Genomic DNA, 259,689 nt, shown 5'->3' with positions numbered 1-259,689 from the left:
TCTCAGATCCTCGGACAGTCTTTCTCGGCTGTTATCAAAGCTTTTTCCATCACTGGTTATCGTTTAGGTTCATTCTAAACTCTTGCTGTCAGCAGTTGAAGCTACAATCAAACCAACCCAGATTTGTTGCAGTCGCAAGAACACGGCGTCGACGTTCACTGGATGAAACCTTAAAAGTTGAGCTATTGCTAGCAAGTTGACTGTGACCTAAATTAACCGGAAAGATCTCCGCAGCCTTTTGTAGCTCAGTGTTTAGACTGCTTATAAAAGATTTAGCTTGCTTTGAAATTTCACTCTCAAGCATATGTTCCTGTCTTGACATTTTCCTAAAATACCAGTGAATGGCATTCATGATTCAGCTGGACAATAACACAATCAAGCAATTGTGGGATGAACCAGATCACTGAAAGCGAATAAGACTTCTTCCTCCCACAAATCCTTGAATAGCATCGTCATTTAAACATCAGTCTGCGAGCGCGCTAATGTTTTTTGACATAGCATACTGTTAAGGCCACTCTTTCCCAATCACATCTCCGTCAGGGAGCTTTTCCAGCATCTTGTCAGGAGTTTAAAACCAACCCGGTCGTAATCTGCGGCCGTCAAAGAAATGTAGACAGATTTCTAAAGGCGTCCTTTCTGCACGGTTGCTTAGCTACTCCCACGGCGTGCAGGCTGAGATTTTCACGCTCTTTAGTGTTGTATGAATGGCCAGTAGCTTTCAGTCCACATCTCATTTGGTTTTTTCTTTTTCTGGTATGCAGTCAAGTAATTACTTCGAATCAATCCAGCGCTCCTTGGCTTTAGTGATGGGTTAATCGTGAATTTCTCTTAAAATTCTGCCAGAATAGGAGCACTGGTGTAAGAATTCCTTCAAAATCCCCATTAAATCTTTAAATCTTCTTGTTGTTCTTCCCTTATTTTGATTCTGCGATAAGAGCATAATTGAATTACAGACCTGGTGGTAGTTTCAAGGAGATGCATCATGGGATTTCTGCTGCAACACGCTTTATGTAAACCAAGCGAACTTGGAAACCCTTTGCCCCGTGACGCATCACATCATTCGGAGGAGCGAGGATAAGAATAATCCATATTGTTGTATCTAGGCCAAGTAATCAACACTGCATATCTGCAAATGTTGGCTGTTGCCAAGCTGTAGGCATTTCAGCTGGCATCCCTCATCATCTCCTTAAGTTTTTGATCCAGTACTCTTATGCAGTTTGTTTTGAGCCCCTCCGAAGACATACATGTTTATCAGTGCTGGAATTGATCATGAATTATTAATAGGTTAAATAATACATGTCATATTTCCGGTGGATGTTTTTAGATGAAACAGGCTGCATGTAGTGCATAATAAAGACACGGTGAGTACTGCAGCACACGCTTCCCTTTGGAGCTAAGTGCAGTTAATGTTCACCTGTAAGTTAACATTACGCTGCATATTCTGAGCTCTGGCACAAATAGTCTTGTGTGTTATTGTGCAATGTAAAGAATGTGCTGTGCATTCAACATACAAAATGATGGTGGTTCAGAGGGGGCCACCGGAGTCTAAAACCCACAACACAGATATATGGACTGCAAAATTCATGCAAAACCCAACAATGTCAACACAATAAACACGGCATAAAGACTAAAGCCACAGTTTTTATACACCTTCACATTAGTGTTTGTGTTTCTGCAATGCAGTAACATTCAAAGCAACACGAGACCATGACATTAACCAGAAACGTCCCTCATCCAGCCTGAAGGACTCGAATCCAGCCCCATGGAACCCTATTGATAAGTGTAAAATGACAGTTAAGACACTAACAGCAAAAACTCTACTTTGTACTAACAGACACCAACAGATGTTTTGTCCGGATAGAGACAAAAGAGAGCAGTCAAATAGAAACCCTTTATACCATACATTTTATGAAAGAAAACAAAAAAAAAAGCATTCAGTGTGAATTTGTAAAATGTCCAAGAGGACTGGAAACCACTTTCCCTCTGTGGGACGTTTAGAGCCACCATCTAACCTCATAACCTTTTTTTAAAGGAAACAGGAGGACATACACACACCTGCAGACCGTGTAAACTCTGTACACTGTAAACTCTCTACAGAGGTTGGTGTTGAACCTCTGACACTGTGACTAAGAGCTGAGAGTGCTGACCACTGCACAGCTGTGCAGCCCCAATTTGTTTGTAACGCCGTAGAAATGTTTGCCTTTTATTTGAGGATGTTTACGTGGGACGCTCATGATAACTCTGAAAACGGTCTTGTGAACAAGCCTTGATACAACCTTAGATCCTGAAAAAAAATGTCTCTACTGTTAATTCCTGGGAATTTTTAAGTTTCAAGATACAAGAAATTCTTATATAATGATCAATAGTACAAAAATGAAAACAATTCAACAGTCTTTAACTTTATTGGCTATGATTTTATCAATCAAACTGCTGCAAATCAGCATCCTTATGTGAAATAAAGTCATTCAAATAATAAATATAAGCTGATTTTACCTTTGTGAACCCTGAAGTAAAGTTCTGCTTCAGCACAATGGAGCATTTCAGCCACTCTCAGGTCGTTGTTTTGCTTTTGAAATATTTCTGTTCAAGGTGTCTCTGTAAGTGTAACACTCAGCAGAAGCTTCCAGCAAACGGTACAGTACCGGCTTCCGCCTGAAGGATCAAATAAAGTGTTTAGCATCAAAGAGCAGACAAAGTTAGCAGCTGGTGTATGCAGAAATAAAAGATCATTTCTTTTATAGGAGAAGCAGAGACAAAAAAAAAAATCACAAATATGCCTCCAGTGACTGTACAAATGAAGGACTGAAAATCAAAATTAGTCTTTGCTACGTGACAGTCACTGTGCAGTTTTGAGTTTTTCTTTTCTTCCTTTCATTTGTCTTTTCTTCTTAGATATGTTTGCACCTTAATACTAAAAACCAAGTCATTCAAAATGACCTCAAAGAGCTTCATACTTATTTCTTCTCAGCCACATTATGATAAGTCCACTGAGAGACACTTACAGGTTCAGTGGTTTGTTTGTTTGCTTGTTTTTCCACACTTCAGCATGTCGAGGAGGTCACGGATCAAACTGAAAACTCTGCACTTAGAGAACAAACCACTCATCCACCTGAGCCACTGCATCCTCTGACGGTGGCAGAGTTATGTTTTCCTCCTTCTGTCGCTCAAACATCAGGAGCTGGTTTGGAGGAGTCCAGCAGCTGGCGGTGCGATTCTCCCCACCAGGCGTCCGTTCATGCAGTTCCTCTCCTTAGAAAGTTGTTCATCCAACTTTGTGTGGACCGTACAAAAACACACAAACTGTTTCTGTTATCAGAGTATCAAAGCATATTTAAGAAAAAGATGAATAAATCGACCGATTTCTTTAGTTTGTCCACTTCTGAGGAGCAGCCTGACCTTTGAACCCAGACTCCTCGCTGAGACGACATCAGTTGACTTCACAGCTTAAGTAAATACACACAAACATGTCCAGGGGCATCAGGCCTTCGTCTTCAATGTTCTTGGTGGATGGAAGTAATTCAATTATGTCCCTGCACGTTTGTGTTTGTTTATCCATATTGCGGCGGAGCCTGATTTAACTCTCCTGGGATCTCACACGGGATCAGCAGATGTTGTGTGGACCTCAGTGACCTTGTACGATCTGCAGTCATGATCCGTGTTTGTGTGCGTGCGAGCGTGTGTGTGTGTGTGTGTGTGTGCGCGCGTGTGTGTGTGGCGGTTTGCTGAAGCGTAACAACACTGGCAGTTTCTTTTTTCCCCCCTGCTTAGCCCGTGAGTAATGCTCAGACCGGAGCGCGGGGGCCGGGCCGTGCGGGTTCATTACCTCAGCTGAAGCCTGATGAGCTGGAAAACTCCTAACCTTCAATGTTTTAACCCGCCGAAAGCTCCGTCAGAGACGTTAATTTCACCCCACATGGAAAGTGGCCGGAGATGATGCAAAGAGCCGCCTTTCCTTTCTCATCATTGATAAAGCGATGACCAAAAAAAAAAAAAAAAAAAAAAAAAAATTAAAATTAAAAAGCCAAAATTGAATGAATCTCATTGTGAGCGCGACTGTAAGAGTTTCATGATTTGAATGTTACACAAAGCAGCATCAGACAGATAACACAGCGAGAGCTTGAAGGGAAACATTTCCTTATTTTATACTAAATACATTTTTGGATCACTCACAGCCATTTTTAAACTTCTCATCCAAAGTTAACTTCTGCACTTCAATTGAACTCTGCTTAACTCTGTCAGACAGTCAAGTGCACGCGAGGACCGCTGTACGTTGTCTGGAGTTGATGATGATGTGGCGTGGGAGAGCTGCACACGCTGACCGCGAGCTGACCAGAGTGTTTACCGCCCGGAGGCTTCACTTCCAGATGACTGCGGACAACTGTTTCACTTGACCTTGGCCGGCGAGACCAGCAGGCCGAGGCTCGACCCGTCAGGTACGGTTCACGGGGGCTCCTCAGGTCAACGACGGAGAGTTTTGGGATAGTCTAATCGCTGCCTGGCGAGTCTGAAAGTGATATTGCGTGTGTAAATCAGCGTGACAGGTGCCTGTCATTTCTCAGAGATGAAAGGTTCAAGGTCCTCGACCCTTTCTGTCCAGATCTAAGACAGAGTTCCTCACGGTTCAAAGGCTTGCGTTAAGGTTTCAAGATGGCATGTAAAAGTATGGCTGAGAGCAGCTCGGGGTGCATCTGGTTTAAAAAAAACAACCCAGGCAACGATAAAAACAAGGCTGTATTTTACTTCTTCTTTCGTTCAGTTAGTTCTGGGAAGCAGGTCATGGCTGTGAGGCTCACAGCCGCTGGAGCTTAGGCTGTAGCGACCGAACAAACTTCACCAGGTCCACTGAGATAAAACAGGAACACAACGAGTTTTTGCACACTCTAAGGCGAAGGGTTGGGTTTAGAGCAACACGCAGGCCTGAAACGGTTCAGGTTATAAAAATGATGCCGGTATTTTCTCCATACTATCACCATACTATCCTCAAGTGTGCAGAAAACAAATGTTTTACCAGAAACCAAACATGAGGAAACAGTAACAATCACAGGTTTTTATAGTACACTGCTTCATGATTCCAGAAGAAAAAATAAATCTGATTTTAGCTGATTTTGATTAATGTAATAAAAGTGTAGTTGTGACCCACAAACTGCATATTATTAGATATTCATTTTAATTTGCAGTAAATCATAAAAGATGTAAACACTGCAGTTAGAACAAGGAACACGACACTGAACCCGGAACAACATCAACGTCGTGTGAGTGTGTGAATGATTGTATGCAAGTGGGCGTCTGCTCAAGTGAAGCATGTTGAGACTAATTATTATAAATACTGACTTGACATATTATTCCCTAAATGTATTTGTGTGTGCATTGTGTATATTGACCAAATTCCTCCAGTATAACTGTGGATAACTTCAAGTGCACACAAAACTTTAAACATATAAACTTCACCTCAGTTAGAATTGATTGAAATGTTATTTTACGCCTGCAAAAATGCTAAATAACAATCATTTTAATGATTTATTAAACAAATAGCTTTCACATGTTACATGCAATGGTCACACACAGCTCAAACACACAGCCGAGATCCTCCAGTGAATTAGAAGAGGCTCCATAGATGAGTGTTTGAAATTAATTTTAAATGTTTGCATAGTCCCCGAGGCAGAAATCAATCCATGGCTGAGTAGGTTAGCATGGCGAGGTTCTGCAGATTGTGTAAATACCACAGGAGTAATAATAGATAACGCAGAGTTCAACCATAACAGCATAGGAGTGCATGCACGCAGTTCAAATAGAAGAAAAAAGAAAAGGAAATCTTCCCTTTGCCTTAGAATCAAGTAGTTTTTTTTTTTTTTTTTTCCCATGGTGCTAAACCTCAATTGATCTCATGAGTTCAGTTATGGTGCAAATATCACACAGGGCCAAGAGCTGTATGAGTGCGCTGAAGCCAGCCTCAGCCTGAGTGGCGTCCGGGGGAAAGGGAGGGAGAGGCCACCACTGAGTGGCAGTGTTGTTCCAGCAGCAGCAGCAGCAGCAGCACCACAGGGAGCAGAGCATGTTCTACATGCATGATTACAACATGTTTAACATGTATTAAAGCTCACCAGCCAGCTCCTGCTTATTAGCACTTTGACAGGGAATGCATTGTGATTAATATGAAGCCTCGCTCCGGCTAAGCGTGCACGTGGGAACGAAGAGCGTCAGTGTCAACACGCCGCTTGCTCTTTTCCTTGCTTCTCTTGCCAGCCTGATTCTGTCTCGTCTTTCTCCCGTCACCTCCGACTGTAAAACAGACAAGGCCTCCTGGCATGTGTCATTGCCAATCCACACTGCTCCTCTGTGACAAACTGTGTCACCCTGGACAACACACTGGCTGCTCCCGCGTCGTCGCCGGGCCACGGCGGCGGCGGCGGCGGCGGCGGCGGCGCCGATCAGATATCGTCTAATTCATCAGAAATTTGGATGTTTCTGACTCATCTGAGCAGAACTTGTAGCCTTGAGCTCAGAGTGAGGCTGGCACTGAAGAGTCGCCAGGAAAAATGGAAATAAGATTTCTTTGATATGTGGGACTAATGGGAGCAGGATGAAAGCCAGATTGGAGTTGATGAATTAAGGGTGGCAAGTAACACATTTATTCATAACTGCTGCCTTTGAGCAAGGCAGTGTATTTTCGGCTTTGTCGGAGTGTACGCCGGTTTCGTATTATGTAACCACAACAAACTCGGCGGGAAACTTCATTTTAGGACTTTCATTGCAAAACACACATCAGCACTCCCACAGAAATGAGAAACTTGTACGTTTTACTGCGTATTACATCATGAGAGTTTCACTGGAGGTGAGTAATATTTGTGGGGTTTCCTAGATGAAAGTATTAAAGCTTCTGGACTTTGCACGGTCAACAGTAAAGATTTCCACATTGCTAACTGTGAGCTTCATGTTTTTCCTGATTGTCACTGTAGCAGGGAAGTAAGGTTGTGTTTGGAGATGTGCAAGTTTGAATCCCATTCTGGTTCAGTGAGAAGGACCCCTCACCTGCTATCAGCCAGGTCAGGCTCACTCCATAGGTGAGGTTAATTATAAATAGGGTGGGTAATTTACCTGAGGGGAATAAAAAAGTATCTTCTCTTTCTTTACAAGAAAATCATCTGGGAAAATAATTATTTTTCCAATTGTAAGGGCATTTGTTTCAAATCAAGCCATGTGCAGTCTCTCTTTGTAACATTTTTGGCATTTTGACACACTTATGTGTTAAAAGTTACTGAGCTACGGATCCATTTATGGGCTCAGGTTCAAATCCCAGTTTATGACGGGTGAAGACAAGGTTCAGGTCGCCAGTCCATCACTGGGTAAACACAGAAAACTCACATTCACACCAGCAGATCTTTTATCTTCCCAAATGTTTGTTTTTGGTCTGCGGGGTCAGCCCCGAGTACCTGAAGAAAACCTGTGTGTGCAGAAAGAGACGGCCTCCAACCCAGGAGTCTTTGCTCACTATGAGGAAAAACCATTATTGTGGTGGATAAACCATCTATTACTTGAAATCGTCATAACGTTTTTTATATTCCTTCCACGGCTCGGAGGTTTCCACTGTCGTTCTCCTGAAGGGCTCGGAGAACTCTCTCGAATTTAGCTAACACTAAACACTTGAGGATTCTCTGTACCTGATACCCTGCTCTGCAAAGTGCCAGCATTTTCCTCCAGCTCAGCAACATTTCATCCTAATTTGATGTCAAAGGGAAAACTTTAGTTGAAGGGTGAAATAAAATGAGGTGTTATTTACGATGCTCGTGCTGCCTTTGTCGCAGGTTTGCCCGAGGTGAAACGGCCATTCAGGAATTCCTACAAACAATGCTCCACCTCCGTTTAGTGGAAGTTCACAGATTTGTCATGCAATGCCCGTAGGAATACAGTGCATTTTCTGCTCTGCCGCAAAATTGCTTTCTGCTCTGCTGCCGCGCTCCTGCCCGTTTGTGGAGGGCAGCGCACGGTCTCGTGTGATTTATTGAGTCTGATTGTGAGACGTGCCGTAATCCGCCGCTTCTCCGCCATCATTAACAGTGTATGATCCCAAACTTGAGGCCTGCTTCATGTTTACTGCTTATTTACTAGATTTTTTTTTTTTTTTTTTTTTTTTGCACAACAATCGGGTTCCCTGCACATCTCCAACTCCAGTGCCAACACATGCCACTACATGCTCTGTTTAGTCGACAAACTTTTGTGCACAATTGCGCAAGATTAAACCGGGAAGGTGCATGTAAGGATGTTGTCTCTGGTACGCCTCCATCACATCATCGCCCACAGTGTCACTTCTGACAGAGGCGAAGGCAGCAAACACTTCCGTTTCAAGTGATGTCTTTGGGGAATGAAAAGGCGATATGAGCGAGAAACCCAGAAAATGAGCAGGAATTACAACAAGGTAGCCACGCAAGGCGCCGGGACTTGGAGATGATGAAACGGAAGCCCACTTTAGAACAGAGAGCCCCACAAATCTTTCCAGTCCCCCAGTTTATCAAAGCCAATCCAGGAGGCAAAGCCGCCCCCCTTCCCAGTCATTTCATGCCCTCACGCAGCTTCTCATCTCCGCAGGGAGGTGAAGTTTGAAACCAGATAAATAGCTCACCCCATTTACCAGCAAGTCGAACACCTTGATTTCCCCTGAATATTTGTTCAATGTAGCTGGGTGGCGCTTCATCTGGAATTTTTCCCGTTGCTTGTTTGCAAAAATGGGTGTGCAATGGCTACTAAAAATAGCTCCATTGACCCACTTTTTCAATGGGACTCTGTGGCATTGTTGAAAAGGATAGATCACATTCACACCAGACCTTTAATAGAAGCATCTAGTCATCGTCTCTCCCATATAATCTTGAGGTTAGGCTGACATTCACCCGGATTTTCTCTTTAAATTAAACACTCACTCAGGCCTGTGTCAGGCTTCCCCACATTCGCCGTGGTTTCTCCAAAGCGATCTCTTTGAACATGGACCGAGTCGTTTCACTCCTCACTAAAAGCAGCAAACACTGTGGACCGCTGCAACAACACATGTTTATTGTGCATCTCTCATGTCGGCTTCCCCCGGGGCAACGTCTCAGACAAACAGCATATAGAATAAATGTACCTTGGGATTAATTTCAGCTCATGCCAGGGAAGCAAAATGCCTCAATATAATAAAACATCTGGATGTCAGATACACCATTCATATTTTCAGTCAGTTCTGGCAAAATAACCAAAAGAAGGTTAGCTTTTAAAGTTTGGCCAGCTGGAACGACTGACTCTCGTTTTGCCACAAAACAAAAAAACAAACAAACAAAAAAAAAAAAACAGACACACACAGTACAAGTAGGAAGCCTGACTTCAAGGTAACAAAATGAACTTAACGGAAGGGCTAAAAGCGCTAAATCAGTCTGCTAAGTTAGATAAAAGAAAGAGAGAGAACAACAGTTTAAACAGCTGTTCACTTGTTATAGAGGAGCACTCGGAATAACAAGGAAACCTACAAGAAGCAACTGAAAGTGTGTAACTGTCATGATTTGTCTAAACTCTTCTGTGTTTTCCAGGCTGATTGTCTCAGTGTCGATCAGAGTGTGTCTCCTCGAGCTTGGTGATTTTCTGGTCTTGAAAATAGAATACCAAACCTGATTAGTCAACTCAAATATTCAGCAAGTAAGCAAATAAAAACCTGAAATAGTTGTGCAGTGAAAATATTGAATGACAAAGATTAAAAAGGTAATAAAAGCATTTAAAAAAACCTTGAATATTTGCTAGATATAAAACTACAAGATGTATGAGATGAATTTTTTACCTCCATGAGGGAAATAAACCAACAACTAGTATCTGTGCCTGTTTGTAATGTGATAGACTGTCATGAAATGTAATCATTTAGTCAGTGATCAACTAAAACAAAGTGATATATGCATTTAAAACCAAGCTGGAAGTAATTAACAAGCTCAAATGAAATATAAATGATAAAAAAATAATTAAATACGTGAAACAAGAGGCTGAAGATGAGGTTACTTAATCCAAGGAATAAATAAATTCAACACTGCAGTCAAAATAAAACCTCCATTAAAACCATACTGACTGACAATGCAAACGTAATGTGGTCAAAAAGAAAAAAACGGAGCAAATCTTTGTTTATTCAAGAAGATTTTTATATGAAAACAGCAAACTTTTGTTGTGTTTTGCCTGTTCACTCACATGATAATGTGACTGAAACCTGGACACTTCTTCTCCATGTAAACGGTGAAAACTAAACTTTTCCGACCTGCTGCAGATGCACACGCAGGTCAAAGTAAACAATTCTGCAGAAGCTCAGCAGTAACAGTGGAGGAATCCTGCATGCCGTTTATGCTGTTCACACTGTTTTGGATTTAACAGGTCGGAGAACATTTAGCTCAGCGTCGTCTGGATCACATGTGGAGACACATTTCTTTCATAGGACAGAGACTGAGAATATTAAAGCAGTGTGAATGTTTCCATCTGACTGTTATCTCTGTGTGTGGTTGTACTGCAAGCTGCACTGTTTCCAGTGTGAACGACGCTCGTTTACATTAAAACACAAGAGCAGATTCTAAAGCTGTGGCCTGCCCAGCAGCACTGTGTCCTGTTTCAGAAAACTTCCACCTTGAGAGTCGGTTTCAGAGGCTCCGAGCTCTGCTGTCTGTTGACGTCCGAAATGCAACAACAGTTTTACATTTTCTCGGTCTGGTCAGCGGACTGGTGTTCATCGGGTTGATTTACAGTTTTTTAACTGTCGGATGAAAATATAAAACCAACACAAAATACTGTCACGGCACAGTAGAAGAACAGAGTAGCAGAAATGTACATTTGCACTTTTCTTACGTGCATAGACGGCGGATCTGCTCTTCCTACACGCGCAGCTCCACGTTTTTTTCACAAAGATCTGCTTTATCCACATTACTACATTCTCATGAATGGCTCTGCAATAATAAAGATGTTCTGAACATTTTCTCCAAAGTGAGCTGCAAGTCATCTAATGGGAGAGATGATAAGTGTAAAAATCCTGGACAACTCCCCTGACACCTGCTTGTAGATCTGAATCCAGACAGTGCGCTCTGAAGTGCTGCACTTTCATGCCAGAAAAAAAAAAGAGGGCTGCTCCTATGGCAACAGAAAATCAGTTAAATGAAGACAAACAGGAGGCCTCTGAACCTCCACCTACGCACACACTAAAAAACACAACCTCCTTTCACAAATCCATCAATGTGGTAACTTTGTAGACTCGCTGAATGCTAATGGCTCGTAGCATGCGCCGCTTAAATAGGTCACGACTGGGAATAATTGTTTTAACTGCTGTAAATAGAAATAAACAGGAGGGAAAGTGAAGAACAGTAATGGCTTGTCGGGATCCATTCAGAGGCTTTCTCAGAAAACGGCGAAGTCTTGAGGGAGGCACTAAATGTCACAATGTGGCTTTTTGTAAAAACTGCCATCTGCTTAAGAAAGCCAATTACAAAAAGAAAGATGGGAAAGCAAAAAAAAAAAAAAAGGCTTTAAACCTGATAATATTCTTTGGAAAATGAGCTTCAGCACTGTTCGCCCATATCTGAATAGGAGATAACATGACTTTGGAGCTCTCATTTGCCTTTTCTACCTTACATCTCTCAGCCATTGTAGCCACTGCATTAAACGGTGATTAAGAGCGCCGTAACTCAGCGCGAGATATTAGTGAAAGGAAAAACGTAGTTATTGAGCATGACTGGTTCAGTGTGTGGACTCTTTGTTTCCCTCGTCGGATTGCGGAGACCCTGGCGAGTGTTGCTCAGGACGCGCTGGCAGGAACGCGCCGTTCCACCGGCAAATATGTTCCCACTGCTGATCAGTGCTGCACTTGGTCAAGAAGCAATTACAGTCGGAAGGATGTGCACATGCAAACAGTGTTTACACACACTTCTGAGCGATATCATCACATGGGTGTGTGTGTGTGTGTGTGTGTGTGTGTGTGTGTGTGTGGATTCCTGGGAACAGTCATTTCCTGGTGTTGCTCCCAACAATCCTCTTGGCTCTTCTATCTTGGGAGCCGTATTTACTCGACAGCAGGCTGGTAATAGTTGCTGGTCAAGCCACTCCACTCTCTCAGGCAGACGGCAGCAAAGGTATTCTGTAAATGTTTGAGCAGAAGCCTCCCGAGGAGTCTGGAGGTAAAAATAAAAACATGTGCGTGAGGCTTGAGAGCTCAGAAATGCCATCTATTCTTCATCCCCGTGTCTCCTCTGGGATCCCGCCTCGGGGCGGACGCTTCTGGAAGCGCATGCACGCTCGGCCAAAAACAACAGCCAAACGGTAATGTGTGATTGTGAGGTCGCCTACGGTGTAACGGTGTTCCAGTGCGAGCGCCGATGTGGATGCAAATCCTGACTTAAAAGACCCGAATTATATTCGGAATTGGTTGAAATGAAATTTCAGAAAAAGACACACAGAAAAAGAAGCTGTAATGAAATCTGAGAAAAGATTTTCAGCCACAGATGTGTTGTGAAAGCCAACCTGTGTCAGACTGAATCACAGTCAACATGAACGTGAGCGTGGTAATGAATCAGCGGTGCTCAGTGGCGGACGCCTCAGCGTTTGTTAGAAAGAGGTCGAACTGTTTTTGTTCAGTGTGGTCTAAGATCTATTTCCTCTTGACTACAGGTGGGAGTTTTAAACACTGGGTGGAGCTTTTCAGCAGAGTGCTCTCTTCGACAACGGCACTGGTAACTCGGTCAAATAAATCATTTCAGCAGCTGCTGGACGGACCGCAGTGTAATCCATGAGCACCGGCATCCCTGACACGGCGAGAAAAAAAAACAAAAAAAACTAGCCGCTGAGCATTTCTGCATACTGAAGCCTCATTATTTTATACCAAACAATGTGATTCAACATTTCTAGAACACAGCAAGCAACAAGATGGTGATATTATCAGGCGTCTACACACATACTGTTCCTCTACTTTATACTTGTTATTCCACTTTTTCACAGTGTTGAAATCACATGACAGCAAGATAATCGTTTTCTGTCTCTTCCCACTAATTTTTTTTTTTTTTCTGAGAGCAGCAAAAAAACAGCAACAACAAAAAAATTAACACAGTTCATGAAGTTTTGAGCATAGTTTTGTTTTTGTGCAGTTTCAGAAAATTGAAAGAACTGTGGATTTTGTTTTTTAAGCAAAAAACTGACATGGTCTTAACAGTCCTTTTAGCGTTTTGGTTTTCAGACTCTTTTAGATATATTGGCTTCTTTTTTCTTTCTACCGTTTTATTTATTTTTTCAGTTGTATTTAATTCTATTGCAATTTGTGATGTGTCAGCCTCCATTAAGAAATCGTTGCTTTGTTTTTCAGCATTCTGTATCAATCTAAAGGGTTAGCTCCCATAACGTTTTCTGCCGTTTCTCTCAACATATCAAACATACAGGAAACAAGCATGTTGAATGAAAGTCTTTTCTTTAAGACGTCTTCATTTGGATTTAACCATTTTTAAACAGTGCAGCAGCTGAAGGGGACTGGAGACACTTTTCAGCTGAAACTATTGAACCTTTCTTCAATTTTAAAATGCTACGTTTTCCATCTGCAACTTTGACACAATTATCTTTTTTTAAAGTTGTGTAAAGAAAATCTAAATGAGATAAAAATGTTTATTTACACACAATTTTGTGCAATCTTCACAGAACCACTGCAAAAGAGTGAAAGAGCCACATGTGGCCCCCGGGAGGCTGCAGGTTCGAGACTACTCCTCCCCTCACCAAAACCCGATCATCATCAATACCCCTTCTTCTTGGTTTGATCTCAGTGAAATGCTGTCGTCATTAAATGTGATCCGTATTCATCGTTATCCAAATCTAAGTCCTTACATCTTCCTTCCTGTGTTTTGGCGTCTTTTTATTTTAAGGGAGGCCTCTTTTGAAGTTTTCATTTAATCATTCTGTTGAGGAAGCCAGCTAAAAGTTGACTGAATAAATCTTTAACTTTGCCTTGAACGAGCTACATGCCAAAAGCAAACTGTTCTGAATGAAAAGCACCTCACAAGATTTGATTCTGAAAAGCATTTAGCACCTGGAGACTTTTTCACGCAAGACCTTGACAAACTGGCATAGACACTGCCAAAATGTGGATTTTAAAATCTAGAAATGTCCTTTGTAATTCCGCTTTTTTAAACACTGACATCCAAATTTCTGCCATCAGACACGTTAGACGTACTGACAGAAGCAGCTCTTCATGTGAGAAAGAGTCCAGGCACGATGTGTAGTCAGCGCTCATCTGAGAGTGTAAAATTAAACATCATATGGTCAGTATGAATGAATGCACAATCCCACACAAACTGAGGATTGTGCACAGAAACACTTGTTTTGAAAGCGATATCTCTGTTCTAATTGTTCATCTACTGAGCGTGAGCAAAACTGCACGGCTATGGTTCGCAGAACCTGCAGCATCGCTTTGGAAAAGGAGCTGGAGCATTTTCACAAAGTTGCATTTTATTTTTTAAAAGTACAGAGAGACAGAGTGTTTCAAAAAGTTCCACCTTGGGAGACGTTGTTAAAAAATGGTTTCTTCAGTGTCCCTGAACACTATTGATGTGTGAACAGACGCCCAAAATGTACTGAAAGCTTTATTTTGTCACTCTAAAACATTTAGACTTTGGGCCTGCGACTCTTTCTGAAACAAGTTTTATTCGGGGTTCTGACTCGTAAGAGAAGCAGGATGAAATCTTGATTCCACTGTGCGCCTCAATGTGCGACACAACCGACATTAACACTCAGACTCGGACTTCTGATGAGAGAAAATTAAGCATCTTTAAAGTTTGGATAAAATATTTTGTCTTTTTGGTCGTATGTGAAACCTGGCTGTGGCTCGGTTGTGACAGCAGGCTGTCTCTTATTTGGAAAGCTGCAGGTTTGAGCCCCCACCTATTTCTACGCTGAGGTGCCCTTGAGCAAGTTACTTTCAGTGGATGGACTGAGAATATTTATATTTCTAAAATGAGTTAAGGTGTCGACAGAGGCGGAGCATGGGTCTCAGTACAGAGGGGGCGGAGCATTCTCGACTGGCCCTTATGATAGTAATTTTACCATTCAAGCAATCCCTCATCCTACCATCACACAACACAATAATGCTCACTTTTATTGAACCAAGCAAACCTCTGTGCCTCATAAAGCAGAATAAAGTCACAAACCAGTTCACAAACTTGTTCTGAAAAACAAATACACATAGCACGCACACACACAAATGCAGCCTGAGTGACAGCTGTCAATCCCAGAGCGTCCGCTGTCCATGGTGCTGAAAACAGATAAAAACTCACTGGTTAAATCTGTACCATCTTTGATACAGCTTAAATATAAAATGAACACAGCTGGTCTAAAATTACACAATCTATTCAGATAGATATAGACACAGCTATCTATATCTTTTGGAATTCACGTATATTAGAAAAAAACAATAGACTCGGCGGTCTCTTATAGTTGAGAGCAACACAAGGCACATTCAGATAGCCAGGTGTTTAAGACCACAGCATTCTGATAAAGATAATATTTCTGAAGGTTTCACTGACTCACCAGTGGCTCCGATGTTAGGTTTTGGGTAGTACCGCTAGCGGCTAGCATAGTGTTTAGCATACTGTTTAATTTCCCTCCAAAGAGTTCAGATCAAGTACAAAAGAAAAAAAAAAAAAAAGTTCCGATCAAGTGCAAAAGAAAAAACTCGGTCATGCCGCACAGCCAATCAGCGCTGGCTTACAGCTCTGATGCATTCATGGACAGTCGTAATGTAAGAATTGGCCAATTGGAGCCCACACTCATATGCGTATACCTTCTCTCACACACTGCACATTTTATTATAATAATTTATTTACGAGTAAATGTGAGCACATCACATGAAACGGGGCCCTATGGCCCTGTGGGCCCTGGGGCGACCGCCCCCTTGCCCCCACTCTGGCTCCGCTACAGGGTGTCGACCAAGGATTTAATAATGAAGCCGACGTATCTGACCATCATGGCGTCACGGAGGGACTCTGACACTCTGTCACAGTAAAGTATCTCTTCTTTCATTTGGACATGCCTCGTTCCCACATCACATGTTCGCTGTTGGGCACAGTGGAACAGTGGGAAGTATTGCATGGGGTTTGCATTATATCCCTGTGCAAGCAAAGTATTTCACTTCAGCTTCTCACCGTAGTCCGGAAGTGCTTCTTATGTTAAATCAGGGAAACTTTGATCACTGTGAGAACCAGAAACACGTAACCTTCACTATCAGGGACGGAGCAGATCTACAATACGAGTAGCAGTTCGGAAACGGCGGGCTTCCCCTGAGGGCGCAGCAAGAGGAGTCCAAGGGTCGTGGTTACCTTTTCACAGTGCAATTCTTTTTCTGTCTAATTTTGTGAAAGAAAACCGTCATCCAAGCCGCTTCATCCTGTGCAGGATGTTTTCTTTGATTAAATGAACTTGATCATTTTCTGTGTTTTAATTTTTCACAGATGGCTTGCGGGCTACAAAGTATTGGAAAGTGGCCACAAGTGGGCATTGACTTGCCTGTGTTTGGATTACCGGTAACTCAGACAGACAGAGAACCAGGTATATCGTTCCTTTTGCAACGTGTTCTCTTGAATTGGCTGCATTCTCCGTGACTTTACTCCGAATAAAGCTGTAGAGGATGGATATGGAAATCTGCCTGATCGTGTTGAGCATGGGCCACGAGTCTCTGCCCCAACAGCATTTTACCTCCTACTTCCTGTATTTTGAATAAGGAGCAAATGTCACATTTTGCGGTGCAAGTAAAACTCTATAATGAGAGCCAGAGCCGGCTCAATGAGGCTGAGACACGTACAACTCATTTTCCAAACTTCAGGTCTTATCCAAGAGCTAAAATGTCTAATTCTGCAGAAAAATGAGAAACCCCTGCGTAATATTAAACAGCAGCACCTCTAGTAAAGCTGCTCGCAGGTCTGAGGGTGAACTCGGTGTGTGAGCAGCCTCCCCACAGGCCTGCTCAGGCATTACTAACAGCGCTCAAGGACCAAACATTGCTCCTCATATCCTAAATCATCAGACTGCCCGAACTCTGCCCGGGAGACAAACATTTGACAGAAACAAAACATAGATCTCTCCAGTTTTTCAATGTATGCCTGGGGAACATGCGAGATGAAGACACAGTGTGAAGGGTGACATGTATAAAACATGAGCGGATCGGATGAGAGCGAGGTGAACCGCCGAGCTCCGAACGGGAGAACAGATTAAATATACAGCGTACATCTGACTCATAACCATCTAACATTTACACCTAAAGATTTAAAGCTGCCGTGATATATTAGAGATGGTAGCTAGGCCACGCCATGCTAATTCCGATCCGCCCTCCCTTTGTTCTCCACCCTGAAGACACCGGCTGGTTGGTGTGCTTTGCCTCCAACGGCTCACAGAAGAGCGCGGCTCCCATTGCCACAGCACAGTCACTTAATGTGCAGCATGTAGGTGTTGCCGTCGCAGACAGACAAGTCTTTGTTCTGCTGATACAATGAGAAAGCTCCTCAGAAAAGTGGCGGCGGCTGCGGAGGAACACAGGAATAACATATGTGCAGTCTGTGTTCGGATGTATTTTCCCATTAAGCGTTCCACGGGAACATCACGAGCATTGTTGGAGTCCCACGTCACGTCGTAGCCACTCAAAGGACGCGAGATGAGAGGGCTGACAGCTACACAAGAAAACGCATTACTATTTCAGCTGGCGTTGCCGCTTCCGTGCTGCTCTGCAACCATTTTGAGTGATCCCTTACTCCACCTCTTAATTGTTAATGATTTCTTCAAATGCGAGCCGGTATCGCTCACACTTTTCCCTGGGAAGGTGCCACATTCCAAGATGTAAATCTGGGGTTAATCCACAAATTAGATTTCCGCCGGCAGCGTGCGTGGATATTGTGAGAATGGCAGAGCGTGCCGAGAGCAGGGGAGCGCGCCGTCTGCCATGCAAACCTGAACCCCAGACTAGATCTTCAAAATGACTTTGATCGTGTAGTTCTGAATAATTCACCGGAGAGCTGGAGAGCATGCGAAACATGCGTGGCTACTAACGGCGAGGAAGCTAATGCAAAAAAACACGGAAAGCACGGTTATCCTCAAAAGTGCTTATTAAAGTTTCAGCGGAGCGGCTGGGTGGGCCTCTAATCAGACACACTGATCTGAGCAGGACTCAAACTCAACACTGATTTGGAAAAGGCAAAAACAAAAGCTCGTGCTTGCATAGCCAGCGTCTCTCCATAAAGATATTTCTTCACTGAGGCTTTTCCAGAAGATATTCGAGGAGTCACCTAATAACAGATGCTGCACACTGCATGAACAAAGAAATTTTACAAACTCACACCTGATATTTCAGTTTATAACGGGAATCTCCTCTTCCATTGGCTGGTGTGTGAAACGTTTGTGAAATACTGGCATCCAATACTTAGAACAACCACGCCCCTTTCAAAGATACTCCGATCAGCCTTCTTCTTCATTCTCATGCTCAACTTGAACGTCAGCAGGTCATCTTCGCCATGCCGAGATGCTGCCATGTGATTGGCTGATGATGAAAATATGATTCTTTATGAAAGGTGCAGCAAGCAGGTCACAATTCTGTGAAATCGCTTCCTTGAGCCAAACCCTAAAATCTGTTCAGCCAAAAATGCAATAACAAGAGCAAATCGATATTCTGACAATCAGATCATAATGGAATGGAATAAATAAAATACTAGCTCAACTAGCTATAAAACTGAACGTGTTTTAATATGATCTCCACTGAGCGAAGCAGCTAAAAGCCACGGAGGCAGCTATCTAGGACAGCGTCAACACATTGATGAGCGAAGCTTCTGTTAGAGGATATCTTAAAATAGAGAAATACATTTACATCACTGCTCCTCCTTGAATAAAATTAATGATGGATGGCGGCAGAAAGATTTTTTAGAAAAGGCTTTCATGCTAATCTTCACCAGTGAAAAGGAATTTCGTGTCACATTGTTAGATGGTATAGGAAAACGGCAACACAAAACCATCTTTACAATTTCAGTTCAGTCGGAAGCCTTCGACGCTTGACTCATCAACTCCATGAGTCACGACACAAACAAGCCTCATGCTGCGTTCTGATTTACCGACGCTGACATTAGTGCATTGTTTCTTTAAGACTTACTGATGCTGACAGCTTGACTCAGCGCTTAGTGGAGATGCAGAGACGGTAGGACTGACCAGTGTGGACGAACCACCACCGGCGAGGTGCGCGGACGTGAGCAGCACGTCCGTCCGTGAGGGCGAGCGCCACAGGGCTGCCTGCTGCAGTCGCCGCCTTCACACGAGAAGAAGGAGGTAAACTTCTCCTCACACTGTCCCACGGAGTTCTCCACCGACTTCTGGAGGCCAGGCGGATGCTGCTGGTTTCCAGACATTTCGGCTTGCCGCTCCGCTGAGAAGCGGTTTGAATCCTTGAAGGGAGGCCTAAAGTTCAAGCCATTGATGACATTTACAGAGACTTCGCTCACATTCAGTCAGACACTTTATCTGCCTCCTGCTTCCAGGAATCAGCTCATACCCTCAGACGTCTGATGATTGCAAAAATACTTCACTGCCGTCGGCTGGAAAACACACAAAATCTGAAGCCTGCACATCAGCACAACTGGAAAATTGAAGTCAATGCAAAGGACAGGTTGAACTTGATTTAAGAGGAACTTAATTAAAAAAAAACACACACACACACACACACACACACACACAACCAGACAGAGCATTTTAGACCAATAGTCATTTCAGGCCAATTCTGAGTGAACTGTTTGTACTTTGTGCCATTGTTTAGAACAATTTAAAGAATCAACTGCTAACTACACAGGTCTTCAGAACCAGTGCAACGTTCGATTGTTTTCTACTTCCTGTTTCCTGTTTCCTGTCTGTGCATCACTGGCCTTTAAGCCTTTAACTGACACATATCACGTTTTACAAACAAATAAACGGCAGCCAGGTCTTTTGTTAACCCTTAACTGGGCACATGTTCAAGGATTTAGAGATGGAAATTATCATCTCTTACTAAACTCTGTTTAATAAAGCACCGACTGAAAGTAAAGTATCTCAAATCACCTTTAATAATTCTGCTGAGAAATAGAAGGTTGGAGACATTTGTTACTTATCCGGTTTTATTTTTATTAATTTATATTATTTTATCTTAAGAGTCTACTTTCATGTAGATGAATGCAGTGAAGTGAAATGTACCTTTTCCCTTTGAGCAAAATATAGAAATACTTATAAACAAAAATAAATGTGCAAAAGTCCAGAACATAAGTACATGTATTTTCCAGCAGTTGGTCTCCGTGTCAGTTCTGACGGTTGACTTTCTTTGTCGGCAGACAAGCGTTCAGTTGAATCGAGGACTGCAGGTGTAGACGTAAAAAGGCAATTTCACTCAGGCAGGAAAAATGTCATAAAAACACCATGTGGTTTGTGGGCCGTCAGGCGACGCCAGCACTTTCAGATCCGGAACAGTGGCTCGGTGTTGGGAGTCAGACTGAATTTAGAGAAACTGAACCAGAACTACAGCTTTACCGTTTGCTCTGATTTTATTTTGGAAGAGGTTTGTGGTGTGAAGGGAGATCCAGTTTGGTGGTCTGTCCATACGATTATCTGTGTTCTCCCGTTATTAATGGTTAGAGCGTCTTCGCTCTCAGCTGCATGTGTGTGTGTTTTCATTACAAAAACAAACATCGAATGAACACCAGAGGTGGCTCCCAGAATCAGTTTGATCTGAATCAGTTCGCTCAAAACCACTGAACACAGGTTGGAACCCAACTTGACAGCCGTGACGGGATGGGAATCTTCCTGCAAGCAGCTCTCAAGGAGACAGCGGCAAATGTGTGAACAGGACACACTGAACAGTATTCATGTCCCACCCAGTCTCCTTTTGAGGACCACGTCTTCACCATGCATTCATGGCAAACGAGAAGCTCACAGGACTGACTCTGATTTCACTGGAGTGAAATGTGAAGGTCCTCAGACACTGGCGAAGTAGCAACAGTGTTTTCAGAAGACATTAGAAAAACAAAAAATGCACCAGAAGTTAATCTTGAATGAAAAAGATTAAACATTAGAGGTTCTCTCTTGGTTGGAGCTCCAGGAGTTTCTCGAAATGGCCCGTTTTCTGCAGAAATACAGCATGTGCAGTGACTTTCTGTGAAGTGGTCATCATACTGAGGACTCCAGTCAACTAGCAGAGGACAAACGCTTGTTTACTGAGCTGCGGTTCAATCAGAGCACGGCTACTACACTCAGCCTTGGAGACGGGATCAATATTGTTGATTACACCATAAAACACTGAGGAACGAGAAGAAAAAAAAAACTTAAAGAAACAAAGGCACTATTCATGTAGCATTCTTTGCTTGAATCACTTCTTCTTTTTCTTCTTTCTTATATTTTTTCGACATTTGATACGACATAATGAAAGAATATGCTTTTATAGTTTGCAGGATTAGCAGCGTGTTGCAACTTTCTTTATAATTTATTTCACTTTAGCTTTATCACTGCTGTTTCATTACAGCATAGTTTTTCTTTTTCTTTTTTTTTTTTTTTTTTTTACTCAGCAGCTCAAAGAAAGCAGGCACTCTACAATAAGAGTGTAAAACCAGCCTTTGATATTTCAGACGGGAGCTGTTTGGTGCTGATGCCTTTTCAGTTAATCCACTCAGTCAAGTGAATGGACTCCGTCATGATAGCACACACAACCTGTGACATTCAGCTGTTTACACACAAATGTTGGAGTGGTAATCCACAAAATCCCCCCTAAATCCCCTTAATCACAGATGGTTGAGCCTGAACAAAACACAGTTGGTTTAAAGCACTCACTCCGGAGTGTCTGATACAGCGGAGACCTCAGCCTGAGAGGGAATACAGGGAGACCGTTAAGAGCAGGTTAATGGAGCAGCTTAATTCACTTTTCACTGTCAGCCCCTTTAAAATGTACTGTAACACCACATCCGTCCTCACACGGAGGGATAATTGAATTAGCATGATGCACTGTGCAGCTTTGCCATGTTAGGAAATGCAATAAAACGTATTTTCTAGTCCTGTGAAGGACCGGTGATCTGTCTGGGACGCGCAGTGCCTTCACTGCAACACTCACCCTCTGAAGTTGGATAAAATGGGAATATTTGCCTAATAGATGGCTTTTTTTTTTTTTTTGTTTGGCTGCATAACACAACAAAATGGAGCAGACAGTGTGATTTAAAATCTGGAGGTTTTCATTTCATGTTGGCTTAAGTCTTTTTTACAAGCCATTAATTTTATTCAAGGTTTTCAGGCTGTGAGAACAAAGGTCACATGTGAGATTCTTGGGCCTCTTCTGTTCAACACGGAGATATTTCTGGAATGCCGTAGCATCTCACACACATGTAGATGACACACTGCTTTACAGAGTCACCAGATGAACGCAGTCCCCGACGTCTTCCGAGGTCCATTCATGAACGCAATAAGGAGATTAAAGATGACCAGGAAACAGAGAGAGTTCTTTTTGACGTGAAAAAAGTTTTTTTTGGTCTTGGACACATGAGAAGTCTGTGTGCTTCACAAACTCAACATAGAACAGTCCTAACAAGACAGTCACAATGTGACGACAAAGCAAGTCATCTAACGGTGGTTGAAAAGCAGACGTCTGGATTACTGGCACCTTACGGAGCGGCCAGGCCCCTCAGATTGTCTGGAACATCGGTACCCGAGTTCCCAGGATCCAATGAAGTGAGCCAAGGCGAACGGACTTCCTGAATGTCTGATGCTAGGCGAAACTGCCAGCTCCTTCAAATCGCTGCTTAACACCTTAATGTTTACAGAAGTGTAACTTGCTAAAATCATAAATATCTATGGTTTTTATATTTGTTTAGTCTCATTTTTTTTAAATGCATCCTGTGTACTTTGTATTTGTTGATGTATTGTCTTGCTTTTAGCAGCGTTTTCGATGACGTCCAATGTAATTTCAATGTTCCACTGTTGTTAATTTCACTGTGTTTTACAATATGTTTGAAGCATCTTGTAAGACCTGGTGTCTGAGTGTTGCCTTTCTTGTGTCCAGCTTGCTGACTCTGCCAACACAGGAGCTCATCATCGAACATCTCATCCCCACAACTTACATAACGCAGAATGTTTCATCTTCAAGGTGAGACCACATGATAATGACTGCATTACTGCTGATGTGTGTTCCTGAGTAAAAGCACACTGTTTCAATACAATATATCACTTTTATGCAAGGCTGGAACAGTTAAAATTGCTTGCCATACTCAAAGGTTAAGAGTTATTATTGACGTACAGTGGAAAAAGACTGGATTGGAAAATACGTTTTTAAAAACTAAAGATTAAAATGTTAGATGTGTGACAGCTCCCAGGCGTGGTGCTGCTGATTGTTTGGCAGCTGGGGGAGTGGCTCGTCGGCCATGACGGCTGACACCTGCGAGGCCTGCTCACCTGTGTGTGTGTGTGTGTGTGTGTGTTAATCTGGCAGCTGTGTCTTCGTCCAGGGTTCTGTGTGGTCTGGGTTTTGGCTGCACTGAGCTGAACGCGGTTTTGATGTCAGTTCAGACGACCCCTCCTCTCCATGGTAGCATCCCGCTACGCTTCACTCCAACCTGAATGACCTCCAGAAGTCAGTACTGTAAATCCTGATTTTCTTGCTCGTTCTGCCGACATTGTTTTCAAATTTCTGCAATTTCTGTGTAAACGGTGTTTTCAAAATGTTGCCCCCGTGTGAAATGTGAAACTTTAGAGTGTTGAAACTACAACCTTCAGGCAGCCTTTTGAAACAACTTCAAAGTTACTGGCTTATTAGTTTTTCATTTAGCTCCTTTTTAATCTATCGCCCAGCATTTACCCATAATGCAACGTATGTTGTGCATGTTCATTCACATGTACTGCGAGACAGGAATCCCTGAACGCCTGCAGGTACTTCTACATTCCACTCAGCCATGCCTTCTCCGACACTTTCTCACATTACAGCTGTTTTGAAAAGAGACATTCGCTTTTTGAGCGGGCAGTTGTACAAATTGCAGCATGTTAAGGACTCATGTTTATTGATGCAATTTGACCTTTTGTAAAGCCTGCTTGAGACAGCTTTGGTAATAAGGCGGCTTTGATCAAACGTTTTCTGCTTCCTTTTTCAGGTTTTTTTTTTTTTTTTTGTCTCCCTTCATAGGAGGTCACATAATTGAGATTTTGCCTCAGGTAAAATGCCTGAAAACACACCCTTTCTCACCGGAGCCCACAAACATTCATCTAGCAAGCTTTCTCTTAGCTCATGAGCGTTTAGGAAGCGTGCGTTTGAGGCGCTTGACTTCTCTCAGAAGTGCAGATTCAACAGTGTTAGAAACTTCAGAGTTCAGCTGTTGCGTCCGAACGATGAAATGAGATGCCTCTTGATCACTCAACTTCATTTTTAAGCTCGAAGTTCTCTTTCAACACATCATCCACGTGATAATTAGGCTTTAATAAGAGAGAATTTATTTCAAATGTTCCCTCCGACGCCAGTTCTCAAAGTTAATGCCTCCTTCTCTCACCGATAGATCTGCTACATCTTCGAAGCAGGAACTAGTGCAGCCATTGTCACTGATTTATTTAAATGGCTTCAAAAGCACGGTGTACAAGCAGAGAGTGCATGAAGGAGGATTAGCGTATCGGGCTTACATGCACCTCTTTCACTAAACAAAAGAGTCTTGCATGATGGTTACAGAGGCGGATTAAGATTTAACAAGCCCTGTGTCCACTTGCCGTTTTTTCCAGTTAGGCTCAATAAAGCGAACTTCCACCAAAGTAAATGTTTGAATCAATGAATCACTGAAGAACTGCGATGAGTGCATAGTCACTGAAACACCCGAGACACATCTGTATGTTTTTGCAAAATTCAGATCCGCGGGTGAAGGGTAGAGAGAAATGGGTTATACCCATGTGGCCTCAATAACTTACATTGCTGGAAAAAAAAAAAAAAAAAAAAAAAGAGGAAAAGAAGAAGAAGAAGGAAAGAATGGTTATTTTTTAATCCCAGGACTGAGAATTATTTGATCACACATAATAAGTCCAGCCACAAATGCTATTAAAACTTAAAACCCGGATCCTTTGGACCCAGAACAAAGGCAGTGGAAACATCAGTGATAAATTATTCACATCAAACTAGTCGCCCCTCCCTCCCCCATCACTGTTTTGCTCAGACAGTCCAAACTCATCCAACTCCGCCTCCTTGGCTGCTTTTATTGGAGAAGAGACTTCAGACGCCTGAACTTCTGCACCTCTCCTCCATCACAAAGTTTTCCCACTCTTCTCTACGGCGTCTGTTTTCAGCAGTAATGGCCGGAGCAGCGCTTCATGCAGAGTGTTGCTGTAGTCTGGTGAGCAGCTTCAGGTTGTTATCACGGATTTTTGGTTGGATATATGCAACACTGGCAGGTTTGGATGACCGCCAACCGTCCATGTTTATATGGAGCATACAAAACAGCTCAACTTGAACATAAACGTGTAGTTTACAAACAAGTAGCAAATCACCATGGACAGCAGAAAAAAGATGATCAACTTCTAATGAAATGCGTCACAGTCAGTAATACTCTGTGTGTCACGTCAGGTGAACGTGGAGCGAGTGAATCTGCTGTTTTCATGACTTGTTATTTGTTGAACACAAGACTGGAATGAATGTGGATGAAGTTATACACATCATAATAACAAACACACTGTAATCTATTCAGCGCGTCTCTCATAACTTCAATTCCTCTAACATATGTGCCTTTTTCATGAAGCACCTGTGCTGCATGCAAGAATTACTGTTTTATGTACGTAAAGTAATGAGCTTGAAGTAAAGACTTAAAATACCTCATGAAAAGCAACAAGCTAATGATCTGAAATTTTTTTTATCAGTGAAAAGGAGCAATAATGGCTAAAAATATAATTAATGGAGGTAGTTTTGTGTTGGACTGGCAGCTGATGGTGTAGGATAAATATTAGAGTAATTGTCTAAAAACGATCTTAAATTTCCAAATAACTGCTCGTTTGCTCTGATTGCCTTTAAAAGTTATGGCTGCAGGAATGAACGCTGTGTGAAGGCTGGGTAGCAGGTAAAGTCTATTAATATTTACTTAAATCTGGATGCTTTCCTCCTCATGCAGTGCAGCTGAGTGTGTTTCTTTTTTCTGTTTTTAAGGCGGGGGATGTGTTGTCAGATTCACTGTGGTCTCCCTGAAACAACAGACCTGCTTCTCATGCTAGAAACATGTGTTCATGCTGATGACACATTGTTTAAGGTTCGACACGCCAGACAAAAATACACACATAGGATGCGCCGAACGTGTGTATGGCTGAATCTTGCTTCGACGGGAAGTTGTTGTAATTTGCACTCTGATATGTCACCTTCCTATTTGTAAGCATAAAAAGCCCGTCTGGTTCACATGGAAACCTGCAGCTCTCTACCTATTAAAATCTTATGTGTAGAGGTTCAGGTATAATTGGTTGCACTCAACAATCCCGCCAACTGTCAAGGAAACAAGAAAGTAGTATTCATTTGGTGCCCACTGTTCTGGCATTCACAGCCCCTCGGCTGCCTTAATCAGTGGGAATGCTTTAGTGTGAGAATGAGAGTTCACAGCGAAACACAAGGTTTTGCATTAAATCCACAGACGCTTCTCTGCCGCTTACCCTCAGGTCAAGAGGTGACAGCTCAAAGAGCGCCTTAAATCATGAGAACCGCTTTACCTTTCAGTGGAGCTGCGGAGACGCACCTACATTAAGTCAGTAAAGTCTGTGGATTTATCCGGATCTGAACGCTTCCCCTCGCGTTGCATATAAATGGATCAGACTCGGTGGGTTCAGTGCGAGCCTGGCAGACTGTGAGGTGTGGGTGAGCGAGTGGCAAAGGGCAGCACACAGCGCCGCATTATCGCCCTTCCACTGCGTGAAGCACAGACGCTGTGTCAAACAAATAGGCTCATGTTTGTGTTCAGGTAATATTCACGCTCGCTAACTCCAGTCCAGCTTTAAAACCTGCTTCTCTGCTCAGCTCCTTCCTGTGATCTGAAGACAACCGTGTCAATCCTATAAATGTAAACATGCGTCGATCAGTCGGACACCTCACACACACACATCTACCAAAAGGTGTACATGTGAGAAGTTTTAATACTGATTTAATACTGGAACTGTAATTGATAAACCTTTTCAAGTAAAATTTTCAGAACTAATCCATTACTGGAGCAATGGTTTTGAGGAGAACAGCAGCAAGTTGGAACAATAGATGAAATAAATGGCTTCAGTCTGACAAAGGAGGCATTGGTTGAGCTGGACGTGGCTGGCAGAGGTATGAATGGAAAGACAACCAGCACGGCCAGTTCTCAGCCTCACGACTGTAACTTAGTCGGATTGCGAAGCGTCTCTTAATAGACCTCAGCTTCTGGATAAAAGAGCGCCCGCTGGCAAAGTGCAGACGCTTAAGAAAATGTTGTCTATTCAGACAAACCTCTCCTGTGTCTAATGTGGGCGGCTGATATTGTTGTTTTATTCAGTAACCAAATCTGCGGAAAGCCTTATTGACGGCTGGGTCTCTGCGAACGGCGGTGGTTATCGCCAGCGCGTTTCCTGCCGCCGACGCCTTTGGCTTGACTGGCAGTTTAACGAGTGTTCACACTGCGGCTCAGACTCGGTCCGAGTCTAATCAATTACCCCACTGTTCCTCTATTAATCTCTGCCAGACTGGAGATAGCGGTCTCTGCTCCCAGTCATTCTGAGATAACTTACAGTCTATAAGTGTATACTTATGAAATTCACCACCACATACATTCCCGGGTGAATCATGATAAATGCCGTCTGACCCATCAGCACTTTTATTTCACTCTTCTAAGGCAGTGGTACTTGTGGAGTGGCTCCCCTGGAAACAGGAGGAACGACACCACCGCGCAATACAGCAGTAAGGCTGAGTCACTGGGTGCATGGTTATACGGCAGAATTAAGATATCTGGTTGAAACTGCACCTGCTCTGGCAGGAACATGCAAGCAGAGTGTTGAAAAGTTTAGTTTTTGAGCTTTAATACATTTTAAAAAGACGTACACATTCCAGATTTGAATGACAATCTCTGTATTGAGATTTTCAGAGACAGTCGGCTGTCCAACTGCAGCCCAATGAGCTTGTTTTCTTTAACTTTGCAATGAAAAAACATGTAAATGGGCCACATATTAAACCTGCCTGTAGAAGGAGCCTGAGCAGCAGCGCTCACAAGTTTTCCACCTGAAACAAGAGTTGCTTCAAGTTTCCCTGAATACAAACTTCCCAATAATTACAAGCCTGGCTGTTTCTCCACTGTTTGTGGAAGATGCCCGGGTGGTTTTCACTTAGTTTCTCTTTAAAACGAGGTTAAGCAAAGAAACATTTTACTGCTGGTGCCCAAAAATGGCCGAAGTGTAGAAATGCAGGAGAACAAGCGACTCCACTATTCTGCTATTACTGAATACTGTATCCTACACGATTTCACTGTTATTATTTTTCTAAAAACAACTTTTCCTCCAGACATTCATGATCCTGAGAAGCTCAGTTCTAATATTTCCTCTTTTCAGGTAGACTTAATAACTGGTAGAGTGACTGTTGTGAAACTGATTAATGATGTTGTCTAGAATGTGTGTTAATGACTCAATAACCTGTTTTTTGTTTTTTTTTTATTCTGTTATTCTGTATTCTTATTGAACTGGTTGGATTTGAGTAAAATATTTCTACACGTGGAGGTCTTCTAAGCATTTTCTTGAGGAAAATGTCTTTAACTGCTGTTCATCGTATGTGTGGCTTGTCCTCTCGAAGATGAATTGAGCATTCGGAGGAAGACGGCAGCATGCTAACGTGCGAGAAGACACTCCGACACTTGTTTTCTTGGATAAGAGTCGCTTATTGAATGCTTTTCTACATAAAATGTGGCGTGTATTATTAAATGTTAATAGGAGAAGAAAGAGAAACCCAGCGTGGAGAGCAGCGGGCCCCAACAGCCGAATGTGAAGGGAAACAAATACAGCCAGCCTGAATGATGCTGGTACAGCAGAGCGAGCGCCAGAGGAGAAATTTTCATTTTACATGATTGCAGTTGTTGCACTGACTCCTCTGCATGGATAACGGAACTTAAGACGCTCACTCTTCACTCATGAATGAGTCATTCAACAGGCAGACTTTTGCATCAGTCTCGTCAAAAACAACAAAAACAAAAGAAACGGAGAGAAAAGTTTGGCTGCGGCGCGCGAGCTTTGATATCGCCTGCGAAAGATTTCCATCCTTCTCCACCACATTACCCTTTCTCCTCACAGACGCGGCCTCCGCCCTTGAACCCCGGGAGACACCTTGGCCGCTCCTTGGACGGCGGCGGCGGCGGCGGCGGCGCTGATAAGGGTTTCATGCGGCGTGCTCGCCGGCGTGGCTGGGATCTGCGTCCCAGAGCAAAGTTTTCGGGAGCGCAAGACTGACTCAGTGGTTACATCACCGCCTTTAGCCAAGTCAAGGACGCACAAAATCAATGCTCCTGATGCAAATGCACAGTGGGAATTCACTTTAAAGCTAATAACATTAAGCTCAGAGCGCTACGATGTCGGCCCACATTGTAATGTTATGTAAATCTGACCGTATGACAGCTTCATTTAAATTGGGAGTGCGCAAGATTATGCATGATAGTGGCCCATTTTGCTCCCCCGTGCTCATCACTGCTTCCCCGGTAAATAATTCAAGCCATAATGCCGTGTATTAGAAGAAGACATTCAAAAACGCCGAAACAGGCCCCGGGAGACTCGATGCTGGATTTCTTTTTATTTTTTTTATTTTTTTTTTTTGTGCAGAGGAAGAAATTGGAGGGTACATCATGCTGGCTGGAGGGCCCATCACTCATCAATTTGTTTGTAAACACCAGATTTATGTGCAGTAAAGCAAGTCCTCGGCTAAACAGCCAGGGGGGCTACACACACACACACTCACACACACACTCACACTCGCCTGCAGCATGTTTAGAAAAAAAAAATTTACAAGGAAAATCTTCATGTTGCCAAAATCTTCAGTTTCCTCGCAGAGAAAGGAGGAAGTGTGAGCTCTGCCGCTCGGTCGGAGGCTGCAGACGAACAAGCGCCACACAAAACCGCTCTCTGATGGCGTTACTGTAAGTGTCCGCTTAAAAAAACCCAAAACAACCTCATGAGATTACGGAGGGCTAACACCGAGGCGGGTTTATAACTGAGGCACAGGCTGCCATATGGAGGAAATCTGGGGGTGAAGCCTTTTTTTTTTTTTGATGAAAATAAATAAAAGCGGCTGGTAAAGCAGCACACAGTGAATGTGACCTAATGCCGATTCATAAAAAATATAAAATAAGCCCTTTAGCTGCTAAGGATGAGCTGAGAACACGCGCAGATGAAGATCCTCCACATTCCTGATTAATAATAAAAATAAATTACATTTCTCACATTTTGGAAAAAGTGTTTAAAGTGTGACAGCTGGGATCAGAGGATCCAGGATGTGTGTCAGTCGTGTGTTTTCACCCGGTCCAGTCTGGACCCTTCCCTCACTCACAGTAAGCAGGGTTTGACTCCGGCGTCCGGAAACGCTGAGTTTGATAAACTCGTATGGAAGATGGACACTTTCTTGAATCTAGAAAAATCCCGGGAAAAAAAACTTCCTTTTGCTTCAATATTGAATGATTCGGCCTGCTTTTGAAGGTCTGTGGAGCAGAGTGAGTTTGGTGTGGTTATTCTTCACCAACTCCAAGAAAAATAAAAAATAAGAAAAGCTGGAAATCATTGATTTATACCTTCAAACATCTCGTCCTTTCTGAGATTCTTCACGGTATTCTGAGTTATAACTGGAAAGATGAACACACCTTGCTTTAAAGCCACAGATTTCTAAGGTAACAATCAGTCAATTATTAATTTCATTGTTAATTATTATCATTAAACGTGGTACAATTCCACTATTTCCTCCAATGAGGCACAAAGCAACAGTTTGTAAAAGGATTGAATATCTAAAAAAAAAGGCCAAAAACACAACATCCACGAGGAAACTGAGCAGAAGAAACCACCGAGCAGCGCCACTCCTCCGCTCGTCATCCTCAAAATCATCTCTGCTTCTTCTTCTTCTTACTCCTCTTTTTTTTTTTTTTTTTTTTGAACTTTTCCCATCGACATCACTTCACCCATTTGTTAAACTTCAGACAGCGGCTTCAATTTTGCAATCTGCAGGGAGGAAATGAAATGCCGGGTGACTAACTGCTGATATGCTGCACACAAGTAAAGATGACGAATGGAAAGGATTAAATCAAGCAGGTCTGCAAGAGGCGACAGTAAAAAATAAGGAGGTGGGGGGGGGGAAAAACAGAGAGGTCTTTAAATTATTCCTGCACCTCTATCACGCTGATCTCAACAGTAAGCATAGTTGCATAGTTGGCTGCATTTGCTGATTATGGCAACACACACACACACACACGCAGAGGAGTGTGCACCATGTATCTCTGTGTAATTAAACTGCTGTCCCACGTGCGCACTCAGAAGACCACTACTAGTGGAGGATTTCTATTAGGCAGGTGATTCCAATTGGTGTAAAGAGCGGCTGGGGAGCGCAGGCAAAGAAAGCGGCGAGAGATGAGTCGGAGCGGCGCCCGCCGCCTCTGAAGGGCTTTCTAAATGATTCTTGAAGAGAGCCGAGCATCCCCGGGTTCCTGCTCGTCGGGAGCGAAAGCCTTTCATCTGCAGGTGCGCCGCACGCGAGGTCACCGGCGGGTTCCGCGAGGAGGAGCCGGGGAGAGAGGGGAGCTCATTACCTGTGCAGTCCGACGGAGAGGGGTCGAAGGTTAACCAGCAGCGGGGGGGGGGGGGGGGGGGGGGGGCACTGCCAGGGCCTGAGTCAGACAGAGACCACTTTAATCATTTGTTCTTCACACAATTACACAAAACCCTGGTTTAAAAACAGGCACGACTTCAACGCGTTAGAGTATTGCAAAGCTTTTATTGAAGGAAGACAAAAACAACAACAACGACAACAACATGGTGCCCCCCCCTCCCCCCCCCTCCCCCTCCCCCCCTCCACAGATTAACATCAGATGCTTCAACAGCAGTGGATCAGCCTCGAAAAGGTGAGTTTTACACTCTGATATGGAAACACACAGCTGTGTGGATTCAGAGCTGGTCCAAATGAAAAGGATCCTCTTTATTTACTTTGGTACGAAAACAAAAAAAAAAAAAAGAAGCAAGTAAACAAGAAAGAATCTTTTAAATCTGAAACACGGAGCGGCAGTACGGTGATTCAATACTGTTCAGCCAAAGGCACTTGTACAAACGAGGGCAGAACATAAAACAGCAGACAACACAAACAGAAGAAACATAAAATCAGACTGCAGCCTCTTCTTTTTTTTTTTTTTTTTTCAAAAAAAGAGGATTTACATCGGATAAGATGAGGGACGTGTCCAGAAACCCTTTATATAAAAAAAAAAAACACCCTCAAACAGCTTTGGCCCATCAACAGCTTATCGCTTGTGAGCAAGGAGCAGACCAGGGTGCACTTTGAAGAAAACCTGCTGAAACAAAGCTAATGAGGCCGAAACCGAAATTCAGCAGTTATAACACAGAGACCTCGCTGCAGACCTCTCAGGATTGTTACATTTCAAGTGAAAACGTGTCGTTTTTTTGCGTTTTCATTTCTGAAAACTGTGTCTGTCTGCACGGAAACAACAATCTGGAGGAAAACCTCGTTCTCTCTGTCCATCTGCTGAGCGTGTGCGGAAGAATTATTCACTCCTGCATGAGCAGCGTTCACTCCGCCCTCTGGGCATCGCTGTCGAGTAAACGGACATTCAAAAAGAAGCAAGTGTTTCGCTTTTTCACTTTAAAATGTTATCGTGTGAACGGACCCAAAGAAATGCTGTTCAGTCTGAAACTGCTGCTCTGATCTGAGCTAAACTGCTGACGCTACATGAACGGCACACTGATTTTAAGATATTTCTTTAAAACATTCACTCACGTTGCTTATTTTTTCCAACAGTTTTTCTAAACAGCTGGACAAACAAGTTGTGTCGATAAAGTCTTGGCAGGATCAATAACGCTGACCGACATATCAGACTGTCCAATACCGCAAAGGTATTGTGGTGTTGTACAAACCTGTCTTCGCTCTTTGAGCTAAAGGAAAACTGATCATGTTGAAATGCAAAATTCTAACTTATCCAAAAATCCTATTGAAAATTCAGATTCAGTAGAATATTAACATAAGAGAAAATACTGTAAAAAAAAACCAAAAAACTTTTAAAACTGTTTTTTAGCGTTTCTGCCCACTAAGTAAGGAGTATAAGGGCAAGTGAAATATCAAATATGCCCCAAAAAGATGAGTAAAAAAAGAAAAAGAGAGAGAGAAAAAAACAAAAACAAGCAGCTTGAAGTAGTGTCTGGAGTTTCGTGACACTTGTGAGACTTTTTAAAAGTATCTTTCAGACACACTACAGATGAGCATTTCAAGCGGCGGACCCGTGTCTGGCTCGACTGCAGACATCTCGTTGTGTTTTGGGTTTTTGAGTGTGACCAATGAACCGGACGTCTACAGTGATGCGCTCCAAATATTGACAGAAAAATTCCCGCGGACATGGAGTTTAGGTTGCGTAACCTTTTGGAGAAACAGCCCTCGCCTCCCTCGCCGCTCCAGGCATGTCGGCAACCGAGGGCCGCTTCCGTCTGCTGCCAAACGCAAACTGTCCGACCGGCGTGCCACCTCCTCACCTTTACACGCTCCTTTAAATCTCAGTAAGTTTGGTTCGGTTTTATGTGTAAAGTCTGTCCTCGGAAAAGGTCCCGGGAGTTTCAGCTCCCCGCTCGGCGGTGAATCGCGGTTAGCCTTATTAGCACAGTTATTCAGAAAGTGTCACCCCGGCTGAAAGAGGCTCCTTGATCACAGCGCGGTCTCCCGGAAGAGGACACTGCCGCCACAACAGACGCGGCGTGAGGCGGCGGCGGCGGCGGCGGCGCGCTCACTTTGATCACTTCATTCAACACAGCTTCCGAACGGGATCGGGAATCCGGCACTTCACTCCTCGATTAATCTTAATTCATCTTTTAACTTTCATCACATTCAAGCTGGTCTGTCTTGTGTGATGTGGTACAGTTTAAATTAATCCAGCCGGTTAAAATAATAATCTGTTGTTTCTACGTGCTCCTGCTGCCTCGCTGTGCTGACTTTTTAAGGTAACCTGTGGAGAGTTCTACAAACGTGACGTCTCAACATTTGGTTTGTAGTTATTTGTTTGTTCTTCTTTGCAGCAGTTTGTCAATCTTTTTCCTTTTGTGAGGTTTTGTTTGTATTATTTTTTCTGCTTTGACTCATTTTGCAGTAGTTTCGTATCTCTTTGTGGCTGTTCTGCTTATCATTATGGTTGTTTTGTATAGGTTCAGAGTAACTTTATGATGGATTTAACTTAATTATATTTTGGTCTCAGTTTTTACATTTTTTTTTTTTTTTTTTTTTTTACCTTAACTTTTTTTTCTCACATTGAGTACTTGGTCTCTTTTTTGATAAATACCCTTTTGTAGCTGCATTGTGTCTCCACTTTGCAGTACTGAATTTTCTTTGCAGTCTTTTTTTTTTTGTGCCTTTTGAGCTTTGAGCTGTTGTCATGTGGACACTTTTAGTAAAACTCTATTTTTTTAAATTTTTTTTTTTGTGCTCAAAATGGAATTGAACCGACTTCCAGACACAGTTTCAGCTTCGATCAAACTAGGACTTACTTTCCAATATCTACTCTGTAGTGTACCTGAAGGGGCCCAATCCTATTGACAGAGAGAAAACATTCAAAGAAAAGGCTGTGGTCAGAAGCTCAACTATCAGAGGTCTCATTACAAATCATGCTGCAGTATTTATATTAAACTATCAGAATAAACTATAAAATTTCAGTCCTTTTTAGATATAACAAACAATAAAAGCTGTTGTTCTTAGGAAACTCGTTTGATCCCTTCTTTAACCATCAAATAAACACTAAAAAAAATGAAACAAAACAAATGAGTGCCACGATCAATAGCGACACAGCAAGGAGACACACACACACACACACACACACACACACACACACACAGTACCAACAGCATAGACTTGATTAAAGGGTTACTATAAGGACACTTGCATCTGTACAGGTAAAAATATTTCCTTAGTCATAAAATTTCTTCTAAAGTGTCGACGCAATTAACATTAAAAAATTGCATAGCTATGTTATAATCCTTATCTGTGCCAGATTGCTTCCAGTACAATCACTGATTGAATCTATGGAGTGGTAAATGAGGGGGAGTCACTCATCTGCAGGGAAAAAAAAAAAAAAAAAAAAAAGAACGAAAAGGCAATTAGACTGAAATATAAGGCTGTGCTGGTATGAATGGAAGTTCACAATGCTCGAGCCAACGGGAAAATAATCTGCTGATTTGATACATCAAAGAGCATTTAATTGGAAAGTTCAAAGAAAATAACACGTTGAAAAGGTAAATGCATCCAACACCTGCCGATAGAGAATTTGGTCGCTGACAGTGGGAATTACCTGTGGTTCTGATCAGTCTTCCTGTAAATAACGTTCACATGATTGCACACAAAAAGAAGCACAGGAAGCAGTGTGGTGGATTCAGTTCGATTCTTTGGCGAGCCGGCATCGGCGTTCTGCGTGTGGATTCACACACTGGAGCTTCTGCACTAATCCTGATTCCCGAACATACTGCTAATGCTACCATCGGTACGGGACATTCATCCCAACGCCTGCAGAGATGATGCCTCAAACATTTCACGCGTTCTGTCGAAACACACATAGCGGGAGAAAAAGGTGGGCACGTGTGTGTATATGCACACACACACACACACACGTCTGCCACACCTGCCAGAAGGACGATGTTCAGGGCGTTATGGTTTGTTACTAAACGGTGTGTTTGAAGCAACAGTTCAACATTTTAGGAAATCTGTCTGGATATTATTTTCCTGGCTTTCTGTGAGCTGATTAGCTTCACCTTGTTGAATTAAAGAAACGCAACGAGGCAGTTCACCGTCTGTAAACTCTTCATTTTGTGACCCTCGCAGATGAAAGCCGCTAACTCCTCCTCCTCCTCCTCCTCCTCCTCCTCACACTGCTGCCAGCGAACTCTTTCTGAGAGATTATCAAAGAACTTTGTTTCTCATTTGCTTCTAATTGAACGTCCTGTTAGCAGGTCAGACTTTATTAGCGCTTCATGGGGTAAAGCTAGCTGCTAGCCTCCGCTGCTCTGAGCAGGTTTAACCGTCTTCAGTGGGAGGTTTGTCCCGACAACTCTCGACACAGTGATCTGAACCGCTGTGTTGTCTCAAACCGAGGTGGCGAGCTCCGAGCTCTGACAGCTCAGCGTTTAAATGCCATTCACTGCTGGGAACTGAGCTTGGTCACTCATGTTATCAGGGCTGCCAGCTTTTGGTATGAGGTGTGTGTGTGTGTGTGTGTGTGTGTGTCACACACAGATGAGAAATCAATTTAATCGGTTTTTACCCTGTGGAATGTAAGTAAGAAAGGAGAATTTTGGTGATTTTTTGATCCTGGTTGATAAAAAAAATATTCTAACATTTCTGTTTGTGAAATTAATTTCCTATATGAACAACAATGAGGGGAATACTAGTTGAGTTAAGATCACATGTACATGGTAAAATATCACTAAATAGAACTCGAACCTGTATATTTTAGTGCAAATCACAGGAAGTTTATTTAACTTCAGCTCAGCGAAGGTTGAGTTTAGAGTCAAATGTGTGAGTTCGACTCTCTGGCAGCCCTAATAACACACGGGTTTATGAAAGATTCAGCTGAAAAGCAGCTCTCTCTCTCTCTCTCTCTCCCTCCCTCTCTTTTTTTAAAGGCTAATGAAAATGTCTGCTTTTGCTTTTCTTAATTGCTGTGTTAAGCTAACTAACTAACTCCTGTCTTATGTTCACACACAAGCGCCTGAGCAGGGAGCAAAATGTTGAACTGCTTCTTTGACAGTCGAATGACACACTTTTCTCTGCGGTGACTGAGTGAATAATCATGCCTATGAGGGTGAAGATGTGACGCTATTTCCTGCTACAGAAGGTGAATATATATTTATATAATTAAATATTTATATGTATATAGAGGAATATATATGAATATGCTGAGGAATGCAGGCGTCCGTGGATGTTTGCGACAGAAAGAGAAAGAGAGCGAGCGAGCGAGCGAGCGAGCACTGTCTGGTCACAGTGGAGGTGAGCGAGCCGCTCAGAGGTCAGTGGTGGCCTTGGCGGTGAGAGCCTGGATGCGGCTGGTGTTACAGTTTTTGCAGAGGACGTGTCCGTCGAGTGGATAGCAGCCCTGGTTATCCCCCTCCGAGAGCAGCGAGCCGCAGTCCTGCGGGACAGAGATATCCCGCCGTCAGAACACAAGCACGGAGTCGTTAGCCACGCTCGCCGCTAAGACACACTCATCCCCGGTGCGAGCGCTCACGCCGTAAACCAAAACATCCACCGCCGCTTTGAAAGCGGGGCGGTGTCGGGTAACAGGGAGGCTCTGGGCAGAAAAGCCGGTGTTACGGTTTCCTGCCAGCTGGTGAGTCTGGAGCAAAACAGCTGGTCGGATTTGACGCAGTCCGGCTTCACACCTGATCATTACCGGGCTCAAACCCAGATTTCAGTCTCTTCTTTGAAAGGTGTTTATAGCAAGAACAGCGCAGAATGTTTTAAGTTCCTCACAGAAGAAAATATCTGTGTCTTTACGTACCATAAAGTTCACGTTCTTTTTAATACACTGTTTACAAATCCTGAACGTTTCACTGATTCACCCTCACACTGCACATTTGATGCTGAGGCTTCTTCATCCGTCCGAGAGTCTGTCTTCTGTCCACTCTGCTCTCAGAGTGTCACTACCTCTCCAACTACAGCGCCATTTACACAACTGTTTCAGGGAAAACTGCGTTTTTGCATTTTTGTCTCAGAAAAGTTCCTCTTTTACACGACGTTTTGGATCCATTCTGAAAAAGGTCGTCGTTGTTTTCGGCGATGCTGAGCGGCACTGCTCTGTAAACAACCCACAACAAACAAAAGTTTATTTTTTCTCTTGAAAATGTTGCTTAACGCAATACAGTCCCCACTAAGTGAAAACAAGTTACCTTTACTTCCACTTGTAATTTCTGCACCTCGGCCGGCATCTCTGAAAACGCCGCGGCTTTACCGCATGACGTCAGGGCTTCTGGACCGACTGCAGGGTTTCAAGAGTTTCCATGTGATCAGCTGTAATGAATTAGTGAATAGCAACAGAACGTCTGCTTGTCTCTCGACACTCTCGAGCCGATTCGAGCGTTACATCTTAGTGAACTCTGGCGACTTGATCGACCCGGCCTGTTCTTTTCAATAGCCTGTTTCTTTCCCTCCACTTTGTCCCTAAAACCGAAGGCTAGCTGACCGCCGCTATTGAGCTGCGCGGCGATTGATCTCGTCTGGGAGCGGACGCACTCTTCGCCACCAGGCTCACAAACACCCGGTGATGAGTGTGTTTGCGTCTTTCAACGCGGCTCGACGAAGCCTGATGCGGCGGAGAAAGGCTGCCGGGCTCCGTGTCGGCCGACCACAGCCTGCGCATGAATTCTCAGGAAGTGTGAAGTGTGTGTTTGTGTTTTTCTCTCTTAACAGGCTAACAAGCAGCGCGGAGCTCATGTATGGTGACACAAATCCAGAATCGCAGTAACACTCTGGGTATTATTTGCTCCTGGTCTGTGACACTCGCTCACACTCAACAGTTCACACACACACACACACACACACTCACACACTCACACACTCAGCTTTATAACTTCATCTACTCGAGGCTCCCCGGTGACAAAATTCTTCTCTTGTTGAGCCTCTTCAGCTGAACTAATCTGCTTTGCTTTCCTTTGACCTTTATGTCTGCCAAATGCTCTGTGTGCTCACGCCGGCGCCGCTCTTTGACAGCGTGACACGTCGCCTCTCTCTTAGCCGGGCACGTAATGTCTGCGTGCCGCTCGTCAGCCCGGCGAGCGGCGGCGGACTGATCGGTTACCATGTGAGTCGCTGAACTTTGCAGAAGAGAGACGGAGAGCTATTTCTGAGGCAGGTAAGAGAGGGAGGATGATTCACTTGTCTGGCTGAAAAGGTGACTTGGAGACGAGGAAGCGCCTCAAATCAAACAGAGCGCTTCTTCTGGTACACACACACACACGCACACACACACTGACCTCGCAGCGGTAACACTGCACGTGGAAGTCACGGTCCAGAGCCACGATGCGAACGGTCTCCTCTTGGCCCGGCGCCGGCATGATGGGCTCAGAGCACACACAGCAGCGCGGAGCAAACTTCCTGTTTAAAAAAAACACAAACAGGAAAAAAAGCTCAGTAACTTTGTGACACTGGGACGAGGACTCTGACAGCTTACTGATCTAACTTGATGTCTCACTTTAAAATGAGGAGACAATGTTTTAGCATCTACTTCCTCTCACTCCCTTTACGACATAAATAACCATTTATTATTAGGATTATTATTATCGTCCATCTATCTATTGCCTTCATGTTCAAAATGAAGATACAATCTTTACATCCTCCAGTGGAAATGATTCTTCTGCTTTCCTCCCGTCCTGCTCTCGGTTAAACTCGCCACGAGCAGTGGGAGCTGCTGTTGGTCAATGAAGCCTGGCAGCAGTGGGATTTGAACCCTTCAAACACAAATCTGCTTCTTCCTCTCTAATCCACTGCAGCAGTCACTCAAAACACAGAGCTGGAGTTGTGAGCTGACTTCCTTCTCTCTTGTTGTTTCACACTGTTTTTTTTTTGTTTGTTTTTCTTTTAATTTACAAACATGTGAACAGACCATTAATCAATCCACACTTGAATTACCATAAGGTACACATATAGAAAACATATCCCACATAAAAACCCAAAAGAAAAGTTCTACAATCACTGTTGTCTCAACTGAGTATGTGGAACCTTCAGGAGATCTCCAGCGGCATCAGATGAGGCCACAACATTCATTCACAGGCCTGATTCAGAGCAGCGTTCAGAGAGAAAACTATAGTAGTAGTAGTGATAATAATAATAATAATAATAATAATAATAATAATAATAATAATAATAATAATAATAATAATAATAATTATAATAATTATAATAATAATAACACTAAGGTTTATATCACTGAGATTTTCACACATTAAATTAGACACATTCAGCTCTTTGTGCTTCATCAGTCGTTACCGTTGTTTTTTCACAACACTTCCTGAGAGGAGAAACCGTTTCACTGACTCATCATTACACACAACTAGTGTCTATTAACCAGATTATCAGCAATTTCTTGCTGGGGTTATAAACAAGCACAAAAGCTGATCTGTTGTGACACCGTCAGGAATCCTCAGCCATCAGCTGTTCAACGATCAATCTCTGAATTTGTTCCTCGGGCCTGGTCGTTGAGCTTTTAGCCAATGATTAACCGCTTCCTTTTCTCTAGCTTGTTCTTTGAGGAGACACTGTGTTCACTTTATCAGTTAAAAACACTAATGGATGTTTTTTTTGTTTTGTTTTGTTTTGGTTGTTTGTGCTGTTGCTGAACTCTGTTGCCATAAAGTGACATCCAGTGGTCCCAGGTGGTCGGTCTGTTTTTGACATGCGAGCAAACGACAAAAGAAAGTGACTTATAGCCCATAAAATACAATATATCACATTAAAAAACTTACATGTGATGAAAATAAGCTTTTCTTTTATCTAAGGCGCATAAAGCAACGGCTAAATATCAGCGGTCAGACACCACCTCTCGGTGCCTCCATAGATCCCAAACTATTAATATAATCTGTTCACAGAGAAACTGTGGCTTTATTATCAATTAATGGCTCTGCCACTTTCCTGATTTATTCAATGGAAAAACTAAAAGAAATATATATAAGATGGAAGAAAAGACACACATCAGAGCCCAAGGTTAATTTGCTATTGTTCGACCAACAGTCCCAAACCCTCCAAATATTGATTTTCACACAAACTGAGAGCGAGAAGTCATTAAAACCTAAAAAAAAACGTGACAGTGTGGGCCGTTCAAGCTACCTGCAGACGTCGTGGAATCTCTAATCATCCGGTCTCATAGTTATAAATATGACACAGATAGAGAGACTTTCTTCAAAATTCCAATTCCAGCAATGAACTGCACAGAAAAACAAAGCTTACCATTTAGTGGTGCACATAAGAGAGGCAGCCATTGGATTTAAATGTGCTGAGTACAGGTGGGACTCTCCCCAGTCATGTTTCCAGAACAGACTTTCTAACCAGCAACCGTGGAAACGCCTGGAGCAGGAAGACGGTCTCTGTCTAACAATAGCATGATGAGGATGGGAGAAGAACGCCGAGTTTCTCCTTCACACACTTTATTTAAAGTCTGGGGAATCAAGAAGGGAAGGAGCATGTGGCTTTGGGGAACCACGTTCACGGAAAAAGAAAAAACAAAAAAAACCCATAATAAACAAGAAGAGAGAGCGAGGGAGAGAAAAGAGCCGAGGCCCCGGCGTGACTGTTCCTCGACACAAAGTGCTGTGCGGCGGAGGTCACACTTGTCATGTGGAATTAAACAATGGCCCAGTGCAGCTACTCCGCGAAGCCCGCACGGCGCGCACTCACACCAGGAGCCAGCTGTTTATTTCTGCTTCGCTTTCTGGTCACTGAGTAAAGGAACATTTCTGGTAAGGTGGCGGTTACGCAATCAGCCGAGTGTGACACAATGACAGGAATGCATGATTAAATTCGTGTCCGCAGCCTCGGCACTTGTGAAACTGTGTGCAGAATTTCCCAAAGAGGAACTGCTAAAAAGATCATGAACACTGATGTAGTTTGAATGAAGCTCAATTTTTAAAATTAGTTTGCAGCCGCACAGCATCTGATCTGAGGTTGTTGGTTGTTTTTTCTGTCCTCCCTTCCACCTAGCATGGAGGGGCGCGTTTCCTGCTCCGCACTGCCTGTTCGCTGCTTACCAACACTTCACCAGTACTGCCGTTTCAGAAATGTTTCGTGTTTATACAGCAGCGTTCTGAGAGCGATGTTTACGCAGAAACGACAGAAGTCCTGAAGGCGATGCAGTTTTCACGTCGGGCCACTAGTGGGTGCTGCGATCAAACGCCCAAAACACAAACGTTCTGCCATAGAGCGTAAATTGTAGAAATATTAATAATGAAATAATAATACCATATAAAGGAAACTTGGAGCATGTCTGAGTTTGGATGAAATGATAAGTATTGATGACAAGTAGGGACGGATACATGATAACGAGTGTTGGGAAAACCGTGGAGAACATTTTCTCACTTCAAACGGACTCATTGAAAACAGTATCTCGGTGTCACTCCTGACTCATCTGAAAGTTGTATTACACACTTGTGGAAGTCCTCGATGCAGTGGATGTGGTTGGAGGCGTCCACGGTGAAGGGGATGCCGTCCAGGCTGCGGTGACACACCACACAGGTGAAGCAGTGAGGGTGGTAGGCTTTCCCAGTGGCCCGCAGGATGCGCTCCATGATAGACTTGTTACAGATGGTGCAGGTCTCCAGGGTGTTCTGCAAAGACAAACAGAGGAACCCTCAGACGCCCACATGATTAAACAACAACAACAACAACAACAACAAAAAAAACCTGGTGATGAATGTGGCGATTCTGATGATTCACCTCCAGTGGGCCTTCCAGCGCTTGTTTTGACAATTAAGATAACAAATTATCACCCAGCGAGAGGGATCCGGAGCGCCGGTTTGCAGCTCGGGATTTGAAACATTTATTCCCCAAATAAACCCGGCGCTCAGGAAACCTTTGGCTCGGGCTTGTCCTCGAATGCCTCAGAAGCTGAGGGAATCTGATTAGCACTGCTCTCGAAAGACAAACACAGTCATTTTTCATCTGCACTCACCCACACTCCATCCTCCCATATGCAAGAGTGAGAGCAGTAAATATTTCCACTTTGTGATGACTGCAGATTTTTTGCAGCCAGGCGACTCGGCAGCCGGCCCGGCGGGGGTGGGGGGCGGCGGCGGGGGACGTGGACGTTACGGCCGCCCGCCTCTGACTTATCTGTGGCATCTCTCTTCTTAATATCTGCTCAATATTTCATAAATAACGACTGCCTCTTTGAACAGCAATGCAATTACGGACGGGAGGGCGAGGGGAGGTGGGGGCTCGGATCCATCATGCTACAGTGATCAATGTGCGGCCCGCTCGCCGCCACTGCTTCTTCTTCATCTTCTCTGCGCTCAGGCATTTCCTGGATCTCTGTTGTCCCCCCACCCTCCACTGCTTCCCCCACGTTTCTGCGCTTGACTGGGCTAAAGGGTGCACGGTTCAGCTGTTCCCATTGGCTCCCTCTGTAGTAGCAAGCTGCCTCAGTGTTTCCAAACACAGCTCGGGGTGTGTAGCAACACTGCGCTGTGTCATCGGCTGCCTCCCAGACGCACCGCCGGGGCCCCCGCCACTTTTTTTTTTTTTTTTTTTAAAAAAAGGACTCCCGACTGTCCCCCTGGTTGAGCCGTGCTGTGACATTTATAGCCTAATGAGCGACAAAGCTTTTTTTCTTTTCTTTTTTTTTGGTGCTTAGTTTATTGAAACTAGGCTGTAAAGCACGTTTCTCACGAGATGATGGTATGCCACCCGAGGGTGAGAGGGCGAGAGAGAGAGAGAGAGAGAGAGAGCAGCTGATGTACGACTCCAGGCTGGGAGGAGAGAGAGAGAGAGAGAGAGAGAGAGAGAGAGAGAGAGAGAGAGAGAGAGAGAGAGAGAGAGAGAGAGAGAGAGAGAAAAGAAAGCAGTTTGAGAAACGGCCGTTTCTTCAAAGCACTCCTGGAGAGGCATTATTTCATGAAAAGCAATGTGTGCAGACAAGCTTCGCATTCTTTTTTTTTCCCCCCACTCTCTCTTTCTCTTTTTTCCCCCCTCTCTAAGACGGTAATAGAAATAAACATTACTCCCAGGGCAACATTTGTGTGTAAACAATGTCCATATTGCAATCGTGCTCGATCCTGGAAGTGGAATAAAGCCTTTAATGAGCTGGCTGCGCAGAGCCCTTGAGGGTTGCCTCACACACGCACATACGGGCAGAGAGAGGTAGAGGTAAAGCAGGGGGAGAGAGAGCGAGAGAGAGAGAGAGAGAGAGAGAGAGACAGTGGATAAATTTGCAACCTGAGAATGTGAGTAAGATAGCAGGGCCAAACAGCACTACAACATCCACAACTCTTTCTCCTTCTTCCGTCTGGTTTTTCTTACTTACTTATTCTCATCTGCCCTTCATGTGGGAATACCTTGCCCTTGTTTAGCTTAACTAGAGCATATGATTTCACAGCACACAGTAGTTCCTCGGGGCCATTGTAATGAGTACAGTACTCAAAAGACAAAAAAAAAAAAAAAAAAAAATCTCTCTTTCTCTCTCTCTCTCTCTCTCCATCTCTCTCTCTCAGATGGTGAGATTCTCTGACCTCAATTCATTCAATTCCACTCAGCCTCTTCTTGTTTTGTTCTTGTGACTACAACCCCACATCCTCCCGCCCGGCACCCCCTCTTTATTCTGGGACTCTAAAATTTGGGGATTAGGTAACATTTCTTACGCGAACCTGAAAGTGAAAACGGGGTCTGTGGTCGAGGCACAACTTCCACGGACAGATTGAGGAAATTCTGTTTTAATCACTCCCTGCTCTCCTCCTCTCCCCACCTCACCCCTGTCTGCCTTTCTTCCTTTCTTTCCTTCTTTCCATCCGTCTCTCTCTCTCTCTCCACCCAGGTCGCTCGCAGTTTGCCACTAGAGGGCTGTATGCGTCTGCAGATGTGCGGGTTTTTACTTTTTCCCTTGACTAAATGTGATGTATTCAAGCATATGTATTCTTTTTTTCCCCCTCTCTCTTCCTCTCTCTCTTCCCCTCATACATTTCTCTAAGTGTTTGCCCAGAAGGCTAAACAAATGTCTAGGCAGATGAGGTAAAGTGAATTTAGGTCAGACAGCCTCTTGCTGAACCGAGGGGTGAGCGCTCTGCGTTATAAAGTCAATCGTGCCCCTTTCTCACGTTTTCCTCTCATTGTGAGTCTTTTTAAAAAGACAAAGTTGAGTCCCTAACGTGGGCTTCACGTGGTGCGACTGCTGCAAGTGTTTGACACGCTGTATGACGACAAAGAAAACCACTTCAACAGGGAAATGAAGAGGTCCCTCTAAACAGAAGACCGGCGGGAAGGGGCGAAAATGCAGAGGGAACAAAAAATCCACATCACTTAGTCTAATGAGTCTGTGGTTTTATAAAATGCTAATGGCGCGAGATCATTTTGCTAATTTCCACTTCAGATCAGCTCGTAATTTGCAGCTTTATTGGATCAAATGACATTCATGCGAGGAAATTAAAAACTACTTTAAAACGTTGTAGAGATTCAACTCGGTGTTTCAAACGCAGCCGCAGCAGTCGAGTAAAGGATTTGTTCAGAATAAGGGCTCAATTAATCAATTAGCCTTAAAGCATCAAGCATCGGAAAGCACGCCGTATTTTCTTGTCAGCAAGCGTGTGCACTTTGATTTCCTGTGCGACACACGGCCACAGGTGAAACGAGGCTGCAATGAAAAAGAGAGAGAGAGAAAAAAAAAAGGTGCACTCTTTTCTTTGTTTGCAAGACGAAACGGCGTAAACAGCTGGGAATCAGCCGTGGCACGCTGCCAGGTTGAAAGCTGTTTCCCATCTCCTTCCACTGCATCAGCGCGCATTTTACACCTTTCCGTTCTCTGGTTTTCTCGCACGGCCCAGTCGCTCCGACAGGAGGCGGGCTGGGGTTCAGCGAGGCCGCACGCGATTTATGACCTGGCACGCTGAACTCGGAGTGCGAGCCAAATTTACAGATGATCTGATTCCCCCTCGCTCCCTCCCTGCCTCGCTGCCTCGCTCTCTGTCACAGGACGAAGCAGGCGGCGCCAGGCCATGCAGTGTGAATTAACTACACCCTGCTGAAGGTTGCTCACTGATATCTAACAAGAGCTCGTTGGAAACAAGCATCCGTCGCAGCTGCTTCTCGTTCCTTCAGAGTGAATAAGAGACACGGACTAGTTGGTGAACTATGAGTCAAATCACTGACCCTCCCTCCTCCTCGGGGAAGGTGTCTGCTAAATTAATGAACCTTGAAAAGCAGCGTCTCTGCTTCTATTGCTCAATATGGGTCAATCACGAAGGACAGAAAAAACAAAAAAATAAACCTTTTTCCAAAACTTCCTTTAAAGTAGGAAAGCCTGGTTTAAAAAAGGAAAAAGGAGAAGCTGTCATTTCTCAAACTGAGAAACTTACAAAGTGGGTCAAACAACAGGTAAAACAATGTCGACCCGCCATAAAATCTGAACTGACCAGCAGGGTCCAACGTTTCTGACCGAGAGAGCGGATTCAGCGTTTCTCAGTTTTACTGATATGGTGGAGATACGGCTCAAACGGCACCGACCGAAGCTGGAAAGTTCAGTTTAGCGGTGGTCACTGCAAAATAAAAAAAAAAAAAAAATCAACTTCCTAAAGTTTTTTATTGCCACCTTTAAAGCAAAAGCTTTCCTTAAAAAGAGAGTTCTTAAGATGCCTTTACTTACAGCTAATCCGTTATTTAAAAATAACTTATGACGAACCAATAATAAAACTGACTGTCAGCCGCGGACGTTCATCCATTTACTGACAAATCCTGGTCCTATTTAGTCCGGCAGTCACTCACAACTCCACATAGTGAGGTTTAAGTACTCCACCTCAGACAGACACAGAACCAAGGCCAGGACTTAAAAAGCCCTCTTCACTATTCAGCTGCCATCTTTGTGTGTCCTCCTCTCACATGCGGTACTTTTCACAGGGAAGAGGCACAGTTACCTCACTCACAGCTGACTTGGCACCGGGCTCTCTTCATGAATATTTAACAGTTAAGATTTGGCAAAAAACCATCTCCACGTTACTGTTTACAGACACTGGAGCTGCCGCGTGAATCCTAATTTCTGGAAACCCGGGGAAGGCTCGTCGCCACACTTCCTGTCAGGCGAAATGAGGCGAATGTACGAGAAGCACTGTAACGGAGAGGATGTGAGGAGCGACCTTAACGCGAGGTCGGGGAGGTTAAAAAGGGCGTGATTTTACATTCTCCAGGCAGGTTGAGAGCGTGTCAGCCGGAGGAAAATACCGGGAATCTGCGGAGGAGACGGAATCATTTAAATGCCTGCTCATTTGTAAAAGAGGGGCTGCGGGAATGTCGCCTTTTTTCCGCTCGTTTGGGTCACTGAGGTGGATCAGAGGTTCACACACACACACACACACACACACACACACACACACACACACACACACACACACACACCCAGGGACCTGCTCTGGAACCCTCTGACACGGCGCCGCCGTCAGCCCTCCACCTTCCACGCGAACTCGGCTTTCCAGCGAGCATCGGTCCGTCTGTCCGCACGGTTTCCGGGCGCCGGGCTCGAACGGTCGCCAGCATGTGAAGACGTATCAAAACGACTCAACCCCTCTTTGCAAAATCCCGCCGCTCATAAGCGCGTTATGTAAATCACCCACTCGAATCCTCCCTGCCGCCTGGATGCAGATGACTGAGGTGTGCTTTTTCTGTTTACGTGTGGGTGTGAGTGAGCATGTCACACGGCGGAAAGTGATTCTCCTAATGGTTTGCTAACTCACAGGGATCACTGACCTTGAAACTATCGGCGGTATAATTCACAGACGGAGCGATTGTGACACTCATCTGTGCGCACGCCAGTCAGTCGGGACGAGGGCGCCGTGGCCGCCGTGCCTCTGACCTGGAACGGCCTCCCTCCGTCGGCCTCAGTCTGTCTGTCAGCATAATAAATTCACACCGGGCTACGGACGACCGCCATGCGGTAGAACGGGATTGTGTTTTGCCGGAACTTCCAGTCCCAAGTTTCTATCTCCACCAGAACGGGACTCGGCACCCTGGGCCTCCTTCCTCCTCCTCCTCAGCTTCTTCCTCACCAACAGCCCTGTGCCGGGCTTTTCCTTCACATGTAAGAGTTTTGACAAACTAATAAAGCAGCACATGTCTGCTGAGATCTGAATTCTTATGCATCCCGTTACACTCGGCCGCGCGACTTCATCTGGCTGCACGGATTTCTTATTTTAGCCGCGTGCCGCCATCAAGCCAAACGTGAAACGACAGGGCTGACATGCGGCTCAGGCCTTTCTTCAAAGAATAAAAGGTGGCAGTGGGGGCCCTGATCCCTCTCCCTCTCCTCCCGTCTTTCTTTCTTTTCCTCTCTCTGGCTCGGGCAAAAAAAAAAAAAAAAAAAAAAAGTGGCCGGCCCGGCCTCGTCTGCCTCTGCCTCTCTGCCTTAAATTCAGCTCCGCAGCAGAATGTGACCCCTCTGGACTTTGGGCAATGTTTCCTGCTCTGGTTACAGAGAGAAACTGACAAAGACCCCGGCAGTGGCTCTCTCATGCCATGAGTTAGAGTGACATTGTGGTGGGTCAGCACTGGGTCACGGATATTTTCCCCTCTCCTGCCCGCTCCTCGGGGGCGGCAGGGGTGCTTAAAGATGAGAACATGAGCAAGGTCCGCAAGGGTCCGGCATTATATGGATCTCCTGGTCTCCTGTCCAAACACTGTACTCGAATAACGACACTGGCGCTCCTAATTTACCCGCACGGAGGAGACAGGACTCCTGTGTTTTCCTGTGGGTCAGTAACACGAAATAATGACCCCCGCTTGAAATTTAGCGGGCTCGCAATACCGCTGTACGGCGCAATTATACACTGGCGTAATTGTCTTGGCAAGTCTGGAGACGCAGTAAGATGTGAAATCCTATTCATGCAAGTGCTATCTAATTGGCTCACTCCTTTGAGGAATTAGACCGAGTTAATCACGTCTGAATATACAGAACTCAATTAGAACTCAGCGAGCTAATGCAGACAGCCATGAATATTTGATGACGGAGTCAGCAGAAAGCAAGCGCCTCCGTGTGTTTCAGCCAGTTTCAGAAGTAAAAGCAGGGCGGTGCAGCAGGGAGGGTGTGTGTGTGTGTGTGTGTGTGTGTGTGTGTGTGTACCTGCCGATGCTGTAGCATCGGGGCTGGAAGGGGGAGGGGCCTGGCTGGAAGCCTCTGGATGTGACTACCTGGATATCCGTCAGAGCGGACTGACAGGTGTGTGGGCGGCGCCGCCGTCACGTCTAATTAGAGCTGCATCACCGCCATGGCGGCTGCATTACCAACTTACTTTTTGTTCACACGGCATTGACTTGAAGTGAGCAGTGACATGATCCTCCATGATTGGCTGTATTGTTTCCCATACTCCCCGCTCTCAATGACAGCGGCGGCTTTGGGGGAGTACTAGGGGATATCCCATTGTTGGCTGTGGAGGACATCCATCACCAGGAGCCCCAGTACAGCTGGCGTCCTGCCCGTCCCCTCTGGCTGCTCTGGCAGCCTCAGCAACTTCCCGTTTGCTATCTGGGTGGTTTGATTATGTGTGTGTGTGTGTGTGTGTGTGTGTGTGTGTGTGTGTGTGTTAGTTTCAACTCACTTATTTATTTATTTTTTTCATTGGAATTCAGCAAACACAATTAGCTCAGGATTTTCTATTGAAGCTGTCACACACCCACGTCCGTCAGAGAGGAACCTCGTCACGAATACACGCCGCCATCTTTCACTGTGTTAATCTCACTCGATGTGAGTGGAAAGGGTTGAATCCTACCGTGCCCCCCCCTTTTTTTTTAAAGGGCATCCACAAGTTTTTAAAGCAACCTCACAGCAACCAGCGATGTGGAGTTTGCATGTTCTTCCAGCACCTGTGTGGGTTTCTTGCTTCTCAGACTCTGAAAAGCTGACGGCATTCAGGCTGTGAGGGTAAACCGTGTGCCTCTTTGTTAGCTTGTGGATGGAAAACTACATGGTGGAGTTACAATTCCCCGGCCACTCGTCAGCTTGGAAGCACACGCATTCAAAACACAGCCGTTTCACAAGCTCACACACCAGATAATTGCGATCCACCTTCACACAGGGATGGGAACCTGACCAAATAGCTGCTTCTGAGGTACTCCGGTCTTAACAGCGATAGAAATTCATATCGAGTTTATGCGGAAAGACCGTCTACATGTAAAAATTAATTACACAAAAAAAAAAAAAAGAAAAAAAAAGATGAAGCCAACACAATTGCAAAGCTATTAAAGAGGAGGACGTGAATGGGAGCCCAGTGAGGGGCGACATGACTACTTTCCAAGACAGACAAACAGACACTGAGGGTAAAAGCTCATCAGTCAATCATGAAAGTTTCCTGGTGACTGGCAGGTCAGGGCCGCTGTGTGCACTTCTTCCTTCACAATGGCAGAATGGAAAATCTTCCAGAGTGTGGAGCCAATGAGACCAAAGCCCATTTATTTTAAATAACAGAGCCATAGTACAACACCAGATAATGAGTGTAATTACATTCAAGCAAGTTGGCGTCTGTGACCTTGGTGGTCTCTGAAACTCTGTCAAAAGAAGCAGAAATAGATTAAGGTTTTTTTGTGTAGGCAAATCCCTATCTCTTTATTACTCCTCTTTCAATATGAAGCGGCTCCTGACGTGACCTTGTGTTACTTACGTCAGTTTCATTACGATACACTCCAACCGCCCGCACTTTGGACGATCTACATTCACCGCGAGTGGCGGTATAAACAGAGGAACGGGGTTGTGCTTCTGCCTAGAGGGGGGGGGGGGACCTGGCATTGTCTGCATCACTTTCATCGCTTATTAGTGTCAGTTAGGCAAAGTGAGTAGGCGTGTTTACCAGCATTGAACCCAAAGCAGGGAGCGGCAAAAGAGCCTTTTCAAAGTAAATAAAATGGACTAAATCTTGGCTGCGGGAATGCCGCCGCTGAGCAGCCGGCTGCTGGAGTATCACGGCAGATACGGCCGATGCGGAACGGGCTTAAGAACAGTAGGCATGGTAACCTGTGTAAGCAATTAACCTCGGTGACACTGAATCCCACTGCTGAACTTCTTCAAAGACCAGCGGAGCTATCAGATATGTGAAGGGTCCCTGTTGCTCTCTGCTCACTCGACTAATATGCTCTCATGGTTAGAGGCAACCTTCCTAAAGTGAAAGGAGCGAGAAAATTACTCTTCATTTCTAACACTGCACTTTTAAATAGAGGCGCTGATGTCTATAATCTCCCTGATTGAGAGAGTTTGTGGCCTGAACTCTCTAGAAGGTATAATAACCGGCGGAACATTATGATTTCATTTTCAACACTGTGTTTTTGAGGGAAGTATAGATAATGCCTCAGATACATGATATCTATAACGAGAATGTTTCTAAAACGACTAAAATGCACTTTTTTAAGAAGAATCAGAACATGATGTTCGAGTACTTTTAAACACGCAGTAATTAATCTAAGTAATCTAATCTGAAAAAACACACTTTATGATTCCAGTACATTATATCAGGGCATCCAAACAGTGTCGACGCATACAGAAGCCCAAAAACAGCTCACCTTGCATTGCTTTGTTTCTATAGTAACTCAAAAAAACTCATGTTCAAATCAACCTTTGTGGGGGTTTTTGTGGACTTCGCTGCTGCCGTGGACACTGCAGTCTCCCCGCAGTCTCACACATTAGACTCCAAATGAACAACACGACAGGTCAGATCCAATGTTAAAGCAAATAGCAAGGAGGGCAGAATTCAGACGTGGGGCTGTAAAGCTCCTGCCAGCCCGTAACGTGACAGCTCAGCTCACACCGTCCTTCCAGGTTCAGACGACGTATGTGTGGAGACTTTTAAAGAGTGAAATAATACTGCATGACGGCAGAGTCTTCCCGAAATCTCAAAAATCCCTTTTGCAATAATAATAATAATAATAATGATAATAATAATAATAATAATAATAGCAAAATGGTAATGATATTTCCATCTGAAGTAATAAAACTGTATGCCCAAGAGACACTGGTCGCAGAGAAAATTCAGCAAACACAAGCACAAAAAAGCCCTGCACTCTCATACCACTGATGCAATCACAGGACATGATCTGTGGCTGGCGTGTCCACACAAAAGCTGACACTTGGAGAGCACTCCTGGCCTCTCAAATAACAGCACTTATCCTCTTAAGTGAAGCACTCCTCAAAAATGTATTACATCGCATTGCTCTCGGCAAGCTTTGCTTTGAGATTGTATCCTTTAATGCAAAAAAAGCCTGAAACTTTTTGACTTTCTGCAGCTTGGTGTGCATCGCACTGCATCATGATGGACTGATTTTTACCAAATTAGCCTACTGAGTGAGCAATTTGCAGCTGTGCTGGCAGATAGAGCAGCTTTAAGATTAAACCAAGGATATGGAGACACGTACAAACTGTGGATTACACACTATGAGGGTTTAATTGGTGTAAGATTAATGTAACGTCAGACCCGTCTCTCCGGAGACCAGCTCCCAGTTCCAGTTTGGGCTGCTAACGCAGGGTGTCTTCACACTGTGATTTGATAAGGCTCAGGTGAAGAAGAGCCATAATCCCCCTCTCTGTCGCTCTCCATGCATTTATACTCAACAGGTATTGTTGCCCATCCTGCATATCGCTGCTTTATCCCTTACATTTTCTGAACTCGTGCTCCATTAATGTGCTGTCTGAGTCACAACTCATTAATAGGTTGCCCTTTAATTTGATTTTTTGTGTGGATTAAAAAAAAACTGGACCTTCTATTCATATGCATGGTCTCTCAAGTTGGAACAATAGCACAGAAGAGAGTTTTTAATGTCAGATATGGGCGAAAATAAAAAGATTTAGCTGATTGATGGCTGATTTGGCAACTGTTGTAACTTCATGTATCTTTTAAAATGTCTAATTGATCGAATTGTTGGGTTTTGTGTTTGTCAGTTTTAGTTTCCTCAAACTGCACATCTGCAAAAAACAAATGCTGTATTATTGTTTGGTCGAAAAGTCCATTTTCATTGATATGAGACCTTGTACAGAGCACAGAATTGACTTTAAAATTAACAAACAGAATTGCAGCATCAGTGCTTCCGTTTGTTTCATGGAAAAAACCCTGAAAGAAATAGACCCCAAAGAAGAATCAACAGGCCATCGCCGTTTGGAAAAATAAATCCAACAGTGGGAGCGACCATTTGTTTAGCCATTAGTGTTTTCCTTGAGATCCTATCAGCCCCTGGGTTAAATAAATCCTCCACGATCGCACCGAAGGTTCACCCCAGCTCTGATGCATGGCCCCGGAGTGAGAAATATTGTGATAATTCGCTATATTATTGTGTTATTTTTCAGTCCGGCATCGCGGGTTTCCACAAGCCCTGTGATTAATTTGTTCCAGTGTGCAGAAAACGCCCAGTCAGCATTACTCCGAACTCACTGGAAAACATTTCACACCGGGAGCATTCTTGGAAAACACTTAGCGGCACTAAAGCTCAAACCCGCCGTCTCTCGGTAACAATGATGGACTCCATGCTGGGTGCCGGTTGTTTCGTGTGCGCATACCAAGTGAGGGTTCAGAACGGGGGGAATACCTCGGGCAGCGGCGCGCCAGACAACGGCGAGCGAGGCCGCAGTTGCCACGTGAGCCACGATAAGGAATCACTCCATGCAAAACCAGACGTTACGGAGCGGCCGCGGATTCAAATGGGCGGCGATAAGCCTCTCTGACGGAGGAGCGCGGCGGGGGCCGGCGGCGGCCCGGCGGCGTCACCGATAGCGTTCCGGCAAAACCGGAAATCCGACAGGGAAGCAGCCCGGTGATGAAACCGTACGCTGGTGGGTTTCTCAGCATTGCTAAAAGGAATTAATGGTATCTATGCAAAGAGTGTGAACATTTGAATGCGGTAAATCACTTTGGGGAAGAGATGAATCTCGCCTGTTAGAACGGGAGATACTGTTCCACTGAATATGTAAAGTCCCCGTTCAGATAAGAGGCCGCTGATCGCCTGCTTTGATACATGGAAGAATAAAAAACAAAAAAATCAAAAAAAAAAAAAAAAAGACAACAACTTTGTTTTATCGCAATCAGCGTGCAAAATGTATTCCTGCAATTCCTGGCAAAGGGCTTAATGGAGTTTTGCATAATATCGTACGGATTCTACACACAGTGAGTTTCCTCAGGCAGCCGTTATACCTGTGAGATATTCTACATCAAATATAATCCACTGCCACGGGGCGCTGGAAATATCTATTTCACACTTAGAGTGCATTGTACAGGGAATACAAACTCAAGAAAAAGTACAATGAGTTTCCAGTTTTAAAGATAAAAATCTACTTGTGATGTTTTCACTAAAGAACTATTTAGACTCAGTTTGAGAAAACTAACACGCATCCGGTGTGCGCTTCAACCAGCTCAGGCTCCGCTTTACGGCGGGAAAAGGTTTGCATTACGGAGCACAGGAGTGGTAAAAGCTGTGATGTCTGTGTGTCTGTGAGGCGGTGGGGAGAGGCGGTCAAAGCAGAGGATCGCACTCGTTTCAGTTCACACGCCGTGTGGCTAAAGCAGCAAGAAACAAGACCTGCGAATGGCATGAAATGTTCCGTGTATTCTAGCTGTAAAAGTACGTCCTGAAAATATTCAGAAAAAACATCAAATTTTTTTTTTAACAAAACATTATGACCAGCCTGAAGGCTTTTTAAGAAAAAATAAATTAATGAAAAAATAATAATAGTGAACTTGGACAGTTTTGTTGCTATGAAGAACAAAATCAATTCAGTTAATATAAAATATATTTTCTACTTTTAGGATATTTCAAAGATTTTTAACTTTCAGTTGAATATACAAAGTAAATTCATACTTATGGACGTTGTAGGTAAATAATTTTTGCGAAAGATGTCCTGGCTGTGTTTTCAGATGTTGGCTTGCTCTCAGACATTCCTAGACTGGCTGAGTTGGAGGATAACTTGAAGTTTTTTTTCCCCGCTCCTCTCAGGGATCTGACACTTCTCTGCAGAGACCCAACTCTCTCACGTTCATTCTCTAATCGTACAGAGGCGTATGACCCTGAGGATGGGAATAAAAGAAGAAGAAATTACTTTCATTAAGAAATTCAGATCCCCCCCCCATCCTTTTGATCTTGTGCCAGAAGAACATTTATGCTGATGAAATGCATAAATAAAGTTCTTAAATTATCCCGTTCCTCTTTAGCGCGGGTATCGGAGTTGGAGAACTTCCAGACGAGACAACCACAATCACAGTGAGTGCCTCTGAAAGAGGGATGATTTAGGAGATGGCCTGCCGCCGCTGGAAACGGCGCGCGGCTCAAGCTTCAGGATTTTTACTGTTTAAGTGCACATCAAGACATTTCCGTCAAGCGATGTAAAAGAAAATTGTATGTAGGCGGTAATATCTGCTGGTGGACGAATCACCTTCCGCTGATTTATAACTTGAGAGCAAATCGCTGCCACTCACCAGTGTTTTCTGATAACCAGAGACACAGCCGCTCATCCGGATGTTTCCATAAAAACTGATAAATCCTTGATTTTTCTTCAAATTACAGTCTGATTCTATGATTCTCTGCTCATATGTGAAGCACAGACACTTTACAGAATGATGTTGAAACATCCAAAACTCAGAAAGTACACTGATTTAACTCAACAATCGGACCTGAACGGAGCGCCAGGTGGAAGAAATGGATGTTTTCTGGAAGTCAGATATCTGTGCGGACGCTAAAATGAATTAGCAGGAAAGAAATTGAGCAAGGAAGCCACTGGCTTTAGTCATTATTAGCGTTTTGAAACTCTGTGTTTTCTTTAATTAAATAATAATAAAACAAATTCATTTTTTCACTTTCTTTCCAGTCATATTGAACAGTAGGGGAAATCTTTGGTATTTTGAGAATATTGTGCTACTTTCTTTACTGGTTTCCAACGGAGCAGCAGTATGGATCACTGTAATTAGTTACAGTCGGCTCAAAAATTCTGTTTTCTTAGCTTAACTTTTTGTTTACAGGATTAAAAAGCCACATTAATTTCACACTGGACGCATGTCAGTTCACCACAGATCTGAAAATGCAGCTTCAGCTTCTTTTACCAAACTTCCTCCTCTATTAAATTCTATTTTTGTTTTTTTGTTTTTTTGGTTTGTTGTTTTGCCACCTTCCCGCAAGCGTGCCCACTGCCGTCTGGCCGCCGGCGTACCACGGCTAGTGCTTGTGATTGGCTCACTGGCTTGATGTATCTGGAGTGGATTCACATGATAACATATCGTAGGGTAGAAGGATTTCACTTGTAGAACATTTCAACTAGAATTTGGCTCTCAGAGAGCGCAGACCTCCGCCACAGCTCAAATCAGTCACCAACAACAATAAGAACACCATATATAATAAAAAAACATTTTATTTCTCCCCAACACAAACAATGTAAGGGAGAAAGCTGTTTGCTGCTTGTTCATACCTCAGTGTTTCCTCACAGTGACTGACACTCCAGAATCCCCCTGTTTTTGTCTGTTCTGGATCCTGGTATCTGGAATACCTCCGTGATCTGGATCAGCAGCTGATATCTCTTAGAGTCCTTGAAGAACTGACACTGTAATGTTCTCTAAACCCCCTTGTCATTTATTGTTGAGTTATGCCCAACTATGTGAAAGACTCCCTATCTCTCAATGATAAAGAATCCTTTAAAAGATTCCTGGATCCAGACAGTGATCCGGATCATCACCAAAATTGAATGGATTCTAAGTTAGCCCAGGACCCACCGTTCCACAAAGTTTCATTGCAGTCCGTCCATTACTTTTTCTGTAATGTTGCTAACAGACCAACCAACCAACCAACCAACAAAGCGACGTGATTACATAACCTCCTGGTGGAGGTGATTAGGAGACGACCAGCCCGACAACATCTGCCCTGAAACACCATGGTCAGTAGTTCTCTTTAAAACTTCTGCCATGAGTAATTTACCCTACTATTGAAAATACAGAAATACTTAATAGGGTTTTATTTTTATTTTTATATAATAACATACTCTGATGGGAAACCTCTGATGAAAATTTAGCGTCCAGATTATCAACAGAACAACTGAAGCGGGAGAAGTTCGGCTGGAGAATCTGGTTAAATCGCAGCGCTCATCTGGCCTTCAACTCTACATGAGCAGGAAAGTGAAAAGGAAACGCAACGGCGAGAAAGTTATTTAGCTCTGAAGGAAGAGCTGATGCAAAGAAATGGTGAGCAAGCCAACATGCTCTGCCTCCAAATTTAAAACTCTAACAGGCATTAAATTAAAAATGGGCTGAAACTGTTTGGATACAGCTACATTTCCAGTAAAAAAAAAAAAAAAAAAAAAAAAAAAAAAACAACCTAAAAGAAGTGTTATATACACATCTCCACACACACTTCCTCTTGTCACTTGCACAGCGAGGCTTCCAGGAACTGACAACGAGGAGCCTGACGGGAGTCATTTCCAGCAGTCTGGTGACACAACCGAACCCGGCTTAGCAGAAAGCGGACGGAGGGTATCACTTCTGCATGCGGTCTCCCAGGACGGCGCCTCTTTCCTGACGGGAAACACTGACAATAAATAAAAAAAAATTCTTCTTGGCCAACATTTTATAGGAACTCTAAATTTAAATAAAAAAAAAAACAAAAGGAGAGAGAGAAACTGTTTCATCTCATAGATGAGGAGAATTAACACCCCCTTATGTAAGGACAGGATTTGATGAGTGTAAATGAAAGAACCGCATTTTAATGCTTATCAGCTGCAAGTGTTTCCACTTATCAACCCGCTGAGTGATCTGTCTAAACGAGAGCAGAGACGTCGCTAAAGCCGCCGCTGAGTGCATCGCTCATGTAATTATTCATGAGCGAGTCTCACAGGTAGCGCTCAGCAGGAGAAGCTTTTGACAAATTATAACACAACGTCAAGCCTGGATCGTTTATCTTAAGGAGCTACGCTTATTGTTTATTTAAATGTCGCCGTCAACACCGAGCACGGAAAACATTCAACACGTTAAACCTACTTTAACGAAACATTTGGCTCGGTTCGTCAACACCGGGCTTTTCTCGCTTCAGTCTATCGTCAGCTCGCAAAAGCTCCGCGGCGATAAAGATCGTGACCGTCGGCGACGATATTCAGCAACTTGCTCATGTTGCAACTGGTGGCTGAAGCGCTGTGGGCTGGATTCAGTAGAAATGTTTAAAAAAATGAATTAGCTGAGTACTACTGGTACCATATTTATACTCATTTCCTTTCTAATTTATTTCTGAAATGACGTCTACAGTTATGAGATTTTTTAAGGTGGAGCAGGTGCAAAAAGTGGTTATTCGGCACAGACTAACTGCAGACAGGAGACCAGATTTCATTTTGTGACTTTTCGGTGAAATGACCCTCGAAGTGTGTGAACTGGAGTCTAGATTTGGAGCTCGTTTGACTCGTGCGAAATCACCTGACAATAAGTGAAATCTGCTATTTTAAAATATGGGGCGTCTGCAGACCACCCTGGCGAGCGACGGGGACGTCTCCAAAGACATCCTGATTAAATAAGTGAGGACAAAAATAGCTGAAACCTTAAGTAGGGATGAAAATGTGTGTGTGGTGAGAGGTGGCTGATTTAATGAAGCTTAAAGTGGTTACCTGATGTTGTACTGTGCAGTTTTGTAAAAAGCGGCGTGCGACGGAGGGGAGGCGGTGCTTACGATGTAGCAGGGCTCGCAGTAGGCCTTCTTCTCCACGGCGTAGAAGGGTTTGCCGCGCAGCTTGCTGCTGCAGGTCTTGCACACGAAGCAGTCGACGTGGAAGACCTGGTCCATGGCGGTGCAGCCGGTGCCCTCGCCCACCACGTTCTCTCCACAGCTGGCACAGCGCCCTGGGGAGGCGGAGGCAGGGGAGCGTCGGGTCAGAACAGGTTCGCACGCAAACGCCCCGGCAGGTCTGACGCCGGCTACCGTTTCCGAGTGGACCAACAGTCACGATCCAAACCCACGAAACAGACGTACGAGTTACTGACCGCTGACTGGCAGACACTGCTGACCTGTGCGGAGGCATCTTACTTTCAGCTCATAATGCAAACAGGTCAAAAGAAATGACCGAACACTTTTCAGACTCCAAAAGATGCGAAATGTAAAAGTGTCATAACACCGAGAAATGAGAGAGGGGCATCGAGATCACGCAAGAAAGCATCTCGACAGGCCGGATACCCGTAATTTAGTTTGATTTACTACTGATGACCACTGAGGGATGTTAGAATCTGGTCCATGGTAAAAGCCTGCACACACAGAAATGCCCATAAAGTCATAATCTGAAGCCGCTCTGTTCAGATGAGGGTCAGGAGGATCAGAGTCTAACCCAGCTGAAGCTATGTGAAAGAAAAGGTGCGTCCTGGACAAACAGCCAACTACGATGGGAAAACAGGCGATTCACAGCAGGAAAGTGACATTTATGACAGAGCTGAACCAATGAATTCAGTTCAATTCCACTTTATTTGCACAGTGCCAACTGCAGCGCAGATATTTCAAGGAACTTTCACAGAGAAAAACCAACAGGAAGAAAGCTGCAGCGCCAGACGCCGAGGAGCAGGCTTCCAGTGAACTTCACGAACGTCCCAATAGTGCAGAAAGCATAGTAAAGCACCTGAAGTACCAGAGCCACACTATCTGGTTCTCCTACCAAAAAAACAAACAAACCCAAAAACAAAAAACTCTCCGTAGGAAGAGCCCCTGGTTCGCAGATTAATACAGCGAAGAAACACTGCAGAACGAAAACCAGCTGTAACTACCTGTCTGTAGTCCACTTTTCCCAGGTTAAAATGTGTTATTAAAACTCAAAGAAAAAAAAATAAAGATCAAGGTGAAACTGGGGGCATCGGCAGACTGGCTTCAGCGGCTCTGGAGGCCCAAACAGGAAGTCATGACACGACAGTGACTTATAGGTTTTATATTATTGTTTTGAGCAAAAGTTCATAAAAAAAAAAAAAAATAAATAAAATCTGTTCTCAAACTGCAAGAATATCAAAGCCACAACTAAGTGCATTTACGCATTTCTCAGAATAGTGGCTGTAAGATACTGGAAAGTCTGTGGTGATCGAGTCATCAAGACTTCAGAAGACCAACAGTCGACCTGATGTTTATGTATGATGGGAGTGAAGAATTCTCCGTCTTCTCCGGGTTCAGGCAATTCCCCTCTGTTAACTACAGAGCATTCTGTCTCTGATCCTGACACTGTCTGCAGGGAACTGATTTTTGCGCCTCTGGCTGAAGCACAATAACTAAGAGCAACTAAGTTTTTCAATCAAGTGTCAGGGATCGGGGAGAGTTCACGGAGAAGCTCTTTCTCTGTAAATCGGCAGTGGCCAAAACTCTGTGGCAACAGCAACGGAAAAGGGTACTGACACTCGTAAATACCCTCCTTCTTATTTATGCTTTTTTGAAGTCTTGCCCGTAACTTCGGCAGGAATCTCAGTGCTCTGCGTGAAATTGCACCATCGCATGCCAAAATTTTGAGCTACCCCTTTAAAAAGCCGGAATACTGATGTGAGAAGTGGCTAATCTTCATTTCTATTTCAAACACTGGATAAGGAAGGATTAAATAGTATAATTATGCAGCATTAAAGGAACTCTACACGGCACCAAAGAGTGACATCTGTTTAAAAAGTCAGCTTTTCAAACGATAAAAAGCAAACTTTAGAAGTACAATGAAGTCTTTGTAAAAACGGGGCACATGTGAACTGATATTATTGCTCCAGAAAGAGCCTGATTGCATATAGCGGGACATGGCATTTGGATATCTTTAATTGAGTTGGGAGATATCTTTAATTGAGTTTAAGATGTCCTCGACTCAATGCAAGTTATCTTCAACCCAATTAATAACACTGTCAATTTAATTACTGGTATCTTACAATAATAGGGTTTAAAAAGATATCTGAGAATGTTTTATTTTTTACACATCTGAGGACAGATGCAATCTCTCCGAGGAAGCACGATACTGTATATTTAATTAATTTAAGTTGAGTCTGATGGATCGTTTCTCTTCCTTTTTCTTTTTCGGTTCATCTAAAAGGCTGATTTGCGGTGTTGATTGACATCCTGTACGTTCTGAACAGAGCGGTTCAAGCGTGTTACAGACAGAGGCGAGACACTAACCGCCGGGAGATAGAGTATCTGATGCTCGCATTTTCACAGTTCCACTCCTTGTTTTCATATCATAAAATTCAAACGGAGTGCAAAGCCGAATCTGTCTCAGGTATCAGCACAACTTTTGGAAGTCGGATGTTGCTGAGATCAAATATCTGCTTGACTGCGAGGCTCGCTAATGGTATTCTAATCTCAGATAACTCATTATCTTATCTGCGGGTCCTCGCCAGCAAACCAAAAGAAAGAAAAGTTGCTTGAAAGAAACAACTTTTTTCCAGCAACATTCTGAAATCTTCACTGGATTGTTGAAATACAGAATATCCTCGGGTCCTCTGTCACAGGACCCATCACTCATGCACCGGGGGTAACTTTAAGGAACGAAACAACGGCTGTTTGAACTCTGGAATAATAATAAAAAAAAAAAAAACGTGTTATCACGGCGGTGTTTTGTACGGTAATTTAGAAACTGCTGTCAACCGCGGTGACTCGGAGCAGGCGGCAGGTTTTCATAAAGCCTGCCGTTGATTCCGCGCGTTCCCACGGCTCCATCCACACCTCAATTACGGCTATGTTACCTACTGTACAGGGAGGCAGATTAAACAAACTTGTGAAGGCACGTCTCGGGGGGACATGTGGGTGTCAGTGGAATCACAAGCAGGGTAATCACTTCAGGGAGCCAGAGGGAGAGAGAGAGAGGGAGAGAGAGGGAGAGACGGAGCACACCGAGCCTGTTAGTGGCTTTAGATCACAGGCCATCTTCAGTGAGTGGATGAGAATGCCAAACATGTCCCACAGGGCTCCCACTTTAAATAGCGAGAAGGAAACCTCTCGGAAATCCTTTTCCTCTTGGCAGTCTGTGATCGTGAAGGCCCTCAGGAGCTATTTGTGCACGTAACAGTGTACACACACACACATTTACCCCAACACACACACACACGGAGGAGCGAGCTGGGAAGAGAGAGAGAGAGAGAAAAAAAACATCTCCTCATACCAGACACACGCCACACATGTAGACGAGCGTATACAAACACAGACGCATGGTTCGTATACTGCGTGCGCGCACGTGTGCGTGTGTGTGCGTGTGTGTGTGTGTTTGTGTGTGTGTGAGATTTCACGCCACGCTGCGTGCAGCCCACACATGAATTCCCATCACGGTGGAACAAAGAGAGACGGATCTGAGGCTGTTTACCGCCGTCCCTGAATCTACTGTACGCTGCTCCGTGTCTCCCTCACACTCCAAACCGGCGGCAGACTCACACCACAGAATCAGGAAATGTCACAAAAACACCGGATATCTTCATCAAACTTTCCTCTGGGACTCAGACGGCTCACTTCACGAAAATACACACTTCACTTTTGTTTAACAGACATGCAAAACCTTTTTTAATTTTGCGGAAGAAAAAAGTGAATAAAAAGTGTATGAAAAGACATCGTTTCTCCTATCAATAAATAGGGCAGTGATGAGGGGAAACGAATGAAGCTTAAAATAAAATTGCAGCCTCAAAAGAGTTTTCTAACTGTTGATTTGACTGCGTTCGAACTTATTGTTGCTGATCATTGTACAGACTCTGTGCCTCGTCGCCTGGGAATTTTATAAGTAATCATGATGAAGCCTGAAGTCTTGTTTGACAAAAACTTTTATTAATTGCTCCAATGTTGTAAAATATATATAAAATATCCAATTACTGTCTGATAAATTCATAAACAACTGCCAGAGCCTCGTGTGTGGTTTCACTGAAGTTTAGGTTTTGAGTAGTCAAGAAATTAATGGAAAATATGCAATTTCACGGTGGCACGGCGTAACTGTTCAGGCGAGGAGGCGAGTGTTTGAGCCAGTTTCATTACTTCCTACAGCGGTGACCATTTCAGACGTTCGTGTTGACTCGTAACGCGGAACTGACTGATCAATAGGCCACATATTGAACGATCACAACATCGCAACTCAGGTTTCTCTGTTCAAAAAACAAAGAATTTCAGGAAAAAAAAGGCTTGTTTTGTGTAATAAGCAATCCACAACTCTCCAAAAGTTTATTTTAGGCTTGGAAAAAGACAAACCGTCACATTTGAGAAGGTGGAACTGGTGAATGTTTTGGCATTTTTGCTTCACAAATGACTCAGACGAGTGACTGATAAACCAAATTGCTTTTATTTTTTTTTTGTCAGGTCACCCCTTAATGGTCAATTCTTTTTGTTCCGAACAACAAACTAAATGCTTGGAAGCACTTTGTGGGACTCATGTGGTGAAAATAGTGCGCAGCTCCGTGTTGTGATGGACAAACAGACAAACTGCTGTTTTGCTGTTGGAGAAGTGAAACACGACTGCTGTGTGCTTTTGTTTACATCTGAGCCGGCGGCTGGAAGTGGTTTGATCCTAAATACTTTTCAGTCAAGAAAATAAACCTGAGTCTTGTTTAACAAATTTAGCTAAATATTCACCTGTCATGAGCTCCAATAAATCCTAAATTACATAATTCTTCTAATTGAGAAAGAAGCTTGTGACTCGTTTCATGAGTACAGTTTAAAGTGAGAAAAAAATATCTTGGTACTGCAGCAACAAAAGTAGTTTTCCTTTTTAAGCTGTAAGGGTGACAGTAGCTACAGTCATGGTACTTCTTTACAAGTTGCTTTGATTTAAAGTAAAACCTGCAGCTAATATCAAGTCACGTCCAGAGTTATACAGTAAATCACATAATAAGTGAAACCTGTTTAAACCTGGATTGAAAAGCTGCAGATTGATGCAAGTTTTAGATTTTATGGTGCTAATTGCAGAAAAATGTTAGTTCTTTCCAGTAGAGATGTCGAAATCAAATCCTATGTTTTCATGTGATGCAGATGGAAAGTTTTCATGGCTTCTGGATTAAGGCTGTGTGACTTCTGGGCTCTAAATCGGCGGCCCTGCGTCGCACCGTCGCCGCGGTTGAAGGACGGCTGACAATGTTTTCACAACCAAAGACAACCTGTGATAAAATGTCTGACCAACTAATCGATGGAAAAGCAGAATCAAATGGCGTGCTGATCGGCGCTTAATGCTTTACGGTTTGAAGCTGCCGTCTCTTTCTGAGCCGCGACCCCGTCCACATCCTCCTCCTCCTCCTCCTCCTCTTCGTCTTCTGGGGGATTCCTCTCCAAACACATAAACGCCACGAGGACGACGGCTCCGTTCATGTTCGGCTCGTTTCTTTATTGTGAATGGATGAAGGCACATGCTCGTGACATTTCATTGGTACGCAGTCGCATCGACTCACGCACGTCGCAGGCTGCGATTCGGCTCGCATCTTCATTCTGCAGTCCGCACACGGCAAACTTCACGTCCTGCTCAGAGCTTATTCGGTATCCGTCACGTAGCTGAAGGAGCACCCACCTGAACGTCAAGCATTCGATTTGAACACCGCGATTATGATTTCTTATTTCAGTTTGCTGAGTAAACAGACGTTTTCAAAAGGCTGCCGTGTAAACGGAAAACCTCCTTGAAGAGAAATCCAAAAACTATCCGTTTTAATGTGAAATGTCGTCGTGTAAACGGGGAATAAATGTTATGAATAAGTGAAACTGACAGTTGACATTCATGGAAATAAATGACAGCATGACAGATGGAATGGTAAACTAAAATAACAAAAGGCTGGAAGCTCTACGGTTGTTGAGCCGGGCAGAAGTGGTACCAGGTCACGACATTTTCTTTAACTTTTTGGTTATCCCACTTGAAGAGAAGGAATTAAACATGGTCTTTGAGCTGAACCAACACGTCTGGATTGGAGCGCCAGCCTCTCCTGTGATGTCTTTCATTGTCTGCAGTGAAAATGACTCCACAAAGTGTCAGAAAGGCAGAGCCGCTCGGCGCTTTCAGTGTAACTGTAACAGGCCTACTGTATGATAACAGAGAGGAGCGTCGGCTGCTTTACCAGGCTTCACATCAATAATTTCACACGCCTGCGTCGGAAACGAGCATTTTCAATTTTGAGACACTACTTCAATTGACTTCTTGAATAATACAGCGGAGCAATTGAAGCAACATCATATTTACCCCCATGGAGATGATCCCAAATACTTTCGAACTATTTCAGCCGGGCATAAAGGAATCATGAAAGGCCTCACCGCTCCCCAGCGTCCCTTTGCGTGGGGATTGGAACCAGAGTCTTGAAATGAAAACTTCAAATGCTTCCTGTAGAACCAATGCAATGGTGACGGGGCGGGAGGGGGAGTTCATTTACACTTTACTCGCTTTCTTTCCTTTCATTCCTCAACCCTCAGAAGTGTCTCTTCTCTGTTACATCGAAAGTCAAAAGGAGGACTGAAGAGAAAAATCTTTTCTTCTTTTCTTCTGTTTTTAAAGAAGCACATTCCCTGTGAGCTACAGAGGCTTAGAATGGTTAGACAATTTAATTGGATAAAAGGAAAAGATTAAAGAGGCCCTGACTCTGTTCCATAAATAATTGATTTCTAATGTATTTGTAGTGGCAGTGAGACGCTGTTGTTTGGGATTGGGGGATGTTGAGTGGCAGAACGCTTCAGATTTCCCTCAGTCTTTGCCTTCTTTGTTTTTTCACGCCGTGATATTGAAGCAGCATGAAAGGCAGAAAGGGAGCACACTTGCAGCTCAATTTGATCTTACATCGTCAGAAATCAAAGATAGTGCATGTAAAGAAGGATCGCAAGGAACTTTTTTTTTTTTTTTTTTTTTTTTTTTTTTTGTGGGAGACCAAACTTTTCACACTAAAGAATACAATTCTGCTGGTGCAACCCTTGCAAGCCCCAAAGGCAAAGCCAGCAAACTGCAGCTCGTATCCAAAACTAATAAAAGAACCACAAAATCCATTTGAGAACTTCCAACTCAAGTTTTGTACTTGGATTAAAATACCCCACAGATACAGTGGTAAATACACAAACCACATTCAAGGACTGGCTTCAGTTTTAAGAACAATATGAAAATAAGGAATTGAAACACACATAATGGACCGCATGCATTGCTGTCCTTGCAATTGATTGAAATAAACGACTCAAAATAATTTATGAAACGTGAGAAAATGCTCACATTGTCGCAAAGGTTCCTGTCTACTGCAATTAGTAACTAACCAGCAAGCACGCGTCCCCCCAGCGCTGCTGTAGCACATTTTCACCACAAGGCAGCGAGTTCCTCAACTGGTCTGTCCACAACTGATCTTGTTTATGTTAAATTTAAGAAGGTTAAAAACTCTTAAATAGCACGATGAAATCTTGGTGGTTGGCATTGAGACTGACGCTGCTTTAGAGGCATTTCTGGAATTTACAGGTTAATCAAACCACATTGTCACTTTTGTTGTAACTTTAATGTGTTCCGACACTTTGGTTTTAGTCAGTCGATGCACCTGATTAATGCAATTCACCTTTAAAAGAATTAAACAAAATGCAGACATCTGTGGTTGAAGATGCACAAGAATGCTGTGTATATTACTGTAAACAATGAAAATCCATCTCTAAGTCCCTAAATGTTTAAAAGTATGGTTTACATATATGAAACGCTTTTCATTAACATGAAATATTAAAATTCCCAGTCTATTAATTGGTGCTCCATTAAGGGTTACGATACAGTACACCGCAGTCATTTTTTACAACAATAACCTTAAATATGCCGGATAAAGTAAACTGTTGATAATACTTTATGCCACCCGGCGTTGCCCTCTGGCAGGTGTTTGGAGACGCTGGAGGCCAGAATAAACAGTTTCTATGCCAGAACCACGGCTGCTCTATTAACACTTAAGAATAATGACATTAAGTCCAATACAGTATTACAAGCTGCAATAGCAGGTGAGAGCTGTTTGTGAGGCTGACATGTTGATAAATGTGTGTATATTTTAACATAGTGTAGTTTATATTTTAATACTTAATTTCATTGGGGTTTTTTTTGTCCCTTGAAGACTGCACCATCAACTTTGTTGCATGACTATGATAAGAAAGAGTCACAATAGTACTAATTAAAAGAGACAGACTACTATTATCACCATTATTATTACTATTATTGTCATTATGAGTAAAGGAGGCGCCATGTCGACCGAACGCAGAGCCGTTATTGTAATGCGCATACCAAGCTAGCGAAATGTACTGTTAAGTATCCTGTCCTTAAACCAACCACAGAAGAACAACAGTAGATATTAAATTTGACAATGGCCGAAGTTTTTGATGGCTTCATGACTCAAAGACCCCAAGGAGTTGACTCCGACAGTCACCGGAGGCCCACAAGTGGCATCCTCTATATGCTGCACATTGTAACATTAATGGGGCCCAAACAGAATTAATTCGCAGTGACAACTCATAAAAGGTGATCTAAGTAAAGGTACAAACTTGTAATGAGTTCTTCACACTTAATTAAAGACATAAATAATAGGTCAGTGAGTAGTTAACAGCAGAAAATAAGTCTGCTGAACACATCCGGAGCGTAACTGCCAGACAAGTGCAGCGCCAGAGGCCACGGTTTGTGCGCTGCTTCATCTCCCCCCCTCCCCTCTAGGTTAATCTACTTTGTTGCTTCAGATTGCCCTCCGTGCAGCCTGACAATGCCGTGGCCCCTCGGTTGCCTTGGAACGACAAGAGAAATAGCTGTCATCGCTGCATTTCAATCTCTGAATGCCTCTTGCCTAACCCCCGCCTTTAATCTCATTCCCAATGTCAGCAAATAGCAATCTGCAGAGCTGCTGTGGCCATGGCAGAGGATGGAGGATCGGCGAGCCCGTGCCACGAAGCATTACGGCTCGGCCTGTCAGGGCCCACGGCGGCAGGGAGAGAGAGAGAGAGAGAGAGAGGGAGGGAGAGAGGGGGAGAAGGGAGGAGAGAGAAGGTGTAGGTTACATGTTTTAGAAGCAGGTTGGCAGGAGAGACATAGAAGGGTGCTGGGAGTGAGCGGGGGTCTGGTCAATGGGGTGCAAGAAAGGGGAGAGGGAAAAGGTGAGCGTGGCAGAAGTCCTTGCACAGAAGCCCCTGTGTGTTTTCTGTGTGTGTGTGTGTGTGTGTGTGTGTGTGTGTTTGTTTATGCGTCTGTTTTTTTGTGTTCGCTTGCCGGGGTTGCATTTCCGCGTTTGCGTGCATGAACGCGGCGGATGTCTACTCACTCCTGAGGTCAAACGCTCACTCACAAATGAAATCTAGCAACGTGAGCGCCCCGAAGCCTCAGCTGGGCTCACACGGCAGCTGATCTTGCAAGCCTCAGTGGAGCTGTCTCAACGAGGCAGGGCAGCGAGCGCAGAGCCTGGCGGGGCAGGGAGAGGTGGTGGTGGTGGGGGGGGGGAGGAGGAGGAGGAGGAGGAGGAGGAAGGGAGGGGGTGCGGGCGGGCGGGCGGTCACCTCACGTGAACCGCTGCCAAAACATGCTGGGCTTCTTCTATGTGTGGCAGGAGAGGAGAGAGCCCCCATGCCGGCAGACTGCATCAGCTGAGAAACTAGAAAGCAGCACAGCGAGGTCAGCTGCTCTCTACATAATGAGGGAAGGTCTGGGAGACGGAAAATATAGGAAAATATAGCAAGGGGCGCACACACACACACACACACACACTTGCAAACAGATCCATGCCCCTTTTCAGCTCCGACTCTGAGCGGTAACAAACACGATTAAGTATTGAAACCGCCACATGACCAATTACAAGCAGGATGATGACACAGAAACATTTGCTCGGATCTCATTCATGAAAGTCATGAATTATAGACAGTTTCAATAAACGGCGGGTTTTGCAGAATTCCTTACATCTGGAAAATTTGTAGATTCACATTGAAAGCATTATTTACATGAGAAAATGGGTCTTAGAAGTCAAATCCACAGCCTCACACTGACATACATACGGCATTTTCCTCATAAAAGGCAGCTCCGATGGATCATCCGTGGCTATTGTGCTGTGTGATTTAGTCTTTTGCAGCCGTACATTATAATCCACTGTAGGTGGTATAGTGATGCACGGGGCTTTAGACAAGTTGCCATGTCACCAGACTGCCTCGTAAGCCGGCCTCCCCCCACCCCCTGGGTGGTCTGTGACCTCCTTCCAGCAGCATTATGCGCTCCTGTGTCATCGCCATCGCTGCAACACGACACGCACGCAGAGCGCCAGGGATTGGACCAGAACAGAAAGTCTTTCTGAGCTAAACGGCAACAAAATGAAGGCGAGTTCACACTGGAATCCTTCAGATTCCTCAAGTCTTTTACGTGTTAATGACACCTTTGTTTTTGGAGTCGGCGGGGCCTACTTCAAGTTAGCATCACTTTAGTTCCCTCAACAAATCCGGCTTTATTTTTAAGACAATTGCCGGAGTCAAACGCTAATGCTAAGATAAAGACGAGTCGCCCTGCAGTCACACATCCGGCGCCACTCTCCCCAACATCCGACACGTAATTGGATTTTGATTTGGAAGCTCATCTTTTCAAAAAACTCTTTCTTCGTCCTGCAGAAAATACTTTCAACTGACGAATCTACAAATTGGACTGATTCAAAGTTTTACTCACTGGGGACGGTTCTTACATTTCTGAGGCGGTTTCTTCAGACAGGTGTGTAGTTAAAAGTGGCGCTCCTTGCCTGGCCTGAGATCAAATCCTCGCCTCAAAAATAAACTGGGCGACCAAACGGTGTGAATCACGAACCACGAAGGACATCTGATCACAGCTCACGGAGAACCTGACAATGTCTGTTATTCCTCCGTATTCAACCCAACCTGTCTCAAGAGCAACCGGGAAACTGGACTGTTCCCGACATTAAGGAGGAAGAATTCCAGGACAAACAAGGGTCACGCCTAAAAACAGCACAAAGAACCCAGAAACCTTTCAGGGACTCAGTGGAGCCAAAAAAACCTAAATAAAACATATCAGTGAGTCAAGACGATCGAGGGGATAGTAAACAGTGACACAAAACGCCAGCAGAGCGTGATGGAGGTGACATTCAGGGGTCTCACCTGGTGGGACGCAGGCATCAGGGGGCAACGTGAGGGAGGGGGGGGGGGGGCAGTCAGATACATTTAAAGAAGTATAAAGTGTCCTTGATTACATTTCTGTAGAGACTGACTTATTACTTAAAAACAACGCAAATATTTTCAATTACTTCTGCAAAATGGCGAAGAGAGAATGGCCAGCTGGTTTAGCAGTAAATGCTATCTCACTGCAAAGAAAAAAACAAGAAGGCCCTGGCTGTGACTCTTCTGCTTTCTGTGTACATATTTCATGCTCTCTGAGGCGGCATGGTTTTCTCGGGACACTGTGGCTCCGTCCCGCAGTCCAGACGCACAGACAAGGTGAATGTTGTATGAGTGAGCTCCGTGAGGGACGGGCAAAGCGTCCAGACTCCCAGTTTATTCCGGGTCCACTGGGACAGGCTGCTCACCTCTTACCTCCAACCTCAGGCAAACGGCAGCAAAGACAACAGGTGAACCTTAACAGGTGTGACATGTAAACAACAACGGGACACGGAGTGGATATGTTCATGTCAGGTTTTGAGTCCGGAACTGATTTTGTTATTACAAAATTTACAACCTCAGTGCCCCGGGGTCTCAGTGGGATGTAATAAAACACAGAGTGCTGACGCCGGACCTGAGGCCATGATTCACCGAAGAGGAGCTTGTTTTGGTTCAGTCTACCGTCCGTGATATCCCGGAAAACAACCTCTGGAAGAAAGCCGGCAGACAGCAGACGAGCGGTCGGGAGAGAAGTCATATTTGTCTTTCAACATCGTATGTAGAGCAATTCAAATAAAAAAATGTAAGGTATGATCCCACCGTGCCACCTTGTTTACCAGAACGTCTTATTCATCATATAGGCCCTAAATGAACATTAAAAATGAAGACGACAGTAAAAGCACACCTTCGCACTCTAAAAGGAAGAAGCTATCTGGGGGAGACGGTTGGCCGAAGGCGTTTGGAGATTGTGGAGGCAGAGTGTGGGGTAGGGGGGTGGTGGTGTCTTCTTCTTCTTCTTTTTTTTTTTTTCCGGCAGCAGAAAGGTTTTTCACTCTGACACACATCCCACTTGTTATGACATGTAGAGGCACATCTAAAAGCAAACTCCTAAGAGGTTGCTGAGGGCGACCTCAGTAAAATGCAAATGAGTTCCACCGGAGCATCTTAGACAATGCACAAAGCTGTCGAAAGTGGAAGCCTATTAATACATTAAGTTGCGATGCGCGGCTCATGTTGTGAAGAATTAAGAGGCAGCGCGGCGTGAACCCAAACTTTTCTCCTGACCCAATTACCTCGGCTGCTCCGTTTCGACTCCTCTGGCCTGCAACGTTACTGGAGCTACACTGCCATTTGTATCTCTTCCAAGATTCCTCATGAACTTTTCATGTGAGGTGTCTTATAAATTATGAGGGCTTCTCCAGCTGACATTATGAGGGGCGGGAGGAAAAAAAAAAAAAAAGGCAAAGCCTCGTCCTTTTCTTCTCTGGGCTCTTATCATGAAACAAAGGCTCGCTCAGAAAGCGTCTCCCGACAGCTCGGAGTACAGTATGCCCACATGAATCCCTATCTGTTAATTTCCAATGGCTGTCTCTCCGCCGTCTGATCGCTGCGTTTATGCGGGTGCTCAGAAACCTGTCTGCAAAATCGCTCTATATAAATATTGATTGGACATTAAAGTTTCATATAATTCTTAATTCCATCCAGTGGAGTACTGAAAAGTCCGGATCACGTGGAGGCACGCTCAACTTGTCATTTCACCACTGAAGGCAGGGACGGAAGCAGATTCTCAGAGGCAGAAGGAACTACGCCGCACAAGTATCATCATCACTAATTGTAAATAATGCAGAGCATCTCATCCTTTCAATTATTCAGCTTTATGTCCCGTTTTTGCTTGACAGAAATGTTGCGATGACAAAATATTGTAAGTTCCTCCTCTTGAAGCACAAATGCCAAGGCATCTGTACTGCGGAGCTGAGTAGCTGTGTCTTATTAGATTTCCACAAACACAGTACACCTACGCACAACCTAAGTGGATTAAATATGACGGATGATGACATTTGGAGAAAAGGCTCTTTCAGATTACTCAAATCTAATCTGGAACTCTAAATCAGGACTAATCAGTTGCTTTTCAAAGAAGCTTCAATCATGGCGGGGGGGCGGAGGAGTGGGGAGTTTCTGGCTTGCAAACTGGGTTTCTTGCGAAGAAAAGCCGTTCTTTTATAGAGCATCATTTTCAGGTTTTTTTCCCCCCTCGGAGCTTGAGGAGCATTGAATTTGCTTTACATTTCGTAACAAGAAGAAGAAGAAGAAGAAGAAGAAGAAAAAAAAAGGGAGAAGTCATCAAAGACTTGTCCGGTGTAATTGCCGGATGCTGCAGACGGTAGCGGCGCAGCATCGGGGCGCCGCGATCGCTGCTCCGCCGGGTCCAAATGAAAAAGTTTCCTCGTGACACGGCGGGGCCAGAGTGTAACGTTAATTCATTTCAATTAACCCCCCTGGACCAATGAGAGCCCGCGATGACGGCCTCAGATTGGGAGCTCATCAAAGACAGCCGTGACACCAATAAAACTTCGCTATAGGAAGACAATGATCCCGTCCAGAGATCGCAGCCCCACTTTGATTAATCTTGCTAATTACTCGCCTTAGGGTCTCAGCTACAGCAAGCCCTGTTTCCCCTCCCTGAACCCCCGCCAAAAATAAAATAAAAAGAAAGAAAGAAGGAAAAAAAAAGAAAACTAGACAAGGCTTCCACTGCCGCAGTTAAGATTCTTTGTAATTACAAAAAGTCTCAAAGCTCGGGGACCGACTCTCCCACAGCCCGGGACGTACAGTGAGAAAACACACCACGCTTGGAAGTTAATTTTAACAGCAGTGCTGCAGCTGCCGCCGCCGCCGCCGCCGCCCGGCCACTGCCTGCGCATTAATTCAGCGGGGGAGGAAGCCCGCTCTGTGGATTCGTGGAGTGGCGCGTGCCGGCGCTTGAACTTCCCTCCTAATGAGTCCCAGCAGTCACCTCGGTCGCCGGGGCCCCCTGCCCTCGCCCTCTCTCCCCACGCCTCCTGGTTAATTCAGCCGTCGCCTTGCTTAACCACAGGATGACCCCTCCCCTCCCGTCCCACCGTCCACTCCCGCTCCTGCGACAGCCAGGCAGCCAGCCGCTGTCGGGCGGGGACGCACACGCTATCCCTAACTTGCTCTGGCTAACCTCAGCTCACATATGACCCATTTCTCAACTCGCCGTGTCCTCGCTCTACCAGCCCCGGAGCCAGCCAGCCTTATAGCGGACGAGCGGCGCATGCATGCATGGTATAGCAGCACATGGGAGGGTCATGCCAGGTCTGCATCGCCCTAAAAAATTAGGCCAACGAGGACATTCCGCTGCAAAAAAATAAAAAAAAAATGAAATAAACTAACACGGGGGGAAAAACGACTCCACTTTGCTTAAGCCAGCAGATCCATTTGACCTATGTCTAATGTGAACCAATTAAGGTCTTTACATCAGCGCGCACCCAACGTGCAGCAGAATATCCCTTAATACCGGTTAAATACATGTCCCTGCAGCTATAATACACCTACACATGCTATCATAGTGTGCCGGGTGATTATGCGCCGATATAAAGCCTGCTCCAGAGTCCCGCTGAATGTATTGAAAGAGGTATCTAATGGGCATGGGAACTAATTCCAGGGCAAAGGGGATTAAAGGCTGGAGAAGAGAGAGCAGCAGAGGGATGGCACTCGCTGGCAGCCGAAGGTGCAGAGGGCGGAAAAGCAGAAAGGAAACAGAAACGCACAGAATCCCTTGCCTTACTGAATCCTATTTTGCCAAATAGTATTAAAATTGCTATTTTGTTTAATCCTGGCAGTTATTTTTTCTTCCCCCCCCCCCCCCCCCCCCCCCCTTCCAACAGGAAGCAAAATTGAATTTCAAGCGCTTCTCAGACAAACGCGGTGAAAAGACGGACGGTCAGACGGGAGTCTGATTAAATCTGTGTTTGAAGCCTTCTGAGCACCTCTCATTCACATTAATCTCTCGCCCCATGCTATCCTTGGATTTTCAGACTCTACCTTGAGGACTGCTGCCTCAGACCTGTACGTGCATCATGGGAATGGTGAGGGATCTGCACACGTGTGCGGTGGTGGTGCGGCTCCTCACTCTGGATCTTGAAAAACATAAATCGAAAAATCGCATTTTGGTCCTCGTTATTCTGCATTGAAGCTGGCATTTTGAAAATCCACCGTAAAATTGGATGCTATAGTAATATATATTCAGCCCCTCCAGGGTGTCGGTGCCTTATTCATCGTATTATTTCAGTCAACAAAAAATCACGGCTTTGTGTTAACTTCTGCAAAATGTTGCAAGTCAAAGTCAAAATGTATGATTTATAAGATCTGCCAACCTGAGTCGGTCCAGCAGAAACAGCAGCAGATTCAGTTCTCCTCTTTCAACGGGTTAAATTGAGCGTTTCCCAATAAAATCTTGAATAATAATGTGAACCACTGATGCATCTGTGAGCCACATCCTGCTTCAGCGTGCAACGAGGCATTTCACCGTCAGACCTGAGTGAAAACATCTTCCGGTGCTTCACGGTGAATTAGTGAGTTTGGACAGAGGAACTCATCACAGTGCTGCTCAGAGTTTGTTTCCTCTTCCAATGTTCACATTAACAGCATCACTGCAGTCACAGCGTCACGACGTGTACTAATGCAGAGTAACTGAGTCTAGCTGGTGTGCATGTTGGAGAAAAGCTCATGATCATGTTCATGAAGAGCACTGAGCGTCCCTGGTTGCACATCTTTGACTGTCTGAAGTTTGCATGTTCTTACTGTGCATGTGAATGTTTCTGCCCAGACCGTCCCGTTTCCTCTCTCCGTCCAAAATAATGCTGTAATTTACTGTAAAGTTGTGCACCGTGTGTTTTATATATTTTATATTTTATCTGGCAGAGCTGGCTGGTTAGCAGGATTATTCATAACACACTGGACTGTTTCATTCATAAGAGCTTTTTGTCCAGAAAAACAGACTTTTTCTATTTTAAATGCCATCATCTTAACAACAGGCAGAAGTACTTGTTATCATATATACGACTCAGTAGATTTAGGCTGCATTCTAGTATTCTGCATTAGAAACATGAAGCAAACAAGTTTTTCTTGGCCCAGTTTGTTTTTCATCTGTTAAACATTTTAAAAAATTAATCAAAATGTGCAAACGGAGAGCTGATTGGCTACTTCACTCCTGTGGAAGATTAATGAACGTTCACAGCAGTGTTGCAACAAAAGAAGGATTATTTAACCTATCAAAAAAAAAAAGAGGGCAGAAAAACCTCGTGATATAAAAGACTGTGTGACGGACTGATGATTTCCACGCTGCCTTCGCCGTCGGTTGGCTGGGTTTGGCTCCAGTGCCCAAAGACAAGACAGAAGATCGATCAGCGGGGGAAAAAAAAACAAAATCACTAAAATAAAGTCTGCTTTTCTGTGTTCATTCAGTTCAACTGTAACTGAATCTGTCAGGCATATTGACTGTTTTAACCGAGAAGCTGCTTTTGCAGAAATTGTTGGAATTATCTACTGAACATCTGTGCTAAAATTTGTTAAGATCATTATTTAATGCCGAATAAATCTTGACACTTAAATTACTCTCACCATTTCATTCATCAACAGAAATGTTTACGTTTGATATAAAAGCACAGAAATGACTCAGTGCGTGTGTGAAAGGCCCGAAAACGTACCGAGAAGACGGATTTAGATTCCCCTGAATCATATGTACCTGCACCTCATCCACAAGCCTCGAGCCATTTTCCAAAAACCATGTTCCTGTGATACCGAGCTAATTTAGTGGGGCACTGGGTTGGCTAATCTAAGAAACTTTAAGCCAGTTTGATTCTATTAACCCACTATCCTACATTATTTTAGCCAGCAATTAAGCCTGGCTGCAGAAAGTTTTGTACTAGAAGCAGCAGTTTTAGGTTCTTTCTTCAAAAGTCACAGAGGAGTCGCTTCGACTCGCTTCTCTGAGTGTTTTCTTTAAATGTCACCATGAAAGGCGACAAAGTGGGCACTCCTAATGACTTTCCCCTGTCCACCATGAGAAGCACCAGAGGGAGAGCCGTGTGTGTGTCTGCAAAGTTGTAGTAACACGTGAACCCATCAGTGAGTCCCGGTCTAAATGTAGACACTTTCCCTGCAAGTGCCAGAAAGCCATTATTGTAAAGTGACTCTTGTCATGCCAGGGACACTTGAAACAGAGGAAACAGGTCCATTCAGAGCAGAAACAACTATTTGTCTTCAGCTGAGGACCGGGGAAGGGTCCGCACAGCGTGTTCCGTCACGTAAAACGCAAAGTTAAAACACAACATGAGCAGCTGATCAGATGTGTGTGTGCGACGTAAACTTAAAAGAGAAACCCTGAAATTTTTAACTGACCAGACGGTTAAAGGACGTTAGAGTAGATTCTGTTTTGTGATTCAGGCTATTGGTTCCTCTGGAAGCATTACTCACTCCCATTCAGATCAAGTCTTTGCTTCACAGACTTCTCATCGGCAGCGCATATGATAATTATGTATGAGTGTGTGTGAGTGTGTGTGTGTTGCTGAAGGCTAAATGAGAAAATGTGATCACCGCTGAAATGTTGACAATACTGTATGCTTTCAATATGAAAAGGGAATTATGTCTCTATTCATGTGCTTTACAATGGAATATGCTTTCACCGTGGGGAAAGTCTGGCTGATTAGCTAAAGTCGCTGTAACAAAAATAATGTAACACTACTCTCAGACAAAGATTTTAACATTAATTGTCATTTTATTTAAGCACATTTAGCTTTTTTCGCCCTATAAAGTAATGTTTTTGTTAGGTGAACAGTTAATAATTGATGTAAATTCACCTGGGTTTGCAAAAACAAAAGCATTTTTGGCATTATCTAGAAGCTAAACTTACAAATAGGATTAATTACTACTGCATGTGAGACATATCTCAGTGGATAAACAACACTTTTTGTATTATGGTTGTTAACCCACATTTATAGGTTTTTCTCACTTTATGGTCACACTGGCAGCACAGATCAGGTGTGCAGCGGTCTGATGCCAATAATCAGCCACACTGGCTAAAAATAAGCATAATTTCTGAAGACAAAGTTAAACAGACATGCTGACAATATTTAATCTATCATGCAATGTGTTTTTCTTTTAACTCCCTTTAAACAGTCATAAAACTCTCACCTGTTCACACTAATTTTAATTAATTCATGAACCTGAACACTAATCTCCTCGTCTCACAGTTCCAGGTTACTTCACTGATACCCATAACCATATTTCAGAGAGAGAGAATGGGCGTCCAGACTGCTGATCATAATAATAAAATAACACCCCTCTCAGAGTTGACGAAAGTCTCTGACATTGAAACTTTTTAAAAACATTTAAGGTGAAGATCAAAAGAAAAACACTTGTAAATAATAAGACATGCAAAACGTGCACTGTGCTTGTTAACGCTGACAAAAGCAGCAGGAACAAAACAGTTTCTCACTTGGTTCAATAGTTTGGGACTATGAGCCTCTGGCAGGAGGGAAGAGGCTGAGTTCTGCCTGTGAACAGCGAGAATATCAGCATAACCAGCCATCAATGGAGCGATAAGGCCCATCGCGTGACAGTTCATGTTCTATAAGTCAAAACAGTCATAAAAAGGATGGGGTTACTGAACAGAGTAAAAGTCCAGGACCAAATCCTTCAGTTCCCGCCACAACAAGATCCTGAATTGACTGGAGGAGCCCAGCTGGACTGAGGTGAAGGTTTGAACCCTGGGCGTTCAGAGGCTTGAATTCACCCAACGTCCTGAGAATAGCTAAAGAATTTCTTCCTGCCTCGTCCTACATGTCGGCCTTCCGCTGGCATGTTTTAGTAATGGCATCATTTAAGAGAGGGGTCCCAAACCGGCGGTCCGCAGACCGGCACCGGTCCCTGGATCCTTTGTTAGCGGATCGAAAAGAATAAAACAGCTTCAATTTGAAAATGTGCCGCAGACCAGTGATTTAATACACCTTACAATTGTTTCTATAAATCACTGGAACATTGAACTTTATGAGCAATTTAATTAACTGACCCCAAAGTGTCTCTGTCAGCTCCTGTAAATATTATTTCAACAATGGAAAAATCAGGCTGTGGCATAAAGAGAGGCACCGGTGTTCAAGGCCTTTTTAAAATCTTGTCAGGATTTTTTTTTTTTTTTTATCTAACCAAACAGTTTTTACACCTAAAACTAACCAAAGAGTTTCCATACAGCGACCTAACAAAGAGGTTTTTACTGATGAAATCCTTTTTACAACTAAAGCAAAAATGAAGAATTTTATGCAACTAAGCCTTGAGTCTGTGAGTGTTGTTACATGACTGTTAGATCCAATATATCTTAAAGTAATTCGATATTAATACCAAGGAGTTCCGTGTCTCAAAGCTCACCACGGTTTAGAAAATTTGGAAGTGAAACATTAACTATGAAGCGATGTGACAGAGAGGGATGAGCTATTTTACCCCGGCGTCTTACCGAAGTACTCCTCGGACGGAGGGTTGTCCATGTCATGCATGATCTTCTTGGTCAGGAGCTCCAGCTCGTCTTCAGGACGGGCCACGCCAGCGCCGCCCTGCAAACACAGAGACGAGCACAATGAGGAACGCCGCTGCCGCTCGGTCGTTCGTCTTCAGGCTGATGATTATTATTGCCGGCGATCTGCGCTCCGGCAAACTTACAGACTAACAAAAACATGCGAGGCTTCGGCTCCGAGCTTTGCAAAAGACTTGACTTAAATAAATCAGGACGAAGCTCAGGCTCAAGGTCAAACACAACACAGTCCATGTAATTAGCATGCGGCGGACGGTCCTCAGTCTGCCTTTCTCCTCTGAGATATCTGACCCTGGGCTCAAGCCCCGGTGGTGTGCGGCCCAGAAGGTTATGTGTTTCCTTCTGTGGAATACAAGAGTGTGGAGAAAAAACTTTGACCCTGACTAATCCTTGCATTTGGGAGGAGGAGTGGGGGGGAGAGAAATGATAGACGGAGGAGAAAAAAGAGGCAAACATTAGAAGGAAAGCTGTTTTTAAGTCGGGAGCATTTGGGTGAAGGGTCGGGAGATCGTCATTTAGTCATACTCTGAGCACAAAAAGACTGGAGGTGAAAGCAGCGCTGGGGTCTAATCTGTAAAAGCGTCTGCAGGGATGACATAACTCTGTGAAGATGCCACTTCCTTCCTTCTTCTGTGAGCCTGCCCTCCTCCTTATCATGCAGCCGCTGACATCTGCCTGCTGCGTGTCTGTATGGGGCTGACGTCTTGAGCCTGACATTTTCTGCCAATCATCCAGAGCGCCCCCCCCCCCCCCAACCACCAAAATACCCCCATACCGCAGGTGTGTGTGTGTCCTTTCCAGACACCCCCAGGGTCCAAACTGGGCTCGCTTCGCGCTGTGCGGCCGAACTCTTTCAGAAATCGGTGACACCGCCACGACCTTCCCTAGATCTGCCGGCCGCACGAATCTTTACAGTAAATTTGATTTTCAATATCGTGACACCAGCCGGGATCTGAGCTGACCTTTGAGCTGCTCCTAATTGTGACATTTGGGAGCCGGGCGAGCGTTCGCCAAGGCTCTGGTTTGGTGCTAATTTATCCACGGTTTACTGGGTCGCATAAAGGAATCGGATTCGTCAATGAAAGATTTAGATTAAAGAAAACAACATTTTCTTTTTATATTCAGACAGAATGTCTAATTACTGCTCCCGTTGCACAATTCCTTTATTTTTATTGACTTGTTTTGTAAAGATTTAACCTGCGTATACCTTAGGTTCAATAAGGACTATATGCACTCATTTAATTCATGTTTATCTCTTATGTGTGCCGTTTGTTTCTGTCCACCGACACTTCGTTTTCACAGAGATTTGGTGTCAAGTTATCTGGAATGCTGGCAAAAATAAACAGGCTGTGTATTTATAATCACTGACAAAAATGAGAATAAAGGTCACAAGAAGGCGTGCATCAAAAAGCTGACATGCAAAAATATAACTTTATTCCACCTGGAGATACCGAGTCCGTTCTGAGAAACACTGTTGGGTTTAGTTCTGGGTTCTTCTTTTTCTTTGTAGCTATTTTTAAATAAAATGATTTGTTGCTTATTAACCAGGGGTGCGAATACTGGAAGTGCTTCGTGGTCTGACTTTCTGTAAAAGAGCCACCGTCTTTCTGTCCCACAACCTTATTTTGCTCTTGCGGTTCCCTAAGCGGTGTCTGACGTGGTCATGTGACTTTCCACAGTCCAATAAACTGGCGACAATTCGGCCACTTCACCTCTGTTATTTACTACCGACGCTTTCCACCGGAGACGGAACTTTCTCACCGGGCGGCGGTGGACGCCTGCTGCACACTCAAACACTGTGGACTGATTCTCTGCAGCTGGGTATGGAGGGGAGTCTTGGTAGTATTTGGGTTTTCTTTTACTCTTTTTTTTTTTGAGACTGTTGTTTAAGATGTAAATGATGGTCTGCTTCTTCAGAATTTTTGTATGTGAAATAACATTCCATGTAGAAAGGGGATGCTTCAGGCCTTCAGTCGCCACAGGTTGGAGGCCTAAAAAACAAGAATAAATCAATAATAAGGCAGGAGCAGGATTATATATGAGGCCCTTTGGGGGGTTTAGAGAAGAGGCCATAAGCCACTATTGGCCTGAAACAGTATAAACGATAGAGTGAGACTTTCCCTGATGTTCTGGGGTTACATTTCTCTAATGTGACCATCACTGTCACAGTAACAGAAATACACAACACTGATGTTTTTCAACAGCTCATTCATGGATGTTTGAATCGAGAGAAGCCGACAGTCTGCGGTGTTAATTTCCAGAGAAGGGGAGAAGCGCTGAGCTCTGCTCGCTGCCCGCAATGCATCAAAGAGCGCCCAAACTTTACGATGCGTGACCGCGGCTCGGCCTCGGCGCGCTGATAATGGAAGTCCAAACAGTGGGCCTCATTAACTCCGAGGGATCGACACGTTCGACGGCGTGCAAATCTCCCCGCGGCGCCCAGGAACTCCGGAGATCCCCCGGCATCTCGCGCCCTCCTCGGACACTCCCCGGCGTCATGTGACCGCCGGGATTAAAGAGGGGATCAAAGGCGGCGGCTGGATAGCGGCCACTTTGAATCCCTCGCTTTTATTGAGTGGAGTAACGGTCAAAGGTGCCACGGATAGGCTTGGCCGGGGTTGTGCACAGTATTAAACAAACGGAACGCGCTGAACGGCCGCGCAGCCCTCAAAGAGGGGCCCGTGTTGTGCTCTTCCCGCTCATTATACCTGTGTTGTTAGCTGGAGACAGCGAAGCAGACAATTTAACACTGTTAATCTCAGCTGCACATCAAAAGCACATTGGAGAGGAAAGGAAATGCTGCTATTACCAGAAACAGACTTTTGAGTTTAAGCTTCATTTATATCTTATCCACTCTTTGACACCCCGCAGCAATGCACTGCCAGAGAGTTTAAAGCACCTTGTTAGGGAGTCTTTTGTGACAGCGCGGAATAATTTTTCACTTGAATAAGAGAAAGAAATTGCTTCCCTGCATGCTTTATGATTGCTTCGCAGTTCCTGTTCATCTTTTCAGAGGCAACAATAGAAACCATACAGCGGCTATACGTGCCGCAGACGTGGGTTTTTTTTTCTCTCCTACTTATGTCTGGCTCATTTCAGTAAATTGTTTGCCTACGCCCTCAGGACACTTAGCCGCAGTTTCATTGAAGTGAGTGCTTAAATTTAGTGGTGACTGGGTTAACAGCTGCACCTATTTCCCTCTGTTTTCCCCTGTATGAGGAGGCTCACGAGGTTGAAGCCATCCGGCTGATTTTTCCCCTTCTGCATGAGGTGTGAGGTGTCAAGAAAAAAAAACACAGGCAGAATATGAAAAGCCTTCTGTTTGGGGATAGATTCAAATGCCAGACCACTTAAAATCAAAACAACAATAACGGCGTTTGCGAGTAATCGCCGTTCCTTGTGCCGCCCGATTCTTCACGACGGCGTCTGGGAGCAGATCGCTGCCCGGCCGCCACGTCTGCGGGTGAAGCTGTGTGCGCCGCCCGCCGTGGGATTGGCACGGTGTCAGAAGTGGTTAGGTTCGGAGCGGGGCGGGCACGCGGCCTCACCTGATGCCCTGACAGCACCGTGTCCCGCTAAGATCCCGACCTCAGGCTCCGTCTCCGCCGCCGCCGCCGCCGCCGTGGAGCGTGAGCAGGAGAGACACTTGTTCTCAGGGCGTCACACCGACACCATTGTTAGTGAAGGTGGAACAAAGGAGCGCGAGCGCGAGGGGGAACCGGAGCTATTTGCATATCGTCACCTGCCATGGCGTGGAGCAGATCTGCGGAGTGAGACGCGTCGGCGCCGTCAGTCGCTGTAATGATGCAACGTTTCCTGAAGTTATACATGTGTTACAGTGAGAGCAGAATGCAAATAGTTCACTGATCCCATCCTCCTGCCGTCTGACGCACAGACAGAACACATCCGCACACTTTCCCACTACATAAAATGCGTCTCTCAGAGTGTCAAGCACTTTAAATCAATAATCATACATGAGAACAGAAATGTTTTCCTCCAGTGTCACGAGTCCCAGTCCACATTCTGCTGGACCTGCTGGTTTTAGAGCCGACAGTCTCAACAGACCCAATAAACAGTATTTTATGTCAGGGTTCGTTTTTCCAACATACTGTTACAGCACGACAACTAACAGTATTTATCAGTGGTGCAGTCGGCCATTTTTAAAATGTTTGTTCAGTGAGACCTGAGGAATGTTGACTACGTTCTTTCTCCGTGAACATAATAGCACCTTCATCGAAGAGTCACAACTACTCAAATATCGATGTAACTTTTGAGGAATCGTGAGCTACATCTTCACACTGAGGCCTAACATGCAAAAGCAGTGAGAGATCATGCTGAAACACCACAAGCCGAGAGCTGAAGGAGGAACGTTGGAAAACTGAGCTCACGAAGCTGAAAGACGGAGGCTAAACAACTCTAATCTGTGTCCCTAAATCTGCCGTCATCCACGGGCTCTGAGTCGCTTCCGCTCCATTTGTTGTAAACGCAACAGCGCACCTTAAACCAAAAGCAATTGTCTCACCTTCCACAATAGCTGCGGCTTCTTTTTTTTTTTTTTTTTTTTTTTTTTGCGTGATCAGCACAAATTGTGGAGAGACATAATCACTCACAGACACATTTATCCGCAGATTAAACGATGATGGACTTTAGAATGCAAAAATGCTCTTTAGTGTCAATGGCAGCGCGGCTTTAACTGGAGCTTTTAGCAGAGAAGCTTTAGTCCGCTCACAATCTGACAACCCCGGCTTTTTTGTTTCCCTAAATCACAATGGAATTATCTGAAATGGACATAGAGGCTTTGAAAGAGAAATGGCTTATTAGAATAAGAGCAATAATGAACACAACAACAGGCAAATGGACCGTTGCATTAGTGAGGGTTCATGCGGGATTGAAATTTGTTTTTATTGGATTGCTAATATCTAAAAATAAGCATTTGTTGCCACAACACTAAATGAGTGATTATAGCAGCTTAGGCGACTCCGTTTTTACCCAAACAATGAAAGGATTGCTGGATCAGTCACACTATCCTTTCACTGACTTAGTGTGTGCACGTGTGTGTGTGTGTGTGTGTGTGTGTGTGTGTGTGTGTGTAGACTATAGCATGTCGTGCATCTAGAATCATACTTGTGGGTTAAACACTTCAGGATACTCTGCATTAAGAGCCGTCAGTTTACTGCGGGTGGCGTTTTATCGAAGCTCATTACGGAAGTGACGTTCTTTTACTGCTGCCCGTTTAAACGGCAGTGAAATTCAACGGAAACCTTTGGGAGCGTCATGTTGGGACCGCGACGGATCCTAACGTGGAGGTTTGCTTCTAACCTGGACTTTTCAGCATAAAACTGACAACCTTTCCACATTCAGTTTAGGACAAACTGTCCCTGAAGCTACTGAAAGACAGCAGCGTGATTATGGTCACGTCTTCAAAGAGTCTCCACAGGTTTCAATCTTCCCAAACACCACGCATGTCGTGTGGTAAGCTTTTACTGGTCATCAGTGATGGGAGCAACAGCGTTAGAATACTCAGCGTTACTGACGGAGTTACTATTTTCAGTAATGTGTCATCTAACTACTCCATTTATCCAACGTTACGACACCTTTACCATACCTGACAATAAAGTTCTGCATGTTTGTTACTATAATTCACCGCTTTCAGCTGGTTTTTCCTCCACTGGAGTCCAGCGGAGTCGGCAGAGCATGGAGTTTGTTTCCAGAAAGAAGGACCCTTATTGGTGAAAAGTGTGTCACGTGACGGAGATACAGCCACAGAGCCCTGATCATTCCGCTTTTAAATCGCTTTAAATGGAAGTACAGATATATTTACGTAGATGGATATATGTAGATAGATGTATGTCAAATACAATCTAGAGCTACAAATGAAATTTGATCGGTGTCTTTCCTCAGACTCTCACACACCACATCTGAATAACTCAGAATAACGAACCTTTTCCTGTTTGTAGTTTATCCTGTCAAGAGTCTTTTCCTTTCACTAATCACATATTCACTTTTATAATAAATAACTGAACATGCATCTTAGACACGTTTTTTTTAAGTAGTGCAATAGTTACTTTTACTTTTAAAATACTGTTACCTCAGTAACTAACTCAGTTGCTTTTTTGAAGAAATCACTAGTAACTATAACTAATTACTTTTGAAAAAGTAGCTTACCCAACATTACCAGTCAAAATGATGCAAAAGTTTTACCCCCAAAATAATATTTTGGCTTAACTGAAAGGAGTCGTCGCCTCAGAGTCGAAGTCAAACCTCTGCTACAGACCCGGCTGAGGGGCCGTTTACATGACAACAGGCTCCAGTCAAAACAAAGCTTTCATGCTAGCTTGGCATGCTAGCTTTTCTTAGTTTCTGCCGTTTTCGTGTCTACGGACATCGTTTCAAAGTGTCGCTGAGTGAATGGGAAAGTTTTCTGAAAGAAAAATGCAGCAACAGTGTGATTTGACTTGAAACGTCACATAAAGTGATCTGAAAACCCTTTTGGAGAACAACATACACCGTCTACGACAGTATTTACAGCATGGCACGTTTAAAACCGATGAGAGTCCAGCACTCTCCAGGCCGCCTCGAACAAAGAGGAGGCGACCGCAGCAGATTTGTTTCAGCGGGTATTCCACTTGATCTCTCATGTGGAAACCAGAAGTCTGACTGTCAGCTGGGTACCAAGACGCTTCACACAGCTTCTGCAACTGTTTGCAGAGTGTTATTAATGTTTTGGAAATTTTACTACAGATGTAAGAACACAGTTTTTTCTAATCTATATGCAAAGCTGTTCCAAAGTCTGCATTTACATCAAGAGAACCACGAATTCTGAGCAGAACTGCATCAGAACCAACAGAAACAAAGCAGAGAAAACTGCCGCTCTGCAGGGGGAAAAGGTGCTTTGTCATTTTTCCAGTGAGCGGCGTGATTAATTGAGGAATCTGCCAAGTATGTGGAAGGAATCACATGTTGGTTGGCTTTACGTAATCCGTTTGATGAATTCGCTGCTCGCGATGTTAAACAGGTTATGAGTAATCTGTAATGAGAAGAACCATTGCCGCACTGCAAATTAAGCTCAAGGCCACCTTCTGAGGAGGCACAGATAAAGTATACATTCTCTCCAAACAAAATGGGTCATGTCGCTTCAGCTCCAATTAAATGCTGAGCGGGAAAAAAAATAAATCTTAAAAAAATAAAAAAAAATTACAGTCAACTGTAGAGCAGCTGTGTACAGAGCAGCCGACGATAATTAAAAATTAACCAGCTTCATAATTGACATTTTCCGCAGCCACTCAAATCTTTGCTGTGGAACTGAATTCCTATAAAGGGATGAATGTGAGTGTGTTTGCAGACATGTAATATACGTAGAGGGGCGGGCGAGGGGGGCGGGTGGGGGGTCTTTTCAGTGTTTGTAAGATTGTGCGTGTGTAAAAACTAGGTCATCTGTTCGGAACTGACACATCCCCCTGCAAACACATACTTGAGAATCTGAGAGAGTAGCGAGGGGTGCCACAAGCAATCTGGGGGAAAAAAAAAAAAAAAAAACAAAACAAAACAAAAAAAAAGAGAAAACAACAATAAATGACTGCACAAATTGTTGGGACGGAGATGAAACTTATTTGGCGTCTCTTTGTGTTACGATGCCGAGGATGTGAGGAAGGTGAGCAGACGTCAGACTCTCCCGCTCGTCTTCTCAAACGCACGCCGGAGCCGAGATCCGAATGCGCGCCGCTGCACGGCCGACGGAGGACGAGGGACGAGGGACGAGGGACGGGCGGAGGGAGCCCGGTTCTCAGAGGACAGAGGGGGACGAGGCGGCGGAGGTGACGGTGAGGGGACCATGTCCGGCTGGAGCCAGCAGGGGACACTGTTTGAGCAGGTGGGCTCAGCTGCTCCTTCCCAGAGTGAACCCAGGCAACCCCGCTACCTCCGCTGCTCCGCCACACACACACACACACACACACACACACACGCACACGGCGAATGACCCCACTGAGAAGCAACCTCCAGTCACACACACCTAATATCTGCTTTTAATTACCTGAAAGACGGCAGAGTGAAAAAAAGAAAAAAAAAAAAACTGATGAGGAACTAAAACAGGCAAATTGTTTAATACAATATTTGTAAATCATAGAAACAGTTTACTGCTGTTTCATCAACGTCGTCATTTGGATTAAAATTCCAAAATAAAATGACTTTTTTCCACAATTAATTGTGATTATTTGCATTTTTTGCATATATATCAGAAAAAAAGGCCAACACCATTTGTTTTACCAACAAATGAGATGTTTTTCAACAGCAATGCTCACTTTATATAGGAGCAGAAATCTAAATGTGATTATTTAAGTAATAATAAGAAAAAAACAACTGAGTTCGTTATTCACTGCCATTATTGTTTCATTAAAAACTAGCAAAACTAGTAAAGCTAGTAAAACTAGTAACGTCAGTGTAAAAAAACATTGTTTTATTGGTCCAGGTTCCGGACAGAAGTTAGATCAGGCGGAATGTTTTGTGTTCAATGTCTAACAAAGCTGCCAAGACAATGTTGCAGACAACATTTTGCATGTTTCACACCGGTGGTCAGATCAAAACAGACTTCCTTCTTCTCTTTTCCAAACACAGACCTGCGCTGCCTCCTCTCTGCGTCTCAGAACTGTCAGCACTGTGATGAACTCGCTGCGCGGCGGCGGCGACGGCGGCCATGTTTGTTCTCAATGACGGTGAAACAGCACGCTACGGGTATCACAAACGCCACAAATTAAAAAAAACACACGACACTAAGATGGTACTTTTACTGTAAGACAGCAGGTTTGGATGAATTTAAGTTCTTCTTTCTATTTAAGTTCTTAAAGATCAGTTCAAAATGAAAATTTAAAGAGTTCCACCTGCCTTGAATTTAAAACAAACCTGAGTCACACAAGTGCTTAATACGGTTAATGTGGTGAAGTGTTTGTTTAGTTTGCAAAACTTAGGCACATTTTTAGGGAAATGAAATTTGAACGAATATATTTTTAGGCCCTGTTGGCAGAAAAGCGTTTCAAGGGAAATCTCAGTGTTTTAACGCTTTCACTTCAGAGGAGCGTTTTCCTAAAAGTTCTACCTTGGGAGCCTTTTTCATAAAGTTGTGTTTTCTGTTGCGCTGAGCAGCGGAGGTGATGATGATGAAGACTGACGATGCTGGAGTTTTTCACTCAGTGATCGAACCAACTGCATCGGCAGGCACAGAGGCGGCGCGAGCGGATGAGAATGTAAAATAAATATTGAACTGTCATGCTAACTTTTATGTCACGAGTACAGTGAGAGGAAACACAGATCTTGGTACAGATGCAGTGCCGAAAAGTTTATCGTTGATCAATACTGCAACTAAAATTAGCGGCTAAAGTTGCATCCAAGTTTGTTGACATTTCTGCAAATGTCAAATGTTATTTTCATTCAATTCTATAAATGAAAATGAAATAAAAAAGAAGATGGCTATACTATTCATGCATTTGACAATCCGGAAAAAAAAAAAGAATTAATGTTAAATCGACAGTTGATTTTATCTCTATGGTGTGACGGTGAGGAAAACTAAGAAGACAGATCGAGCCAACTGTTCTGATTGTTTAGAAAACTTGAAGTGGACTTCTTTGTGAAAGTTTGAGATTCTAGATAGTATTCTTTTTTTTTTTTAAAGAATTTTCAATAAAGCTGTCAGCTATCATGATGTGATCTGCTGCTCAGACTCCTGTATTGAGACAGGCCACAGGTCATTATATACACTTTTTATTTGTTACACACACCTCAATTTGCATCTTTGGCTGTGAAAGAAAAATGTAGAGTATCAGTTTGACATTCAGCCAATCAAAATTAAAGATTCACTTTTCAATTAATCCCAATTTTAGAAAGAAAAGATGATCAAAATGAACATTTCCCACGTCCCATCACATCTACGACCACAGAAATTAACATGTTGCTTCTCTGTAAACTGTTAAAGCACATTAATTTTTTAAATTATCTATTATAAATATATATGTCAGTGACGCAGTGTTTATTCTTAAAAAAATCTTGCAGAATTGTGAGTGAGCTTCAGTAGGGGCCAAGGCACCGCTGGCTCTCACATGTGTGGCTGCATCCCGGTTTTTATAGTCTCAATTCAGTTATTCTTGGTGTGAAAATTGAAAAAGCGTCCGTCTTTAAAACCTGAAGAGACTCCGAACAGTTGCGGTAATGTGGCGTGAATGCAGGTTATGTGCTGCAGAGACATTTTTCAAGGTAACTCCAAATTGAACAGTTTAAACAACATTATGTAAAAAAAAAAAAATAAAAAAGGAAAGAAAGAAAAGGAAAAAACATACATGAAAGCGCCTTAAAAGGCTGCTAACTACTCAGTGTGTGGTCCGTCGCTTGACAGGTTAACGATTTTGATTAAGATGTCAAACGTCTTCCGGCTGCCTTTTAGCTCCGCCGCGAAGGGTGCGTTTGTTTTGAGACCTTTGTGGTGAGGAGATGGCGAGAAAGCGTTCGGGTGCAGGGAGAGCTCAGTGCTGCGAGCTACATGGACATTTCTTCATCGCAGGCCGGCGAGAAGAAGGAAGAAAACGAGAAAATGAACCACTCAGACGTTCTGGACTGCCGGGACTCGCCGGGCTGCAGTGACAGGTATTGACTGCGGCGGTTATTTACCCTCCGCGCCGCTCGTCTCAGAGGGGGCATGAAGAGGACTGAGTGGCAGGACCTATTATTTATGAACAGTTATGTGACACACATTGAGCCGCTGATCCGCCTGGAGTTATGGTTAGAGGAACGAACCAGCCAATCAACAGCCATTCCTAAAATAATTGGAAGAAACTAGCCTAAACGAACGTTTTCCTTGAAATTACCACAAAGAATGAGGCTGGAACGAGCGTGACCCGGTCTGACAGTTCACCTAATTAAATCATCTGTTACCTTGAGTTTAAACACTCCATTCATTCATGGAACAGTGAGATGAAGCTGCGTCTCGACAGCACAAAACAAAAACTGCGTTTCGGACAGACTGCAAACCATTCCAGAGAAATTACAGCTGCCTGTGCACAACTTTATCGATTAACCGGTTAGAACAAAGCAACACACACGATGGCGACACTCCAACCTTTGGTAAAGTGTTTCATTTTAAAATGTTAAATTGTCATAAAATGCCTTTTTACTTTTCACACGGTTCTCTAATTATCTCCCAACATCAGCTGGGATCGACCCCAGTGACCCCCGGCTGGGCCCCTCCGTCCTCCGCCTCGTCCCCCAATGTGACTTCTTCCCCCTGCGTGGCGGCTCGCAGTTATTTTTACGCCGCGGTGATTTAAACACCCAAGAAGCTGCTTGAGAACCGGTGGCTGTGTGGGCAAGAGAGAGTGAAACACAGGGAGATCCACGCTAAATCACTGACCTCCGGATCAAGTGTCCCGTGATGACCTTTGGGGTAACGAGATCTGTGGTGGACTCCCAGCGCCCAGACCGTCCAGCAGCATGGCCGGAGGCGCAATCATATACAGTAAACGAGAGTGTGTGTGTGTGTGTGTGTGTGTGTGTGTAAAGGTTTAATGGCCTCTGACGATGCGGCGAGCGGAGAGGTACGCTGCATTGTTGCAGTGAGAAGGTCAATAAACCGATTTGGTGCAACAAAATGTGTCCGTTTCGATCGACTGTGACAATCTCAAGTTTGATTTCAGTTCTTGATATGAATTTGGGTTAATGCTGATGAAGACGCTTGTTTTGAAAACAGGATATGTGAGAGAGAGAGCTCCGGCGCCCAGCTAAAGACAGATTTCAGGAGTGGATCGCAGGCAGAGCCAGTGATGCTTCCAGAACGACGACAGGGACCTTTAAAAGTAAGGAAATGCAACCAAACGTGAACATTTTCATGCTATGTGATATAATATCCGCCTAATGTCCATATATATAATTCATAGATCAGTTTTTGGATTTGAATTTGAAAAGCACTGTGATACACGATTCTGGAAAGAATCTGCCTCAGTAATCAAAATGATTAACAGTCCAGCACTGCTGTGAACAAAATAAACAGATAAATTAAAAAAATCCTGCTGTTGACATTAGTATTTTGGATTTGGATGGAAATACACACATTGTGGTGTTCGTCTGGGCACTGGTTGTGTTTTAGCCAAACAAATGTGGAGGAGATTTCCTGACTATGCAGTACACGGCACTACGTTATTGGGAAAAACAGATTTTTCCAGTTATTTGGGTGACAGAAATGTGGGTTTTTTTGTGACAGCTTCAGAGAGCAGTGCTAATTGCTCAAGAACGTAAAAAAGACTTTGAGGACTAATGAACACGTTCACACACTTCACACACATCCGGGGCTGTCTCCAGGTAAAAGGCAGCCTGGAAGCGGTCGGCCAGACGGCCTCGTCGTACCGAACCATCCCAGCCTCTGGATCCACTGGAAACGAGTCAGACCGAAGCCAGCAACGCACTGCTCAGCGCAGAAGCATCAGACAATGGCTTTCTTTTACTCTCATGTCTCATGTTTTCTCGAACAATATGAGAAGCAACAAAAGAAAACTGCTGAAAGGGGCAAGGGAGCTAAGAGGAGTAATTGGAGTATTCATAGTTGGATATGAGTGGGTGTGCTTTCTCCAAATCACAACTCATTTTGTTTTTAATTGTGCTGTCAAGACAGTGTCACTGAGAACTGCATGGAAAATAGTCTAATTATACTTCTAGGTTCATTGCCAGCACACACACGGACGTGCGCACTCACACACACACACACGCACACACGCACACACACACACACACACACAAACAGACGCACGCATACAAATGCTTATTTTAGTGGCATCCTCTTTTGTTTTTTTTTTTTCCAGAAATCTTCCTTGTACATTAATATGAAAGAAATTGCTGCACAGAAATAGATCACATGAGCATGTCCTTCAGTGGTGTTTGAATGGTAAATAAAGATCTGCGTTGACAGGGAGAGTTTTAAGGCTGCTTTTACTGATGCTGAATTAACACTTTGTGGTTCAGTAAAAATAGACGGCAGCTTTAAGGAATTCTAAGGAAGTATTTATTTCATTTCCACATAGCCAGGGGGGAGTTTCTGTGGCGAGGACTATAGGAAGACTACACCAGAGTGTGCGGAGGAGAGCTCTGTGCTCGTGGCTGTGAAGGAAATTAAAATTGATTGTGTAGAAATTTTCAAAACAATAAAAAAGTGGAACTGCTCCGTCCGTCGATGAGCATCCGGCATAAAGACAGCAATTTGTTTCAAGGTGCATCTGGAGACACAGAGAAAAGATCACGGGGTTGCAGATAGCACGTCTTCATCTCGTCGACGCCTTGGGCTCTCACTTTGTAGCGGTGCACATGGTAAACCCTGCGCCGGGCGCGGATTCTCCCCGGTAATCTATAGCTGAGGTGGTAACCCTGCACTCCGCCCGCCTGGCTCTCTGAAGGCCGGCGCATAGCTGCTGAGTTCAGGGCAGCTGGGGTCAACCACCTGAGGAGGCAGCAGCGCGCATGACGTGAACACAGCGGGCGTTCACACGTGATCGCTTCACCCCACGCACGCACGCACGCCCCTAACTCCAGCGCACACCCCGGTTTGACTGCACGGACCCATGTTTGTACACAGCTGAGCTGCGACCGTGCAGACGTGTCAACGCGCGGCGGAATGGAAACTCCAGTGGTTACGTTTCTCTAAATAAGATGAGCAGAAGCAGAACTGTCAATCTGCAATATCTAATTCTTCTCCTCGGAATCCCCTGTGAACGATCCATTTACATCTAAACCTGACGTATTCAGCGTCTAACAAACACAACAGCGCCGGTGAAGCGTGCAGCTGAACAGCTCAGCAAGTGAGTTATAGAAACAACTCTTGATACGCGCTTGAGTGGAAAATAAAAAAAAAAATCAAATGTGCTGAAAGCCCTGTCCACAAAATATCTAAAAATTTTTGTAAAATGTTAAAATGTAAAAGAGCTTTTTTCAAAAAGGTGCACTTTTGCTTGCTCCCAGCATCGTTGCTGTGTAAACAGAAACGCAAAACGCAAGAAAAGTTCAGTGCTGTCACTTGAAAACATTTGTGTGTGAACCGGGCCTTAATCTCCAGAGACTGGCCGTCAGTCCAGGCAGTAAAACCGAATAAATTGAATATATCTAAAACAAAAACGATCCGTTTATGTAACACTAGTCTCTGAGTCTCATACCAGTCAGTAACACCGTACGCTCTAGCAGCCGAAGAGTTTTTAAGTTACAGTAAACCAATAAATGTACGTTTAGTGTTAGTGTTCAGTAAGGTCTGCCTCTCTGACTCTGTCATATGGTTAAGAACACTGTCCACGATTACACAATGCTTTTTTTCCCCCACGGTCTTTGTCTGGACAGAAAACCAAGTTTATTTTAGTTATGAACAACTGGTTAACAGACATGCTGACACAGATCCATAGTTGTTGATATTTAGAGACAAACTGCATATTAGGCATATTAACAGTAGCTGTGAAAACAGGACTGTGAGCTCCTGAGTCTGGCTGAGCCTGCTGGCTATAGGTGATACTGATGGAGATTATTATGACAAAATCACGGCATGAAAATGTAATAATTTAATAAAGACTCTCATAAAGCAAATCGTCCTGAAGCCAACACTTTAATTAAGCTTAATTCCATTAACTACAGCCATATTACTTAATTTCATTTACTTCTTTCAATTTGATAACATTTTCTGTATATTGTCCGTCGGTAAAGCTCTCGGTAATTTTGTTTAATCAGAACCTGGTTTTAAATTTTCTTTATTTAGACGCAGAAAGTTGCTCTTCCACTACATCTTCCACAGCTCCAACAGCTTTTAGAAGAAATCTGCAGCACCGCATGATAAAGAACACAGGAATTATCATTTAGACACAGAAATAATAAGCTTACTTTTTTTTTTCAGCAATAATCTCTGCGACAATCTTTGCTCAGACGAACTGTTGAACCTCTGGTGAATTTCCCCAGGTGTGGCGCTCTCCTGGAGGCCAAGCTCCTCCTCTCAAACACAATGTCGGTTGATTAATGTTGGGGCCGGGTCACATGTTCAAAAAGGGCCTTTCGGACGCGTCCCGCAGGGCAACATATGCAAACGTTGTAGCGCGGGTCAGAAGGTGAAGTGGCCACAACTGGAAGGCAGAAAAATGTCAAATCGTTTGAACGCGTTTGACAGTTGAAACCGCCATTGACCTTCCAGCGGGCTTTAACTAGCTGCGAGGATTGAGCGGTTCAGAATAATCCCCCCGCCCCCGCCCCCACCCTTCCCGTCAAATGTCACTCAAGCTCAGAAATAACACAACACATCATCCAGATTAGCTTTTCCTACTCTCTTCGGGGAAAAAACACACTCACACTCACACTCACACACACACACACACACACACACACACAAAAAATAGAAATAAACCAGAGTCTCGTGGAAATTGAGATGCTAACCGGCAGCTACGGAATCTTAATTTTGCAGGACTACAATGGAGATCAAACGGTGGTGGATTAAGGTGGTTAAGCACGGTGTGTGTCAGAAGGAGAGCCTGTTCTTACACCTCCACGTTGCGAGCGAGCGAGCAAGGACACGCCGGGGTTAAGGTCGACCGGGCGCCACGGGGGCGAGGGTGACGTGGGGTGAGCGCGAGTGCACGGCTAATCAGGACCAGTCTAGATCATAGGACTCTCATCTTGGACTTCTAATGACGCTGACCTTCTATGAATACCCTCCTTTTATGCTAAGTGATCTCTTTAATAGAGTCCTCAATCAAACGCGCGGACCCCCGGCTGAGGGAGTCCCGGCTCTTAGGGAGAAATCACTAATAGCTCCGCGCCACTGAATGTAGCAGTTTTTGATAATTATGACAAATCTGCAAACAGTTCCTGTTGGTTTATTTACACAACAGATGAGAAGAGAGCCAGCCCACCGCCTGTAAGTAGCTTTGTGAGAGGTCATGAGCATGTCATGACACGGGGTCAAGCCGAGTGATGATCGTAAAGCCAAAGTTGACGGATTTCTCCTTTCACTCTAATCTTGCTTTTATGATATCTCCGGCCTGTTTTGGCATTAAAGATCTACTTCACTGAACACAAATAAATAAATAAATAAAAACATTACAGCCAAGGTTCGGATGCACATATATTCTAGGGTCAAACATGCTGTGTGACAAACACAGTCCTTTCCATGTGCATGCAGAGCATCGCTGTGCCGATGTGTTTTAAAGAATTCAAATAAAACAGGAGGGAAATGGCTGAGAGGGGGCTGGGTGAGGGGTTTTTATTATTTTATTTATTTTTTTGAGGGGGGGGGTGTATCCTTGGGAAAGGGAGACAAATATAAACATATAGCGCACAAGCTATATCTGTAAAATTAGTGATTTGCTTTTATCTGAAATCAAAGGGTTCCTCACAAATCTATTAAACGCCACCTTGTTTTTTTAATAATGCATCATACTGGGACCAATGCGAGCTTTTCAAGCAAAATGTAGACTTTTGTTTTGAACAAATATAATTAGACTTATTTTTAAGATACTTGCTGCAATGTTGAAGCTAATTTGTATTTAGTAAAGTACAGTCCTTGATGAGCGAGTCCCAGGGGCTACGAGGCCCAGTTTGTATTTTGAACCAGCATAAAATCCTTGAATTAAAGAAAACTCAAGGGCCTTCCACTTTCCAGAGATCGTCTCGAAGGCTGGATGCGCTCAGATTAGAATATCCGTCTCTGTGGCATAAACCGCTCTGTTCTAAGGGATGGCGCTGTTTTATAATTCTTCTCTGTCAAGTACAGTTCTATAAAAAGGTCCTGTGCCGGATCTATTGTCTCATAACATTACTTTGACTGTTAGCTTCTTGCTTTTCTCTTTGCAGGTACATTTAAATCGCAGTTTTTCTTGATGCAGTATTGAAAAGCATAAAGAACATTAAAACCACCTGAGAACGTTCAGCCGTTCATGTCATGCTAAAGAGCAGAGAGTCATAAAGCGGTTCGGATCAACTCATATCGCAGTAAACCAATCTTTAAAGGGCTGAGAACGAGCGAGCATCTTCCACTCCTTGACTCAAAACTACAGCCACTTGTCTCTCTGAAGTGTTTCTTCATCCTTTATGTTTGAAAACTGCTCATAATTCAGTTTATTTTTCTTCTGCACTTCTACAGAGAGAAGGCCGGTCCTGCCGGTCCGGTGATTGACTGACATCCTCGCCTTGACCAATCTCGGCCCTCTTGTCAGAATCCAGTGTCACCGGCCAGCTGGAGAGGGAGGAGGGATGCACTTTTCACTGAGATCTCAGACTAAACCGATAACGCTCAATAATATATCAGTTTCAAATCTGGATCCGGACAGGACCGAGTCTGAGTCCAGATCCGGACTGTGGTTCGCTCTCGTACTGCCTCGCCTGGCCTCAGGAACAAAAGCTTCTCCCCAGTAAATATTCAGTTTTTCCTCTCGGCCCGCTCCAGACCGCTTGGCCACACACTCACCTTTCATTTGCACACAATCGCCACACAGCTCCGTACAACAGAGATGCAGGCTCGCACCGCACTGCTGCTGGATACATTTTGCTAAATACAGGCTGCTTTTTATGAGCCTAATGGAGTCAGACGGTGTAAACTCCCCACAGAGCAGATCTTTCAAAAATTCATAAAGGTTAAATCAACTGTTTATTCTGAGCATTTCAATGAAAGATGGAGAGCAGTTCCCTATAGCATTGTCAACCGATGCTGTGTAAATGCATCCATACTGTACACACGCACAAACACACAAACACACACACCGTCGGGCATACAGTAGCAGCGCACCACAGAGATGCTTTTGCAGCTGTGTAAAAACACGTGCGTCTCTGTGCATTCTCCATCTTCTACCTTGTTGAAGAGTATATCATGTGACTGAAAACAAGCTTCGATGTTCCAGATGTTGTGACGATGTGCTGTGGAGTCAGTGGATAAAGAGTGACCCAGGTGTGAGAGTGAAGTACGTCGAGAGGAGTGTCAATAAAAGGGAAACTAAGGGGGAAAAAGTGATTACAGTCAGTTCCACAGAAAACCAAAGCTCACTTTGTAGTTTTCTGAAAGAAGATCTGAATGCTCCATGACTATCTTCAGAAATGAGGAAATGGACAGAATTTTTTTAAATTAAGTTAACATTTCCCGAGATAAGTGTTTAAAGAAGGCGGCTAAGCCTTTGACAGGAGCTAGCTGAGGTAGTTCCAGTTCCCAATCGGAGTCCCTTCCTGCCCCCCTCCCTGTGGAGGTATTCCAGGGATATCTAACGAGGAGGAGCTTCAGGGCAAACTTAAAGCTAACTGCAGGGATTAAAAGTCCCAGCTGGCCTGGAACTAACTGCACAGGGGCTCTCAACGAGGAAAAGAGACATGAGAGATGGCGCCTCTGTTTCGCTTCCTGCCACCAATTAGCCCCATGACATGTGGTGTGAAATGATAAAATAGTTGGAGGGAAGGGTGGATGGATGGTAAGAAAAAGCTGCTTTCAATCAGACTGCAAGAGAATGATCCCAGTAAACGCTGAACAAATAGAGTCCTTACCTTTGGTGAAGCGACTGGCCCGGAGGTGTACGACGCCAGGCTCGGTGGCACATCTGTGATGTAGGTCTTCTTGGGGCCTGGAGGCTGGTAGGCCTGTACCGGGGCAGGTTCGGGCCTCCTGGAGCTTATTCCACCCACTTGAGGCGCTCCAGGAAGGTGGTGGTCTTGATATGCGGGCTGCGCCATGGGCGAGAAGCCAGGTTGAGGCGGTCCGTAGGCGAAGTCAGGACCTTTGGGCTGGGCCGGCATGTACTGCACCTGCGCCGGGCTTCGGATGGGCTGCTGTCCAAAGTGGTGTCCGCCCGGGGCCTGATGCTGGGGCCCGGGCTGGGCCGACCTTACCTGGACGTTAAAGGTCGGCTGGCTGGGAGTGGAGGCCGTGGCATAGGAGGCTGGAACGGGCTGAGGGGTGTGGCTCTGGGGCTTGGCCACCGGGCTGACGGAGGAAGGCGGGATGGACGACATCCCCCCAGGCGCCTGCGGTTTGGGGGTAGACCTCTTGGTGGCGGTCAGAGGCGGCTGAGTAGGAATGACCATACGTTTGTACCCGGTCACTGGAGCGTTGGGGGTCGAACCAGCCGAGGATCCAGAATTCTGAAAGCACATCGAAATGTCTTCCAGTCAATCGGTGAAGAGTGGAAACAGGCATCAGAGGAGAATGTTTTCTATACATATAGGAATCAACCGCAAGGAAATTACTTTATATATGCTGCAAAAAGCAGTTTTAACGTGGCACTTTCAAGTGATTTCGGAACTGTTACCTTCCTGAACTTCCCATCTTTTTAACTGTTACAATATGAACATTTACAGATCCAAGCAATTCACACACTCAACATATTTTATTGAAGTGATATTCAAAGACCCGCCCACACAGTCAGGGTCGGGTTTGCCCCCGGGGCATTAATCTACTCCCTCTGCTTGATGGATTGTCTTTTTTGCTGAGTAATCCTGATCACAGGAGGGAAGAGCAGATCAAATCTAGATCCTTCTCATGGTGATTAAAGCAGACCGAGCATTATACATCATATCAAGGTATTTTGAAATCCCTAAAAGCAGGGCTGCCAACATCGAGAGTGCATCCAGAGTGGAAAACACACACACATAAAACCTCACGCCACACACAGCATGTATGGTGCTGCGCGACGTCGACTCCAAACAAATAGACACAGTTGCTCTGAAACTCCGAAAAAGTTCAAACTCCATTTGTTTTTGGGTTTTTTTTTACTGTGATTTCTCGAATAAATAAACAGGAAACAAGGAATGCTGGGACTTTATGGCAGCAAATAGGTGCAGATTTTCCTCTGGGGATCAGCAGCTCATCAGACCAATCAGAAACGGTTTTGGAGTCACATGGTTAAGAAAACGTGACACTTGTGGGTAACAAGGCAATCTAAAACAAGTGAAGGGGATAATGTGACAGAAATAAAACATGTATTCAATAGGTTGGTTTATTCTCAGAGTCAATTAGAAAGCTACCTCGACAGCAGAGGCTCTATACCGTCCACAGCCACCCAGAATCTATGGCGAGGAAAGTGGGAGGAGGGGGGGAGGATAAATTATTTGGCACAGGACGGCGTGACGGCAGATTGGCAATGGAAAATGACACTTGTGCTGACTCCAGCCACTTGGATGAGAGAGACCTTAAATCACCAAGATTTGTGGCCGCCGGTGTTCCTGGGAAGAGACGGCAGTAAAAAAAAAAAAAAAAAGAAAAAAAAAAAAACCGTCAACGCAAACCGCCGCCGAGATCCCGGTGACATTTTGATCTAATGTGCGACGGGCGCATCCGACGCGCAGGTCAAACCAGCACGAAAAATAATGCAGCTAATAACAGAGGGAACAGCGGCGCTTCAGTCAGATGTCAGAGGCTCCTGCCCCGAGTGCCTCTCATGTAAGTAATAATTGTTTCTCACCATCGCTACATATCGGTGTCAGACGTTCAGCCAGTCTAAAAAGGGTCTATCATTAACCTTGGATGGCCTTATTAGGTTACTGCCTGAAGCCAAAAATCAGAGTCAATTACTAAATTTGTAGCACTCGGGGAGCAAAAATGAACACTTGTAGTCTTTAGACCCTTTGCAACTCCGTCTGATGAGATGTCTTCTAAAATGGGGCACTGCAACACTTCCAATCGATTTCCCTTCAAAGCTGATCAAAGCCTGCTGCGCACAAATGTCACAAGTAGCCTGCGTTTTCCCGCGCTGCCACACTCCTCTCCACAGCGCCGTTCAAACAGAATATACAACACATGCATGCACGCACACACACACGTGTGTGTGTGTGCGTGTGTTGTAATAGTGTATAGTACTGTGATTCCCATAATGTCCTGAGATAAAACGAATTCGAAGTTTTGGCAAATGCACCAACTTTGTCTAAATCCCATCTAATCTAAGTCAGAGGCGAGCCCCTGAGGAACCATTAAAAGCTCCAGAAAATATTTCCTGCTCTCGCTCTGATTTCTGTCTCAGTGATTAGCGCTGATGTTTATTTAAAAACTGTGTCTGTCTGCATATGTACGGAAACATCACCATGCCCTTTAGGAAGTGAAATTACTTAATTTAAATGTTTCATGGGTTTTAAATACTCCAGATTATTAATTTATCTTAAAGGCCTCAGAACCTACAGTAACATTCAGTTTGCAGAGTGCTACAAATGCAAATTGGCCCCCTCAAAATAATTACACTGTCATGGTACGTTTTCCACAAATTACATTAAGAGAATGGATTCAGCCCTTTCGCAGGGTGATGAAACTAATCAAATGCACACAATCTGGACCAAAAAAATAATGTCTGCACAGAGGAGAGGGATTTCACTCGACCTCAAGTCTCTGGGCTGTGTCGTACCGGCGGCCTGTCACCGTCACTGAGGGCCGTCACAGACAAAATCAGCGCTAAACCTGGCGTGTGTTTAATGCTCCCGCGGTCGCTTTCAAGGACTGCATTTATTTGGGAGGTAAAATTGGTGAAATTGCAGTCAGCTGATGCAATATTGAGAGTTTTGACACTAACAGAAAACGGTCATTCAAAATAAATCAGTTGTTGGACTCTTGACGAACTCTGCTTGTAACGTTGATCATCCTTAGCTTCAGGACTGAACCACATCAATCACAGTGATTTTAATACGCTGACGACAACCTGGTGATTGTGCCGGTTAACAGTGTCGGCTCATTAATAGCTTGATTCTTTGCTTTGGGACCTTTGCAGCTGTTCCTGTGAGCATCTGGGTTTTTCTTTCATGTTCTTTACTTTTCAGAAACCGTATCGAGTAAACAGTAAATCCCCTACAGTTGTGGCCCCTGAGATGTACATGTCGGGTGAAGCGGTGTAGAAGACAAACGGACCCTTCAGTCCACTAAAAGCAGATACTTATCAGCCCTAAAATTTACTTAAATATGGATGGAATCTGGGCTTTCTAGACATTTTTAGGCATTTGAATACAGAGGCCTTCATTTTTAGTTCAATCTGAGAATCAGTGCTCTTCCTATTTTTTGTGGACGCCGTCTCTAAACAAGGAAAAAAGACTTTAACTATCAAATAAGACTCCGAGCTGACAGGTCTTACTTTTCACATCTATATGTTATCAAATCACCTTCTAGCTCACTGGTAAAGAAAATGTCTGGGAAACGCAATTTTCCATTCTGAAATTAAACCCTTATAGTGTTGAAGTGTCTTTGTGGCAGAAAGAAAAGCAGCGAGTGCCATTTGAGCAGCAAGTCAAGTGTTTCCTGATGATACTGTGTCTTGCTGTTATGACAACAAACCTCAATACAGCGACACAGAGAGCAAAGACCGTTATGTAAAAATACAACCAACAAGTCGTATAGATTGCATTCCCTTTCAGGCAATTATGATTTCATTACTGCGAGAAGTTTTCTTGTTATTGGCCTTTTTTTATTATTATAATTACAGTTTCCATGGGATCAAATATAACATTAAAATGACTATATTACTGCACAGACTACATAAAGAGCTTCATAGAGACAACACAGCTGAAGGGTCGCTCCTGTCTGTTGCTTGTATGATCACATCAGTGTTTAAGTCCTGCTCTGCCGAGACAGCATCGTGAGTCTGGCTGCATGCTGCGCCTCCTGCAGCCCCCCCCCCCCTGCATCCAAACACCAACACAACACATCCCGTTTTAAAAAAGTTTTTCCCTAACCCCCTTCAGAAAAGTTAACCCTCACCCTGCACTGTAATTCAGACTGACTTTGCAAACAACTTAAGTGTGAAATTTCACAGAGACTCTCAAGAAAGCCTTTTGACACATTAAAAAAGATTAGGAGAGACTATACAAGCCTCGAGGGGGGGCTGAGCAAAACTGTTAACTTTGCATTTCAAACCACGAGGGCGGGGGATTTTTTTTCCCGTCTTTTTTTTTTTTTTTTTAAACAGGCTTGTAGGGAAAACCCCTCAAGAAGGAGAAGTTCTGCATCTTTTCATACTCATCTAAGACCTCGGATGTTTCTCTCTCAACTTTTTCCCTCTAATTCACGCAGCTGTCGACTATCGGCCCCCCTGTTCGTTTGTATCCGTCCATTCCGGCACCGCGACCGTGGAAGAATCTCCCCGTTAGCTAATCTCCCCTCTGCTTTCGCTGGCTTTGTCTCGCCGCAATCAGGCAACAATAGTCAACGTTTAACGATCCGCAGGCCTTGGTTCGGTCACGAAATTAGGGGTATCAACTCCCTTCCTAAAATAGTCCTTGATAAGGCACATTAAATATGATTAAACAGTGTCTCTGGGGAGCGCGATGAGACCTCTAGCTGTTTTGGACTATCTCTTCATGTGCAGATAAACTGTATTCTACACATATTGGAAATTCCGTGGCTTTCGCCTATCTCACGCCGCCATATCTGATTCTTTCTCTGCTCCTTTAAGTGATAGCTGCTCGACAGCCCTCGCTTCCACAAGGGAATTTTGCACAAATGTTTCCACCCACTCTTGCAGAAATGAGAACCAACATTCATCATCTTTATTCCGGAGTACGACCACTGGGGCCGGTAAAACCGCAGCTAACGACGTTGTGATACTGATTTAGCAATTTGAAAAACTGTGCATTCACTTCGATGTAACTACTTCTGGAGAAAAAAAGAAAAAAAAGCAAAACAACACAGCAACAAGTTTAACTGTAAGCAGCATATCAACGAGACTAAACTTTCAAGGTGTTTATATCTAGTTTTTTTCCCCTTCTTTTTTTTTAAATCAGAAAATCTAAATTGAACTCAGTAAAACCCTCTGCTGGATTTCTGAGCATCTGTGCCATCTGCCTGTAACGAGAAAGTTTCTGTATGAAGAAAACCAAAACGTGAGCGTAGCTGAAACTGAATCAATGAAACACAGCTCTCATTAACAACAGAACAAATTAGTGTTGATGCCATTATTATTAAATGAAAACATGAAACAAATGCTTTGCAGTCTTCATCTTCGTCTCTTCCGTTTGAGGTTCGTCTGCAATGACTTCTTTTTTTTTTTTTAAATTCATACACACACACGCAGCAGCTTTATAGTACCCAACCACCATCGCCTCATTAAATGAATAAATCCACGCCATAAAAAAAGGTCCTACGATGGTTTTTGCACGTGTGTGTGTGTGTGTGTGTGTGTGTGTGTGTGTGTGTATGTGTGTGTGTGTGTGTTATGAACACACGTAAGCAGTTTTCCTACCAGAAATATCTCTCACTTGAAGTTTCTTTTCTGGAGCTCAGCCATCTCTGCATCTTTGAGACGGACTGGCGTCTTTTCGACCCAGAAAAACACAGGTCTGGTCTTCCTGTTGTTTGCAAACTCTGTGACGGCGTCGTCTTCCTCATTAAAGGTTTGATGGTGAGATATCACAAGGCGAAAGACGCCCAGGCATTTCAACACCTTTCAAACCAGAAACTTCGACTCATCATCGACGTCGGTGAAGCATAAAAAGACTCAAATGATGATGTCGAGTCATACTTTAATAAATCATCCAGGAAGTAAGTAAAACAAGGAAACATTTCTGTTGCACACGGGGGATTCTTTACCGACCCACGGGTTTACTTTAACTCCAGAGTGCGCCCAGATTTTTGGAGGTTTTTTGTTTTCACGCCGGCTCCAGGGAACATCTTCAAATGTTCAGACTGAAGGACTCAGAGACAAGCTGGGTTTTCTTGGCTAAAGGTCAGTTTGACTGATTTATGTCCCGGAAAAACACGCACAGAATTCAAGTTAGTCCATTTCTTAACAGTCGTAACTACGCATTACTCGTGTTTCAACAGATGCTAAACTTAAATTTAACTTCGCTCGTTGTTATTGCCTGTCATTCTGTGGTCAAGACCAGGTCATTCAGAATATTTATCATTTTCCTCATCGTTTAAAGGAAACGTCGGAGCTAACAGAGACATAGCACTCAAACACACCATCATAGAAACATTACTACTAATACATTAGTAGTATTTAATACTGTATTTATCATAAAACATAACTATGTAATGATGCATCATGTTATAATGAAACAAACTTTAATTCATTGTGAAACGTCAACATAAAACACGGTAATTAAAAGTTTTTTCATTAATCATTGTCATATTATGGCTTCATAAAGAGTGACTAACAAAAACAGATTCAGAAAATTGTTAAAAAGTAAAATACTATAATGCAACGATGTGACTGTGATACATTTTACAGTGCAAAAAATACGCACTGTATTATTCTTTGACACGACAGGCAGTGCTACTAAATTATTGAATCTTTGCAACAATTATTTTTAATCTTTTGTCCATAGATTCAACATCAGCCCTGAAAAGATTTCATTGATCTCACCACGATGATAAATTTCAACACTATTTTGGATTATTCGGCCTCTAGATGCAACCATGGTGGGACGATTATAGTTTTGGATCTTATTCCAGGTCTGAAATTTAAACATCACGTCGATCAACAGAGGCTGGGCCCATTGCTTTCTCTCTCTTTAGTTTCTTCTCAGGAACTTAGTGGAATTTTGCATCAAACCGTTCCACACAAATATCACATGCGGCGCAGAGCGCAGCTGTAGCATGTACAGTACATGACATGCAGATTCCCTGGCTTTACCCTCAAGACAACCCAGAGATAATGCAGTTGAACATTAAGTCCATGTCTCAAAATTCACTGTTATGTAATCCCTTAAAAAACTGGGTTTCGCAGGGGGGGGGAAGTATGTAATATTTCGAGGATGATGTAACAACATCATACAAAGTAGGGCGTATTACTCACTGATGCAACTAAAAAATCATTTTCGGGGCTACTGCATGCAAAAAAAAAAAAAATTAAAAAAAAAATAGGGAAAGAAAAAAAAGTCCCTGAGAGTCGCCGATTATGGCGCTTCTGCAGGCTATCTTCACAAAAGAGGAAATGTGTGTTTTGCAGCTCTCGCACAAGAAACTAATTGTTTCATTCACCTCTCGCTGCACGGCGGGCCAGTCCCCCATGCACGCGCACGCACGTGCACACGCGTGCGCGTCATCTACGTGTGACTCATCTCTGTAATGAGCTTTTCATGCACCTGTGACCTCTCCTGCTTCAGGAGGTGAAATACTGCACTGCTGAAAACGTCGATCGCCGACAGCGCGTCGATGCCATTGATCCCGGAGACGGCAGCTCCCCTCTCAAGAGCCGCCGGCTCGCGCACAATATAGGCTCACAGGATGATACACAATGACAGCGCTTGACGGTGAGGCTTTTAGCGCGGTTACCAGGAGTTTTTTGTGATATACAATGGCAACTTCCACCCAGCGCCGCTGCTTCCTGGCTCGGACTGAGTTTTGTCATTGGCTCGCCCTGTTAGCGAAAGACAAAGGGGTGATACCACGCAGTTTATCTGACTAACGAACATTGACGGAACACACTGGGCGCCCGAGGCACGCTCCTCTCTCCACAGTTGGCTGCCCCTGTCAAAACTCAGAACCTGCTGCCAGATTGACCTTAAGGTCAACGGGTGCCACCGGCGCTGTGGCAACATCTCCGCTCGGCGCAGCAACAAAGCAATCAAAGAGGATTGAAGCACACAAAGCAAAGCTGAGAGGGGGAGGAAAAAAAAAGTTAAACACCAACCGAGCCCTATAATTACAGCGCCAAAGTGTCATCTCTGTGCCGCTCACTTGCTCGGCGGATATGAGCCGCAGAAACACAAAATCACACGCTCTCTCGTCGGAGCCCCCCGAAGAGCAAAATATCCATTGCAAAGAATAGCTGCCTGCGGCCCTGACCTTTTATGAGGAATAACAGAGGCCGGCCGGCGCGCATACCAGTGTCACAACACTGACAGCGGCAGAAGCGGGAAACGACTGAAGCCAAAATTCCTGAGCTGTCATAGCTGAGGAGCAAAAAATGACATTTTTCCCCTCGCAGGTCGAAGTGTGCATGTGCAGAAATGCACATTTTCCTGGAGTAGAAGGGCACGGCGGAGCGTTCACTCTCGGTGTGACTGACTGTGCGGGATTCATCACCAGCGCTCAAATGCATCGCAACACACACCTTACTGTGTGAAAGCCTGCTCCAGGTTAGGAGAAGCTAAATAAGAGCATGTTACTGTGACGATACAGCGGCACAAACAAAACCAGTACTGTGGGAGCGCTGCAACACAACAACAACGACGACGACGACGAAAGACAGGAAAAAGAAAACAATACTATGGCAGCTTTACGGATTCATGTTGCCTCAAAAGAAGTTTAAAATTATTACAGAAAGTGGGAAACATGTTCTGGAAATCTACAGCGTCAAATCTTGTAGAATTCCCATTTAAATGGTGACATATTTAAAGAGAAAGTATTTGTATCTGCAGCTCATCTCAGAAATGCATGTTCCTTACCGATGTAACGCAATTTAAAGGAGATATGAAGAAGTTCTCCAATAATAGAACATTATTTGCCGAGAAGCTGAGACCAAACTGCTTCAAAATGACAAGAGACCACCTCAACCCCAAGTTTACCCTCCAATATTTCAAATAAAATCAACATAGTACCGTAGAACCATCGCCACAGTACAGACGTTAGAGGTAACAATCAACATTGTTGAGACTTAATCCGCAGCACATCGCCTGCTATTCATGACACAAAGCCGAGTGTTGATAAATGAAGAGAGCGGTAACTATAGCAGGGTGAACTGAAACCTCATTGATGGTCAGGCTATTTTAGAACCAAGAAAACTTCATTCCAAACCAGTGACTTTCAGAATACTGGAAATTACAGAAAAAAAAAAAAAAAAAAAAAAGAAGAAAAAAAAGCCTTGGAATGCAACCTTGCTCAACAATTGTTCAGCTCTATGCGAGTGTCTCGTGAAGGATAGTACTTTCACAGAAAAAAAGGCTTCTATTAATGTCATTCAATTAATGGACTTTAATGAAAACTATTTCTTGAAGACCTGAGACCTCTGCAGGTGTAAGGTCACCCGTGAGCCTCAATAGAAAAGCCTGAGCTACAACAGTGTTGGTATTTCTGACAGCGGCGAGCTACACTTAAATAGCTGACATTGGCCGAGCGTGTGAGAATCAAAAATCATGGATGAGGGACAAAACAGAAAAGATAGACACGATGATGAGCGCCAAGAACGGGATCGCAGTATTTCCTCAAATCTGAATAGGCTTGCCTTGTCAGATGCCAGGACGGCCGCTAATAACAAAATAAACGATTTCCTCATCGAATAAAGCAGAACTGCTACAGCAACATTCAGCAGATTAACAGCAACCTGTGGCATCGCAGTGAAAACGCAGCACGTACAGGGCAAAGCTATTCGCTAAGTTATTTTCAAAGCCAGCTCTTTGCCACAGCAAAACGAGCTACCACAATCCAGGTGCACTGTCCTGAAACGGTGCTGTCAAAATCAAAGATGTAGGGTTTTGCTTTGTGGTCCTTGGTTTTTTTTGTTTTTTTGTTTTTTCTTCAGGAACTGGAATGAAAAGTTCCCATTTCAGGTCAACATTTACCACAGAGTCTGAACCTGGACCAGGTCTGGAAGGCAGACACGGCTCCACCCGAATCCCCACGCTGATTCAAGACGCTCGAACGCTGTACCTGCGTGGGTTAGAGTGCCGCAGAGCGAACAAAGAATTTTTTTCTTCTCTGGATAAGACAGAAGCTGGTCGACATCTCAAAAGACTAACCGTGTCATTAACCTGTAATATTAACCCATTCCGGCAGCATTTTAACGAGTGTCGTTAACACTACACCCGAGGTTAATGAGCGGGTCTCACAAGACTTGAATAGCGTGTGGGTGGGAACGCAGTGTACTTCGTTACATGAAACATCATCTGTGAGGATATCCAACAAGACCGACGGTTACTCCATCATACATCTCTTTAACCAGCTGCCCACACGGCGAGATACAGCGAAGAATGAAGGAGGAAGACTTTCTTACCAACAAATACAGATTTTTCTCTACATAAATGTGGATGGTTGGTAGTAAATATATTGTTTTGAAATAAGAACATTTAAGGTGCCTAAAGCCCATGTCTTAGCCCAGTGTCCAAGGTTGTCCTAATACTACGCTGATAACCTTTAACACTCCTGATCCTTCATGCAACCGCTACTGTGCAACATCGTCTAAATGCAACCAGCTCAAAGCCCACATCTATCCTGGCTCCAGATGATCTAGTCCTGAACCTGAACTCTCCAACCATCCTGATCATAACCCTCACACCTGATTTAAGACAAATCAACACACACACCCTTCTAAACAAAAATGAAACTCCCATGTTGTAAATAAATAAAAGTCCATCGATTCGTCTTTATGAATACGTCCTGAAATGCTAAGAAGACACATTAGGTATATTAGCGCATCGTTACTTTGCTGCTCTGTACTGTTAATGACTTATTATGAAGTTAGGGCGTACACATGAACACACCTAAATAATTCAAAATGTTAATCAAATCAGCCAACACCCCGCCTATTATGCCTGTTCACCGTTAGCTTACAGGTCGCCAGACAGCTTATCAGTTCCACTGGGACCTGAAGCGCCTTTTTGGATGGTTCATTAACTCCGTTACCTTGGCTTGGCGTGACATGTCTTTTCCAGCCATCTATTGATGAAGTTTAAAAATGAATCTGAAAAACAGTGCTGCTCTGTAATCCTTTCCCTCTATTCCCACCAGGGAGGCTTGTTTTTTGCCCTTGCCAATGGAATGAAATTGCTTTCTAATGCTTGTTTCTCACATTTCAGCACAATCCGCCACATGATTACACCTGACATGAATATGGAGAAGAGCAATTCCATGTTAGTCCATATGTAATTTCAATTCTGCGCGCCTCACGGGCAGAAACACAGACGAAGGGCTCCTGAAGGGCTAGCGGAGAGAATTGAAATGGCGAGGCCTTCTCCCGAGATGCCTCTGGAGTTTGAGCCCCACAAGGGGGGCTGAAGAAAGGTCACCAACCTTATCACACTCTCAGGGAGCCCTGATCCCGCCAGGGTGGTCTATTTACATTCTAAATTTTCTGCAATCGTTGAGCAGACGCCACGATCAGTGGGGGACTTGGGAGCAAGCAGCGAGGGCCTATCATTCTGCCGTGTTGTGACAGCGAGTGCCAGCCGCGATGCTCTGCCTGTTGAGAGATGGGAGTGTCACGGCATGGCTTGACTGGCACAGTGTGAAGCGAGGCTTCCTCGGGGCACTCGTGTGGTTGGATCCGTCTCAGCAGCATTTCAAGCACTCCACTTCAGCTGAACTGTCAAGCAGACTTCAATAATGCCCATCTGTTCTGTATGGACATGACAACTTATCACATCGACATCAGCCTACTTGACACCGAGCACAAACACAAACAGACCCAGATCTGTTCTCGTGGAGGAGCGACGGCCGCCCTCTTTTTGGTCTTTCACTCGGAGTAAGCCGAGCATGTGAACCATACAATAGATGGGATGGTAAATAAAAGGGCTTCGAACGAAAAAGTGTGATTTTGTATTGAATTTTGTGTGCAAACACTCAGTGAACACATTTCTCATATATTAGACAACAAAAGTAAAGCAGAGTCAACAGTCAACAGTTCAGAGGAGTCATGGTTCCGTGTTCGGCTGGTCAACATCCTCTTCTAGCTTAACAGAGACTCTTGCAGCTAAATGTTTTATTTCTGTGAGTACCTAGTTATTCACAAGTCATTCATCACTGTGATACACTCCAATCAGAACCGGTCACTGGACGGACCACAATGCAACAGAATGGCATGGACACTGGTGCAGATACTGAAGCTTCGGTGAGTATCTGACGGAGACGCTGGGCGCCACCTGTTCGGCAGCTGGAAGGAGAATCTGACTACAGTCACTTCAGATTATGACTTCCAAAATCAAACACATTTCAAAAATAAAAATCATGAAACCCATTCCTGAGTTCAGAACAAATATCTGAAGCAGATATTGCCCTGTCGTGGTTGTGCTCTTCTTTTTTGTCCACAGTCTCAGGATCAGCTCCAGCTATACGGTAATCAACACTTTTTGAGTTCTAACAACGCCAAAGAACCGACTGGCTTTGGTGAACAGAACCGACTGGCTTTGGTGAACAGAACCGACTGGCTTTGGTGAACAGAACCGACTGGCTTTCCGTCGAGGCAAACCGCGGCTGATAGTGAGTCGCAAGTCGTCATTCCCACAAGTTGTGACAGAAGGCAACAGTAGCTAACCCACTTTTAATTCCTCCAGAAAGATGCTGCGCAGGCACGCATGCCCACACACACACACACACACACACACACACACACACACACACACACAGAAACACACACACACGTCTTGATTCAACGTGGCATCGCTGGGGAGGGTTACCGGGCTGGTAAGTGTATGTCATTTAACCAACCTTGGCTTTGGATATTTTATTCATTGCGCTGCACATTATTGCTCCGCGGTGTTTGCAAGAATCAGACAGGAAAAGCTTTTTAATTTCAGCTCAGATCTGATCGCAACAGACTGAATCAGACCAGAACATGACACAGCTTTAATGGACGAAGCGCATTAGAGCTAATTGGGACAAAAAATGTCACTGCTTAATCTGTGGGTTGGGAAAAAAAAAGCCTAATTAATTGGTAATAAGGTGGATAACTAGTAAAGCAAATCAGCACTGAGTGCATAAAAAAGTCATCACAGGTCTAAAGATATTTTCCAGTTTCAGTTTCTACATTTTCTGCGTGTATATGTGAAGTTTCAAAAGTCTGAAGTCGTTCTCACACCTGTTCAGCGTCACCGCAACCACATTTAAGTGGCGTGCCACTTTTTAACTTCTCCGTGTTTCTCTCGTACTTCTACATCAGCAGAGCCTGATGGCTGATTTCCAGGGATTTAGATTACTTTAAATGCACTAACACTCCCCCGTGAAGAGGGTGAACTAAAACATGACTAAATAAATATGATGTGAAGCTGCTCGTGTCTGCTGGAATGTGCTCCTCCAGTGCATTACGGCCAAATCGAGAGTCTTCCTGTGGAGAGCGTGACGACGTCCTCGCGTCTGACTTTCTTGTGGTGACGCTGCAGGATCTCAGTAGGATGAACGCTGATTCACTTGATTACTAGAAATGCAGCGCGGGTCAGTGTGAATTAGAGGACGCGGCCGCCGAAGCCTCTGCAGCCTGCGCCGAAGTCGCGGCGCTGCTCTGGATCTTGATGAGCGCACTGTTATGACACTCATCTGGGCCTCCTTGTTAACTTCCCCACAACAGACGTGATGTGCTCAGACAGGCCTGCGCCGTGTATTAGTCGGGCTGGTTGGGCTCAGATTGCACAGCAGCACACTCCAAGGTTCAGCGTGATCGCGCTCGCTCGTGTTTGCGTCCCGATCGCCGAGCCGAACAAAGAGGGCTGTTCAGATACGAGAGCGGGGCTTTCGAACAAGCGGCAGCCGTCATGGCTTCACGCTTGCGACAATCCAGAGCTGCAGCCATGCAGGCGATCGAAAGCGACGCCGGCCGACTCGCACTTGAAGAGCATTCTATCTATCTGAAGTGAAGGTGTTTATTGTTGAGAAAAGGCTTTGATTTGAGCTGTACGGTCGTTGAAGGGCAAGAATGAAGCACAGCCTGAGATCCCAGCGACCTCCCGGCTCAAAAACTCATACAAATGAAACCGCATTAAAAAACAGTCTTTGACCACTCAGAATCACGAAAAATACTGAAAACACTGTCGTAATGATGAAAAAACACACAAAGAAAATCACTCTAAAGTCAAAAAAGAATACTATGGCAACTGTTGATGTGCGAGTGAGAAAAGAGTCGCCTGTGTGCCTCAGCGACGGAACAACTTGTGCTTCAGGTCACACTGGATCAGAAACCAGCGAGTTACGGGACAGTGAGAAAATTTGTTATCAAAATCATAACAAACTCTGTAGCTTCTGTGGAACAAGCACAACCCTGTAATCTGCGACTGTTGTTGTTGTAGGCAGGTTTACCACATGCAGTTTGGAGCAATGACTTCAGCATTTAAAGCTTGGATTTCAATTTAACATATGATCACATCACACTAACAACGACCAAGGTCTTCACGACCACGTTAACAAACATGTTTGAGTCCTACACGATCAGGATCTGGAAGAGTGAACAAAGAAAAAAATATTCATGTTTGCTTTAAACCGGAACCATAAACTCTGACATTACAGTTAAATTTCACTCTCTGCTGGAGTCAAACGCTCCTGTCGTTGATAAAAGTTCATCCTAGATGTGCTCCGCAGATGAGTTCCGTCTCTCTTCTTCAAGTGCCAATGACATTAATCAAATCTCCATGATCACACAAATGTCTGAAACCAAATTTCTCCAAAACCACAAAATTAAAAGATTTGGGAATAATCTCTCTGGGAATTAATAAGCTGACAAAAACTGCAAAACAGGTGAAAGAAAGGGGGAAAAAAAACACCGTTATGTTAATGAGTCCACTTTAATTTGCAAAAAAGAAAAATTCCAATGCCAAAGTTGGAAGAGTTTTGGTTTTTTTTTTTATTTTATGTGTTGTTTCTGTTTGTGCCTTCCATTGTCACGAATACAGTCAGTTCAGATAGCCTTGAAGGTCTGAATACATAATCTCTGCAAATCTCTGAAGCAGTTTCTTCATATTTCCCATGAATGTTTGCAAGGTTTCTGCGATCAACTGAGGTCAAAGTTCAAAGTCTTTCTAACCTTTAAACTTTTACAGTTCTTCAATTTCATTTAGCAGACGCTTTTGTCCAAAGCGACGTACAACGCTGCTGCGGCGAGGTCCACCCTGGACCGGTCGCCAGTCTGTCGCACGGCTAACACAGAGGGACAAACAACCATTCACACCGAGGGGCGATTTAGGGAGACCAGTTAAACTGACATGCATGTTTTTGGGCCGCGGGAGGAAGCCGGAGAACCCGGAGGGAACACACAGCGAGAACATGCAAACTCCACACAGAAAGGCTCCGAGCCCCGGCCGGTACTTGAACCCAGGACCTTCTTGCTGTGAGGCAAGAGCGCTAATCACTGCGCCATCGTGGACAAAGCCCATCACTGCCTTCGATCCCTAATTTGCATAAAAGGTTACAGTGAAGACACTGGTGTACAAACCCTCTGCTACCGAAAGCAGACGTCAAAATACTGCAGGGCTGTCAATGCTAACGTGCTAACAGGGGGCTCGTTAAAATGCTAACTTCATACTAAACATGGTTTAAAACAAAGATGTCAAATGAATGTAGTTGTTTCCGTCTCATTCAAAGAAGGCGACTCACGCCGACGCTCGGATCCCAACGCAACAGGCATGGAGGAAGAAACCAACACTGGCTTCGCCAGCCTGTTTCACACTCACCTGGCAATTTAGCAACTTTAATACCTCTACTGCCCAGTTTTTCTATTGTCAGATGAGTCAGGCTCTGTCCAAAGGGTCAGTTTCAATATGAAAATATTACAAAACACACTTTTAAAATAGTAAACATTTCCCTTCGGCTCAGCGTAGAAGTGTAAAACAGAGTCCTCGTCTGCATGACAAACCCATGCCAGGCCACTAGTGGGAGCTGTTGTTTGTTTCTGTAATGAAACACGCACGCATGCAGAGAACAGTAGAACATTAACAATGGGAGACCGCGGACATTCGTTTGGACCGGCAACAAAGTTGGATTGTTATTCCAGTGACTCTCAAGTCTGAAACTCCCAAGTCCAGGAGCATCTGGACTGGAACCAGGACCAGGACCAGGAGAATATTCACTGGAACCAGGACCAGGACCAGGAGAATCTGGATTGGGAGACATGACACTCAGGTGGAAAACATTGCTCTTACTGTTGATCTGGACACTGGAGTGTGTGCATAAGGACTATTTACTGTGGCCGTGGTGCGCATTCGCTGTAGCAGCTGCTGTTTTACCTCATTTGCTTGAAGGCAGTTTTCAAAAAGTTCCACCCCATTGTCAAAAAGTTGCATTTTCAGTGGCTCTGAGCACAAACATTGAGTAAAAAGACCCCAAAACACATCAAAGCTTTTGTGTTTTCATTTGAAAACCTTGCAAACGGGCCTGAAACACACATTGAATAAATAAGAACTTGCTTACTGTTGCTGAAGTCGTTTTCTTTGAGGTTCGAGCTCAAGAATTAACCGTCTTTGATTACTTTATTCAAAAAACTTAAGAATAACATTACTTTGGACTGTACTAAAACCTACACTAAGAATAAATTCTTCAATATAATCAATTCACACTAAAACTTCAAATACTAAAAATATGATTGATTTACATCCCCCCCAAAAAAAACTGTTAGTTCCCCAGATCTGCTCTCAGTTCTTGAAAGTGACTTTTTCTGGTTTTCTGCACAAATAATTTTGAGAACTTCACACCAGTCAGAGTCTCTGCTGTGCTGAAATGCGGTACCGGAACATAAGTTGAGAACATTTAGTTTTTATATACAAATTAAACTTTAAAAAAAGGAAAAAGACACAATTCAAAATGTTGAAATGATGATCCAGAAGTCTGTGCAGTCAGTCACTCATGGTGACCAATCATCAAATTTATGCAAAATGAGGTGTTATGACGGCACACTGAGAACTTCAACCTGACTGAAGAACATAATTCATCTTAATTCACTGTACATGTTTTGTGGATGTGTAGCTGCATGACGGAATACGAACAAAATTTATAATATTATACGAACTGAGGAGTTTCAAAAGAGAAATACGTGTGTGTGTGTGTGTGTGTGTGTGTGTGTGTGTGTGTGTGTGTGTGTGTGTGTGTGTGTGTGTGTGTGTGGCATCACAAGGAAAAATCATAAATCCTCTCATGCAACAACAATATCCCAACATTATTATAAGGTCTGGCTTGATTTGTGCTGTCGCAGGATAAGGCAAACAAACAGCTACACAAACTTAGTTAACTGTGTCAAATAACAAATGGCATCTAAGATGGAACTGGAGAGAGAACAAATGGGGATTATATAATGATCACAATTCATTACCCACTGTTATGCCACAGAGAATCCCAACTAAAGCAAACAAAATTGTTTTGATGTCTGTGAAGCATCAGTGCCGGCTGAATGTTTGCAGGAACGCTGCTCGGATTTTTATGAATGAGCAGCGACGTCCATTTCAATTTCGTCTGGAAGCGGAGCGCACATACGGTCCCCTCGCGCCGTTTCCAAATTTAACACCGGGGGAGGGAGGGCTGCTCTCCAGACAAGCTTGAGAAAAAAAAGGGAGAGTGCGGGGTGGCCCTATTGATTTTTAGAGAGCTGGCTCTGTGATTGCCTGCGCGTGGAGAGCTGTAAATCAAGAGCGCTCGTTGCTCTTTTTGCTTATACAAGCAGAAGATTGGTGCACGGCAGTTGTGCCAATGCCGGGAGTACGAAACCTGGCCCGTGACGCACAACAAACCTGTGTTGTGTTGGAGAATAATGCATTGAAAGAGCAGGGGCTGGACTGACAGGAGCAGCTGGGTAGGGGAAAAGGTCAACCTGAGTTAATCAGCTAGAATCAGCATCAGCTGAGTGCAGAGTAACAGTATGTGTGCTTGCATATGTGTGTGTGTGTGTGTGTGTGTGTGTATGCATATGCTCGCAACACTGGAAAACAAACAAATCTTTCTCCTCATGCAAAAAGCTCTGGGAGAAACAGCTAAAGGGCATCATGACAGAGCAGAGAGACGTTGGAAAAACAGGGTTAAGACAACAAAATGTTTGATACTCAGCGTTTCATCATTAATACATGTCCGAGCATGTACTTGCACTCTGCCGAGACACAGGTGGTGCGGCCTCTCACCCATAACCTCAAAAGCATGCAGCAGGTTGAGGTAAAAATAAACCTGCAGCCACTTTGGCCGTGACAGGTAAAACCACCGCTGCAGCCATACATTAGTCAGTACGACATCGGGAAGCTGGTCTCCAACTGCGCTGTACAGGCGCACATCAATTTTTCAAATCATGTTGACAAAAAGCTTTCAGACTCCTGCTTTGACATACACTGCAAATTCTTTTTTCCTCCAACAAAGGTAAGCACTTATACTATATTTTATTTAGGAAAAAGCTGGTAGGTCAACACCTAAAGGCATGCTTCTTTATATAAATCACATGCCCTTGTGCATTGTGCAGGTATGCACACAAACATGTATGCACTGAAGAGAGAAAAACTGGAAATAACTCAAACTTTTTGAAATAAATACATCAAGAAACACGTTTCTGCACTTTGACTTGTGCGAGTTGTATAGAGTTAATCATTAGGCTGTGCAGGTGCTAGCCAGGAGGGGATTCGGACAATAAATGTCCTATTGATAAGTGCTGCAGTGACTATCCAGTGGCAAATGTAGACGATTAAAACAATCACATCAACAGAAATGAATACTGATAGTATTCCCCAACCAGCAGTCCTTAATAAAGTTAATATCCCTAAATATAGATGATGTGCAATTGACATTGTTCATCTCTCAATGCCAACAGTTTGCCCACAAATTACATGTGGTGTGTACGTCTGAGGGAAAGACACACACACAATGAAAAAAATAAATAAATCACAACGCTACCAACAAGGACAGAAGACACCAAAGTGTTCGCAGGCCTGCGGAGGAGGGTGGAGACTCCAGGCCTTATCAGAATTACCAGAAAAAGAATCATTAACAGGTAGCTTTAAAATCTGCAGCATCCCAGTCCGTTCGGCTGGTTTCAGCTTTATAGATGATGGATTTATGTGAAGGATGCCGGCGTCTCTTGATTGCACCAAGTTAAACTTTAAACGGTTCCAGACTGTGTTAATAATTTGAAGGTGGTCTTGGTGCCGTGCTCTCCTAAAGGGCTCCAGTAGTTTGCCTTTTCCCTGCACTGGGGTGTAAAACGCACGTCACACATTGATCCTAATAAAGATAACGCGGGTATAGAAAATGGTTAAGTTGGTGGTGGACGAGCAGGGACATTCCAATTAAATCATTTTCTTTCTGTAGCCCCAGCCAACTGGCAAGCTCCACACCAGATTCTGATCTTTCCGTGAAGGCTAGAATAACTTTTGGGACTTGGCAGCCCACCCTGTTACCTCAGCCTTTGCCGGTCAGGTTAACTGTGAAGGTTGGTAAAAGTCGGCATCTTGTTGAAAGTGCCCAGAAGCCTGCTGGGTATGTGTGGTCCAGGGTTTGCGAGTGCGACCGAGGATCAGCAGTCCACACTGCGGCGAGGCCGTGAGGCCCAGGAGACTTCAGGTTCGTCCAGAGCCTCGGAGGAGCGGCGAGGCGGTCCAGCTGACCCTCAGACTGTCCCTGCTCTACTGGTGGACGTGTGTGAATCGGGACTACAGGCGAACAGCCGGTCGGGGATGGTTGTGTTCGCAGCCTTCTGACAGCTGACTTTGACCACTGAACAATCCAGAACCTTCGTCTTCATCATGGAGCAAACCAGACTAATCTGTGCAATTACAGTTAGTTCCCCAGATCTGCTGCAAGAACTGTTTGTTTAACTGCACTTAGGCTTTATTGTGTTTTGTTTTTTTTATTCATTATTGTTGTTTTAATGGCATTGTCAATTTGGTTTTATGTAATAAAAAATCAATTCTGCATTACCCGAAGAGGTATTTCGCTCTGAGGCCGTCCACATCGTACTATGGAGAAGATAATCTGCATTTGGGTTAAAATTTCACTACTTTTAACCAGAGCGGAGGCTCGAGAGGTGAACTGTGGCTAACCATATATCATCATAAGAAGACCTGAACTTTGCTTCCAGGGGCTTTGTTGAATGGAAAACCAAGGCAGACACCTGTTGCCTCCCCCTCTCAATGCGTGGCTGACTGCATCTGTGCCTGAAAGTGGCTTTTCACCACCATTTATTCACATAACTGGGTCAAATATTGCTGCTGACCGGAACCCTTGACCAAAACCACACATGACATAAATGAGTGTGTTTTCGTTGTATCATCTCTGAATCAGGATGGTCACTTCCTCACACTGTATGGCTGCAACCTTTCTGCAGTGTGTCGCAATCATTTGAACTTTGTATGTTTGAACCCAGCACCCCCCTCCCCCTCCATTAGCCCCTCCATGTGAAGCACGTCCCGACCAAGCAAGGCTTTGTCTGTCTTCCCACAGCGCAACATGCAAGACCACTGGCAGAGCCAGCTTCCGTCCCTCGGCCCACGCATGCAACATTTGCTTAAACTGATTGAGAGTTTGTCCTGCACGTGCGCCAAATGTCAGCGGCTGTACATAACATGTTACACGAGTGGCGCTCGTCCTGAACCAAATGAGCCGCGATGTCAATAATTCATCACCTTAACTCTCTTCTTAGTACGCTTTACATCTTTTATTAAATAAATAAAAGGGAAAACATGCAGACATGGCAGCAACTGAGTAAATAATCTACACAATAAGCCCTCCCACACCTTCAGGACTTATTTTTTACTGCAGAATAGCCACGTCTTTGTCTTTGACGCAGCCCTCAGAGAGAACTGAACCCCCTTTCAGGTATTACATTTTTGCTCGATTATCTCACTAGAGATATGATCTGCTTGGTGTTATAAGCCCCGCTGAGCCTTCCCTACTCCAAACACAATTGGTTAGGGTTTTTTTATCCGCTTGTCCTACATTTATTGTGTGTCAAACAATTTAGTGAACTGCCCAAGGCTTTGACTTTTTGAAGTTGCTCTTAATATCATTTAATATCAACTAATGATATAGGTCAAGACTCATTTTGTCGTTATTGCATTTCTTTTCCTTTCTTTTTTTTTCCCCGAGATGCAACATTTGGGTCTGTTTTCTGCACTAAAGCCTATTTTCAATCATTTGCTTAAAGTACTGATAACTGAAAACTGAACTTCCCCATGTGGGATGAATAAACGCTTAGTTTATCTCACCTTATCTTAAATTCCATTTTAATACATGTCTGCCCACCAGCACGCTTCTTGCATCGCTCAATATTTAAAGCAAATCATGTAATTTTTGGATGACGTTATTGGATGTCAATAGTGGTAAAGGTAAAGCTAAAATCGTTTCCATTATGTGTCTGTGTAAACACTCTGTGTAAACACTCCGTGTGTTCAGATAGTGTGTTTACATTGCACGTGGTCGCCACACGGGATTGAGAGCACGTTTTTCAGCCAGTGGTGATGTTTCAAGAAACTGCATGGATTCTGGACAGTAGCACGAGGATCAGCACAGAGTCCGGTCCACAGCTGTGTGGTTACATAAGCAGACAGACAAAAAAAATAATTTCTGGAAGTTTTTTTTTTTTTTTTTTGTTAAGTTTAAAAACACATTTATTGCTTGTGTTTTGTAACATCCTCTGGTAAAGTAGAATTATCAAATTTTAACTCACGATGAAATAATAGAATATTACAGCAGATAGGATTGGCTAAAGATTTATTTAATAACATCAAACGCACTGCTTATTTCCTGGATTTGTCTTCCAATCTTTGAGAAATTATAAATATCAGAACTGTGAGCAATTAACTTTTTTTTTCTGCATGATCAAAAGTCCAAAGCGCTGTGACCTCCTATCTTGAATCGACTGTAGTTTAAAGAGTGTTTGAAATGAAGTAAAAAGGTGTTTTAATACAAAACTCTATTGTACATTTTCAAAATGAAGCAGTTTGTGACAGACACATTGCAAAAAATCATCATATATACTAATTAGGTTATAAAATGCTCTCAATTAAGACTCAAATGTTGCATTTCACACCATGAAACTTGATCAAAGCCATCATTAGATCTTTTCTTTAAATCCACTCACCACAGTTGTAATGTCTTTTCTATCCGATAACAGTTTGTGTAGCCATCATAAAGGGATGGCAGTGGAGCCGTGCATTACCCAGACTGCAAAGAGCTGCTGTTGAAACACAGACTTTAAATACAGCAGCGACCACAGGATAGAGACCACAGCTCATGAAATAAAAACTAAACTTAATGTGTGAAATTGGTGGACTGCCAAGTTCAATCAATAAAGTAACCCGGCACAATGGCTGACACAACAAAACCCACGATATTTAATCTCCCAACAGAAAAAGCAGCAGAAAATCAAATTCCCAAGAGACGTACACATGCGACTTTCCACCGTAAAATGTCAGCGGCGTACGTCGTGTTTGTTCCGCAGGTGTGTGTGAAGCTGTGCTGCTCTCGTACCTGTGTGGTCCGAGGCTTGTAGGGCGAGCTGCTCTCCAGGTCCGCCAGGATGCTGGTCAGGGAGTCGATCTCAGCGTCCAGGCTGGAGCGCCTCTCCTCCAGGGTCTTCTCCGGTCCCTTCATCTGCACACAGGCATCCAATACAGTCGACTCACAGAGTACAGTCACCGTAATCAGTTCAAGTTATTTATGTACGTACCTATGTATATATGTACGTATGTATGTGATGAACGGAGAGTGAGAAATTTGAGGTTATGGATTGTCTGTTGGAACACTGACATTTGATTAAGGGTGATATTCAGTAACCGATGTTGGACGACATTGAAGGGTATTTGAACAACACCAGGAAGCTCAAACAAGTGTTCATTATATGTACAGAAATTAAAATAACTACCAACTACATCAACACTGTCAATAATAATTCATTGAATTTCCTTCAGATTTCAGTCCATCCTCAGCTCGGCTGTAGTGGTCCTTAGTCAAGTGGATGGATGGATGGAAGGATGGATCAATGCATGGATGGATGGATGGAGGGATGGGGTGATTGGTTGGATGGACTGATTGGATTAATGGATGAATGAATGGAGGGATGGAACGATTGGATGTATGGATGTATGGATGTATGTATGGATGGATGGATGGATGGTTGGATGGTCTGGGTGATTAGCTGAGCTGATTGGTATCTGCTGGTATCTGCTGGTGTCTGCTGGTATCTGCTGGTATCTGCTGGTGTCTTGCTGGTATCTGCTGGTATCTACTGGTATCTGCTGGTGTCTTGCTGGTGTCTTGCTGGTATCTGCTGGTGTCTTGCTGGTGTCTTGCTGGTATCTGCTGGTATCTGCTGGTGTCTGCTGGTATCTACTGGTATCTGCTGGTATCTGCTGGTGTCTGCTGGTGTCTTGCTGGTATCTGCTGGTATCTGCTGGTGTCTGCTGGTGTTTTGCTGGTGTCTTGCTGGTGTCTTGCTGGTATCTGCTGGTATCTACTGGTATCTGCTGGTATCTGCTGGTGTCTTGCTGGTGTCTTGCTGGTGTCTGCTGGTATCTACTGGTATCTGCTGGTATCTTGCTGGTGTCTTGCTGGTATCTGCTGGTATCTGCTGGTGTCTGCTGGTATCTGCTGGTATCTGCTGGTGTCTTGCTGGTGTCTTGCTGGTATCTGCTGGTATCTACTGGTATCTGCTGGTATCTACTGGTGTCTTGCTGGTATCTGCTGGTATCTGCTGGTGTCTGCTGGTATCTGCTGGTATCTGCTGGTGTCTTGCTGGTGTCTTGCTGGTATCTGCTGGTATCTACTGGTATCTGCTGGTATCTGCTGGTATCTGCTGGTATCTGCTGGTATCTGCTGGTATCTACTGGTATCTGCTGGTATCTGCTGGTATCTGCTGGTGTCTGCTGGTATCTGCGGTATCTACTGGTATCTACTGGTATCTGCTGGTATCTGCTGGTATCTGCTGGTATCTACTGGTATCTGCTGGTATCTACTGGTATCTGCTGGTATCTGTTGGTATCTGCTGGTATCTTGCTGGTGTCTGCTGGTATCTTCTGGTGTCTTGCTGGTATCTGCTGGTATCTGCTGGTATCTGCTGGTATCTGCTGGTGTCTCGCTGTCAGGCTCTGGCGTCGGTCCAGAGAACTCGCCGCTCTCTGCGAGCGACTCCGACGTTCTGGCTGAACTCTTTCGGACGGTGGATTCTAGAAAGAGTCCTTCATTCCACATAACTTTTTCCTTTTAACCATTGAAGACACTGTGCGCCTCTGAACACTCAGAACTTAAGAAATGCTTTAATACCCATGTCCTGATCTCCGCATGGCCACTATTTTCCTTTTTTAAATAACCCATTTTAATAACAGTTACAGCTCAGGTTGAAAAGGTGACTTTACTTTGGCGAGCTTTTCTCAAATGTTCAGAACAGCTCTTCATCGATGACGAATAATTCTGACTTTGTGATGCTTGGAGACATTCTGTCGTGCCATTCTTTTCCCCGAGCCCGCCTGCCACGCTGCTTTATCTTAAACTTTGGATTACAGTTTCTAAGTTCATGTTTCACCTTGACCTCAGAAAATCCTTTAGAAAGCCACACATCAATAGCGAGATAGAACCGCGGCAAGAAGCAAGAAGCAAGAAGCAAGGCATTGTCTGAAAGACAACTTTCACAACGCGCTGCACTATTCACCTCCTGCATTTCACCACTCTTGGATTTACAGTATCTCATTCTTCATGCATTATTCATCGCTATCTCATCCAGCCGTATTTCAAACAAAAAGGTCAATTCTTTAAAATTAAAGTCAGATGGCTCTTTATTCCATATTTTAGGCACGCTCTATAAAACATGATAAGAACTGCTGCGATTTTTATTTAACTGGTTTATTATCAGAGGAGGCTTGAAAGCATCAGTAGCGGCATCACTTGGGCACCTCTCACTGATTTATTCATTTTTTTTCCCCCTCCCGCTCTTGTTTCACCTCAGAGGGAAAACACAAGCTCAACATGTGAAAAGACACAAAATACTGAAGCTTAAATCAAACAAAACTGTTGCACAAAAATCTGGAAAGTAGCTGAAACTGATTTGACCGTCGCTGGCACTTTATTTTCTACCCAAAAAAACAAAAAAACAACAAAAAAAAAAGAAAGAAAGAAAGCAAGCAAGAAAGAAAGAAAAATCTCGGGAATTTTCTCCCTGGAATGACAGATATATTTTTAGTCTTCTGAACTATGCTGCAACTGCAAGAAGACTTCTTGCAATTGCCTGCGGGGGCTTTTTGAGTTGGCTGGATCAGTGACTGCTTCTTATTCTAATGTTATGTGTTTGGATTACCTGTCACAATCTATTACAGGCAGGGCCTTGCCTCCATTTGGAGCGGAGCTGCTGCTGCTTAAAAACATCTAAGACAATCACAAGCGGGGGGTAAACAAAGCAAAACACTAATGGCTTGTCTCAAATCAACAAAAGAAAAGGGAAAAAAGAAGAGGAAAACTTGTTTGGCGGTGATAACAAGGAGGATGAAAGGGAGCATCGCGAGGCTTTGTGTTGCGGAGGAATTCGCCACGTACGGCTTTGCCAACACGGTCAACAACCACCACGAGAAACGCGTCTGTTTCGCTCCAACGAAAGGCTTCAGCTTTTCTGCAGAGCGGCGTAATCCAGACATCTCTCGCCGACGCTGGGAAGTCGCGGCATGAGCACAGTTCTGCCTTCCTCTCAGCAGAAACACCATTTAACTGTTGATTTATTCATTCAGTTATGCACAATTTCTCTGCTGAGGCCAAGAGAAGCAGATATGAAGACATTTTGATTGATATCCATCCCCCCCCCTTTTTCTGAATGGCGCCTGCAATTAAAGAGCTCCGCTCTGGCTACAGGACATATAATTAAGATACCAGTGGTGTATTAAGGAATTAAGTTGCAGGCCAGAATGATTCTAAAGCTAGAATAAAAGGAAAAGAAAAAGTTAGAGACAAATACAGGAAAGCACTTTGAAAACTAATTGGGCACTTAAATTCTTGAGAGGTTTCAGTCCTACAATAATCTGCAGTCTTTAGCCGTCCATACTGTTCCCAAGAAAATTAAAAAGTTCCAAATCAACAAAGGGAAAAGAATGACGTTTCATGTCAGTTCATAACAAGACACAGCAAAGCAACAGAAAATCACAAATATAGCTACTTCATCCCCCACACACGAAGAAAGTCTATTCTAAATCAATCAGTCCCGCCAAACGCCGAGATCCTCACACACCTGACTCTAAACTCCGAAGACACACACAGGTTCACACAAAGTCCTGATTTTTAGCAGAATTAAAGCATGTGGTTGTCACTGAACCCAGGGGCAATAAAAGGCATTTATTAGTGTGTGCATCTTATTTTTTAAGAGACTGGCGTCTATGACAGCTGCACCTCTTGTGGCTTTGCATTGTAACTTACAACACAATTTAAGCTCATTTTATAAAAAACAAAAAAAACACCTGATAAAATGTGTGATTTATTAAAATGACTGGTTCTACCCTTCACTTAATCTTGTGTTTAAATATATTTCTCAGATTCCAGTTGTTCAAAGGACCGGCTCACATTGTGTAACGCTCATGTAAAACTCTAGCAGTTAAAAGGAACACGAGCAAAAACGAAGGTCTTAATTTGTGCTGCGGCACGCATATGGCACATGTTAGCAAGAGTTACAGCTCAAAAATATCTTCACTTCACTTCCAGCCCTCAGTTCAGACAGTCCTGCCCGGTGGCCACATGTGGTACTGCAACATAACTTAAAAAAAACTTCCCTCAACAATGGTTTTGCTAAATGTCTCATGGGTCAGTGTAAAGTGATCTAAATCTGATCTTTTACTTTTATGTGCCACAGATCAGATCTGCTTTTGGACTTTGGAAGCAGAAAAACGACTCATGCATTCAGATATAGTCAGATATATTGAGGCTACAGGCCTCATTCATATGTGGAAATTAATCTGATCTGTATTGGATATTTGCCAATGTGACCGCCATGGAACCACGATGATTTGATTTTCTTAACATTGCATCTCCAGAGACATCAAATCTGCGACTGTCTGGCTTATTTCGTTGCGTGAAAAAGCTAAACACACGGACACAGTGGTCCGACACTGTTAGCTAAGACAAGGCGCTGCAACATTAGCTTCAAACATCTGTTAGAGTGACAGTGTGGAGACGGGTACACAGCGTTAGTCTCCACGTTATGATTTCAGATGTACTTTTAAAGAAAGTTAACACACTTCTGTGGAATGTGCCACTCACAGACACTGAAAACAGTGTGAGGATCAGCTAATAGCTGCTCTACTCGGGAGCAGATGGGGCAATAATCACCCAGCAAGGACAGCCTTCCTGTGAAACGACCCGTCCTCCTTTAAAACTACTGATATGGGAAAAAGTCACATTTTCAGGTTGCTGGCTTATATGTAAATTTTTGAAAAATGTTAAATGTCCAGACAAACCGGACACGCTCTCAGGCCCTGCGGTTCACCAGGTGCACTCTTACCGGTCTGGTAACATGTTACTGTTGTTCTGTTTACAGGTGTGACGTTCATTTGCAAAAGTTATATTTACCCAGGGAAACTCACACCGGCGGGTCCTTCAAGTCCACCTGACAGCTCTGAGCGGAAAGGTTAACCATGAAATACCACGACTATCACCACTGAGATAAAAGGGTTTAAACAGACCTGACAGTCAATCATAAATCATTATGTCTCCTCATGATAGGACAAAACAACCTAATGTGTGTAGACACACACACTCACACACACCTTCTGCACTTAAATATTTGTTCTTTGGGAATGTTTCTCAGAAACAAACACGCCGGCCGCTAATCCTCTCTCAAGCACTTGTATTTTACTGCTGTTTGCTTTGGTTTTTTTTTAGTAGTTTAGCGCATGAGGGCCACGCAACGGGAGGTTTCTGGACACACCACAGCGTAGGAGATCTCACACCGATCGGCCGTGACGTTGTAGCATTGACAGGCGATCACAATAAAACCGGTTATATCTTTATCGCAGCACCTGTTTTTGGTGTGGTGGTCAACGCCGGTCCACCTCCAACAGTTATAAAAATGTAGCGGAGGACGTCCAGATCAGTCACTGTCCCAGTGGCCGAGGGCTGTTTTTACAGCTAAAAGACAACCTACACACCTACACAGGAAATTTAAGGCTAAAAGCTGCATTTCCACAAGCATTCTGAAAATGTTTTTCACCAGATTTGATGTCAAATGAGGAGAAACCTCAACGAGCAATCAAACCTCCAGATTAACCTTTTTAACTCCAAACTCTACGGTAAACAAGAGCCACACAAATTTCCCTTTATAAAATAAATGCGAAAGTCTTTCGCTCCTCATCGCCACTAGGCTGCAGTGTTGAAATCTGTCCTCAACAACTTCTTCCAGAGAAGAAGTATAGAAACCAGGAAGAGACGCCTGATCATGCCAAAGCTGCCAGCGCTCATCTGATTGAGGGAAAACATAAATAAAAATCTATATCCGGATGTGACAAAAAAAAAAAAAAATGAGGGAACATTTCTTAAACTGCTCCAAATACAAACCTGAAAAAAAAAAAAGGATCATGAAAGTCTTCGGTCAGAGTCCACTTCCATAACCACCGAGACTCTGAGATTCCTTAGAAATAAATCCCTGCTTGTGACCACAGAGTGAGCAGAGGCTGAAGTGTGTCGACTGCGGACGTTGTGCTTGTGCAGCGGTGAGCCTCCAGCAGACGACTGCTCTGAAAACTCAGGGTCTCGTTTCTGCTCTGATTTTCACTGTCTAGTTTGGATTGATTTGCATAACCGTTTTTCATTTGGGATAATTGTTAAGTGTTCATTTTTTTCCCCTACTTAGATGATCATTACTTCTTGACTTGTGTAGACGCTGTTTTGGTCCCATGGACATGACAGATAGCTCGACTGTGATTCTCTGAGAGCTTGATGCACACTGAGGAATGATCCCACACAAAAAAAAAAAAACAAAAACTGAATTTAAACTTTCAAACTTCAGTAAAAAGAACACAAGAATCAAATCAGCATTGGCCAGCACCCAGAATTTAGATAACAGAACTCATGTAATGAAAGTTGGCAGTAAAAAAACGAGCAAAAAAAATAAATAAATACATAAAAAATGCAGCTGTAATCTGACTTCATAAAATAGAAAAGGGCCTGTGTGGGAGTCTGAGGATCTAATGATTTGCTGAAATGTTTCTAATAAGAGAAGTACATTTTGTTGAAGGTTTATTGCATTCCTCTCAGCTGCTGTGTCTCCTCCTCAGTTCTAAATGCGTTGAGGGAGAAAGGCTGACTGCGCCTGGCATCGCCTCGCTTCAACAGAACCGTAAAATTAAAAACTCTCCAGTGTCTTCTCGCTGCACCTTTTAAAATAACCCGGGAGCGCTCGTAGTTTACGCCGAGGTCAAAACGCCGCGTGCGTTGCTAATCCTGAGGGCGCAGTCTATATAGTTTGCCGTGTTTACAGTAGCACCGTGTGTGGGAAGAAACGGCGGATTTACACACGTTGCATAACTTTATTTCAATTATGCAACGATCTGTCTCCAGACTCACAAAGAAAGCATTCATTTAGGACGGATAACTGCTCCGATCAAATGAGGGGCTTGAAGAGGGAGAGTTTGCTTTCTCCCATTCGTTTTTTTTTTTTTTTTTTTCTTTCTTCCTGCTAACGCTGAACAAAAGAATGTGAAGCACTTGGGAGGATTTTTTTCCTCTGCAGAGGTCAAGTGTTCAGAGTGTCAGTTGGAGCAGAGAGGCCAGATATCCCAGGAGGCCACATGCCTGTGGGGACTGTGACCAGCAGAGCAAAGAGAAGTGACCAGCCTCCACCAATAGGTGTCATCCTTCTATCCTCACAGCTCCCAGACTCTGTGTGTGTGTGTGTGTGTGTGTGTGTGTGTGTGTGTGTGTGTGTGTGGCTCCAGGCTGCATCTGGAGCTGGACATTTCTGCACTTGGCTGCAGCTCAAATGCGCAGACAGTTGTTTGTATGTTTATTTATTTACTCTCCCGTGCCGGACCCGGTGCGTGAACCGGAGTGTAGCCGCTCGGGGCTGTCTTTGATTCCTACGCCGCCTCTTAAGAGAGTTACCGACAACTCAAGGAAGATGTGAGGCTGTGGCGGCTGTGGCGGCGGTGGCGGCGGTGGCGGCTTCTCTCACCTGATAATCGTACGAGTTCACGGGCGGCGGAGGAGGGAAGGAGGTGGGGGACGACGGGAACGCAGCAGAGTCTTCCGCAGGTGGCGGAGGGGGAGGGTAGTCCGCTGGGAGGGAGGAACGGAGACACACACACACACAAAGAAAAACAAAAACCGCTTATTAGATACTTCCTCTTTTATTCCTGCTGCCAAACTGTCACATTTCTGAAAGGATCGCCTCTCAACACACCAAAAATAAGAGAGCTTCACGTTACGGAGCGTCGCAGGTGCACAGAACAACAAGGGCGTTCTGGGGGTTGGAGGGCGACGGGCCCAGTAAATCCTGTGAACCCTACATGTTACGGCGGCTCAGGCGGCTCACATGATGCCGCGAACGGTCCGGGCTGAAAGCAGCTTACGCCGTGAGATTTACCGAGCGCCGTGTGTTGTGAAATGTAGGAGTCGCTCCGCAGGGGGTCCAGCGGTGAAACAGATGAAAGATTTGAGTTGAACATATTTCCATTCATTCTGTTTAATCAATATGACAAGAACAATCCTCACCAATCCGCGGAATGAGAAAAAGCCATAAATGACACGAAATTACCGCCAAGCTTCAAATAGGTCACTTATAAGTACGTTCATCTAAAGATGACGGAGGTGTCCGGCATGATTATGTTGTAATAAAGTTTAGTGTTGCATTTATTGACAAAACATATTGTCAGGTTTAAGGCTGAAATAGGTCAAATAGTTTGACACAAACAATAAACACTCTCCATGTAATCTGATTGTGACCGACGGCCCCGCTCCTCAGCTCTCACCAGCAGACCAGCTATTTCCAGCTCCGCCTTCTCTTTAGCTCCACCTTCAATAGTCTAATCTACTACAATCGTTTCACTGAAAGTTATCTTGTTTCTGATTGCCTGTGAAAGGTTAAATACTAATAATGCTCCATCATTACACAAGATGACCCGTCACACCACTGTCTGAAGGAGAAAGGTTCCCATGGCACACTGTGCAAACTCAGATTCTCTTCTGTTGTGACGGCCGTTTGTTTGCATGAGTTACAGCTGCAACGTTTTCGTCCTCAGCAGAACGGAACCTTTTGAACTTTAACAATCTGAGTCGGCGTCGCCTCATAACTTTATTCACTGATACGATCGCACAGAAGAAACTTTTGTTTTTGATGTTATCGGCTGGCATGGCATCATTCTCACATCAAACCAATGGTAAACTGGTCCAAATGGAAAAAAAACGGGTGTTGTATTATAAAATATAAAAAGGTTGATTGAGAACAAACAATGTACAAGTTAGTCACCAAACTTCACATATATAACTTATGCAAACGTATGATATGAAAACAAATAAATCTACGAGTGAGTAACAAGTTATCGTGAAATTTTCACATAAAACGATCATGTTGTAAAGTGTAGACTCTCAAAGATCTTTCATCAATACAGCCTGAAGAAATTATTTCAGCAACTTTACAGTTAATCCAATGTTTTGTTTTTTTTCTTCTTGATGCATAACGTGGCAAAAGTGCAGAAATGCACTCATGGCATACCTGTATCAAACAGTGGCATTTAAAAAGTGTCAGTGCTCACCGTGTCGAATTATTAACAGCGTAATTTAATGCACAATAATTCACAACAATTTTCCTGAACAGTAATCTGCCTTAAAAAATCAATTGAGACGTTTGAAAGAGGTCACACAGAGAAGGAGAGTGGAAGAGACAAAGCAGTGGAGCCCACGTCAATGGATTGACACACATAATTGCAGCAATTTGGTTAACTAAGAAGTACTAATCTGTAGTAAGCATGTGGGCTTTTCTTCTCCCTCTCTCTCCCTCTCCGAGATTGGAAATGTAAATGTTGTGTTACAAACGGGTTAGACTAGGTGTTTGCTCTGCCAGAGGAGGAAAGACAAGCCAAATTTAGTAGTTCTGAAGTGCACGCTAATCCAAGGATTGCATCCAGCCACATGTTTCAGACAGGATAAGGAGTTACGTGCCAAATTAAATTCTGATTTGGCTTTCTCTCGGCGCAGGACTTAAGACTGCATCATTTGACCATGTACTTCTAAGTACCAAACCAGACATGAGCTTTGCAAATTAAAGGCTTTTATGAGACGTAATGGGAATTTGTTCCAATGCTGAGACTTTGATGAGTCCTGTTCAGAAATTCCATTTGCTTTCCTTGGCTTTTATCTGTTTTCATTAGAATCTAATTGATGTCATCAATGTAGTTTATCCAAGGCAGCTGACCAAATTAATTAAGCCTGCTTTCTTATTTTTTTTTTCCCTTAGTTGCCTCAACAGAATGGGGTGGTGGTGGAGGTGGTGGTGGAGGGGGGAGTAAAGACAGAAAGATAATGCACCATGGGTAAAATTGGACACATCTGCTTCTTGAGCGTTACTACATTCAAGAAATTGTGAGCATTGCATTAAACATTCCCTCTGGGCGTGCGAAGGCCTCCATGTGAATTGTTTATGTAATAACCTTGTGACCTCCACTAAAACTCCAGAGTGTAACAGCTCCTCTAAACCTCTGGGAGAGAAAATAAAATATGCTGCTCGACAACAAGGCCCGGCCCCGGTCCGCCCTCCCCTCCCGCTCCGGCACAGATCCTTCCTCCTCCTCTCCTGCTTCTCCCAGTCAGAATATAAGTCACTTGTAACTCCTGGCTTACGCAGAATTAAAACATTGAGTTTCGTGTACGTCTCTCTCCAACATCAGAGATGTTTGGGATTCATCATTTCAGGAAACACAAGTGCTGTAAATGTTTCAGAGACGCATGTTTTATTGAAAAGGTCGTACGGTGGTGGATGTGTGACGACGGGGAGCGGGAACGGGAGGTCAACGCCGCATCTTTTTGCTGAAAGGATCTTTCCTCCTTCTCTGACCTTATTTCTCTCACATCTGTCACGGCGCCAGTCAGTTAGAGATTGAGATGTGCTAACGCGCTAATGTAAAACACCACCGCTGGTAGCGCTCGTATTCCCAGTAGTCCTTTCCAGCAAAGCCGATTTTTCTATCGCTCAACCTTGAAGTTGTTTGCAGCTGATTCAGGGCCGGCAGAGAAACAGTCACTTAAGAGAAGCCTTTCAAATTAAGTGGCGTGTAATGTTATACCTTATTTCCCATAATTGAACATTCCTCTGCAAAAAGGATTTACCTGACACTCATAAAAACATCGACTGTGCCTGGAGGAGTTTAAGCACTGTGCTTAAGGACGGCGTTCATTCAGACGACTTTACACCGGTGACAACTGTGACACAGTGTAATCAGCTCCATAACTATACATAAATATATATATATCATCTAATAATAGAAAGCTCAAATAGAAACACCACCAGATACATATGTAATGTAATCCGAACAGTGAGATTTGACTTTGCAGTTCACACTCACCCTCAAGAAAACTACAGGGACGGAAAAGACACCTGTTATACTACATGTGGCCACTAGGGGGCCGTGTCGTTATCCACTATCAACAATTCAGCGAAAAATAAAACTCCGTGACATTCAGGTCTATATTGTTGTCATTGTAAAATCTCTTTTTTCATCTAATCTCTAAATTCTAATGATTTTTTTAATAATAGCGATAAAAAGTCTGGTAATAAAAACCAAAGCATCCAGTCATTTCACTCTCTTTTCCAGTTAATTTGTGGATTAACTTTTACTTTGGGGTGAATTTCCGCCGTCAAAAGGAAAGAAAAATGAGGAAGACAAGAAAAAAATCTGCACTCCCAGTAAAAACCTAAGTCTATTGTTTTTTCCTTATAAGTCTGTTTCCGAGAGACTGTGCCGACAAGTGCCGTTTAATCTGTCCAGACACAGAAATTAACTGAAAATGTTCATTAGCACACTGTTTTTTGCTGTCTGTCACAGTGCATCTAACTTCAAAATGAGCAGAAAGCGTGTTGGAAGTGTGACGTCTGGTCACCACAGTCTGTAAAGCTTCAGGAGGAAACACCGGACTGGGCTGTTAAATTCAGGACTGCTGCTGATCCTGCCGAACACTACCAATCTCAGGGTGATGCTCTGTGCTTTATTTATATTTATCTATTTCATTTCATTCAGCGTCATTCAATAGACGCTTCGCCCATCGCAGTCGACTCATTTTCAGGGTTAATAAATCCACATTTTAAAGACTGCATACAACAGGTTTTCCTGTTATTTGATTTTATTATGAAAACACTGACTATTCATGGAAATCAGGTTTATTTCAGTGTAGCAAACCTGCGAATCACAACTGTTTAAGGGGTCAGCGACTGGTGAGCTGCATGTGGACCGTCAGTCCACATATAATGGGCGCAATGCAGCTTTTACGAAATTTCATGTAAATAAACGTTCACCTTTTGCTTTGTTGCACAACAGTGTTTTATCTCGCAGTTCAAGTACAATATGCTTTACTTCCTTCCTGCCTTTCACTGAAAGCAATAAATGTGTCCAAATGTACCTATCAGAAAGGTAACCCTGAATAAATAAATAAATAAAAAAAAAAGAGAAATACAGAAAAGAAATGCCTTGAAGTAAAATAGAGTTGTATTCAACATAGAAAGATTCATTTGCTTTTACTGCCAATATTGCTGTTTACCTGCATGTTTGATTTGTGGCGAGAAAAAAAGACTGCAAATACCAAAGCTACGATGAAATTGGCTAAAATGTAAAACAGCTAAACGAGCTGAAAACTGAAAATCGCTCCGGATCTCATTTAAAGTTCATTAATGTTATTACTGCACCGTAAGCAGTTTTATTAAATACAGCTACATTTGTACACAGAAATCTATGGGCCAAGCTGAATTTCATCTAAAGATTTGCAAACTCCTTACAAAACGGGTGATTTGTGCCTCCCGTGGTGTATTTTATTAAAAAAGCAAGAGATTTTATTTACAATGCAATATTCGGAAAATTAAAAAAAAAATAAATAAGATACTATAGAAGCTTCCTGTGTCTTGTGTTACTTCAACACAATTCAGCTGAATTTTATACAAATTCAACAGACGTGTGCCTTCTGAATGCACCGGAACATTAAAACGACGTTTTGAAGGCGTGATGAAGCTGGTTATGTGAGACGGTCGCTGCTTCCCCTGGACCAAGGTGTGGGAATCCGGGTGAACGTTGCTGACATCTGAGCATCTGAACAGTTTTCCAGGGTTTGTTAGCGTGTAAGAAAATATCTCCTTACCAAATTTTCCTAAAGAACGAGATTTAAATCTTCTACAATTGCAGTCGGTCCGTGGCTGGTGATCCACACCAACCACAGATCAACCCAGTTACTTCCTCAGTTTTACCGTTTGATTTTGCGCTCAGGCTCTCAGGCCGTCGTCGGTCCAGCAGAAGGACGCCACAGTGGGGCATCACTCGCACACCTGAATTAAAACCATCCCTACAAAAATCCCTCATTGAGAGGCAAAAGCCACACTCCGGGCCGGATAGGACGATAGGACTCTCTCCGTTCCCCTGGCGCTGCTGCCATCCTGGTTTTTTTTTTTTTTTTTTTTGAAGCGGCGTGAGGCAGTCGCAGCAGAGCGAGGCTCCACTTCCTGTGCTGTGAATGAAGCCAGCTCCATTTGTGACAATGGGGAGATGAAAGCTCCGAGTGAGCGCTAATGAGAGAAGCAGCAGGAACACCTACTTAATACGACAACTTCCCCTCTCTTTATTGAGCAATTACTTTTAAGTAGCTGCTTTGTGAACAAGGAATCCTAATCAGTGATTAAAGTTATTTGAGAGGCCATAAGAGGTATAATTGGTTATCGGGGACTCGAGTATTGTTAAGGGGATGATAAAAGGATGGAGATGGATCCAGCTGTGACACTGGGACTAATATTAAACTTTGTTTTTTTAACCAAGTAAGCGATACGGTTATTAACACTTGGAATGCTGTGTCTGACTGTTAACTGCGGAAGTCTCATATTTGTGCTGTGTGTGTGTGTGTGTGTGTGTGTGTGTGAATATATACGTCTTTAACTGTAAAGTGATACAGCTCTTGAAAAAGAGAGAGGAAAACACTCCTGTGCTCATTGCGGATGACTTTTTGTTAAGTACTTTAGTTGTGTGGCACGGATTAGTAAACTCCGTGGGAGGAAGATTGTACGCTGAAGGTTGAGCATATGTTTACAGATTTACATATGTACTATATTATCTGATTTCCACGTGTGTAAGCGCTCGCCATCTGGCCTGCAAGGACTTAGGACAAAGCCTGGCACAGAACACAACTGCCTTTCGCATAATGTCTCACACAGAATGCTGCAAGCAGCTCACACACACACACACACACACACACACACACACACACACACACACACACACACACACACACACACACACACACTTAAAATACAGGGGAAAGGGCGTTTCGGGTGTGCACAACATAAATCACATCCCACAAGTTATAACTGCTTTACGGCTGGACGCCGGAGTCCCCGGTGTCGGCGGGTGTTTGGTCTCACTGTAGCCAAAACAAGAGTGTGGCGGAGCAGGGACGGCGTCGGCTCATGTGTGTCGTGTCACTAGCATGAACTGCAGTGTAACAGCTATGTGTTGCAAAGTTCACCCATCGACGTGGACAGAAGCAAAAATGTAAATACGTCAAAAGAAAATACAAGACGACTTTGTGGTCTGTTTGTTTTTTTTCCTGTTGCATGTTGCGGGAGCTTCCTTCCTCCTTCTTGAGGGTTAGCGTCTCAACCTGCCTCTGCAGTGATGAAGGGTCATCAGGCACACTCTATTATCATGGCTTAATTTGTTCTTTTTTAATGTGTAAAATAAATATTAATGTCAAATAATGCCACCTTCATGAGCAAAGACCACATATTTGTTCATGGAATTGTGTTAAAAACATTACATTTGGCTGCACTGCTGAATTGGCACAAACCTGCAGCAACCAGAATTAAAACTGAGAGGAATTATCAGAGGAGGGACTCAACACTTTTTCATAGAGAAAAACCTTTAATCCCTTCCACACAAACTGCACAAAGTGGTTTGAATCCACATGTTTTATCTCCATGTTTCAAGTGCGCCGGGGCAGAGGTTGAAAGCACATTGTTTTGACATAATTATGGACCCCGTTTCATCCCATCTCCTGCTGCAGAAAGGCAGCCGAGCCCTGCTCTTAATTAGCCCGATATGTATAGAAGAGTGATTCATGACTTCATTTGGTGCAGAGATGCAAGGGAAGGATTTCAAGTCTTCGGAGACGCACTTGTTTTAAGTGTAAAGGAAGAAGGTCGGAAAAAGGCTTCTGCTCCTCTACGGAGAGTCGAGTCGGGGAATAATAGGTGGATTATGTCTTTCTATAAAAGCAGAGAAACAAATAGAAAAAGGTGACGACGTAAAGACGGAACGGGGCCCTTCTCTAATCGCTGGATCCTTCAAACGATGAACGAGCTTTTCATTTGCTCTCTTACAATGTGACGTGTGAGCGATTCATCAAAGGAGGGACGGGAAGCTCTTCTGCTGTTTTGTACAAACAAGCCGGAGCGACGCGGTGAACGGAGCCCGTCGGGCGTCAGGCCGGGACGCCACTGCCGTGTGAACCCAGCCGCTTTCATAACACCAACACTCTCCCGGCGGCCTCGGTCGTGCGGAGCCTCCGCCGTCAATCTCCGCCGCTATTCTCTGCCGCCAGTGTCACAGGTTACGTGAGGCGACAGCGCCGACGCTTCCGAGGCGGCCGTTTCAGCTTTAACGCTCGTAACGACAGCAAATACCAGGACGACCTTCAAAAGCTACTGCCAGAAAGTCAATTTATAATATCATTTGACATGTCTAATGAAGAGCTATTCATTTTACACTGGAGAGAAGTTTCCAAGGGATTCACCGGCACACGTTTCTAAAACTGACACCAGTACTTCAGCAGTCCTCGCTGGGTGGAATCAAGCCGGAGATTTGGTGTCATGTGCCATAAAAGTCTCCAATAATAAATGTAGACATTAAAAATCGGCAAGGAAATGACTGCTGCGAAAAGCAAATGCGAGAGGAAAAATATATTATAGGATGAAACCTTCCTGAATGTGATTTTAATATTAAAAAATTAAAAAAAAAAACAACTGACGTGTAAATAAATGAAAATCCTGTCAGTAATCCACAAAACCAAACAGAACATGACCAAAATCTCACGTCTGAAGTCAATTTTTTAAGTCAAAAACATGATTCAGGTCTTTAAGAAAAACTCTTCAGCAACACCATGAACTTACAGGACTCAGGGGCCAGACGGCGATTAGTGAAAAGTTGTAGCTGAATTAGATTTACACTCAACCAGGGAAATACTGAACACCCAGAAATACTCAACTTCAGGGAAGAGAACAAAGGAGAGGAAGAGAAAAAAAAACTTTCAAAAAGATCCATTAAAATCTACTTAAGCAGACAAAACACAACAAGTAGTTTAAGAAAAAAGTGTAGAAGCAGAGATAAAGTTGTGTTTGTGCACACTGTGGTATCTGCAGGGACTCACACACTCATTGGTGGGTTTCCTGTGAATTCTCCTGGTGACACCCATGAGGGACTCTGACATAACAACCGGTAGTCGGTTTGCCTCGTGGGCAGCCAAGCAGGGAGGAATAAAAACAGCTTATGCACATGTTCAACACTTTTTGAACTGCTCCCAGCAAACAATTAGCGGGGCCACTGGTAACTCGCGGAGGAAAGTTCAGGGTGTTTCTTAAAGACAGCAGCAGCACTTCTCGGATGTTTAACTTCTGCCGCCATCAGCCCGCTGCTAAGAATAAGTGGCCAGGCGCACAGCGCAGTGAAATAATCAGCCTGGTTTTGCTACTTAAAGGAAAAAAAAAACATGACATTTGGTACGAGATGTTAATCGCTTATTATGATATAATGAATAAAAGTGTGGATAATGAGTCATATCAGAGCGATTCAGTTTGGCGTCTGACTCTGAGTAAATGTTTGCATTCATTTCAAACGGAATTAGAGAGAAAAAAGAAATCCACACAGGAAATGCTCGGACTGAAATGATTCTGCTCTGAACATTTGAATGAAATACATTAAGCAGCATGTTGAAAATGTGAGGACGTCACTGGAGTCAGACACAAACAAAGTGGGATCAGCGAAAAGTGAACCCTCCGGTCCGCCTCAGGAACGCGACCTCTGTCCTCGACATCGCTGCGAACGCCCCTTTTATCATGCGGACGCTCCGCGCACAAACGAGAGGAGCTAGCGGGGAGCGCGGGGAGGACGCCGACCTGTCACCGGCGAGCTTCTGAGGCGCCGCGACAGCTGCGCAGGAATCCAGATTGCATTTCTCTGACTTTAAATAAAACATGGAAGAATGTTGAGGAAGAACGCGGCGCCGGAGACGTTCCTGAGGTCTAACTCTAATAAAACCTGAACAATCTGAGTCTCCAGGAGTTGTGAAGGCGCGCTGCGGCGCCTTTGTGCTCCATGTTAATAACATGAGGGCTTCTTCAACTGTATCCAGACCTTGAATGTACACACAAGTGACGCAGTGAGGCCGGTTCCGTTTTGACTAAACTGAACTGGATGAGCTTGTGAAGGGGAGCTTTGCTTGCAGGGCTCTTGCACCGGATTGCATTACCTTGTTCTTGAATTCATCACATTTCCTCCATCGTTCCAGGAGGATCTTCATTCTAATCACACAAAGATAATATCTACAACAGCCCACCTTTAGGATTCCCTAAAATATTTAGGGTTTCATCACTGGCTGGAAAAAGCTTGAAGTTTACAGTATCTTAGAAATTATTGCAGCTGGGCCAACTCTGAGCAAACAAACAGAAACAAACTTTCAACCGGTAGGTGGGGGACTCCCTCACTTCAGAACCAAGAACCACTCTGGAGGGAACGTCTGCTCCTCAGTCAGTGCAGCGAGGGTCTGGAATAAAGCGAAGCGATACTGAAGCGGGAGGCTGTTTTAATGAAAGCTGATCGCTGTAAACAAACACAGCGGTGAAGTGCTGAATGTGAATGAGTGTATTCTAACACTGTCATTAGGACTGTTCAAAGCAGGGTGGGTGTACACTTTTTGGGAGGGACATCAGCTGTATGAATAAATGAATATGCAGGGACACACACACACACACACACACACACACACACACACACACACACACACACACACACACTCACTGAGATATGTTGAATTATGTGTTTTCTATGTGTGTGAGTTTATCTGAATACAGAAACTTAAATCTATTTAAAAAAAAATACATTTGAATATTTTATAGATTTACAAGGGGTGTGTGTGTGTGTATAAATATATATATATATATATATATATATATATATATATATATATATACATATATATATTCCATTCCCCCTTTGTATTTATCCCAATAATTACGTATTTATTTATTAACCGTGGAGAAGAAAAATCCAAAAAGCCAGACATGAAACGTGCCTCAGACTCTGAACTGATATTTCACTAAATGGTTGTCTTTTCTATTCACCTTGAAACTTTGTGCGTCTCTCTGCTGCTTTTTTTCTGACGCTCTTTCACTGGGATTCTTTAAAGGTATTTAAGGTTTCCAGGCATGTTGGCGCTTTCTCAGTTTGGGTTCTTGATTTCTGCTGCTTTCTGGCCACAACAGAAGCGAGGTGTGATCAGATCGAGGTCTCCAGCTCTTGATCCTCCGCCCAAACCCGGACTGACGCTGACCGACGCATCTCTGCAGACGTTACAGTTCATTTGGTCCGGCACTACTCCGGGTACCAGGGACAGGGTCTGTGTGGCCGGTCTGGCTGGGTCCTGCTTCCCGGACTTCATCTGGTGGGCTATAAACAAACGGATGCTTTACATTCCTGAAGAACTCGGCTTTGGTTTCACGTGTGTCTCTCTGCTGAGCATCCCTGACCGGCGTTGCCTTTCCGCCGGCAGCGCCGTCTCCCTCAGCCGCGGCCGGTAAAGTCCTGCATAGTTTGGCGTTTTGTGTTCGGCGCAGGTTGAAAGAAGCACTGCACATTGTTACTCACATTGAAGCTGCTGGGATTTCTTTTTGACCTTTTCACATTTTTCTCATCGAGGTTCTTCTGAGCTTTACATGCAGGAAGCATCTGAATACTTTGATGAATGTAAAACGGAATAACCCGCGGAAACTGGGAATTCAGGGTTGTTGTCCATTACCTTGTCACCTTGTAATTTGTTGTCTGGAAAGAGAACTTTTGCCGCTACCGCTCCGATTTGCCTTTGTTGAAACACTTTTATTTAGCTGAACCAGCATTACTGGGTTCAGAAGACTCTTTTAGTTTTGTTGGAATTTCTAGTATTGTATTCAACATACATTTATAAATGTTTTCCATTCAGCAAGGTTGCTTTTTTAAAGCACACATTAAATGCAATATTTTATTTTCTGATGTTTGAGGCGCCTTCAAAAAAAAAAAAAAGAAACAAGACTGATATTTCTGCTGCACATGTACGATATGAGATCAATGTAAAGCTTTAAATCTGATTTCTTGTGAAGACTTTTCAGTGAAGGGTCACAGTCTGAGACGTACGTGTCTTTCACTTCCTCCTGCTGGGGGCTTTAATCAGTACAACTTCTGCCTTTATTAATAATAAAAAAAAAAAAAAGGGAAGGAAACAAATTGGAGGGTAGACCTCGCTGGCTGCGCGCCGCCCCCGTCTGCACCGGCTTCTTTTGTCTGTTCAATAAACAGACTGCTCATTCCAGCCCCGACACCGGGCCTCCGCCAGACAAAGGGGACAGCAAGGCACTGTGCCAAATTGACTTGTCCCCTAATTTTTATGCTAATCCTCAACCCCCCCCCCCCCCCCCCCCCAACATCAGACAGTCCTCACATTTGATATAAAAGATATTAAATAAATAAATGAGGAGGAGACCTAGATAATCTGCTCATAAAGACGTCTTATCCTCTGACAAGTGCTGATGTCTCCAGATGGCTTTACATATTTCCAACGGCTGACAACAACCAATCAAAAATGTCACTGCTGAACTTTGTTTCAATAGAGAAAGGAAACGCTTCAACTGCTCATAAAAGCAAGGCTAATTTGACGGGATGTTGTGACCTGTAGGAAATTATAAACCAGCAAAGTTAAAATCATGACAACAGCAGGAGAGGCTTCAATGCATATGTGCAAGGAAATAAAAGAAATCTGATGAATGGCTCTTTTTCTTCTCTACTTCCACTTCGTTTATTCAGCACTCAAGGTTACGTGCTAATAACCTGAATCAATGCAGCGTGGTTAGAGATCGGCTAACTGTTGTCACTGTAAATGCACAGAGCTGAAGTGACGAGCGTGTCCACTGGGGTCAAGCAGGACAAGAGACGTTTCCAGATGTTACCATCGACATGACTTCGGTCACAAAAGTTCTGCTGCCACCTCCACATGCTGGGGTTACCGAGTACAAGGCTACGGAGTTACATCACCTACAGATGTATTCCCACCCTTTTTACAGTGTTTCATTAATCCTCTTAAATATCCAGACAATGAAAACAGAGCAACACAAGTCGAGATTAAACGTCGGTGAAGTGACATTTAGGGATTGTTGGAGTTTAATGACACCACGGACCATTATTAAATCGCCTGTTTGTTTGCTTTGTCTTTTTTTTCTCACAATAGGCATAATCTAGGCAGGCTTAAGATACTTCAGAACATTTTATTTACAACACATTTGAAGCATGTAAATTTTATATATTTAAGAAGTTAATTAAAACTGACTTTCCAGGTAAAAACTGTGCCTGAACCCTTGGTTCTGACTTCAGAGAGAGCTGTAGAATATCTTCACAGTATGGAATAACTTCTTTCACACTGCGTAAACCCTCATAAACACACACAACTAGAGTTGTCACAATTTTCACTTCGCCGTTATCATGGCATGTCACAATATCATTATCACATCAACGAAAACTTAAACAATGATGAAATTTCTATGTAATTCTTTATTGGATCTCATTTTGCCAGTTGAGACAAAGATCGCAGTGTTTTTCTTCTCTTTCCGTTGGTTGCTAATCCTCATTTTACACGGCAGTGAAAGTGCAAAAAAACAACCTATAAAAGTTCACTGAGCTGTCCTGTTTGCACGGCATGTCTGAAAAACAAGAGTATTATACATACATATTACATGGTAGGAGAATTAGCCAAATGCCCACTTTAATTTAAAGTTTAATTGGCTGCATTGTGAAAATGCACACTTGCTAGCCATTTAGGAAACAAAGGCATTTAAAACAGCAACAATATTTTCAGTAAAAACGAATAGTGGGAAGCAGGTTTGAAACACCTCTCTTCAGTAGTCAGAATTTTGAGGTATTACTTTAGTATGAACTATATTTTATTGTCTGCATCAATTAGAGAAAGATTAAGGCTTGAGGCACATTTTAGAAAATGAGTAGCATGATGAATAAATAATATAAATATGCAGTGTTTTGCCAACATATCAAAATGTGTGACAACAGTTCAGTCCAATGAATCTGAATCTTTCTGGCCTTTTGAAAAAGCGATTCTGTTCACAATATGACTTCATTCCCTCACACAGGAGCTCACACTCAACCACGGCGGACGTCAGATCACACACATGTGGCTCTTTTCCATCACGCCAACGCCATCCGGGCTCATTTGGTTTCGGCCAATCGCTGGCCGGTCGTCTGCCGACATGGCGTTTTCAGCTCGGCTCGGCTCGCTAGGAACCGCTGTCCAGGAGGTGCTACAGAGGGGATTACACTTAAAGGTTGTATAGAAGATCTTTATTACTAACAAAAATGAATTAAAGCTAAAAAATGGGGTTACTAAGCTGTAGCAGCCTTGTTTTTATTGTGATCAAAAAAAGAAAAGAAACATTAATCAACGCTGGACGTTGTAAAACCAACATTACTTTAGCCAATCAATAACAAGGTAGCCTCGTTATCTATTGGTTTTCTAACGTGTCAATCAACCTCTCTACATTTGTAGCGTAGCTGTCATGCTCCTACGCCCTTTTCGTCCCCCCTCCCCCACGCGCTCCACCATGCTAGGCTCTGCTGCCGCTAGCAACACCTTTTCACCTGTAGACTTGAGACAATTTTTCTTAATCGTAGCTGCAACGTGCTGCCATTTGGCGAAAATGTTTGTTTAATCTTAAAACAAGACTTGTATGAAAAAGTCCGTAGAGTGAGAGGAGGAGGGGGGGTTTGTTTAGCCTGCAGGCTGCAGCCACACAGATCAGCTGTGAGCTCCGAGCGTCTGCTCCAGTCCTGCAGCTCCACACAAACCTCCCCGTCCTGAGACCAGGGACAGCTCAGGGACAGGGTTTGGCGCAAGTGCAGGATTTTACTCATATTCACTGTGTTTTGTGTTGTTCCAAAGGACTCGTTGGTAGCTATGTGTTAGCGCTATGATGCTAAGTTGCTACATGCTACTTTCTGCATAAGGAGGAGGTGGTCCTCCGTAGAGAGCAGGGGAGGAGGGGTGTGGGTGACGCATGGCAGCATTTCAAAAAGGACTAACAGTCACTGGATTTCTCTCTCCATGGAAAATCCTCGATACAACCTTTAATGGAAAAGCCGAAAACCTGAGTCGAGTTGAGTCGAGTAACGTAGGTAAAGACCCATGTCGGGGCTCTTTCAGCAAGCTAGAAAAACAACACTGCCTCCACTTTATTCCTCTAAAAACCTATTTATGTGCTTTCTTTAAAAATATTGACTTGTGCCTCTTTTATGTCGACATCTCATGCGCTGAGCTTTGCATCACCTCATTGGTGAATATGGAAATATTTTCCACTTTAAAAGTTTTAAATGCTGGAGCTGTTTTGAACTTCCACCGAGAAGCGTTTTCTTTCTTTATCGCCCCTCCCTCTGGTGGGCAGACTCAAAAAGCAGCCGTCTAAGAACAATTTTTACAAAACTAACATCTGGAGTGGAAGACAGTCTGCAGCTCAAACCACAAACCCCCACAGACGGCAGTGTTTTCAGCCTGACAGCCAGCGCGCTGGCTGAGCGCTGGATTTCATAACCGTTTCCCTCCTCCCTGTTTTGGAGATCGAGGGCTCTCATCAGGGGTGTTTCAGGCTAGAGGTTTAGATGATGTTCACATGTTAGACTGAAGGGGGGGGCGTACAGGAGGACAATGAAATCCTCGTGTTTTGTTCCATCTTTACTAAATGAGGCAGCCTCAAATTAAGTGTTGCTAAATATCACCATATATATCCATCGGTACTTTTAAAAAGGCCAAAAAGTATCAGAAAGGAAGCTGTAACACTTCAGCTCTCAGAGGTAACTCCAAGCCACATCCTGTGTTTGTCTGCACTTAATAGGGCAGAAAGGCTCTTTGGAAAAACAATTTGTAATTTACCATCAAATAAAAGTTTTATATGTTTATTTGCATTTCTTGATATGAAGACCTTGCTATAAGAACATTCCCTTCTGGAGATTATTTTTTATTAAAAAACCAATTGTTATGTCTTTATACATTTCTTAACAGAGACGATTATTAAGAGAGATGGCAGTTGCTACTAAAATAAACACAAAAATCCACATAAATAATTATCACCCACAGTATTCTTCCAAAATGTAAACTTTAACAATAATTAATGAGGACAATTAAATGGAATTTAATACTTTTATTGCATATTGACTTGCAGAGGAGGAATCTTCCTCATGCAAACAAACCCCGGGTTCCCACGGGACCTAAAACAGCAGACAGCACAAGGCTTCCTGAACTCACACATAGACTGCAAACCACAGTGCTTACGCTACGTGTTTATTCCAAATTAGGCCTGCGATCACACCTCCGTTCCCGTTATCATGTGCTGCTACAGATATGTAAACTAGCGTGGGCCCGGGGTTCAAGAGACGCTGCACGTCTGAATAAATAAAACAGATCCACCGAGTAAAAAATCACCTGTGAAGTCAACTCACCAACAACAGGAGGGTCAGTGAAACTTTCCACAGGCGCGCTCAGGCTCGTAGGGCTGATTTTAGACGCTGTGTGACTAAATATCGAGCATGAGAGGAGGGTGCACAGGAACAAAATACGAGGAGTTACAGGCGAGGAACGAGTTTCTACTGACTCCTGAAGTCAGTCACAGTCCAGAGCCACGGAGAGCTGGTCCTGTCAGGGTCAGTATTCACGTAACGCACGGACGTAGTGCTAATCACGTTACAATTACTAATCAGTCCATTACGTCATTACCTCAGCGCATAATCGGATCTTCTCATTGGCTGTTAAAGCTCGTGTCCGGAGTTTCCGTTCGTTTCCAACGTATGTATCATTTTTCAACAGAGCTTAAATGTGTCAGTCTGGTTCGATACTACAATATAATATTAGCATAAAGTAATATAAAAATATATTTATGAGCTCCGCCTTCGTCTCATAGACCCCCATGTTATCCGAAAAAGCGCCGGTCAGCTTCAGCCAATAGAGTTCGAGCTTCCGCTTTGTCATGCTGTCAATCAACTTGTGCATGCAGCCAGAGAGCACGGCCGCTCGCCCAGCAGAGGAGAGTTAGCTCTGCAGCAGATATATCCACTGTCTGCTGAACATCCACCGTAAACAGCTCAACATGCAGGATGCTGTAGGACTCGGAGGCTCTCATTTTCACCCGACGGATAATAGCGTGCACAATTAAAGGGGCGTGGCTTGGTCGCTCATGAAAGCAGAGGGAGGGCGGATCCTGAGACTTTAGATTAAAAAAACCCTCTTTCTTTCAAAACTCCGGACACGAACTTTAATACACAGCTGGGAAACCACTGCTTGAACTCTCTGCCATAAAGATGCTGGGCGCTCATTCTGGTGACAAAACTTGCCGATTGGTCGACAACTCTTCGTGTGAATACGAATACGGACGCAACCAGAACTGAACAAAACGCTGAGAGAGCAGGCGGCAGAGACCTGCAGAAGGAAAGAGTCACTCACTTCTTCAGACGGCATCTTAGAAGACTCTTACCTGACCTAAACACAGTCTAATAATGGCTATCATAACCTTTAATGACAACCCTGGGAAGGAATAACATTTCAGGCTTTTGGTTTGTCTACAACAGTCACTCAATGGCTACATTGTTAGTCAGATTTCTGTACTCTGTTGTGATCCTGCTCTTCCATAATGTCTGCCTTTACAAAGACAACAACGACCTGCTGCCCTTCAAAGCATGACAGGTTACTTAGCTCTTGTTTTTTTCATTTGGCAGCTCAGAGAGTGGATCAGTGAAATGTTGTGTTGTCAGAGTTCAGGGGTGAGTGGTGAGTTCTTGGAAGAATTGGCTGCATATCCCTCTAAAGGTTCACGTAAAAGCAATGCTGCAATGCTAATGTTAAAGTATTTCCTTGAAATCACCACTCCACTTGATGCTACAGAAATTGACAAATACAAGCTTTATGTCTAAAAGACTGGAAAGTCAACATTTACATGACAATCAAGTACTTGTGAGTATCAGTTAGTGTGTGTTTCAGGGCCTCGCTGTGGTCTTCCACTCTACTCTCGTATCGCCGCTTTCTGTTTCGCAGGTGATTGTGAAAGCTTTGGTGAAGCCTGTTCAAGGTCCAGAAACGGCATAATGGAAGATCTAAATCACATCTTTTCTCAATGAGCTCTTCAGAAGTGAGAAAATTAGATTATACGATCACTATGGAAACCAGTATCAGAAAGATTCACCACCTGGTGAATCGCGGATGAAAAAGCAGTTGTAGTAGTTATAATAGCCGGCCTTGTAAGAGAATTAACAAGTAGTTCTTGATGAGTAGCTGGTGACGTGGAAGAACAAGAGACACCTCGCAGTCAGGGCCATGCTAAATATAACCTTTTCTTTCTTTTCTGGACATGAAAGCTATTTCCTAAGTAATTTGCTCAACGCGAGTCACTCGGCGTTGTCTTTACCTGCGGGTTCGGAATGAGAAGCGTCGGCCATCTGCTTATACGGGTTGAACTTGGGCTTGGGGGCAACCACGGGGGCAAATTTCTTGGGTGCCTGCTGCTGGGAGATGGAGATGCTGGCGCTCCCCATGGAGGGAGTGGTCTCCATCCTGGCCGTCACTTGTGCGGACGGGTCGTTGCCGTTGGCGGGGTTCCACATGGCTCTGAGGAGGGACCACACAAATAGTGGGAAAAAGAAACAAAACAGATCAATGGTGTGACTTCAAGATGCACGAGCGATAGAGAAACTCTGGAAAATATAGCCAAACTCAGAGAGCGATGAGCGCTTTTATAGAAGTAGCCGTTCTTTGGAAGAAAATGTGAGGTAAACGCCTCAGTTTGTGTGTATTCACACTGAAACTAACAAAGACCATCACTATAACCACTACACAAACAACAACTCTCCTCTGACTTTACACTGAAGCCTAATAAACTGTTGATGAGAAGGAGCGACCGCGTGCAACACAACACGGGGCTCTTTTTTCAACAACCTCAGAAACACACTGGATTCATAGTGGTTTTCAAATGTTGCACCTCAAATTTAAGTCAAACAATGAAGGATATTTCCTCAAGGCATGTCAAAAGATTTCCAACGAAAACCAAAAAACCAAAAAAACCAGAATGCGGAAAAATACTCCTCAAAAAGTCTGTTTTTTCTGAAAGGAGTACTTTGATACTTTTGTTTTTTGTTTTTTTTTTGACACGCTCAAGCAAAGAATGCTGCAAATACCTGAAAGAATGCAGGTGTGTAAGATCAGTCACAGTTTTAGGTTTTTTTCTCAGCATATTTTCCACTGTTTCCACAACGCCCTCAGGTGCGGCCATTCCACACAGGCTCAAACACTTCAGCCTCGAGACGCTGCAGGACACTAACAGCTGAGGTCAATGGAAACATGTTCTGCGTGTACGGAGTGCCACAGGTATGACTCCTCAAAATACATTTGCATTTTAGCACATCTGGCTGCCCTGACCTCGGGCCAACGGCCTTTTGTAAATGGCGTCAGAACACAAGCCTAAGACCACACCCGAAGTACCGCACACCTGAAGCTTTTCCGCATCCCCGGTCAACACTTACAACGGCGCTAAATGTACTTTCGGAAGGACTGAATAAGTAGATTGAATCAAGTAATATATGATGGGGAAAATTAAGACTGAGCTGCACCACTGATAACCTTTGTTTTTCATCACACACTTATCCGGAGAGAAATTTGAGGTAAAATGTGCAGTCAGAGCAAAACATGCATGGAGTTTGCACGACACCCTCTCACTTTTCAAATTTCCAGAAAAAAAAGTTAATTTTTGCATTCAGTGTTTAAAGGAACAGTTTTTCAAGTAACCAAGAGCAGAAGAGAACTGGCTGGCACCAGGGACCGTGACACATTACAGTCATGTCATGATAATAGAAGAAAGTTACCCATTAAAGTTACCCAGTACTTCCGCCGTACGAGAAAACAGTGGCAGAGCTTTCCAGCCTGTTCACACAACGTTTTCAAGTGAAAATGCAAAACTTTAATTGCGTTTTGGGTGTCTCTTGAAAAAGCAAGGTTTTGAAACAGCTGCCAAGGTGGAACTTTCCAACGATGGCCTGACTCTGTTGTTGCATAAACTGGTTAAAAACAACACTTTCTGGAAAAAAGTAAATAAATAAATAATCCGGGCTCCGTCTTAATATCAGCAGCTGAGAGGCGGCTATCGCAAATAGAAATAGAACAATAAAGTGTTGTACTTTATTAAACTTTATGAGTATCAATTTCTAGACGTGAGTAAAAACTGCTGGCATAAAACAATCAGGCCACCTGAAGGACAGTCCCCGTCCATGAGACTAACATGTGGAAATGCACTCTGATTTGAAATAGAGAGAATTTTTTAACACAGTCTTTCTCCTGAGACTAAAGAGGCAGAAAAGCCGAGTTTCAACGCCATTTCTGAAGCTGTATGAGTTTGACTAAGTTACCAGCAGTTGTCCATTAAGCCGCTGCATTATTTTAGCCACACTGTTTAAGTTGCTGCAGTTCAATGGGATCCTGACACTTTGAAAAGAGCGCGGCGACGCCGCTGCGTGTCGCAGGTGACCCAGACCGCCGTCTCTGCACGCCCTGCCGCAATTATACACAAAAGAGGCCAAAGTTTCCCTCAGCTGGGGAGTTAAAGCTACTGACAGAATTATGTTGGGATAATGAAAAACAAGGTATTACTCAACGTGATCAGACGCCCGACGATATGTCCAAGTTAATAGAGTGAAACGGCGCCGATACAGCGGAGGGGAAATCACTTTGAACTGCGAGCCCTTTCTTGGCTGGCGACGCCAACGCGAGTTCAACAAATCAAAAGTGTGATGTGCGAGACGAAAACAACAAAGTGTTTTAAAAACAAAAAGAACAGAAGAAGTATTGGGAAAACGCAACCCTGATGTAACCGCCGGTGATGGAGATGTATATGTTTTGGTATTCAGCTGTCAGATGTGAGATCAGATCCGTGTTTGGGGATGACGGAACATGGATCCACCAGTCAGGAAGAAAAATAAAACACAACCTGATGCATTAATTGCTGGATTTTTTGGGGGGCTGTGTGTGTGTGTGTGCTCTCAGAACACGAGTTAAAAGCATCAAATGATCACAAGCGAGCGTGTTCTGCACTTCTTGACTGATGGCTAATCAATGCTGTGACTTAATTCAAACTGTGCGTCTGCATTACAGTTACAGTGGAGAAAAACACCAGCGCAGACGAAAAGAACTGGCGGCGGCTGAGGACACAAACATCCAGTATTTCACCATCACAGTCTGAAATCACTTGAAATATTTGAACTATTTATACACCGCGCGTTCACTCACACACACACACACACACACACACACACACACACACACACACACACACACACACACACACACACACACACACACACACACACACACACACACACCCCTCTCTTTACCCCCCCCATCTCTCTTTTTGTTTGTGTTTGTTGTGCTGCGTTCTGATGTTTTTTTTTTTTTTTTTTGCTGTTTATTATCCTCACTCTGACTGATACGGGGTTTACATTCTTTCTCCGGAGCACAGCAGAAAAGCCCACGCACAATCATCTTTTAATATCTGCTCAAATCCCTGCTCCTCCTGCCGTCTGAATGGTTCTTACTTTTGATTTTTCTTCTTTTTTTCTTCTTCCTGCTCCCCCTCTCTGCTCTTAATGCTACGATTCAGACGCAGCGCTCTGTGTCTCACACCCACCTGTCCTTTCAATGCAAATGCTTTCATTTCACGACGCTCAAATGGCTAACAAAATAAAAGACGTATTGAAAGAAGGAGAGGGGGGGAGAGGAGGAGAAAAAAAAAGGAGAAATTATCTGTGCATGTGTGAGTAAGTCTCGATGTGCGACATCCTTTCTGTGTCAGTATGTGGTTGCATTCTTTGATGATTGCAAATAATTCGCAGTGGGATGTCTTTATATGGATACTGGGCCCTAAAGTACACATTAAAACCCGGGTATATCAAATCAGCTTGCTTCAAAACAAGTGATTTATGTGGCATTTTGGGGACATGAGCCAGAACCCGGCGCAGCAGTGGCCTCAGTACATAATCACTCTTGTGATTCATAGATTACGTGTGAATACGGCCTAAAGTGTGTTGCTTTCTTTTTGAATAGCGAGCCATAATTGTGTGACACTAATTCTGAACTGACTGCGAAGAAAAGCTGCAATTAAACACATTTTCAACCATCGGCGAATTGACAATTTAACATTTTTTTTTCTCTTAGTCTAAGATTTGTAAGTCTTGACACATGAATATGTTTGGAGTTTGTCAAATCCATCCATCCATCCATCCATCCATCCATCCATCCATCCATCCATCCATCATGCTGCTTTGTCCTGGGCAGGTTCGCCGGGTGTTAGAGTAAATCCCATTTAACTACAGACAACGGCGGGACACACCCTGGACAGGTCTCCAGCTCGTCACAGAACAAACAGAGAGACAGACAGGCACACACACACACACACACACACACACACACACACACACACACACACACACACACACACACACACACACACACACACACACACACACACTCTGAGTGTTATGTACCCTGATGAAATGAACTCACATATCTGAACAGGTGTGGTTTTACATCTTACAGGAAACCAGTAAAATGACGAAGCCAGAGGGCCCAGCCCGGAGCCGGGACGGACCCACAGGTGCGAAACGCTTCAAGATGCTGTTCTGTTTGCAGAGTACAGAATTTATTGCAAGGAATTCCTATTCCAGGAAATAACAAGTGTGATTTGACAAATTGAACATTGAATTTAAGACATTTGTTCTAAATGATTGAAAAACGTTTGTGCCAGGGTTTTTTTTCTCCAGGAAAAAGAAGTTATGTTTCTGCACAGCACAACTTCAGAGAAAAACATAATAAATTAAAATGCATCAAAACAAAAAACATCAACCACATGTTGCTAGACTGTGGCACAAAGCAATGCATAAATGTGAAGAACATGCAAACACAACACAATATTAGGCAGTGCTCGAATTTTAAGTCATCGCAAGGACTCCGAGCCTCTGCGAGAATTAAAAATTTCATTTAGGAAGCGAATGTCCCAGCAACTAAAGGCACAAGCTGGTATATATACATGTTGGTATTGATCAGCTTTGGAATACTTCTCTAAAGGCCAGCGCCATTCAGGAGCATTAAAGATGGTAGCATTTTATTGCTGTATAATGTCGTGTGTTCATTTTGCTTATTAGTAAACGTGGAAATGCGACTCAGTCGTTAGCGTGAAGCAGGGAGAACGAACGGTAACTGTTGCGTTGCTGCCAATGACAACTTGTTGAAAGTCTGCAAGTTGAACAAACAGACATCACTTTATAAAACATCACATTCATCTGTTTGAGTTTAAGAGTATTTATACCCTCCATTACATGTTTCCTTTGTGCACTGTTTGCCCGTGAGCTGACTTGAGGCTGAGCAGCAGCAGCAGCGTCATCACGCCGCATGTTGTGCTTCAGCTTGTAAAGTCTGCTCTTTATTTCTATTTGGTAATCATCAGCTTGTAAATGACAGCTTACCGCAATCTCCTCCTGTTCTGCATCTCGGTCTGACTGTGGGTCAAACATGACTTAGGAGTCGTGGCTTAAGTCAGATTTCAGACCCAAACATGACTCCTTCACACACTTTGAAGAGCTAAATGTTGGTAAAGTAAGCCGCTGCGGCTGCCAGTAAAGTTCATCTTGTTGGTTTCATGTGGGGCAACTGGTCCAAACGTCAATGAAAAGCATTAAAAAAATGCTGAAACAAGTATTTATGTCCCGAACTGTATTTAAATAGCTACTTCTGTTATCTTCTTTGTTTCTGTTGCCCGTCACCCATGAGTTATACTGCTCAACACCGCCCCCACAGGTCATCAGTGGTACTACTTCATTTGCAGCCATAAGCTCGCTGGAAATGTACCAAATTGCGAACGAAGCAAACGTGAGAATAGACAGACGTCTCCTGTGCATATTTAATGCTATTAAAGAGTCAGGTGCAACAATAAGTCCGCCTTTACAGAGAGGGCATGTTGGGTCAAAGTGAACATGATGCTGATGAGATATATTCGTTGGTATTTCAGCTCAGCTTGGCTCTCCGATGTGTCTTCACCTGTTCCAAGACAAGAATGTAGCTCAGGGGTAAAATAGCAGTGCATCAAGTAATTGCTGTTAACACACAGCAGCTACAGTATGAGGGACGCCTTGCTAGCACCACGTTCCTTATTTTACACTCATAACGGTCTTCATTCTTGGTGGTCCAGATTTAACAGGGTTCTGAAAACATTCCGTACAGAGTTCCTCCATACTGAAGTGCCAGCATAGACTGTTTGCCGAGCATTCATGAAAGAGGGAATCTCCTCTTCCATGACGGCCCAAAAAGGCTTTTTTTGGACAGAAATCTGTGGCGTCTGGACTACAGCGGAGCTTTACCCTGCTGCAACTAAGCATCAAGAGGTGGTGCATAAGAGGTGGACATGACCAGCAATGATCTCAGGTAGGCTGTGGAGTTCAAAAGATGCTCACTTAATAGGAGTCCGGCGTGGTCTTCTGCTGCCGCAGACCATGTGGTCAAAGATGGCCTTCCACATACAACACTTCTAGTTATTTGAAGTTACTGTTGCCTTTTTATCATGACCAACCAGTCTGGCTGCTCCACTGTGACCCCTGGCATCAACAAGGCATTTTCTCCCAGAGAACTGCAGCTCACAGGATTTCTCTCTCTCTCTCTCTCTCTCTCTCTCTCTCTCTCTTTTTGGCACCATTCTGTGTAAACCCTAGAGATGGCTGTGCATGAAAATCCCAGTAGATCAGCAGGTTCTGAAATACTCAGACTAACCCCTCTGGCACCAACAACCATGCCACGTTCAAAGTCACTTAAAATCACCTTTCTTCCCCATTTTTATGCTCGGTTTGAACTTCAGCAGGTCATCTTTACCATGTCTACATGTCAAAATGCATTGTGTGATTAATTGATGGACTATTCGCACAGATGCGTCTAACAGGGTGACCAGTGAGTGTCTATATTATGTAGGTTATATAAAATATCAATAACTTAAGAACAACAGACAGTGAAGGCATTAATGCAAAATGATTTGAGAAATTGCAAAAAAAAAAAAAAAAGAAACGCATAACAACTTATAGCTCGCTATATGCCAAATACTGTGCCGTGCTTTCATTCAAATCCAAAATAAAGAGTCCAATGACTCCAGCAGAGCTGTAGATTGTTTAATAGAAAACCTCCTCGGTGAGTCTCTTCAGTTTACCTCGTATTAATTGACTTCGATCAATGCGGCTGAGTCGCTCATGATTCCGTTTAACGCCCCCCAAGGCTCAAAAACACAAGAAACACGCGTGTCACTCACACGTCGTTTCAATATTCACCTTTTTTCATGTGACAAAACCCTTTTTTTTTTTTTTAACCTTCAAAACCTATTTCATGTTGAAGGAAATATCGTGGCGCAGATTTCACAAAAGTGTACGGGGTAAACACAAACACAGTGACATTAAAAGTAAGATAAATATAGCACGACTGGGAAAAAAAGAATATAAAGGTAATATTTCACATGGTGCTAAAGGTCTTGAATACCAGCCATTTATCTATTCAGCTTCTCCTCTCCAAATTAGTTTAGCTTGATGAAATGAATTAACATTTAACCAGATTAAAGGACCACCGGTAAATAGACAAAGCTGGGTTCAAGGAAGAGGACTACAAGCCACAATTACAGCTGTGCCACCTCATTTTCAAAGCCACATAATAGCGCTAGAGTGCAAGAAAAGCTTTTACTTTCCAACCACTTTTATCAAGAACTGTGATAAGGAACTCAAGCTGAGCTTTTCACCACTTAAAAATACTGTCATCAGATGTTATTAAAATGAATGTTATAATCTGGGAGCCTGAATCATGTCCTTAGAAAAAGAAGTCCTGTTTTATTCTGGGTGTAGTCGAGTCACAGTACCAGTTTATTAAATAATGTGCTCCTTATTGTGCATTTCCTTAACCAATCACACCCCAACTGAGAGGGTTTAGCTGAGAATTTGCATTATACTCCCCATATCGTGGTTTTTCTGTTTTGCTTTGTTTTTCCACAGGCTCAGCAATGCACACCTGGAACACTGAGGTTCTGTCTTTATTTAAAAAGCTAAAATTTATACAATTAAAGATCTTGTGTTTGTGCTGTGTTCTTACAGGGTGAAGAAGCCTGGTTTAAAATGAGTGCAAAAATGTCTAAAAGTGAGATGTGAGTCAGTTTGTGTTTGATTTGGGATTTTGAGGGTTCGGTCCTGGGAGCTCAGAGCACCGGGGGTCTCTGGGAACGGGAGAGAGTCCAGCAAAACGCTTCACAAACAATCATGATGCTTTATTGCTCAATAAACACACACGAGATGATTAGACCGACAGTTACCTGCTCGTCAGTCCTGAACTCAAACTGGACTCTCTCATCAACGGAAAATTAAACACATGTTTGCGACATGGGGAATGAATCAACCAGCAGCTTACCCAGAGCAGCGGCCTCTTCACAAGTGCTACCAGTCAGAAAATATTCCATATTGTCTGTCCTCACACGGTCTTCCAGCACACAGTAGCAGAACTCACTTGGTTTTCCCTTACTTAAAACTTTGGAAAGGCCATCTATTTATTTCCAGTAAACAAAGAAAGTAATAACCTCTCAGTATTCTCTCCTCTGATATTATCTGTAGATGAAGATGCTTACTGTGCTAACAGTTCGGATTGGTTTTGTTATCATGAGGAACCTATATATGAAGAACTTTTTGAAATTTGCAGAACAGACACACACACACACACACACACATATTTATACATATATATATATATGTATATATATATATATATATATATCAAATCGCATTGTAAAAAAACTTTACAGACGGCTACGCTGTGTGTAAACAACGCTGCTCCCATACCTTGAACTTCACTTGTGTGGTTTGACGTGCGGTTTGTCCATCTGATGTGTCAACAAGTACTGGATTTAGTTTTAAATCGGAGACGACCATCGCTGTACATTAAAATTGCCAGGAGAAATTAAAGGCTGCTAAATAATAATGGCTGTTCAAGCAACGGCATAAATATTTTCTCTGACCTGCGCATCAACTGCAAGGTCAGAAGCAACTCACGAGAAAACAGAAGAAGCAGCAAACCAGACGTGAACCTTTCGGACAGTGACTTGCTCTTTTCACCCCTGGGCTCCACTGAGCGCTACAGAGACGGCCCCGGTGGGATTCGAGGCTGTCGGGTATTCGCTCTGACCAGTTCGGACGGCCAGGTTCTCACATGCAGCTGTTCCTCGGGGCCGTGTTCAGACACCATCAAGGTTACAGCACGCGTGTGAAAGCAGCTTCAAGAGTTTCCATTTCACTCACAGTCAACACCACAGACCATGAAGTGTGGGAGGAAACTGAAACACCTTGAGGAAACCCACACAGGCTACAATGTCTGCAGAGCACGCCACATTCACACACGGAGCCTTCCTGCAAACTTACTCTGACTCAACAGACTCAACCTGCCACATCCACAGATTTTCTTTTTTTTGTTGTTGTTGATGTCAAACGTGTTGAACGGCTGTCAGTATGAAATTCTCACTCACATTTGATGTGGTGTTCATTGTTTTAGCCTCGTCTCCCCGGAGTCACTCAGTGTCTGCCATAAATAGTCACTATTCATTACAAATGGTTCAAAATGTCACACCGACAAAACCACAATGTATTACGGCAAACTGAAGGTAGACTGGCAACCAGGACCCAAAAAAAAGAAGAGAAGAAGACCGGGGAGGGGGCTATTTTGGTGCCTCATCGAGGGAAAGTCGATCGTGATTGCTGGGGCAGTTACAGTGGGTGACTCACAAAAAGCTGTGACACCATGTTTAACAGTTTGCTTTATGAGGGCATGGCAGTCGGGCTGTCTTCTCGCAGCTGTTCCGCCGCACTTTTACAGCTGTCATTGAGGAACTGCTGCAGGTGCTTCTGCCACATTAATCTTTCATATCCACCAAGGAAACTATCAAACAAACCCATCCAAAGAGGGCCGCTGAGAGAGAGATGAATTCTAACAGAAAATGACAGGGTTCAGAGATTTTTTTTGTGTGTGGGGGGGGTGAAGGAGGAGAAAAAGCATGACATGCTTTCTAGAAAATACTCTCTGCAGCTAGGAAACTGAAAATATTGAAAATGTAGTGAAAAAGTACAGTATTTAGATGCTTCTGCTTTTGAAATGCACTGCCAGCTTCCAGCAACAGCTGCCTGCTCTGGCTTCAAACAGCAGACCAACGACTCAGGAAAACAAGAAAACAGCGTGGAGACACTAGAACGGATGAATGCTTCTTTATGGGTCCATCAGCAGAAATGACAATGATGCCTGACAGTACGAGCGCTTCAGGAGAAACCCTGATTCCTGCTGATTTAATTCTTCAGGTCTTGGGAAGGTGAACAGGTGAGTAGGTCAGGTGAGTAGGCCGTTCAAAATAGCAATTCTGAGTCTCTAATTACACGACCGACATTTGCTCAGTTTTTGGGCCAAAGTGCGTTTGGACAGGTTGCTCCAGATGAAGAGCAGGTATCTGGTGAACCATTCTAAGACCGCTGAAGTCAAACTGAGCCCTGTGAGTCAAGTCTTTCTACAGTTCATTTGAAATCTTGCATCAATACCGTTGGGAGGAAACAGATCACAAAATGGGCAGTTGGGATCCAAGCTTTAAGTCATGAATTCTATTTATTTCTAGGATTCAAATTTCAATATTTAAACTGTTAAATGCAACCTACTACTAAGTGACTGAGGTCAGGTTATCATTTCACACTTTGACGCATGGCTTTTTTTCATCAGATAGTCTAAATAAGCAAACAGGGTCCAAAAATATGTATACATAAATACATATATATATATATATATATATATATATATATATATATATATATATATATATATATATATATATATATATATATATATATAAATACACACACACACACATATGTATGTGTGTGTGTATATATATATATATATATATATATATATACATACATACACACACACACACACACATATATATATATATATATATATATATATATATATATATATTCTTTTTTTTTTCTTTTTTTTTTTCCACAGCTGAAATCCTCTGGATAAAAGCATGTCCCCTCATCTCAGCGCTGCCCCTCCATTCCAGTGGGCTGATGGGAAAACATGCGATCGACAGGACAATTAGGCGGCTTTTCTCTCACCCTGGTTTTTGTCCCATGAGTGGAGTTCAGTTAAAACTACACAGTTCTCACTTCATTGGGCACCAATCAAAACATCACTTCAAAAAGACACGGCGGAGACGAAGATGGATGCACTCCGCCCGGCAGATTTTTTTTCATACCACGTGGAAGTGCGGCAGGCGACTGGGATTAGCACTCACGGTTCGTGACGCAACGTGCGGAGGATCAGCCATGCGGATGAAACCGCTTTAAAAATTAAAGGTTCCCATCTGCAAGAGGTTGTTGCCGAGTCTTCCGGGCGTTGGACCTGCTCTGTTTTTCGAGGGCCGGTCGAATGGCTGAAGAGGTTAATGCGACATTACACAAACATGCGCTGGCGCCCCGCACTCCGCTGGCCGGCAGCAGCACAGAGCAAAGGGTTCAAGTGGTCATCGCCGATCCCGAGACGTTGCTGTGCGGGAGGGGTAAATATTTGAAGGTGCCGGAAGTCTGACACCACATCACGCACTGACATATTAATAAAAGCAAAAAGCTGTTTGGGACCTCTTTCAAGTGTTCAAAAATTTAATAGCTTAAAGCACAACAGCGGTGTCGGAGCACCGCGAGGACCGTTCAAGTCAAACATCATGTTCTGAAACATAGCTGCTGCAAACAGTACAGCTGCGAGCGACAAGACTCCAACAACGCCAGGGCAAGAGAGCAGAAGGATACCGCCGTATCAATGCTGCTAGTTCAGGCTACTTTAACCACTTTGAAGATATTTCACTCTTTAAATGGAAGAAGACATGAAAAACTGGAAATACAATACACCAGTGTTGTAAACCGCTTCAAATCTTTGGCAAAGTTGAAACTTTCTGCATTCAGTTGACTCTTACAATCGCTCCAGGGCCTTGCAGATGACAATCAATGTGACAGAATACTGATACCACAGTCATGCTTCACAATATCTTTTTTTTTATTTCATTTTTATTTCTGCTATGTCTTAATTAAATTAATTCCAATCTAGCAAGAAATCATAAATAGAGGAGAGTCTTAAGAGAAGTCACATAAAGCAAAACTGGTTTGCAAGCACAGAGGTGCAGTTAATGGCACATATCAATTTATAAAGTACCAGAATAGTGAGATTTCTACAGAACAAACTCTTCACTGTTATCCTCTTACATGCAGTGACCTTCAAGAGACCCTGCCGGTTCAGAATTTGATCCACGTAAAGAAATAAAGTGAAGCTGTACTTCTTTACTCCTGCGAGACAAACGCTTATCTCTATGAAACGTGTGTGGTTTGAATTAGGAACTTTAAGGCATCTCTGTTAAGTCTGACCACAGCGAGTGGTCTGGGAGTTACTGCCTGAAAAGTTACACAGCCTCAATAATCTGAGTCGGACAAAGGACGGCGGTGACCAAAAACATGCATTTGAAGAAAGAGACGGTCAATTGCTTCTGCTTTGTGCCAAAGTTCATATCGATGCAGGGACAGTTAGCCTTCAGTGTTTGCATTAATAACAGAAAAGCACTGGCCGGATTCAGTCCAGCGAAGAGGACTGGGTGGTAAAGACAGACCACATGTTGAGCACACACTGTTGCTTCACACATGGTTATCAAAGAAAAACAGCAACAACAACAACAGGTGAGAAATAATCTCTTGGAGGTGGGTGAACAGTCCAATACTTGTCAGCACTTGCTCAAAGTGCATGTATACAGACGGTATTTCAAAAACCAGATATGATTAAAGGTACGAAAAGCAGCAGCTGCATACACGTGTGCGGCCGACAATACAAAGATAATAAAGATCACTGTTTTACTCTCTAAAACGATTCAAGTTTGCTCCTGGACTAGGACCTTTCTATGTGGAGTTTGCATGTTCTCTCTGTGCTCACAGACTGAGTTTGTTGCTGGTACTGTGGTGGCCCGTCCTCACTGAATCTCGGCTGTTTTGTGGATCAACATAATCACAAAGCTTAATGCCTGTTTCACAGCCTCTATAGTTTAATCTGCAGCCTTGCGAAGTGCACTTATACATTCACAAAAGCACGGAGGAAAGACTAAAACACTGAAAGTTGCTCCCTTTGTGCTGTGACAGGTTCTGTAATTTTTGACTTTCTAAGTGGGTTCGCTGCAGAATTATTGAGCTTTTAATTTTTTGACATGTCTGGTTGCAGAAACTCATAGGAATGCCGCTCAGCGCATAGCATTGCTACATCAACCGTGATCAATGGAGAACAAGGTTCCAAACAAAGAACCCAAACCTGAGTTTTCACAGACCACTGGTTGGGAGAAAAAAACAAAAAAAAGGACTAGATAAGATGTGTTGAAAGAAAGAGTCTTCTGAAGTCTTCATCAATTACATTGAGACCACTTCGCCTGCAGTGCCAGCACCGATCCCACACCCCGTCTCAGAGTCACCTGCTGTAAGTCACTCCTCGCATTAGCACCGAGCGCTTGACGCAAAGCGGCCGCGACAACAAGGCGTGAGAAAGCCAGCGGGCAAAATCACCTTTTCGGTCGTGTCAAAGCAGCTTTGTGAGGACGAGGGTCTGGATCACAGGTCCCCGGGTGTGTGGCCGAGGAGGACGGCTCCGGTTTGACACGGGCAGCAAACCCCGTCCAGCCTCCGCAACTGGTGCCAAACTCAGGTCGGCACTGACGGCTGGGTCAGTCACAAACTTAAAGGGATACTTCAACATTTTGGCAAATTGGCCCATTTAGCGCAATTCCTTAGTCATTTCGAACAGCATACTTACTTTTCTGTGAGGGCGAGCTGTTGTTTATTCAGAGGTGAGTCGGGGAAGGTTTTCGGGACGGACACAATGGAAGTGGATGGTATTTTTGTTCCCCCTCGTCAAACTCATCAAATACACAATCCAACAACCCCAAAACACTTTGGTGGACACGTTATAATCCACACATTCACTACGCTGTGGAACACCAACAAATAATATTGTAGCGTTACGAAACTGAAGCAAATGCTGGGAACTACTTTTTCTTTTGAAATCACTACGCCCAGACGCCATGTTTAGTAAGTAGCTCCGTCTTAGCAATCTTCGCATAAACAACTCAATCTGGTCATTTTGCATTAATATTTCAAAGCGTAGTGAATGTGTGGATTATAACGTGTCCACCAAAGTGTTTTGGGGTTGTTGGATTGTGTATTTGATGAGTTTGACAAGGGGAACCAAAAATACCATCCACTTCCATTGTGTCCGTCCCGAAAACCTTCCCCGACTCACCTCTGAATAAACAACAGCTCTCCCTCACAAAAACAGTAAGTACGCTGTTCGAAATGACTAAGGAATTGCAGTAAATGGGCCAATTTGCCAAAATGTTGAAGTATCGCTTTAAAGTTAGAGTCCGCAAGCATTTTCATTTGTCCATAAATCCCCAAATCCATTAAGAATGTATTTTTTAATATAATATAATGTAGATCTGAGGGCAAGTCTCACTTTTGTGGAGATGACAGCATGTGTAGTGGAGGGTTGGAGTACGTGCTGGGCCATGCTAACGTTTCCATTCATATCTTTCCTGATACCTTGTTGCCATCTGGTTATGGAAGATTTTCTCTTCTAGCTTTCAGACATAGTCGCAATACATTGCACAATACAACAAAATTATTATTAATAAATTATTGGACTGCTATGTCTACCCTAATATTAGAGGTTAGTTTGACTGGTGATTAAAAAATGTATGTGGAAGAATCATATTAAACAAATCCATCCTACTTCGTTTCTCTTTTGTGTCTCCCTACATAAAATATAAATAAGTGACATATTAAAAGCTCATTAAATGCCGTTACACCCTGCAATATGTTAAGGTTTTGCACTACAAAGGATACATGTAGTCAGGAAGATCATTTTTGAAACAACTTTAAAAGAAAAGACCAAATTTAACCACCACACCAGATTTAGCCTTTTCAATAAATAAAAATAAAGACAGTTATTCATTTGTTTGTCAATATATGCTCAGGAGTTCAGTCATCTGCTTTTTATTTAGTCAGTTCACAGATGTTTTAGTCCACTGACACTGTTCAGTAACGTTTCTCTAAGTTGATTACTGTTGCAGTAACACTGTTGCTCTGTGTGTGAAAATGAGCTTTATCCACACAAACAAATCTGACTGATTCACTACCGTTTGCTGAAACGCTTTCAATTACAAATGACTTGGAAGCGACTCTCTCCGAGGTTCAGTGTCATCACTGAAAGGCCAGAGACGCTCTCTGCGCCGCTTGCGCGAGGTGTTATCAAGCATCCGGAGTAAAAGCCTCTCATAATTAGGCTAATTACAGGCGGATAAGATGAAGGTTAATCATATGATAAACATGGCAAACAGTGATTTGTTTTCCCCATTAGCTATTGTGAAGCGCCCGACCACATGATAACCATTACAAATGAGATTTGGGAGCTGTGACTACTACAAAGACGAGCGACCCAACCCCCCACCCAACACCCGGCGCCACCACCCTGAGCAAAAGAGCAGGGAAAGGTAGCTCCAGCAGGCTGCCTTCACACCACACGAGATGAAGGCTCCAGTTAACAAGGTGACTATTTACTCACCGACGCCAGATTTACAGCTCCGTAATGCACTTTTAGCTTTTCAATTTAAAACATTTTCTTTATCCACAAAATGAATTCAAACTTTTGCGAATACGTACACGCGGAAGGCTGAGTGGACCAAAATGGCACAAAGGCGCCCCAGGAAGTCAGAGAGATGCAAAATGGTAAACAGAGACATACAAAATAACCAGAATAAAATGCAGCAAAGTAACAAGGAACACAAGGAACACAACAAGGAACACAAGAGCTACAGAAACACCAGCAAAAGATCACAGGTGATCCCCAAAATACAAACTCACACAAACATGTGGATGCAAGACGACGAAACCTACAATGGCACACAAAACTGACACCATTACAACTAAGAGGCACGAACTACGCAAACAGTAAACTACTCTCAATTGCTAAGAAAAAGAAAAAAAACACACAGCTAAAATATAATAGTAAGTCCAAGTAGAAAGAAAATAATAAGCAATAAACAATAACAATAGGAGAAAAGAGACATTCATATGAACCGACGACAAAGTTCCGTTGTTATTATGGAGACTGTCAACTGTAAAACTGCCAAGTCCGGGAGAGTCTGGACTGGAACCAGGACCAGGAGGATCTGGACTGGGAGTCCAGACACTCTGGAGGTAAAGGTTGTTCTTACTGTCCATCTGCTGAGCATGTGCAGAAGAACTCTTGCCTATGGCCGTGGTGCTCATGCACAGCAGCACCATTCCAGAAAAGAAGCATTTTCCTCTGTTTACGTGGAAACAGAGTCAGACCGGTTTGGAAGAGTTTTAAAAAACAGAGCAGTGGCCAGTCAAGCAGTGGGACACCAATGTATCCAATTAAATTAATTAACTCTGTTTCAATTATTTAAAAACGAGACGGAGAACGAGCATACCAGTTTGACCTTTGACCTCAAGCGAGGGGAACTTCCGGTGTCAGCATCAAGGATATCTGGGTTAAAAAAAAAAAAAAAAAAAAAAAAAAAAGCCCCCAATATACTGTGCAAGTTGCGTAGTGACTTGTTGTAAAATGGAGCAGTCGAATAGACAGCACTTACAATACGATGCAGTTTAATGCTCGTGTCTCAGGGCCAACATCGTCTCCTTTTTTCTCTCGACTGGCTATATTTAAATCATTTTTAATAGTCCTCTTCTCTATGAAGAGAGCTCACTCACAAAGCCTCCATTTTTCCTCTCCTCCCAGCACTCTTTTCTTGATGCCACCACATCTTTCAAGTCATTTTCTTTTTAATCTTTAATAAAACTAACCTGTTTTCAGAAGCAAACAAAGTCTTAAGGGTCAGTTAATTTGCTGAGGACACCTACAGTTTTTGTGCGCGTGAGTTTAAGTATCTCAACATTCATTTGCAGAGTTTCAAAGATAAATTTGAGAGTTCAAATGAAAGCTTTGTATTCACCACTCACGGCCCAGGTATCACAATACCTCCTGGTTCCAGGAGATAACAGCCACATTAGTTAAAGTATCACCTTCTCACTTCCTAACAAGATGTGCATGAGTTTCTTTAAGAAGCTGCTGAGTAGTTTACTTGAGTTGTTGGCCTTCGCTCCCTAATGACAGCAGCACAACTTTTCTGTAAATATGGGAATCTGACTCTAATGCTGACTGACAGCTTGTATTGGCTTGGGATATATCAAATAGAATTGGATGGCTTGCATGACTGGAGTATGTGCTCCTTGATACTGCAAGTGGTGGGGATGCGTCGTCTCCCGAGTTTATCTTATCTCGGTCTCAGGAGGTTCCTGAGTGACAGCTGTAAATATATCACAACACAACCTTAACCATCTCTCTGCGTACCTCTGCGCTCGATAGCAAGACTTTAAAAATAATATTTGCATCGGCAATAAACAAAGAAAGCATCTGTATGTTCCACGTTTTTTTTTTTTTTTTTTTTTTTTTTTTTTGCGCAAATCAATGGGAAAATGACAGAAAATGATCCAGCGTCGGCCAATTGTCCCCGCTAATGTTTAGCCATAGAAACATGAGGCATCAATGCATTTTTACAATACTACGGCTCCATGATTGCAGAGAGAGATTTAATGTCAATAAGGAAAAACGGAGGTAAAGCATTCAACTGAACAATGAAAAAAATTGTCCGAGCGTGTCATTGTGAAGGAAACTTTATCCTGTACAGCCGCACAAAAGAACAGAACCTTGAAGGAAAACATCTTACTTCAGTTACAGCCATTATATTTCAAATGTTCATCTTTAGGCTAAAAAACATCAATTGATAGAACGAAATCTTTTTTTTTTTGTTAAATATGGTGTCATATCAAACAGACTTTAAGCACTCGCAGCAGACAGCGGCCAACCTCGTTAGTCCATCACATCCCACGTGTGTGCAGTCGGACTGACGCATGTACTTTATTTACAGTGGACTCCAACAACAACAATACCAAAGGTAATAAAAATGACAAAAGTCAGACAGACTGTACAGTCTGTTCTGTCAGAATATCAACGGGAGGAGAAAGACAGTTGGAACAACACCAGAGAGACAGAATCAGCCCGATGTTGCTCATTAGTTTAACTGCTTAGCACGTAACTCTGAGCTGCGCTACATGCCACGCAGTTTTTAGGGCTCATAGACGAGCGGTGGGACATGCTAAACACGATTAAAGTATGACTGTTATGCTCATTAAGAGCGAGCCGGGGCGCCGGGCGGCAGCAGGCTGGATGCAGGATTCACACGTCGTTAGCGCACGGAGTATGAATTAGGCTCGAGCTCGACGGCATTGGATACTCGTATCACTATTCGGTTTCAGAACGTAGCTAAAGGTTAGCACTCGTCCTTTAAAAAAGGGGTATTGAAGCTTCCCAACAATATATTATGATGTAATTTATTATGATAGTATGATTTTCTACCCAGAACTCCCTCGGTGGGGATTGACAGCCTCTGGTACAGTTCATGGTAGCACTGCTACTGAGAGGGGCTTTTCAGACAACTGTTGCTTTGTCAATGAGTACAAAATAATATATTAACAAAAGCCAGAAATACTGTGGTAGTTCAGAAGTAAAGATTGACTGAGGCTGCTGAAAGATTTATTTTTGTCCATAAAAATATCAAAAAATGAGAGCAGCTAATAATTCAACCATGCTGAATGGATGAATGGAATGCCTCGAGACTTGGAGACACTGCTCAAGCCACATGAACATACCACTTGCTGGCAATATTATGCAAGTTTGATGATTCAGCTGTTCAATAATTTGGGATTCATTTGAAAATCTTAGCACTAAATCTACTCCTCAATCAGATTCACATGTGAGCAGGACTAAAGATTTCATACACTGCTTTCGGGGGCTTTTAAACAAGAATGTATTCATTGATCAATTCCAGATTTCTAGGGGGGAAAATCAGTGATATAAAACACTTCAATAGTGAGCAATTTAGCTCTGGAAATTCCTCAAAGGTAAGCAGGACATGCACGTGAAAACTCTCCGGTTCTTCATGAAATTCCGGATTTAATGGAAAACGTTTAATTAGCATCTGACGCATCCCGCGCTGCAGTGTTGTTTACAGCAAATAAGAGTGTGCGATGAGTGATTAGACGTCAGTTTAGAGGAGAAAGCTGGTCCTTGCCTCCAAAAATGCCGGTCGCGCTTGTTGTGCCCGTGACGGCCCCAAATTAAATCTAACCGTTAATGCAGCGAACTGAAGCGATGACTATAAAGACCCGCTATCCGACGCTGGCTCGTAGCGATGCACATGTCACTCTCGGATAGGTAGCTAATAACAGCCCTGGGTTCACAGAGTGGACTGGGGCAAAGTCAACAAAGTAAAGCTTATCTGCGAGGGAACAACAGTGAGCGAGTCGAGCCGCGGACTTGCCTTGAGAAGATAAAACATCAACATCAAGCCATCATTAATTGGCCTCATTTGACAGGCGCTTTCCCAGGGCTTCTTATCACAGCAGAGGAAAGGCTTATCACACGACAGGAGGATTTTTTTCCCTCTTTTTTTCCCCCAACTGTAGCTACCTGAAAAGAAGGGAAAAAAATGAGCAAAGCACCATCTTTCAACCTTGAAGGGTTAATTGCTGCCTTTCATTTTGGAAATGAGCACTCGACGTTAAGGAGCGACTCCGAGTGGGGATCTGCTCGAAGGTTGATACCGACGGAGCGCAGGAGCCGAATTCTCTCCCTTACAATATCTGTCGCAGCAGTCTTCCTACAGATATACGACGAGGCTCAGTGGAGAAAAGCAGATGGAGCCGGCTCCGTTGGGCATTTGAGGGCTGGGCTACGCTGGGCTTTGCTGGGTGCTCGGCGAGGACAGAGTCATTAGATTCAGGTGTGTTGAAGCAGGGACAGAGCTAAAACATGCAGGACGCAAACTCTCCAGGAACCGGGTTGGGCAACTTTGGTCTATAATGAGAATGTATAATGTAATTCATGAAAATTAAGGTGAAGGTGAAGAGAGGGGGAAAAAAAGACTTTCTAAAAACTTGGGAAAATGTAATTTATGAGGAAGCAGCGGAGCCGACTCCTCCGTGACTTGTGAGAGGATGTGGTCTGAAGTCAAAACGGTGTTAAGACTCTACTCAGCCGTCTGGCCGGACGTCTCAGGCCCGTTCAAATTCCAGGAGAAGAACAAAAACACTTCTGGACGAACACATGACGTCACTTTCTCCGTCAGCTCCGTCCGTCAGAATTTTTTTATTTATTTTTTTGCTGCTGGCTGACATCAGGAAGTGAACTTTGACCTTGTCCTTTTAGACCAAGACTCGGCCTTCAGAGCTGCACAGGTGACAAGGCTGTGAGCTGAGAACTCGGCGGCTGAAACTGTCAGCTCTGTGCGTCGTTCTGATTGCACGTGTGGCGCGAATGCTGTAAATCCGTCATGAATGCATTTTATTTACATGCAGCGCAGCAACGGACGTCTCCCTGGAATCCGACACATGTGAGGCTTCCTTTTACACAGTGACGACGCTATGATCAAAAACAGAGTGGGACTGTGTTGCCAAGAAAGTAGAATACTGAGGTACTGCGTTTTTGTTCCTAAAATTTATAAATATGCTTTAAATACACTCAGTGACCAGAATGCTAGGAACACCAACATGTACGGCCATTAAGGATTGAGGCCAACAACGGAATAATCTAACAAACAGAGAATTTCTCACCTTTTGTGATACGTTAGTTCAAGAGCTCCAGAAAATAGAGTTCTGATCGTCAGTATGATTCATAAAACAGCTTTCATGTTTGCTGACAGGGCATGAGGCAAACTACCAAAGTACACACCGAATAAACTTTTAGAGGGACTAAAGCAGCATAGTGGACTCATCATAAAGCATAATGACCCCAAGTCTGAGCTGGCTGACCCCTTTCTAATAGCCCCTTTAAAGGGAGCTTTTATAGGTAAGAAACACTCGATGGCAATGAGGCTCTTAAGACAGTCCTCGATTAAGTTTTGTTTATAAAGCACTAGCTCACATCATCATAAGTCAACTTTGGGCACTTTACACATTAAAAAAAGTTACTTTCATTAGAGGCATAAAAAGATTATGGCGGGCATTTATTGCACGCTTTTGACTGAACCTGGCTCAGCTCTTTTGAGGCAGCGATTAAATGTCCTGTCAAACGTCCATGTAGAGCATCTGTAATATGAAGACTGATTCTTAATCGTCATGACGAGACACAGGGACCCAGGGCCACGCACTCCTTCATCACACTGGCTGATTAGATTTTAGAGAACTGCGGCTATTTCAGCCCAACACTGAATGAATGAATGACATTTGAATGGAAGTAGACAAAACACCGATCTAAAACCGGGTCAGTAAATAATCCCAAAATTAATTTTTTAATTAACGTTTGACTTTATTTAAAAAAAAAAAAAAAAAATCAAGCTTGCTTTAGATTCCTTTTTTGTAATATAATTACTTCCATAAACAAATTTCACTTATTTAGATAATCTATATTTGATCAGTATTTGAGGATATACATTTGATTTACTGAGTTCACTTTTTTTTTTTAAATGCTTGCTTATGTTGCATGCCTAAGTATGTAGATGGGGGAAAATATTTTAACGAGTATTCCATTTTATTCTTCACTCAGCTGTTCAACAGCAACATCAACACAACTGAGACTGTAATCTGTCCTCCTTAGACCGTATTTCAGTACTTTAAAATTGTCTTTCTATACCACATTAGGTAACATCTCTCACAGCTGAACGACAACAGAAGTAAAACCACACTGGCAGAGGCAAAGCAAAAAAATAAATAAATAAATAAAAAAAAAACCAGAACAAAAAAGTCAGTAAAGGTATAATCCCTGTACTGTAAGAACGGTGGATTAGCAGCTTTCTGGTTTCCTCACAGCCTGAGCCATATGCTGCTGCGGTGCCACCTCTCCTCTCTCACTCAGTGGAAATGTTTAAGAACACTCATCGAGCGCCTTCCAAAGAGCTCCTTCAATTACGCTCCGTGAGCAGCCTGTTATCAGCACAAACATCAAGCCCTACTTCTTCGAAAATGTGCCCAATTGAAGCACTTGTGCCTCCTTCGGAGGGCTCTTCCCAAAAAAAACTTTTGTCAGTTTGTCATTCAGAGGCACATTTTCCACTTAGGTGAGTCTGAGGTTTCCAAACCTTTTCATAACACAGGTATTGAGCTGTTATTTTAACGTCGAACGCAGCTTATCTTCGGCTGCTACAATGAGCGCCGTGCATCTATCCCCCTTATTCAAACTTCTATTGGGTTTTGGCTTGGGGACATAATCCTATCCGCGGCTCGCTCGCTGGCAAAGCCACGTGGAATCAAGTCATCAATAACACTTTGTTTACTGAATACAGATGACTTTGCTCAAGAATCCCCTCAGCGCACCGCAGATGAATGAGTGTAAGCTGGTGACAAATTCATCAGAGCTTTTTCAAACACTTGAGCTGCCGTTTAAGCAATTGCAGCAGACACGGATTTTACTGTGCAATTGTGTCCAAATCATTTGAGCCAGGCCCCATGAAAGACGCAGACAAAAAAGCCAGGGCGCTTTGCCCCTTTGTCTTGACTTGCAGGTATTGCTTCTTCAGTTGTACACAGAGAATGAGGGGGGAGAGAAAAAAAGGACCCTGTGGGCTGGCAGGCACAAAGCAGTTTGCTTCCACCCTCTCTACATTCTGTAGCGCTGGACTGCAGGACCACAGATACATAACAATGAGAAGCTTTAGGCCCATAACTTCATCATTTCACACTGAGCCAGAGTTTCCTCATACTCCTTTTAAGGCGCACAATACCAGTAGCAAAGCTCGCTGTAAATTCCTCAGCCTCTGTCGGAGCGCGTAGCAGACTATCAGCCACAAAGAAGTTATGATCGATTACAAGCCAATCTAAATTTTACCTGTGCATACAGTGGCATTCTCTGATGTGCATTGTTATTGTCGCCTCGCTGTAAACAGCCAATTGTTTAGTTCACATGTTCCATTTCTGCTTTCATCCCGTAAGTGTGTATCTAGCTCAAAAGGTGCCGTGTACTGAAAAACTCAAGGTTAAGAGCATACATCCACATTGTTAAATAGAACGACAGTCTATGAACACCACATTCATCACAGGCGCCTGATCAAAAGATGATCCGTGAAGTCAAAGTCACATTCAACACAAGTGGGAACAACTGCCGCTGGAAACCTCAGCCACCGCCACGGCTGATCTCAGGCTCAGCAGCCGGAAACAGTCACAAGGTGTCACAAAAAAAAAGAAAAAAAAAAAGAAAAGAAATCATCTCACTGGAGCGCCACTGAAAAGAAACAGCTTTGTGCATAAAATACTGCGTAGGTTATTTAATTTCAAGACCCGTTTTAATGCGTGTCAGCTGGCAAAATACCATCAGAGTTTCTAGAAAAATGAACAATAATGAGACAGAAGAAGGACGTCAGTTCATATCGACCTTGTCTTTGTCCTGCGCTGATGTGGAGACATCAGAGCGTTAAGCTGCTTGATGGACTCACTCTTGTTGTCCTGGAACCTTCCGATATGATGCCATTTACTGGGAGGAAAGGTTTTTCTATTTAGATTTTCTATCTATCATCTTCGTTCAATATGTGCTCTAAACACAACCCAATATCTGCTTTGAGCAGGAAAAGACATCATCCTATCTTTCTTTTTTTAATTTAGAGTTGGACATCTACTCCCAGCTAACAACTAGCTCAACTAGCTACCAAGCTGACGTACTTCCAAAGGCAGCTCTGTATGGAAAACCCCTTACTTTGTCTGCACTATAGGACTGCGACAGATGTGCTCACTTCCCCTGCGTTCAATCGGTTTAAGTTTAATTGAGAATAGTATTTATGCCGTGTTGTGATGAAGAGGGAATTCGTGTTCATCAATGCATGAGGTCAAGAGCGTTTGCTTCATTTGTGCAGTAAACAATTCGAGTTAATCGTTTAGATGGACGCCAGAAAACGTCACAGAGAGATTTTCGACTTGGACTCTGGGATTTTGCACGAGTCGACAAACATGTTCCAGCACAGATGTGTTTGTGTTTTTGTTCTCCTCAAGCATTCTTGAAAGCCCTAAACACAGCAGTGGAACACAGGAAACTGGGCACACTTGGACTTAGTCCTTCAGTGGTGGATAGGTCGTTGAAAGAAATCCGATGTTTGTCGCTCTCCTGAAGAAAAACAACGTGCTGAAATCCCGTTCGGACAGAAGCATCTGTGCGCGATGAGCGGGGCTGATTTAAAAGCCCTGAGCCTTAGTCCTTCGCCCACTTGTTTGGCTTCTTACTTAATCTCTCACTTCCCCACTGCTCACTCTGCAGTGCCGTGACCCTCGGTGAAACCCCAAGAAGATTAATTGTAAAGCAAAGTTAAACTAGTTGTTTTGGATGGCTTTAGCCTTAATTGACTGATGGCTATTGCTGTTTATTTGCTGCTGCCGCCGCTTACACGTAATCCCAAACCACCGCCCGTCCCTATTGAAAATCCAGCCAGGGTATCTATGTCAGCTCTCTTAATCACTCTTGGGCTGTTTTAATCTAATCTTGCCATGTTAAGCACATCTTATTTACTTGTGCTCTGCTCTTCACTTTCCTTGTGGAAGGTGATCGCGGCTCAGCTGTTATTCATCCCGCGCTCCAGTTTCTCACGGGGAGCTGCAGTCAACTGCTAAGAGTTCTTCGGTCTCCCAGCGTAAACACGCAGCAAGTGTTTCTACAGAGCTGCCAGCCAAGGCCACCGTTGCTCCATCGTACGCCAGCTCAATACACTATTATTTTCCATTGCTTTGTTAAAGCTTGTGGCCCCACCCAGCTGATAGAGGCACATTGATTCGATGGAATAGATTCGTGCTGGCATTCAAAATATGGACTCTGCTTGTGCCAGAAGTTCCATCTGAGCTGCTCCTAACTGATTCAGAAAGCTGGATAAAGAGACTTGATTAGTCTTTACCCATTTTAACCAAGTGGTCTTTTGGTAGTGGACTCAAGCGAAGAAAGTCACGTTCGCTTTCAAGGTGTTTTTATCTGCTCACTGGTTGAATGGCTTTTCATTTTTCACAGCTCAAAATGTCCTCATTTGTTGCATAGAGTCATTCGTGCGGCATTCATAGAGTTCACTTTCACCGAGCTTCATCCTTGAGGAATCCGCAACAAAAAGCACACAGTATTTATACACATCATGCAAACATATCAGGCGACTGTATGCGCTAATTCTCTCTCCAACCTGACATCTGTAAAGCCAATTAGCACGAGCAACGACTGAACACAGATCTGCTGTGGCTGCAGTCTGGTCTTCCATTAAGAATCTGAGCCAGACAGATTTGATTATGTTCAGATCGAGGCTCTGGAGGTGCCACATGATCGCCGACGCAATCCCCCGTTCTCCCTCACTGTGAACTCACTTCTCAATAAACACGAGCTGTACACTCCGGGTTGTTTTCCTGCGCTGAAGAATAAATCGTACATTGTCTGCTGTTACAATGGAAAAGAAGAATTATCTAACAACAGCGTCGAGCTTTTCAAAAAGTTCTGCACCTGCGACAGAACGTACGGACAGGCAAAGCAGTTTCCCTGACAGATGTTCACCCATTTTGTTATTCAAAGTATTCAATCCGTTTTTTTTTTTTGCTTAAATCTTTTGTAGAGTGTATCTGCTAAAAGTTGACCTTTAACCTTTACATAAACTCAACCCTCAGCAGAAGTTACACGATTAGCCGCATCTTCTTCTTGTTTTTTTTCTAAGAAACCTATAGATGACTTCACTTTATTCAAAGAGTGACCCTCAGTAAAACCTATTTATTGGTGTCAAACCAATTCTTTCATCAGAACAGGAATCGGACACGAGTCAGGACTTTACAGACGACTACGGCTGACCTGTCCTTTGTCAGCCTAATTCACTGCTCCATTTCTTTTTTTTCCAACGAACTGAGCAAACACTTTGAGGAAGTTCCTTGAAGACTTTTTCTGAAATGTTAATATCGTTTCAAATGACAGGAGTGTTTAGCTCACCAACTGTTACAGACCGTTCCATAATTTCAGTGGCGCTGCGCCGCTGGAAAAACATCCCTCATGAAGAAATAATGAGGAATTCTCTGTGAAAGAAGGCATATTCAAGGATTTAAGGGTTGAGTAAAAGTGATCTGTTGACTTTTGATTTTATAAAAGCAGCACAGTTTGTAAGCAAGTATCCTTCCTCAGCTGCAGCTGTAGGAGATAACACGTTTTGGATAGCCATCTGCAGCAATTTATTTATTTCAGATGCTACATAATCTCACCCTGACCATTTGGCCATGTCCACCTCAGCCATCATAACTCACACGCTGTTATCTCCAGGAGTCAGACAAGGCGCTCACACACAATGTGTTTCTGCTTTCTTTTCTTTCTTTTTTTTTTTTTTTTTATTCATTTTTGGCGGGGAGAGAAATCAAGGGAAGCAAGCGGGAGGGTTAAGAGACGGAAAAAAATAGAACAAGTCAGAAAGATTACCCTTGTGACACGACTGCATTCTCATCCTTGTTCATCCAAATCTGCCAAATTCTATGTTAATGAGCCACGAAGTCCCACGACAATAGACGCCACAACAGAGCCATCGCCTGACTGTTAGGAAGTGCTTATGAATGTAAAACACTCGAGGTGCTGCGTAAACAAAGACGACGACGTTCGACTGCTTCGGTCTTTATGCCGGATGCCGTCATTAGACGGGCTAATACGGCGCCGCTCCACATACCGCCGTGCTCGTACATGGAAATCTGAAAAAACAAATGTTTTGTCTTTTCTGATTATTTACGCACCACTCAAATTTATTTTACCTTTTTTTTCCCCCATTTGATTACCACTTTCATTCCAGCAGGCTTATTTTTTTGTCTTATTTTGTATGAAACATTTAAAAGCATTTTTACTTTTTGTAAGCCATTTGCCTCGCTTTAATTAAAAAGTCATTTTATTTTAAAGGCCTCTTATTATAATCCCATTTGTTATTTCAAAGCTACTGCCTTCCTATCAAGGACTCCATCACTGAAAGTTCTCACCTCACAGCCTTTTAATCTGATGAAATACTTTATTTTTTTAAACTTCTAAATAAAGATATTTTTTTTCATTGTCCTACAATGGACACTGAGTTTCATAACCTCAGAGAAGGTTGTCATCTCGATATGGTCCACAGTCCACGCTGGACACACACAGACACATCAAACACTCACTTTAATTTATTTTTTAAAAGTTAAAGTTGCTCAATGGCTAGAAAAGCAAAATACTGTTTGCCAGTAAAACCGTGAAAATTGAACAAACTGCTATAAAAATATAAGATTACCTACCTGCTGTACCTGCCTACCTCATGAGGAACAAATGGAAGATTTCACATCGAAGACAACGCCAAGGAAACGTAACTTTGGATAAGACTCTACATGCATTTTCGCTTTCAGTGGTGAAATCTGTTCAGTGTACAGGGTGTACTCTGAGATTATAACATTGGAAAGGCTGTGAAGAAAAATGTAAGGCTCTGAATGAATCATGTTTAGGCCTCACATTCTTCTGAAAGGTGTTTTCCATTGAGATTTGAATGCATACAGTAGGATGGTATTAGCTGGGACTCAATTGCATGCTTATTGAATGAGAGGAGGACACCACAACATTTCCTGCAGAAGAGGCTGTAATATAATTTCCCTGATGCAGTCCCCCTGAGACTCCAGCAGAAAGAGAAAGAAAAAAAAAAAAAACTGGGGGATTTATCCATTTCCATAAAGTCCCTGCACTCAAAAATGAGTCAAGGAAAGCCCGTTTTTGGCGACGGCTCTCGCAGAGCCCCACAAACAGTTAAGCATTTTGAAATTCTTGCTGTGAAGCTAAACTGTTCTTGAAATTCAGCTGGCAGCCGGCCTCGCCAGTCATCCGTCGATTTGATGTGTGCTTCAAGAATCTGGCCCAAACAGCTCGACTGCGAGCCAGCAGCGCAAACAAACAGTTGGAGAAACCAAGAACCGTCCCTGGCAAGTTAAGCTATCGCCGTCGCCGGCGCCGGGGTCCGCTTGAGTGGGGTGGTCACCGACAAGTCCACTGCCGCGCTTTCATGACACATTTAACTGTGAATTAACTACATGAGATGGACATAATTATTTAACAAATCCTCAAGTGCATTTGATCCTGTGAGGCACATCCTTCAAGCAACCCTAACTTCCTGTTATCGCTGAAGGATTGAAGGAATTTGGATGCAGATATGACATACACGGCTATAAAAGTGAGAAAAAAAAAAAAAAACAAGATATTGAAACCATTTAATATTTTACCGCACAGCAATGAGTGAAGACCTTGAAAAAGGCACTCAGCTCCTTCACTGCGGAAGAGATGAAGATGTGCAATAATGACCCTGACTCATATTCTATCTGCAAATGCGATTCCATAGTTTGCACGGTCAACTTATATTTTACAAAATGAGCAGAGAGAGAGAGAAAAAAAAAAAGCAACAACAACACAGACTCTTTTGTGGAACACTTCAATGCAGTCCAGTGTCAAAGGATGATGGTTGAGGACTGAAACTGAATAATTCCTAATGACACGGCAGACTCAACTTATTCAAAGGAATGAAAAAAAGCCAAAAATATGATTATGATGTGCCCATGAGATTATTTTTCTCAGCGAGACACTGTAAAAGAGCATAAATAATTCAGTTTATGTTCAGTTTAGCTCCCATTCTGCGGCAAACTTGCAGATAATCCATGAATCTCTGATCAATGTTTGTAAAATAACCCGGTGTAAAGTGTTCGATGCAGAGGCTGCTAATCCTCAGTGCACCGCTCTTGATAATAGGACACAATGAGGCGAACCTCAACTGCAACGGCAAAAAGGACAGCAGGCTGCAGCCAGATGCACAAAAAGACAGAACATTTCTCGTGTTGTACTCCAGAATTTCACGTTTAGAGTCAACAAAATTTAATTGATTGTCTGTGGATCCTTCACTAAAAACAATATGTGAGAAGCTTCATGCTCTGTGATGCGTCTGATTTAATAAAAAAAGATGCTCAAATAATGTTTGCAGTCTTATTTCAATGCATGCAACCCCATGAATGTTTCTGTGAGTGGAGTTTGCATGTTCTATCACGTGTGGGAGGGGTTTTGGATGGATGGTGGATGGATAAACGATGGAGGGATGGATAGATGGAGGGTTGGATGGATGAATGAATGGACGGGATGAGGGATGATGGATGGATGGAGTTGAATAGATGGATGGATGGAGGGATGTATGGACAGAGGGATGATTTGTTTTTCTTACAATGCAAATGCAAAAAATTTATTTTTTATTAATTTTTTTGACTATATGAATTCTTAAAGAAAATGTTTTAATAAAAGTTGAATAAATGTACCTGCTGGATATCAACACGGATTAATATGGCATCATATCATATATCATATCATGATCACAGATTCTGCCGTATAAACTGAAACTCGGTGATAAACACAGATTTAAGAAAACCCATCAGATCACAAAACATGCTAAGAAATTATTTTCTGTGCTGCAGGATTCCAGCATGGTTGAACCTCTTTGTCAATTCCTCTAAGATTAAAAAAAAAAAAAAAAGGGAGGCATCTTTTGTGCCTGCCCTGCATCTCCAAGGGCACAAATAAGCGACATATCATTTGAAGAATGAAAGCAAGCTAATGAAAGCTGCAGAAGGGAAAGAAGCTTCTTCGACCACCTGTTCAGCATTTTCAAATTCAGTGAAGAAGAGCTCTGGTTCCCATATGAGCACCTTGCCATCTGTTTCAAAAATATATCAAATTTTGGTATTCAATAACAGGGCCTGCTTTGCTTTGCGCACACCTCACAGCGTTGGTTCACTTTACCATGACTCCTCTCCAACAGCGAAGCATTTCCAGCATTTTTCAGAAACAATGCCCCCCAAAAAACACACTTAATTGTCTCTATTACTACTAAAAACACAGGGAAGCACAGTAAAGCCCCGATCAATCAATGCCTGGTATCTTTAATCAATTATAGCGGATGCCATTAGCCTTATCGAGACATGCAAACGCGAGTTTGATATGGGCGTTAAGGGAGTTCTCAGCAGCTTATCTGGAACAATGCAGGAAAAAAAGAGTTGGCTCACCATGAGATAAAAACCACATTTTACTCTGGGCCGATTTAATGCACCAAATTAGCATCTTTTTGCTGCCATAAAGCGTATGCCTTTATCATTTCTATGTTTACACCCACAAATTTTAGTAGATGCATTTACCTCACCGAAACACAACACAGCTTTGTCAACTCCCTTTCACTTTCTCACTGATTAAACTGCTTTTATTATTGTATGTTATTTAATTTTAGCAGCCAATTTGAATCTTGGTGGCTTTTGCATCTGTAATTAAAAAAAAACACTATTTGCTGACTATCTAAATCCTTTAATCTTTTTTCATCTATTTCAACAAGTGTTAAGAAAAGTGCAGTAAAAAGGTCAATTGTTCTGTTATGTTTTACTGTAACTGTGTGAAATTACGAGCAGTGCAGACGTGACGGCCTGCTGGACGCACACGGCCTCCATCGTTTGGGAAAATCATATTTTTGATTTCACAAGCAGAGGAAGAAAAAGCCAGATTTGAGAATGACATTGCAATTAATGCATCATGAAAAGCATGTAGATGTAATGAAGACATTCGAGCAGTTATTTCTATTAAATGAGTGGCCGTTAATCTCCAGCGTTGTTTTGCAGAATTGCTCAGTTACGGCCCTGACACTGATCAAGGCCACGCTGATCAGACGTGGGCCGAATCAGACGCTCAGCGGGAGTCAGGACGGCTCTCGGCTCAGCCGATGGTAATGATTTACTCAACATGCTCGAGTTCGTACAGAATCTTCTGTCAGAGTTCAAAAACTACGCGCACCAACAACGTCAGTTAGGACCAGAGGCTTTTCAGGACGGCAGTCGGGCTGCAGCGGCGCGTCTCTCGGCGCGAGGCGCCACTGCAGCCACGTCTCTCTTCATCAGGGGGCTTCACGCCCGATGCTCACTGAATCCCGCTGAGACACACGGCTCGTTCTTCTGCTGACCAAGGCTAGCCGAATAAATCAAGCGCTCTCGCCGAGCGTCATTACAACGACCTTCTACCCTTAAAGCAACTTTCTATGACGCGCATACATTCAACACGCGCCGGAGTTATTAACGGCAGCTAAACTAAGGTTGAACCTCTTCCTACAGCGATAAACAGCCACAAGGATTTAATCAGATTTAGATAAAACCCACAATACTAAACAAAGACTAATTAAATTATTTTAAAAAACATATTAAAAAAGTGCTCTGACTCCCCGCCTCAGACTGAATAAAACTGTAAAAGAGGTTATTCTATTTAATTGTCATAATTACAGACATGCATGATTGTGCAGGCTGTGCTCATTGTAAACAAACATAAAACTCGTCAAGGCTCGCAGAGCCAAGGTGCGCCTCCTTTAGTTATTTACAGCTAATTTCAAGTTTAAATGTTCAAACTAAATGTTTGACTCTCACAATTGTCAGCCTTGACAAAATGGTTATATACAAGCGCATAAAATAGGAGGGAGCAATTTAGATTCATCGGCTGTTAACAGTGATAGAAATGGTGGCGGCTACACAGCAGAGCGGTTTACCTGCTCGACGCCGCTCCAACTTACTGTACCTGAACTCGGCCGGCTGAGGTGTTCAGCAAGTTTTTACAGGAAGACTAAAACTCACAGGCCAACGTGTCAGGGCTGCATGCAAGTGCAACTACTTAGTAAAAGAAAGGAAATAATAATCATTGTGTCCGTCGTCGTGTGGGAGAGGTGCAACGGGCACAATGGAAAGGAAGAAGACGCTACTGAAATTTACAGAGCGGCACAGAGAATACAGTCTTACCTGACACACTGCTCCAGAAAAATAAATAAGGAATTGGAAAGGGGAAAAAACAAAAAAGAGAACAGAGGATTCTGCAATTCCAACAAATGAACAGAAAAATGGTTGAACCGTCACTTTAAAGGTGAGAAAGTAAACATGAACCCACAAACAGATTCCATTATATGACCGGGCTGTGAAATTTAAAAAATAATCATCATAATTTGGTATCAATAGAGCTGAATTTCCACCCTCACCGCTCCGTTTCTTCCAGATTGGTTTGCAGACAGCATCTTCATACGAGTTTCCCTCAGCGCTGCTGTTTGTGTAAAACTGGCAGTCTTAAATGTTCCGCTGCAGAGTCGACCTCCTGGTCTTTACAGGCCCAAAATAAAGTCATGATCTGGAAGCCACCCACAGTTTCTCCTGCTCACTTCCGTCGATGCCCGCTAATATCTAGTTTTTTCTCTTTCAGAAACATGCAGTGATGTTAGTGAATGAACAACTATAAATGGATAAATCCATAAAAGCATTATGGTTGCACCCTCTTATTGTGGAGTCAAACTTTCACATGCTTAGGCTCTAAAGCTTTGCAACGTGAAAAAATCCACACTGACATGAAGAGCACGAATATCACGGAGGCCATTTCTCATAATTTGGTCGCTCTTTGTGTATAATACATGCTTTTCTATTGCAATGACAATGAATTATATCGTGCAGCCATGGCTGAAGTGGCAGCGCCAAACCTTTCTTTAATCCACTTGAATGTCAGGATTTTAAATGAGAGGTAAAATTATAAACACAAAGCAATAAGTAGGTCACTTCAATCTGCACAGCACTATTGGAAAATAGAGATTTTTTTCGGAAAATTAGGTCAAGTACTCACCGAAAGTTTGGCTTCACGTGCGCTTTTGGATTACAGTATCAGGCGCCTGAAAACAAACACAATGCACAGGACATAAGTTAAAACGAGGCCGGGCTTCAGACTGAGCGAAATGGCCCAACCTTGGGTTGCGGCAGCTGTTTGCTTTCTCAAAGTTAGCATTAAAGTGCAGCTCCAACTCCTCAAGTGAAGCGCTAACTTTTGACTGCAGGGGATACATTCGAAAATGATAATTGTGACTGAAATTTCTATTTCTGGTGTTGTGAATGTCCTACATTCTGTTTAGATGCAGGTAAAGGTGGGGGTGGAATGATTTCTCTCTCTCTTTTTTTTTTTTTTTTTTTTTTTTTTTTGTCTCCAGGGCCCAAAGACGTGCATTCGTCTCACTGAGGAATGCGTTTGTTCTGATAAATTGACAGTGTCAGTTTCCCCACATTGCCACAGTGTGGCATATACTATGGGGAGCAGTGGTGGGAACAGAGATGCTACATGCGATTGGCGTCAGTCAACGTGACAGTTCTTGTTTTTTCTTATCTTTTAAGGGTGGGGGTAGAAGGGGGGGTGGGGCCATTTTTTTTTTTCTTCTCAATCTGAACTTCCAAGTCGAGGAAGCAGGAAGGAATAGGAATTAATACACCTACACTCCCCTTCTCCCTTTAGAATGGCAAAAATCTCTTTGTACTCGCATCATAATTACTGGTGGGCGCCAGTCTGGGATTGTTATCCATGCCTTCTTCGCAAGTTCTTTCTTTTTTTTTGTTTTTTTTTTTTTGTTTTTTTTTTTTGCAAGTATAATCCAATGTTTTCTGAACACGCAACTGACAACTAGGTCTTTCTCTCAACTTCACTTCGGTTTCTTTGGGCCGTCTTAATCTTAAGGAACAAGTATTGCTTGAAGTGGCGGTCCTTGTTCTAGCATATGCTCCCTATTTTCAGACACGCCGTGTGCGGGAAGCGTCGGCTCGCGGCAGGCCGCGAGAGAGCGAGAGAGAGAGAGCGAGAGAGAAGGAGAGAGAGAGAAGTTTCCGGCAGCAGCCGGGGTGCCGAGGACTCGCTGCTCGTCCCCCTCGAGAGAGGACGCCGATGAACCAGCTTTATTTTCGTGCGGTCGAAAAAACTTTGATTCTATTCAAATTGCAGACTCAATTACCGAGTCATTCGTATGTGTTTACCTCAAAAAAACTACTTTGCTTTCCACTTTTAATTAGGAGTCTCACTGCAATGCGCCGAACAGCACGGTAGGCTTTGTGTTACCACAGAAACACAACGCCTCTCTTTACCGCTGTCACTTAAATGAGCAAACAGGAGGCACTTTTAAGAAAACAATTACAATAATATCACATGAAAATAACCGGATAAGCAGTAAAACATTCATGACGCTGTTTAACAGAAAAAGATATCGGTACGAGCTAAATGTGTGGTCATCAATCGATGATCGCACTGGGTGAACATGTAAAAACATCTGATGTGGACTTTGGTTAATGTATTTAATAATGCACTTATGTGATTATAGCAGCTTTAGTTTGATAACAACATTACACCTGGTTTGATTTTAGGCTTGAGGACTTTTCTGTGAGGACTGTGTTTTTGTTTTTTTTCCCAGTGTGCATGACTTTTCCTCAGCCACTCCAGTTTCCTCCCTTTGTCCAAAAATGTGCTTGAGGTTAACTGGAGTCCAGCTGAGTCTGAACGTGACGGCCCGTCTCTCTGGGTTTGACCTGAAATGAGCCGACCCGTCCAAGGAGAGAATCCCCCTTTACCTGTCTCCACCGCTGCTGCTGGACGGAGACACATAGAAGATGGACGGATTTTTGCTATTGTTGTTTAAAGGGTCCACTCAGTAATTAAGGAGATTCATTGAGGGCAGAGCTAAAATGAAGTACTTAAAGTACAGAACGTTTCAAATGAGACAGGTGTGAGGTAGTTTATGTGCCAGTTAAATTAATGTGCATACTGCACATACCAAACTTTTCTATTTATGATTAGACATATTGAGACTTGCAGATAGTTTTTTGGGGGAATTTGAGCGAAACTGCAGTTGTGAGCCCTTGTATTTGTTTCTACCACTTTACTTTATGGGGCTCATTTATTCAGTCTAATAATAATCAGTGATCCGGTACGCATGGCAAAGAAGAAATGCAAGTTACGTAGATCGAAGCTGAAAACTATTATAACTGTTTGGCTGTATTTAATAAGATACTGATTTAAATATGTGGATATTTTCTTTTTGAAAAGGATTTTTCTCAACATTTTAGAACAGAAGCTCGTATCCTGGTGTTTGACACACTTTTTATTCCTGTTTTCTCTGACTACCATGAACTCGTCAGTGAGAGTTTATAAGAAACAAGAAGAAATGTGTGAGTTAGCAAATATGGTCACTTGCCAAATAAAGTGTTAATATCACTTCTATGAAGATCATCGGGAGAAAAGAACTAAATGAAATGCAAATGATTCATGGATATCACTTTACATCTTTTTATCGATCATTCCGAGGTGGAGAGTGACTACTCTAGGAAAATCTTGCAGACAAGAAGGTTATTCTGGACTTTCTGTGAGTTAAAAAGAAAAAGAAAACTACACAGACCCTGCATGTTTGGCTGTTTTTCAATCTTCTCCCTCCAACAGTACAAATTTATGCATTCGCTGCACTCCCAAGAACAAAAAGTTTGCTGCTGCCTCTCCTGTGCAAGTGAAAACTGAATTTTTATCAATTTCTCTCGACCACCACTGGGCATGTATTAGAGACCTGCGTTCACTCTTTTCAATACCACCGGCTACACTCGATTAGGAAATCACGCTGGAGTTTAATAGCAACTCAACTTTTATTCTGGGCTTCCGAGTTTATCGCTGTGCTCCGTTAAATCAGCCAGAGACGGCGTACAAGTTTGGAATCTCAGTCACCATTTCATCAAGCGTCAAAATATTTTTGCTGATACTAAAAAAAATAATAACTGATTAGTAAGAAAGGAAGTTGTTGCCGTGTATATAATTGACCTGGTAACACAGTCGGTCCTCCGCTGCCACTTAAAGAAAGTCCACGGAAGTGTATTTGTTGTGCACAGAGCTTTCAGCCCATGCTGGAGACGCTCCACGGCCTCACAGTCATTCAGCGCTCCCTCCGCTGACCTATTTTCTACTGATGACACCCAACAGTCAAGAGTCCACAATCAGCTTCCATCCGCAGAAGCCGCCGTCACGACGGCCCGAACCGCCGCCGCTCCCATGCACACTAACTGCTGCGCTCTGCGCTCGTGCAAAGTTGACTGAGAAAGTAACAGCTAACTGGGGACCTTATTAAATGTTTAGAAAATATGCTTCACTTCCTGTTTGCTTGTCTTTCCGTCAACTTAAGTTGTGTACCGCTGCTCTGTGGTTTGGATATTTTATTTATACCTTTATTTACCCGCAGTGGATTTAGACAATGCTAATGTTATTATTCAGCAGCTCCCTGCCTCACATGTGCGCGCAGGCTGTTAAAACATATTCACCGCTGAATCCTTCCCAGCACACACTCAGACTTTCTGAGGCTCCGGTTATCGCCTCGCAGTCGTACGCCTCCACCCAACGGTCCAGAGCGCGTCTGGAGAAACCTATGCAATGTAAGACGTAAATACTGGTAAAGTTTAAAGTGTGTGTGTTTTTTTTTCCCCCTCCTGTTTAGTTTTGACTTGTAAGACTCATCATCAACACACTGCTGCATAAACTCCCAAACTGTATCTGCGTTACCTGAGAGTAGGTTGATTAATAATGGTAAATTATATTATAGCAATTTAAATGTTCTGTGATTTTAATTTAGAAGAAAAATGGATGTTAAAAATTTACTGTGGAGTCCTCATCAGCCTGTCCAGGGTGTCAGCTGCAACGAGGGGAGGAGGAGGGATGTTTTCAGACGGAGAATCATCAACTGGGATACAACATGATTAAAGACGGTTTAAGGCTAGAAATACTCAAGTTAAAGACACACTAATAAAACACATAAAACATGTTTAGAATATGAAAAATAACTGTAATTTCAGAGCATAATCATAAGTGGCTGCATGTTCGATGTAGAGATTCACCAAATCTTTCACTTTCAAACAAGAGTTTAACTTTACATCCATAAAAGATCACTGCGCTGTTCGTAAATACGTTTGGTGTGACTGGTCTATAGAGTGGATAAGCAGGGAAACAACGACCGCGTCGTATCCGACTTAAAGGATCATTTTGGCTGCTTGATGCAGAGATTACACTGAACTTGAATATATTAAACTTGAAGAAAGTCCTGTGAGGAAATCCTGAAAAACAAATGGAAAAAAGAGAAAAGACACGCACAAAAAAAATAGATAAAATAAAATAAAATAAAATAAAATAAAATAAAATAAAATAAAATAAAATAAAATAAAATAAAACAAAAAAGCCCACCCACAGTCACTGGTGCAGATCCATGGAAGTTCACTAAAGTCCCGGCAGCACATACGTCTGATCAATATGTGTGACTGGAGTCGTTACACGGAGCCTGAACCCAGAGCACTGAAAACGAGTTTGATAGTAAGTCTCTAAACAGAAGGGGTTCAGTACGTTCTGTACCGAGACATCTGGGTACTCATCCAGCTGAGGGGGAGACGAGATCTGGCCGAAAACTCTGGAAAACGCGGGTCAGACTTCCTGGTGGATTTGTGTGTGGCTGTCAGCTGCCCACCACTGCCAACACAAAGAACTTAAAGCGACGGGATTCAAACATGCAGTTTGTTTGTTGTTGTTGTTGTTTTAAGAGCCCCAACATATTTTCAGTTTCTAAATCTGGCACGTTGAGCTGCTTCAGAACCTCTGGACAGACAGGAAGACTTCAGCTCAGGTGGTTTAAGCCACTAAGCCGGTGAATATTCTGCAAAACAACCAACCCGGCTTGACTCAACGCTGTGAGACACAACCTCAAAAGTGTTCCGACTTATTTTTTCCATCTTTAAATAAAAGGAGACAATTTCATTCAATGAAAATCCATTATGATAACTTAGCGTGAAGCTTTTTTTTCTCTCCTAGACTGAAGGGAAAAAGACAATGAGCTAAATACTCAAATTATCAAAGCCATTAAATGTTCTGATAGAGTAATTTGCTATCAAACACAACTGATCGTCCAAGTACACTAGACCATTAACACAATTCTAAAGACCTGCAATCTGTCAAAGAAAATGTAATTTAGGTCCTGAAAAGGTCTTTTTTTCCATCAGGTTATGATGGGCTGGATTGAAAGGGGCTAAAAACAAGAGGACATCCATCACTGTCTTCCTCTAACCTTCGTCTTCCTGCCGCACTCTGGATCATTTAGTTATTTTTAAAAGTAGAATGTGATGTGTTTGAATACTCGTGACACCTTGTGCCCCGCTCAACAGCAGCTGGCCCAAACCGCTCCTGTCATGCAGACCGGCCAGACCTGGACCCGGGTCCATTTCCTCTGTGGACACATGCTTTCTAAGTGCTCCTGCAATGTGCACCTTGATTGGTCTTTAATGTTTACAGCCCGGAATGGCCGACCCGTGCAATGAAATATGCATACGCCTGTAAACACCTCGGCCTTCTCCCCAGGCTTTATGGTGTATTTATAACCTCCTCTGTTACAGCATCACAGCAAAGGGAAAGGGGATGTTCGGGTTAAATTAGTGAACCAGGCGCAGCTCAGTACCGATGGGCTTACAGGAATCTGCCTGAGGGCAAACTCGAGTGCAGGAAATACCCTCCAAAGAAGGAAAGGAAAAGAAAAAAAAAAAAAAGCTAGCTGCTCATCATCCGCCGTGTACCTGACCCGCAAACCCTCCATGAGCGTTTCACCTGGACCGAGAGCGCAGCCACTTAGAGGGCAGCAACCGGAGCGCAGCAGAGTGACTTTCAAGGCTCCGGTTTGAATTTTTGATTACAGCTCTTGCCGTGGTGGAAACACACACACACACACACACACACACACACACACACACACACACACACACACACACACACACACACACACACACACACACACACACACACACACACGCACACACATCGCCAGGGTTGGCATTTACTCAAGGAGCATCATCTTGTAATTTTCGTCTCAAGCCACTCCAATTCAAGGTACAAACCATCCACTACAAATAGTACGCCTCGGCTTCGGCTGGTGGAGGAGAGCAGAAAACTGAAGCTGGGCGGTAGAGTCACAACTCCAACTGTGCAGATCGACGTGCAGCATCCCGTCACAGCCCTCCGCGGATTTGTACTCACTGACAGGCTTCCAGTGCAATTACAGATAATTAGCAATAATACCAGGCTAAACTCAAAACTGCTCATCCTTGTTGCCCAGTTGGACAAAACTTACTTAGATTTTGGCAAAAAAGGCTGCAGGCTGCTTCACTTTAGCCAGAGCAAATAAATTGGCATGGAGTAATTTACTGATCACAGTCAGTCCGAAGCGCAGCCAGAGCACCAGAGCGTCTCAGCGCTTCTACAAGTTTGACGGGATATAATCTAACCAGGTTTTACTTTTCCTCAAAACTGGATTATGTGTATGTGACAGTGTAGTTAGTCCTGTCTTAATGCACACTCACATGCATGTGATGGAGAAATAACAAATCGTTTAGCCTTATGATGATAACAGTGGAACCGAAGTACAGTTTCCGATGGAGCCGCACAATCTTTGATCTGTGACAGGTCGATGCTGATTCCAAAAAGTACAACAGTTCTGATATTTAAATTTTGTTACGAACGCAGCCAAAGTGCGTTTAATAAAGGTGCTGTAATCAGGATGCTTTATTTCTTAATGGGGGGATTTTGAGGAATGTGTTCAGGATATATTCTGCTTTCACCCAGTGAAATGTCCCAAACCGCTCTTCTGTAAATGTATATGTGTGCGTAAATATGCCAATATATATATCAGTAATCAGTAATTTGTTTGTCTGGCGTTGGTAATGACTCTTCCTTGACTGCTACCCCAACTGGACATCCCCAGTTTCAACATAAGCTTTGTTTATTTCACAATAACAACAACAACAACAAAAAAATGTGTATTTTTAAAAGCAATCAAAATCCATTTTAAAGAAAACAACTAGAAGCTGAGAACAGCTGCCTGCAGGAGTCCCTCCAGCACACACCCCCACAGTGCAAACAAAACTCCGAAAGCAACGTGCAGACTCCGAAGCGGCGGAGCATTTAGATTCTAAACATGACTGAAATAACTGGCAGGTCTATGAATTTATAAGAATCTGACAATACAGCGCATATCATAGTTCATGTTAGGATTTGATTTATTGCTATTCATATTGACGGACCCACAACAAAAAAACACTGACAGGTGAAGCGAATACACCACTCTCTCTTTACCTTGGCACCCGTTAGTGGGTGGAATATATAAGGCAGCAAGTAAGCAATATGTCCTCAGTTGATGTGTTAAAAGCATAAAAAATGGCAAGCATAAAGATTTGAGTGTGGCTGAACGACTTCGTCAAAGCATCTATTCAGCTGCACCTCTTGTGGAGTGTTCCTGCTCTGCCGTTTTTAGCATTTATCAAAAGCAGCCCAAGGAAAGCAAAGCAGTGAAGGGGCGACAGGGTCATGATCGGCCGAGGCAATTAGAAATCTAATAGCTTAGCCCTATTCCTGTCCCTGTCCTGCATGCTTTAGTTCTTCACCTGCTTCAACACACCTGATTCTAATGATTCTGTAATGACCGAGCACTCAATGAGCCTGTCAAAGCAGTCCGGCGTGTTGAAGCAGGGAGAGAGCGAGAACATGCAGGACGGGGGTTCTACAGGAACAGTGCTGGGCCCCTCTGAACATTAACATTAACAGTATCACTTCTGTGCAATTCAAAACAAACCAGCTGTCCTAATTAAAGCAACAGTTTCCCCCATCGAGCAGCGTTTTCATCTATGTTCAGCCATTTCTTTCAGAGACAAAGTCAACGATAGACAAAGTCAAAGAGAGCTGCATGCTCAGTTCCTTCCCTCGTTCAACTTTCATTCAAAAAAATGGCTAAATCAGGAAACATCCTGAATCCAACTGAAAATTCGGAATTTGATCAATGATTTAGTGATCTGACGTATTCTTTCCAAATCAAGTATTGTGACAACGAAGGAAACAGATCATTTTCTTCCACTTTTATCAAGGGCTAACGATGCCTACAGGCTCATTGTTAATACTGTGTAAATACAGCGACCAAAGTAAGAAACATTGTCAGAACAATCTGTACTGGCAGACAGGAGCTACACATTAATCTTTACAGAGCTGAATATGTCTGTAAATCTTACTGAATGTATTACAATGCTTAGTTTTTGTCTGATTACATTAACAGCATCTCCTTTCTTCTTCGTGAACGCGATCAAACTAGATCACAGCCCCCTGCTGTTTCCCCTTTTAACCACCGATGAAGTCCAAGAGCCCTTCCCTCACGTGTAAGCTGGGTTTACAGTGGTTTTGATTTTTATTTTTCAAAGTCTTATATCCCAGCAAAGAGACTGGCCGCCTCAGTTTGATCCTCATATCCAGGTAATTGCTGCTTTGCTGATGTATTTGTTAGCTATTTTTGTATTTTCACTGATTACTTCTCAACTGATTTGCGTGTCAGTGACTCTCAGACTTTCACATTTCTATTAAATCTGTGTAATTGCTGAAACGGGGAAAGCTAATGTACTTTAATTTCAAGTTTATTATCATTTATTTTTTTCGGCTGCATTACCTGGAATAGTCAGCATCTTCATTTAGAAAACGTAACAGGCCACGTATTGCTGTGCCTCAGTGTTGGTCCATTAGTACACGCTTATGTCACACACCAAAAACTGCCCGTGGCCTAATTTTCACGTTTAATCGTCATCAGAAAAACTGCTAAATTTACAGGACCAGGGCTCTCCACCAGCAAGTTCAATCCCTGGAAGGTGGTGGAACTAAAGCAGGGCTTGGGTTTGGGTTTGGTTCCTCACAATTTGGCACTTCTGTAAAAAAATGAAAGTTGGCCCAGCGGAGGGATTTAGGAGATTAGGAAACGCTTCTAATGTACTGGATCTGTCCGATATTAACACGAGCGACCTCAAACCTGACACGTAAGGTCCCTCTCAACCTCGGCTTAAATCCACCAGCGTGAAAAACTAAAAGCCAGCGGGGAGCTGAAACAACTATGGAGCCACGTACAAAAACCACAAGTCCAGTGCAAATGGGTTCCTGCACTTTGCTTACTTGATCCACAACGCACGCAACTGTACATACAATTAGATAATCCACTAACAAACAGATTGTGGGGCAACTCGCTAAGACCCGGGATATAACCTCTAATGTCATGTATATTTTATCTGACATGAAAACAGTGCAAGTGAAATGTGAACGGACAAAAGAAGATTTTCTCTGTATGCTGTGACAACTCTTTGTGGAAGTCCCCTCCACCTCTTCATGTATACTTACAATAGCATTAGGAGTGTTTTAAAGTCTAAATCTTGCTGCATTAGTGCTCTTATCAGCACCATAAATTAATGGTTTCCATTTAGTTAAGCCATGGCTTTTTATTTTTGTTTGTTCTTATTTTCTGCCTGAAATCCAATATAGGTTAATCAGTAAGAACAGCTCGATTGCATTATAGATAGGGGAGGGGAAAAAAGGAAAACAAGATGACGAATATACAAAGACATACATTACATATATATATATATATATATATATATATATATATAGATTATAGACATATACACACACACACACGGCAATATTGTCATCTGGGGGAGAAAAGCTACTGAAGACATCTAAAGGCTATACAAGAAACATTCAACAGAGAAAATCACTTACTTAAAAACGGTTACTTAGCTGTCACTTATAAAAACAGCAAGCGCTTCTGGGAATTGATACATTAAAGCAACATTAAAAAAAAAAATCACGGAACGTTACAGTGGAATTTCCTTTGATAAAGTTGAGAATGTTATTATCATTAATACAGACACATACGTTTAGCAGTGAGCAGCCAAATGACAGTGAAAAGTGAAAAAGTGGAGAGTCAGCGTTTATCGGTGGAATAGTGCTAACAAGAGGTCACGATGGCTTCTCATCATCAAAAAAAGGCTTTGTGTTTCAGTGAAGGTGCTTTCACACCCAGATATTTCATGGAGCTGGTTCGATTGGGCGAGGAATGCCAAAAACATTCACACCTTCATTGGTTCGGTTCACTTTTCCACCGCACTTTGAAAGCAGACTAAACCGCTGAGACAGGTTCATGTAATTACAACAGCTGCTCATTTGGGTCACTCTTTCCCAAAATAAACACTAGGAATTAAAAAAGTCATAAGGAAGAGGAGAATCTGGCACATCGATTTGCCAGCACTGGAAATAAGAAAAAAAGCGTACTATCCTAGGAAGTTAACTTTATTCGGCTTGAAGCGGACAGTTACACTGTGAAGTGTCCTACGAGCAAACCTGCTCATCAAATTTGAAGACATTCCCTCGAGGCGTTTTAGAGATGCTATGTTAACAACAATGTGATGTGGTGTGGATTTGATTCTCATCAAATAACTGAAAAGTAAGGCCTTGGGTTAATGCTGGCTGCCAGCTGGAGGCCCAAGAACTGATCAGAAGTCAGTCTGTATCGTGTCATGTGGTTTGGCTGTAACTGTTAAGGCTACGTTAGATTGCTTACAGCTTCAGAGATCACCGTATTGATAGTGGTGTTATATGTCTCAGCTGCGGAAGCCCAAGCAGACTTGTTAACATACCTCAGAGCCTCGAATCTATCATGATTCCATCATCAAAGCAAACAAAACTTCAGCTGTTTACATGTGCTCCTTGCTGGCGGAGATCCTATTGTTTCTCTCCCAGTGTGTGTGTGTGTGTGTGTGTGTGTGTGTGTGTGTGTGTGTGTGTGTTTCACTGCCTACGTGGCCTGAATTCAAAGAGCATCTATTCCTGAAAAGAGGCCGCCAGTCTGATGTGACTGAGGCCCACATGGTGAGAGAAAGTCGGATCGTATGTGGATGTAGGTTTGCTCGTGATCCCCTGACGGTAGAGACGGCTGCCACAGATGGTAAGAAACAACCTGTTGTGCCTTTGCGTGTCTGACACATCCCATACATGATACCGCAGCCTTGATGCCTGGGAGCATGGGGGGGTGAGCTGGAGGTTAGCAGAAGGCTTGGTCCCAGGTGTGGCTCAGCCACAGTCAGAGACAGCAGCTTCCAGCCAGGAGAATAATTTGGGTCAGTAGGTAATTGCATCCCTGGACTGCGAGGGGACTTGTGGGCAATTAATCCTGCCAAAGAGCGATGTGAAATACTTGCTGGGGAACTGATAAATAGAGCTGTGGTAACAGAGCCCTTTCAGAAGAATGATGGGGTAAAATCTGCGCTGCTGACGCCACACTTGCTGCCACAGTGACACAATAAGATTGTGAAGAGCAGTCTGCCCGCCGGAGTGGAAAATCAGAGCACTTGCCAGTCAATTAAACATTATCTTAACTTGCACAACGCTCCGCACTCCTCTCAAGAACCAATATCCCAGAACCGACTGGCTGAACACCTTTCATCCGACCAGAGAAAACCCTATCATGCGCCTGCTGTAAACATCTCAAAGACCAAATCCACTGAAGAAATAAGAATATGTAATATTACCACCCCTGGTGACAGGGACAACCCAATAAGGACAACTGTTTCAATATTCAGCACAGTTTAAGTCATAAATATAGGCACCTTGATTGGTTTTAATGCATAATATTGGTATTCAAAAGGTATTCGTGTTAATCCGCATCCAGTTTTTGTTGTTAAAATGTTGTGGCAGATCATTAATAGCAGTGTTTTGCCTTCAACATGCTTCAGTAATTTGACAGTCTTTAGAGGCTGGCATCTGTCATTGCACACCAAGCAAGTGTATCAGTCACTTTGAGTAAAAGTGTCCCATTAGCCTCCAGCTTCTGTCTAATCTCAGATTAATCATTTAGTGGCATCTGATTCTCGATGAGAGGGGTGCAGAAAAAAATGCTACTCCTGGCACACAATGAGGCTCCACTGCATGGAGCGGTCGGTGACGGGACGGATGCTGAAGATGACAGCTGCTGACTGGGAGGGGACGAGGACGACGGCAGAGTGAGGATCCAGTCATGCTGCAGACAACCAGGACTTCCTGTGAGTCTGAAACCCGACAGCAAGCAATCTCTGATGTTCCTGGACAATAAATGGGAATAATGAGAACTAAAAGAATCATCTGGGAGAGAATAAGAATCATTTTTCTGAATTTATTAAATATTTCTTTCTTAAACTGAGGAGATTGGTAACTCATGTCCAAGGCAGTGGCTCAGCTAACCACACAGAGTTCCAGACCGAGAAATTTCTCTTCTTTGATGAATCCTAAATGTCTCGCTTACTTCCTGGTGCATTAACACACATCTAATGACGCTCCAGACCTGGGCGGCGGCATCAAGCGCAGTATCAGTGCTGAACATCTCCCACAGAGGAGATGATTTAACTCATGGCATCATGATTCAATTTAATTCAGCTTTATTTTTATGAAGCCGGATATAAAACACTGATTTCTAAGTACTAACCCAACAGTTCCAGTTCCACATGAACAAGCATGTAGACCTGAGCTCGCCAACAGTCTGCAGTTAAATCAATAAATGAGGTTCCCGGCCAAAGCCCCGAGTCTGTGTGAAATACATTCAGTCACACAAAAATTTCAGACCCATAATTCTTGAATAGTCTCCACTGGTGGCAGATGCTCCACTGCACGTGTTCGTGCGCAATCTCATCTTTCAATCTGCACTCCTGAAATCCCAACTAAACAAAAAGCACCATTAGTTAAAAAGTAAACAAGAGCTGAACCCGAAAACAGAAAGTAATCAAACCCGTGAAGTGATTCTCCTTAATAAGAGAGATAATCTCCTCCACTTTAGCCCGATTCTCCCCAGCTCAGTTGGATTCTCGGTGTAATTGCTCTTGTTAATCATGCCTTAATTTGTTGAAGGGATTCATTTGGAGGACTCCACTTGGAAACGTACACACAATCTCTCCCAATCCGGGCATGCCGAGTGTCTCCAAATTAACCTCAAAGTAGAGTGAGAGGCAGATTAAGTCATTTTAAGAGTATTGGAAAAGCCAACCAAGACTGATGTAACGCTGATCGCTCGCCGTCAGTGGTTTTTCAAGCAGGCGAGCCACTGAAGCTTTTCTCAGGGTCTTCTTCCTGACAACGTGGCTGGTAGGAAAACGGGGAATGACGGCCATTTTTCATAAACTCTGTTGGTCGTGGTTCAATACTAATGAAGGATCATTTCGAGTCAGGCATTAAAATCTGAGCTATTTCTAACTCGAGGTCGTGAAAAGCAAACACACAACAGTGAACCATGGTGGCTAAATAACGCAGTCTATATCTCTGGACAACACAGCTGTTATGGTGGGTTTTGCCATTCTGTTCTACCAAAGCAGCCTCAAGAATTAAAGTGTGTTATTAGTCAAGCCTGTAAAGTGCAAATATAAAGCAAACGTAAAGATGAACCGGTAGAGTTGGTAGACGCCGTTTAAAGATACCAATGCAGGAAGTGACAGAATATTATAAAACACGGTGAAAATATTTGATTTAATTAATTCAACTCTGAGCAAAATAAATCATAAAGCCTATGAGCCAAAACATCACAATACAGTGGTCAGTGAGGTTATCAGACGGGGCACGAAAACGGTTGTTCAATGATTTTATTGGCGACGGCTTTTATTGGTGATATTTTAGGCCACTGCAAAGAAAAGCAAGCATGTCAAGAAAATGTTAAAAGAGATTATCCACGGCACAAGACGCATTATACAAGGTTTTCTCAATGCTTCTTTTGTCAATTCCTTTTCTGAACGCTTATGGTTCAGGGTCTGTGGGATTGCTGCTTGACAATTAATTAACCTTTAAAGAGGATCTCAATGAGTGCACAGCGGATGCGCAAAAACCAGCAGAGGAAGTTGATATTATACATGCTCCATCATCCAGTGTCTTCCTCACTGACTGACACGAGGAATTCAGAAAAGCGGACCACATACATTTTTTTTTTTTTTGTACTTAATTATACAAACAAATAAGCCATCTTATTTAGACAGCTATGGCCGACCCACGGATATTGAACTTTGACCGTGGAGCCACAAGAATTTCATCGCCATGACCCGAGGTCCAAATTGTGATCAAGCATATCTACAAGAAGGACTTATGAGAATTAAGGAAAAAAAATCATGAAAAGGACATGTTCAGACATTCAATCAATGCAGTTATGTAAATTATATTTTGGTCAATGAAAAAAAAATTCTGTATCCTTAAATTTTGATTAACTGAAATTAAGACCTGCTTCACAGATGCTTAAAATGACCAAGGTTTGGCGTGCAATCCACGTTAGAAAAAATTCTGCTCAAAAACACTTTCAGAGACGCTTCGACGGTTGGATGGTTGGTCAAACGCCAGTTTGAGTTGTTTCAATGAAGCGGTGAATTTAGACATTATGGTTGCGTGTTTTCTCCAACTCAGTGACGTGGGAGTTAGAGCCAATCACAGCAAGAGCAGGGTGCATACGCCCCGGACAGGTCCCCAGTGACAAACATGGCAAACAGGGAGACGGACAATCACACAAATTTACACATATCATCAATTTATAATCACCAATTGACACATCTTTAGGCTGTGGGGGCAGAAAACTCATCCAGGGAGGACGTACACGCTCCACACGGAAACGGACTGAAGCCCAAAAATATTAAACCTCTGAAGTGCAATTTACAAAAACCTGCATAGACGCAAAAGAACCAGCAGAGCTCCTTCATGTCCAAACACAACGACAACACTCTGACACAGCAGTTCAGTTAGACAAGAATGAAAAAAGAAAAAAAAACAACCACCTAAATATACATGTAAAAACAAATAAAAGTTAATATCAAGGGTGAGTTATGCTAATTTGTTTGAAATCATTAAAATAAATAATTGTGATGTAAAGGTCATCATCAATGATTCATGGCTTGATTCCTGGTTTGCCTTATTCTCTTTTACCACATTCACAACCTGCTTCTCCTACCTGTCTAATTAATTTAAAATACACTAATATATTCAATAAATATATATATATATATATTTTTTTTTTTTTTTTAAGTGGAAAAAACCCACACTACCGAGGCAAACAGAAAAACTAACTTTCAGGCTGAAAGTTGTTCGAGGTCCAGTCTAATTTAAAGATAACAGTAATTAGGTAATCGGACTACAGCATCACCGGAGTCAGCAGTATCAGACCTGAGAGTTAAGCAAAATCCTTTACCTCTTCCCACCACTTGTGCGGGAGAAAGAAAACTGCCGGGCAGCTGCCATTAAGCGTTTGAAGTGTGGAAGTAAGAGCCAGGAGGGAGGCGAGACCTGTTAAGGTGTAGCTATCTGTGAGAGGGAAGGGCTGCCAAAAAATCACAACTCTTCAATAACCTGAGCTAACCCTCTCACCGCTCCCCCTTCAATCACTCCGACAAACAAAAATACCACATATGGACAAGGAAGAAAAATGTGCAGGGCTATTAAATAAAAGAAGAAGAAGTCTGACTGGGAAATCTGTGTCCAGTTTGGTGAGACGCAGCCGAACGCTGCACTTTTCACCTTCATCTTTTGACCTGATGGCAGCGCTGAGAGAGGGTTATCTCTGCTGCCACACTCTGCCCATCTCAACCTCGCAAAACCTTCCCAAAAATCTCACACAAGCCAGCAAGACAGTCAAAATCAATTCCTGCTCTGTTTAGCAAAGATACATGTAAACTTTCTGTGTTGCATCTGAAGCTTAAACACAACAAAACCCCCTCGGAAACTTTCAGTCGAGCACTGAAAAGTAGACGCTTTGCAGAGTTGGACAACGCAACATTGAAAAGTTAAAATACTCAGTTTAAGTCCCGATAATACAAATGCACACAAAAGTAATACTCACAGTTCCTGCTCAGATCCCTGACACACACACCACACTGCTAACTCCAGTGAATGGCAGCCACTCAGAAGCCTCCTCTCACCCCGAGAAAGCCTTATGCAGCTGAAATGACTCACATCCACTCTTCCAACCTCTGTCAACCATCATGAGGAGGTAAACATTTCCAAATATGGAGAAAATATGAGGACAGTATTGAGGGCAATATCAGTTTGGTTTGCTTTTAGCTTGGAATGCCAAACTGTGTGAGCCAGAGTCGGTCCACAGTCAGCTCTGTGGTGCATACCTTTCACTGGGAATAATACTGATGATTGTAGAGAACTTTGCACAATTGTTGACACTGTGAGCACACTCCGTATTTTAAGGGTCAATTATTAAATAACCGTGAGTTGGACTGAAAGCACACAAGAAGTGCTAAGAAAGAGTAAATAAATTAATAAAGCTAGATAAAGCTATAAATGATTTTTTTTTTCTTTTTCAGCAGGCAGCCAGGACCAGATTAGCAGGTAAAGATAACCCACTTACTGGAAGAGGCGGCCTCGTCACACACATTGTCTTCAGATGATTAAGAAGGTATAATTAAAGCCCAAATACTCCCTGCGAGTGCCACAGGTCAGATTTTTATCTGGCTCTAAGAGACAGCGTTAAAGCACCTCGCCTGGAATGCCATCGCCAAAAAGCTGCTTCATGTCAGAGCAGATATTTCCTGAAAGGCACATCCATCACGTCTCCACAACAACAACCAAAAAAAGAGACATGCAGGGAAAAAACTGGAGCCCGAACCTGGTTAAAATCTGATTCTTGATGATGCGGCCTCAATTTCAACAGTTATATGAGAAGTTTACCTCAATCCTAGCAACACATTACACAGGTTACAAATTCACTTCCACTGATCCGAGAACTGCAACTTAAGTGATATTTATGTTTCTTTTTTTCTTCACACGATTATTCTCACTTTTCAGTTATCTTTAGATCTGCCAAATCATTTTTAAGTATTTAAACTAAGTGTTTTTGCCATCTAAAATGTTCTCCTGTTCATTTCCAGTTGAACTCTCTCAAATGTCTGATGAGTTTTTCTGCACTTGAGGACGTTTTCACAATTTTTGCATCAAATATATAAAAATAACAGCCCAACTTCACGGACTTGTTTAACTTTCAAGTTACTGAAAACAACAAACAGATCTGTAACTGATTTGTTATGTATTTTCAAACATTTTTACTGACTTTTCGTATTTCATTTCATCCTAAAGTGGCTACCAGCAACACCCACAACACAATTCAACAGCAAATAGTTCAACTACAGAGGAAATATGTGACAGTAGCAGCAACAAATGCAAAACCTTCAAACTTATTTATTCTGTAAAGGCTTGTTATGTGTCCATAACGTAACACAGGAAGCCTCAAACACAGCCGTGAGTGAAACACAGTGAGTGTGTGTGTACCACCAGGTGGCTTATGACACCTCTGGAAGGTTTCCCACGATGCATTGTATTTCTGACATTTTGACTGAAAGTTAAAACACTCCATCTCCTCATCAAGTCGCGCCACTGCATACGAGAGAAGCTCGACCAGGACCAACATGCAGAGCTCACTCACCGATTCTTCTTTTGGAGTCTTCCTGGAAGTCTTCCGAGGATCTTTCTGCGTGCTGCAATTCTGTTGACAGAGCAAAACAAAGCATTACACAACCCTAATTGTGCTGCGTGAGATTACACCAGAGACGAGTCGCTCCTGAGACTGCGTCATTTGTCAGTGGAAATGATGAACCCTGCGGCGGGCTCCGATAAATCCTGTATGAACTCAGGCGCAAGGTGTCCGTTTGAATTTTACTCTGTGGAGCACCCGGCACGCTGCTAGGAGTGATGCTCCGCAGCAAGGGTACGCTGGGAAACAATGCTGATGAGTGACAACACAGAAAATAATACATCACAGCACCACAATTATTTAGTGCGGAGAACTAACAAAATTCAATGCATTATAAATGTACCGGTGGCAGGTGAAAGCCCGACGGGTACGGCTTTGTGCTAATCTATACCTGTCATAGCACGTTGTTACGACTGAAAGTAATCTCGACAATTCCAGCAAAAATTCAGTTTTGACTTTAAAACGGTCTCATCTCGTTGGACGACAAATAAAAATAAGGTTGTGTGTTAAGAATGAGTTAAAGGTGCAATCTGTAACATGAATGATTTATTTTTTTATAGGAAATTTCTTACTTATTTCACCTTTAAAACACATGCTTTTGAAGAAAGAAAAAGACAAGTGGACTAAACATCGATCTGTCAGGTATACCATGTTCAGACAATATAGCGCAATTAATATTTTGTTTCAGAAAGTATTGAAAAGATATAAAGAAATGGAACAAAGCACAATCTCTGATGAGCTCTCTGCCACATTAATTCAAACCAGCTAATTAATGGCCGACCCGCCGGTAAAAATGAATCGTCTCAGTCCTGTCATCAGCTTCATCCCACTGCTATCTAATAACAGTGTTGGCTTTACAATAAGATGCCAGGTTACATAATCACTGAACGACTCAATAATCTGTTTTCAAGGTAATAAATAAGACCGCAGGCAAATTTCTTTGGTTGATGAAAACTCAAAGAAGTGCCCTCGTCCCTCGCTTTGATCTGAGGACAGACGGACCGCTGAATCTAAAAACGAAAGGTGTCCCCAACTTTGACCCTAAACAAAAGACGCAACTTCCCCTCAGACAAAGTATGAAAGGGTACATTTAACGCACGTTCACACATATTTAGCTCATACCCTTCTTCAGACTTTCTTTTCAAATCTGCTGTAGTGGCTTCGCATTAAATGAGTCACTGCTTGACAAAATTGCTCATGGACTTATAAAACTGTAACCCTGCTTGGCATTTTTGTGGCGTGATCTAAAGTGAACCAAGATGTTGTGCAATTCTTTGTGAAGTTCATTAGCCCTGTGGATGCCTTAGATCTCACAGCACAGATTTACAATGTCCCAAATATGACTTCAAGTAACATCGTCTTGAAGCATGTATTTGGTGTTTGCACAGTTGTCAGGCAGCGAGCGTCGCGACCCACAACAAGAGGGTACAAACAACGAGCATTCAGAAATCAGACCGAGGGGGTCGCAGACACAGGGGCTTGATTTGAGTAAAGTTTGAAGGAGACGTACAGTACAACACAAACGAGCCCTCCACTCGTCACACCCCGACCTGAAATCTGAAGCGGGCGCCGACATGCCTCGGCTCTTCCCTATATGTTGAATCATGAGGGGGCAGATAGCTGTTTGCGTCACTATTTGTACCAGTCAAATTGTTTTGTTGCTACTCTCACATGTAAATACTTTCTGGGCTTGAAGACTTATGTTTGAAAAAACAAACAAACATTGATTTACAAAACTTTACTGATTAAGAAACAATGTTCCCATGAAAACACAATGTTCTGAAAAATAAACACTCGTCTCTCTTCAGTGTGCATCTGTGGCAGGTCTTCTTCAACACACATTTCATACATGCTGTGGCCACAGAGGCTGGACACTGGGTGAAGCGCAGGGCACACACACTTGGCAATTTATCACAGAGCTAACAGAGAGACAAGCATGACTATAATCGAGTTACAGTCACCAATGGCCAAATGAACATGTCTGTAGACCTTAGGGAACAACTCCACACAGAAAGGCCACACCCAGGTGTCAAACTTGAGTTTTGTGCAGTGAATTGAAAAGTTACAACCACTACAACACCATCTAGAACAGAAAAAAAAGACAATTTATAAAGTATTTACATAGCTCTGAATTTTCCTTCTTGCCTGTCATACATGAAAAGCACATGTGGAGGATTTGGTGTTAGTGTTAGCATTAGAAATAGATACTGTTTTATGATTCTGTGGAAAACAATGGTCAAATTGAAATTAGAAAAATATAAAAAAAAAACAATGCAACTTTTAGTGTAGAGGTGCCCAACTGTCTTCCTGGAGAGGCCCCATCCTGCATGTTTTAGCTCTCTCCCTGCTCCAACACACCTGGATCTGATGGTTCTGTCATCAACACCTAACAAAGCCCAACAATGAGCCTGTCGACGCAGTCAGAGGTGTTGAAGCAGGGAGAGAGCCTGAACATGCAGGATAAAGGGCTCTCCAGGAACAGGACTGGGCATCCCTGCGTCAGTGTCACGTAACACCTGAAGTTAGTCTGGGGGTGAACATGAGGGTTTGAGGAGAGAAGCTGACTTCACCATAAAGTGTCGCCTTTGAGATATAATCTGTCTTCTGACTGGCGTAGCGAATGGTGGGTTTAGATAAGCCCTGCATGAATTGACATCTGCTTCTCATGGATTTCCTTATTTGGTCATATGTACGAGGAACAGCAACAGTAACAGTGAAGCTGGTGTCAAATTACATGCACTTATCATACATGCTCGTATACACAGTGTTGCTGGAAGAAAGGCTTTGGGAAGGACGAAAGTCATAAAGTGTGAAGTTAAGGCAACTTGCAGGAGACAGACAATTAATTATTGACATGTATAAAGGCCCAGCTGAAGATTACAGAACATATTATTGGTTAAATCATATAACATTAAACTATTTTTCAGTATAGTAGCAAGTTATGCTTTAAAACGAATCTAAAAATGTGTCTCACAAGCCCCCTTTGAAGACTTCTATAAATTAAGGCATAAAAGTAGTGTCTTCTTGGTTGCTGTTTCTTCAACCCAGTGCATATTTCTATGAATCTATTTTAAGGTTGGCACATAAAGCCATACAGGTGGTGCTTTCTCAAAACCCCTCTTTCCGACATCACGTTTCATACTTCAACTTTGCTCTTTAAGTCTTGTGAAACTGCTGCTGCTCCTTTCAGAAAAAGGACATCCTCATTAAAATATGCCAAGAAACACAAACAGAACAACTTTAACTAAACCTACCAGGGGGGCCCAGGCTCAAAGACAGCTGAGGCACTCGTCTTTTAACTTTAACATCATCAGCGCTGTCAAACGAGTCCTTTTTAGCCCTGGATTTTAAAGACAGTTCCGTTTAATGTTGCCTGAGTCGAAAATGTGTCGGGGAGACACAGATGTATGCAGTTTGATGACAGCGCTCTCAAGGGACCTTAGCGTTATTGATTTGAAATTCACATCTAAGTCAAAGTTTGAATTGAGTCTTTGAAAGACGAAAGTGAGACTTCTTTCTGTATTTCTTAGCAGAACAATATCGCTGTCTGGACTGAGATTCATGTTCCATTCACAAAGTGGGGAAAGGCTAAGTTAAAACATTGGTTTTTGGTTCATTCAACAACAGAAAACAGGAAGCTAAATTCTTCTTCAAGGCTGTCAGTGTAAAACGGATAAAATTCCACAAATTTCATCTGTTCGGGTATTAGAAAAGTCCAACTGTCGGCTGTTTGTACAAGCTTTGTCGTCAGAGCTGTGTGCCATCCTTGTATACACATTGTTCATGTGTTGTGTGAAGTGAGGCCTCATGCTCATAAGAAGGCTTAAATATGGTTTCAGGCAATTCTCAATCACACCTTTACGAACCAGATTGCTCTGTGATCTACACGAACCAACAAACCAACAAACTTCTCAGTCAACAAAAACATCAGAAGGTGGAATTTTCTTCCACTGACAGTCAACGTGCCCTTGGCTTTGGAAGAAAGCATTGCCCTCATCACTAGAAATATCCTCTTGTAGATGTTGCGCATAACTGACCACCAGTTTCTGACATCAGCTAGAGAAAATTCAACCATTCTTTAAGGCAAATACCTTCAGGTGGAAGACGTTTGAGGGTTTTCACTGCATTCACTGCAACTTTCAAATCTCCACCAAATTGTGCTTCAAATGTCCTTTCTCCTAAGGGGTCATTCCATAACCCTCCATTTTTTCTTTTTAGAGTCATTCTTTGGTGGAGTTTTTACTCTTCCTGCTTGCAGATTCCTCACTTCAATCAATGTCTGAACAATGTCCAGTGCCTGAAGCAGTGAAGTAACCTTCACAACAGTTGTTAATGGGGCTTTTTCTCCTGACAGGTTGCTTGTGTTGTGCAGTAAACATGCCTACTTGCAAGCACAAAAGTTGAAAATTGACTATACAAAACCAACATCAGATTTATAAAACACTTCTAAGCTAAATTTGCTTTTTCAGTTGAAGCAAGACCCTCACCTTCAGGTCAATGCAAAGCACTTCATGAATGATGATAACTGTTTTACAGGGAACCATTACATCAACTCAAAAAAAGACAACGTAAATGAATTAGGGTTGTGTCGGATGTTAGAAAGCACTGCAGCAGTGTCAACAACCGCAAAAAGCATTATTGGTGACATGTTGCTGCTGTGGTTTATACAGTCAAATATCAACCACCAAAGAGTGAATGAAGTTTAAAAGGTTGAGTGAGAGGTGACAGCAGAAAAGAGAAATCAGTCTCACTGTCAGACTGTGCCTATAACTGTTCAGGATGAAACATGTGTTCTCCTCACTGAACTCATGAATAGCATCAATTCTCTGGGGAACTTGCAGTAGCACCCCTGTGTCTCTAAAGACAGAATAACCCCACTCACTCGGTGCAGGGTTAGTGTGAACACATTTACACGGCATGGGGAGTAAGGCCAGTCGACCAGTCTACCTTCAGTGGCTGCCACGCCGTTGAACTCCCATCAGCGTGCTGTGTGGGCTGCGGAAATGGGACATGTTGATCTAGCGCAAAGAAGCTGTCAAAACATTATTACGATGTACACCCAACTGTTGTTAATAGTGAGACAATAACTATCAACAAGCAAGTAGTCTGTTGAAAATTCATCAAAACTGGCCTTGAACTGTAAAATAATACAGTTCCCACTGATCCAAGGGGATGGGGATATTTGTGGGTAAGTGACGGGGACTGTGACCCGACCTTTGCTGTCGCTGCTGAGTTCTGTTGTGCTCCAGAGAGAGGGGCCAAAGGAATACAGCTCACCTCTTGAACGCTCTTAGTCTCAGGTCATTACATAAAGCTCTGGCACAGACAAGAGCAGAATCTGAGAGGTGTTTAATAAGCATCTGTACATTTTCTCCATGGAAACACGGTGGTTCGGGGGTTAGCGGCCTTGCTTCAGAAGCGTGTGATCACTCTGGAGCAGGGGCCTACATGAGTCGAGTTTGCATGTTGTCCCTGTTCCTCGCTGGGTCTCCTTTTACTACTCTTTCTTCATACTGTCTAAAGAAGACATGAATAGTATGTTAATTCTTGACTAAATTATCTGTAGCCCTGAGTGTGAGTAGGTGATTGTCGTTTTATCTCCGGGCCTTTGATGGACGGGCCACTTACAGTTCAGGGTGCCCTTCTGATCTGGGCTGGGATAGCTTCCAGGCCTAGCAAACCTTAAGTTACATAAAGCGAGTACAAAGCAGACATTTTCAATCCTGATCTTAGAGAGCCACAATCCTGCGTGATTTCAACCTGCACCTTAACAATATGCTGGACAGTTATATTCTGCAATGTAATTTAAATGCAAAGCCATCCATGTAGAATTACTGTGGTGGATTTTTAGTACTAAGGAGTCACGACTGTTTATAAATTGTGTCAAGAAAACGAAACAATAGCAGAAAACCTTCTGCTATGCCCGCCAATTTTGATCAACTGTGAGATTGTATGTTGCAGCATTCACACTTAGAGAAGTGGGTCCACACCATGAAAATCACACTGTGGGCCCCAGGACTAGGACCAGGAAGGTCCGCTTTGATAAAGACGACGAGTGATCACCGAGCCACAAGATGTGACCTGTGGGGTTGGTAATGAAGCTGGCCCTGAGGTTTGTGAATACCTTTTACTTTTATCTCTGGGGGGAGCATGACTATGTGCCATATATGCAAACGATGCAATGTGTTGATCAGTTTATGGTTTTGCTTTATGCCTCTCAATAGATTCTATGTTTGTTCAAATTGCGAATTTCAACCAAAATATAGCCTAAAACACTCCAAACTAAAAATTCAGCGGAGATTGTAAGATATCATCAGACTATTTTTTTGTTGGAGAGAAGCCTGAACATAATAAAAAAAAAAGCCTCATGTCAATATGTCTATCTATATTTTGAAACTAATTTGACTCTACAAGAACAAAGTCCACATTTCATGGCTTCCTATCATGTTTCCCTAGCTGAGGTCAAATTACACTTATTGAGCATGTCTGCTATCTGTTTATGCATTACACACACGGTTTCAGAAACACGTTGGTGGCTTAAGATGGTAGCGCTGCTCTATAACTTACAATTATCATTTCCTGATCAGACCTTGAACAAACAACATTGTTTGGTGTTACAACTTCAAAACAAATGTAACGAGCTTGATTAGCCAAGGCAACGAACCCACGTTCAGAACAGGCCGTGTCTGGATGGCGTTCGATGTGGTTTAGGGCTAGGTCATTACAGTACAACGTAGGGCTGCATGATGTTTGTACATCAAACAACTTTTGCTTTATGAACCCGATTCTGACAGTAAAATGTCTGTTTTTGTGTTTCTCTTTGTTTGCACTCTTTCGGCACCATTTCAGAAACGGAGCAATAAGTTGACTTTTTAATCTTTTTTCTGCAGATTGATCTGTTGTCGATACAATGGCAGGCAGTAGGTTGGCCAGCTTTGTGTACATGCAGAGCTTGAAAGCATAGTGCATGGAGAATTAAATGCAGTCGGGTTTGTAAATTGTTGATGTAACAAAAACAATGAATAAGCATAATAACTTGCAGTCTTAAGTCTAAGCTCTCTTGGCGTTTGCACTACTGATCCATGTGAACACATTATTTCTTGTATGTACAATGGACAATGCAGAGTCCAGCTGGTGAAAAGAAGAGAGTCAGAGCGTTCATGCTGTGTAGGGTGACACAGGTCTGTGTTACTTCTGCCCCCAACACCCTCGATCCGCACAAACAGCAGCGCAGAGGACTTTTTCCACACCTTGGTCTGCTGCTTATGGAAATTACCTGAACAACGTGGCGCGTCGTAAACACGCTCACGTCCTCTGCGGACAGCGCTGCCTGAAACTGGACACTTTAGGAAGGCTGCTGGAAAGCCCAGCGACACATTTCAGCGCGGACAGGGGCTGTCGCGTCTCTCCTGTCGGTGACATGCGGCTCTTCCGCATTGCTGTGCGGCGGCCGGCTGGGCTGAAACCCCCGCAGAGCCGCCGGCGGCAGCGCGGCCCGTGCGGCTCAAACTTCCTGACGCTCCCACGGAGCTCCGCGGCTTCCGAGCCCCGGGAAGCTCCGCGGCTAGCGACAGCCTGGAGCTTTAGTTAGTGTCCTCGTCTCAACAGTCAAGGTGGAAGGTGGAGGTGGTGAAGTCCACGCCCTCGATCGGAGAGAGCTCCGTCCGAGAGGCAGTCAGACACCCATACCGCTGCCCGGCGGAGGCCCCACCGAGCCCGGGGACGGACAGCGCCGACGCCGGCTGCATCAGCCACAGCCCGGTCGGCGAACACACCCCGCCGAGAGCCGCGGCCGTGTTCCTGCTTCTTTTTTTTTTTTTTTTTTTTTTTTTAAAGCTCGAGCGGTGCACGGGACAAAGTTTTGGCTTACCTCGGCTTTCTAGGAAACGTGAGCGCGAGTCGAAATCCCACCAAAAAAAGTGAAACTTCTCCTTCATCCAAACTGTGGGAGAGTTGTAGGCGCTGACGTCACGCGCCGAATTCCAGCCCGTCTCGGGAAGTTCAGAGGTTTGCCCATGTAAGGCAGCAGGCCAAAACTGCCGCTCCGCACGAGCGGGTCAGCGGAGAGGCACGCACTCCAGAGGACACGGGGAGCTCACTCTTTACCCCCTCATGGTCTGATTTTCAGAGAGAGAACAGGACATTAGGCCTGGCCTAATACCTGCGTGATACTCTGTTTATTCTGACATGTCTCATAACGCATGCAGACTTTCAAAGTATGACTCTGTGTGTCATGTAACTATACAAGTTTGGTGTCTCAGAGGCTACTTTCAATACATTCAATTATGGATAGACCAATACATCGGCCTGCTGGTATATCGGGCAGATATTTGGGTTTTTTACTTGTATCGGCACTGGCCGACAGAAGCAGTGGGCAGCCCTACGCAGTCAGAATTATGTATTGTTTATATGATGATAGACTGTTCGTATTCTTTTGGCACCCAGTGTAAAATTTAAAATCCCTGATGTCCTGTCCACGGTGCATCCTGCCCTCAGTTAAACCATGAGCAGTGGGCTGCTGCTGTGGCCTGCAGGGTGCCCGGGGAGCTGGACCTCTACCCAGGGGCCCACAGCAGTAACCTGTCAGCAACAGGATTTGAACCTGTGAAACTCTAGCCTTCATTCCTCAGCTTCAATTTTGAGTACATATTCTGTAAAATACAATAAGTTGTTATGAATTATACTAGTTTGTCCAACAGTTTCAGCCTCTGCTAAAAAAAAAAAATAAAAGGTATCCATAGCCAGGGTCATATTTCTAATAGTTATTATACTTTCTACACTACTATGATTACTAGGCAAATATAATGACATTTATTTTAAAAACTATTCACAATAAATAGTGTTTCAATATCCAGGCCTTTCATCAAACATTAAACTACTATTTTACACTAGTTTTATTGCTGACTTCATACATAAAGTGAATTCAGGATTACAGTTCACACTCCACTACATCAAACAGCTTCATTTACATAACTAATTAAAAATTGTGAAAACTTTATTGTCAGAAATATTATATTTTAAACTTTCCAGCTTGGAGTCCTTGAGCAGAACTTTTTGCGAATCAAAACACACAGGTTGAAAGGGAAGTCAGCCCAGCACAGAACGCTAACGCAGAGTGTTCATCCAGTCGAGTGTGAATGGCCACATAATCTGAGGAGATTAAAATTTGAATATTGTGTGTTGCACGCTGCAGTGCTCCCATGTCCTGTCATGCACTGTCACTGTAGCTCACGGAGTACATGCCACACATACAAGCTGACCTGCAATACCTGCATATTAATTGATGTAACAAATTACAAATCTGGTTGAATAAATCCAAAACACACATAGGAGCCCAGACCTCTCTAAACTGCAGCTGTTGGCTTTTCTTTTTCAGATGGCCTGAAACATTGTTTTACTTATTCAGCTGCAGGTTCAGACTATTGGAGGGGCTTCTTTAATGCACCTAATTTCTGCCCTCTCCTTTGCTCCTCAGGCGTGTATTTGCCACCATGTTGTTGTTTAGGAGGAGTCTGCTTTTCTGCTGTCGCGCTTTGCTAACACCCAAGTCTAGACGATCAAGGAGAAGCTACTAGAGACGAGCTTTGCTGAAAGTTTTCATGTCAATAGGGAGCATCATTGCTTTTGAGTGAAATCAGTTTTATGTTTGTGTCGTTTGCTGATGAAATATTATCAATATGAATTGTTGGTGGTGGCAGAGAGGGTTCCTCCCATACCTCTTGGCAGGTTGAACTGACAGGTTAACGAAAAGCTTGCAAAGGCACGGTTGCTCCTTTGTTAGGTTTAGTCATGGAAACTACTGAGATTGGCTTAGAAGATTAAATAAACTGTTTACTTGTTGGTGTTGAGGTAAGCGAGCATATCTTGATAACCTTGTAACACAACATCTAGTTTTACAAAAAGTTTTATGTTTGTTCTTATAACTATGTTGATCTCATATATTGCTAAGTTTTTCATGCATAGTAATTTATGTAACTTTCAAAAACCTATGCTTTGATTTAAATACGATTTGGTCTTGGTCACATTCTCCAATCTGTGCCCTTATATAGCCTTGTTTCCTTTGTGCTTTGCCTTCTGCCTGTCCTGCACTGCTCCTGTCAAATACTGCAGCTCTCTAAACTCAACGTTTTGGGTTGAGGAGGGTGAGATGGGCCAGAATACCCTTTCCATACATGACTGTGTAAAATCCGCAGCGGCCATGCAGTCAGGCTGGCCACATTCATGTCATTCCTGTCGTGTCATTGGCTCCTCAGCATCTTCATGTAACAGAACTCTGTGGCAAGCTCACTTTCTTATCTTCTTTTTACTTTTGCAGTTTTGAGAGGATTGTCCATCCTGCTTGTATTTAATTATGAAAACTCAACAGCACTCTCAAAAAAAAAAGAAAAAGGAAAAAAAAAACAATTTGTCGACATAATTTAGTATATAATAATGTCTTGCTGCTCGTTATCCTTGGCAAAACTGGATTTGGGGCTCCTCTGCTGCTCCTCGTTTGTCTGAAGGCTCTGATGTTGGGTACGAGGAAGCCGCTGTCAGATGTCCAACAAAGCCCCGGCTTTATGTGGGCTTTGTCTGACCTCGGCGATCTCTGCCATGCAAACGACACAATTAGTTTGCATGCTCGTGATTGCATGCAAATACAATAACTGCTTTTTCACCTCAGATTCTTTGTTTCGTTGCTGCGGCAGTATTGTCGCTCATAATGTCGACATTGTGCCTCCTGTGTCTGAACATACTAATACACTCAGATGTGGCTGATCTTATCTATTCTAAAGCTGTGTCTGATGAGGACGGATGACTTAATAACTCATTTGTAATGAAAACATTTAAACTACGTTCCCTTTTAGAGGCCCAATGCAAAGTAGAGTCGTTCACTCTGAGGTCTATCTTTTCTCTGATAATTCTCACTTTACTGCGACTGATTACATTGTGCTCTGAGCTGTGAATGCGTGCTTTTTTTCCCTCTACACCATGCATGAAGCAAGCATAAACAGCACTTGCAGATCGAGCTCGCTGATAAAACCCAAAATGATCGGAGCTATTTTGGTGTGTCGCCCGTGCATCCCCTCAAAGTCTCAAAGTTCTGGGGCAAACTGGAAAAAGGTAATCTCATTTGTAATGTGTGACAGCTTATTTGCAAGTGTGTTCACTGGCAATTTTTTTTCCCCAAATGGGCCCGCCAGTAATTCTTCTTCCACTCTTAAAAGCTGATTTCACAAAGACACCCTGGAACAGTTTAGATGACACATTGCTGCTGCCTGTGAACTCCAGTATCAATCAAGCACCAATTAACATGCTGGGTTAGAGGAAATCAGGGGGGCTCTTTGATGTTTCAGTAGTTAGGGGAGTGGAGCTATGCATGTCACTGACATGTTGGGTCTCAATTTTATCCACGATGTATGAAAAAAAAAAAAACCTGCTTACAGGCACAGAGTCCACCGCAACGCTTCTCACCATGGGGGTGCATTAAATCTTTGTTCAAGCTGTTTCTAAATTTAACTGCAAACAACCAGAAAAAAAAAAAGCTTTACCAAATTTTCGTGTTTCAATTGTTCCAGGATCGGATATCCTGTTTTATTTGCTGGTTTTAACACTCTCTTCTTCCTCGCACCACTTCCGTTGAGGTGTACGAACGTCAAACATCAGAAAGAGCACAGCAGCTGCACAGTCAACGTCTACTTCCTCATAAGAGTGTGAGCGAAGGGTGGCTTTTTTTTTTGTTTTTTTTTTTTTTGCACCACCTTGCAGAATAAGAGTCTTCTGCAGGCAGTTCTCTTGGTTTCAGGAATCAATACAAACACAGGTCACTCTGTCAGATATGAAACCAACACATCTCTACATGCTTCTGATGCCGATGACATTGGGTTTCTGATGAGAATCTTTATTATCAGCAGGGTTGGCAAGTCCCATGTTTTGTGCAACAACAACAACAACTACAAATGCAGACATCTTTGTAGAGAAAAAAACAGAAAAACAACCAATGTGTCTGGGAACTATGTATGCTCTGTTAATTAGAGCTGAGATAGCACAGATTAGTCTTCAAGCACAACCATATTACAGAGAGTCATGCCAAATAAGGGAAAACAAAAGCAGGAGACAGGCAGACTCACTACAAAAACAATGTCCCAAAGCTACTAATCAAACAACTCTCGATCTAGATCCAGACCTCAGATTGCACTAATGAATTCTAATTCCTATGTTTTAGCATGTAAATGTGTATTAAAATGGGAGACTGAGACAATCCCTGCCTACAGCAAAGGTTTTAGCATAAATGATCTGCGCTTGTGAGCATCGCGCTGCACCTTTGAAGCGGCTTTATGGCAGCAGGGTTTTGTCATCGTATCCTGAAATCAGTTTTTTAGGATTCTCCATTTAAAATGGCTTCTTTTCCTCCCACAGTGAGCATAATCAACTGTGTTACCTCTGAGAAAAAATGCTTTCAGCTGGCTCCATTCCTCACCAACAACAGAGCAGTAAAGCATTTTGTCAGCTTGATTTTATCGAGCAAAAACCTGGATAACACAGCGGCACGGCAACAATAAAATATAAACATAAAACTGAATTGGATTCCGAAACAGAACCTCTAAATCAACAAGTGTTAATTGTTCTGCTGAAAAAAGAGGCTTTACTGATGTAACCAGAGGCCCACAGGCCAAACAGACACCGTAATAATCGAGTGTGAGATTAAAGAGACGCTGGTGACAGTAGCAGGTATGGACAGGGCAGCGAGAAATCTCGTCTAGTCAAAGTATCTCCTCTTCTGATTCTTGGAGATTTTTTTTTCAACCACAAGGAAGAAGAACGTTTATTCCCAGAGCACAAACACTGGCGTTACTTGACCAGAGGACCAGACAAAGAACATCATATAACTGCATTTTGAAAGGGATGAAAAGGCTTTAAAGTGTGTATCACGACTGAGCTGGGCTCTAAAATAGTTTTTCATCCTATTTCAGATGGAAGTGTGTTCACTGGCAATTTTGGATCTGAAAAAAAAAGCTGTGTTTATAACCGACACATTTAATTTATCAACTTAAAGGTGTTAAAATCAGCAGTAAACATTCAGGGGTGACCGGTCCATCACAGCACCAACACAGAGACAGACAACTGCCGGTCCTCAAATACACACCTGTGGACCATTCAGAGTCGTCATCCATTCTATGGTTTGGGCCAAGAAGCCAAAGGACTCAGATCAAACTTGTCTATTAATTGCTGTGTTGGGAAAGTATTTTTTTTTTTTAGCACAGCACCACAGAGGTCCACAGTTCTTTCAAAAATTGTCCTTTTCAAAACTGTTGTTTCTCAAAAGTTTTCTTGTTAGTGTGCAGAAAGTGTCAATGACTTCCAGACTGTTTAAAAGTATGGACATTTATATTCAAAGGAGTTTGTGTGCATAGCATATACCTAAATACACAAAGAAAAAAAAAACAGAAGAGAAGATAGTTGCATAGCCTGAACAAGTCAAACAAGCACATTTTCTAAACAACAACCCCCCAACAGGTGCATCTCCTCTAGGTTGTGAATACAGGGCTTCAGCTCCTGGAGGTTTGTTTTACTGCTCAGGATCCAGAGATGCTAAATGCTTTATTGTCTCTGAGGTAAAAGCAGAGAGTGGACAGGCTTTTTCGCACTATAAACCATACTGACATTCTTGTGCTGTGAGACTCCAAATTGCAAGAATACAACGGAGGCGTTCCTATGATCTGAGGGTATGTTGTCAGGCTGCCAGTAAAGACAGACACATGTGCCAGTATAAAAATTTAAACTTTAAAAAAAAAAAGAAGCAAAAAATAGGTAGAAAGAAAGTTTACTCTTACAAAAATCCTTTCCACTTACCTTAAAAAGATGACCAACCAGAGAACGATTCCCCCAAATATTCTAATGTGATGCCACCGTTTGTTTATCACATTTGGCTAGAAAGCCTGCAAAAATGTGATCCTTTCCTCCCAGCAACAAACATAATTAATTATTCATACACTGTTTGTCTCCACTCCAAAAGAACGCCAAAGCTGAAAGTACAAAAATCATGTAATTTGCAAATAGCTCAGAAGGTTAAGTCGATGCAAAATCATTTTCAAACTGTATGTTTTCCTAAGACTTTCAGTGTAAATGATCAATTAGTTAGAAATGAAGTTTGAATACCAAACATAACGCTTAAGTGACAGTAATAACAAAGTTACACACAACAACAACAACAACAACAACAACAACAACAACAACAACAAAATCCCAGACAAGACAGTTTCAGGAAGCTGTCATCAATGTTGGACAATCTTTTTTATTCTTCTGCTTGTAAAGTATCACATCCTTGATGGGAAAATACGAGGTCTATGTTCATATATTTATGTAGTAATTCTTTTTTTCAATTGAATTTTAGGTTGTGTGAAAAAATAGGTGTGACAAATATGTCAGCACCACAGCTGTTTGAGTTAATAAGTTTGACCTAAAAGTGCCAGTATTGTCTGGTAAACCGTTCTTCGACTGCTGGATCGTTCTGTTTGATTTTTTAACGTTACCATTTTGTTTGCGAGGAAATGTAATATATCAGACATAGAGTACTCTGTTTTACCTTTACGTATAGTTTACCAGTAAGCACCAGATTGCTCCCCTCTGAAACCTGGACCAGAGCCTGGCTGTGGCCTGCGGTACTTACTGGACCTCATTCAACAGAGGTCCAAGACTCCGAACATTGGTGCATTTTCTTTGTTAAGGGCTGACATGAGTTCTCTCCCTACGATCGATTAGCTTCCTGTTCACCGTGGTCAGAATGCGTAGTTGCATAGTTGCACTGTTTGTTGCTTTTATAATAATTCCAACTGCTGAGAAGGTTACTGATAAAACTGCTTCTGCAGAGGCAGCACTTTTCGTTATCATCACTAAATCCTCTTTCTGCTATTTAAATGCCCACTTTAGCTTAGCTTAACTTAGCATTTGCTTTGTCGATGACTTCTCATGTTTCTCATCTTTCCACCAGCAGCAGGTGCTATAAGCATTTCTTACAGACCGTCCAGGTTGACGGAGCATAAACATTTGTACTGGTGGTCACCCTGCGACTCCGGAGCATCATGGGTAATGGGCAGCCTGGATGAACTGCACCTCTGAGCCTGAGGTTCAGCATCAATCAGTGACGCACCCCCAGATGAAAAAAGAGGTTACTGGCAGCTCTAGATGAAAACATAAAGCTAAAGCAACACTAAGGAACTTTCAGTTTTGGTTGATTTTGGCGGCGCCAGTGAACAAAGCGGTAGTGTTTTGCCTGAAGGAATACTACAGTTCCCATGAGGCCTAGCGCGTGGCGTGGTAAAATGCTGCTCCCGGTGGCGTGCTGTCGGACTGAACTCGCCTTCATTTGTTTCCAGCGGCTGTGTGAAGGACGGATAGCGACGAGGTCATGAATCTAATAGTGGCTAAACAATGTTAGATCATGATGTGACGCATGCCGTAAAGCAGTCCGCACATTTGGAGTGTTTTAGCGTGCAGGGTTCCTACCACCCTCCTCACAGCTGCTCAGTCCAAGTGAAAGCAAGACTGACTCCCTCAGGCCGTGACAGAGGGTCACTCAACTAGCTGTAAGTCGATGTATCATCACAAAAAATATTAAAATGTTTTATTAAGGTTGAAAAGTTCCTTAGTGTCGGTTTAAATCTACCACCAGGGACATTTGTTGAATGTATTCCAATCACCATAACAGGCAGCATTAAGCCTTTCTTCGGGGAGTAAATGTAAATACCATGAGATTGTATACATGCCTGAAGTAAGATCATGACATTTGGATGTGGCAAAAAGGAATGTGGCCTTGGTGTGTAGACTTGCTAAAGCTTTGTTGGACTGTATAATTTTCCCTGGCCTCTTGCCTGATCTGACGAGTGATGACGTGTTTAGCAGCAAGTTGTCATATTTAAACTGCTCGTTGTCCCGTAAACAACACTAGCTATATAAATAATTGGAGACATTTTGGAGGAAATCCTTGTTTAATGAGGAGGGATGGCATCTGATATGGAATAAATTGGTCTTATTTTGGATGATGTGGATTGCTTATCTTGATTCGTGATAGATGTTCTTAAATTCTTGAATGTCCAGAGTCCAGACAGTAAATTACTGTTTTACACGGTTCTCTGCAACTGCCTCACTCTTGTCACCACGCCTTTGTAGAAATCAAATACCTAATCTCTTTTGTCCAAACCTTCATTGTAAATAATTTGATGGTTGGTCACGGATTTGATTTACAGTCAAACTTCTGGCGAGGGGACATAAGAGGGGACAGCTCGTGCAGAGTGGACAAATTTGCATGCATGGAAATGTTTTCTACTGTAAACACTCCTAACTGAGCAGACACCTTGCTAAATACGGACAACGGACTAGTTTTTCTGGCAAATTCCACCGCAAGCGGGCATGACAACGGCCAAAATGCAGTCGAATCATAATAAGGGGAAAATACAAAAGCCAGTTGTAATCATTTAAGTCGGTCTCTCTCCAGCTCCATATTCTGAATTTTCATTCCTACTTGTAGACTTTATCTGATTTAGTACTGTGTACAGATAGAGTAAGTACTTTATTGACTGGCTAGACAAGATCTGGAAGTTGAATATATCAGGTTTCTGTTTGACAATTTATTGAGTAATCTAAAGGAAATAATGTCACTCTGTTTACTTCGGTGCCATTTGTTAACACAATGGAGAGCAGTTGCAGTAGTGTTAGTCCTTCTCACGCTGATTGTCTTGTAGATAGTGCAGCAGCCTCACTTCGATCCAAACTTGATTCTGTTGCCCCTCTATAGAAAAAAGAAATAGTTTGTCGAAGCTCCACAGTATTGCAATCAATAGCTGCAAGCATTAAAGACATCAGCATGAAAACTGGTGAAGAAATGACATCCAAATCAAGTGTTGCAGCGGCCTGAGAAGACAGTGTGTAGACCCACAAAAAATAAATAAATAAATAAATAATCACTCACCATAAAAGTTGAACTGCTTTCCCTTCTACTTTAATAAAAGAAACCAGAACAACAACAGGAGTGTGTTGCTGTTGGAAAGCATTATCTCAAAGAGTCCACCACCGATCCCAGTGATGTAACAATATACAAGCCAACGTCCAACCTTCCCTTCATTTCTAAAATCCTGGAAAATGTAAGAAGATTTTATACTATTCACCACCACACCCAAGAATGAAACTTATCATTGGTATTAAGGGTACGACACTAACCTGGTTTCCATCATATTCATTGGCAGTTTCCACTTCCTTCATGTTAATGACGACCCTTCAGCTCAGAGTAAAGTTAGCCATTGAGTATTTCAGGTTTCTCTGTTAGGACCCATACTTTTCACATTCCCATGGATCCAGTGTATTCACTTCAGTTGATACACAGATGATACACGCATGCATTTTTCTATGAAATCAAATGATAGTGATCATTTTTTAAAACAAAAAAAAAATTGTTTTGAAGCCCAAAAATTCAGAACTGGGAACAATTTTTGTCTTCTGAAGTTATATCTTGTAAAAATCCATTACTTCTAAACTGCACTGTTGTAAATCTTTTTTTTTTTTTCAGAATTTCCTCTCATATTTATTTCCTGGAAGATGCAGACTGAAATATAGAAGTCTTCTCAAATAAAAACTCTGTCTCGCTCCATCAAGCCTTTCTGTCCCCAATGGTCCCAGCAGAACGCTTCATTTTTAAAGTTCCACGCAGGACAGGTTCCTCGACTTATTGTCCTCTCATGCAGAACCAGCTCCCAGTTTGCTTTTAAGAGCAGACTTAAAGCTTTTCTGTGTGTTAAAGTTCAGTTACTGTTGGTTTTCAGGTCACATTGAACCATTTTCTGAATAAGCTGCTGTAGGTTTAGACTGCTCAGGATCTTCTAAGAGAGCTTACGCTGAGCTTATCTCCAGGTCTAAACTACCTACATTCATATTTCTATATCACCTTCAGTCCGTCTCTCAGCTGTCGTCTGTGCCGTCTTTTGCTCTGAGCTTCTTCCCTGAACCTTTCCCCAGGATTTCTGACCGTGTAACTGGAAGTTCCGGGTGTGTACTTCCTCGTCCAACAGGTTCATACTCGCTTTGTTTGCTGTTGGTCAATTTGTTTGTTTGTATGTTGTTCTCTTTCTTTTGTAATATTTTCTTAACCTCCTAACCAGCATGGTAAACATCTACCAGGTCTGACTGGTTCATCGGAGGCTTTTATCCTGGTAGGAGACAGTCGTTCCTCTCCACCGTCGCCTATGCTTGCTCATGGGGGGTTTTCTGGGTTTTGCTCTATAGGAGTGTGCTATGCTGTAATTTAGCTCAAGGTAACTCAAACTGAATTGAATTGAAATTGCATTGCATTCCATATTTGGCTTTTTTGAAGACCAAAAATAAAAATTGAAAAAAAAAAATTAAGTTGGATTTCTATGAAACATGTCAACAGGCTTGCCTTGCTGGATTATCCTGACTTGTGTTGTAGCTACAAATTTGTACGTATCTTATTTATTTGCCACTATTTGTCACACTATTCAATTGAGTTCAATATTTTGTATAACTGGACTTCACTTATATCGCACCGGTGGAGGCAGCTGCCATGCAAGGCGCCGAATCCATCCATTGATAGTAATTTGGGGTTCAGCGTCTTGCTTCGACATATGGATGGGTACGGAATCAAATCTGCAACCCTCTGATTGAGAGACGACCTGCTCATTTTAATGTCGCCAGTCCTTACTGTCGGTGTCATCAGGCTGCGTTGCACTGACACGGACTCGGGACAATGATGTACAACAGCGTTACGTCGGTGATAAACAACAGACGAGTAGTGATGAAAAAAATGAAAAGAAAGTCAAGTACTAAAGTATAACTTATCACTTTTGGAAATAAGAAATCAGTAAAGTAATGGGATTACTTTCTTGGAGTAACTACTATTTCTAAGTAACTTGACTATCTGCTGGGAACTGGGATAGTTACCAGTTGGGAAGGTTCCCAGTTTTCACTTACACACATTTGCTGCATTTTGTTGCCTGCTGTTAGATATAAAAATCATCGTAAACATTTTACTTATATTTCTGAAGCGGTGAGAAGCCAGGACAGAAACAGTTGAATCTGCCCAGTTCCCCAGTGGACAGCTTCCGGTTTGACGGCATTCAGATGTGTTTTTCCCAGGGGGAAGTGGGACTGTTTCCACTTCCCAGTTACTCACCACTGCTCCCATCCTTTCACCCGGCCTGTGTTGGTATTTTTGAGTGAAGATGAGGTGCTATACCTCACTTCTCTGCAGATTTGGATGTATCTGCTTTATGTGTTTGATTAGGAAGAGCTGCTGAAAGGGAAACTTGTCTGCTGAAGTGACTAAAAGCATAACACACTCTCACACACACACGTACAGCTAAAACAAATAATACATGCACAGAATGTGCGTGAGGGGTAAGAAAAGCTCACGTTTCCACATAGCTGCCTGGTAAGAACTGCGAACCGCCACAAAGACTCAAAGCCAACAAAAGAAATCACCTGTACCTCAGTGAGACTAACAATGTACCTACAAGCCCTGGCAACCCTGCATCTCTTCAGACCCTTATTGACATAAATGACTATACAATTTGACAGTGAAAGCCTGGCCTTTGGAACAATAAGCCTGTTTGGTAATCCACCCATGGCTGTCTCTTGTATGTAGCTATTCATTTGATGAAATTGTTATACGAGCAACGGCAATTTGCTTCCCCTGACCTCTTCTTACAGCTGTTTATATGATATTGTGTGTTCTCCTGAACGGTCTATGAAAACTGAATTCATAAATCATCCAAGAAGATGAAAAGCTGAGGCGGATTCATATTTGAATATTTGCAGATGTCAACGTTCAATAAATCCTGGGTGTGCTAAAATATTGGTACGGAGGAAAATTGCACCTACCTGGCAGATTTCATTTGTGATACCAAAGATCACATCTGCTTTTAAAGAGAATTTACACCGAACAAAGACAATCCCACCACAGTGCTGACGACAAAGCTGTCACTTTGAATCACCTGGTACACACAGCCGGTGTCTCTCGCTCAACTGTTTTTTTTTTCTTCTTCTCTTCACTCTATAAATGCCAACTAATGCAAACCACCAGATTTGGCTCCGGTGACCTTTATTAGAGCTGATAGCGGCAGCCATGGATACCGGGGGAGCTCCATGTTGGCACAACAAAGGCTTGTAGTGGAGTTGGGCTGCTGATCTACGTGATAGCAGGTAAGTGAAAATGACAGGCAAGTATTTTCCTTTACTGATGTGATAATTACCCGCAGTCAACTGCCGTGGAAAGGTTATCTGACAACTGGGCTGACCCACAGACGCTCCAGGAAACTGCCAGCGACGACCTGCATGCAGCCAGTTGTTTGTGGATGTAAGAAGTATCAGATGCGGATGGATTGATTACCAATCTGGTAATGCGCTCCGATTCTTCCCAGAGGGCTGCATTGTAATCAAATGTTTTTTCCTGGAAAAGAAAGTAGGTGTTCGACTTGTCTGCAGACAGTGCAGGGTCACTGTTTTCAACTTCCTGGCTCTTTTTTTTTTTTTTTTTTTTTTCCCTTCCCAGAGCCGGCTTATAAGAATTACTGCGAGGCATGCTGTCGAGAGTGAGGATGCTCTGAATGTGATATTTCTGAAGAAAGAGGCCAGGCAAGAAACATGTTGAAGTTTGGACTTTAAAAAAAAAAAGAGTAAAAAGAAACAAAAAATAAACATCAAGTTTGCATCGAGACGGTTGCAACAACAACAATAAGGTTGATTTTTAAAAGAATTCTGTTGATCCCTTCTTTGTTAATTTTGACGCAGGCCTAAATTACATCAGATGACAGCATAATCCTGCATCATTATCAACATCAAAATGTGTTTTACGCCGCTCGGCCCCCGGGGGCTGTCGGCAAACAGCGCAGCCTCTATAACGGGATGATATGGATTACACTTTGCAAACCGACCTTGCCCCGCTCTCATTTTTTATGCCTGCCAGTGGAACACAGCGATGGCCGTGTGTGTCGCATCGCTGCCAAATAAAACCCAAATATCCCTCTGATGATTAAGGTCACTCATACACTGCTCCGCAGAAGCCATAAGCCTGGCAGAGTAGGCAGGGTGGGGAGGGCCGCAGCGGGGTGGGCTTGATAGGGCCAGACTGGGCTGCCCACTTGGGACTCCCCGTTTTTTCAAACCTCTTTCCGTGTTGAAATCTCACACAGGTTGGACCTCCTGGTCTGCTGGTGACGGGTGGGGAGACGACCGGGCAGTGATCAAAATTTCCCTCCGAGGCAGCGGTTGACCTGTTGTTGACTTTCGTTTGTGTGTCAGCTAAGAGGGTTTAAGCTTCTTCATGAGAAGTTTATCCCTGGATCACAGGGATCTGAGAGGGCTCACCGGTCATTTGCCATCAGTATTCTGAGAGCTCAGATTGTTAGGGCTGCTTTATTCTGAAAATTTGATGGAAATGTGTTGGACTAATTTGGCTTTAGCAGGATTGGCTGAATATTAGTCCACTCATCCAGTGGATTATCCCGTGGCTGCCATGAACATACTGTACATGGACGGATCTGTCAAATGCCCGCATAAATAAATATCTCATTTTACTCTCACATTCTGTTCTCTTCATTTAGCATTCTGCTGCGTCCGTCTCGTATTTTCCCGTCACGATGACAGCATTTGTATCGAGCCTCGCCGCCGACACAGTAAAGCATGTAATGCTGGTAACGGGAGGAGCGCTGAGAGTTCTAACCCCCAGTGAGGTGAGCGTATCTGTCCAGACAGCATGTGTATTCACTTTAATCTGAGTTCAACATCAGGTGTCAAGTGCGATTACACACTGATGCGAAACACTTCCACATTCACACACTATATGCATGTACATACTGTATACACATTCACTGCATGGCGCTGAAACCATGAAACCAAAATTATTCAGGCCTTCTCTTTTAGAAACATGATTACGGTACAGGTTGTGTGAAAGTGAACTTTTTAGGGTAAGTGTTTCATATTGTGATATTTCTGTGGACATTTTTAAAGAAAACACAAAAAAAGCAGAAGAAAAAGAGTGTGCATGCAGTAGTGCCACCACACACACAAAAGACTGATTTTTCACTCAATAAGATAGTTATCTTGAAAACTGCATTATCTGACTTCGGAAGACTGTTAGCAATAATTTAAGGCATAAAAAGTCTAAAAATCACAAAAGTTGCTCACAGGATCAGTAGGTGCCTCTCTTTGGTGTCCGTTTTTGTCTCCAGACACCAAATAATATTAAGAAAAACTTATTCTAACCTACATGCATCTTCACAGAGTCATCAAAATTACAGGTCAGAACTTCAAAGAATTTATTTTTAAATCAATTAGTTAATTAATTTCTTTTGCATCGAAGACAACTCTTCACAGGTTGTAGATCATGTCCGTCACAGTGGAAACCTTAATTTAATATTTGAGGAACTTTTTAAAATCCCTCCATTAAATTAAGTGCATTTATAACAGCTGCTGTCCTCCTGACAGAAGAGTTAAATGAGGGTGAAAATCGAAGGTGTTAAATGATCAACAATCTAATGATTTATACCTATTCTCTAACTTATCACTGCAGTTTTAGGACATTTGAGGTGTAATAACAATATCGGTATAGTTTGTCTTTTAAACTGTGGTTTAAAAATCTAATTTCTTGTTTGACTTTATTGGTTGGCACAGTTTCACATAAGATAAATTGATGCTCTAAATATGCCAAGAGCAAACACAAGAGTTTCTTTCGGGGTATGCCCTCTTAATTTCACATGACTGCATTTAATTTGGCAGAGATATTAGCATTTATTTCCCAGACATGGCTCCGCTGCTGTCAGGATGTTTCTCCCTAATTTCCTCTCCAGCAGCAACATTGCTGACCTTCCTATTGGCCGTGGCATGCTGAAGTGACAGCTGGTGTGATGTAATAACACCCCCTCTGCTAGACAAGTTATAAAGAGCAATATCTAGTTCCATGGATTGAGATAAGCTTAGGTAGATTAATGCTCCGGGACACTGAAATGTTTGTTGTGTAAAAGCTCTGTTTATAAAACAATGTGTCATTGGCGTATATGAAAAAAAACCTCAGATCTGGCAGATGGCTGGAGCTCCAAGAGTTCCTCTGCACATTAAAGGCACTCCTAGTCTGTGGTCTGTGCTCCTGTGGCTTAATGGGATTCTAGACTCTTCATTCAAATGAATTATATATAGACAAACTGGGATTATGTTACAGGCTGTTTAATCTCTCTCTTTTTTTTTTTTTTTTTTTTTTCCAAAATTGAGCCTGCCCCTTGGTTTTTTAGCATTCGTGGAAAAAGTGGAGCGACCGAGTGCTACAATCAATGAACGCTAGAGTGCAGGCGGCCTATCAGCTCAGAGAGCCAGAGAGACATGCCCTGTGGACCGTTTTCACTAACGTGAAGCGTGCTCAGTCGATTTGACTCACTTCAACCCTGCTGCCGTGCCCGCCTTTTTCCAGAAGCATTCCCGTCCCTCGCTCAACAACAACAACAACCACAGACGTGAGGCTTCACCAGAGCTGATCCGCCGCCACTGCCAGGGAAGAGACTCCGTGCCCTTTTGCACCAGAGCGCCGGCTTCATCCCTCCAAGCTTGAGCTTAGGAGGAAAAGCTTGAGAGGCAGTCGCAGCCTCTGCTCCGCAGATCATCGTAGCTGCTCTCTCCAGACAAATCAAAAACTGACTTGAAACCAGATTTTTAAACAAAGACGCTGCTCTCCCTTTGCTTCCTGCGCTGAAGAACTGAAGATCCGGTGCCGCCGTCTGATTGCCACTACAGATCCCATCATGCCTCACTCCTTCCAGCAGAAAAAAGGTGAGCTCCTTTTCTTACTTCTGCTTCTCAGCATCACGCTAATGCATGTTCCCTGCATGTTTTCTACTGAAGCGATATTAATTCTGAGGAAATCTTCACTGAAGTGCCGTCTAATTTAAAACTATGAATGTAACATGTGACTCCAGGGCTGATTCTTGCCATGTGTGAAGACACAGGTGCCTCACAATCACGCTGACAGCAGCTCACAATTACGCAGCTGAATGTATAATTTTAGCTGAATGCAACTCTTTTGTCCCACATTTCTCTGATGTGGAGAATTTACACATGAGCGTGGGAATTCTGCTTCTGAAAAAACAACAAATTAAAGTCAATAAGTCCTTTTTCCAGCAATCCACAAGTCGATTGGCCCAAACTATGGATGCTTGTTCGATACCACGTCATTAAAAGAGTCCAGGTTAATCATGTGTCCATCAGTGATAACGCTGTTAATAAAACTTCACATTTCAAAAGAAGACAGCACAGATGAAACTATAGAAAGATGAGACGTTAACAGAAGCACTGGGACGTATCTCTGTAGCCTGAAGCTCCACTTAAGTTAAAAGAATAGTCTTACAGCAGGCAGTCAGGAGTCACACTTAAATTAACGTTGCCTTATTGTGTTAATTTCAATATGTTGAAACTACCTAAAAATCAAGACAACAGCTTTCCTGGGAATTTCCAGAACTTTGATCAACTTTAAGTTTTTTTTTTTTAAGCGTTTTGATTCTAAACATTTGGATTTTTTTAAACACCTTTCTCTTCAAACTTCCTCAAAGAAAAACAAAAGTTTAGGTTTGAAACTTCTTTTGCAGCTGAGCTCCTGAACTTCACTGTCTTTACTGCTCAGGGGTTTCATGCATATCATCATCCTCACACACATGAAGCAGGCAGATGTTGTTACAGATACAGATGTTAAACATGCACCAATGTTTTTTAAAAAGCATGCATGAGTATAATGTAGCTCAACTAATTACTGCTGTCATAATGCATTATTAGCTTAACTGACCCAACGATGCAGTCACTTTATATATCCATCACAGATTTTTAAATAGGAAATAACATCAATAAACATTTAAACAACTGAATGAACTCAGTGTTGGCGTATTTTTAACTCTCTAATTAAACGCAAGTGTATCTTCATTTCCTACCATCAGTGATGTATCAGAATGTTCATATTAACGCATATTTCTGATTAATGCATCAGTAACGCTGCATATTGTCCCGGCAACTCGCTCTTCCCGCTCAATAGCCACGACCACAGGCCTGCTCACACCTGCATCCGCCGATCTGCAGATTTCCATACCGCCCCGTCACCTCGGCCATCTAATCCCCGAGATCACACCTGATATGCTGATGAATCCCTTGCTCTGTCACAACATGACAGAGCGTGCAGAAGCTGACAATAAAGGCGTTACAGTGGGGTTGTGATAAAGAAAAAAAAAACTGACATCTGATAAGCAAATGTGACGACCGAATCCAATAAGTGAACAACTTCAGAGATTATCTATGCTATGTAAAGTCGACATTTACCTTCATGTCAAGATATAGAAGCAGCTTGGAGAATTGAGCCTATTTTTATTTGAGCACAGCTCAAGCAGCGCAGAGATGAGTGATATATAGTCGAAGTCCATTTACCACTTTACCATTTATTTTGCTTATGCCATGAAAAAATAAGCAACACACAAATGAGCGAATGAGGTCGCCTGCCTGATAAAGAGTTAAAGTCACATGACAGCTCGAGCGCACTCACGCTGAAAGTTTCCTTAAAACATCAAATGCTTCCACAGTATGGACGACTGCTTAAAGTTTCCTGGACCACTCTGGGGCTTTCAGTAAACAACGCCGTGGAACCCAACTTCAAAACAAGATACTGCAAATAAAAAAAAGAGGAAGAAGAAACCAGCATAACCGTGATTAATGAGGCATTGATGATTATGTGAGGTGATTTGTTTCAAACAAATAAAAACCGTGGGAGGTTTTCAGAACTTATCAGAAGAGGAAGAGAGAGAGAGAGAGCGCTTGTCTGGCTCTTTGTATCAGACTGAATGAAGGTGGAGGCCCTGATCTGATGGCGCTGGTTTTATGAGGAAATTCAGGCAAAAGCAGTTTAAGTCAAACTCACGCAGATTATTCAAACGTAGGATGTAGAAAACTGAAGGGGGAGGAATAGATTGGAAAAAAAAAGTGGTATTTTCTTTTGTTTGTGAATTAACAATTTAGATGTACATGTGCATTTAATACATTATGCATTTATTTTCCTTGATATTTTATTTAAATAAAAATAAAAGCTGGAATTATCTGCACTTGAATCCATGTCAGCGCCCAGAGTTTGAGTTTTTTTTTTTTTTTTTTGACTTCTGGGGCTTGGTGGGATTGCTTTCATCCTCACCAATCCCATGTTTCCATATTGGATTTAAATCCATTTACTGCTTTGGCTGGAGGAAAACCACACACACACACACACACACACACACACACACACACACACGCACATACAGACATATATACACACACACAGAAAGACACACACACACACACACACACACACACACACACACACACACACACACAAAAGCTGACATGAAAATACACCTATACACTAATGGAGGCCGGAAACGCTTGATGCAGATGAAATCTCGGGTAAAATATAAAGGCTAATGCCAGATTTCTCTCATGGAAAGCTCATCTAGAGCAGATTTTTTTTTTCTTCTTCTCATCATTGTAAAGAGTCGAAGCAGACCCGACCTCTCATATCGAGAGATAATTAAAAATGCATGTGCGTTTGTTCAGAATTTTAACAAAGCTTTACTCAGGATTGCATTCATATTTTAGGGTTCCTTTTCTGTCTTTCTTTTCTTTTTTTCCACTGGAAGTGAGAGCTGAGGTGGTGGATGTGCTGAGTGCACTGTTGCTGCACCTTTGTGCACGGCTCTTGTTGGACTGTGGCCTGCAGCTAGCTGTGTGTAGTTCCTGTTCCACCAGCCCTCTAGACCGGTATCAGCAGCTGGCATTAGATGCAGGCGGCTCCTTTGACCTGGCAGTGGAGGCAGAGTAACACGGCAGAATTTGATATGGTTGAAATCAAAATTGGGCTACAGCATGATGGATGGAGGACGGGGGGGGGGGGTAGACCGAGCAGCTCGGAAGAGACCTGCGGTTGTTGACAAGACAGGATGGACATGACAGCAAGCATCTGTGTGAAGATCATTTCCACAAACTCTCACAGCAAAGCATATTTACACTGAACGTCCTCCCTCCATTTCTACTCCCAGATGACAAACATCCTTATTCTCCTTTTAGACGGAGAAAAACATTCAATATGCATACCGAACGGCGCTACAACTGGTTGAGCAACTTCCAGCTTTGACCGTTTGTGTCTCCACTCACTTTGTTGACAGTGGACGACTCCAAATAAGTACCTCTATGTGCTCAAACGTTTGTATTTATTGCTATGCTTCCATCCGCTATATTTACTTGATTCAGCTGAGGGTCACATCGGGGCAGGAGCCAATTCTGACAAGTGGTTCAGGTGGATTTCACAATGGACAGGTCAACTGTCCCTCACAGGGCAAAGACAGACAGAGAGACAGACAGACAGAGAGACAGACAGACAGACTTGCAACCAACTGAGAAACACCAAGACAACATGGAAGACCTGGTTCAGATCTGAACCGGTGTCGGTCCACTTCATCATTATACAGCCCACTAACTGAAATAATAAACTGTCTTTATAGTTTATCATTGAAGCAGCTCAACTGCACGTCATCTATTTTCCTTCTTTTTTTTAACACCAGTTTTAGTTGTATTCTTTCAAAATGTCCTTTGCCTCGTTCACTATTTAAAGGTTTGTCATTAACTAGCTAACTACATTATTCACAACTCGACTTTATTCTTATGCTCGGATCTAATAAATGCAACTTACAAACATCTTTTTTTATTCCCTGAATTATGTGTTTATTCGAGTGTAACACGCCACGCATTATAATGAACAAACTGTAATAGGTGTGTCAGACTGTCCATCGTTCTCTCGCCAGTTCTCACTTACTTTTGTCTAATTTTATGAAAACTCGATGCTTTTGTGTTCCATAGTGAAAATTGTATTGTTTCCAAAGGTAACAGCGTATCCTCCTATGCTGCTTCGAATTACGTTTCATTACAGTTACGTAGCCAAGAGCGTAATCTTTCTGAAAGTTTTAAAGACACGGTGCACTCCAGGTTCACTGGCTTGACACTGAAAATGCACTTATAAATTCAGAGTGTTGAGTAATTTGTGCACATTACCACATTAAGCACACCTTTCAATCGAGCCAAAGTACTGGTAACCATGTTTGGACTGACTGCTGCTTCATCTTTATAAAAAGTCGCAACGTCAAACACTAAACAAATGGCTGAGCTACGAAGAAAGTGCAGCGATTCCAACACCTCGGCAGCAGATCAAGATCTGCAGCTTGATGCTAACTAATGGGTGCCGTGACAGTGGAGCAGAGGAAGGGGCTTGATTCAGTCAGATGATTCTTATTGGATCATTATTGAGGGTGGTGCGAAGAAATAGGAGCCACTTGTTTACTGTTTGAATCCCTGCTCTGAAGCTCCCCATCAGAGAGCGAATACCTCCGTTAAAATACCTCAGCCGAATCCTCACGGAGACACATAGCAAGGCTTTGAAACTAATCTGTGCAGAAGTTGTCCCAAATTTAACAACTCCTCCTCATGTGCACTTGGAGCTTCTGCGTTTTGCAGCCCTGGGCGTGTGAAAGAAAGAGGAGCAAAAACAAAAGAGGGAGGCAGAGCAAACACTGCGAGATTGTGAAGATTTGTAAGGATGGTAGCGACTGCTGCCCGCTCTCACTCTGCCATCCCTGTGCCTGCAGTGGAAAGCAACTGACCCATCATCCAGCAGATGGCACACTGGCAAAGGACTGTTTGTGGTATGCGTGGAAAATTCCATCAAGTTCAGTCGGCAAAGCTTGCATTCCTGTCTTCTCTCAGCTGGCCTTGAGAAAGTCCTGAATCTACATGCTTTGATTTGACTAAATTGGAATTCTAGCCCACTAACACGCCTCTGCTCTGACTATAACCTTAGCATGTAGCTTGCACAGGCAAACTGGTGAACTCAAGGTTATCCACACAGGCGCAGTGCAGAAACTTACTCCAAAGTTTCTTCTTTTTCTTTTTTTTTTTTTTTTTTTTTCTTTATACAAGTGGTTGGATTTCTGTTTGTTAGTTTTTGAAATAAGCAGAATGAAACCAGCTTTAACAAAGGTTTTGCACATCCTGAGAGGGTGGTTATTCACCACGAGAGCCCAACAATAAAAAATACATGTACATCTCCTGAATTGAAGCATTTAGGAAAAGACCCTGAAAGTCTGTGAATGTCGTGCAAAGCCAAAAATGATCATATTCACGCTTTCTGTATTATTAACATACAATCATGATACTTCCTTTAGACAAGAGTGAACCTCTGCGAGCTCTATCCTTATTATTCCTTGCTGCTGGTAAGCTTTTGTGTGTGTGTGTGTGTGTGTGTGTGTGTGTGTGTGTGTGTGTGTGTGTGTGTGTGTATGTGAGCGCGCGCACACACACACATGCGTGCGTGTGTGTTTTTAACCTTGTCAAGTGGGATGAAAGGCAACTTTCAACCCAGAGCGTGCGAGACACACAGCAGCACTGTTGCTGCAAACAGATACCATGTCAAGAATATGACTTGTCTTTTTTGTCTGGTAATTAAAAAAAAAAGAAAGAGAAGCACAAGGTTGTGAGGAAAGTGCACTCATCATTACCTGTAGAGACTCTCTTTTGAAGTGAATTCTTATTTATTATACCTCATGTTCTTTAAAAGATGTAATAAATTATGCATCAAACCGTGTGTTTACAGCAATCTCTTCAAATAGACCATGATGGCAAAAAAAAACGTATAAACACATACAGTAATGTGTAGCGGGTGAAACGTTTATTGACACGCTGCAGCCGTGCTACAATTCAAACCTGCAGTCGTGATGCTGTTTGACAAAGAACAACTTAGTTGTGGACAAACCCAGGAAAAAAAAGGAAGAAGGGAAAAAAAAAAGCTTCTGGGATGCATGGAGTTAAAAAAAAGTGAAACTTAACAATATAAAAAGAAATTCTTTTAAAGAAAGGAACTAAAAAGACCTCTGTAGCTAACAGCATTATCTGTTTGGTGTTACAGCGTGGTTGCATCATGCCTCTCAGAACAAAACTCCACACTCACATCTTTGCTGACAATGAACACTGAAGTTGGCAGAAATTTGCTGTGAAACGAGACAAAAGTGTGCAGTTTATGAAAAAAAAAGTGAGGCAACCTCCGGGCCCGGGGCTTTTGTCAGTGGGCATTTCTATTCAATGACCTATCACGCACCAAGTATAGGCAATGATACGGCTTAGAGATGTTTCACACTGTGTCAGAAGTGTACAAGATTTTTTTTCCCTTTTTTATTTTTTATTATGTCCATATAATGTGCAGCTGTTACTGGCTGGGTGCCTGAGCTTGAATCGGTGTCACCACGTTGCTGCAGCCGTGATTGTGTCTGAACATTGTGCCGCTTTTAAACAAAGACACTCTCTGACACCCTGATCGGTTGTTTAATTGTTGCACACTGAAGGGAGATCAAGGATTAACCGATACCGTTCATAATGTGATAATGTCCTGTCGTATCAGAGGGCAGTGTGGGGGGGGGGGGGGGGGGGGCATATTGATCAGCAGCTCTGCACTCTTTCTCTGTCCTCTGCAAAGTGGGTCATTTATTTTTTGCTAGCAATTGGTTGAGTAAAAGTTTGCCAAGGATTTGCAGTAATTATCTCATCCTTCTATAGCTGGGCGCAGCATGGGGCCTCTGTAAATTACACATCTCCCTGCTAACTCCTGGATGGTTTATGGCCGTGCATTATGCATAACTGGTGCTGGAGCGCCTTAAACATCCCCCAAGTGGATTGAAATAAAGTTGACGCTGCTCTTTGTTTAGAGCTCAAGATAGTCTTTATTTGGCAGTGCTGAATCGGAGATTGCTGTAAAAAGCACGTCTTAATTATTTGGGAGACTTCTTTTCCTCTGCCTCCCTCCCTCCCTCCCTCCCGCCTCTCTTTTTTGTTCCCCAATGGGTTTGTGAACACCTGGAGTGTTTTTAGCGGGATGCCGGATCCAGATGGGCGGATGCTTGGGTGATCCGCATGGGAAATGCTGGTTACATTACAGCAGAGCGTGTGTGTGTGTGTGTGTGTGTCACTTCACAAAAGGGTTAAAAAAAACAGGGAGGGGAAAAAAAAGAAACCTCTGTGTGGCTGTGTGCCGATACAAAAAGGTAAAAAGGCTGCTGAAGTGACCTGAATGTTCGCCGTTCAAATTGTTGTAAAACTATTCTGCTCACAGAGACGCAACTGAAGTGTGGAGGAAAAAAGAGGAATCAATATCAGAAATGTATAATAAATGTTCGACACAAAGACTTTCAGTTAAGGGTATAAAACAAAGAAATGTACTTGAAGCCTCATTGAGGATAACTTTACAAAATTCAGTGATGAAATACAGATATGAGATGTTCTGATTACAATGAGTATCATTTTTTTGGTGAGATGAGTTTCTCCCAACTCTTTAAATTCATCGTTTTCCTTTGCGGCTCTCACACACATCGTATTGTTCATGTATGTTTGGCAGGCTATGCCAAACGCTGAGCATCAGACGATCACACTTTTTGCACAGACGTGGAAAAAGCGGCAAAATATACCCAGTGTATCGAAAGAGATAAAAACCATGCCTGACAGAAAACTGCTAAAAACAGCTCTGGGTTCTATTTAAAAAGCATTTTAAGGAGTGTCTATTTTAGTTCTCAAGATGAATAAAGTGGCAATTTTGTTTCCAATGGTAACAGAAAGAAGAGTGTTCTTCAAGTCATTGCTTGTCCACTGATCTCTGCAGTGATATGAATATCAGCTTCGTTATTCAAATATTTAATTGATGCTGTGCCACTGCCTCTCTTGTGTGTTTTATGTGAATCCACAAGTTACTGTGGGAATATGAGATTCTCTTTCTTTCCCTCGTTCTTTTCTGTAAATGACATTACACACTCCTGCTGTTTTGCTGAGGCTTAGTGTGTTTTACACTAATCTTTTATGTTGTTTTGTATCACCTGTAGCCCAGCAAATGCTCCTTCTGTGCCAAGGAGCGAATGGGATGAGAAAAGATGGGGAATCCGCAGTTTGGAGTCACCAGAAACCAAGTTTCCAAGGTGAGTCGCTGACAGAAAACACAAGGCCCTCCACTGCCCATGCAGAGCAAAACTTTTCAAATGCTCCTCTTCGGCCTGACGAATCAGAAGCCACCTAATATAACCAGAGGATGCGAACATTACAGTCACACTAGAAATAAAAGTCAGCCTCGGTTTCTCTTTTTCATTTTCATGCAAAAATGAAAACCAGGCTTCTGAAAGCATCAGATGAGCAAAAAATAAAAAAAGAAGAAGAAAAGAAAAAAAAAACACACAATACTACAAGGCAAAGGAGTGAAAAAGGCTTAGTTTATCCATGCCCAACACTGAGAAAATGATGCAACAGGGAGTACACATGCCTTAAATTAAGTGGTAGGGGTAGTATAATAAAATTACAGCCAGTGCATTCAGTTAATTTTCCAGGAATCTGTACATGTGCAACATCACCCAGATATGTACAATTTCTCAGTGCAATTGCCTGTTTATGTCCTCTGCAACTGATTACAGCACTCGAATCCATGAAAAACACAGCAAACTGTCTTTTTTGAAAAGACACAAAGCAACCCAGAAAGCAATATCAGACTATGAAGCACTGCAAGCACACAGACTTAACCTTTGCTTTACATCTCACTGTGTTTGCACGGCCTTTTTTTTTTCTTCAAACAGCTGAACTACAACCAGGAGCTGAAAGCAACAAGTTTTCAGGCCGTCACAGTTTAGATTGCACAAGTGCAACAATGCATCTGAAATCTTTTGACCGCAGCTGCAAAGGTGGCATTAAAATCAGCCAAAAGCATACATGATAAAATAAAAATAATAATTAAAAAAAAAACACCCTAGCAAACTCTTACCATTGCAGACATTTAACCTAAACATCCATCTCAGCTGACTGTCATGCCCGTGACTCTACTTTAAAATTATTATTATTCCTTTATCAACAAACCCCTGGAGGCGATTCTCGGTGTTCTCCCGTCTTATGGAGCCGGCAGGAAGAGGAAAAAACCCCACTATGTGGATGTATGAACCCCTGGAATAACGTGGAGAAACCTGTCCGCATGGGCCTAATTAAGAGCTGTGTGTGTGTGTAGCGGCACATGTGAAGGGTCTGTGTGTTAAACGCGAACGAGAGAGAGAGAGAGAGAGAGAGAGAGAGAGAGAGAGAGAGAGAGAGAGAGAGAGAGAGAGAGAGAGAGAGAGAGAGAGAGAGGAAGACACACGGCGCTCCGCTGAAGTCACGGAATATAAATTAGTTCTGAGAACTTCGGGGGCCGGGTTTAAGGAATCGGTGACGTCGACCACTCCGAGTCCTGTGACTGCGGACGCGACCAAGCGCGAGGGGTGTCCGTGTGCGCGCCAAACTATTTTGCGCCCTATTTTACACATTTAAGTTCACTTTTGAGCTGATTCCGGCAACGTTTCGCCATTTGTCCGCCCGCGTAATTATACCTGCGTGGTTTCCCCGGAAAAAGCCGCCTCGGAAGTCGTCTGTCGCGAAAAGTGTGGGTCGAGACGTCTCTCCCCTGCTCGTGGGCAGTGGTACGGTCTCGGGCTCAAATTCCGAGAATTCTGCTGGTCTGATTCTTAGAACTGAGGTTCTTAGAAGTGGTGATGCAAGAAGTTTCTAGGAAAGCGCTACCAGGTGATTTTTAAATTCCTTTTTTACTCTCATTTGGCGCGGAGTGGTGCTCTGCTGTGTGGCTCGTGCTCTGACACCGGGCGCTGTTCGTCTGTTTGTGCGGTGGAAGTGTTTGTGGAGGGCTGCGATTGTTGGACAGAGTGCCGGGAGTCCAAACTCCCGGAGAGGAGAGGAGAGGGGATGAGAGGGATGGAGAGGAGTGGAGAGGAGAGGAGAGATGCCGATGCTGCTGTTGATGTGACAGCGCAGAGGAGCGCGCGCCTGCCGGCTTGACAGTTCCGCCTGTCTCGGCTCTGGTGCCGCCGCTGCGCTGCCCCAACAATTGCGACAGCCTTCCTCTCTCGGTCTTCTTTCTCTGTCTCTCGCACTCTCTCGCTCTCTCTGTGCGCGCGCGCGTGTGTGTGTGTGTGTAGCCTCACTGACACCAACTCATGCTGCATGTCATCCTCGCGCTCGGGTTAAATAAGTGCACCGCTGAGAGTGTGAGAGTGTGGGGTGGGCGGCAGCGTGTGAGCGCACGCCCGACCCGGAGCCGGGCTCGTTCTCTCAGACGTCCCGGGCTCCGCGCGATGCGCTCCTCTCCGTTTGACGCCACCTGAGTGTCAACACGGCGGCGTCAGGCGGCCAAACTTTGCCGCGGCGGAGACGTGGCGGGCCGAGGGGGTGTTTTCACTTGGCAGCGTGCTCCAGTGGAGCGCGACACGCTGAGCCGAACAAGCCCTCCTGTTACCGTAACATCGCAGCGGAAATATCACTGATGATGCATGGGGGAGTGTGTGTGTGTGTGTGTGTGTGTGTGTTTCAGAGAGGGAGAGAGAGTGTGTGTGTGTGTGGGTGCGCGCGCTCGTGTGTGTGTGTTTTCCGCTGCACGGGACGTGTTGTCGCACCAACTTGTCTCTTAATGTTTCCACTGTCTGTCTGCGCGCGGAGTTGACAGGGCTCCAGGTCGCGTCGCTGCTCGCGCGCAGAAATGTTTGACATTACTTATCATAAACAGATCTGGGGACGATTAAAACGCGCCCGTTCGTTTTAAATCACCCCGGCTGCCCCCCTCCTGATCGATCATCTGTACGTGCGGTTAATTTAGTTGACATGACGGGCTGCGTTTCACCGGCGCGAGGTCATTATTTAGGGGAGCATTCTGTCCTGTCGTCTATTTTCGGACGTGTCCAGTTACCACACTTTAAATCTTGACATTGCTGTTAAAGATGCTGTCATAAATCCGCCGCCTGCTTGTTGTTATTAAAGCCAATTCCGCCTCGAGTAAATTAAATATTAGTTTTCTCTCCCTCTCTCTCTCCGTCTCTCCAATAAAGTAATTGACCCAGAAATGCACTGCATGGCACGCCGGTGGAGGAGCGCTCGGTGTTTGTGCAGCGCAGACCTCCACAACTCGCTGTCTCCGTGTTTTCTGTTGTAATTGTTAATATCGCTGCAAACGAGGGGAAATTGGTAAATTGTTTAACCTTTGATCTGAGCTGGACTGTTTGCTGAGGACTTTGTAGAGCCTGACATAAAATTAATATGTTACTCGAGTGTCAAAGAAAACAGAAAAGTTTTGTGCCTGGTGAATAATTTAAATGATTAGTTATTTTTCTTTCAGTCTGTCAGTATGGTTATTGTGTGTTTATTAAGAGTTGGAAAATGTGAAAGGGTTGTCCTGAGGGCAGGCTAAACTTTTCAATGAACATTTTGCATTTTATAATTCATCATATAATGTTTGGTAAAAGTGATATTATTATTCATGCATGTTTCACTAAGTTGTGTTTTGAAAACCTATAATTAACAAAACGGGCTGTGACAGTTCTATCAGAAATATTTGTCTCATTTGTCATTTGAAAGTTTGTTTAATTATATGATTAATAATAATAATAAAAAAAGCTTCATTTGTTACATTAAGTTGTCAACCACTGGCAGGAGAGGGGGAGAAAGTGTGTGTGTGTGTGTGTGTGTGTGTGTGTATGAGAGAGTGAGAGAGCGATGAAGCCAAAGGTAGAAATTTAAATGTCTAGACAGTGTTTATTTAATAGATGGCGCCGCCTTCTGGTGATCTGTCCGCGTGCTGCCTTTGGAGGAACAGCAAAGTTAACTCACTTCCAGATTACAGCAGCAGGTTACAGCATAGTGATGGCCACTCGCAAAGCAGTCGAATAAACTCATAAAATAACACATTTTTAATCATTATCAGTGAAATAATCTCTTTAATTTTCCCCCCCTTTTTTTTTTAATTGTTGCAGGATTTGACAAAATGGCTTGCGCAGCTGACAGCTGCATACAATTCACTCGCCACGCCAGCGACGTTCTGCTCAACCTGAACCGTCTGCGCAGCAGAGACATCCTCACGGATGTCACCATCTTGGTTAACAGGCAGCAGTTTCGCGCGCACAAGACCGTTCTCATGGCTTGCAGGTGTGTGCCGATGAAAGATGAGTATGAAGACAAGTCCCCGTCAGAAGGAGAGACTAACCAGCGGCTCTCTCTTCTGTCCTGTCTCTCTTTATTGTCCTCTGTTGCAGTGGGTTGTTTTACACTATCTTTACTGACTCCCACAAGTGCAACCTTAATGCGATCAGCCTGGACCCAAAGGTAGACCCAGAGGGCTTCGCCATCCTGCTGGAGTTCATGTACACCTCCCGTCTCACACTAAAGGAAAGTCTGATCATGGCGATAATGAACACCGCTATCTATCTGCAGATGGACCATGTTGTGGACACCTGCCACAGATTTATCAAATCCAGGTTGGTAGACTCTGCAATCATCGTGTGTGTGTGTGTGTGTTTGTATGTGTGTGTGTTACTGACCTTGCTTTTATCTTTGCAGTGATCCATCTTCCAAGCTGCCTCGAGATGAGTTTTTGGTCAGTCCCTTGGTTTTACCTCAGGATGTCCATGCTTATCGACCCCATGATGTTGTTGACAGTTTGCACGGCCGTGTAGCTCCCTTCAGGGACGGAAGGCCCTACGGCTCAAACATGTTCAGTGGCGTCAGCACCCCCAGCAACTACCATCTGTACGGGCAGTTTCCCATGCCGGGATTCCCGTTCCCTCTCTGCAAGCTGACCGATACCAAAAATGCGTTTGCTGACCTCTCAAAGAGTGGTATCCACCACAAGCATTGCTCTCCACACGACGGCGCCAATGCCATCAGAGCAGAATACACCAGGGCGGTGGGCTCCAGCTCCTCCGGCATCATTCACTCCACCGCCTACGCCGCCAGAGAGGTAGGGAGAGACGACGAGATGAGGAAGGAAAGTCACGACGGGCTGGGACAGCCAATGGGCCTCGGTGCGAGGAAGCGCGCCTTTCCCCTCACCCTGGAGCAGCACAGGGACTCGGGTAAAGAGCACGCGCCACAGGCAGAGGAAGATCTGATCCATCAGCACTACCCTCTGGGAATCTCTTCAGCCGGGCGCAAGAGCCTCATGAGCAGCCCGCAGAGCCCCCTCAAATCAGACTGCCAGCCCAACTCTCCCACCGAGTCCAGCAGCAGCAAGAACGCCGGGCTCTCTCAAGCTACGGGCGTGCAAGCCCCACAAGGCATGCTGGACCCCAAAGCTCGCAACTGGAAGAAGTACAAATTCATCGTGCTGAATCAGAGCGCGAAGGAGGACGAGGTGGGGCTGAGGGATCCGGGGCTCCGCTCACCACAGCGTCACAACCTGCAGCCCTACCTCCACCCCAACGACTCCGAGAACCTGGATCCACAAGCCACAAGCAAGAGCAGCGATCACAGTGAGGATCTGCCCGTCCCCCAGGCCAGCCGCCTCAACACCATCATTAACCGGTGAGAGATGACTCTGAACTACACCTCTGTCGCTCCGTCTAGGCGTCACTCTGAAGTTATGTGAATCTAATCTGCACCGCTAATCCGTTGATGTGAATCAGAACGGAGATTTGCTCTGCTTTTAGGCATTCGGTAGGATCAATCCATTTTGGAGTCTGTGATGAAATGCTTGTTTGCCGTTGACCCTTGGTCTCTCCTCTGCAGTGCGCTTGAGGGATCGCTGAGGAACGGCGATGGCCACCCCCCACACTACCTGAACCGCCTGAACTGCTCGTCCTGTGGTTCCCAGTCCCCCCAGTCCACCGACGCCTGTGCCAACCCCTCTAGGTCCCGTCTATCTGAAGACATGGCTGAACTTCATTCGGAATATTCTGACTCAAGTTGTGGTGAGTTTATGATTTTCACTCTCGTCTATAAAGTCGAGCATCGGTTCGGGCTGTGATCTGACTGTTCCCCTCTGATTTCTTCCGAGCAGAAAATGGTACTTTCTTCTGTAACGAATGTGACTCCAAGTTTGCTGAAGATGAAGCGCTGAAGCAACACATGCTTCAAGTACACAGCGACAAGCCATACAAGTGTGACCGCTGTCAGGCTGCTTTCCGCTACAAGGGCAACCTCGCCAGCCACAAGACCGTCCATACAGGTAGGGAGAAATCAAGTGAAATCTGTCAACTCGACGGATTATTTATTGGCTCTCAGATGTGCTGCTTGTTGTTGCCGGCGTCTGAAGAGTGTGGGACGTTGTGTTCGTTTCCAGGAGAGAAACCGTATCGCTGTAATATCTGTGGTGCCCAGTTCAACAGACCAGCTAACCTCAAGACTCACACTCGCATCCACTCAGGAGAGAAGCCATACAAATGTGAGACGTGTGGAGCTCGTTTTGTACAGGTAATTGATTTGCATTTAAACATTTTCAGGTTTTCCTGAATTCATCAGTGTGTGAATCCACTCACGATTTCATCCTGTAAAGAGTGTGAATTCTTTTGTTTTGTTTTGTTTCAGGTTGCTCATCTGCGTGCCCACGTCTTGATCCACACGGGTGAGAAGCCATATCCGTGTGAGATCTGTGGAACGCGCTTCCGTCACCTGCAGACTCTGAAGAGCCACCTGCGCATACACACGGGAGAAAAGCCCTACCATGTAGGTTGAGCCTCACCTCAGTCCAGTCTCTACTCCAGCGTGACCGACCTTTCCTTTTTTTTGTGTGTGAAATAAATTCATTCTGCTTTTCCTTTCCCAGTGTGAAAAATGCAACTTGCACTTCCGCCACAAGAGTCAGCTCCGTCTGCATCTTCGACAGAAGCACGGCGCCATTACCAACACCAAGATTCAGTACCGCATTTCCACGGTCGACGTGCCCACTGACTTGACGAAGACCTGCTGAGTTAAGACAATGAAAACCTTTTCTTTGTTCGTTCCTTTTTTTCACGGAGGCAATCTTGACTTTGGCATTTATAGACCCCCAACTTGTACAATCATCCAAAATTGTAGTGCCACACTGTGTTCATTAGACAAATTGGCTGTGTATGCCATTCTAAACGGGTTTCCACTACATGTGAACGTAGAGCCACACATGGCATCTTAGTCACTTTATTGTTTCTATATAGATATAAATATATATGTGTATGTGGGGAGTGTTTTTAAGCTTTGAAGGTATGTATAAAAATCTTTATTTTGTTGAGAAGGATGGAATGTAAACAATCAGTTTTTGAAAATACAGTATTTTATATCAGAGAACTTACTTTTCTGAAAGCATTGAAAATTTTGATTGACCGGTGGTACATATATTTTAAGATAATGGGATTTGCGGCTGTATAGAGTTGTCTATACATTTATATGTAGATGTGCATAAATGTTGCACCATGTCAAGTTGCCATATTCATGTAAAAGGGAAGTATTTAAAAAAAAAAAAAAAAAATTAGAACATTGCAATTGGGGTTTTGTCAAACATATCAGATGACTGTTGCTGTCTGACGAGGATATGCATGAGGCTCTTTCTTTACCAGTTGTCGATGTGCGTACATAAAGTGGGCAACTGCTTAAATATTGTGATAAATTGTGTAATTATCTGTTGGATTGCTCTCTGCTGGCGGAGCCAATCTTAAGTGTTGAATTGCATTTCAAGGTACTGCTTTGTAATGACCAAGAAAACATTTTTTGCTTAAACGTGTTTGTATAGATGTGACTCTTTTTTTCTGTTTGTTTGGTTTTTATTTTCAGCAGTGAAGGTTTACAGTTTTTGCTCATTGTTCTAGATACAGTAAAGTTGTGTAAATGTCAAGGTTTTTTTTGTTTGTAGATACACTGTGTATTCAATGTGCCTTTCTCTCTCTATGGTGACTGAATTCCTCTCCATTCAGCCCAGCTCTATTAAGGTACAACTCAAGGACACCACTTGTCCTACATCCCATGTGTGTGTGTGAGTGTGTGTATATTTCTAAATGCTCGTCACCAACCTTTAGAAGATGCAAATCTCATCATTGTAAATCTTCAGGACTTGTTTTTGGATTGGACTTTGTTTTTTAATTGCATTAAAATTATTGTACGTTATAGATGTATGAATGTAAAATAAAGGTATTGGATTTCTATGTATTAACACAAGTGTGAGGATTTTATTTATTTTATTTTATTTTTTTTTTACTGTGTGTGTCGCGTGTTCACAGCCAAACACCCTGTACTGGTATTTTCAAAGACACTGACCTGAGACCAGGCTGAACAAACCCTGGCAATACAACTCATAGATCAAACTCTTACAACTGTAAGGGTTACTATCTGTTTACTTTACATTTAGACCTATATTTGTATTGTGCACGTAGCTGAATTACAGCTGAGTTGTAGCTGCTTTATCATGAAAGCAACAAGTAACGGTTTCAGTAAAGCTTTGAGCATCTTTACTGTCGTGATAATCTGCTGCTTATGATGCATAATTTCTGAAGTAACCATAATGTCATTTTAGAACATGTTTTTTACACCACACTATAAGAATTAACTGATTTCAGGTTGGGTTGATGACTTTAGTCTGTCTTCAGCTGGTTACTAGCAGCTGTAAAGAACTTACATCATTAATCTATTTAACCATTGCGTCAATCAGCGCTGACAAATCTGATGCTGCTTTTTGCTCTGGACTGAAAACTGACTGGAGGTTAGATTGACTCACTGCACCATCAAGTGACACAATGTGGTATTGCATGGATGGGATGGGCATTGAAACTCCAGATGTAACTGCAAAGTGCATGTGTATTGTAAATAACAGAATGAAGCACAAGCCTGATGATGCTCCGTGTTAAACAAAACAGAGGTTTGAATCTTCCACGTTGTTTTCAGTGCAACGCAACATGAAGTCCAGAATCCTTTTTAAAACTCAACATGAATGTTTTGCAAGTGTGTCCACCAACATATTTTGGTCAAGGCATCTCAACCTACAACAACCTGGATTAAGGGGGTCAGATTGACTCCCTCATATGTGCTAATAATGATCTATGAATGAGGAGTCATCCTCAGAGAACCAGAGGAAACATATCAAGCCATTATATATCTGATTAACTTGCCCTTAGAAGTGGTGATTTAACAAAGAGAGAGAAAACAAACATTCCAGTGAATTTACCAATAGATTTTTTTTTAAAACAAGCAATTTCCTGTTTAAAAAAACAACAGGGATTTTTTAATGATCTGTATAAGGAGGAACCTGCTTCACTGATAGTGTCCAGGTGATGTTTGGGGACGAAATCCTCTCCTACTGTGGACACTTCACTCTGGAAATGAAGCAGCTTGGATTTGGACCATATTCAGATTCCTTTCACTCTTAGACACTAATTTCCAAACGGGATGAAACACCCAATTTCCTGTGAAAATAGAACTTTGGTGAAGCTATTCTGCTTCAAAAAGTGTTCTAACTCTTTTGACTTTATTTATTTTTTTTTTGCAGAAATGACAGACTTCTTCCCAAAGACACTAAGACAATGTACAAGAAGTACATTGTGGGAAAAAAATCTCAGCTAATATTTACATTTGAACAAAAAGTGGCATGCCCAAAACTACTTTGGACACTTCAAAAACTGTCATAATCTCTGGGAAAATCCAAAGCTGTAAAACATTTGAAATGGTCCAAACTGCTGTAAAGCACGAGAATTCCCCTGATTCACTGGAAACACTTGTTTTAATGAAGTCAACACATGAAACACAGCGGCTCTCCGTAGTTGGTTTATACACAGTCGAACTCACTGAGGACCTGCTGCTGCGGCTGCTCACAGGTCAGGAAGGGGTTATGAGGCCGTATCGGAAGGTTATCAGGTTCCAGTGGCTACAGTGAAAAGTATTATCTAAAAAATACAAGACATAGTAATCTGTGTCGAACCTCTGAAGCCAGAAGCCAATGGGCTAGCGAAGGAACCTAATCCCAGTAAAAAAAAAAAAAAAAAAAACATGTTAAAACAAAAGCAACACATCAAGACTCTCAACATCATCAGGTCGTCTACAGAGAAAGTTGGCCATGAGCACCAGCAGACATTTCAGCATCACGACGACCCAAAACTCTCAGCTCAAGTGGAGAAATGCTGAACGGACAAAAACACTCATGTTGTGCAGCGGCCTAACCAGAGTCCTGACCTGAATCCATTGAAGAATCTGTGGAGGAGCTAAAGATCAGAGCGATGGTAAGACCCTCCAACCTGAAAGAGTTGGTGGTCATTGCTGAAAATGGGCAAAAATACCAGTGGAGACAAGGAAAAAAAAAACCTGGTCATCAATTATAGGAAGCTTTTGATTGCTGTAAGAGCCAATAAAGGCTTTTCTATTGATTAAGAAAAATTCTAATAAATTTGAACAGGTTACTTTTTGTTTAAATGTAAATAAAAGCTGAGAAATATTTTTTTCCCCACAGTGCTGCTTCTTGTACATCGTCTTATCTTTTGGAAGAAGCACAGATCATTTCCAGCCGAAAAATAACAAAAAAAAAAAAAAAACTTGCTGGGTGAATAAAAGTAACTTTAAGCCAAAATTTGCCAGGGGTCTGAAGAGTTCAAGGCTTAACTGTATCCCTGCGTGGTGACTTTTGATACTCTGAGTAAAGCCTCAATTCATTCTTGGTGAACTTCCTCCAACTTCTTGAATATTGTGTTTCATCTCTTTAAGGAGGCAGTCAGCGAGTCTTCTGGACACCTTTTGAGTCAAAAGTTTTCCACATGGTCTGCAGACCATAAAAAAAGAGAAATTCTGATATTTCATCTGTTTAAGTTGTTGACTGTAATTATTGGTGCTAAACATATTCTAGTTTGAAGAAGATGGGTAAACATGCGAAGGGAATCTCTAACACTTTCTAAAATGACTTAAAGAATTTCCTACATTGAAATGTTATTCAAATCTTAAAAATTCAACCTAATTTCAGTTTTTGCTCTGTGAATAAATTAAAAAGACAGTGAAAAATCTTCAGACCCTCTGAAAAAAAACTGGCAGGAAACAACTACATCACGCTATTTTTCAAACTTCACATCGGCCATATAGGCCTCTTTCAAATACAATAAGTAGAGTAAATCCTGCAGTGACAAGGATTGGAGCTGCCTCTCAACTTCACTGTTCCCACTGTAGAAAACTTTCTCCTCAAACTCTTTCAGCAGTTTCGATGATCCTGAAAAGACTGCAGATCGCTGAAAAAGTACCCCACCTCAATTCTGGAAATAATTCTTAAGGTGCAACATTGAAGCAGTTCCATCTAACAGTAACCGGTAGAGTGACAATACTAGAAAAACTGAAATAAAAACCAATTCTAAATTTCCATGGGTCTTTACATCAAAACTCCAGAGAAACCCAGACAACTCACAGAAGAACTACATTGCTCTCACAGCAGGTCAACTGCTGAACACATTGTCTGATCGTGTGTTTTAGCCAATTTAAACAAACAAAGCAGGTATGCAGTTAAAAAGCCAGTTTCCACTTCAAGCATGGCAAGATAGGCAATTTTAACCGTTACAGTCAGCAAGACGACACCACACAACAAACACTTTTCAGAAACACCTTTTATTTCAAGTGGCATAAACAAGTCACTGTTAAGCAAGATAAAACATGGCCTCCTAACAAAACAAACACTACAGCAGATCTTCAACTCTTCTATCAGCTTGATTTAAATTTCATTGACAACAATTAAAAAAAAGAAAAAAAAGAAAGAAAGAAAGTCAAGGTCCCATGAAGACTTTTAGACCTATTCTACTGCTCTGAAACAATCAGGATTCATCAAGTTTGGAATCAAATTCTCAATGATAACTAGATCTTGTGATCAATACTGCTGTGGGCATAGAGGTGCACAAACTGATTCACACATGTTGGATATAAACGAAATAATTTCAAAATTTAAAGTATGGCCTTATTAACTGTTACAACAAAAAAACACCCACCATCCCACCGAACCATATCTAGTTCCCCTGATCTCAAACCCCATTGTGTCACTGCTTAATCTGGATGGCTTCCTTCCGTGCAGCATCCTGCAGCAGCTGAGTGTCCACCTCATCTGCAGGTAGTTGAACGTATCGGACCACCGATCCGCGGATGAAGCAGTTTTTCACTGAGAGCTGTAAAAATGAACAAGCGTGGGTCATGCACATCAGAACTGAGAAACCTTTTGTAGTTGACTGATAGCAGCCCCCCCATGAATTTTCTTGCAAAGCTTATTGTCTAATTGGATTGCCTCAGAATCAAATGTTAGAGAGGTGATTGGTAACAACAGCGACTCAGTCACCAAGTGGGAGGCCATGAAAAAGCTCAGAACAGGGTGAGCAGATGCTGAGGAGCAGAGGCACAGAGGTGGACAGTGGACACCTTTCCATAAACAGCTCCAGACCTCCAAGCTTCATGTGCTGTTCCCATGAGCCCCAGAACAGCGTGTAGAGAGCTCCATGGAGGGTTTTCACTGCCGAGCAGCTGTATTAAAGCCTCACATCACCAGGAATAATGCACAGCGCTGGATGCAGTGGCGTAAAGCATCTGGACTCTAGAACAGTGGACCTGTTCTCTGAAAGGACCAGTCGCGCTTCTCAGTCTGGCAGCTGATGGACAGTCTGGGTTTAGTGGGTTCCAGGAGAACAGTTCCTGTCTGACAGCATTGTATAAAGTGTAAAGTCTAGTGGAGGGGGGATTCTGAAGCGTTAATGGCTCAACCCCTTAGTTCCAGTGACAGAAATCTGAAAGCTTCAGCATACCAACACAGTTTTCACTGTTTCATGCTCCCAACCTTGTAGGGACAACTTGGAGACAGCCCCTTCCTGTTCCAGCACGACTGTAATAGTGCACAAAGCAGGTCTATTAAGACCTGGAGGATCCAGTTTGACTGGTCTGCAGACTCCAGACCTCAACTCAACTGAAAACATTTGGGATGAATGATATTGCGAGACAGGCCTTCTCCACTCATATCAGTGTCTGACCTCACAAATGGCGCAAAATTCCCATGAACACTCCAACACTTTGCGGAAGGCAAAAACAAAGCAAACAAAAAAAAAAAACCCATTTAACAATCCTACAAGACAAATCAGATATTTCTAGCAGATATTTAAAGCACAATCTAAAAAAAAATAACAGACTTCTGTCATTGTCATAACATTTACTGTTTGTGAAATCACACTTTTCTTGCACCATCTCATCCATAAATGTTCATTTTTAGTTAGTCTGATATGTTTCATTGTTGTAAATTATGCAAATAAAATTAGAAACATTACACCAAAACATTGCAGGCGACAGACTAGTAAACTCACCATGTGTGGGTATTTCTCTGGGTCTGTGACACTGATGTCTGTCAGTTTTATGTTCAGGTACTGGAACACACAAACAGATCATTTTGATATCAGTGAGTGATGACTCGACAGAAAATATAAAGGCATGTCTATGTTAAAATAGTAGCAAATCTTTATACAAGACCTGGTCAACTGAATGAAGCGTTCCACAAATGCTAAAGGGACAGAAGAGTGAGAAAAATATTAAAGCGGGTATTTGATGGAATGACATGAAGGAAGAATGTAAGGTCAAATTGTGAAATATCTGCAATATGCAGGTATAAAAGCTAATGCTCTACAGCAGGGGTTTCAAACTCAGGTCCTGGAGGGCCGCAGCTCGGCATGTTTTCCACGTGTAATGAGTGGCTCGTTATCAGGCTTTCTGCTGAACTTGGTGATGGCACCATCGTTAGATTCAGGTGTGCTGAAGCGGTGAGATATGAAAACATGCAGGGCTGCAGCCCTGCAGTGAATGAGCTGACCTCAGAACCGAAGATTCATCAGAAATTAGTATTTTATACCACATCCATAAAAACAATCCTCGGAAACATAAATACGAAATATGCCAGAACTCAAATGAGATTTTTCGTCGGTAGCTTTTAATACAAATGCAATTTTATGTCATTTACAAACCACCGTATTCCAACAGCGTGAACATGAACCACAGCTCACACCTCACAAACCGGCATACAACAGCAGAAGACACTGACCTCAGGTCGTTTTTGAGCTCCACCACCACGTCTTTGCCCACCAGAGACTTGAAGAAGGAGTAGAAAAGCTGGAAAACAGACCCGCATGTAGCGTCAGTGTTAGCGGCGGGCTACACGTTTCTGTCTGCTTCTCAAAAAACGGCGAGTGTTTGAGTCAATGAAACGACGCTTTAGACTTCCATCGTTAACAAAAGGAGCATTAAAGAGAGGAGTAAATAAAAGAAAATAGAGAATTCAGATCTCTTACCATTTTTGCTGTTGCCTTCTGGCGGTAATGCGTCGCCTGTCGATGACGTAACGGCTTACGCGTCACACCTGTGCGTCCACACGGCTTTGTGTGGTTTTTTTTTTCAGCTCAGCCGAGCTCCACGAGGAGGTGACGTAGTTACGTTCAGGGCCAGAGGGAGTGGATACATTGTATCAGTCTACAGTTCTGCGTTCTAAACGCTCACGATGCAGTTTTGTAACTGCAAAACATGGTTTATGAAGGCGAACACACGCACTCTGTCACAAATACGGAAGTGAAATTAATTATGTGAAAGCTTAGTTCATTCTTCAAATTGTTCTTTAGCTGACAGATGGAATTTATATGCTGAGATTTGAAAAAAAAACGTGCTGTGTAAAATTACAAAGAAAAAAATACAAATAAATGTTTTGAACGATTCTTGGTTGAATGCTTGGCTTTGTTCAGTATTACTAGATAGAAAACATTATGTGAACACTAAAAATCATTAAATGTTTGAATTTTACAATTAATTGGATTTTCAAAAAAAGAGAAAATGATTCTGTTTAAAGCTCATGAAACACTCCTGTCTATTCAAAATATCTGAAAAACAATGAAAGTGTCAAAGAACTTTTTACAGTTTTTCACATAGGTCAATTAGTCTGGTTACATTAGAAACATGACTGAATGTTTGTCTTGGGCTGCCCCCAGTAATAATAATAATAATAATAATAATAATAATAATAATAATAATAGTAAAACATATAACAACTGCAGGAAGGTACTCTTGGCTTCACTTTCTAATTATTGCTATCATTTGTCTTACATGCACTATATCTTTCTTTCAGATATGCAACCTCTCTTTTCATTTAGTAGCAAATAACTAAACCTCCTTTTCCTTTGCAGCTACACAAGGGCACATTGCTGTCCCAGTGCTTTACATAAGCAGTATTCCTTTCATGAAGAAACAGTAGTGTAGGGATCAATTTGCATGCAATTCTCTATTTCAGCAGCAGATGGAGGCAAATGACTAGAGTGATGCAGCGCCAGTTTTTACCCAAGAGTGTCCTTTCGTCAAAGTTTCACATGCAGTTTTCAACAGAATGTCCGGTAAAAATTGCAAACTCAGTAAACTTTATTAAAGAGTTATCTTTTCTCTTTGGCGTTCAACGGGTTGAGCTGAGCATTCACTGTAGTCACTGCTTTAATTTTTAATGGATGTTTTTCTTCCTTTTCATGTTATTTGTAGTGTTTTATTGTTGTATTTATATTGTTCTATTTTTTGTTATTATTGTGAAGCACTTTGGGCTTTTAAGTTGTAAATGTGCTATAGAAATAAAGCTGGCACTGACACTGACATTGACAACTCAATAAACTTGGATTCTTGGCTTTATTGAGACATTCAATGTATAGTTATTAAAACTTATCATGAGTCTGTGCAACAATATAATTATAATACTGTGTAGTAATCATTCATTCAATAATGTAACAGTGGACAGGGAATGTATTGGCAGAGTCAAAACGAAAACATCCTTTGGACTTTAGCCTAGTGTAAGGTGTGTGTGTGTGTGTGTGTGTGTGTGTGTGTGTGTGGGTGGGTGGGTGTGGGGGGGGCAACGTCTATATGTGCACATGCAGACAAATGCTCATTGACTCAATTCATGCAATATTACAGATTAATGATCATTCAGATTACAACCATCTGATTAGGACATATTCTACAGATGATACAACATTCATTTAAAGCTTGAGTAACACTTGCCTCAGGAAGACAGGTTGAAAGAAAAAGCAAGAAGAAATTATAACGTTGACAAAAGAAAATAAGAATAATTTCTTAGCATGTCTTCTTCATTGTAATTTTTAAGAAGAAATCACAGTAAACACTCTGTTTTGGAATGAAAAGTCTGAATGAAAACTAACAAAATATAACAATGTAAGATGTTATCCGATAAAACTGAGTATAACAGGTATGACAGCTGCTGGCAATAAATAGCGATTGAATATCATCTTCAGTCTGAAAGTTTCAAAGTGACACATTACTTATTGAGTTATCTCTATATCCTAAGTGGTAAAATAACTTTTTTTTTTAATGTGAAACACAAAGTTCAAGATTGAGCCAAAAACTGCAGGTTAGCTTGAGAAAAGGCATGTGTTGCATGAGTGAGTGGGTTGAGCGTCAAATGCACGAGTCTCTTTCACATGTAAGAACAAACATAACAGCGTCCTATATTTCCATGGAAAATGCAGAGCAAGAAGCTGTACGGTCACTGCTGGACATCACTGCCGTCTCACTTCACGGAACGGCCCATCTTGGGAGGTTCTGGATGCACTGAACAAAGAAAAGATTAAGTAAACATCCTATATGAATTATATTTGGGGTAAATCTGAGGGTGTTTTTCACCTTCTTTGGGGGGCTGAGGTTGACCTGGTCTTGCTGGTGGTCTGTGCTTGCTGGGGAGTTCCGAGCTGTCTCTGTAGTCTCTCTCCCTGGGTTTGGGGGTCTGCGACTCGGGCCCACCTGGGCGGGACTTAGCGGGTAAAGGAGGTCGGCTCTGTGGGATCATCGCTCCATCTGACCATGAGGGGACGACCAATTTCTTGTGAGTTGAAGGGTGGAGGTTGACAGCAGTCGGAGGCTGGGATTTGTTCTCGGAGTAGGTGAAGGAGCGGTTGCGTGGAGTGGGCACAGGAGGGCGATCAAGGTCCCCATCTGCCCCTTTGGTTGGAAACTGTTGATCTGGGGTTACTAGATGGTCCTTCTGTGTAAAGTCAGGGTCCTTCGGCCGTCCGTGAGGCTTTGCCATTGAGCCATACAGGGGATTGTCAAACATCTCTGATGACTTTGTGTCTTCAACCCTACAGACAGACATTGCTTGATGAAGATTTGATTTCATATTCTACTGAGTCACATCAGGTACAGGTGTTCTGGTATTCTTATATCAGTATTTTACTGAAATGGAACTGAAACTAAAGTCACTGTGCAGAAAAAACACACACTCACACAGCTCCAGCTTTTCCCGCGGCACCGCGTGCTCCCACATCGTAGCCACTCTTCTTGGACTCTTTCCCCACATGCTGCACAGTGGATTGGTTTTGTGGGGGCATGCTGTAACTCCAACCTTTATCTGTCCCTTTTCCACCTTTGAATGGCAATCCCATGTAACTTGGGTTTGAGATATCGTGTGCATGGGTGACTGAAAACCTGGAAAGCACAGGAGAAGAAAAATATCACCCAAACGCACACACACAAGGTATTTCTAAAAATATATCTAAAGATAAGGCCTCACTTGCTCGGGTCTCCACTTTTGCCCTTTGAGGTGACAGTGTCATCCCTTTCAACTTTGATGAAATCTGAAAGTAGAGTGAAAAGAAGATTGAAAACACAAGTTAAAAAAAAAAAAAAAAAGTTTTTTTCAAGTAATGATCTTCCCCCCATTCTCACCATATAGCTTTTCAGTTAGTTTGCCTTCAGAGGTGCGGAGCTGGATTCCCCCAGTTAAAGTGCCGGTTTTCTCGCCATGGTAAGTCAGCGTGATTTGAAACTCTGTGTAGCAGGACTGAGCGGCTCGCAAGGCAACACACCCCTCACCTTTAGAAATAATACACCAGAAATCCACAAGCACCGTTCAGCTAAGTACAGTTTTTTTGCGTGGCGAGTTGCTTGTCCGCATATTACCGTAACACTCGTCACAGTCTGTTGACTTGACACAGATGAGGAGGTGCTGATCTAACAGGTACTCGGGGTCCGAGATGATCGGCGTGAGCTTTAAAAACAAAAAAAGTAGGCAATGGATGAATAATTTATTTCACAGCCAAGTCTCCACCAAAGGGTGCATCTTTAAAATAAGGATTCTCGTGGTTTTGAATCCAACATCATGATATATAACATAACAGTCGTAACTCTGTGTATGACTGAAAAAAAATGAAAAGAAAAACTGCTTCACTCGAACACTGTGCGGGACTGCAGACACTGAAGTGATTTGGGTTATAACATACACAATCTGGCGAATATGATAATTAACACAGACCGAAAAAGATTAAACATGACAGAAATGACAGCTGAAGCACATCCAGATATACAAACAATAACAATTATAATACTTTAATGATTTATCTTGTAGCTTTTGTGATGTTGAAAAAGACCACGAAAAACCGAAAAAACAAAAAGTACGCTTCATCCCGTCAGACCTACCGTGACCTGGTTGCCAAACCAAACTTTGATCGATCCTGTGGAGTGTTCAGTGTTCTCTCCCTCAGAAGTCTTCACAGTTTCTGGTGGACATAATTGTTTTGACTATATCAGCACATTTGAAACACAACCCAGTGAGATATACAATATGAAAACAGCTAAACTTACTCTCCAGGCAGCTGGAGTGGAATTCAATGAAAAATTTGGTCTTTGATTTCGTCATCAGATTGGCCACACAGTTCATGATTTGTATTGCACCTTCAGGTGCACTGTTTGGGTCTGATTAACAAGAAAAAGGAGAAAAATCAGTCTACAACCTGGTACGCATGTGCTGAGGTTAACTGGCGAATGATCAAACCTTGTTTGGAAACAAACTGCGAGGAAACGCCGACTTCAAAAGAGGCAAAAACTGGCGAGTGGTCACTTGTCATGATGTCGTTGGTACATCCTGTAGAAAAAAAAGGAATTGCTACAGTAAACCATTGTACTATTGTGAAAATAAATACCTGCAAGACAGATTCAAAAAGGGATTTCTCACCATAAGCCTGGCAGACAACGTGCACCAGAGGGTATGACTTCCGCAAAACACGGTCACACCAGGAGGGCAGATTATATTTTGTCTGTAAGAATTAAATTCATCACATACATGGATTGTAAGCACAGCACTTTTCATAGACAAAGGTACAAAGAGTCTCAAATAAACTGAAGTTGAAATCAATCAATGGATCAATGTTTATTTGTACGCAGCAGTTATGTTTGTGGTATTTTTGTTTGAAACACCAGAATGTGAGTGGCCAGACTGAAGGATTTCACTCATGCTGCACTTTCCCACTCCAAAGCACTTTCAACCAATCACACGCCATCGGAGACAGCTGCCATGCAAGGCGGTCCGGTGTCTTGCTCAGGGACACTTCGACATGAGGACAGATAGGGAATTAAACCTGCAACCTTCTGACATAGCAATGACCCGCTCTTCCAGCCAAGCTGCTGGTCTGAGTCCAGTCAAGAGATAATATGTTGGCGACTACTTTTCAGCCAAGTTTAGATTTGCCAGGGGCAACATGGCGAACGAGCGTCTGACTAAATATGCGCTTACCCCTGTGGCTTTGGCCTTTGTGTAGGCATACTTCTCTCGGGTGTCTCGTTCAAAGCGATAGGTAGGCGCAAATGTGATTTCCTCTTCATCTGTAATGAATGAACAGAGAAGAACTTATGCAGATAATCACTCATAGAAGGACAGTATGGAGTGAGATACATCTGCTGAGTGGAAGTGAGCATTCTTATTCCCCAACGCTCACCGAAGTGCAAGAAGACCTTCTCCTCATTCCTCTCCATGGTGAGTTGGTCTCTGCCGAGGAGTTCCTGGTACTGCTGCTTATTGATCTTTGTCACAATGTTCTCAGCTTCCTGTAAAGGGAAACCACGCACAGTAGTGACTGTTCCTGGCTGCTGGCAGCTGAGAGCCCAGACACGGAACAGTCAGCGCGTCCTTTCATGCTCCGATCGCTGAGCAACAAGCACTGCCGGGTACCTGAGGCGAGAGCGAGTCCGCACAGATCGAGCAGTGTCAGGAGCACTCGTGACTTACCGACGATGGGTAATCAACGCGGTAGTTCAGATCTCCGAACCAGAAGAGGTGTGTGAAGCGATGAGTGATGTCGAACGGGTTGAGCTTCTTATCTCCCAGATTCAGAAATCGTAGGATGTTTATGTAGTTTTGATTACGCCTGCAAGTACAAGAGAAACGATTGGGAAAATTTCAAAGTTTACTGAAGAAATTTAATTTACTTTTCTATACACTTTGACAAAAAGAATAAAGAATCAATTATTAAAACATGTATACATGCAAGCACACACACACACACACACACACACACACACACATACAGAAATGTGAAACACTGTTCTAATCCATAAATAGATACACCTGACATAGTTCAAAATGTGTTTCCGCTTGGCGTTATTTATTGAATGTGATGGCCGACGCTCACTTGAGTGTCTTCTCGCTTCCAGAAGTCAAGTGACTGTTGACAAAGCCAAAAGATGTTCCATTGAACATGAAGGAAACTCCCACCGCTCCCTTGTTTCCTACGAGTTAAAAACCACAGTGAACAGTCCAGAAAAGTTTCACAAGGGATCACAGGAAAGGTTTGGAGGGAGAGAAACAGAAGTGCTCACCCAGAGTGTTGGCAATCCCCGTCTTCACGCTGTCCGAGCAAACGTGTGAGATCCTGTTTTCATGCTCAGGCTTGGCCAGAACCATGATCCTAATGTTCCAAAGCGTCTGAATGGCCACCTGCATGTGTGGCGATTTGATGTGTTACTGCTCCACAAGTGTAACCTGAACGTATTATCATTTTGCATTTTGTTTTAATCACATGTACTCACTTGTTTGAAGCTGATGTTCGTGATGTTCCTCAGGACACCTTTCACTGTGTCTGCCCACTCCCTCTCTCCCAAAGGGTCCTCCTGCGTCCCGATGACGTAAAGATCATGTGGAATGTGATTGGCGGTGTCGTCCTGGGTCTTCCCTTGGCCCTTACACTGAAACCACGAGTTGATGTTGTGGGGAGGTCCAGCATTGCCTGCAAGTGTGCGGATCAGTTTTCAAACAATCCACCAGTGAACACGTTTATATTTTCAGGTTCTAAGCTGTTACCCATATTCCAGGTGCCGATAAACACTGTGATCATGTCCGGCTCTGGCTTCTCCGTGTGTTTGTTTTTCATGAGTTGAAGCAGCTGACAGCACCCCTCTCTTTTCTAGAGTTGCAATGTAAAAGCAGATTAATTCTCTAGAACTACTCAAAACTAAAGAACTAAAGCAATGATTACCTTGGTGTCATCAAACACAAATTCCTTTCGCAGTATCTTCTCCTTCTCCGTCTCCAGGACAATGACAAGCTTGGTGAGCATTTTCTGAGATTTGACCAACTGCAGGACTGAAAAACATTAACGTTATACTGAGTAATGTGAACAGCATCAATGATAGAAAGACTCCAATAAAAAGAGCTGGTGATATGTTTTGAAAATTCATTTGCCCGACCTCAAAATACTTAAACGATGCTTAAGTTACTTTAGTATCATAGGTTTAAGTCAAACATTTATTTTATGCATTAGCATGTTTAGCAACCTTTAAGAAGCTTATCTGAATTTCTGTCTTTGTTGTAAAGATATATTAATTTGTTGTATAACTGAAATAATTGCCATAATGCTACAAGCAGTATATCAGAATTATAAAGTGTCTTATAACTGAAATGAAATAATATTGGAAATAATGCAGCTTCTTCATAGGAAATCATCGTACGAAAAAAACAACCTAGTTACTATTTTCCTCAAGATTTACTGGGCAAATAAATAGATATGTTTTAAATTATGAAAGAATTTTACTGCAAATCAGACTGAAAATATTGATCCACGCAGAATAAGGACTTGTCTTGTTGTTATTGCTGTTTTTTCATACTTAACGTTACAAGAGAAGAGGTACATTAAATTCTGAAATAACTCAGGCTGAACCGAGCCGTTAGTTAATAAGACAAAAACAATGTCTGAGGTTTTCTCTCATTGGTGTCCGGCGTCACTGGATTACAGTGGGATTCAGATTTAATCCAGAAGGGAGTTCAGCAATGACGAACAACTGACTGAATGGTAATGCAAACAAACAAAATAATGATAATAATGATCTCTTACTTTTGTTGTGAACAAAATATTTATCTTCAGGCCCATCTTTTGACTTTTTGAAGTACAGTTTTCCACTTTCAACATCCACTTTCAGGAACATCTTGGTTGAAATACCGAGAGAGTCCTGCTTGACCTTTCAGTGAAAGATGAGAATTAATCAGTCAAAGCCTTTGTGCATTGAATGTAGGCGTTTTTGCTTTGTTGCTTCTTTTACTGTTGTGTGATAAAATAACTTCACCTCAAAAGTAACAACAGGCAAGAGAGATTTCCTGTGACCTCCTTCATATCCAATACACTCAAAAACTGAGCTTCTAGTCTGAAAAAAGAAAGAATTTCATAATTTCAGTCTTTTTTCTTTTATTTATGTATAAAGATTGTCCATACAACAGAGCGGTACTTTACCTTGTCTTCTATTGAATAGAGCAGTTTCGTGAGGTGCTCTAGTCTGTAGGATATAGACTGACCTGACTCACCAAATATCTGAAAAGAAAAAACAGAAAATGCAATCAGACAAGCATGCAGAGTAACCTGACAATACTGCAAAAACTTAGGAACACTGCCAACTTGTTTAGGAAACTGTCCCATTCCCGCAGAGATCTGTTGGTCCAAAGTCCTGTGGAAGACCTCCAGAGATGGCAGGATGCGGGAAATTTCACTAATTCACAACATAAAGATCAAACAACACTTAGGTGAACCCTGTTATTGATGATCCTGTCTTTGTTTCTCTGTTAACTTCTCCATTAATCTCTACCTGTTTAGATTTGTGCAGATTGATGTTGTTAGTCTTTTCAGACCAGGGAGGTTGGTGTTACCAATCTGTACTTGTTCCGCATCCGAGCTGACTGAAGTCCTGAAGTATTCTTGAATAGCCATTTTGTGCTCCTCCGGTATTCTGAAAATATCATACAAGAAAGCTTCAAACACTGGAATGTCATGAACATTTTGCTCGATAAACCCATCTAGTTGTGAGATGTTCCACAAAGTGGTTTTCAGCAAACACAGCTTTGCAGCTTTCGCTCCTTTTTAATTTTAACAGAATTTAAAGTTTACAGTACAGAAAATTCCCTTTTTTGCTTGAATCAGGACTGTGAAACAATTGAAATAACTGCACTGTTCACCATTAATACTCCCGAAATATCATCAGAGGACACCACAGTCAGTCAGTGGGTATTTCTTGACACACAGCAATGTTGCATGTTCTCCCTGAGCATGCATGGATTTTCTCCAGTAACTTTAGATTGATAATGATTCAAAGTTGCCTGCAGATATTTATATCTTCTCACTTTTCTTTGCACTTTGCGCTGTTGCACGAGAGCTGCTACTACTTTAAATTTCAATGCAATTTATAATTACAGTAAAGGAATTCTCTCACGGTTACGGTCAGGGTTAAAATATGAAAATTATGCTTTTCTGCTCTTCTGTCAGGACAGAAGATAATTTATTTACCACAGAAACAGTGGCACAGGGCTCCGAGGAAAGGCCTCCAGACTGCTGCTGTTTACGTGACAGGGTCAGCTTTGACAGGAGCATTTCTATTTGAGCAGTTACTTTTAAACACATTAATCGCCATTAATTAATGGAGGGCTGTCAAGGACTCATTTTTTGAAATTGCAATTAATCACAGAATTAGGTTTAGGGTTAGAAATTCCCTCAAAGAAAAGGAGAAAGACTGAAAACAAATTTTCCTGTCATTGGGAGTTCATTGTTTTTTCATTCCTGTGCAGTCCAGGTCAGTTATGAGGATTAAATTATTAATTTGAAGCTTGAAAATGTTACAAATATCCTCCTGTGGCCAACTACACTTTGGACTGTTCAACACTGATAGACAAACTGGGACTGGCCTTCCCTTCAGCAACTCAACTTTAAAATGTTGGATGGTTCAAATTCCACATTTCTGAGTGACTCTGAAGTGAAACTGCTCCACTTAAGTTAAAAGATTCAGATAAAGACATTTTTGTGAATTAAATTTGGTGATTTTGTGTGTTGATTTATGCAAATAGAAATTACGTGAATAATCACAATTAACTGTGGTCAGAATTAATTAGTTTGAAAAATTTAATATATATTATAGAATGAATATATATATATTAGAGATAATTAATTACCTTTTTTTTATAGTTAGCCTTTTAAACTGATGTTCTTTTACCAGTGTTTCTTGCACAGAGTGGCTTCATTTCTCATCGCTCTGATGGCCAGCCCTGACCAGCAGTCAGTCATTTACCAATAAAGCAACAAGTGTGGCTCTCCAACAAGAGTGACGCTGTCCACTGAGGCATTCACTGGGAGACGACTGAACACAAAGCAAGACATGTCAGATCTGTCACAGAGATCATGCTTTTTTTTTAATTTCTTTAATCTAACCTCTAAAACATAGATTTTATTTATTATTTTTACTGAACCCACCCAACTCTGCTATGGACTTTGAGAGTCCCATGGCTCTGTAATTCCCAAGGCATAATTGTTGAATTATTATCCTTTTAAGCCTTTAAATCCTTTTAGATCTTTTTTTTTTTTCAATTTTTTCAACCTTTCAGACTCTATATTCTTAACCTGTTGTAAAGTTATAGCTATTAGACAGAATTGTTTAGGGAGCCAAACTGTTGGTTGGCTCGGGTCCAGGCTACACGCTACAAGCCGCAATGCCCAAACCCGCCTCAACGACACACTTAATTTTAACCTCTAATGTGAGTGTTTGTGAAGGTGGCCGTACGTGGACAGATCCATTTGCTGCAGCCTGGTCACGTAGATGTCTGATAAAGTTTTGCAGGCCTGATCAGACGTCTTGGAGTCACTTTCTTTCACATCAGCTGTGAAGTTCCTCGGTGGAAGTTGTGGTCGGTGACTGTTGGCCTCTGCAAAGCCAAGTCATTTTTGAAACTTTTGAGCAATTTTGAAATTAGCAGCTGTGTTTTATATTGAAGCTGACAAACAGTTGAAAGGTTTCTGACCCGTCTCGTCGTCTACCTCCTCTTCCCTCTGGACAGAGTACTGCAGGTTTGTGATCAGACCCATGTTTGGACTGTAATATGCCTCCACCAGCTCAGGCAGCATGGAGAAGAACCTGATGGGAACTCCCTCAGATGCCTGTAAAACAAATGCAGAAACATCATACATGAGGCAATAAACAAAAAAACAAAAAAAAAAAAACAAGAAAAAATATCTCACAGGTTCTTGTTGTTTTGAAAAACCGTTTCAAGCCATACATTTATTGACTATTAAAGTATTTTACTTCACAATGTAATGCTAGACATATCAGCCTGCTATGCTCATGATCAGCTTGTGAATGTCTCCCCTGACACGTGATGAAACCCCGGTTCAATGGATTTCGTACAGCTCCTTTTTTTAATTTCTTCATTTAATATTTACCTAATTGATAATAATGATAGAAACGTAGTAGTTACTCAGTTATTGCAAATTATTTCAACACAATAATAACAGTGGATACTGTATTTAGAAGGCACAAACATAAATTGCACATTCACCCTCAATCATGTTACTCAATTTGAAAAGAAATCCAAGACTGTTGCTCTCCCTGTCAATTGAGCCTTTACAGTACACAATACATACATACATTAAAAGTTATCTGTCTCAAGTTAGATGTTTGTGCAGGTTTTGTAGAGGAAGTTCACTACTACAAAACTGTGGCAGCTATCCATTATTTACAAAGATTAATGTTCGTATGAAGCAATATGCTGATGATAATCTCTTTTATCTCATTATATCCTCTCAGGCCGAAGGCAAATGATATCCTCAAAGTAAATGTGTTTATATAGTATTTGCTTCAACTTAATTTTGTGATAAGGTTGACTAAACAGACATATTAACCATGCATCTGCTGATGTGTTAAAGTATAATTACATTTCCTACATCTTCCTCTCATTGTGAAGCAGAATTCACCAAGCACAGGATTGTTCACTCACTAACAGGGAACGTGAGCTGGGATTAGACCGTAGTGAGACAAGTTACTTTAACCCTGCTGATAATATGTTGTTGCAAAAATAATCACTGAGAGTGAAATTATCTCAGTTAACTTGAAAATGTTTCATTTTATGCAGAGTCACCTCAGGATCTTGCGTTTTCCCTTTCATACATTGAGTTTCTCCTCTGCTTTGTTTTTGTTCTGTTTTGACTATTTTAACTTTGTACTGTGTGTTTTTGTACTGCAAAGCACTCTGGCTGGCCATAGAACTTTTAAAATGTGCTATATAAATGAAACTGACATTGGCAATGACTAACAGGTAGTGACCATTAGTTAAATGATTTCCTATATTTATAAAATAAATCATGTCACTGTCAATGGTCCATCCGTAGTCAGTAACAAATAATTAAAGATCTGTTGTCAGGACTAAATGACAATTTGACAATGAACATTAATTATGGAGTTGCATTTTATTTTGTGTTGAATACATGGAATACATCATGGATCTACCCAGGCGTCCCCAATGACGCTTGATCTCGTTCAGGGTCACGGAGCCAATCCCTGCTAACGACGGACACATCTCCGGCCCATCACAGGACAAACACACAACCACACACACACTCCCACCTGTGGCTAACCCAACTATCAAATGTCTGTTACTTTTGATTTCATTTTTCAATTGACCCTGATCATTTTTATTCCTCTTGTGTCTTTTGGAGGACCGTGTGTCTCACTGTGGTTGTCTCATGTCCCATTAGCCCCACAGATGGATGCATGTTAGACTTGTCCAATAAACTTTTCGTGAATAGTCAATAAATTTTCATTTCAGTTTGTGGTATTGATTGGCACGTAAACAAATTTTCATACAAACTTTCTTTCTATGTCATAGTATCTTAAAAAAGGTATCTGCACATCAGTTGCAGGACATTTGAAGATAAAAATAGAACCCATCACACCCATAGCGACTTGTGTTAAGTCTTTCACTCACCTGGACAGAGAGCTTCTTGTCTTCATTTGGCAGGATTCTGTATGTATACACACAGTTCTGGTATCTGTGATTAAAATATCATATGCAAAAATTGATAATTGCTATATGATGTCAATATATCAGTTAAAAATAGTGTTTGAAATGATGCACTGAAAGCAAGGGGTGGTGCTTTGAGGTAACAGCATGCAAATATGGAAAGGGGAACTAGTGTTTCACTGTAGTTTGCAAAAAAAAAAATAGAAAGAAAAAAGCCATCGTAGCATTTTTTTTAATGAACTTCTATTGATTTTGTACAAAGATTGACATTTATAATTTAAAATTTAATACAGACACCATGTTAGGCCAACTTTTATTAGAAGTTAGTCTAAGGCTTGTGTTGCATGGTAAGAAAGGTCTGAAGTGACATCAGTCATTACAAGCACCACAAATTCCTGTTTAAAAATCACCAGCGCAATAGGTTTGAAAGGGAATAACTTACAAAACACAGAGGGCGTATGCTCCCTGTATGGACTCACTGGCCCGGATAAGGAAGCTTCCATCTCTCGCTGCTTTGGAAAGTAGATCCTCAGCTTTGGATCGGGTTATATTGCCATGGTACCAAGGCTGAAAACTCTGCATTTTGTTCCTCACCCACAAGAAAGCCTGAGCTCTAAAGGTTTGCACCTGCTCTGAGAAAAAACAAAAAGTATCCCTGCAAGCCAAAGCAGACTCTTAGTTTTTCTGTTTGACTACTTTCATCTCCTTGGGTGCGTATCGCTAGGTCCTTTATTTCGCTTGTTCATCTTCTGCATCTGCAAGCTGCAAAAGGAAGCTGCTTCTGGCTCGGCTATAAACTTCCTCATTTGAGAGGTGAAAGAGGCGGGCCTCAATGCCTCCTCTCTGACAGATCCTAAGAGCTGTAAAATGGAAATGCAGACTTTTGTTTGCACGGTGGAAATAGATCTCACTTTACTGATTAACCAACACAAAATTCTCAGCTCCTGTGACGTGAACTGTTAGTGCACGCCATTTGGAAAGTATCAGAAAGGGAGAAGTAGGAAAAAGCTGACAGTGATACTTCTTTTAGTTAATACAGTGAGGAAATCAAAAGTGGTGTGACTCACAATTCAAGAGGTTTCATTGGCTTTCACATGCATTTTTAATGCTAAATTCATCTTTCTCTTGGACGCAGAATTAAACAGGCACCTACATCCACTCAGGAGACTGACGTGCGTAAAGGCTTTTAGTTGTTTCATATGAATAAGGAGAGCTATGAGTAGTGCATAGTCTGAAATATTCGTAGTCAGGAAGCACAAGTTCTGATGGACAGGAAGTCTTGCAGAAACTAGAGGAGTAGAAAAAAGCTGCACACAAAACCGCAACATGGGTCACATGATGTGGAAAGAAAACTGCATGGTGACATGTTCCCCTGCAGGTTTAGAGTTACAATAGTTTAACCCTTTCACCGTGTTTATTAAAAGCTCTCACTGGCCGGATGTGAAATTACACATTTCAGCTCCGCTCATTTTCATGAAAGCAGACGTTAACAGTACAGAAAGAACAAGCAACATTGTGAATTCCTCGTTTGTCAGAAAGATCAAAATGTGGAGAATATTAACAGTTTTACAAAGTGAAAAACAACTATGTACATGCAAAACTCATTAAAAGAAAGAAATAATACATTTTGAAAGGTAAATCATGTGTGTTTGTGGATTACATTTTGTCAGACAGTCTCTTAGTAAATGCAGAGCACACAGCAGTACAACAGAAAAGCTTAAAATACTGGGTTAAGAAGTTGTATAATAAAAAATAATATATTTACAATGGAGATTTGTCAAGCACAAAGTAAACATGATCTCACACCCTTAAAAATGAGCCATGTCTCATTATTTCCTAAACACAGACGTGAGACAAAGTGTGTGATCTAATCTATTCCTGAAGTAATGTGATGTTTGATGTGTTTCAGGGCTTTGTCTCAAGTCGAACATGGTCAGAACAAGCACAACAGACGACCAATTTCTGTTTGGTGCGCACATCACCTGTAACCTTTGAAAGCTTTTACAAAACTTTTAAAGCAGAGCGGGAAGCTACGAGCATGTTTTCATAGACATGTCGACGAGATGTTGTTCCACTAAACTGTAGGATCAGGACTGACATAACTTTGGAACAAGTTTGAGTGTATGCATGCGCGCGCGCGCGCGCGCACACACACACACACACACACACACAATATATATTACCCACTGGATCGTTGTCTACTGTGAGTTTTAAGAATGGTAGTTTATCATTCAGGAAGAAAATTTCCTCTAAAGAAATCTGCTGGCGAGGAAACATTGAGATCTTCTCTAAGCTCACTGGTGAAAGGATGACTGGACAGAAAGAAAGGAAAGTGATTGTGGACACAGATTTACATTTCCCAGCATTCTGTGTTAGGCGTTTGAGTTTGAGGTGTGGGGTACTGATTTTCATTTTACTGGAGCACGCTGTCAGCGTCGATGGGGTAGTCCAGAGGTGGCGTCACTCGCATTTAGCAAGCCCTTGACCTCAGGGAGGCTAGTTTGAAGCCTTCCTAAGCTGGCAATGGAAACACTCTCTTTGTCAGCGACCAAAGTCTTGTCGCATGATAGAACAGTGACCCCGCCCTCACCCACATGAAGCTGGGATTGACTCCAGCATCCCCGCAACCATTTGAAGGACAAAAGGGTTAGAAAATGGATGCCTGGATGTTTTAAGTAAATGCAATGTGATACATGCATCAAGGAGCAGTAATGATATGATAGAGAACAATGGCATAAAAGTTTGATGTGATGAATATGCAACAAACGTCACTTTCAAAAGCAAAACTGTTCATTAGCACATACAACTGTTTTGCTTGAAAAGTCTCAAGGGCAGTTGAATCATCTCTCAAAATTAAATACAGAATTTTGCATTGAGCTCAAAAATGCAACCTGAAGAAAATCAGGACAGATCCTAATCTTTGTCAAAAAGCAATGTTGCCTGCAACAATCCAAAAACAAATGGGAAAGTAAAATTGTCTATTTGTTGAAGGAACCATGATGAAGCTAATTTCTGGGAAGCTGGTAAAAATATCCTCACACACACACACACACACACACACACACACACACACACACATGTTCTAATGGACTTCATTGTAAGACTGTATTTAAACCGAAAGGAGAAGAGGCGTCTTTTTTGCGTTGTGAAATATCAGAGTGTTCAGTCTGTGTTTAAAGGTATCTGCTCCCTTTTGTGCAATTAAGACACTGAACCACAGTAGCCCGTGGTATTATTAAAAGAATGCCTTGAGACGCCAGGATATGGAAATCCAAAGAAAATAAGAGTGCAAACATATTTAACATGCTTAGCACCATAGTTTGGCATTTTAGCTTGCTCATGAGCACTGTGAAAACTCGTGTGGTGTTAGCCTAACTACTGGATATACTGAAAACACCTGAGGAAAAGCTAGATATTCACCAAACTGATTATAACTCCTAGAAGTTCTACAATATGCTGCATTTACAGCAGCATGTCATAAATCAGTTTCACCAGTGGCATCGACTGAAGAAAGAGTGTCATATTTGGCTTACAGCACAGAACAATAACGATAATCTTAGGTGCATGCAGTGGTGAAGACCAACCATGTACATGTATATTGAATAACGGGTGTCCATATTTTGAACCTGATCTGGGACAAATCAGTGACGATCCAACCTGATCCCACCATGTAAACATTAGTACTTTAAATAAAGAAGACGGCCAGGCTCGAGTGGCGCGAATCCCAAAGTGTTACCAACAACTCAAAGCCAAACAGTCATCCAGGCAGAGAACACAAACAATTAGACTTGACTGCTCAGAATCAGTCTGATTAGTTAATCAATAATAGCAGTCATAGTGACGATAATAGTAATGAAAGCAAGTGGCAGAAAAGGTCAACAATATAATAATGATTATAAATGTTAAAAGTACATAATGGCAGTTAACTTATAAAAAGTGAAGTACTTTTTTACATGTTTTCATTCATTAAGACCGAACCGGTTCAGTTTAACCAGCCAGACTCTGGAGACGTTGTGACCAGTCGGGTTTAGGTTTTAGTCTATCGTAGTGGACTGATATAAGCCTCTAATGGGATCAACCCACAGTTCAGATACAGACAGCAGTGATGGTGATGCTTGGTGAGAATTGTCAACCAGCACAATTTTTTTGTCTGATTATTGACAATCTGGTCCAAAAGTGTCCGTCCACTTTAAGTGGCATTCTTGCTCGCAGAAGATCTCAGAGGGTGGTCCAGATCACTTCCTTTACTCACAGAACTGATGTCACTTTCTTCAGACGATTGTGTTGGAAACGTCATCTTTTTTTTCCTTTACCTTTTGATATTCCTTCTCTTCAGAACTCAGACTTGGCGCTGATGGAGCTCTCATGTGTTCCCTTTAACTCGCCACTGGTGGCCGCTGACATCCCACCCTTATCCTTGCAGAACAATCGCCTGAGCGTACCGCGGAATTTCTCCGCCCCAAACAGATAGACCAGGGGGTCCATGGCCCCGTTCAGGCAGGTGAGGGAGGAGGTGAGGCGGTTGGCCAGGCTAAGGCCTTGGCGCGTCTGGCAGGAAACGCCAGGATGGTTGTAGCCCAGGATGAAGGTCGCCCTGCTCATGTGATAAGGCAGGAAACAAACCACGTAGATGAGCATGACCAGGCCGATGGTGCGCAGCGCCCGCAGCTTGAGGGCCGGCTCCAGCCTGGAGCCGCGGTGCAGGCTGTAAATGATAAGAAGGTAGAAGGACAGGGTCGCGAGGAAAGGTGGCGTGAAGGCCACGGTCAGCGAGATCAGCGCATTGCGCGAGGCCTTCTCCCTGTACAGCTGCAGGCACATCGTCGTGTTGTCCACCTGTGCAGTCTGATGGGTAACAAGCAGCGGCGCCATGGAGATGGTCACCAAGAGCCACAGAGAGAAGCTGATGATGTGGGCGTAGCGGCCTTGGCGAACCTTCAGCGACCTGACGGCGTGCACCACAGCAAGGTAGCGATCCCCGGCCACACAGGCGAGGAAGTAAAGGCTGGCATACATGTTGACGTAAAACAGGAAGCCCACCACTCTGCAGGGCACCTCCCCAAAGGGCCAGTGCCCTCCGGTGAAATGGTATATGCCCCTGAGCGGGAGGATAACCACATAGGACAAGTCGGCTACGGCCAGATGTATCAGGAAGACGTTGGCGGGGGAGGATACCCCGCGCTGGTGAGAGAAGATCCAGAGAGCCAAACTGTTGCCGCTCAGCGCCAGGACAAACACCACCATGTAGTACCATCCAAAGAGCTGGTTCTCCACGGTGGCGTCTGGCAGCACACAGCTCTCCTGTGACTGGTTGGACGGCAGCGCTGCAGTTGTAGGTTCCATTCTGAGTGCTGTGAAAACAGAGGAAATGTTATGAGTTAACTAGAATTACAATCCTCTCAACACCCTTCCTGTTTCCAGGTCACACACTGCACCCTGCAGACGGGGTCTCGGTTATGGGATATTTCAGAACTCAGTCAGACACACACACACAAAATATGGTTTTTCTTGCTCTCACACATCCAAGTCGGAGGCATCTCAAAACAATTACATCATTTCAACTGGAATTGGTGAAAAATATGTAAAGAGAAGTGAAGTTTTTTTGCCACCAACTTCCTCTAGATTTACAACACTGCTCGCTCTTCTCTGACAAACAAATGAGGGTCAAGGTCAACCACAGTGAACCTCTTTCGAACCCCATGTGACCTCATGTGACTCCCACGGTCATAATGAAGGCCATTAAAACACAATGAAGGACCAGCGAGCCACAGACTGGACTGTATGGCCCATTAACTTCAGAACCCTTACGAAACCTTGGGTGTTGCTCTGAAAGGGTTAGAAT

General features: G+C 43.0%; 5 protein-coding genes across 8 annotated transcripts; 1 reads left to right on the top strand and 4 right to left on the bottom strand.

Annotated features, from left to right (window-relative positions):
- Window positions 1-34,415: 34,415 nt before the first annotated feature.
- lpp (LIM domain containing preferred translocation partner in lipoma) lies at window positions 34,416-202,876 on the bottom strand. 3 transcript variants are annotated; one of them, XM_030083324.1, is made up of 12 exons: window positions 202,779-202,876; window positions 194,861-194,920; window positions 177,391-177,436; window positions 144,917-145,116; window positions 127,157-127,260; window positions 119,491-119,613; window positions 96,996-97,589; window positions 78,405-78,501; window positions 58,544-58,713; window positions 42,344-42,522; window positions 39,181-39,301; window positions 34,416-37,340 (listed from the first exon to the last, which is right to left on the bottom strand). In XM_030083324.1, the coding sequence occupies exons 4-12, from the start codon at window positions 145,110-145,112 to the stop codon at window positions 37,212-37,214; spliced, it is 1,713 nt and encodes a 570-aa protein (XP_029939184.1). In that variant the 5' UTR covers window positions 145,113-145,116; window positions 177,391-177,436; window positions 194,861-194,920; window positions 202,779-202,876; the 3' UTR covers window positions 34,416-37,211. The 3 variants fall into 3 exon arrangements, with proteins under 3 accessions (XP_029939184.1, XP_029939185.1, XP_029939186.1); XM_030083325.1 differs by having other exon boundaries at window positions 202,185-202,852; XM_030083326.1 differs by lacking the exons at window positions 194,861-194,920; window positions 202,779-202,876 and adding an exon at window positions 193,271-193,340.
- Window positions 202,877-218,624: 15,748 nt separating this feature from the next.
- On the top strand, window positions 218,625-234,940 carry bcl6aa (BCL6A transcription repressor a). Of its 2 annotated transcripts, XM_030082705.1 has the most exons (10): window positions 218,625-218,713; window positions 226,858-226,950; window positions 230,803-230,974; window positions 231,082-231,303; window positions 231,386-232,348; window positions 232,553-232,734; window positions 232,824-232,991; window positions 233,106-233,236; window positions 233,351-233,488; window positions 233,589-234,940. In XM_030082705.1, exons 1-10 carry the CDS (start codon window positions 218,686-218,688, stop codon window positions 233,730-233,732), a joined length of 2,241 nt encoding a protein of 746 aa, XP_029938565.1. In that variant the 5' UTR covers window positions 218,625-218,685; the 3' UTR covers window positions 233,733-234,940. The 2 variants fall into 2 exon arrangements, with proteins under 2 accessions (XP_029938565.1, XP_029938566.1); XM_030082706.1 differs by lacking the exons at window positions 218,625-218,713; window positions 226,858-226,950 and adding an exon at window positions 228,468-228,568.
- Window positions 234,941-238,341: 3,401 nt separating this feature from the next.
- Window positions 238,342-241,152, bottom strand: smx5. The gene is made up of 5 exons (XM_030082708.1): window positions 241,060-241,152; window positions 240,813-240,880; window positions 240,248-240,278; window positions 240,085-240,144; window positions 238,342-238,908 (listed from the first exon to the last, which is right to left on the bottom strand). The coding sequence occupies exons 1-5, from the start codon at window positions 241,060-241,062 to the stop codon at window positions 238,783-238,785; spliced, it is 288 nt and encodes a 95-aa protein (XP_029938568.1). The 5' UTR covers window positions 241,063-241,152; the 3' UTR covers window positions 238,342-238,782.
- Window positions 241,153-242,323: 1,171 nt separating this feature from the next.
- On the bottom strand, window positions 242,324-254,910 carry inpp5d (inositol polyphosphate-5-phosphatase D). The gene is made up of 27 exons (XM_030082704.1): window positions 254,290-254,910; window positions 253,812-253,875; window positions 251,853-251,988; window positions 251,615-251,756; window positions 249,656-249,796; window positions 249,469-249,559; window positions 249,307-249,384; window positions 249,143-249,220; window positions 248,914-249,037; window positions 248,059-248,165; window positions 247,884-247,986; window positions 247,613-247,809; window positions 247,403-247,520; window positions 247,216-247,312; window positions 246,813-246,951; window positions 246,523-246,631; window positions 246,321-246,409; window positions 245,763-245,844; window positions 245,583-245,672; window positions 245,393-245,503; window positions 245,228-245,307; window positions 244,712-244,799; window positions 244,478-244,624; window positions 244,323-244,386; window positions 244,037-244,237; window positions 243,437-243,891; window positions 242,324-243,364 (listed from the first exon to the last, which is right to left on the bottom strand). Exons 1-27 carry the CDS (start codon window positions 254,427-254,429, stop codon window positions 243,324-243,326), a joined length of 3,312 nt encoding a protein of 1,103 aa, XP_029938564.1. The 5' UTR covers window positions 254,430-254,910; the 3' UTR covers window positions 242,324-243,323.
- A 3,023-nt stretch (window positions 254,911-257,933) lies between these two features.
- Window positions 257,934-259,193, bottom strand: gpr17 (G protein-coupled receptor 17). The gene has a single exon (XM_030082707.1). It carries the CDS (start codon window positions 259,188-259,190, stop codon window positions 258,180-258,182), a length of 1,011 nt encoding a protein of 336 aa, XP_029938567.1. The 5' UTR covers window positions 259,191-259,193; the 3' UTR covers window positions 257,934-258,179.
- Between the last annotated feature and the right edge of the window lie 496 nt (window positions 259,194-259,689).

Source organism: Salarias fasciatus, chromosome 23, assembly GCF_902148845.1.
Source record: "Salarias fasciatus chromosome 23, fSalaFa1.1, whole genome shotgun sequence".
Lineage (NCBI taxonomy): Eukaryota > Metazoa > Chordata > Actinopteri > Blenniiformes > Blenniidae > Salarias > Salarias fasciatus.
Note: the sequence above shows the minus strand (reverse complement) of the source record. Positions and strands in the feature narration are given on the sequence as shown.

Excerpts from the sequence above, each read along its gene's own strand:
- inpp5d (XM_030082704.1), bottom strand. The coding sequence starts at position 254,429 with ATGCAGAGTTTTCAGCCTTGGTACCATGGCAATATAACCCGATCCAAA. Across the intron at positions 244,625-244,711 it reads AGACTGTGACGAGTGTTACG|GTGAGGGGTGTGTTGCCTTG; the intron begins GTAATATGCGGA and ends TTATTTCTAAAG. Across the intron at positions 244,238-244,322 it reads AAAAGTGGAGACCCGAGCAA|GTTTTCAGTCACCCATGCAC; the intron begins GTGAGGCCTTAT and ends TGTGCTTTCCAG.
- lpp (XM_030083324.1), bottom strand. The coding sequence starts at position 145,112 with ATGTGGAACCCCGCCAACGGCAACGACCCGTCCGCACAAGTGACGGCC. Across the intron at positions 119,614-127,156 it reads TGAACTCGTACGATTATCAG|ATGAAGGGACCGGAGAAGAC; the intron begins GTGAGAGAAGCC and ends GCCTGTGTGCAG. Across the intron at positions 37,341-39,180 it reads TGCAGTGTTACCGCTGCGAG|GACTGCGGCTCGCTGCTCTC; the intron begins GTCAGTGTGTGT and ends TCTGTCCCGCAG.
- bcl6aa (XM_030082705.1), top strand. The coding sequence starts at position 218,686 with ATGCCTCACTCCTTCCAGCAGAAAAAAG. Across the intron at positions 226,951-230,802 it reads CCAGAAACCAAGTTTCCAAG|GATTTGACAAAATGGCTTGC; the intron begins GTGAGTCGCTGA and ends TAATTGTTGCAG. Across the intron at positions 233,237-233,350 it reads GTGGAGCTCGTTTTGTACAG|GTTGCTCATCTGCGTGCCCA; the intron begins GTAATTGATTTG and ends GTTTTGTTTCAG.
- smx5 (XM_030082708.1), bottom strand. Across the intron at positions 240,145-240,247 it reads CGCTTCATTCAGTTGACCAG|TACCTGAACATAAAACTGAC; the intron begins GTCTTGTATAAA and ends TGTGTGTTCCAG. Across the intron at positions 238,909-240,084 it reads CAGAGAAATACCCACACATG|CTCTCAGTGAAAAACTGCTT; the intron begins GTGAGTTTACTA and ends TCATTTTTACAG.
- gpr17 (XM_030082707.1), bottom strand. The coding sequence starts at position 259,190 with ATGGAACCTACAACTGCAGCGCTGCCGTCCAACCAGTCACAGGAGAGC.